The 280337-nt window shown below is 40.6% G+C and overlaps 31 protein-coding genes and 1 pseudogene across 34 annotated transcripts in view; 5 read left to right on the top strand and 27 right to left on the bottom strand.

The window, feature by feature from the left end:
- The window catches only part of plch1 (phospholipase C, eta 1), a 59747-nt gene extending 17051 nt beyond the window's left edge, over nt 1–42696 (top strand). For 2 of the 4 annotated variants that reach the window (XM_059331532.1, XM_059331533.1), the window contains exons 2-23: nt 993–1139; nt 4077–4320; nt 5095–5224; nt 9933–10103; nt 10693–10786; nt 14721–14924; nt 15693–15813; nt 18541–18712; nt 21898–22005; nt 25591–25746; nt 26497–26559; nt 30585–30679; nt 32283–32380; nt 32510–32689; nt 33625–33732; nt 34119–34243; nt 34429–34513; nt 36456–36602; nt 37041–37120; nt 37256–37315; nt 37828–38215; nt 39105–42696. In XM_059331532.1, the coding sequence (XP_059187515.1) occupies nt 993–1139; nt 4077–4320; nt 5095–5224; nt 9933–10103; nt 10693–10786; nt 14721–14924; nt 15693–15813; nt 18541–18712; nt 21898–22005; nt 25591–25746; nt 26497–26559; nt 30585–30679; nt 32283–32380; nt 32510–32689; nt 33625–33732; nt 34119–34243; nt 34429–34513; nt 36456–36602; nt 37041–37120; nt 37256–37315; nt 37828–38215; nt 39105–41809 (5681 nt within the window). In that variant the 3' untranslated portion in view covers nt 41810–42696. Of the gene's footprint in view, nt 1–992; nt 1140–4076; nt 4321–5094; nt 5225–9932; nt 10104–10692; nt 10787–14720; nt 14925–15692; nt 15814–18540; nt 18713–21897; nt 22006–25590; nt 25747–26496; nt 26560–30584; nt 30680–32282; nt 32381–32509; nt 32690–33624; nt 33733–34118; nt 34244–34428; nt 34514–36455; nt 36603–37040; nt 37121–37255; nt 37316–37827; nt 38216–38686; nt 38715–39104 lie in introns of all 4 variants that reach the window. The other 2 variants (XM_059331535.1, XM_059331534.1) reach the window with 2 other exon arrangements.
- A 1253-nt stretch (nt 42697–43949) lies between these two features.
- On the top strand, nt 43950–48334 carry LOC131969949 (extracellular calcium-sensing receptor-like). Its single transcript, XM_059331180.1, has 12 exons — nt 43950–44203; nt 44675–44853; nt 45029–45120; nt 45366–45545; nt 45646–45834; nt 45932–46148; nt 46212–46426; nt 46531–46740; nt 46829–46952; nt 47034–47227; nt 47344–47625; nt 47724–48334. Exons 1-12 carry the CDS (start codon nt 43950–43952, stop codon nt 48144–48146), a joined length of 2559 nt encoding a protein of 852 aa, XP_059187163.1. The 3' UTR covers nt 48147–48334.
- A 5174-nt stretch (nt 48335–53508) lies between these two features.
- LOC131969948 (extracellular calcium-sensing receptor-like) lies at nt 53509–58376 on the top strand. The gene is made up of 11 exons (XM_059331179.1): nt 53509–53774; nt 54033–54274; nt 54437–54519; nt 55175–55354; nt 55459–55647; nt 55747–56250; nt 56388–56597; nt 56710–56833; nt 56947–57140; nt 57571–57858; nt 57954–58376. The coding sequence occupies exons 1-11, from the start codon at nt 53509–53511 to the stop codon at nt 58374–58376; spliced, it is 2703 nt and encodes a 900-aa protein (XP_059187162.1).
- Nucleotides 58377–62036: 3660 nt separating this feature from the next.
- On the top strand, nt 62037–66148 carry LOC131970575 (extracellular calcium-sensing receptor-like). The gene is made up of 12 exons (XM_059332002.1): nt 62037–62275; nt 62455–62696; nt 62817–62899; nt 63116–63295; nt 63384–63572; nt 63672–63896; nt 63966–64229; nt 64397–64606; nt 64713–64836; nt 64939–65132; nt 65363–65644; nt 65726–66148. The coding sequence occupies exons 1-12, from the start codon at nt 62037–62039 to the stop codon at nt 66146–66148; spliced, it is 2655 nt and encodes an 884-aa protein (XP_059187985.1).
- Nucleotides 66149–67655: 1507 nt separating this feature from the next.
- Nucleotides 67656–71538, bottom strand: LOC131970324 (extracellular calcium-sensing receptor-like). Its single transcript, XM_059331693.1, has 9 exons — nt 71393–71538; nt 70814–71108; nt 70574–70660; nt 70150–70419; nt 69684–69890; nt 69316–69591; nt 68883–69107; nt 68646–68769; nt 67656–68566 (listed from the first exon to the last, which is right to left on the bottom strand). Exons 1-9 carry the CDS (start codon nt 71500–71502, stop codon nt 67656–67658), a joined length of 2505 nt encoding a protein of 834 aa, XP_059187676.1. The 5' UTR covers nt 71503–71538.
- Nucleotides 71539–72562: 1024 nt separating this feature from the next.
- Nucleotides 72563–76317, top strand: LOC131969947 (vomeronasal type-2 receptor 26-like; the record flags this gene model as incomplete). The annotated part of the gene is made up of 6 exons (XM_059331178.1): nt 72563–72599; nt 73076–73170; nt 73370–73476; nt 74361–74550; nt 74631–74827; nt 76140–76317. Coding segments are annotated over exons 1-6 (804 nt in total), but the record flags the coding sequence as incomplete, so codon positions are not given.
- Nucleotides 76318–77854: 1537 nt separating this feature from the next.
- Nucleotides 77855–81890, bottom strand: LOC131970278 (extracellular calcium-sensing receptor-like). The gene is made up of 9 exons (XM_059331638.1): nt 81745–81890; nt 81160–81454; nt 80929–81015; nt 80440–80709; nt 79974–80180; nt 79607–79882; nt 79072–79296; nt 78845–78968; nt 77855–78765 (listed from the first exon to the last, which is right to left on the bottom strand). The coding sequence occupies exons 1-9, from the start codon at nt 81852–81854 to the stop codon at nt 77855–77857; spliced, it is 2505 nt and encodes an 834-aa protein (XP_059187621.1). The 5' UTR covers nt 81855–81890.
- Nucleotides 81891–83646: 1756 nt separating this feature from the next.
- On the bottom strand, nt 83647–87675 carry LOC131969946 (extracellular calcium-sensing receptor-like). Its single transcript, XM_059331177.1, has 9 exons — nt 87455–87675; nt 86894–87188; nt 86653–86739; nt 86098–86367; nt 85736–85942; nt 85352–85627; nt 84884–85069; nt 84634–84757; nt 83647–84560 (listed from the first exon to the last, which is right to left on the bottom strand). The coding sequence occupies exons 1-9, from the start codon at nt 87673–87675 to the stop codon at nt 83647–83649; spliced, it is 2580 nt and encodes an 859-aa protein (XP_059187160.1).
- A 3268-nt stretch (nt 87676–90943) lies between these two features.
- On the bottom strand, nt 90944–94038 carry LOC131969945 (extracellular calcium-sensing receptor-like). The gene is made up of 6 exons (XM_059331176.1): nt 93778–94038; nt 93536–93622; nt 93001–93270; nt 92681–92846; nt 91929–92078; nt 90944–91857 (listed from the first exon to the last, which is right to left on the bottom strand). The coding sequence occupies exons 1-6, from the start codon at nt 94036–94038 to the stop codon at nt 90944–90946; spliced, it is 1848 nt and encodes a 615-aa protein (XP_059187159.1).
- A 4514-nt stretch (nt 94039–98552) lies between these two features.
- Nucleotides 98553–102512, bottom strand: LOC131969944 (extracellular calcium-sensing receptor-like). The gene is made up of 9 exons (XM_059331175.1): nt 102292–102512; nt 101750–102044; nt 101508–101594; nt 100976–101245; nt 100613–100823; nt 100249–100526; nt 99748–99972; nt 99540–99663; nt 98553–99466 (listed from the first exon to the last, which is right to left on the bottom strand). Exons 1-9 carry the CDS (start codon nt 102510–102512, stop codon nt 98553–98555), a joined length of 2625 nt encoding a protein of 874 aa, XP_059187158.1.
- A 292-nt stretch (nt 102513–102804) lies between these two features.
- Nucleotides 102805–107150, bottom strand: LOC131970327 (extracellular calcium-sensing receptor-like). The gene is made up of 9 exons (XM_059331696.1): nt 106930–107150; nt 106384–106678; nt 106142–106228; nt 105613–105882; nt 105252–105458; nt 104877–105152; nt 104379–104603; nt 104168–104291; nt 102805–104094 (listed from the first exon to the last, which is right to left on the bottom strand). The coding sequence occupies exons 1-9, from the start codon at nt 107148–107150 to the stop codon at nt 103181–103183; spliced, it is 2619 nt and encodes an 872-aa protein (XP_059187679.1). The 3' UTR covers nt 102805–103180.
- Nucleotides 107151–109223: 2073 nt separating this feature from the next.
- Nucleotides 109224–113197, bottom strand: LOC131969942 (extracellular calcium-sensing receptor-like). Its single transcript, XM_059331171.1, has 9 exons — nt 112977–113197; nt 112429–112723; nt 112187–112273; nt 111658–111927; nt 111292–111502; nt 110921–111198; nt 110422–110643; nt 110211–110334; nt 109224–110137 (listed from the first exon to the last, which is right to left on the bottom strand). The coding sequence occupies exons 1-9, from the start codon at nt 113195–113197 to the stop codon at nt 109224–109226; spliced, it is 2622 nt and encodes an 873-aa protein (XP_059187154.1).
- Nucleotides 113198–116861: 3664 nt separating this feature from the next.
- LOC131969941 (extracellular calcium-sensing receptor-like) lies at nt 116862–120752 on the bottom strand. The gene is made up of 9 exons (XM_059331170.1): nt 120639–120752; nt 120073–120367; nt 119831–119917; nt 119297–119566; nt 118936–119142; nt 118561–118836; nt 118057–118281; nt 117849–117972; nt 116862–117775 (listed from the first exon to the last, which is right to left on the bottom strand). The coding sequence occupies exons 2-9, from the start codon at nt 120337–120339 to the stop codon at nt 116862–116864; spliced, it is 2370 nt and encodes a 789-aa protein (XP_059187153.1). The 5' UTR covers nt 120340–120367; nt 120639–120752.
- An 8822-nt stretch (nt 120753–129574) lies between these two features.
- On the bottom strand, nt 129575–135980 carry LOC131969938 (extracellular calcium-sensing receptor-like). The gene is made up of 10 exons (XM_059331168.1): nt 135669–135980; nt 133297–133457; nt 132742–133036; nt 132500–132586; nt 131989–132258; nt 131672–131860; nt 131270–131545; nt 130835–131003; nt 130568–130711; nt 129575–130494 (listed from the first exon to the last, which is right to left on the bottom strand). The coding sequence occupies exons 1-10, from the start codon at nt 135978–135980 to the stop codon at nt 129575–129577; spliced, it is 2823 nt and encodes a 940-aa protein (XP_059187151.1).
- A 2607-nt stretch (nt 135981–138587) lies between these two features.
- On the bottom strand, nt 138588–142084 carry LOC131970482 (extracellular calcium-sensing receptor-like). Its single transcript, XM_059331884.1, has 8 exons — nt 141803–142084; nt 141560–141646; nt 141101–141370; nt 140735–140941; nt 140359–140634; nt 139895–140119; nt 139681–139804; nt 138588–139607 (listed from the first exon to the last, which is right to left on the bottom strand). Exons 1-8 carry the CDS (start codon nt 142067–142069, stop codon nt 138694–138696), a joined length of 2370 nt encoding a protein of 789 aa, XP_059187867.1. The 5' UTR covers nt 142070–142084; the 3' UTR covers nt 138588–138693.
- Nucleotides 142085–143900: 1816 nt separating this feature from the next.
- LOC131970199 (extracellular calcium-sensing receptor-like) lies at nt 143901–150347 on the bottom strand. Its single transcript, XM_059331530.1, has 9 exons — nt 150223–150347; nt 149685–149979; nt 149456–149542; nt 148972–149241; nt 148452–148670; nt 145522–145797; nt 145098–145325; nt 144891–145014; nt 143901–144811 (listed from the first exon to the last, which is right to left on the bottom strand). Exons 1-9 carry the CDS (start codon nt 150330–150332, stop codon nt 143901–143903), a joined length of 2520 nt encoding a protein of 839 aa, XP_059187513.1. The 5' UTR covers nt 150333–150347.
- Nucleotides 150348–152321: 1974 nt separating this feature from the next.
- On the bottom strand, nt 152322–156183 carry LOC131970242 (extracellular calcium-sensing receptor-like). Its single transcript, XM_059331584.1, has 9 exons — nt 156029–156183; nt 155504–155798; nt 155282–155368; nt 154861–155130; nt 154405–154614; nt 154037–154312; nt 153533–153757; nt 153312–153435; nt 152322–153232 (listed from the first exon to the last, which is right to left on the bottom strand). The coding sequence occupies exons 1-9, from the start codon at nt 156136–156138 to the stop codon at nt 152322–152324; spliced, it is 2508 nt and encodes an 835-aa protein (XP_059187567.1). The 5' UTR covers nt 156139–156183.
- A 1532-nt stretch (nt 156184–157715) lies between these two features.
- Nucleotides 157716–161590, bottom strand: LOC131969937 (extracellular calcium-sensing receptor-like). The gene is made up of 9 exons (XM_059331167.1): nt 161448–161590; nt 160989–161283; nt 160748–160834; nt 160216–160485; nt 159859–160065; nt 159489–159764; nt 158931–159158; nt 158719–158842; nt 157716–158638 (listed from the first exon to the last, which is right to left on the bottom strand). The coding sequence occupies exons 1-9, from the start codon at nt 161555–161557 to the stop codon at nt 157716–157718; spliced, it is 2520 nt and encodes an 839-aa protein (XP_059187150.1). The 5' UTR covers nt 161558–161590.
- Nucleotides 161591–162609: 1019 nt separating this feature from the next.
- On the bottom strand, nt 162610–166741 carry LOC131969936 (extracellular calcium-sensing receptor-like). The gene is made up of 9 exons (XM_059331166.1): nt 166503–166741; nt 166009–166303; nt 165772–165858; nt 165284–165553; nt 164769–164960; nt 164327–164602; nt 163821–164048; nt 163604–163727; nt 162610–163523 (listed from the first exon to the last, which is right to left on the bottom strand). The coding sequence occupies exons 1-9, from the start codon at nt 166739–166741 to the stop codon at nt 162610–162612; spliced, it is 2625 nt and encodes an 874-aa protein (XP_059187149.1).
- A 597-nt stretch (nt 166742–167338) lies between these two features.
- LOC131969935 (extracellular calcium-sensing receptor-like) lies at nt 167339–176373 on the bottom strand. Its single transcript, XM_059331165.1, has 12 exons — nt 176182–176373; nt 175235–175406; nt 174366–174481; nt 173382–173506; nt 172986–173280; nt 172749–172835; nt 172234–172503; nt 171480–171686; nt 171080–171349; nt 168597–168774; nt 168331–168453; nt 167339–168252 (listed from the first exon to the last, which is right to left on the bottom strand). Exons 1-12 carry the CDS (start codon nt 176371–176373, stop codon nt 167339–167341), a joined length of 2949 nt encoding a protein of 982 aa, XP_059187148.1.
- A 2161-nt stretch (nt 176374–178534) lies between these two features.
- LOC131970782 (U2 spliceosomal RNA) lies at nt 178535–178645 on the bottom strand (annotated as a pseudogene).
- An 859-nt stretch (nt 178646–179504) lies between these two features.
- LOC131969934 (extracellular calcium-sensing receptor-like) lies at nt 179505–183762 on the bottom strand. The gene is made up of 9 exons (XM_059331164.1): nt 183605–183762; nt 183086–183380; nt 182840–182926; nt 182318–182587; nt 181516–181722; nt 181126–181395; nt 180720–180947; nt 180504–180627; nt 179505–180430 (listed from the first exon to the last, which is right to left on the bottom strand). The coding sequence occupies exons 2-9, from the start codon at nt 183350–183352 to the stop codon at nt 179505–179507; spliced, it is 2379 nt and encodes a 792-aa protein (XP_059187147.1). The 5' UTR covers nt 183353–183380; nt 183605–183762.
- Nucleotides 183763–184442: 680 nt separating this feature from the next.
- LOC131969933 (extracellular calcium-sensing receptor-like) lies at nt 184443–192518 on the bottom strand. The gene is made up of 11 exons (XM_059331163.1): nt 192315–192518; nt 191481–191576; nt 188574–188698; nt 188000–188294; nt 187756–187842; nt 187234–187503; nt 186446–186652; nt 186052–186321; nt 185647–185874; nt 185430–185553; nt 184443–185356 (listed from the first exon to the last, which is right to left on the bottom strand). Exons 1-11 carry the CDS (start codon nt 192516–192518, stop codon nt 184443–184445), a joined length of 2820 nt encoding a protein of 939 aa, XP_059187146.1.
- Nucleotides 192519–192731: 213 nt separating this feature from the next.
- Nucleotides 192732–196703, bottom strand: LOC131969932 (extracellular calcium-sensing receptor-like). The gene is made up of 9 exons (XM_059331161.1): nt 196561–196703; nt 196040–196337; nt 195795–195881; nt 195273–195542; nt 194735–194941; nt 194340–194609; nt 193934–194161; nt 193719–193842; nt 192732–193645 (listed from the first exon to the last, which is right to left on the bottom strand). Exons 2-9 carry the CDS (start codon nt 196307–196309, stop codon nt 192732–192734), a joined length of 2370 nt encoding a protein of 789 aa, XP_059187144.1. The 5' UTR covers nt 196310–196337; nt 196561–196703.
- A 1190-nt stretch (nt 196704–197893) lies between these two features.
- On the bottom strand, nt 197894–201583 carry LOC131970036 (extracellular calcium-sensing receptor-like). Its single transcript, XM_059331292.1, has 8 exons — nt 201302–201583; nt 201037–201123; nt 200518–200787; nt 200174–200377; nt 199820–200095; nt 199211–199438; nt 198987–199110; nt 197894–198807 (listed from the first exon to the last, which is right to left on the bottom strand). The coding sequence occupies exons 1-8, from the start codon at nt 201566–201568 to the stop codon at nt 197894–197896; spliced, it is 2370 nt and encodes a 789-aa protein (XP_059187275.1). The 5' UTR covers nt 201569–201583.
- A 1690-nt stretch (nt 201584–203273) lies between these two features.
- Nucleotides 203274–207313, bottom strand: LOC131969931 (extracellular calcium-sensing receptor-like). Its single transcript, XM_059331160.1, has 9 exons — nt 207165–207313; nt 206639–206933; nt 206403–206489; nt 206020–206289; nt 205458–205664; nt 205088–205354; nt 204502–204726; nt 204277–204400; nt 203274–204187 (listed from the first exon to the last, which is right to left on the bottom strand). Exons 2-9 carry the CDS (start codon nt 206903–206905, stop codon nt 203274–203276), a joined length of 2361 nt encoding a protein of 786 aa, XP_059187143.1. The 5' UTR covers nt 206906–206933; nt 207165–207313.
- Nucleotides 207314–218634: 11321 nt separating this feature from the next.
- On the bottom strand, nt 218635–223462 carry LOC131969930 (extracellular calcium-sensing receptor-like). The gene is made up of 9 exons (XM_059331159.1): nt 223275–223462; nt 222773–223067; nt 222524–222610; nt 222080–222349; nt 221515–221718; nt 221143–221418; nt 219850–220074; nt 219625–219748; nt 218635–219548 (listed from the first exon to the last, which is right to left on the bottom strand). The coding sequence occupies exons 1-9, from the start codon at nt 223439–223441 to the stop codon at nt 218635–218637; spliced, it is 2562 nt and encodes an 853-aa protein (XP_059187142.1). The 5' UTR covers nt 223442–223462.
- A 3335-nt stretch (nt 223463–226797) lies between these two features.
- On the bottom strand, nt 226798–233703 carry LOC131969928 (extracellular calcium-sensing receptor-like). The gene is made up of 9 exons (XM_059331158.1): nt 233516–233703; nt 233015–233309; nt 232767–232853; nt 232328–232597; nt 231788–231991; nt 231416–231691; nt 228017–228241; nt 227792–227915; nt 226798–227711 (listed from the first exon to the last, which is right to left on the bottom strand). Exons 2-9 carry the CDS (start codon nt 233279–233281, stop codon nt 226798–226800), a joined length of 2367 nt encoding a protein of 788 aa, XP_059187141.1. The 5' UTR covers nt 233282–233309; nt 233516–233703.
- A 10793-nt stretch (nt 233704–244496) lies between these two features.
- LOC131970287 (extracellular calcium-sensing receptor-like) lies at nt 244497–248641 on the bottom strand. The gene is made up of 9 exons (XM_059331649.1): nt 248454–248641; nt 247980–248274; nt 247747–247833; nt 247308–247577; nt 246746–246949; nt 246367–246642; nt 245709–245933; nt 245490–245613; nt 244497–245410 (listed from the first exon to the last, which is right to left on the bottom strand). Exons 1-9 carry the CDS (start codon nt 248618–248620, stop codon nt 244497–244499), a joined length of 2562 nt encoding a protein of 853 aa, XP_059187632.1. The 5' UTR covers nt 248621–248641.
- Nucleotides 248642–257806: 9165 nt separating this feature from the next.
- On the bottom strand, nt 257807–262826 carry LOC131969927 (extracellular calcium-sensing receptor-like). The gene is made up of 9 exons (XM_059331157.1): nt 262678–262826; nt 262180–262474; nt 261931–262017; nt 261488–261757; nt 260977–261180; nt 260597–260872; nt 259028–259252; nt 258803–258926; nt 257807–258720 (listed from the first exon to the last, which is right to left on the bottom strand). The coding sequence occupies exons 2-9, from the start codon at nt 262444–262446 to the stop codon at nt 257807–257809; spliced, it is 2367 nt and encodes a 788-aa protein (XP_059187140.1). The 5' UTR covers nt 262447–262474; nt 262678–262826.
- Nucleotides 262827–264316: 1490 nt separating this feature from the next.
- On the bottom strand, nt 264317–268556 carry LOC131969926 (extracellular calcium-sensing receptor-like). The gene is made up of 9 exons (XM_059331156.1): nt 268474–268556; nt 268003–268297; nt 267749–267835; nt 267342–267611; nt 266882–267085; nt 266498–266773; nt 265542–265766; nt 265315–265438; nt 264317–265230 (listed from the first exon to the last, which is right to left on the bottom strand). The coding sequence occupies exons 1-9, from the start codon at nt 268539–268541 to the stop codon at nt 264317–264319; spliced, it is 2463 nt and encodes an 820-aa protein (XP_059187139.1). The 5' UTR covers nt 268542–268556.
- Nucleotides 268557–272850: 4294 nt separating this feature from the next.
- Nucleotides 272851–277707, bottom strand: LOC131969925 (extracellular calcium-sensing receptor-like). Its single transcript, XM_059331155.1, is given in 10 exon segments — nt 272851–273764; nt 273850–273973; nt 274077–274301; nt 275420–275686; nt 275805–276008; nt 276320–276589; nt 276762–276836; nt 276838–276867; nt 277026–277320; nt 277541–277707. Coding segments are annotated over 10 exon segments (2571 nt in total).
- Nucleotides 277708–280337: the final 2630 nt, after the last annotated feature.

The raw sequence follows: 280337 nt of genomic DNA, 5'->3' as shown, positions 1-280337 counted from the left end.
GCCACCAGCTGTCACAAAAAGTAAAAAGCTTGAAGTTTTATCTTTTTATCCGTTCTCGATGCTGGACGGTGCCAAGCAGTCAAGCAATCAAACACAAAGTCCAGATCATCATTTCAGTCATCTCCGTTCTCCTCTTCAGAGTGCTCCACCATTATTTTACTTATTCTCGTTTCCAGTGCCTTTAATTGAAACCTTTGCCCGTAGATGGATGCTGGATGTAACGTTTTCTTTTCCAAGTATTTGATGCAAAATGTGTGCTGTAGTGAAAGTTTTCTAATGTGAAAATGTGAAGCACCACTTTGCAACTCACTTACCTCTAATAGTATTTAGCCATGCAGTCATTAAAATGTGCACATTATGAAATATTTGTTCAGTTCAACAGAAACAATGTCTTGGTTATTCAGGATGATCCACAGATCTCCTCTGGACAGATTTAATTGGGACTAGTTTTTTTTTCAAATAAATAATTCTAATTCAAACTGTTTGCACAATGTAGCTGTGATACTGATTTTGGATATATTGCCTTTTCCTTGTATGATAAATATATTGATAGGATGAGGGTTGTTTCACTTTGTCTTTCAGCCTTTAATGTAGTCAAGTTGTGCTTCCACCTGCCTCAGCATGATGTGGAGATTTCCTTTTGAACTGCCTACAGGCCCTCTGTGAAACTTAGAACAGAGAGACACACATTAGCTCTGTCCCTCTCTATGAGATCTCTCTCTTTCTCCCTTCGCTCTGTTGCTTTCAGCAGCAGGTCAGTGGGAAACAGAAAAGCAGCCCTGTGTGTCCACACAGTTGCGTCTCTGTTGCAGTTTGGACTCTGACCCACATCAGCTGCTGTCTACTCCGCTAATTGTGCTTCACTGTGACACTTTGCCTTGCTTCCTCCTGAGAAAGGACAAGTCAAGCCCGACACCTGTTCTCTTTGTTTCTTAATATAGTGCTCTACTGAACCCAGTGTTTCTGTGTGTTTTTTGTTTTGTTTTTTGCAGTGGAGCGATGCATGAGCATGATGCAGTCCGGGACCCAGATGGTAAAGCTGAAGACGGGATCCAAAGGGCTCGTGAGACTCTTCTACCTGGATGATCATCGCTCTTGCATTCGCTGGAAGCCCTCACGCAAGAGTGAGAAGGCCAAGAGTGAGTATGCATGGGCGAACACACACATACACGGAGTGGAGTCTAGCAGAGCCGTTATGGAGTTGCACCAAGCGTAGTATAGTATATACTACGCTTATAGGTTCCGACATATTTGAAGCTTGACTTTTACTAGGGACTAAAAATCAGGATATCTCAGTGTTTGTAGCTTTGACTTTGTTCCCCCAGCTTTATAAAAGTGTGATTCTAAATCTACTAGACTGCTAAAAAATCTAAAGGGGCAAGAAACACAAGCAGTCAGCAACAAAACCCCACCTTAGACAAATACATTTGGAATAGAAAACGGGTGAAAAATAAAATTTAAATTGTTCACTGGTTACTGCCTCACCCAACTTTGACCTACTGTACTTAATACAGAAATTTAGCTTATTAATGAACTTGGCAAGTCCCAAAGTCTTTGAGACTGAACTTATTATTAGTATTAGTGTTGAAATCCTCTCTCACAACATGTTTATTGACATCCAACCACAATATTTATCTAAATCGGGTAAATAGGGTAAGAATGTGAACTAGATATGAGACCACAGTTGATCACTTACATTTAGACAATTTTAATGTTTAAATATGCAATTGAGTCATTATCCTATTAAGTATGTGCTAATTTGCATATATTTGCAACACAAATATCTGAGAAATCTGAGAAAGTGGATAAAGGCAGGTTCAAAATTCTTGTTTCATTTTGTTGAGATGTTAGAGTCAACGATCAGGTCATTTTCACATTATTTTTTAAATAAAATGTTCAATAACTCAGGCTATGAGTTATATATCAACAAACCCCCCCATAACAACCCCCAGAATATTGATAGAAAAGATGATGTATGAAGGTGCTACTGCAGTGGAGATTTCTGGCTCAGAGTGTGAGAAAAAAGGCGACTTTGAGGTAATGTAATGTAAAATCTCATGCATTTTGCAAGATATGATATGAGGTGAATATGATACTTTTTTTAAACTAATAGATATCACTATGAAATTAACTTTTTGAACCACAAGTTTTCTTAAATTTTAAGTTTTAATATGCAATGAGGCATTATCTGATGTTAAATCCACAGATGCAAAAGACAAAATGTGGTAAAATAAACATCTAAATGTCTATTTTGGATGCTTTCCCAGTCTGAAAGAAGACAGCAGAAAGCAGAATAGACAGAAATCTCAAAATTGACCAAAAATGAAAAAAAGAAAAAATGTTATTGTCTGTCTGTATTGTCTTGATGTCCTGTTGGACTTTGTTGTCATACACTGGAATTATTCTTTAAACCTGCATAATGATAGTAATAATACTATTTTTGTTGCAGGTATCATGTTAGAAAGTGCTTTGCAGATTGTCCTGAATGTTTGTTTAATCAGCCACACTGCTCTGCCTCAGAGGGGATTATTGTGTTATATTTCATTGCCCCCTCAAAGCATCACTGTCACTTTTTTTTTACTTTACTGGTTTTATGTTTCAACCTACTGAATCATACATTATGGTCCCGTCCTTACATGTGCATAAATGACACAGCGTGTGTGCGTGTGTGTATGGACTGTCAGCAATAGATAAGCCTCTTAGATCCTCTCCATTGACATGATTAAGAGAAACAAACAGCTCTTTCTTTGAGTGTGTGTATGTGTATGTGTGTGTGTGTGTGTGTGTGTGTGTGTGTGTGTGTGTGTGTGTGTGTCTGTATGTCTGTTTGAGCAGGATCAAAATAATGCTGCCATATTGTTACTTTCAGTCGTATCAGAATTTCAGGGATGAGATTATGTAACGGGATGAGAGCGTGATGGTGAAATGGACATGGATCATTTCGGGAATGGATTATAAACAAGTATTTTGGGTTGGGTAAGAAGGCAATTAATTGTAAAGAATCATCATAACATTGATTATTTAATCAATTAATCAAACATAATTGTGATTCCCCAAATGTTAAGGTTAATTATACTGAGGAAAACCCATTAGTCCATTGATGAGGGCCATTAATTAATTGATTTAACTGAATGAGACATTTAACAGCATGCTAAAGCTTCACACCTGAGAGGGATACCCGTGAAGAGAAAACAAGCGAGGTGAGGAGACAGATGTGTGTTGAATATATAGGACGGGACGTATATTACTGCAGGATGTTTCTCTTCTCTAACAAAGACACAGACTCAAAAATAGCTGAGTTTATATTCCTATTTTATTTGACTGTGATACACTCTGAAGCCTGTAGGAACTGCTTTCTCCGTGCCTTTTTGATAGAGAAAGGAGAGAAAGCGAAGAACCCATTTCATTTTGGTCATGGTTATTTTTTTGGAAAGGTTTTTGCTATTATTATTATTACTGTTATTCCATTGTAAACCCATCTTATTATTTCTCTGCTCCTTCCTTCTGTCATTATACTTTCTTGGGAATTAAAAAGCACTTGGTCACAGTATTAAAGGATTTTATTAAAGACTGGTTTTATTCTATGTTTTCTCTTATTGTCAGGAATTGTAGGTAAAGACCACAATGTTTTTGTTAATATGTCCTAATAATTAATTTTTAACTTTGACTTACTTGATCAAAATGTTGAACCCAAAAGAAACCAATGAAACATAACATCTGATCTTGAAAATTATGTTTCAAAACAAAAATTGCAAATCTGAATACAGATTGCAAATATAACATACAACAGGTAAAATGAGGATAATATCTAGTTCAATATTTTATACTAAATCTATTTGACAATATCTCCAGTTTTTCTTTGCTGAATATAATAATAATTAAAAAAAAATATGGCATGGAGTTTCAAGCCAGAACTTTAGAAGGAAGCTGATGGAGAGGCTCAATGTTGCTTCATTTTTATGTCCTCACGTCATGAAGAAGTAATATGCAGGTGTTTTCATGGACTCCAGAGGGTTAATGAGCTGTTTTTTTACAACAATCAAACTGGTCTTTTCTTTTCCACCCCATTTCCTTAGTCACCATTGATTCACTGTATAAAGTGACAGAGGGCGGTCAATCGGACATCTTCCATCGACATGCAGACGGCGGCTTCGACCAGGCTTGCTGTTTCACGGTGTACCACGGAAACCACATGGAGTCCCTCGACCTGGTGACATCCAATGCAGAAGAAGCCAGAACCTGGATAACCGGCCTGCGCTACCTGATGGCCGGGATCAGTGACGAGGACTCGCTGGCCAAACGGCAGCGCACACACGACCAATATCCTTTGTTTCATTCTCCTGCAGCCCAGTATTCTTGGTTTGAGTTTTCATTTATTGAGGTCGCTTTCACATATAAAATTTCAACATTATTGCATTTTTCATTTAGTTTGGTTTGCTCCCACACTGTTCTTATCAAGCGCACAAATGTCACGCTGTTGACGCTGTCCTTTGACTATTGGACAGAATATGGGAGGGAAAGAGCCTTTTTTGAAGAAAGTCACAGACTTAATGTATTATTAGCTGCATTTTCCCACTTTTATTGATCCATTAGTCTCCATTCATTCATTAAATAATTTAAAAACTTTGTTGTTTTTGTGTAAAGCCACTTGCAACTGTGTTATGTAATGGTCTGACCATATTTTTTGATAAGGGCCTTTACTTCATCCTTAGACCACGTCTGTCCATTTTTCAAGCCTGCTGCTACCTTGCCTGGTGTCAAATTTCCGCCCAAAGTCAATCCAGAATGTGCTGTGTTTTGCTTTGTTCCTTCCTTTGGTTTGGACTGCTTAATCACCTGCAGCGAACAGAACTCTAGTGCAATTGGAAGCAAACTGAGACCCCTTTAGCGGTTCTTTGGTCTGCACCAAAGTTTGTTTGAGCATTCACACCAGCAATAAACAGACTATCTAACAAAATGCTCCAGAGCCTCCTTATAGGGATGTTTGTGCACACTCAGTGACTCTGAGGCTAGCAACTCTTCAAAAAATAATATTAAATCAAGTCGAAATGTGATTTCATGCACTCACCTCATTTTCCTTAACGTGTGCGTAACGTGGCTGAAACAGACGTTTGAGGAGGCTGATAAGAACGGAGATGGTCTCCTGAACATCGAAGAGATCTACCAACTTCTCCACAAGCTGAATGTCAATCTGCCGCGCAGGAAGGTCAAACAAATGTTTCAGGTCAGAAAATGAAGCCTTTACAGTTCATTACGGTCCTATAAATACTTAATATCAGCAATCATCCCTACAATCATACGGTAATAGATTCAGAAACCATACGAGCATATTTTCTGATGTATACCCATATCACTGAATTGAAATGTATTACTAAAACCCAACTTACATATTTGAAGCCCTCTCATTAAAAAAAAATTAGGTTTGCTTTCATATGAACATATTAAATTCCTTGTACATAAATATTTTAGATCACTGAAGTCACATTACTGTTGCATTTTTTATTTTTATATGCATCTGTGTAATTCAAGAGAAATATTTCATATGTTCATACGCGAGAAAGACACTTTTAGAGGAAAAAGATGAATTACTGTGGAGAAGGCCACTTCAATTTTTAAAACAGAAGTCACATTGAGTAATGATAGATGTCTAATGGCTTTTCTAGTGTGGGTTATAGTGTGAATTAACACTTTTTCACTTTCTTCCTTTTATCTATTGTCCACAAACGCAAATTTCCTTTTTGCTCTAACAGGCACGATTGACTTTGAACAACCATCTTAATTTGATAGTTAATTATGAGATCAGAGAGTATTTCTTTTGATCTATTAATTTGGATCTGGGTGAGTCGGACAGTTTTGAGGGGGAGGGAGGCAGCTTTCGGTTATCCGTCACAACCGACAACCTTCAAAAGCAGGTGTTCAAGAAGCTGGTACAAGAGTGATGACCGGAGTGCAGGCTCACAAAGCGGAGGCTGAGAGGTTATATTAAAAAATATAGAAAAGAAATCAGATGGGCACTGAAAGGACCAATGAATGCACGACAGAAGGACAAAAACGGGGGTTGCAATACAAGGCAATAAAAGCCGTCTGGCTCTGACGACTAATGGAGGGAGGAGACACATTATCATTGCAAGGTCGCTAAATACAAATGCTTTGTCACAGCCCTCAGCGTCTGACACTGTCGCACAATGTACCCTTTAGTGTCTGTATGAGATACACCAGGCCTTTAGTTAGCTCCAATGTAAACTCATCCGCCACAATATTAGACGCTCAGAGCAAGTGCTCCAGAAGTCAAGTGATAGAGCGGTATATAGATGAATAGGTCACATAGGCAGGAGGTTGGTGGGTCAAACACTATACTTAGAGATGTCTGTCCACGTCTTGCGGGAAACCAAAAGACAATCATGTCTTATTCACATAACAAATATGAATACTTTATTTTTCACATTAATGAACAACGATAAACATCTTTGTAAATATGCCGGATTATAGCAAGGCTGCTAATTTGCATCCGTAGTCCCTAAAAAATTAAAAATAAATACAAATATAAAAGACAGCAAGTAAATAGGTAAGATACAAATAGAGGAGACAACACACACACAACACATACCAGACCCAGACAGGATATAACTATGCAATAAAAAGTAATGTTCAAGTAGTCTCAAGTCCAGTTAGTGGTCACACTTTTGTTTCACTACTGCTTAAATGAACACAAACCATTCTTCTTTACTAAACCTAACCAAGTAGTTTTACTGCATAAACATAAAATACACAACCTTACCCATGTGTCGCATGTGTTTAAAACTGAGATCATAGTCAAATGTTTTAGATTAGTCCCAGCACATTAAAAAGAGATGCCAAGCATCAGTATTGGACGATTTGGGAATGAAAACGGGTCGGCAGAGACTTGGCTGGTAAAGTGATATTTTTGGGTGGTAGGTGAGGAAATGCAGTGTCTGATAGTATGGGAGAGGTTAGTCCTGTATTACAGGGAAATTATAGTCAGATGACGATAAATTACATGAAACCATGACAAGGAAGGCTTAAACTGGGCAAGATATGAAACTGCCACAAGGCGCCCACATCTCAGGTTACAGAGTAAATCTGTGTTCAAATCTTAATATTTTAATAATCTGAGCATATATTGTGCCTCTATAATGAAATACACCCTAGAATAGATTTTGTTTCTTGTGTTTGTAGGGGTCCAACAACACTTTTTTTTTGCCCTGAAATAGTAATGAAAAGGTCTTAAGTTCAAAACTGTTTGTCAAGATTCAAAATGGGTCTTGTGACGACCTGTCTACAGAAAATCTCAAACTCTTCAGCTCAAAGTGATCTTAAACTATTGTTCTTCTAATGTGTTTTTTTAATTACAATTGATAAAACTATCCAAACAAAGTATTCCCTGAAAGCCTCCTCTTCTCCGCCACAGCTGTTTAGAGTTAATGCCTTACAGTTTTTTTATCCCTCCATAATGGGCTATACTATAATTTTGCTCTGTAAAACAATCCACTCTTTGGGTTCGGATTAGATGGGAAATTTCATTAATTTATCTCTTTCCATTTAAGCATGGGCAGATAACAGTGTTGCAAAGCGGAACAGCTTGTGCGGTGGCTTAAAGTACCGTGAATCTGTTTGTTTTCTGTCCATGCATTTCTGATCAAGTCCATCACAGTGATTTATCCTGTTGGTCGTGTGTAGATTCTGTCTGTGATCGAGTCCCCAATGCGCACGGCGAGCTCATTAGGGGAGTGTGATGGAGGCATTAGCCGGTATTATTAGATTTGGTGTGAAGACGATGGGCCCCTGTGAGATCCAGGTAATATGAGACGCTGGATCCCAGCAAGCAGGCAGAGCGAGGTGGCAGGACAGAATAAGCAGCGAGCCGTGCTGTGTGTGTCCTCGGGCAACGTGTAGCGAGATATGAGGTTAGGAAAGAAAAAAAAAAGGTTGGAGTGGTAATGTGTTTGTGCCGTGAAGACTGTGCGTGCCTGCCGCTGTGAATTTCTGCTTCTATCAGTGTGAAAGAGAGACACGTGACAAGAGAGGGGGAAAAAACAAAGATTTTGCACAGCTGTGCATATCTTTACAGCTGACCAGTCTAGACTGAGCATTGACTGGTATATTGAGCTGGTATTGGCTCATCACTTACAGTAATGATATGCTTTTGGCCATGTAGTACAGCCTGATTATCTGAATGCATTAGATCACATTGCATAGTTCACTCACATTCATCCAGTCTGACATTGTGGTTATGTTGGGTGATTTTTCTTTTTAGCAGGGAAGGTCATGTTGTTTTTGCTTTGTCTGAACCAGTCCGTAGTGAGTGACATATCCATCCCACCATTCGGCAGAAGCTGCAGTTGAAAGGAGCAGCAACTAAATGTTTTTTTTTTTTATTATAAATGCAGAATTCAAGAGTAAAAATATTTTCCTAAAGCAAGGTACACAGGTAATCAGTCCAGAGCAGGTATCTAAAACAGCATTGAAAAAAAACATGGAAGTAAGGTATAATAACTCTGGGAAAATACAACTCAAAAACAACATGATGAAAACATGCGGAAATTGCTGAAATGCCTAGCAAAAACAGTGAAAACAAATTGGTAAAAGGCAGAAACAACAACAAACAAGGAGAAAAAGGTGATTAGACACACATGAGGGCTACGATATATTTGTTATATTTTCTAAATTTCGCCACTCCATTCGAATATTATCAGCCAGAATAGCTGTTATCAGATGTTGGATCACTATCCAAGCTGTTTCCATCAACAAATTTCTATATGCATTTTGAAGATTTGCATGAGAAAAGCTTGATGGAAACTTTTGAAATCACAATTATTTTTACTCTCGCTTGAGGTGTTTTTTGTCTTTTTCGAAAAATATTAGTGCGCTACAATTTTTGCGCATAAGTTCTGATGTAGCAAACATTTAACTCACATGACTGATCAGCTGTTTCTGCTCTAACATGAAAGAACAATTATAAGTTCATTCATTCATTACCATTAACCGCTTATCCGCAATTATAAGTTGCCATCTTGAATCTAATTCCTGACGACATATTTTCTCTCATGGGTGGCTAAGGTTGTCCAATTAGAAACCTTTTTTTTATGATTTTTTTCTCTTGCTCAATTTCTACTTCTTCTGCTGTTTACTGACGGATTAGCCTACAACAATACATTACACCGCCATCTTCTGGCCAAAGTATGTTTATGCAGCTTTGTTTATTTGCTCTTAACCACTTGATGGAAAGGTCCCTAATTCACATTTTCTTTAAATCGACATTTCAAAAATTCGCTTCAAAATTTGGTACGACTTTAATGGAAACATCGCTTCAGATGAGTTTTAAACACATGGTTAATGTTGTAAATGAAACTACTATACTACTATAAATAAAAAATAAAAATAAGCATGATTGGTATTTAACTTAAATTGTCTTTGAAAGTTAAAATAAGTCAATTTTGAACCCTCCTGCAGCTGACCAGTAGAGATAGTTGCACTGTAACAAATTGCTGTGTATTTACGGTGTATTTACAACAGAATCCTACTGTATTTTAAAATAATTGTAAAATGCTGTTAAATATTCATCCCTCACATGAAAATTAACAGTTAAATCGGTCAATTAACAATAGATAACTGTAATTCAACAGCATTAAACTTTAATATACTGTTTGATGAATTACGATAAATGCCCTGTAAAATAACCCCAACACCCACCGTTACCCTACAGTCATATACTGTAATCCAAAATACGATAATATACTGTTAAAATAAATTATAGTACTATGGACTGTAAAATAACAGTTAAATACTGGCGTCCCTGCTGCCAGTATTTTACTGTTATTTTACAGTGAAATTCGTTACAGTGTGGTCTGACCATCAGAATATAACAGTCTGAGATGTTGCACTGATCGCATAACGCTTCCTCATCCTCACAGGAAGCAGACACAGATGACCAGCAGGGCACGCTGACATACGAAGAGTTCTCCGTCTTCTACAAGATGATGTCTCTAAGGCGGGACCTGTTCCTGCTGATGATGGCGTACAGTGACAGGAAGGACCACCTGACAGCAGAGGAACTGGCCAACTTCCTGCGCAACGAGCAGAAGGTGAGAAGTCACGCCGGTCTCTGGCTAGAGCCAATAAAATACTCAGCCTGTGGTGTTAAACCCGACACATTTTTATGATGAGGTGTCCAAGCTACTTTCTCAGCCGTTTCAATCTGAGATCCAGCCACACAAAAGAGATTGATTTTGTTCCTTTAGTCTAACATGTAACTGGCTCTGTCTCAGCTGTCTGCCCAGAGGAATCTGCTCCACTTAGCCAATCTATCACGCCTAAAATTGGTTTGTCTCGTGGGAGCCCTTTCTTGTTCTTTACACTTTTTCTTTGCTCTTTTTTCTTTCGGTGTTTTTCTTTGTGTTTCTGACACACTCTTTTCTCTCTTACACTGCGATGGTGTCATTTTTCATCATGCTGTATTTTGCCGCCTCCAGGCTGCAATACTCTGCATTAATACTGTTTTCAGATGTGCTGCTTGTTTGACATGCCTGACAATTAATTTAATGGCAACACAATTACGCTATGAAGATGGGAAATTATTTTGACTCCATTTAGCATTTACACTGGAATTAAATCATTATATACTACGCCTCAAAGAGTCTAATAACATATATTGTTCCTATTTTTTCTCTACAGATGACCAATGTGACTCCAGAGTATGTGGCAGACATCATTGACAAGTTTGAGCCGTCTGATGAGAATAAACAAGAAGGAGTTCTGGGGATTGAAGGTAACTTTTTCCCATTTCCTGTCTTCATTTTCACTTGTTTCACCTTTTCATCCTCCTCCCTTGTATCTGTCATTGCTCACCATCACTTTGTTCATCAACTACTGTAACATTCTCTCAAAACAGATCCCACAATCATGAACTGATAAAGTTTATGCCATTATGGAGTGTGGAGTATGCAGTTGAACAGATGGTTGGGCTTATGATTATGAGACATTGGCCAAAATTAATACTAATTGCTTACACTTTTGATAACACTGAATGATAAGTGGTGTGCTGAGTGTGATTAACAATGATGAGAAATGAGAATAAACACTACATACATACACTCACCGGCCACTTCATTAGCTAGCATGGTGTACATAATAAAGTGGTGGTGGGGTCTTCTGCCACTGTAGCCCATCTGCTTTAAGGTTTAAAGTGCTGTGTATTCAGTATTGGTCTTCTGCAGACCTTGGATGTAACGAGTTTGAATTACTGCTGCCTTTCTATCATCTCCAACCAGTCTGGCTATTCTCATCTGACCTCTGGCATCAACAAGGTATTTTGGCTCACTGGATATTTCTCTTTTCTGGACCATTCTCTGTAAACCCTAGAGACGGTTCTGTGTGGAAATCTCAGTAGATCAGAAGTTTCTGAAGTTCTCAGACCAGTACTTCAAAGCCGCGTTCAAACTTAAATCACCTTTCTTCCCCATTCTGATGCTCGCTTTGAACTTCAGCAGGTCGTCTTCACCATGTCTACATGCCTAAATGCATTGAGTTGCTTCCATGTAATTGGTTGATTAGATATTTGTGTTATTGAGCAGTTCAACAGGTGTACATAATAAAGTGGCTGCTGATGCTATGAGACTTATTTAGCAAAATGAGTCCCAGTGAAATGGAAGTTAGAGCGTCATTAGCATCTATATATGTATATGTTCCCCAGTGAAATTGGATATTTAAGTGGGGTACAGTTATTAGGAGCATTTAAATTAAATTTCAGACACCTCTTCCTATCTTATGCTATTTTTCTCTGGCATTTTCCAAAAACTTCTACTGAAAAAAAGAATTATAGAACCCTTAAAATAGGTCAACAAAACAAGATGAGAACTCAACTAACAAACCTGACACAATAGGCTGTGTTGTATGTGATTTAAAGTGACTGCAAATGAAAGTAACTACATGATGAAGCGTGTGCAGGAGGGTAACCTACATTAAATCAGTTGTGTGGCAGCAGATGCGGCCACCACAAACAGTGAAGTGTGGTTTTATGTGACTGGTGTGGTGAGCTGGTCGCCTCATTTGATTTGATGAAGTTTTATTAATGCCCCTGAGTGCAGGATGAGTCATTAACCTTTGAAACCATTTTCCAGGAAGAGAAAAAAACAAGTATTTTGATGTAAAAAACAACAACCCCAAAACCCTCTAATACTGATTACATATATTTCTCAGTCAATGAAAAATTAGCAAACCTTTAAGCAAACCTTAAAGATCTTAGGCCTGCATATAATGCTTAATTTTGGTTTTAATAACACTTGTCATTTAACGACAAAATTGAAATTGAAGTATATAATTTTATCAACATTATTTTTACACTTTGAAGCAAATTTACCAATTTGGCATATAAAACCTGTGATAATTATGCTCTGAATTTCACCCCTCATAATAAAACCTTAAATCCTAAATATAAGAGTGGCTGAAAGATTATGAACACATGAATGTTTTGGGATTCTGTCTTTGGCGAGTGTTCGTCTCTGAGTGTCGTTTTAAGTGATGCCACATGCAGCTGAAGGGTGAGCTTAAGGGAGAAGAAGGAAGTGAGGATTGAGGAGGGTAGCTGGAGTGAGAAAATTGGGAAGTCAGAATGAGGGCGGTGGGAGAGAGAAAATGAGAGTGTGACAGAAATGAGAGGAGTGAGTGTGGAGAGAGGAGATGAGAGAGGGGGAGGAGGAGGAAGAAGGGTGAGACTAATCTTGTTGTTGGAGGCATGAAGGCTAACACTGTGTGTGTCTGACTGATCAGACCAGTATACCTGCAGGCCACAAACGTGTGTGTTTAAACATACACAGATGTGACAGTGATGCATCAATAGATTCAACATATATTACAGCCAGATGAGCTGTTAGCTACCATATTTCACGTCATACAGTGTGCTGTTGAAATTTAGCCATGGGATCATGGCGAAACTGTGTGTAGAGTCTAATCACTGACTTCCTATATGAAAAAAAAAATCTTTCCGATATCCCTCCACAGTCTCATCCACTGCTCCTTCTCCCTTGTCTGCTTTCTGGCTTATATCCGATTTTCCATGCTCTTGGTATTCTTGTCTCATTTTTATCCCTCCTCTCTGCATGAAAGGATGCTTTCTTCCATCTCACTCCTCTTCATGCTTTACCACCTAAAAAAAAGATGCCTGTGTGAAGTATATGCACCAGCAGGGTGGTTTCAAACCTCATCGCTCTGGTTTCAAACCACAGCGCTCTGGTTTCAATGTGCTTAGCTGTCATCCTTTGGTATTTTCCTGGAGATCAATATGCAAATGAAGAGAAACGTCGTAGATGGTACGGTGTTTGAAGCTGTTAGAAGATGCATGATGTGATCAGGAGGCTGGGAGTTAGGGATAGAAATGTTTTTGTGTTACAGAGTTCACTTTTATTTTAGGATATTAAATCTTAATTTCAATTTTGATGCAGGAGAGATTATGAAATGCTGCATGACAAAATACTTCCTCTATGACCTCTGCAGCTCATTTCTCCACTTCATTATATAATTTTTTTAATTTACTAAACAGTCATGACAATGTATGGTTTCATTTTAAGCAGGTACTATAATTACCATGTTCACCATCTTAGTGTAATTTGTTAGCATGCACACATTTGATGAAACATGTCATGAGTTTTGCAAATATGTGGTCAATATTGGGCAGTTTTCCAATATTGCAACATAAATATCTGTACCTAATTAAGTGCCTGCCCATTGTTAGCATGCTCCCCCCTCTGCATCCCCTAGCAGAAGAGAGAGTGCAGTTGAATAGTTTAATATGTTTGCCTTGTCTGTCTGACTCATTGATATTTTATTTGACTGAGGTTTGAATCTATGTCACTGACACTGGCTCTAGGAGCCTAATTGTGCTGTCTATTGATTAATCCATGGTGCTGAAGTAGCAGAGTTGTAATAGTTTTCCTATTAGTTAAGTACCTCCTTTCTGACAGTTTTGCCCATTATAGGATCTATAATATCCTCTAAACTATATAGCTTGAGGGTTTTTTTGAAGTTTTTTCCTTTGAGAAATGCCTTCAGCGCTGTTCTTTGATCTTCTTTCAATAAATAAATAAATACTATATGTGCACAGAGACATCATTATATGCATCTGTATTCCTTCAACCAACAAATGTATCTATCTCTGTATGTATTTAGATAGAAAGCTGGACATGAGTGTGGTTTATACTGGAAGTCACTTTAAATCGGACAAATATTGGATTTTCTAACCTAGTTTTTCTGCATTCTTAGAATTAAATTGATTTAACATTGCCATCTTTCTACATCCCCACACTGTGGTTTTCATCATTTCAGAAAAACTTAATAAAATATGTCAGTAATGGCTTTCCCCCCAAATAATAACAAGCAACTCCAAATAGAAAAAACATAAATTTCTGTCGAATTATTTGTGCTTTCCTGAATAACAAATTCAGATTTGGGGACACCCTAATAAATACTCTCCAGTTCTGATATAACTGATGCTATTGCAGCATCTGAGCTCACCTCTTAAAGGAAAGAACAGTTGCCTCTCTGTGTTGCTATATACACCTAAACCTCTCCTGTAGCTGCCTGTAGCTCTTCATAGGATGCTGTTGGGTCAAAAACATCATTAGAACCCTAATAAGATGAATTTTCATGTATTCTTGTGATTAAACCCCCCCAACATTTTTCCAATAATTTTGTTTTTTTTCCTTCAGGTTTCACAAGTTTGATGCGCAGTCCAACTTGTGACATTTTCAACCCTCTGCACCACGAAGTGAATCAAGACATGGATCAGCCTCTGTGTAACTACTTCATCGCCTCGTCTCACAACACGTACCTGACGGGAGACCAACTCCTCTCTCACTCCAAGACCGACATGTACGCCTGGGTGCTGCAGTCCGGCTGCCGCTGCGTAGAAGGTAAGCATACATTGGAATATGCCAAGCAAAGTTAATCTGACATGTGCATAAGCCTTTTCCATAGAAGACATTTTGACATGTCACAGCAGGGAAAGCAAAGGTGTAAATAATAAAATTAAGCATGGCTGAATTCTATTGAGCTATTGCAGTTTCTGGTATGATGGTGTGATACATTGCTGTCATGGCTTACTGGGATGCTTTAATGCAACAAAGCCATCTTTAATGTTATTAGTAACACCTGTGCTTTTCCTGCTATGACGAAAAAAGCCAATTTTAATCAGATGTGCTGGTTCGTAATCATCATAAACTCTGTTTCTTCCTATATTAAATGGTATCACTTTTTTGTGCTAAAAGTAGAATAAAAAAATCACTGTTGAGATTGTTCATGGATGTTTACGACTAAGCAAACTTTTCTGTTAACGTTTTAAAATTTAAACCCATTTTTGCTATATTTATGTTGGGTAATAAACTTTAAAACAGGCCCACAGGTGCAGTAATACTGAAAAAACAACAACCCAGTAGCACAATTTTGCAAATGCTATTGCTTGAACATTACTTGCATTCACACTATTTAGTGTCTCAGAATAATTTAACACCAGTGTTCGTTAGGAGAATTAAAAACAGCTCATGCACCAAGTACAAATAAACAGACTGTTATTCTGATATTCAAAGCCAAAGTGTGAGAAAAGACAGAAAACTGAGAGTGGCAACACAATGCAGTGTTTTATTCATGCATCAATTTTTCTGTTGTTTTGCTTTTTCCTGCAGTGGACTGTTGGGATGGCCATGATGGAGAGCCGATGGTTCAACACGGCTACACTCTGACCTCCAAGATACCATTCAAGTCTGTTATAGAGACCATCAATAAATATGCCTTCATAAATAACCAGTGAGTCAAAGCTCCCTATAGTATATATATACAGTATATATGTATCTGTGTGTGTGTGTGTGTGTGTGTGTGTGTGTGTGTGTGCAATTGAGCATTTGTGACATTTTATGGAAACTAGACACTTCCATCATCCCATAGGTATAGTAAGGGAGGAAATGGCCCAGAATGCCAAATACAAATGTTTATTTCTCCTTCAGTTTACTCACTCATATAAATCTGTCTGAAACATCATTTCTGCTTGACATTCAGTAGAGCAAATCATGTTCTTCGCTTCAGGGCAAACCACACAACACTCCTCTTTTTGCACACACACACACAGATTGTTTTATTGATTGTATATTGTCCTCTTCTGTTTAATTGTGTTGTTTTATGGTCCACACTGAGATGAGATATAATCGCATCAGCTCACTTGTAAAGAAGCTGCAGAACTATATTTTTCCTCATTAAACCTCGTCGCAAACCAACATTTCTCACACTGCTAAAATTAAATATCTATGAATTTGATGGAAGGTTTCCCCACAAGCTTTAACGAGAAAGTTGCAACATTTAGACAGCCAGGTTGGTGTTTTTCAGAGAACACGGCGATTCCTGGCAGTAATTAGCACCTATTACTCAACCATCTGCTTAGCGGCGTTTCCTCCGGCTCCCCGAGGAGCCACTGTTTGTCTCTGCTGGGTCCAACAATACCCAAACAAAGTGAAGAATGATGCAGCTTCCTGCTGCCATGTTGGCTCGCTTTGACATCTATTGCAGCTACTTATGAGTACAGCGTCTGTGTTATGAAACCATTTATTTAATTCAGAGGTACAGACAGTGTTGGAGAAGATTCAATTTATGCAATTAGAATTGAAATGTAAGTACAGTTGGCAATAGCTTTTTGGAATTTTCACTAAAATGAATAAGGCTGTGCATCTGTTTCTGTCCGTCTGTCATTCATTCTCTTTATTCTTTGTCTTTTGTGCAAGAAATCAAAGATATGGTTTTAAGGAAACAATTTGACATTTTGAGAAATATGCTTATTGGCTTTCTTGCCTAGAGTTAGGTGATAAAATTGATACAGCTCTAAGAAACTACCACCAGCAGCTGCTTAGCTTAGTTTCGCATTAACCCCACAAATGTTTTTTTTTATTCTTTGAATTTTACAGGTGAAAAAAAACGACATTAAGTGATAATCAGAGAGCTTTATTGGCTGGAAGTTGACTTTTGTTGAGACAGTCTCGTTCCAGTCTTTACTGTAGCTGAGAGTGAACTTCTTTTCTTCTCATTAAATTCTCAACAAGAAAACAAACAATTCACAAATTGTCAAAAGTCCATGATTTACATAATAAGTGGTAAAAGAAATGAAATTCCATTTTTGTCAACCCCTAATCTTAAGAGTTATACCACTTCAAACCTTTGTACACAAATGTTTTATCTAAACATTAATATAATTGCTTTGAATTTATTGCAGTTTCAATTTGCACACTTTAAAGCATTTTATCATGCATCTAGAGAACAGACTTTGCAGGCAGAGTCATTTCTTCTTTTGTACAATCCTAATAGAGTAGATTTCCTTCTGTACCCATCATGTGAATTGAAGCATTCAGTTGCATAAAATGCCACAACCCAAGCAAATTATTTAACACATTATTGACACATTATTATAAATTAAAGAATGCTGACGATGATTGGCTGCAAATAAAATCATACAAATATTATTTTTTATTTCGAGATCTGACTTTAAAAATGATCGAAAGCACGCATCTTTTTTTGTCGAAGTCAATACTGTTATTTAGTGGTATGGAGCACGATACCCTGCCCTAGCCTTACTACACTTATACACAGTTCTAGGGAGGGTAATCTCACAATATTTTACTGTGAATAAAATTAAAGACCATATGTTGAATGTGGCCTCCCAAAAGAAAACATTCACACTTGCTAATCAGGAAATACCTGTATAAACACACACCATATTAATTAGTAATCTGTAATAAGTCTGACAGGCAGAACAGGTGGCAGCTCTCTTCTCTCTCTCTCTCTTTCCTGTTCACCTCACTTTTTACATTCAGCTGATATTTTATCATCAGTGCCACCTGTTAATATGATTAATGGCCCCTGGGATGTATTGAAATGGAGCGCTGTCTCCCACATCACACACACACACACACACACACACACACACATTACACAGCTCATTGAGTCGCTTCACTGTGTCACCCAAGAAGAGCTCCTGGATGTCTGTGTGTCGAAGTGAAATGACTCTGGATGTTCCTCTCTCTGTTGTCTCTTTTTGTCTCTGGCAGAGGACTCGGTGTGTGTTTAAAATGTGTGCACGAGTGTGTGAGAGTGTGTTCTTTGGATCAGAGGTTGGAGTTGAGAGCAGGGCTGCGTCCCCTGAGGGAGAGCTGTCAGTCTGACAAACCTGACATTTGAGCTGCGCTGCCGCGTGGCCACAAGTCATTTCACCTTTTTCAAATGAAAACACAGACTGCCACACACACCGCTTTGACGCACACACCATGCCACACAGGTGAAGAGGTGTTTATGCAGCTGTATTCTTATCATTCGCCCTCCTCACTGTTGTGTTGCTTGGAGGTGAGAAAGAGAAGTTTGAGATGTGGCTCACACTCATATCAGCAGATCAGTCTCACTTCAACCCATCGGCTGCATTCAAGACACGTTTTCAAAGTGTTGACAGGTTTTTATATTATTTATGTAAATCTGATGCTGATTTTTTTTCCCTTTCAGGTTCCCAGTAATTCTGTCCATAGAGAACCACTGTAGCATCCAGCAGCAGAAGAAGATTGCTCAGTACCTGCGAGAGATCTTTGCAGACAAACTGGACGTGAGAGATGCGCTGAGCAGAGACTCGAAAACACTACCGAGTCCTCAGAACCTGCTGGGGAAGATACTCATCAAAGTAAGAACTCAGATGATGATGAATGGAAGACTGACAGTTCAAGTGGGATACCAAAAAAAAAAGCTAAATTAAAATACGCCCAGTCAGTTAGTGCGCTTGCAAATTAAAGCCTTCTCATCGCGCGTCTCCGTTTCCTTCCTCTTATTTCAGCGAAGAAAGCGAAGCACTCGTTATCTCTCCATTTTTGCTTCATGTACGTAGCTGTTCTGACGGCAGGGAGTGGGAGAGGCACTGCAAGGCAGCTAATTATTGCCCATAAACAGATGAAGAGAAGGAAGAGGAGACAGCGAGGACAAAACTAGGTCATTGTATTAATCATAGAGGGGAGAGCAGAGGAGGACGAGATGCTGGCATATGATAATTGAGCGACAGATTGTTGCGTTTTTATATTTTTGTAACAAACATGCACAAACAGAGGCACACAAACAAACGCAAGCTGCAAGGTGACTCAGTTGGGGCTGTCATGCCATTCATTATTTAAATAGGTGGTAGTTGCAGCAATTCTGCAATTAACCGTGATGAATAGATGAATATTTAAAGACATATTTAAATTCCATGCCCAGCACAGTTTATACAGAATCACTTTATTTCTTAAATCCCTGGTTCAAACTAAACTTGAAAATAAAACTTTACCATAAAACAGGCACTTTTATTTTTCAGAACTTCTTTAACTTGCTAAAGAGGCTGAATATGGGAATTTGCCCTGATAAATAATAAATAATCCAATTTTTCATTATCTTAAACCCCCCTTGTGCACATTCAGGCTGATTTTCACCCCAAAAGTACAGTATTGTAGACTGGTGCACTCTTTGTTAATGTAAGTGCTTTTATTTGGCATGTATGGAGGCCTACACGTGGTGTAGTGGTTAGCGCTCTCGCCTCACAGCTAGAGGGTCGCCCGTGTCAGCGTGGGTTCTCACCGGGTACTCCGGCTTCCTCTAAATTGACTCTAAATTGCCCATAGGTGTGAATGAGAGTGTGATTGTCTGTCTCTATGTGTCAGCCCTGCGATAATCTGGCGTCCTGTCCAGGGTGTACCCCGCCTCTCGCCCAATGACAGCTGGGATAGGCTCCAGCCCCCCGCGACCCGATTGCGGTTAATGGTAATGAATGAATGAATGTATGGAGGCTCCAGGGTAACAGTAGCATTGGCTGTTTTTCAGGGAGGAGGTTATGTAAATAAGTTTGTATACAAAGTGTGGTTCAGATTCTTTTACTTACCATCCGTCAATGAAAAAATTCAGTTTGGAGACACTGGGGCTTCTTTAACAGCTCAAAATACATTCTTAAGGGCTGAGTCAGCAACTCTTATCCAATATACTTTTTGTCAAATGTAGTGACTATCACTTCATGGGCCACTGAGTGTCTTGTTCTGTGTGTGAGCTTATAAAACATACATAGCTACTGACCTACAGAGAGAGAGAGGCAGTGTGAGCAAGAGGGACGGTAATAAAGGAGCACAGATGGGAGAGAGTGTGACTCTACCTTAATATTTCATGACTTTTCCTAATGAGGATTGCTTTTTGAAATTATGACATGTTGACATGATGTCAAGTCAAAAAAATGGAAGCGTCAATTCTGTTTAACCTCATCTGTAAAACATAATTAATATTAAATTAGGATTTTCAAATGTTTTATTTTTCTAAAAATACCTCCCAAGTTTCACAGCAGTTCCCTTGTCTGTGTGTGACTTTTTGTCAAACAAAAGGAATACAACTGTTCAAAAATAGCTCATTAAACATGTGACATTCTTTAAAAAAAAATATAGTCCTTATTTGGTGTATTAACAAAGGTTTATAGGCATGTCTGTACTTTGTCAAAAATCACTCCATCAGCACTCCAATATTTTTTATATATTTGGTTTTAATCATAGTCAGAAATAAAGAGAAATATTTAAAGATCTAATAAAAATATTTTAACCATGAAAACAGTGTGGACCATTCAAAAAAGAGGAAACTATTTGTCATTTAGTAATATAAAGTATATAGATTTATACTATTAACCCTGCACAAAGATTATATATAACATTCATTTTGTTTTGTGAGGGAATTGATAATTTTAAGGAGTCAAAAGCAGGTTTGCCTTTTACATTGCACACACAGTTATCATGCAGACTCACAAGCGTATCCCTTTGCAGCGCGGGTGCCCAGCAACATGATCTGTAAAACATGATATGATCATCCTCAAAAACATTTTTTTATATCAGCTCTCACTTTGACATCCTCAGACCCAGAAGTTCCTTATCCACCAGCATGCGTGGAGTTATTTATACAAAGAGACAGAGACCATCTTGATGACCAAAAGCTCTCAGCATTTATTGGATTCTTTTTTTAAAGAACCAGATAAAATTTACTTTATCTGAAATGTGAAGAAAGCCTACATTGTTCCAGGGAAGAAGAAAAAAAATCTGTCTTTGTCCCTCCCCAGCCAGATGTCTGAAAAGTGAAAGAGCAATATTGATTTTCTATAAAGCCCTTTACTCCTCTCACAGTTTTGCCCCCTCTCTTTCCTCCCCCCTCGTTTGAGAGCCTTTCACCTCTTTCCATCCCCCAGTGGAGCAAGAGACCAGAGAGTCAAAGACAATAAAGAAAAATGGAGTAGGGATTTTTACCAGTCACAGATATCAGGAAGAGGGAATATACTACTTGTGGCAGTGTTTGAAACAAGGGCACTGATGTCAGGCACTCGATGTACTGTGGGAAACTCTGAGTCTGCCATTGAATTTGGAAGATAATTTCAGAGAATCTGGACTCCCACTCACACCTCCAGAAAGGCTCACTAATGGGCTTCCACTCTGCTGAAAGAGCTACTCCTCAGGGAGCTGCTCGGAGAATCTGCAGCTGATTGTACAATTTGTGCGTGTGTTTGCATGTGCAGAAGTGTGCCCTTTTGTGTGCTCATATGTGGCAGTAATGGCTTTCACTCTGCCTATAAATACTGGAAAAGGAGCCACATAACAGAGATTACTTTAAGGTGCATATTTGTGTTTACAGACAGGTGTGCAGTTAAAGTAAAAAACGCTTCATTACTATTATTTTTCGTTTTTCTCATGCTATCTTAGAGTTGCAACCTGTGTGGGCATTTTAGTGCATAAAAGAGACGAGCGAGGTTTTAAGGAATCCATGGGTCAATTGGATGTTTTTCCACATTCCTCTCATCTTTTTGTCTGTCCTCTCTCTATCCAGGGGAAAAGTCTGCCTGCTTATCTGTCTGCGGACGCCGAGGAAGGCGAAGTGTCTGATGATGACAGCGCTGATGAAATTGAGGACGACTTCAAGCTTAAGAACAGTGATGTAAGTTAGAGGAATGTATTTAAACAAAGAAATGCATGGACAAGTTACCACCCCAAACAGACACTGCATATAAATTGAGTCTTTTTCCTTGTTTTTAATTAGTTTCAACATTCTCAGGGCAGTTGTGCCCACATTAAGTCTTTATTCTTTAGCTCTAAAACATGTTTTAGACAGTTGTATGTATTGCCAAAGTAGCCACTGACCCAGGAAGATGTTTACATTTAATCCCTTACCATTCTACTACCTTTTTTAGAGTTTTTTTTTTACGATGGAAGTTATGTATATGATGGCCATTCCCATGTTCAATTATGTATCTCATAAGCTGTTGCATCAATTTGTTGTTACATACATTTGGTGTTAAATTTAACCACCTTGACCACTTAAGAATTGATTTTGAAAAAAGGTTAAAATCCATCCAAAATACTCAAGAGCTCAATGAACACAATAAAAAACTAAGTGATTTTATTTGGTATAAAAAACATTTTTGACATTTTTGCGGATTTCTATATTTTCAAATCATAGGAATGTGAGCACCTTTGTTCTGAAAACTGCTGAGAAACATCCTTATTGTCAATATATCTAAAAAGCCATACATCCTCCGAATGTTCCTGGTCTCTAGTTTGTGTTGGTAACACTTAATGAGGCGGTAATTATCCTAGAGGTCACAACAGGGCATTTTTCACAGTGAGGTCAAGTTTTTTAAAAATGGTATCATTACAATGAAAAGGGTACTATGGGGACTTCATTACATATGGATACAAGTGCACTCATTAAATCCAGTCTTGACTTTCCAGTGTTACACTTTTTTTTTTTTTTTTTTTACTGTTAGGGACCCCAGTATGCAGAATGATTCAAACACATTTTATAAATACCACATTTATACTGCATGACAAAAACTGTATGGGTTTTGCCCCAGACTGCATGGGATTAGCCTAAAGTGGGTATGTCTGTAACAAGGAGCCTTGTGGGTAGCCTTCGAACCCATTTTCATTCAGATATCCTGAGGTTAAAGGTCAAGGGACCCTTTTGAAAATGTCCAAAAAGTCATCATCGTACTAACTATATATATATATATATATATATATATATATATATATATATATATATATATATATAATATACTCTTGTCATATTTTGGCAGGCAATCAGTAGACCCATGTGCCAAAATACTAAATATAGTATGTTAAAAAATATGGCTGTATCTCAGAGTGTGCAAGGAACACAATCAAATATTTAATATCTATTAAAACACAAGTTGACATTTAATAAACTAAAATTTAAATAACATTAAAATATAAAGGTGTGACTTTTTATGTTATCTAAAAATGTCAGTTTCCTAGAGAATCTTCCTACCAAATTTTATGACCAATCAGAACAAATGGTTTGGCAATTTCCTATATATAGTTTTTGGGTTACAAATGGGTTCAATCAGTTCATTGAAAAAAAAAAAAGTCTATCTGGCAGGAACTAATGTTGGAGAATCAAACCCGTCTTCCACATACAGGCTCCATAAACAGAAGTTAGATAATGGGATCTTAATGACATTGTTGTGCTCAACGTAATGACTTCAGTAATTGGGTAGTAATGTCGGTGCTTGTAGAGCTTTATTGATCATCATTGTTGTGATGTTTCTGAATAAGCAATGCTTAATGGTGCAGATATTAATATTAAGTCAATGCAAGCATTTTTTTTTAAGCAGCACAGAAACATGTAAAAAATGTCAGAGAATCTCATTGCTGCTTGTTTATCGCTCCTGAATTCGCCTGGTGCCATTTTTATAGCCGTTCTTAATCGTGTTTTCCGTGATAGGGAAGTACCAGGGTCCTCCTCAACACATTTTAAGCAGGGAAACACTCAGTTATTTTCCAGATGGTTCTGTTGTGTAACAGAATATGGCATCATTCTTCCACATTCAGCTGGAGGCATTAGACCGCAGATGCCACTTCGGATGATCATTTCCATTTTAAAAGGGTGGTGGCAGGTTTCCACTGATGAGAGGTTTTGTATTGAGCTCATTAAAATAGTGTGCTTTAACAGCAGCCCCTGTCCATTGCTTTCATAGTGTAATATAGCTTTTATCCAGTGGTGATCAGGCTGTGGAAAAAAGACAACTTTTATAGCGCTGTTTACTCCTACTGTATATGATGCCAAATAAAATCTGAATTTACAGCTCACTACAGACTAACCTACCAGGTGTTATATCGGGAGACAAGTGTGTGAGTGAATAAGGGAGTGATTTTGAACACAGCTTATGTCTCTTTTTAGTTTAACATATTCAATTTAAAACTTTAGACTCCTTTTGGCTCAATTATAACAATGTAATGCTAACATATAGCACATATTAAATAATCCAACAGAAGGCCTGTGGCAGGAAAACACCAACCAGATGTTGGTATAGAATTTATTATTTATGTTGTTTTCTAAACGTAATGTTTAGAAACGTTTCTAAAAGAGGGCATACAATGAAGCTTTTCCAGCACACACAATAACACTCGGAGCAGTGTAAAGTCTGCACTTCGAACATACACACCAGTTATTTTTAAAGGTTTCAAATCTACACTTTTAAATATTTAACACATTCCCTTGCAGCTAGGAAAAAATTCTGAAGTGGTAACACTCTTTGCCTGCAGGAAGTAAAATTGCACCAGAATTTATTTTCTAAACCTCTAGATGGCGCAAACCTATAATCATCAACGTCTGAACTGCTGCTGTAGTTACTTTTGTTGCCAAAAGGTGGAGCTGGTGGAGCTGGTGGAGCTGGTGGAACTGTGACTTCACAGGTAGTTAATATTTGCTGGGCGGGGTTTAAGTGCTCCAAGAAAACACTATACTCCATAATCTCCTGTCGATAGGCGTGTTTCCACTGAGTACTTTTTGAGTACTTTTTGGAAAGCATGTTTTGGCTCCGCCCACTAGTTAGTTCCCCTCGGCCTCTGTTCCCATACAGGTACTTTTGTAGCCGCTAACCAGCAGTTCGAATGCGACAACAGACAGACGTGGCAAGCAGTGTAGCCAACTTAGCGACTTTGTTGCTATATTTAGTGACTATTCAGACCAAATCTAGCAACTCTTTTTAAAAAAAGCGACGAGCGACAAATCTAGCTACTTTTTCTGGTGTTATTGGAGACTTTTGGAGATGCGTTGCTACTCTTCTGAACATGTAGCGGGTGCCGTCCCAAAGCACTCACAAGTGGCCCAGTCCTCCCGCAGCAGTCTGTCCCAGTTGCAGTCAGCAGAGCAGGAGATGTTAACCCCTCAGCGTCCAGTTTGCACCAGTCTGCAAATGAATCACGCATGCGCGAAATCAACCATATGTCAGCGTCGACTCATCAGTAGCAGCTCCCAAAAGTACCTACCCGAGGCAAGTACTTTCTGAGCTGCTACCTGAGAAGTCGGGTGGATCTTGGCCGGATCCTTTCTCCCAAGCCACACCCATAGCTGCTCACTAGAGGGAAAAGTACCTAATGGAAACGAGCCTGATGTGTCCTTCTACCTTTTATAATAATGACCTTCTGATGTCTCGCCTCCTTGTCTCGCTCTCTTTCTCCTTACCTTTCCTAACAAATCTCCTCTTATTCCACACAGGGGAACGGTCATCACCAGGTGGAGTCTCACATCAGAAAGAAGCTGGACTCTCTATTGAAGGAGTCTCGGATCGGAGACAAGGAAGATTCGGACAGTTTCAGCATCCGGGCTCTGCTCCGGGCTACGTCCCAGGGTCTTCAGAAGAACCTGCGGCAGGTACCGACCCCGGGGCGATGTGTAGAGTCGAGCTGCATTTTGAATAGAGTAATACTCAGAGAAAGAGAAGAGAGAGGGGTGGAGGGGGGTGGATAAAACTAGGCCATGGTATTAGTCATGGAGGGAAATGGAGAAAATAAAGGAGTGGACTATTTACTGCACCACTCACAGGTCAAACACACCAACTGAACACACAATCATGGACCTCCTCCGGCTGTTCTGAAGGGACCGCTGTGTTCCCACCTCCATCTAAAGCATGTCAAAACAGACCAAAAGTGATGAGAAACTAAATGTCTGCAGTGTTACTTAATATTTAATTTCCCTGCTTGCCTCTTGTGCTATTTTTAGACGCTTCAGTTTCCTGACAGCCATTTTACCGTGGCGGGTGTTGTGCATCGGGGTTTCCTATTCGCTTTATTCTGCTTCTTCTTTGTTGGTGATCCCCTTCACCTCATTCTGTCTCTAAAGGCTCTTTTTTCTCCCTGTCTTCCTTACAGTAATTTTCCTTTTTCAGTTTCTCTGTTTTTGTTATTTCTCTCCCACTCTCTTCTTGAGCTGCGCTGTGCTTTATTGGCTGATATCTGATGCAGCCCCTCCAGCTACCAAGCTTTAGGGTTTAAGTGTCTCGCTGGGTGCTAATGTGGTTGCGATTAGATACACATCAAATGATTCACACACATGGGTGTCAACAAGCACGCATACAAAAACACATATAAAATATTCCCTGAACATATTCTTTTTTGTCTTTAGAGCTCCAAAGGGGTCCTGAAGAAATCCCAAAGCAGATCCTTCATCACGACGCTCAAGCAGAAGGTGAGGAGCGTGTTTAAATCTATTTGTGTGAGGTCTCAAGTGGCAGTAGTTCACCTTCAGGTTATCTGGTAATGAAAAACTTTACTACTAAATCCCACAATAATTTGAAAACTTCAGGTAGTTCTCTTCTTTAGATTATGTCTAAATCTTATATATGTTCTATTTACCTGACACCTCGTTCAGGCCCTGATACAACAAAGTGCCCTTCAAAAACGAACACTGATTTGAAAAAAACAAACAAACAAACAAACAAACAAAAAACAAAACAATAAAGGAGTCTCACTAAATGGATAGAAACACAGACTTTCTCTCGTTAACTTTCTCTAGAACATCCACTGGATGGTGGCTGATTGAGCACATTCACTATAAGAGCAAACCACAAAATACATGCAAAGGCCTGACAGTCAGTCCTGGTGTTGCAAGAGTCTTAAAGGACCACTAGTAGACAGCAGTTTGCTACTGTGGGGGGCACTGATTAAAGGAGCAGTGTGTGGGATTTAGTTGCATCTAGAACTGAGGTTGCAGATTCCAACTAACTGAATACACCTTCCTTCACCCTTCAGATAAACTAAAAACAAGTAATGTGCTGTCTAGAGCCAGGGTTTGGTTTGTCCATTCTGGGCTTCTGTAAAAACACGGTGGTGCAACATCTCTGTCGAAGAGGACCCATTCCCTGTAGATATGATGGACTCATTTTAACCAAACAAAAACAAAACTATTGTAGCGCTTCCCTCAATAATATTCAATAAGGGGAGAGCTATTGGGTTCTTTTATTCTGTTAGCAATATTACTTTTAACCCTAATTTTACAGACTTTAAATATAATCTTGTATTTCTATGTTATTACCGCTCTGTTTTTTAAACACTCTAATTCACTGGTTTTAATATAAATTATTTTATTCAAACTTTAACCTATTTGTCCTTTTAACCTATGAAATAAGTCCTTATTCAGAATCATGCAAATAAAATGATCAAACACCAGTTTGAAGTAAAGAAATCTCAATTATTTACTTAACCAAAAATAAAAAAGACAATTTTAAACATACAGAATAGTAAATTAAAATGACTTATTTTCTACCTTTTTATGCAATTATGTTCACCAATATGAAACAAAATAGATATCTCTATTTCAAATATATGAGAAAAACACTCAAATCTCCCTCATGAACACCAAACACACTTTGTGGGCCCACACACACACACACAACAATACAAACCGGCACTACTTAATTATGCAAATCAAAATAAAGTTGCAGGCCTGATGCGTGGCTCGGGTTCGTTGCGGCCTCAAACAAAATGACCGTTATGCTCCAGCTGAGCAAAATAAATGAATCGGTACTATCACGTTTCTGTCTGTGTCTGCAACCAACCGCACAGGTGCCGCTACGTCCTCCAGCAGTCGTCCTCACTTCCGTCCACGGGATGACACGCACAGCTCCGGTCTCCTCCGTCTCTCGTTGAAACAGCGGCTCCTCTCGGCTCCGTCCAGCTGCGTTAGCTTGGCAGTTCCCCTAGCACGCCCACGTGTTGTGGCGAAACTCAACTAATGCACCGTCCTCGTAGCTAGCTTCCTTCTTAATCAGCGCGACCCACCGTGCAGCTTCGTGTTGAAGTCACGGCAAAACTGTCATGCACTTGCACTGTCCCGACTGTTGCTTTAACACTCGCAGTCACAAATACACACAGTGTCACACATTTTAACTCTAGAAAAACTTTCGCTACTTGGTCATCACATTCATGCTCACTCATCCTTTCCATACGTCTGTCTTTTCTTTTCCCCTTACTCTCTGTCCCCTCCCTTTTTCCTCCGTGAGAAACACCTGCCTCTCAGACGCACAGACCACCTCATACAATTAGTACAGACAATTACCAGAACATTGGTTCCTACCCAAATGAATAAACAAATAAAATCTTAAAATGATAACAAACATTTCTAAGATACTTTTGACTACTTTTTATTTACTATACTTCTTTTAAATGTATTTATATATATATATAGATTTGTATATTTCTAATTATCTCTTTTTTAACTAACCATGTTTTGCAACTAGGTTACACTATTATTACCTTCAGGTAATGAAAACATAAAAATTAATATTATATTCAATGTCTGCCAGTAGATCCCCAAATCCTGCACACTGCTCCTTTAAATGAGGTGACTCCAGTGGCTGGGCTTCAGATGGAGGCAGTTTGCATTGTAATGGTTGTGCTGAGAGGAAAGAAAAAGAAAAAAATGTTGGGAACCAGAAATCTGAGCCAAGAAATGGCTCAGCACATAACGATTTTCTACTTTGGTTTTTGTATGATTCATAAAAAAACAAGCTATTACATGTTACTTAGTGAGGTTACAGGTGCCAGTACAGCAGGTGGATATTTGTATCTTTGAACAGAGCTGTTTCCAGTCTTTATACATGTTCTGGTTAGTCCTTCTTCGTATTTACCATGCAGATGTGAGAGAGATATTAATCTTCTCATTTAACTTTCAGCAAGAAAGTGAATAAATCTATTTCCCAAAATAAAAATTTAACTGACCTACTTCAAGGGGAACTACATCCTCAAAATTCTGCTAGAACTCCCTCTCCCTTATCCCCCAGCTTATTTAAAACATGAAACAGAAGAGCTACGACTCTATGTAGCGCCATATGAGGGGCCACAGGGAACACTGACCACTGCTCAGAGTAGCATGGACAGGAGCGTATCACTCGTAGTAAAAGCTAACCAGCCATGAGAAGGTAATGTCACATTCCCCGTTTCTCTGCTGGGAAGACGGGGAGTCTGAAGCTTTGGTAATCACTAGAAATAACTACACATCTCGGTGTAACTCAATATCAATATTGGCCTCCCACACCTCTCTAAAACAGTCTCAATAAGAACAGATAATGACCCTTGATGGCTTTGTCACTTGACTGCATTATTTTTGTGATGAGGTCCCATTAAACTGGCCACTGAGTGAATTCAGCCTCTTCAACGTCACATATGGGAGGCAGAGAAGAAGCCTCCTCACTGTTGATAACTCCTCCTTAAAGTCTAAAGAAAATGCATATACAAAGTGCCCTTTGTAGTGTTATCTTTAGCCTGTGGTAGTAACAGGTTCCTAATTAAGACTGCCACATTTATCTTCCAATTCCACATTGCAGATCAATGCACTGAATGTGTGCGTTATGCATATCTGAGAATTACACATGCAAATTTGATGCATGCCTTGATTTAGATCCGCTCCAACGTATGTGTTTACACTTTTGAAATTGATTAATATTTTTCCTGTTCCTTCATGTTTTCTTTTGAGGTACAGTTAGCATCGATGCATTTTATCATTCATTTTACACTATGATATAGGTTTAGACATCTATATGAAAATGTTGGCGTGGGTGTTTTTGTTGCAGACATTTTCTCTACATTCCCTCAGTTCTCAGCCTGGTTATTTCCCACTCTGAATTTCTTCCTTTATCCATTTGCTTCATTTTACCTTCCTCTACTCCCTCCTCTGTTTACCCACTCACATCTCCTCTTCATTCTTTTTATGTCTCCCTCTCTGCATATTATGCATCCTCCCACGTGTGTGTGTGTGTGTGTGTATGTATGTGTGCATGCATGTGTGCATGTAATCTGTTGGCAACCGGCCTAAACCCTGTAATTACTGCGACCCTCATCCTCTCCTCAACTCCACTTTAGCCCTAATAGAGATGCTGCTTCTCTGAGAGGAAAAAACACACACTTCATCAAATACACACTTGCTATAATTACATAGGCTTTTCCTAAAAACCCATCAACGTACACAGCCGCACTCTCAAACTGCTACTACGATAACAAGACTATCTGTGAATCACACGGAAACACATACAATTTACTAAAGATACATTATCAACTCAACACTGGTGTAGGCGGTATCATGTATGTTGAGTATTGATCAGAATTCAACTGAAGACAAGGATAAAGGCAATATTTTTCTGCCTTCCAGTAAGTAAACATTCATTGTAGTATGTGTGTGTGCTGATATATTCCTGTGTGTGTGTTTCCATTTTCCAGCGGCACTCCAAATCCAGGCTGTCATGCCAAAGCGTGGACAAGGAGGACGACGATCAGGAGAGATCTGAGAGGGAGGCCGGAGGACAGTTCAACAGGTGACCTTTGGCCTGCTTCACCACAACACTGACTATCCCTGACAACTGGGAGGTTTGATGGTTGCTGAATGCCGCGGGCACCGAAAAGTCCAGTAATGCAATGTAGACCACTACAGCCTCTTCAGCACCCATTTATGTGTGAGGGAAAGTCAGCAAAGAGGGGATGATTGGTTTTGACTCCCCCCTCTTTTATGTATAACCTTTGATAAACTAAGCACAGCAGGAATGTGTTGCAAGTCTTTCTTCTCTATCGTGAGTTCCTGCTCACATTAGATTTTTATATATTTCACAAGTGCAAAAGACAAATGACAGAATATCTGGGATCAATGGAATTGATTTGAAGTCACACAGCTCCAGTGGCTCAGAGCAGTGTTTATTGTTTATTATATCATCAAAAATAGAGATGTTATTCAGCTATGGCTGCTTCTTTTATTTCAAAATATTCTTTATAAGAAAAAAGATTCACAGCTTTGCTTTGGCATTGAAACCGTTCTCCTGTGCCCAGCGGTTAAAGTATAAGATCATTTATTTAGTACAGGTAGCAACACCACCCCATAGAAATACACATCACAATTTGAATTTAATGCAGTAGAATATTTCCCTGTGAGTCCAGTAGAAATAGAAATATGAAGAATAGATAGATAGAATAGATACGCCAAAATGTGTAAATACTCGAGTGAAGTACCTCAAAATGGTAATCTAAGTAAATGTACTTAGTTACTTCCCCCTATTGTCTATGTCACATTGTTTGAATTGCACCCAAAATGTTCCACTCCACTGCCTCAATCCTCCATCTTCCGCCCAGTTTCAGTATGAAATCATGAGAAAAATGTCGCATTGAACAAACATAAATGCCACATGAACTCTCTCAGTACTATCAGCACTGAAATACATGTTCCATTGCCACAAATTAGATATTCAGTTATGAAAGAGGTCCAAATCAATTCAAAATGTCAGAATCAATGTTCTTTTTCTCAGATCCAGTGTTATTAAAATACTGATCTGATCCAATAATGAAGGGGGTGAAATGTAATTGAGTTCATTTTCATCTGCAGCTTAAAAATACCCCAGTTGTCTTTCACACACATGCGATGTCCACCTCTGTCTTGTTTTTCCCTCTTTCTATGTGAGTGAGCATTGGGCAAGAAGTATGGAAATTCAGCTGTGTTTTCCTCTCTGTCTCTCTATGTGTATGAAGCCTTTGTCTCTCTTTGTTCTCCCAGCCTCTGGTTGCATATTCATATATGCATGTCACAGTGCAGATTCCTACAAGCATGCGTCTGAGTGCCTGTGTGACTGACTGACTGTCTTTGTGCAAGGTTGCGTGTGCATGACTGAGTGTGTAGCTGTTTATGTGCTGCACCGCATGCGCTCTGGTCCCTATTAAGCTTTTTGCCTTTGATGCTGTTTCCTGCTGTTTGCAAGCTGCTTCACTGATGGACACTCCTCTCTTGCCTAGCCTTGCTTTTGCCACTGTAAATTCCTAAACATGTATATGAGTCTGTGCATGTCTTCTTACTTTACCTGTCTCATATACTCTGTCTTTACATAATCTCACTCACTCTCCTCTTGTCCTCTCTTGCAATTGCCATTGCAATTTTAGGGGTGGAAGGAAGAGGAAGACGATGAAACTGAGTAGAGATCTGTCAAACCTGGTGGTGTTCACAAATTCTGTTGCCTCGCAGGAGTGTCTGAATGAAGGTGAAGCACCAAACAAACCTCTGACACCTTCACACAAACACACATACACATTAACAAACAAACAATCAGGCACATTGCAGTCTTTACCTCCAAGACATTTTCTAATGCCTAACCCATGTTTCTCTTCAGGTACTCCAGGTGATGTTCTGTCCTTCAGTGAGACCAGAGCCCAATCTCTAGTCAATCACAAAGCCGAACAATTCCTTGCTTTCAACCAGAGGCAGCTGTCACGGATTTATCCCTCAGCCTATCGTATAGACTCGTCCAATTTCAACCCCCAGTTCTACTGGAACGTGGGCTGTCAGTTGGGTAAGACAGCTGTGTGTCGCTCTAAGCCTTTTGGCCTGTATGGAAGTTGTCTGTTAATGAAAACACCAGGTGCCTTCCCTTTAGCCACATACATGCCATTACACATTATCTGACACTGCATAACACATGCACACACACACACATAAAGATTTAATCTGTGGCCACACCACACATTTCATTTACACGCATCACATTGTGGAGTTTGCCAGTGGTCATGTGTGCAGAAGCTAATTGGTATGAGTGTGACGACTAGATATGTGTGTGTGTACTGTATGTATTTGCATGTTGTGTTTAATTGAGCATGTGCAAGTTTATTTATAGGGCTACAATTGGAACAGAAATGTGTCTGGATAGGGAGGAATACATAAATAAATAAAAAAAGAGATAAGCAAATGAAAAAAGAGCTGGATCTGTATATTTTTATCTGTGCAGAAATTAGCAGCGTCAGGAAACTGAGATCCAAGGAATCCCTGCCTGTCCCAGCCAATTTATTTATTTTTCTGTTCAAATGAGAGAGCAATATTAGGGTTTTTTTCCCCTAAGGAATCACCGTTGCAGGTGTACAAAAATAAGAACAGTTACAAAGGAGAAAATAAGTAAAAAAGATAAACAATCACTGAACTAGATTATCTTTGAAGCAGCTGTGATTCATCTTTTTTTGTTTCTGCTGGTTTGCTTCTTCATCTGTTTTTCCTAATTAGGTGTATTCATACACAGCCTTAATGAATGAATGAATAAGCCAAAGATGAACATTTGATAAATGCAAAATGGCCGCTAGAGCGAATAATTGGTCTCATCATGAGTTTTGCCACAGACTATTAGGCATCCTCAGTGATGTTCAGAGTTTATATACGAATATACTATGTATGCTCTATGAGGGTAGAGGTTTAGTGACATTAGTATCTAAATATATGTTTTTTTTCCTTCTTTTTCAGTTGCTCTGAACTACCAGACAGAAGGCAGGATGATGCAGCTCAACAGAGCCAAGTTCATGGTGAATGGTGGTATTGGCTACGTCCTCAAGCCCCCTCCCATGTGTAAAGGTACTACAACAAACTGGCTGCACCCACACAACATGCACAAATTCATGCATACAAATACAAACTGATGCATTTTTTATGATTGTCTGTATGAAAAAATTATACACATTGTAGGGACAAAACCTGCAAATGTTTTTTGTAAGAAATCATACAAACCAGTACATGAGAAGACATTCAACAAGTAAGTTAGCTACACAACAATAAGAGGCATGGATGTTTTCACAGGCTTGCTGCACATGCGATGCTGTTCTTTATGATGAGATGCTAATTGTGTGCTCTCTAGTATTTACAGATGACGGGAACAAACAGAAAGATGAGACAGGATCGGATTTTAGGATTGAGTGATAACATAAATCAAGTTCTTGCTCTGCTGTCTTTCATCCCTCCAGGCTCCTTCAACCCATTCAGTGATGACCCGCTTCCAGCTTACCCCAAGAAGCAACTCATTCTCAAGATCATTAGTGGACAGCAGTTGCCCAAACCCCCAGATTCCATGCTGGGGGACCGTGGAGAGGTATAAACACAAGGAAAAACACACACTGTGTGCTCACATCCCCCATCTGTCTTTCACACACTCACACAAACATGCATGCACTATTGTGCTCGACTGCTCTTCAAATTTTCAACTTACTCTCAGCAGAAACATATTCAGCATCATAAAGCAAAATATAATTCATTTTTTATTGCTCTCTTTCTCAGATTATTGATCCATTTGTCGAAGTGGAGATCATCGGCCTACCAGTTGATTGCTGCAAGGAACAGACACGAGTTGTTGATGACAACGGTGAGACAACAACAGATTTACCTAAACAACATCTCAACACTGTGCACTTACTGAAACACCGAAGAAGATTTTAATATGTCATCTTGCACTACAGAACTTTAAAATGGCTATAATAGCGATTATAATAACAATATATCAAATTACAATGTGGAAAGAAAAGTGATAATGTGAAAGGGATTGTTGTAGCAACAAACTGACAGAAAATGATCAAGTTTAAGCTCATTGTTTAGCTGTTCATTCATTTGGTTCACTCTCACTGCTCTCATAGGACTGTTTTCAGCCCCAGCAGGCAGCTGTTGCAGTAAAAAAGCTCTAAGAAACCACTATACATCGCACTGCTCACAAACAGCAGACATACTTATCGACTAACTGTTGGGCATAGTAAAGCATTTAACAGCTAAAGAGACAAATATTTCCCTCAGGAGCTGGTAGAGACCAAACATAAAGCTTAAAGAGAGTGAATATTGGCCTTACATTCACCATGTGGTTAAAAAAAATCCTACTCCAAATGAAAGCTTCTGTTGCTCATAAAACAAAGTGGATAGATGTGAAGGGAGGCAGCTGTTTGATAACATGTTTGCTATATCACCCAAAAAGGTGTATGATATGTGTATGTCAGTGGTTCAGCTACCCCCAAGTTTCCACAAAATTAGATAATATAGCTCTTAGAATTTAAAGTAATTCTCAAACCTGCAATAACTGAGTGCAGTATTCCTCCTTCTTGGCTTCTTAGCTGCTTCAATTTTCTACTTCTAATGGAGTTCCTGTTGGTGTGTAATAAATATTTCATGTCACATCTAGCCAGGCCTACATGGTTTTTAGAGAAACAGCAGGAGAATATATCAGAAGTGTTCAATTTTAGCATCTTTAAAGTGAAGACCTCTTAATGTGTTTTTAAAAAAATAGGCTCAATAAATACCATTTCAACATGTCACGGCAGGGAAACCACAGGTCATTAAATTAATCATGGCTGAATTTAATTTAACTGCCTCTGTAGTAGAGCTGAACCCATCAATAACACCTGAGCCTTTAGCTACTATTTATGAGTCAAAATCTCTCCTGTGAAAAGGGTCTGTTGATGAAACATTTTTTTAGGGGATAGCAACAAACTATAATCTCAATTCCCAAAAAGTTGGGACAACATAGATAAAGCAGAATGGGATAATTTGCTTATCCTTTGTGACATATTTGTTATTTGAAACTGTACAAAGACCATATATTTTATGATCAAGCTTATTTTCTTTTGTTTTACACAGTATCCCAACCTATTTTGAATTGGGGTTGCATATTGCTGACTTACAACCCATATAGCATATCCTGATACTGCTCTTGGCAGTTTTATAATACAGGTGAAAAGTATCCGGTCCAATCTAATCCAGCTCCTAGGGCTGATAATCTGCAGTGACCTAACCAAGGATTTGTTTTTACCTCTGAAGAGTGCCACATACTATATTAATATCACACTTCACATACTTTAGAGTAATTGTATGTATGTCCATGAACAAAAACAAGTATAATTTGATATCAGCTCACCTCTGCAAAGTTTGGATGAAGTGATGCCATAGCTACAGATGCTGCATTTGACTTTGGGCTGTGGTGCACTGCTGGGATCAAAAGTCAGATTAATTACTTAGAGGCATAAAGGAAGCAGAACGAAGTGGTCTGCTGGTGTCACCCCTAACACGTCCCCACAGATGAGGGAGCCCGGCAGGGGGAGAGGAGAAGCCTCCTCTGGGAAAGGTTATGGTGCCCCGGGAGCTCAACAGTATTATAAGATTAGTGTGCAGGGCATTGATCCATGAAAAACATCATTCGACACATCACTACCACCAACTTCATCCATCTTTCCGATTTTTTTGGTATGTCTTGTATGCTTTAATGAGATACTGATGAAACACATCCTCATTATAATGAACATGTATTATGTGTGTTTCTTCCACAGGTTTTAATCCAGTATGGGAGGAGACTCTGTCCTTTACACTTCACATGGCTGAGGTGGTTTTGGTGCGTTTCCTTGTCTGGGACCATGACCCAATTGGACGGGACTTTATTGGTCAACGGACTGTTGCCTTCAGCAGCCTGATGCCTGGTGTGTACAGAATTCCTTAGTGTTTTCACTTTTATTTGAGAAAATAAGAGTTTTTGTGTTTGTGAAAGACATGAACTTAAGAGGGGGCACAGTTTGTCACTTCCAGTTACGATCGTTATAGTTCTGCTATTTAACAGAAGTAGACAGACAGACTCACTCACACTTAAACTCATAATTCCCCTCATGGCTTTGGCAGCTATGGGGCACATTATCTTGTGTCTAGTGAACCATGATTTGTTTGATTTGTATAGTTAAAGACCTGTGGCTTTGTGGGTTATTTTTGTTGTTTACATCCATCGGAGTTGTCCCTGGACTCCTGATGCCCTCTCCTCAGGCAACCACAACACAATCACCAGTTTGATGACAGCCGACATCTTTCTTTGACTCACTCTATCGCTCCCTCGCTCACACGCCTTCTCCCTTCAACTCCAACAACAGGTTACAGACATGTTTACTTGGACGGGCTGACTGAGGCTTCCATCTTTGTGCATGTGTCAGTGCATGACGTCTATGGAAAGGTAAGTGCTGTGTATTCCTGATTTTTATTATAACATTCCCCCTGTGACCCTTTTTTGTCAACTGAGATAAACAGGAAAAAAATGTGTTTCTCTCACCACATCAATCAATTTAAGCTCAATCCTTTGTCTTTCTAGTGGAGCCCTCTAGTGCTGAACCCCAGCTTTACCATAATGCACTTTCTAGGATCTAACAAGGTATCCTGATGGGCCCTGAGGCTCTGTGTGGTGCTGCATGATACAGCAATGCATGATGCAAAAGTGCAGTTTGTGTTCAGCCGTATCTCCACTGACTTGTTGTGTGTGTGACGTCAAACCACTATTATTCAAAATAAAAAAGAAAGAATAAAAATTTGTTTTCTCAATTTCAGATGAAATTATTTTCAATGCAAGCATGCATGCATAATCCTCAACGGCTTCTTGCATATTGTTTGTTGTGGTAACTTGAGGAGTAAGGGTGCCATCTATAGGCAATGCATTTAAAAGCATGCAATTGTTAACATTTGCTGTTCAGTACACTGCATACTTTTTATTGTTTTCATCAAAATTAACACTTTATTTTCAAACTGTAATGTGTGGAAGAAATTATGTTCAGTTTATGTGCAAAGTGCACCTTTGTTTATAATGTGTTTCTTAGAAGCACATTTCTCCTTCTCTTTGGATGGTATATTTCCTCCCTCTAAATTCTTTTCTGTTTCTCTTGGTATCAGGGTAATCAGCTGCGAGGTATCCGGGGTTTGTTCAACCGCTCTTCCAAGTCTTCTGTGGACACAAACTCCGGTGGCCTTCGGAAACGCTCCATCAGTGATCACCTCCTGCGGCGCACAGCCAGCGCCCCAGCAAAGGGAAGAAAGAAGACCAAGATGATGTTGTCAGAGTCAGTGGCTTCGATATCAGACAATAAGAATGGCACAGGTGCTGGAGCAAGAGGAGAGGTCGTGTCAGGGAAGGAAGCAGGTGTGGAGAAGCGTTACCAGCCACGAGGCCCCCTCACCCACAGACCTATCTCCATGCCCTTAGACCGGCTTCTGCAAGGGCAGCTATCCATCCGCTCCCCAGACAAAGAACAGCATGATATGGGCTTAGACACTATCATCGGTGGGTATTTTTCTGTCATCATTCCAGTCAAAGAATTCAGTATATTTTGTAATTATTCAAATTACACCCAGATTGCATCAGATCTAATGTAAATCATTTGTAAGATTAATGAGAAATTATCGAATATTAACCTAAGCCAATCAGTCTGAGGCCTTAATAACTAGTGGGGATCAATTATGCTGCATTATTCAAGTAATGTCGTTTAACAGGACAAAAGTGCTACTTTCTTTACGATTAAAATAACTTAGAGTTGACATGTTTTAAAGCAGCATTATGCATTGACTTGTTTTGCATATACATTAATGTAAGATGTTACTTTTTCTAATTTCTCACCATTGTTTTACTTATCCTGCTACAACTATCTAAAACTCATGTACAGTAACCATGTGAACTGACATACTGCAGCATACTCTCCATGGAACCTTAACATGCCTTTTCTGTCCCATCTTCATTTGTTGTGCTTCTTTATAGTAGAGAACTGACTAGGATGTTCCTGCAGGTAATCTAAAATACCTATTGTCTGAAGGTTGCATCGTCCAAAAACATACCAGTATTGCGTCCACCCAGTGTATTTTGTCCGAAAGTGTTCTGAGAAATATATTGCTGTGTCATTTGATTCCATTTGACCAAACCAATCCCATTTGACCATCTCTATCCTAATCGGATGTCTTTAAACATGGATTTGTTCTTTTTTTTTAACCTCCACAGCCTCATTTTCAAAGCTTCCCCTTCACAGTTGTACATGGTGATCCATTTGTCTGTGTATTGCCTTGTATTGGCTGGACTGTTAATTGTTGTCATTTAGTCGTTGGTTGGCTTGGTGTTCTATCAAATGGCTTATGTACACCTATCTTTATTAATCTTTTTGTTCACTTGTCTGTGTCTACAGGAGCTTGCCCCTTCAACAGGCCCAGGTCTTCCTCCTTGGACCCTTTCATCGAATCCTCATTTTCTATCGAACCAAACATCTCTTCCCATTCCAAGACATACATTAACAGAAATAACCAATTTGACCAATCAGAGGAGGCTTCTTATCTGGTAATTGGTGGAGGAGAAGTAAGAAAGGAAGAGGATTATGCCAATTTCCAGTCTGAAGACAATGGAGTCAACAAATCAAAGATCATCCCCAGTGGAGCAGAGAAACAGTGTTTTGTCTCACCCTCCAAGATGAGATCAGATAAACCAGAAACATCATCAAACAGCACAACATTCACAGTTGCACCTTCAATCTCCTCCTCCTCCTCCTCTGCCCCCTCCTCGTTGCCCCCTCTATCCCCTATCAGTATGGACTGTGATCTGAAGAGTCCAAGCTCATTGCATGACAGCACCATCTCCAGGCTCATTGATGCCGTGTCCTTAGGCAATGAGCAAGACACATGTGGCTCAATTTCTGCTCTGATTGGTCACTTTGAGAGCACTGTTGAACAAAACGTTTCACATACAATATCCCATGACCACACCCCTTCCCGTCACTCAAACATCAGGCCTACCACCCCTAAAGCGCTGCAAGATTTAAGGTCTCCCCTGAAGATTAACACCCCATCTAATACAAAGACACACTTAACAAGTCCCCAAAAAGTGGCTGTAAAAACAAATCATGAAATCTGTTCACCGCACAAGATTTCCCAACCAGATGCCCCCCCGCCTGCTCTCCTCTCAAGCCCAGAAACCGCTGAGCTTGAGGAGGTCTACACCATTCTGGATGAGGAGGTGCTGTTGCCTGCGTCAACGTACAACCTGAAGAAGCAGGCAGAAACAACGGAGAGCACAGCCTCAAACAGCTTGGGGTCCTCTCCAGCAAAGCTGGTCCAGGGTTACGGGAAAGGGCACAATGTGGGCTGGGATGATTTGAACAGAAAAAGGGGTGTGAGTGAAGAAATTGAGGAGGCAGAGGAGAGTGTTTATGAGGAAGTGTATGATCCCCCAACACTAGCACTAGGACCAGGGATAGAGCAGGGTACTTCTAAAAGGTACATAGGCTCCACTGTAAATGAGGACTGTTTCCAGTATCTCCATGACTCTGCTGGGAATGCTTTTGCAGAAGTGGAGATAAATGTTGATGAGGATCCACTGGAGGCAATGATGACCTCTCCAAGACATGGCAGCCAATGGGAGGGACTCATTAGTCCAACCAAACGGCATGCTATTTACCAGAACCACGAATCCACTCCCAAGTACTCCCAACAAAAACAGCCTTCATCATACCATGATCCTCACCAGCAGTACCCTTCTCATGCATTTTCACAGTGCCCCTCCCCAATGAATCAACCTTCCTATCAGCTGCCCAATCACCACCAACGCCACCAGAACAACTCCCAGCCTTCTCCCTTCCACAGACCCATCAACTCTAGACCCTCCCACCCCAGTCCAGTGCGTCAGAACAGCTATCCCGCTCCTCAGAGCAAGTCTGACACCTTTAACAACAGCAGAGACTTCAGTAGCTCCTACACACAACAGAGGAGTTATAGTGGCAACCAGATCCTAAACAGGTCTCATGATAGGCTAGGGTTTAAACAGATGGAGAGGGAGCAAGTAAGGTGCTTCCAAAATGGTTTCTCCTCTTCTGAAAGCCTCCCTGGCAAATCTGCTGTGTGTACAAACATCAGTCGAGACAGAGGCCTATACTCCCCTTCTTCAGACTGCGATGCAGTGTACAGCCACCTGGACTACGACTGCATTACCCCGTCATCAGCTCCTCGAAACACCCAGCCACATTGCCAAAGCCAAACACAATCATACACCCCGACTCATTCATGGAACCAAAATGTTTCCCTCAGTGCCACAAGGCACCATTCACAGCCTGAATCCAGAGATTCTCTGCACTCAAATTTAGACTCTTTATCAACTCGACCCCAGTCTGGTACCATAGACCCCACAGCCCCAAGCCCGTGTAAGTCCAAGTCTCTGGGAGACCTGACTTCTGAAGACATATCATGCAACTTCCAGAGCAAATACCACATTATTAGTCGTAGTTTCATCACTCCCCACATGAGGAGGCAAAAGAGGATGGGCACGATGGGGGAAGTAACTTTCCAATCACAGTCTTGTGATCCACTTACAGAACAGCTGCGTAAGCTGGTCAGTCTGGAGGGGGACGAAAGTGACAGAGATGGGCCCAAGCCTCTCCAGCTGCATCAGGAAGCGAAATCCCCCCTGTCCCATCAGGCAAGGGTAGATCCTGTTCTTCCAGGGGACGTAGATGATTCCCCTCCACCCCTCACCCGGCGCCTATCTTCTCGCAGCCAAAGCCGAGTACGTCACATAAACAGCCGTGCCCGCGAAAGACAGCAAGAGGCTCTTAAACCTCGGGCAGGTGTGGTGATCAATAGTACCACCAGCATTGGAGGGGTGGTATTGAGGAATAAACCAGCATCACAGAATCCACAAGCCAACAGACACTCTACTGGTTCTTACATAGCAGGCTACCTTGGCCAGCTGGAGGACAGGGGGCTTCCTGAAGGAGCTTGTACATCATTACGTTATGGAAACGGGGATCATTATGGAGATCGGTACTATACAGATGACTCTCTTCCATCTGCTGACTCCAACCACTCTGCGTCAGAGCCTGAGGTGTACTTTCTTCTCAGACTGTAGCTCTGACTATCACCTTAAAATGACATTAATGATCAAGCAGTGATTGTTGAGGATGTTCAGTTAAACCAAAAGCCAGAAGATTAAGGAAATAAATACTTGCCATTGTTTGTTCCCATGTTCACAGACTAGTAGGTTTTCATTAAAACAGTTAAATAAATCTTGTTTTGGGCTATTTCTAGAGAAAGATATAGTCTGTACAATGTAAGTGAAACATCACATGTAACCCATGGTTGGGTCTGACAGCATGAATTTCCTGTTTGAAATGTCCACTATTCAATAGTGAATGGTCTTTCTAGTCTGGCAGTGTAATGTCTATATTCTGCTTAATGTGTAAATGTACGTGGGAACTTTGGTTCCCTCCAAATGGCTTCCTAGACTGATTGTACAGATACTTGTTATCTTTGTCCCTGTGATGTACTGTCCAAACTGCGTACATTGATTATGAAGCAAAAAAAAAGAAGAAGAATTTGGTTTCAAACAGAGAGGGAACATCTTTCTTTGTAACATTTGAATGTGTAGTATATTCAGATACTTTTAATAGATGGGGTTCATCTTTTCAAAGATCAAAAGTAAGTCTTCCTTCTCTTTTCAGTGGTAACTCTTTATTTGTGTTGTGTGTAAATATTCCTGTCATTGTTTTTAATGAGATGGGTTTTAGTTAAGAACCAGTTCTAACTGTACATTTATGTTTGTGCATGTTACCTGTGAACATGTCAAGCATGACTATGCACCAATTTATACAATAGATGTTGCATCGCCCAACAACATTTGCACAGAACAGTTGCATTGGATACGGAGGATATAGGCTTGTTTGTATTAGGTGCAATACAGTACATAAACTTCCTCACTTGGACTTGTTGCTCTCTATGATTTGTAGAATTTCAAAACATGATGGCAGATTTGAAAGATTTGGAGTTCAAAGGGTTTTTATTTTTATAATTGCTTTGATACAGACTGCAAAAATCTCTTGTTGGTAATGGTTATTTTATTTTGTATAACTTAATGGAGTGAAAAAAGCCAGAGTGACAACAACACAGGGCCAGGCTGCAGAGGGGAGGGAGACAAAGCAGCAGTTTTGTTTTTTATTGTTTCAGTGTTACACCATCCTTTTTTCTTTGTATTGTTGCTCATTGGAGACCTGTGAGCATTTTCCTACCAATGCAATAAAATATTGAAATATTTGATTTCAACAAATTTCATGTTTATTTCATGTTTCACTCAAAATGCTAAACAGAACATACAAAAACTGATTTATCAAGAAGGAAGCCCAAGCTCAAAATAAATTAATTGGTAGTCACAAACAGCCTCATCTTTTCCCATATGCCACCTTAAACATAATGGGATGTAATTGCTCATGAAATTACTGTGTAATAGAGCTGACAAACGGCACACCTGTTGCTCTGAGCATACAATTCCCCATACTGGTTCCAACAGACTGCCACACTTTGTCCCATTATATAATATTATATACAATCACAGTACAATATTTCATAGAAATCTAATTGAAAGGGAAACACAAAGTTGGATGATTTATTTCATATTTGATCCCTACTTTGCAGCTCATAAAGATAACATGAGGCATCCCAAATGCTTATCTGCAAGTACAGTGTGTCAGCTACCTGGGGTCATTTGAATGACATCATACAGTATTGTAACTATTGGAAACATACTGTGCAACCATCCACAACATGCTAATCACTTGCAAGGATTTGAGAGTTTTTCCACCACCACTCTAGAGAGGAATAATTTTGGCTTGTGTCATCAGTTTTACTTCCTTGCCAAAGGCTTTACACCTATTATAAATACTCACATCAACAGTTCACTCGTGCAGCGTGGGGGGTGGTTATGTTTTAGTTCGGATACCATTTTCAGCGTTAACAACTTGCCTTGTGATAGGAGCTTTTTGACCAAGCGAAATGTGTTTCTATTTTTAATGTCCTCTCTTTTTTACAGGTAACTGGCATGACGCTATGATGGGTTAGAGTTACATTTGGACATGTGGAATTTAATGGGATTTGTCTTTGGTAACAGGAACTGTTGAAAATTGTCTATGAGGTACCATCTTTTTATTTTTATTTTTGATGCATATTCTAACATGTCAGTTACCTATATGTTGTAAATGTCCAGAATAGCTGCCTCCATGTCTTGGTTCCCCTGGCTCCTCACTCGCTGGCCCTCCCCAGCCCTCTCCCTGCTGCTCCTCAGTGTAGGGGGCAGACAGATGGGGCTGAAAGTGGTGCATGCAACAGTGTGCTCCAGGTTGGGTGCACTGAGCAACCAAGGCCTCTCTCAGGACGGTGATGTGATTATCGGTGGACTTTTTAATCTGTATTACATACCTTCGGCTGTCGAGCAGGGCTTCACCAAGCTGCCTCATTATAAACCGTGCACTGGGTAAAAACTTAATCACAAAATGCATTGCTGTTGATTGTCTGGTGGTTATTACATTTTTCAGCACATTTTCATTTATACTTTATGAATGTCCTGTTATGCTCATACGTTTCTGTTAAAATACAGATGAAAATATAGCCTACTGCATGTTGAGCTTCAAATGCACTAATTCTTGATAACAAACATTATGCTTTATATTTATGATAGTTATATATATATATATATATATATATATATATATATATATATATATATGTGTGTGTGTGTGTGTGTGTGTGTTTGTAAGAAAAGCATATTTTTATATAGTAGCATTATTTCAGTTATTGCTGCAATACATCTACTTTGGTACATATGACCTTTTGGGACATTTGCTCTTTTTTTAATTCATGTGCGTGATGATTATTTTTTTATCTTTCACTTATTGATAATGCAGTTTGTTTTATTCATAATTCCTATCTTTTCCTTTGGTCTCAGTTTAGATCTAGAGTCATTAAAATATATATATACTATGGCGTTTGCGGTGGAGGAAATCAATCGTAACAACACTCTGCTGCCAGGAGTGAAACTGGGCTATCGTATACTTGATAGCTGTTTCAGATACCCCTGGGCCCTGCAAGTTGCGCTTTCATTGGTCGGAGGAAACACACACAGCTGCAACTTAACAGCCTCTACTCCCGCAGCCTATGAGCAACCTGGAGAGACAGCAGGTATGACTTGATATAACTATGTATGCAGTTAACATTTGCTATGTCCATGAAAACAACGTATATGACCATAGCATAAAAAAAGATTGTCCTTGTGTAATTACATGTCGAATGCTCTCAACAGCTGGTCAGCCAGTTCCTTTGCTCATTGGTCCTGGTACGTCAACAACAACCATAATTCTGTCCAGGATCCTGGGGCCTCTCTCTGTGCCACTTGTGAGTGTCATTACCTTAAAAGAAAAACATCTCATGAACCTACAGACAGTGTTTAATTTAAAAACATATGATATAATATGATATGATATGATATGATATGATATAATATAATATAATATAATATAATATAATATAATATAATATAATATAATATAATATAATATAATACAATACAATACAATACAATATAATATAATATAGCTGCAAAGTAGTGTCAAAATAATATTTCTATGCCTTTCTCTCAGATCAGCTACTTGGCAAGCTGCCCCTGTCTCAGTGACAGGCGTAAGTTTCCTAACGTCTTCAGAACAATCCCGAGTGATATCTACCAAGCCCGGGCTATGGCACAACTGGCCCTGCGCTTCCACTGGACTTGGATCGGAGCTGTGATCGTCAACAATGATTATGGTCATGTGGCGATACAGGTCTTTTTTAAATATTTATTTAATCATGTTAAAAACTCTCTGACATATGTCCTTCATAAAATAATAAATGCATGAACATATTTACTATTTCGACCTCCAGGCATTTCAGGAAGAGATTCTAGGGAAAGGGGTGTGTTTGGAATTTATAGAGACCGTGCGCAGAGAAACTATTGTGACTGATGCCAGACGTGTTGCCCTCACAATCCAAGCTTCAACTGCGAGGGTGATTCTGATCTTCTGCTGGTACACAGAAGCAAAGAAAGTATTTCTGGAACTGGCCAAGATAAATGTATAGTTTTCATCATTTAAAAAAGACATAGTTTGTAGAAACAAAATATCATGTTTTTTTCTTGTTGTTATTTATTTTAAGTGTCTTCTCACTGTAGGTAACTGACAGACAGTTTCTGGCCAGTGAGGCTTGGAGCACCAGTGATGATCTTCTCCAAGATCGTGCCATCTCTGATGTGGCTGGTGGTGTTCTCGGTGTGGCCATTCGAAGTTCAACAATACCCGGATTTGAAAACTATCTCACAAGTTTGAACCCAGCTCATCATCCTGATGATGAATTCTTACGAGAATTCTGGGAAATGCAGTTTGGATGCAGTCCCAGAGCTAAACAATCTCATGTTTCTGCTTCATCTCCTGCTAAGGGGTTGTTTCAGAAAGCTTTCACTGCACCCTGCAGCGGCAAAGAGTCTCTGGAGGGAGTGCAGAATCACTTCACTGACACCTCCCAACTAAGGGTTGCATATAATGTCTATCTTGCTGTTTATGCGGCAGCCCACGCCCTTCACAGCCTTCTTTCCTGCCCAAACAGAGGCAACTCACCCGGAAACAACAGCTCCACCTGCAGTTCTCCAAAAAACATCAAACCTATAGAGGTAAACATGATGATCGCTCTGTCATCTTATTCACAAGTTCTCTTGAAGTTTTGTTGAACTAAATATTGCAAATGCAATGTCCCTTTAACATTTTATTCTTTCAGCTGTTGCATCACTTGAATGACGTGAACATCACCACACCACAAGGGGAAATGTTTTACTTCAAAGGTGCCGACATTCCAGCAAAGTACGACCTTGTTAACTGGCAGAACAGCCCTGAGGGGTCACTCAAACTGGTTCTGATTGGTCGTGTGGACGGATCTGACCTCCACCTTAATGAGTCTGCAATACAGTGGAGCACAGGATCCAATCAGGTAATTCAGATCAACAAGTCGTCTCAAGTTGATTGTTGAAATGAACGTTTGTGTCCATTATATGATTTTTACTTGGTTTTATGTTCAGGTGCCTGCCTCAGTGTGCAGTGAGAGCTGCCCTCCAGGCACCAGAAAGGCCAACAGGAAAGGAGAACCTCTCTGCTGCTTTGACTGTATCCCATGTGCTGAAGGGGAGATAAGCAATCAAACTGGTGAGGAAATCTACATCATAACACAACCTCAATTCCCCCCCTTTATGTTTTATTGTCCTTTCCTCTTGTTTCCTCTCCTAGATTCCCTTCACTGTGAACATTGTCCATCTGAGTTTTGGTCCAATGCTGAACAAAATGCCTGCATCCCTCGCCAGCTGGACTTCCTCTCCTTTAATGAAACTTTGGGCATCACTCTGACTACAGCAGCTGTGTCTGGTGTTGCCGTGACGACAGCTGTGTTAGTGGTTTTCCTTTACTATCGTCATACACCTATGGTGAGAACCCAGAGTAATATAAGAGTGAGTCTGTTGTGTGCATTTGAAATTCTTTACTCTCTATCATTTTTTGTTTCTGTTCAATTGTTCTGCCTGTTAATCTGATTCACCTCAAGGTGCGAGCCAACAATTCAGAGCTGAGCTTCCTGCTTCTCCTGTCATTGAAGCTCTGCTTCCTCTGCTCGCTGGTGTTCATCGGCCGTCCATCAGTCTGGGCCTGTCGGTTCCAGCAGGCAGCTTTTGGGATCAGCTTTGTACTTTGTGTTTCCTGCCTCCTGGTTAAAACCTTAGTAGTTCTTGCTGTGTTCCGCTCAGCCCGGCCTGGTGCTGAAGCCTTGATGAAGTGGTTTGGTCCAGGCCAACAGAGAGGAAGTGTCTGTCTCTTTTCCTCTATACAGGTGTGAATATTGTTTTAATGATGATAAATGATGAGAATATTTCTACGCATAGCTATAGAAGAAGAATAATCAGTAAAATGTGTTTACTTTTTATCTAGATTATCATCTGTGCCACATGGCTATCCCTCAGCCCCCCTGTGCCTCGACGTGATCTGGGTTTCCAAGGGTCAAAGGTCACCCTGGAGTGTACCATGGCCTCAGTGGTGGGCTTCTCTCTGGTTCTGGGCTACATTGGTCTACTGGCCTGCACCTGTCTCCTCTTGGCCTTTCTTGCTCGGAAACTCCCTGACAATTTCAATGAGGCCAAACTGATCACCTTCAGCATGCTGATATTCTGTGCTGTCTGGGTGGCCTTTGTCCCTGCGTACGTTAGCTCTCCTGGGAAGTACGTTGTCGCTGTGGAAATCTTTGCAATCCTGGCCTCTAGCTATGGTTTGCTGCTCTGCATTTTTGCCCCGAAATGTTTCATCATTCTCTTCAGGCCTGAGAAAAACACTAAGAAATACCTGATGGCAAGGTAGTCTACAGTATCTACCTTGAATGTGAGCATATGACTCATTTTCATAATTGTCTGGTGCAGAAAAGGCCATCCTCCTGGAATCATCAGTTATTCATGTAAATGTTTTCTGCGAATACTTTTAATCTTAACAATACCAATTGTTAATGTGCTTGTATGAAATTTACAAACATCTTGCAGCCACTCATAGTTATGTCCTTCATTAGTAACTGAATATCTAAGAACACTACTGCTTTTCTTAGACATCAAATGCTAATGTAACAAGCATCAAAGAAACACTTTTTTTGAAATGCTGCTCTCTAAATAATGTATGAATTTATTCTGCTTTAATGTTTTTTAATGTGTTTTGAATAAACACTGAACCTCAACTGAATAAAACTCTTTTGATGAACATATTTTGTTGAAAATTACACTACATAAATAGATTTTTAATAGATTGCATCACATGAAACATAATTACATACTTCAATAACTTACTTCTCCATCATACGTTACTAATTTTATAATACATGCATTCATTCTAAATAAATAAATACATTTGTTTCACAGTGGGAATTTTTTTTAAGTTCAGTCCTTATATAGTTGAAATAATTATAACTGGCAGAATGCCAAATCACAATCATTTGTAAAGCTATCCAAACAATACAAGGGAGATAAATATTAACATTGTTGTCAGTTGGTGATTAACAGCTTGGCTATAAATAATTTGCAGTTTTGAAAAACGCCCACTAGATGGAAGTATCATACCACTTAATAATGATTCTTTCCTCATCTCTCAACAAGGTTATTTCCTTGGTGGACTTTTCATGTGCAATATGTTTGTGCAGCTGTGCAACATCTTCCTCTTTTTCTACTGTTAATTGATGTAATTGCTCTTCTAGTAACATGCATTACCTGCCCTATGGTTCATAATGATACAGTAGCCTTTGTACCGTGCAAGATGATCTATTTTAGAACCTAATATTAATAGAAACAGTTCTGTCCAAATGTAAATTAATTATTTAGAAAAAGGTAAGCCAATGTGTTAATATATATCAGCATTATAGACATTAAATTCCACAATGAAGTCAAAGAAAAGCAAGTGTAGAGAAAGTGTTAAGTTAGGACTTTGAATTTCTAGTTGAAGAAATAAACAAATAAATGATATAAATATATTTTCCCTCCTGAAAATGTATGAAAAAAAAGTCACAGAAAAAGTAAAGCTATAGATAAAACCAGAGTGGTCTTGTCATTTTATCAAATTATGTGCTGTTAACATAAATTCAATGTTTTATTTTCTTGGCCAGGTTATCCGTTAGAGTCACCTGGACTATACTGGACTATGTATTGTTCAGACAGTGTTCTGCTGCTGTTAAAGCAGTGACCTGCCCTAATGTATATTTTTCTTGCTTGTGTCACTTGAAAATGCATCACTGTTGCACAGACATATTGCACAGCAGAGTAGTTGTATTTGTGTCACTGTCTGAAACCGCCTCCTGAGCCATTTAAAACGTATATCTAATACCACTTTTGTGCTGCAGAAATAGTTTTATGGCTGTTTTAATTTAGTAAGCATGTTTAATAGGACTAGTGTGGGAACAATGCATCCATGCTCGTAACTTGCTAAACACCCATCCCACACCTGTTCCCATCTGGGAGGCAGATGACTGTGTGGAAGAGTTGTTTGCCTATTTGACTTGTGTGTAATGCCAGTCAGGGTGTGTTGAGTGTGACCTTAACCTCACCATCGCCCTATTCTCATCAACAGTTTCCTGCTTGTTTATGTGTTTTCCAGTTTGAAATCCATATCATTTGAATTTTAAATAATTATCATAAAATCCTCATACATTAATAAAGCCATGCTCTCTGCATGTATGTCTCCTGAGTACAAAGAGGAGGATTCCACTTCCATAATGAATAATATATGTCAAAAAATCATGGATTGCAGTTTAATATAGTAGCATAGAAGATCATTTGCAAGGCAGCACTTTCCATCATTTGGGATTTAGCTATATATATACGAGAAGTATTATGTTACATCTGTTCTATAGGACTAGTTGTAACTCAGTTTCTTGCGCTCACAGGCCTCCTTAACTCCATCCTCCCAGGGCATTGTATGATCAATGATTCAACAAGATAGAGTGAGACCAACCACAGCACATGGTTTGGTCTGAGGTTGGTTAACACGATTTTAGCTGGGAAGCAGAGCCTCTAGCATAAGATTGCTACCATTTTCCAAATCACTAGAGCTGCCCATCTGCCCATTATCTGGCCTCAAGCTGATGAAATTTCTGGCTTGACCCTCACCCTCCTGGATAAAGTCTGTTGTCAGTGAGATGAAGAAGGAGGAAGGGCGCTGACCCTCGTTGACACTGCTGCAAGACACTGTAGCACCTCTGTTGCGAGTGTTTCAGCCCATTAGGATGCATTTTAGTGCTTCTAAAACAGTTCAATGATGGCAACATTGTAATGATGGGCTCACATATGTAACAGAATGGTTATTGCAACCTTTCTGACTTTTTTAACCTTCTTTTTCATGCCTGATTTGATTCGTATAACATAGATACTGGATCCGTCACAGTGGGAAATGACCAGAAATTAAAAGAAAGTGGCCAGATTATACAATCCTCTCCAAAGGATGCATTGCATACAGCAGTATAGTAAATGATGTAATGTACATTAAAAATTAAGGCAGCTATGACCTGCAAAACGTGAAAACAAAAAACAAGCATCCTCTTTTCCCCTCTGCGCCTCCTCTCTGTCACTGTGTAATTGGATGTAATTGCTTGTAAAATAAACGATGATAGAGGTGAGCAACTGCACACCTGCGGCTCATCAGTCCTGCCTCACACCGCCCTGAATTCATTCTGATGTAACTTTGTCCTCAGAGATGAGACAACCTTTTGCCTTTTTGACCCAAGGCTATCCAAGGTTCAGCAAAGTCAGCCTTGCTTCCCCAACCCTTTTTTATTATATTTTTTTAACTTTTTGTTTTTCATTTTATCTTTGTTTGTTGAGTCCTTTACTTGTAACTGTCCACTTGGTGCCATGTAAGGTTTATTTAGACAGCTAAAATCCATGTTCGGGAAACAATTGTTTGTGTACCATTGCCACTGGTACCCCCTTTCAAGTCTGTGTTTTAGAGGCTGATGGCAGTGGTGGAAATTATCAACATAAATGTACCAAAGTACAATTTTGAAGTACTTTCCTTGGTATTTCTTTAGTTACATGTGACTTTGCAGATTCAGATTATTAACACGAAATATAAATCAACTAATAAATACATGTATAATTAAATATCACACTACTCAACATTATATACAGTACATCAAGTTCCATGTCTACCAGCTGCAACATGAAACATATTAATGCATCAATAATTATAATTCAGGACTAAACATCCATCTATTATACTTAACCGCTTTTCTGAATTCTGGTTGTGAGAGGCTGGAGGCTATCTCAGCTGACATTGACAAGGTACACCCAGGACAGGTCACCAGACTACCGCAGGGCTGACGAGACAGACAATGTTCACACTCTCATTCATTCCTATGAGAAATTTAGAGTCACCAGTTAAATCTAATCTGCATTGACTGTGGGAGGAAGCCGGAGGAGAACTCACACTGACACAGGGAGAACATGCAAACTCCAGACCGCTATACCACCTGCAAGCCGTCCAGGATTATAATATACATTATCCCAAAATGTGTTATTTTGCATAATACCTACTTTAACTTTAGATACTGTAGTATATTTTATGTTACAAGGGGTATTGTTATTTTTAATGTAGGTCTCTGCTTTACTAAAAGGCCTCAGTGTGACCTCTAGATCATGTAACAGCCAGAGTCTGCATGTAACAACTGGTTCAAACCAGAAAAATGTACTTTAACATCTGGGATTTTTCAGACAGTAGAGGCGTTGGAATTTGAACATGAACAAATATAGGTTGTATCCTTTTAAGGTTAAAAAGTAGACTTAGCAGCATGCTCTACCAGGGACAACGTGTACATGCGTTGCGTTTGGGCTGAAACATTCAAATTAATTGATCTTACACACAGACAGAAAAGCCATAGAGAACTGAGGGTATCATTGGAGGGACACCTTTTTTCAGAAGCCTTTGAGATGGACAAAGTTCTCCTCCGCTGTACCTAGGCAGTGTATTCTGATGTTTGATAATAAAGAAAACTAAAAGAAACTTCGACTTTGTCTTTAATCCACTTTTCTCACTCAGAGAGGTAGTAAATTTACACTACAAATCTTTAAGTATATTTGATGCACACACTTTTGTACTTTTTCTTGAGCAAGATTTTGAATTGAGAGGATTTTATACTGTAATATTGGTACTTTTACTTTAGTAAAAAAATCTGTATATATATATATTTTTTTTTTTAAATAGCGGATGGATGCCAAACTCACAAAACTACAACGTTGTAATCCAGGGCAGGACTATTCTGAAGCCTTGGATCAGTGATATCTGGAAAAAATAGGTGGGTAGGAGGCCCAGACATACAGTATATGCTGAGATGTAGCAGGACATGGCCTTCTTCTACTTATAGCTGCCCCATTTACAGCCACAAGGGTAGACAAGCTCTGTTTGTCTATGCTGTTTTTGTAGCTATCTGACATGTTTAGGCCGGGTGCAAGAAAGATGCTCCAGCAGGCCCAATATACCTGTGATTGTACTTTTGAGATATGAGGAGTGATTCAGACACTGGCAGATTGTTGTCGTGATCCCATTGCTTACTTTCTCCATGACACTAGGATATGTAAAAAAAAAAAAAAAGAAAAGAAAAGAAAAATAATATGAACAATATCCAAAATGTCTTGTGTAATGGACCTTTACTGGAACAATAGTGTTGTTCGGCAGGGCCCTGGTGTCAGAGGTGTGGCCCTGTTTTATTTATGAGTCACTGTGGATTAATTTATCAACTAAAGTTTAAAGATGAAAATCTAACTCTGCTGGGATATCTGTGGTCACTGTCCTCAAGGTAAATACTCCAGGTTGTGTTTCACACAGCAGTCAGTTATTTTAATATTGTTTTGCTCTTGAGAGAAGTGATTCGGTGCAGTGTCATCCTGTTTAATATCACTCCGCGATGGGCTTTACAGATGTTATAAATGCACAGAACAACATGTTGTGCAGAGCAGGAGGAGGCTATGTCATACTTTAGATATTGTCAGTGAAAGTTGTATATGTTGTAAATTACATTTTGTCATTTAAATGTACTTTGATTTACAGGTGGATGTTTCGAGGATGTATTAAGAGGGATATAATCAAATTTGACTTTTTTTTATTCCAGGAACTGTTTATTACACCTCTTATTTATGTGTGTTATGTTATGCCAATGAGAAGCTATCTAACGTATACTGTACGAACAGCTGCATCCATGTCTTGGTTCTCCTGGCTCTTCACTCTGAGGCTGTGCTCAGCCCCGTCCCTGCTCCTTGTGGGGCTTTTGGGCAGACAGCTGGGCCTCAGGGTCGGGTTTCAGGTGATTCACACAGCCACTTGTTCTCGGTGGGGTACAGCGGATGATCAGGGTCTGTTCCAGAAAGGAGATGTAGTTCTGGGTGGACTCTTTAGTCTTTATTACAAGCCCCCAGCTATGAACCACGACTTCACCCAGCAGCCACAGAACAAACCTTGCACTGGGTAAACTCTGACCTGCACAATTTTTTTTCTGTAAAATTGTATAATGCATATTTTTATTTTACTAGAAGCATTATTTTTTCCATTCTTCAAATTCATGTTAATTTATTTTGTATTCCTTGTAAAATATGTAGCTATAATTGCATATGCCAATGATGACATAACATTATTATTAGAGTATTTACAGATTATTACACATATTCACAGTCGCTTCAGCATTTCACTGATATTTCTCTCATGATTTCTCTCCTGTGGTTTCAGTTTACAAAATCTTCCACTACAGTATGTGTATGCCATGGTGTTTGCTCTGGAGGAAATCAATCATAGCACAACCTTGCTGCCAGGTGTGAAGCTGGGCTACCATATTCGTGATAGCTGTGCCCTACCCCTTTGGGCCATGCAGGGAGCACTGTCACTGGTTGGAGGAGACAACCCCAGCTGTGATTCAACAGACCCTCCAGACTATTCTGCAGGGTATGGAGAGGAAATCAGAAAAAAGAGAGGTACTACATCAAATTGTACAAATTTCTGTATCCTTCTATAATAATAACGTGATTCATTAAACAGATGTATTATGTAAGCATAAACACTGCCATTTTGTATTTGAAATCAGAACTAAGTCCTAACAGCTGCCTTTATTTTACTAGATCTTAAAATGTCATCAGGTGATCAGCCTGTTCCTATGATCATTGGTGGTTCCTCGTCTAAAGCAGCCAAGATACTTTCCAGAATCCTGGGGCCCCTCTCGGTACCTTTAGTAAGTTACAATAACATCTAAAAAATGATAGGTGTTGTTTTGATATATATATATTTTTAGATTTTCACTTATAAAGTTACAATTTGACTTTGGGAAACACACATTTTTCATATCTACTTTGATGGGCTTTGGTGTATAAATTGTGCCTTATTTATGTTTTCTTATTCCCTTTGCTCTTCACACAGTATAAAATAAACTATTAACTGTAAACTGCAGGCTGAGTGAAAATAAGATCATGACACATACTACGTGTATAAAATTGACGTGTATTGTCATGGAAAAAAATATTAGACAACCCTTGTTTTCTTCAATATCTGGTACAACTAAATTTGTTTGGACAAATAAAATGATAACAACAAAAGTAACTTATAAGAGTTTAATTTAAGAGCTGATATCTAGTAATTTTCCATGGTTTTCTTGATAATAACCAAAATGATCATCAAGAAAACCATGGGAAATGGCTAGATATCAGCTCTTAAATTAAACTCTTTTGAGCTATTTTTGTTTTTATCAATTGTCCAAACAAATGTGCCTTTAGTTGTACCAGTCATTAAAATAAACAAAACATTGAAGAAATAGGGTGGTCTAATAATTTTTTTCATGACTGTATGTATGTGTTTTGCTTTTTTTTTAACCTGTACTGTAGATGAGCTACACAGCCAGCTGCCCCTGCCTGAGTGACAGGCGTCAGTATCCTAACTTCTTCAGGACCATGCCCAGTGATATTTACCAAGCCCGAGCTATTGCCCAGCTCGCCATACGCTTTAATTGGACTTGGATCGGAGCAGTGGTAGCAAACAACGATTACGGCCATGTGGCAATAAAGGTGTGTCATTATTTGTAGGAGAAATGCTCAGTAATCTATACAAGACATCTACTTAAATACAATGTATACTTTTCATTCATGTATTCTTTTTTTGGTCTTTTCAGGTATTTCAGGAGGAGACTCAGGGGGCAGGGGTGTGTCTGGCATTTGTAAAGACTCTCCAAAGAGAAAGAATCGTGAGCGACGCCAGACAAGCAGCACTTGCAATTCAGGCCTCAACTGCAAAAGTGATTCTGGTCTTTTCCTGGTACACAGATGTGAGAGAGCTGTTCCTACAACTCGACAAGATAAATGTGAGAAACTGATATAGAATTGTGCATTGCATCTGTAAATACTAACAGAACTGAGCTTTGAAACATTATGTTTTGATTGTGTTGTGTTGCTATCACTAGGTGACTGACAGACAGTTTCTGGCCAGTGAGGCTTGGAGCACCAGTGGTGATCTCCTTCAACATCCGGTGACTTCTAAAGTGGCAAAAGGTGTTCTTGGTGTGGCCATTAGAAGTTCAGCTATAACTGGTTTTGAAAATTTTATCAGAAATTTGAACCCAATTCATCGTCCTAATGATACGTTTCTAAGAGAGTTCTGGGAAAAGATGTTTGGTTGTAGTCCTGAGGCCACATCACCCTCTACATACGCCTCTTCATCATCGTCTCATGCAGACAGATTGCTCCTAAAGGCTTCTCTGCCACCCTGCAGCGGGACAGAGTCCCTGGAGGGAGTTCACAATCACTTCACTGACATCTCTCAGCTTAGGGTGACATATAATGTCTACCTTGCTGTTTATGCTGCAGCCCACGCCCTTCACATCCTTCTCTCCTGCCCAAACAGAGGCAACTCACCCAGAAACAACAGCTCCACCTGCAGTTCTCCAAAACACATCAAACCCATAGAGGTAGACACAATAATGTCTGTCTCAACACAACATTTTTTAACAGGCAAATTAATTGTGCCAATGCATTTCTTTTTATATTTCGGCTGCTTCAACTACTGTTAAATTTAGAAATATTTACTACATTTTGATGCTTTCAGCTGATGCAGCACTTGAACAATATGAATTTCACCACACCACAAGGGGAGAAGTTTTACTTCCAAGAGGGCGACACGACAGCAAAGTATGACCTTGTTAACTGGCAGAACAGCCCTGAGGGGTCACTCAAACTGGTTCTGATTGGTCGTGTGGACGGGTTTGACCTCCACCTTAATGAGTCTGCAATACAGTGGAGCACAGGATCCAATCAGGTGGTTAAAAAACAGGGAAAAGCTTAATTCAGGCCAATACCATAATTTTTATTGAATTAAATATTTACTTTGATATTTTGTACTTGAGAATAAGCTTTTACTTGTTGTTCAGGTGCCTGCCTCAGTGTGCAGTGAGAGCTGCCCTCCAGGCACCAGAAAGGCCAACAGGAAAGGAGAACCTCTCTGCTGCTTTGACTGTATCCCATGTGCTGAAGGGGAGATTAGCAATCAAACTAGTGAGGAAATACCATGTAATATAATACTGATTTTGTACTTTGCATTAGGTAAATGTACAGTGTTCCCATTTTTCCCCTGCTTGTGTGTTCTTTTGTGTGTTTTCCTCTCCCAGATTCCCTTCACTGTGAGCGTTGTCCATCTGAGTTTTGGTCCAATGCTGAACAAAATGCCTGCATCCCTCGCCAGCTGGACTTCCTCTCCTTTAATGAAACTTTGGGCATTACTCTGACGACAGTAGCTGTGTCTGGTGTTGCCGTGACAACAGCAGTGTTTGTGGTTTTCCTTTACTATCGTCATACACCGATGGTAAGAACCCAGAGTAATACGATGATGACGAAAATGTTGTCATTATATTACTACAACTCAATTTTGTTTTGTACTTGTTTAGGGTAGCTTGAACATAATATAATTCTGCATTACTGCATACTGAAATACATTTTTTTTTTTTAAATGTATTTTTTTGGGCTTTTTCATGCCTTTAATGGACAGGATAGTTGAAGAGAGACAGGAAACAGGGGGCAGAGAGAGGGGAATGACATGTAGTAAAGGGCCGTCCGATGCGGGACTCGAACCGGGGCCAGCTGCAGCGAGTACTGTAGCCTCTACACATGGGGCGCCTGCGTAACCCACTACGCTACCGACCACCCCCATACTGAAATACATTTGTTCAAAATAGTGCGTTGTGCATATGCTTGTCCTTCTTAACAACAATTTAATTTCAAATTCTCATTTGCAGGTGCGAGCCAATAATTCAGAGCTGAGCTTCCTGCTTCTCATGTCGTTGAAGCTCTGCTTCCTCTGCTCGCTGGTGTTCATCGGCCGTCCATCAGTCTGGGCCTGTCGGTTCCAGCAGGCAGCTTTTGGGATCAGCTTTGTACTTTGTGTTTCCTGCCTCCAAGTCAAGACCATTGTAGTTCTGGCAGCTTTCCGCTCAGCCCGGCCTGGTGCTGGAGCCTTGATGAAGTGGTTTGGTCCAGGCCAACAGAGAGGAAGTGTCTGTCTCTTTTCCTCTATACAGGTCGGAGTTGCAAAGGAGCTATTAAGTAACAAAACTACTAAATTACTCATTGCAGCATTTTACTTACATTAACCTGACATGCAATGCCTCTTTTCATCAAGGTTTTCATCTGTGTCATTTGGCTGTCCCTCAGCCCCCCTGTGCCTCAAGCTGACTTGGACATCCCGGGGTTAAAGGTCACCCTGGAGTGTGCCATGGCCTCAGTGGTGGGCTTCTCTCTGGTTCTGGGCTACATTGGTCTGCTGGCCTGCACCAGTCTTCTCTTGGCCTTTCTTGCTCGCAAACTCCCAGACAACTTCAATGAGGCCAAACTGATCACCTTCAGCATGCTGATATTCTGTGCTGTCTGGATAGCTTTTGTTCCTGCCTATGTTAGTTCTCCTGGAAAATATGCTGTTGCCGTCGAGATTTTTGCAATTCTCGCCTCTAGCTATGGTTTACTTTTCTGTGTCTTTGCTCCAAAGTGTTTCATCATTCTTTTGAGGCCAGAGAAGAATACTAAGAAACACCTAATGGCCAGGTAGCTGATAAAATGAACAATGCACCTTTGTCTTTATTTCCTTATCAATCTGCATGCAGTTTTTAATGTGAAACAAATATACTGACATCTCCAAAAATGCAGAGTAATAAATGCTACTTACTGCTTGCTACTATTATTTTTTATTTTCTTTTACGATTAATGCTAAGTGTATTTACACAAACAACAGCATATTTGTCTTGTACTTAAAAATATATAGAAAATATGAAAAAACAAAATCAAAACACAGGCTTATTTTACTTCAATATTACTTATGTAAAAAAAACCCTGTACAGTACATAAGTACATAAGAAAAAAACATAAATAAATATTTACAAATGTTCAGTGTTGTGTTTCTGTGTTTTGTTATGATGCAACTTTTTGCATTGGAGGTTGTAAACATCTATTTTACAGTCACATCAAATTGCACTTATTATATATTTATATCATATTATATTTATATTTTACAGGGGACCAGGTTTAAATCACAGAAGATATTCCACAGTGGTTAGCACTCTTGCCTCACAGCAAGAGGGCCGCCGGTTCGACTCCGGCTCTCATGTGTGGAGTTTGCATGTTCTCCCTGTGTCAGTGTGGGTTCTCTCCGGGTACCCTCCCACAGTCCAAAAACATGCATTAGGTTTAATTAGTGACTCTAAATTGCCCGTATAGGTGTGAATGAGAGTGTAATTGTTTGCCCCACCCTGTCCAGGGTGTACCCCGCCTCTCGCCCATTGTCAGCCAGGCTCCAGCCCCCTGTGACCCAATGCGGATAAGCGGTTAAGGATAATGAATGAATGAATTTATGAGTTCTTATTCAATTTGAAGGAATACAGAGGATACAGAAAGCTGGTTTTGAGGACTCCAACTTATACTGGTTAAATCATAACCTTTTTGTTCAGTCACCTAAATCAAAATATCTAACCAGGATTGTGGTCTCATATAAAATGCACAAATGTACATCTAAGGGTAAAAACATGGTAAAGTAGTTAACAAGCATGATGTCTTGGTTGTTTTCGAAAACAAATATTGATCATTGGCCTTTAATGGGCAGTCCGTGGCCTAGAGGTTAGGGCTTGTAACTGGAGAGTCGCCGGTTCGAATCCCGGTACTGACAGGTCTAGGACTAAAGTGCCCCTGAGCAAGGCACCTAACCCCCCTGCACAGCTCCCCGGGCGCAGTAATGTGCTGCCCACTGCTCTTTGCATGGTGTGTTCACTTGTGTGTAAAAAAGGATGGGTTAAATGCAGAGGTTGAATTTCCCCATTGTGGGATTAATAAAGTAATCTTTTTCTAACCTCTCCGAATGATCCAGTTCTTTAAAGTTATCAAAAGAAAGGGAAACAAAAAATAAAAGAACCCAAGAAGCTCTGTTCATCTTCATCACCAATGTCTTTCTGTATGGACTACGGATTCACAGGATTACAGAAAAACCACTGGCCCAATATTCATGAAATTCAGGCCCCGTTTACACGAGGACGCTCGCGGGTAAAAGCGACAAAATATTTTATCGGAAGTGCCTTTCGTTTAGACGTTGACGGCGTTTTTGGGGCTTAAAGACGCAAAAATCTGAAACCACCTTCCAAAGTGGAAAAGTTAAATACGCTCCGCTGTAGCGTGTCCGTCTACACTGCCAAGATGCAAAACTCTGCTCAGATCTGCTCACGTTACGTATGTGTTTACGTCACATACATGCTCCAGTACAGGAAAATAAACAAACGTGGGATTATTTCCATGCGTCGGACCTTCAAGCTGCTCTGGCAGCTCTAATAAACTTACAGGAGTCTTTCCACCAAATGTACAGGATATGTACAGATAGTATTACTGAACAAAGAAGGATCTGTAATTACCCCTATCACATTTAGGATGCAGCAATTCGTCGGAGGCGAGCCAGACGGCTGTGAACGAGACCTGGGAGATCTAGTGGATGGTGGATAACTTTGTGGAAGGAGTAGCTGATGAAAAAGTGTGGCGTGAAAACTTCTGCATGCCCAAAGATGCTCTTATCGCTTTAAGTGATGCCGCCTGGCATGCATACAATCGAATTTCACACACTTTTGCGTCACCGTATGCACGAAGATTTCCTCCCGAAAAAGCTTGTCTAAATGAGGAATAAAAAGTGAAGACGCGACGCCACTTTTGCGTCTTCTGTTCAGACCGTCCTCGTGTAAACGTAGCCTCAGTGGAAGTGTGAAGCATAGGCCAGGGAAGAACTCTTGAAATCTTGCAGCACATAGACAAGAGATTGGCCAGTGGTGCTGGACTCAGTAATAATATGAAAAATTACAAAACCACTATCGACATGTTTTCTCTGAGCAATAAAACAAAGTATATCTTTGTATTCTCTATTTTGTTTCCACATTAGCGTTCGAAGCTCATGCACCAATGGCCTTGGTGCAGGTCTGAGCTCTCTGTCCAACAATCTAGTTTGTGAAAGTCTTGTTTAAAGAAAAGAATGACCAAAGCAACATATCACCCACTTTTGTTAATAGTGGCAGAATAACTGACCTTATTAAAGTATTTTTTATCCCTAAATAGGTAATAGGGTACTTGTAAAGTTGTCTGTTTTTGCTACACTGCAGGTTAAATTTCCCAGGTAAGGCAGTAAAAACAAAGTCAACTGAATTTGATCTGTTCTCCGGAAAATGGCACAGGTTTTTGGAAAGCCATAACAACAGATTTTTGACCAAGAAAGAGCTAAAAATCTTTTAGACACTGTAAGCCAGTACGTAAAATGTATTGATATAAGATTGACAGGATTACAGAAAAGCCACTGGCCCAATATTCATGAAACTCAGTGGAAGTGTGAAGCATAGGCCAGGGAAGAACTCTTGAAATCTTAGACAAGAGATTGGCCAATGGTGCTGGAATCAGCAATAATACGAAAAATTACATAACCACTATGAACATGTTTTCTCTGAGCAATAAAACACAGCACCAGTTTTTGAAAAGCCATAACAACGGATTTTTGACCAAGAAAGAGCTAAAAATCTTTATTGATATAAGATTTAAAAAAGTAGGATGTAGTTATCATACAATGAAACATGTTTCATCATACCTGCCTTACCAATAAAGCTAAAGTCAGCAGTAAGTTTTGTACACCATGTCAGCCTGTTAGAGCAAAATATCGAACAAACAAATGTTTGATCCTGCATATAAGAAAACGTATTGAAGAACTCAATTTAATAAAGGAATACTTAATGCATTGGCTTCCATGCACTCACACTTCTACCACCTACCTTAAAAAACAAGTAATCATTTGCAATCATGCTGTTATGGTTTTACTTTCACTCTTGAGAGGAGTAATTTGGGGTTGTGTGCCATCCTGTTTACTTGGTTGCAAAAAAGGCTTTACATCTATTATAAATACCCACATCAACAGTCCAACTGCTCAGAGTAGGAGGGGGGTCTGTAACAGTTTAGATACAGTGTCAGTAAGCTATTTCTGCTGTATGAAAATCTACCGTTTGAACTTTATATTGTTGTCTTGCTTTACAGGTGGATGCGTTGATAAAAAGATATGAACTTTTTCCTGCTGCAGTTGGAGGGATTTGAGCTGATTTTACTTTTTCCATTGTCAAGTGGTTATGGATGTTGAATGTGCTTCCTATCAGAAACCTAACTGAGCATATTGTAAATATCTGAAGAGTGCAGAACAGCTTCATCCATGTCTTGGTTCTCCTGGCTCTTCACTCTGAGGCTGCTGCTTGTGGGCAGACAGCTGGGCCTCAGGGTCGGGTTGCAGACAGTTCAGACGGAGACTTGTTCTCGGTGGGGGACACCCAGCAACCAGGGTCTGTTCCAGGATGGAGATGTAGTTCTTGGTGGGCTCTTTACTCTTCATTACCAAATTCCAGCTATAGAAAACGACTTCAGTCAGCTGCCGCACTACAAACCTTGCGCCCGGTAAAACTCTGAACTGTGCTATTTGCCGTGATTATTGTGATGATGATAATAATAATTAGTATCTTTCTTGGGTCTTTTCTTTTTTATATGAAAAAATCTAGATCAGTACTGGTGGCTTGACAGAATCAATGACATTTTTATCTGATATTTCTCTCACTCCTTATCTCCTTTTGTCTCAGTTTAGAACGTGCTTCTTTGCAATACTTATATGCCATGGTGTTTGCAGTGGAGGAAATTAATCACAGCTCAATGCTGCTACCAGGTCTGAAGCTGGGCTACAGTATTTTTGATAGCTGTGGCAGACCGCCGTGGGCTCTTCAGGGAGCACTGTCGCTGGTTGGAGGAGACAGACCCAGCTGTACCTCAACAGATCCTCCTGACTATTCTGCAGGATATGGAGAGGAAATTGGAAAAAGAAGAGGTTGTTTGTTATGTATCTATTTTATACTCATCCAAATAATGTTTGGTTTTGCAAACCTGATTTTTTTTTTGTTGTTTTTACGTAAAAACTCTTAATTCAATCTTTTAATGTTGTTATCAGGTGATCACCCTGTTCCCCTGATCATCGGTGGTGCTTCCTCTGTGACGGCCCAGATCCTCTCCAGAATGCTGGGCCCACTCTCTGTACCTTTAGTAAGTTTTATTTTGAATACACCAAAAAACACTGTACTGTCACTTGTTTCTCCTCTTTTTCAGGGAGCTGGTGCCTCATTTGACTCTAAACTACAGTGAAAAGTTTTCTCTTTGGGCAACAAAACAATAACACAACGCCTTTTGGGGATGAAGACAAAAAATCTGGAAGTATATTTCAATGAAAGGATTTCTTGTTGTAACTTTCAGATAAGCTACCTGGCGAGCTGCCCCTGTCTGAGTGACAGGCATCAATTTCCTAACTTCTTCAGGACTATCCCCAGTGATATTTACCAAGCCCGGGCTATTGCCCAGCTCGCCATACGCTTCAATTGGACTTGGATCGGAGCAGTGGTAGCAAACAATAATTATGGCCACATGGCAGTAAAGGTGTTTCTTTTTGTTATAGAGCGACTTATATTATCCATTAATTACATGAATACTTTTCATTCATATATTCTATTTTTGCTCCTTGCAGGTATTTCAGGAGGAGACTCAGGGGGCAGGGGTGTGTCTGGCATTTGTAAAGACTCTCCAAAGGGAAAGAATCGTGAGCGACGCCAGACAAGCAGCACTCGCAATTCAGGCTTCAACTGCAAAAGTGATTCTGGTCTTTTCCTGGTACACAGATGTGAGGGAGCTGTTCCTACAACTAGAAAAGATAAATGTGAGAAACTGATTTAGAATCGTGCATTGCATCTGTAAATAATAACAGAACTGAGCTTTGAAACATTATCTTTTGATTGTGTTGTGTTGCTATCACTAGGTGACTGACAGACAGTTTCTGGCCAGTGAGGCTTGGAGCACCAGTGGTGATCTCCTTCAACATCCGGTGACTTCTAAAGTGGCAAAAGGAGTTCTTGGTGTGGCCATTAGAAGTTCAGCTGTAACTGGTTTTGAAAATTACATCAGAAATTTGGACCCCATTGATCGTCCTGATGATACGTTTCTAAGAGAGTTCTGGGAAACTGAATTTGGATGCAGTCCTGGTGCTGCACGTCTCTTTTTACAGTCCGCTCCATCCTTCAAATCTGTGACCTCGGCACAGGGGTCCAACCAGCCATTAAATATTTCTACTTCACCTCCTGCCATTAGATCTCTGCAGAAAGCTCTACTATCACCCTGCAGCGGGACAGAGTCCCTGGAGGGAGTTCACAATCACTTCACTGACACCTCTCAGCTTAGGGTGACATATAATGTCTACCTTGCTGTTTATGCGGCAGCCCACGCCCTTCACAGCCTTCTCTCCTGCCCAAACAGAGGCAACTCACCCAGAAACAACAGCTCCACCTGCAGTTCTCCAAACAACATCAAACCCATAGAGGTAGGCATGATAACCAGCCTTTCCCTGAAAGGGGAAATTAACAACCTACGATTTTAGAATTCCATGTCAAGTTATCATGTGTATAGTATTTCAAAAATACAAATGTCTCAAGTATGATTTTGCACCTGTTGGTTATAATGCATGTTTCAATCTTTTGATGCTTTCAGCTATTGGGTCACTTGAACAATGTGAATTTCACCACACCACAAGGTGAAATGTTTCATTTCCAAGGTGCCGACATTCCAGCAAAGTATGACCTTGTTAACTGGCAGAACAGCCCTGAGGGGTCACTCAAACTGGTTCTGATTGGTCGTGTGGACGGCTTTGACCTCCACCTTAATGAGTCTGCAATACAGTGGAGCACAGGATCCAATCAGGTGATTAAAAAGGAAAAAACTTGATTCAGACCAATATTTATAATACTATTTATTGTGATTAATGAGACATTATGCACTTGAGAATACGCTTTTACTTGTTGTTCAGGTGCCTGCCTCAGTGTGCAGTGAGAGCTGCCCTCCAGGCACCAGAAAGGCCAACAGGAAAGGAGAACCTCTCTGCTGCTTTGACTGTATCCCATGTGCTGAAGGGGAGATAAGCAATCAAACTGGTGAGGAAATTACAATTTCAAACATCAGAAACTCTATCTGCTTTAAGCTCATCTGCACTTTATCCTTTTCCTCTAAACCTCCCCCCTCTTATCATCTCCCAGATTCCCTTCACTGTGAACGTTGTCCATCTGAGTTTTGGTCCAATGCTGAACAAAATGCCTGCATCCCTCGCCAGCTGGACTTCCTCTCCTTTAATGAAACTTTGGGCATTACTCTGACTACAGCAGCTGTGTCTGGTGTTGCCGTGACAACGGCTGTATTTATGGTGTTTGTCTGCTACCGCCAAACACCTATGGTAAGAACCTAGAATAATACAAAAAAAAAAACCTACATTGTACATTTTCAACAAATAGCCATTGTGTTGTGCAATTGTGTATTTACATTTATCTAATTGAATTCCCTACCATGCCATTTTTTCTACATCGCAAAATTTTACTACATTAGTGAAAAAAAATTAACATTTATACCAGTACTTTCCTATTTGGATGTTCATGTTCAATATTTTTAATGACTTTTCCTTTGCAGGTGCGAGCCAATAATTCAGAGCTGAGCTTCCTGCTTCTCCTGTCGTTGAAGCTCTGCTTCCTGTGCTCGCTGGTGTTCATCGGCCGTCCATCAGTCTGGGCCTGTCGGTTCCAGCAGGCAGCTTTTGGGATCAGCTTTGTACTTTGTGTTTCCTGCCTCCAAGTCAAGACTATTGTAGTTCTGGCAGCTTTCCGCTCAGCCCGGCCTGGTGCTGAAGCCCTAATTAAGTGGTTTGGTCCAGGCCAACAGAGAGGAAGTGTCTGCCTTCTTACTGGTATACAGGTATTAGAGATGTGCTTTTATTTCTATTTATTTTCACAAGTTTTGCTCTATTTTAATCAATTTGATTATATTTTTATCCAGATTATCATCTGTGCCACATGGCTATCCCTCAGCCCCCCTGTGCCTCGACGTGATCTGGGTTTCCAAGGGTCAAAGGTCACCCTGGAGTGTGCCATGGCCTCAGTGGTGGGTTTCTCTCTGGTTCTGGGCTACATTGGTCTGCTGGCCTTCACCTGCCTCCTCTTGGCCTTTCTTGCTCGGAAACTCCCTGACAATTTCAATGAGGCCAAACTGATCACCTTCAGCATGCTGATATTCTGTGCTGTCTGGGTGGCCTTTGTCCCTGCGTATGTTAGCTCTCCTGGAAAGTACACTGTTGCTGTGGAGATTTTTGCAATCCTGGCCTCTAGCTATGGTTTGCTGCTCTGTATTTTTGCCCCAAAATGTTTTATCATTCTTTTGAGGCCTGAGAAAAACACAAAGAAACACCTGATGGCAAGGTAGCATAAAATGAACAATGCACATATTTAAATCGATCAAATATTACTTTCACTATACAGCCATTGCTTAGGATGTCTTATGTTTTAGTTTTTCTTCTTTTCAATATGCATGTATTTATTATATTCATTCAGTATTGTCTCATCGGAATAAAGAATGATCTTTATAGTTTTGACTGTCTAGAAATAGGAAACATTATATAAAGACACAATAACTATTGTCGCTAATAGTGTATCTACTGTACATTACTCACAGGCCCTAAAATTCTAAAATTAGTGAGAGAATAAAACATGTTCGTATTAAATTGTTTTCTGTGTTGTAGTTTTGACAAAATACTAGTCATTTAGAAATGCAGCCACTAGATTCTGATTTCTCAGGATGTATGCGGAATTTTTTTTCACTGAAAAGTATCAGTATCTGTAACTGATTCTTGCATACATTATTGTGATGTGAAAAAAAATACATATAACACATGTAACAACAAAAAACATAACACAAAAGCACAACCAAATACAGAAATGCACTGCATAGAATAAATGCAAGTTGCAGAAAAGTGAAACTAATAACTAACAAAGAGGTAAAGAGATGTGAGCTTTTGCCATTATTTATGGCTCATGAAATATTTACTTCACGTATCCCACACTCATTGTTGTAATTCATTAACTGTGTGTATTTTGTCACAGTAAAAGACACTCCAGCAGCTCAATTTGATGAAATTTTATTGAGTTTAATTTAATTTTATCCAGAAAAATGCCACATTTTCTTTTCTACCACTTATCCCACTACACTGAATCATTTCACACATCTACAGAGCTACTCTTTAGAGTGAAACATTCACTCATTGAGTATGGAAATTAATTATGTTCATGGAAATACAAGGGTATTCACCCACTGTTCTCTTTCAACCTAGTGCAATGCTTGTTGAGACAGAAAAGTTGGTGTTAACAAGAGCAGAGTTTATACATTATAACTGGTGTTAAGCAGAATCTGCTAAATTTGAGACTGTGCCTTTTCTAAAGTTGCTGACTTAGTGGAAGTGTGAAGCTCTGTGTACTAAGAATATGCAAATATGACCACAATCAGCTTTCATCTCAGATGCTTGAATTTGGTACTGTGTGAATAACAAAAATTGCAGTTCCTTATACTCAGGAAGTAAAAGTTTCTTTGATGTTGATGTTTTGAAACTCAGGAGCTGAGATTAACTTTTTTAATTTGTTGGCAATATGAGAGAAAGGAATGTATAGTTTAATCAAGTGTAATGTTAACCTCACTATTGAAAGTCACAAAGGCAATAACAGTATTTGAAGAGCAAGAACTATATATTTCAACTGCATCCTGAAAAAAACCAAACAGAATATCACACATACTATGATCCAAGTTATTTGTCATCAGCCCTGCGGTCTCAATAAATTAACATTGATATTACTGTCAGACTATTTTTCTGCTTGTTTTTTTGCATTGTATACAGAAAAAAATATATAAATTATGTCCTATGGAACTGGAAGTGCAGATTTTATGACTCAAGGCCCCGACCCATAATTGCTTTCTTGGTGTTCCTTTCTGGTCTCAGCAGGATTATGTAACATTTGGGTCCAAACAGCGACACCAAGAGACCGAAACTTGAAGCCAAGATGGCAAATACCTCCACTGCATCTGCATATTTGCCTGGGGAGCTGATATAAGCAGGAACAAAGGCCACCCACACAGCACAAAAGATCAGCATGCTGAAAGTGATGAGTTTGGCCTCATTGAAACTATCTGGAAGATTCCTTGCCAGGAACGCAATAAGAAAACTGAGGATAGCCAGTAGGCCAATATAGCCCAGCAATATTGAAAAACCAACTGTTGACCCGACTTCACATTCATAAACTATCTTGTCATTGTGGTATTGAGTGTTTTTATGAGGAGCTGGTGAAGCAGAGACAAGCCAAGCGGTGCAGATTGCTGCCTGAACAGTAGTTAGAATCAAAACTGTCGCCCTCTGCTGCAAAACACCAAACCACTTCAGAATGGCTTCACCTCCTGGCTTAGAAGCCTTGAACACAACCAGAACCACCATGGTTTTCACCAGGATGCAGGATACACAAAGCACAAAGCTGATTCCAAACACTGCATGTCTCAGTTGGCATGTCCAAAGTTTTGGACGGCCAATGAACAGCAGTGAACACAGGAAACATAGTTTAAGTGAAAATAAGAGCTGGAAACTCAGTTCTGAATTGTTGGCGCGCACGATAGGGGTGCTGCGATGGTAGATGAAAATCCCCAGCACAACAACACATATAAATGTGCCCAACAATGAGGCTGTTGTCAAGCAGATACCCAGAGGTTCATGGTAGGAGAGGAACTCAGTTTTCTTAGGAACACAGTGGTCACGCTGGGGGCTGGACCAGAAGTCCTCTGGACAACTGGTGCACTCCATGGAGTCTATGAAAACAGGGTTGAGAGTAAGTGTTGAGTTCATCCTTATATCTGCAAAGTGCAATGTTTAAAACTGAATACCAACCAGTGTTATTGCTGATCTTTCCCTCAGAACAAGGAATGCAGTCAAAGCAGCACTCAGGTTGCCCTTTCTTTCTGGCCATGCGGGTACCTGGAGGACAGCTCTCACTGCACACTGACCGCAGGGGCTGTTTGAAGACAAATAGAAATGTGTTATTTCTACACTTGCATACACTGCTATAATTATTTATCTATGGGTCACAAACAGATATCTCAAATTATGAATGAATTATGAATGAACCTGTTTGAATTCAAAGTTCCAGAAGATTTTGTCTTCATCCAGTGTGAGTTCTTCGCCTTCAGCTGACTCTTTAACGTCACCCACATTCTGAATCTTTGTTCGTCCATCAGGGAGCCACAGCCAGTTCATGACATCATATATTGGTAAGGCATCACCATTCTCATCAAACGACACTTCATCACCAAATGAGGTGGTGAAATTTACTTTCTGCAAATAATACACAAGCTGTGTGGACCAGAATAAGGAATAAAGGAAAACCAAATTTGACTAAAACTGGGAACAACAATAATTACCTACACAGGCTTTCTATTATCTTAGAAACATATTAGTTTGTTAATATTGTGTTTTGATTGTGTTGTTCTGCTATCACTGGTGACAACACATTGGTCTCAGTTTTAACCATGTCAATAGTAAGTGTAAACTGATACCACACCTGCCATGGCTCCGGTTTCTTCAATTTGCCACAGCTGTGCCCTGTGAAAGGCCCCCTCCCTGGCTCGCACTGCAGCATGTCATCAAGAGCGTACGCCAGAGCATACACAGCCTTGTACACATTATACTCTGGCCTGAGGTTTGAAATGTCCAAGAACTCAGTCTCCACATTCTCTAAATCTTCCTCTCCAGTGCATAGTACTCCCCCAGCTTCAACCCAACCTGCTGGATGTGGTGCAAATCTACACTGAAATGTGTATTCCCAATATTGATTTACCTGAAATATATTTAAAACGGTTTGTTATAAATAATAAGCATATACATGATTGTTCATACAAATACCAGATCAGATTGCAAGGTTTAACTCACAACACTATTTTCATAGCTCTTGTTGTGTTGTAGGTCAGGACGTACTCTTAACATAAAATCCCTGAGTCCTGGTATTTCTCCTCGACGGATGGCAATACCCAGGGTGCCACCCAGGTACGGCATGAGGCGGGGTGTCTGCAGCACAGCAGCTGCTGTCCAAGCTTCACTTGCTATCCACTGCAGGCCTGTAACATTCTGCCTCACCACCTGTGCGTTACAGTATATGAGATACAAAAATGCAAACTGTTGAAATCTTTTCACTCATAGTATGGTGAAATTATGGTGAGTTAGTGATCTAAATCAATAACCCAGCAGCGTATTTAACAAATAGGAGGTTTGATTCATCCAAATGAATCTATTTTTACAGGACAATATTTTATTGTCACTTAAATATTTCAGCTTGACAGATGAAAGATGAAGTTGTATAATTTAACAAATAATAATTAAGTTGTATTCAAAACCCAACCTCTTCCATTAGGTTAAGCATGTGACTCTCATGTGCAAACACAATGACCACACGAGCTGTAGATTTCCTCATCACATCCACAATCCTCCTGTATTCAGCTTTGTCATTTTCCCAGGGTAAAACCTCCAGGTAGGACAGACAACCTCCTCCAGACTGAGCCAGGTCAGACTGAAAGGACCGGGCAGCGTGGAGTCCATAGTCATCATCACTGATCAGCAAACCTGCCCAAGTCCAGCCAAAGTGTTTCAGAATCTGAATCATGGCACGCACCTAAGTGGATGCAGAGTGGAGTCATTAGTGCACAGGCTGGAGAAATCTTTCTCTAGGAATCCTGTATTCTTCACTGCAGCACCAGGGATGCTTTTTGAGGAATGTTTAAGTAATGTTTTTTTTATGCATTTTTATTTCACTGATTAATATTCACCTGGAAAGCATCGCTTGGGATCGTCCTAAAAAAGGATGGAAACTTTTGCCGGTCAGTCAGGCAGGAACATGTGGCAAAATAACTCACCTGTGAAAGACACAGAAGTACATCCTGAAAACATTAAATAGTCTATCAGGTCATTTACATTTTTCAGGTTGAATTGCCCATGTTTAAAAGACATTACATATATAATGAAAAAACAAAATTAACACATTTTAAGAATGATGGTGAAAAACTTACCATGGGCACTCTGTACAAACCTAAGACACTGGAGATGGCAATAGAGCGTGTAGAGGAAGAATCACCCACAATCCCTAGGACTGGTGGGGTTCCTACACAGGTCTCGTCTAATATAAACTGCTGCTCTCGACCACTGGTTAATGACAACGCTGCACGGAATCCAATTCCAAGTTTGGCACAATTGTCATAAAGACTGTATCCCAGAGTCACATTTGGTAGCAGGTTGTTGTTTCTGTTGATCTCATCAATAGCAAAGGCCATGGTCTGAGCCCGCCTGAATCCTAGGACATCAAAACTAACAGAAAAATACAGCTGTTGGAAAATACTGCATGATAAGTGACTATGGTGACATGAAAATGTTGCACAAGTACATATTTGCAAAGAACTAAGCCTGTTCAATAGCAACAATTATTCTATTACAGTACATGAAAAAGATAAAGGTGTCTGTGTATTATCTAAAGTTGCATAAATACACAATGCAATTCTAACAGAGTATTATCTTGTCATCAAAAATACATTGTATTAATGGGATAGATTTTTTCCAGTTTTTGCGCTTTCCAGATTCCCTGACACACTCACCCATGGCAGGTAGGATGTTGTGGCTCTGAAGTAAAAGACAAGTCAGGAAAGACAGAAAAGAAGTGTATCTGAAACAGCCCACCCAGAACCACATCTCCAGCTTTGTGCATCCCATTGAGATGAAACTGTCCCTGCAGCTGGCAAGTGGTAGTATGAAGAGGGGAGGGCACAGCAGAAGAGAAGTCAGAATACAACAACATGAAGTACACAATCAAGTTGATTTCTAAAAATGGCCACATGACTTTCCTCCTGTGGACCCATTTTCTGACCCAGTGTCAACTCCTTTTATTGACTTGCTGTATTGTTTAATGTTACACACCACCCATCAGGGCATAAGCAACGGTAGGGGCAGGGCCTAAAATGCATTTCATTTGAGATTGATTTTTTATTGAGGCTAAATGACTTTAGGCACTTTTAATAACATCTCACCAAGGCCATTACAGCAACATGTATCATGAGAGATACTTTATAATGAGTACAAACCTAAACATAGTTGTGACAAGCATGCCAAATTAAACTCACTGAATGCTCAAATATTCCCTGAATATGTCCACTAGATGGGAGCATCATATAAAGAGAAGCCAAGCAGTGCAGATTGCTGCCTGAATAGAAGTAAGAACCAGAACTGTTCCTCTCTTCTGCACAGCACCAAACCACTTCAGAATGGCTCCACCTCCTGGCGACCCATAGACAGCAGTGAGCAAAGGAAACATAGTTTAAGAGACACCAACAGCAGGAAACTCAGCTCTGAATTGTTGGCGCATACCATGGGTGTACTGCGATGATAGGGGAAGATTCCCAGAATAACAGCACAGATTGCTGCCTGAACAGTAGTTAGAATCAAAACTGTCACCCTCTGCTGCAAAACACCAAACCACTTCAGAATGGCTTCACCTCCTGGCTTAGAAGCCATGAACACAACCAGAACCATCATGGTTTTCACCAAGATGCAGGATACACAAAGCACAAAGCTGATTCCAAACACTACATGTCTCAGTTGGCATGTCCAAAGTTTTGGACGGCCAATGAACAGCAGTGAACACAGGAAACATAGTTTAAGTGAAAATAAGAGCTGGAAACTCAGTTCTGAATTGTTGGCGCGCACTATTGGGGTGCTGCGATGGTAGATGAAGATCCCCAGCACAACAACACATATAAATGTGCCCAACAATGAGTCAGTTGTCAAGCAGATATCCAGAGGTTCATGGTAGGAGAGGAACTCAGTTTTCTTAGGAACACAGTGGTCACGCTGGGGGCTGGACCAGAAGTCCTCTGGACAACTGGTGCATGGAGTCTAGGAAAACAAGGAAATTATTATTATTATATCTCCGAAGTGCAATGTTTAAAACTGAATACCAACCAGTTTTATTGCTGATCTTTCCCTCAGAACAAGGGATGCAGTCAAAGCAGCACTCAGGTTGTCCTTTCTTTCTGGCCATGCGAGTACCTGGAGGACAGCTCTCGCTGTACACTGACTGGGGGGGCTGTAGGAAGACAAATAAATCTGTCATTCTTCATTTCAATACACTGCTTATATCTGCAGTCCAAATAATAAAGTTTTCTGAAGAATAATCTCTCCTGATTCAAAGTTCCAGAAGATTTTGTCTTCATCAAGTGTGAGTTCTTCACCTTCGGCTGACTCTTTAACCTCACCCACATTCTGAATCTTTGTTCGTCCATCAGGGAGCCACAGCCAGTTCATGACATCATATATTGGTAACACATCACCATTCTCATCGAAAGACACTTCATCACCAAATGGCGTGGTGAAGTTGACCGTTTGCAAGTAATGTACAACCTGCAAAAAAAAAAAAAAAAGAAAACATAAACAAGCAGAAGACACTGCTTCTGCCTATTAGCCAGTATTCATCATTACAATACAAAATGGGAATTTTTCTCTCTGTTTCTTATTTTAAATATTTTTAAGTTCTATTTGGATGTTCATGTTCAATATTTTTAATGACTTTTTCTTTGCAGGTGCGAGCCAATAATTCAGAGCTGAGCTTCCTGCTTCTCCTGTCGTTGAAGCTCTGCTTCCTGTGCTCGCTGGTGTTCATCGGCCGTCCATCAGTCTGGGCCTGTGGGTTCCATAGACTGTATATAAATAATGGACGTAGTCACCGTGACGTCACCCATTGGTTTGTGGACTGCCCGTTGGAAGCCTCGAGTTCAGTGTTACACTCATCGCCATCTTGCGTCGCCATCATGTTTCCGATACGCGGAGCAGACCATAATTGGACTGTGGCGGAGCGCGAGGGATCTGAGGACACTGACTACATGCATCTCTACACCGGCAACCCGACTGAGAGAAGCCGCTGCTAATTCATGTTAGCATTAACTGGAGCATTAACTGGGATGTTAGTTTTGGCTAGCAAAAAAACAAAAACAAAATGTATCTTTCTTACCTTAGAAAACTGAGCAGCGACTCCTTGGAGTGTCTGTTAGTCCAACCAAACGCTGAACAAGCCATTTTACTGAACAAAACGTTCAAATAAACTGTCATTAAGTGAAAATATAGTGTGAAAGGGTCAAAGTTATGAGACCAAACCGCTAAACGTCCTCTTTTCTATCTATATAACGTTATATATAACTTTATTGACATGTTGCCGTGGATACGCTCTGCTTCTCTCCTGGTGACGGCTCGCCTTGTCAGTGACCTGTCAATCAAAGCTAGAAACGCCCCAAATCATACGATTCTTTATCTTCTATTTTCTTCTAAATGTGGCCATTATTAGAACTATTGACATCAAATTGTCTTGAAGAATATTTTTTACTAGCGATTGAGACCATAATGTTGTCCCTGAAAATTTTTTCTGAGGTGATAAATCAAGTGAGAAGTTTTCTAAATTTAGCACTGAAATGAATGGGCAGATTTCTTTTGCAGCCAAACTTAGCACCCTCTACTGGAATTTTCGGTGAATTGCAGGCTTTATGCACTTCCTGGTGGCTTCCATGCTCAGGCACGGAGATTGCCGCCTGGTCGGTTCCAGCAGGCAGCTTTTGGCATCAGCTTTGTACTTTGTGTTTCCTGCCTCCAAGTCAAGACTATTGTAGTTCTGGCAGCTTTCTGCGCAGCCCGGCCTGGTGCTGGAGCCCTGATTAAGTGGTTTGATCCAGGCCAACAGAGAGGAAGTGTCTGCCTTCTTACTGGTATACAGGTATTACAGATGTGCTTTTAATTTTTTTATTTTCTCAAGTTTAGCTCGATTTTAATCAATTTGATTATATTTTTATCCAGATTATCATCTGTGCCACATGGCTATCCCTCAGCCCCCCTGTGCCTCGACGTGATCTGGGTTTCCAAGGGTCAAAGGTCACCCTGGAGTCTGCCATGGCCTCAGTGGTGGGTTTCTCTCTGGTTCTGGGCTACATTTGTCTGCTGGCCTTCACCTGCCTCCTCTTGGCCTTTCTTGCTCGGAAACTCCCTGACAATTTCAACTAGAAAATTTCCTCTGGGGAAATTCTGGAAGGGCCATGGGGGCTACTGCCGGTGTGTGTACACTATGATGAGATTCTTCAGAGAATTCAAACTATGCCCTTTAACCTCAAAATGTGTGTGTGTGTGTGTGTGTGTGTGTGTGTGTGTGTGTGTGTGTGTGAAACATGTATCTGGAGGAGTGTGCGCGCTTACACACGCATTTGTGTGTGTGTGTAGCGAAAATTGCATAAAGTTACCTGTGTGTGTGTGTGTGTGTATGTGTGTGTGTGTGTGTGTGCGTGTGTGTTTGAAGCATGTGTATGCATGTGTCAGGAGTGTGCAAGCTTACGCGCATGTGTGTGTGTATCTGTAACTGTAATCACATCAAAGATCAAAGGCAATCAGATCAAAGCAATCAACAGAATTAACTGACACCTGTTCCGGCACAGTGACAGCAGAGGTGGACAGACTAAAATTTCTGGCCTCAAACAGAAAGCATTTTTGGCAAAACCATAATACCTATCATTGATCCGACTTCACTTTGAGCATCCTGAGTTCTTCCTCATAGTCTACATGTGGTTTTTTTTTCAGAAAAATGAAAAAAATTCTTTGTTAGAGCTAAAAAATCTAAAAAAAACTGTTCCATCTCCCTCTTTCAGAAATCTTCCTGCATTTTTAATATGGGAGCCAATGAGGCTGTTGGTGCGTGTTGGTGGCGCATCTGTGGGTCCTACACCCAAACTATAACTCTGACAGCTTTATGTTTCTATGTATAAATTATTTCTGTAGAGTGGAATTTGCGGCTTGGAGCGGAGTTTTCAAATTTATTTTTTGACAATTTTTTCTCTCCCTCTACACTCTGGCGATGATGTCACACACTGTGGCATGAACATTCCGTGCAATACACACCCATTATAATCTCAGAATTTCTCCAAAAATGATCATGGTCATTGAACAGGGATTGATAAAAAACTATATGACCTATCGAAACGTGGATTAATACACCGAAACACAAGACTTGTGTCTACTGTTTAAAGTAGAAATGGAGTCTCTAGGTGAAATTATGCCGGAGAAGTAGACGTTTAAAAATGCCCAATTATTGTTCTTTTTCGCTCTTTTTTTTTTGGCGATTTACGTCGCAAAAAATTCGTATTCTGTAGAGAAAAGTAATAGCACACCGATCCTGATCAAACCGCACGTTTTGATATATAACTTGTCCTGCAACTCTTCAAGTTGTTGGACTAGTAGCAGGACGAAATTGCGTCCGGAAGAGTAAGAAGAAAAATCCACAGTATAACAGTAGTGCTCGGTGCAATTGCCCCGTGGCCCTAATGAGGCCAAACTGATCACCTTCAGCATACTGATATTCTGTGCTGTCTGGGTGGCCTTTGTCCCTGCGTATGTTAGCTCTCCTGGAAAGTACACTGTTGCTGTGGAGATTTTTGCAATCCTGGCCTCTAGCTATGGTTTGCTGTTCTGTATTTTAACCCCAAAATGTTTTATCATTCTTTTGAGGCCTGAGAAAAACACAAAGAAACACCTGATGGCAAGGTAGCATAAAATGAACAATGCACATATTTAAATAATCAAATATTACCTTCACTATACAGCCATTGCTTATGTTTTAATTTTTCTTCTTTTCAATATGCATGTATTTATTATATCCATTCAGTATTGTATCACCGGAATAAAGAATGATCTTTATAGTTTTGACTGTCTAGAAATAGGAAATAATATGAAGACACAATAACTATTGTCACTAACAGTGTATCTACTGTACAATATCTGCAGGCCCTAAAATTCTAAAATTAGTGATAGAATAAAACATGTTCGTATTAAATTGTTTTCTGTGTTGTAGTTTTGACAAAATACTAGTCATTTAGAAATGTAAGCAGCCACTAGATTCTGATTTCTCAGGATGTATGCAGAATTTTATTCACTGAAAAGTATCAGTATTTGTAACTGATTCCTGCATACATTATTGTGAAGTGAAAAAAAATACACATGTAACAACAAAAAACATAACACAAAAGCACAACCAAATACAGAAATGCACTACATAGAATAAATGCAAGTTGCAGAAAAGTATAACTAACTAGAAGCCAACTCTTCAAGTTGCCCCGAGGCCCTAATAACTAACAAAGAGGTAAAGAGATGTGAGCTTTTGCCATTGGTTATGGCTCATGAAATATTTACTTCACGTATCCCACACTCATTATTGTAATTCATTAACTGTGTGTATTTTGTCACAGTAAAACTCACTCCAGCAGCTCATTTGATGACATTTTATTGAGTGTAATTTAATTTTATCCAGAAAAATGCCACATTTTCTTTTCTACCACTTCTTCCACTACACTGAATCATTTCACACAACTACAGAGCTACTCTTTAGAGTGAAACATTCACTCATTGAGTATGGAAATTAATTATGTTCATGGAAATACAAGGGTATTCACCCACTGTTCTCTTTCAACCTAGTGCAATGCTTGTTGAGACATAAAAGTTGGTGTTAAATAGAGCAGAGTTTATACATTATAATTGAATTATATGATGTTAAGCAGAATCTGCTAAATTTGAGACTGTGCCTTTTCTAAAGTTGCTGACTTAGTGGAAGTGTGAAGCTCGAAGAATATGCAAATATGACCACAATCAGCTTTCATCTCAGATGCTTGAATTTGGTACTGTATGAATAACAAAAATTGCAGTTCCTTGTACTCAGGAAGTAAACGTTTCTTTGATGTTGATGTTTTGACACTCAGGAGCTGAGATTAACTTAATGTTAACTAAATTAATGTTAACCTCACTATTGAAAGTCACAAAGACAATAACAGTATTTGAAGTGCAAGAACTTTTTATTTCAACTGCATCCTGAAAAAAAAAAACATAATATCACACATACTATGATCTAAGTTATTTGTCATCAGCCCTGCGTTCTCAATAAATTAACATTGATATTACTGTCAAACTATTTTTCTGCTTGTTTTTTTTGCATTGTATACAGAAAAAAAAAAAAATTCTATCCTATGGAACTGGAAGTGCAGATTTTATGACTCAAGGCCCCGACTCATAATTGCTTTCTTGGTGTTCCTCTCTGGTCTCAGCAGGATTATGTAACATTTGGGCCCAAACAGTGACACCAAGAGACCGAAACTTGAAGCCAAGATGGCAAATACCTCCACTGCATCTGCATATTTTCCTGGGGAGCTGATATAAGCAGGAACAAAGGCCACCCACACAGCACAAAAGATCAGCATGCTGAAAGTGATGAGTTTAGCCTCATTGAAACTATCTGGAAGATTCCTTGCCAGGAACGCAATAAGAAAACTGAGGATAGCCAGTAGGCCAATATAGCCCAGCAATATTGAAAAACCAACTGTGGACCCGACTACACATTCATAGACTATCTTATCATTGTGATATTGAGTGTTTTTATGAGGTGCTGGTGAAGCAGAGACAAGCCAAGCAGTGCAGATTGCTGCCTGAACAGTAGTTAGAATGAAAACTGTCGCCCTCTGCTGCAAAACACCAAACCACTTCAGAATGGCTTCACCTCCTGGCTTAGAAGCCTTGAACACAACCAGAACCACCATGGTTTTCACCAGGATGCAGGATACACAAAGCACAAAGCTGATTCCAAACGCTGCATGTCTCAGTTGGCATGTCCAAAGTTTTGGACGGCCAATGAACAGCAGTGAACACAGGAAACATAGCTTAAGTGAAAACAAGAGCTGGAAACTCAGTTCTGAATTGTTGGCGCGCACGATAGGGGTGCTGCGATGGTAGATGAAAATCCCCAGCACAACAACACATATAAATGTGCCCAGCAATGAGGCTGTTGTCAAGCAGATACCCAGAGGCTCATGGTAGGAGAGGAACTCAGTTTTCTTAGGAACACAGTGGTCACGCTGGGGGCTGGACCAGAAGTCCTCTGGACAACTGGTGCACTCCATGGAGTCTATGAAAACAGGGTTGAAAGTAAGTGTTGAGTTCATCCTTATATCTGCAAAGTGCAATGTTTAAAACTGAATACCAACCAGTGTTATTGCTGATCTTTCCCTCAGAACAAGGGATGCAGTCAAAGCAGCACTCAGGTTGCCCTTTCTTTCTGGCCATGCGGGTACCTGGAGGACAGCTCTCACTGCACACTGACCGCGGGGGCTGTTTGAAGACAAATAGAAATGTGTTATTTCTACACTTGCTTACACTGCTATAATGATTAATCTATGGGCCACAAACAGATATCTCAGAAATCTGAATTAACCTGTTTGAATTCAAAGTTCCAGAAGATTTTGTCTTCATCCAGTGTGAGTTTTTCGCCTTCAGCTGACTCTTTAACCTCACCCACATTCTGAATCTTTGTTCGTCCATCAGGGAGCCACCGCCAGTTCATGACATCATATATTGGTAAGGCATCACCATTCTCATCAAACGACACTTGATCACCAAATGAGGTGGTGAAATTTACTTTCTGCAAATAATACACAAGCTGTGTGGACCAGAATAAGGAATAAAGGAAAACCAAAATTTGACTAAAACTAGGGACAACAATAATTACCTATACAGGCTTTCTATCATCTTAGAAACATATTAGTTTGTTAATATTGTGTTTTGATTGTGTTTTTCTGCTATCACTGGTGACAAGACATTGGTGTCTGACCTGATAATAATTGCTGTCATCAGTGGGGCAGCTTTCTATGAAACACTTGCACACTAAACACATGCTATACCCTAAATTATACTAATGCATAGGTTTTAACCATGTCAATAGTAAGTGGAAGTGTAAACTGATATCACACCTGCCATGGCTCCGGTTTCTTCAATTTGCCACAGCTGTGCCCTGTGAAAGGCCCCCTCCCTGGCTCGCACTGCAGCATGTCATCAAGAGCATACGCCAGAGCATACACAGCCTTGTACACATTATACTCTGGCCTGAGGTTTGAAATGTCCAAGAACTCAGTCTCCACATTCTCTAAATCTTCCTCTCCAGTGCATAGTGCTCCCCCAGCTTCAACCCAACCTGCTGGAGGTGGTGCAAATCTACACTGAAATGTGTATTCCCAATATTGATTTACCTGAAATATATGTAAAACGGTGTGTTATAAATATTAAGCATATACATGATTGTTTATCAAATACCAGATCAGATTGCAAGGTTTAACTCACAACACTATTTTCATAGCTCTTGTTGTGTTGTAGGTCAGGACGTACTCTTAACATAAAATCCCTGAGTCCTGGTATTTCTCCTCGACGGATGGCAATACCCAGGGTGCCACCCAGGTACGGCATGAGGCGGGGTGTCTGCAGCACAGCAGCTGCTGTCCAAGCTTCACTTGCTATCCACTGCAGGCCTGTAACATTCTGCCTCACCACCTGTGCGTTACAGTATATGAGATACAAAAATGCAAACTGTTGAAATCTTTTCACTCATAGTATGGTGAAATTATGGTGAGTTAGTGATCTAAATCACTAACATAGCAGCATATTTAACAAATAGGAGGTTTGATTCATCCAAATGAATCTATTTTTACAGGACAATATTTTATTGTAACTTAAATATTTCAGTTTGACAGATGGAATATGAAGTTGTATAATTAAACAAATAATAATTAAGTTGTATTCAAAACCCAACCTCTTGCATTAGGTTAATCATGTGACTCTCGTGTGCAAACACAATGACCACACGAGCTGTAGATTTCCTCATCACATCCACAATCCTCCTGTGTTCAGCTTTGTCATTTTCCCAGGGTAAAACCTCCAGGTAGGACAGACAACCTCCTCCAGACTGAGCCAGGTCAGACTGAAAGGACCGGGCAGCGTGGAGTCCATAGTCATCATCACTGATCAGCAAACCTGCCCAAGTCCAACCAAAGTGTTTCAGAATCTGAATCATGGCACGAACCTGAGTGGATGCAGAGTGGAGGCATTACTGCACAGACTGGTGTAATCTTTCACTAGGAAACTTGTGAAACAGGTTCCACACAAACAAAAAGCTTCATCAATGACACCAAGACAATATTAGGCAAAATGATTATATTTTTCACTCCAGCACAGGGATGGTTTTTGAGCAATTTTTAAGTAATATTTTTTATGCATTTTTATTTCACTGATTAATATTCACCTGGAAAGCATCGCTTGGGATCGTCCTAAAAAAGGATGGAAACTTTTGCCGGTCAGTCAGGCAGGAACATGTGGCAAAATAACTCACCTGTGAAAGACACAGAAGTACATCCTGAACACATTAAATAGTCTATCAGGTCATTCACATTTTTCAGGTTGAATTGCCCATGTTCAATAGACATTATGAAAAAACAAAATTAACACATTTTAAGAATGATGGTGAAAAACTTACCATGGGCACTCTGTACAAACCTAAGACACTGGAGATGGCAATAGAGCGTGTAGAGGAAGAATCACCCACAATCCCTAGGACTGGTGGGGTTCCTACACAGGTCTCCTCTAATATAAACTGTTGCTCTCGACCACTGGTTAATGACAACGCTGCACGGAATCCAATTCCAAGTTTGAGGCAGTTATCATAAAGACTGTATCCCAGAGTCACATTTGGTAGCAGGTTGTTGTTTTTGTTGATCTCATCAATAGCAAAGGCCATGGTCTGAGCCTGCCTGAATCCTAGGACATCAAAACTAACAGAAAGATACCACTGTTGGAAAATACTGCATGATAAGTGACTATGGTGACATGAAAATCTTTTAAAAAAACAATTACATATTTGCAAACAACTAAGCCTGTTCAATAGCAACAATTATTCTATTACAGTACATGAAAAAGATAAAGGTGTCTGTGTATTATCTAAAGTGGCATAAATACACAATGCAATTCTAACAGAGTATTATCTTGTCATCAAAAATACATTGTATTAATGGGATAGATTTTTTCCAGTTTTTGCGCTTTCCAGATTCCCTGACACACTCACCCATGGCAGGTAGGATGTTGTGGCTCTGAAGTAAAAGACAAGTCAGGAAAGACAGAAAAGAAGTGGATCTGAAACAGCCCACCCAGAACCACATCTCCAGCTTTGTGCATCCCATTGAGATGAAACTGTCCCTGCAGCTGGCAAGTGGTAGTATGAAGAGGGGAGGGCACAGCAGAAGAGAAGTCGGAATACAACAACATGAAGTACACAATCAAGTTGATTTCTAAAAATGGCCACATGACTTTCCTCCTGTGAACCCATTTTCTGACCCAGTGTCAACTCCTTTTATTGACTTGCTGTATTGTTTAATGTTACACACCACCCATCAGGGCATAAGCAACGGTAGGGGCAGGGCCTAAAATGCATTTCATTTGAGATTGATTTTGGATTGAGGCTAAATGACTTTGTGCACTTTTAATAACATCTCACCAAGGCCATTACAGCATAATGTATCAGGAGAGATACTTTATAATGAGTACAAACCTAAACAAAGTTGTGACAAGCATGCCAAATTAAACTCACTGAATGATCAAATAATCCCTGAATATGTCCACTAGATGGTAGCATCATATAAAGACATTTGGTTAAATAATGCACCTTCCCTTACAGTAGTTTCATGGAGGGTTTATTAAATCTGATGGCACCTATAGTAACTTGGTAGTATGAGATATAATCAGTTCTGTTCTGTAAATAGTTCTCTAATGAAAAGTAAATCTAGTAACTTCTATTCAACCTATAGCACTTATAGGATTACATTATCGACTTACATTTTTTCCATGGTTTTTCATCGCAATAACGACTAATTCTTTCATTATCTATATATAACAAAGATTGTTACCTCGTCATAACAAATTAATTATTTCCTTATCTCGATATAACACAGATCGTTCTCTCGTGATAATGAATTAAATAAACGTAGGTTTTGAGGCAAAAATGCAGCATAAACAAAATGTTTTACCGTATTAGTTAACTACAAATGTCTGTGAAACATAATGGGACTGTGCATAGGTGCCGACTTGGGTTAAACACTGTAGATATAAGGTCTGATGGAATCATATTGTGAAGTGACTGCGTGTCCATGGCAACTTAATATTCACACTTGGTAATATTGACGTGATGGTGATTATGGTGTCTGGAGGCAAAGTAAACCTATGTGGATGCAAGAACGAGATAAACACTGCCTACTGTATGTACGTGCGCATAAAATTACGCAAAGAGCTGGTAACTGGCTGTGAGTGGCTCACAGTCACTACATGCACTGTAGTGAAGTTTAATTGCACTTGTCGGCTATATTGTAAGGTTAGTTGTTAAGTCAGATGTGTGTGTGTGTGTGTGTGCGAGACTGTCAACATGTGAGCTGATGTTGACTGTGTGGACGAAATAGGCATATTGTGCTTGTCCGTGCCACGCAGACACACATGCCGTGGTCAAGTCACCATGACAGCTAACATTATAGCCTATGAAAGACATAGTTAGGTTGTAGGTGGATGTTTGGTGTGACAGAGTTATTGCACAGGGACTGTTCCTGATATTGGAGATAACGAATAGAATAGATTTGTTACCACGAGGAAACGATATTTGTTATATCGAGTTAACGAAATAATAAGTCCTTACAGGTCAAGATAACGGTGCAAAAAATTGCACAAAAAAAATAAAAAATACATGGCCATTCCTGGCTTCCGTAAGAATCAATCTTTTTAAATGCGAAATACATAAAGTTAAGGATGAAAGAAAAAAGTGAAGTTTTTTTTTGTTCATCTTTCAAATCCCAGGGAAGGGGGAAATGAATGGACAACAGCAAAAATAATATTAAAGTAAAACAAATATGAGTTGACATTTCTTTATTATTTGTTTATAGAGAGTTGATAAGATTGATTGATGAATTAACTTTGAGTGTTGATTTCATGACTTTGTGGTTCCACGACCCATGATTGCTTTCTTTGTGTTCCTCTCTGGTCTCAGCAGGATTATGTAACATTTGGGTCCAAACAGAGCCACCAAGAGACCAAAACTGGAGGCCAAGATGGCAAATACCTCCACTGCATCTGCATATTTTCCTGGAGAGTTGACATAAGCAGGAACAAAGGCCACCCACACAGCACAGAAGATCAGCATGCTGAAAGTGATGAGTTTGGCCTCATTGAAGTTGTCTGGAAGATTCCTTGCCAGAAATGCTAACAGGAAGCTGAGGATAGCCAGTAAGCCAATATAGCCAAGTAATACTGCAAAACCAACTGTGGACCCGACTACACATTCATAAACTATCTTGTCATTGTGGTATTGAGTGTTTTTATGAGGAGCTGGTGAAGCAGAAACAAGCCAAGCAGTGCAGATTGCTGCCTGAATGCAGGTAAGAGCTAAAACTGTTCCTCTCTGCTGCACAGCACCAAACCACTTGAGACTGGCTCCACCTCCTGGTTTGGAGGCCTTGAACACAGCCAGAACCACCATGGTTTTGACCAAAATACATGAGACACAAAGCACAAAGCTGATCCCAAATGCTGCATGTCTCAACTGGCATGTCCAGAGACTTGGGCGACCCATAAATAGCAGTGAGCAAAGGAAACATAGTTTAAGTGACACCAAGAGCAGGAAACTCAGTTCTGAATTATTGGCACGCACCATGGGTGTGCTGCGATGATAGGTGAAGATTCCCAGAATAACAGCACAGATAAATGTACCCAACAATGAGGCAGTTGTCAAGCAGATACCCAGAGGTTCATGGTAGGAGAGGAACTCAGTTTTCTTAGGAACACAGTGGTCACGCTGGGGGCTGGACCAGAAGTCCTCTGGACAACTGGTGCACTCCATGGAGTCTAGGAAAACAAGGAAATTGTTGAAATCCATGCTTATATCTCCAAAGTGCAATGTTTAAAATTGAATACCAACCAGTCTTATTGCTGATCTTTCCCTCAGAACAAGGGATGCAGTCAAAGCAGCACTCAGGTTCCCCCTTCTTTCTGGCCATGCGGGTACCTGGAGGACAGCTCTCACTGCACACTGACCGGGGGGGCTGAAGAAAGAAAGAATCTGTCATTCTTTATTTCAATACTCTGCTTATATCTGTAGTCCAAATAAGTAAAGTTTTCTGAAGAATAACCTCTCTTGATTCAAAGTTCCAGAAGATTTTGTCTTCAACAAGTGTGAGTTCTTCACCTTCGGCTGACTCTTTAACCTCACCCACATTCTGAACCTTTGTTCGTCCATCAGGGAGCCACAGCCAGTTCATGACATCATATATTGGTAACACATCACCATTCTCATCGAAAGACACTTCATCACCAAATGGCGTGGTGAAGTTGACTGTTTGCAAGTAATGTACAACCTGCAAGAAAAAAGACAACATGAACAAGCAGAGGACACTGCTTCTGCCTATTAGCCAGTCATCATCATTACAATACAAAATGGGAATTTTTCTCTCTGTTTCTTATTTTAAATACTTTTAAGTTCACCATTATTTCCTAATACCCAGCTTTCCTATGTAATTATTATATAATTTTTTTCCCCGTAATATTCGAGACTCATAACACTACATTTAGTAAGTACCTCAAGGTGTAGTAGTTGTTTTTCAAAGCATAAACAGGTGGAGTGTAAATTGATATCACACCTGCCATGGTTCCATTGTTTGTCGATTGGCACAGCTGTGCTCTCTGAAAGGCCCCTTCCCTGGCTTGCACTGCAGCATGTCATCAAGAGCGTACGCCATAGCATACACAGCCTTGTACACATTGTACTCAGGCCTGAGGTTAGAAAGATCTAAAAAGTCGGTCTCCACATTTTCAATATCCTCCTGTCCAGTGCATAGCGTTCCCCCAGTTTCCACCCAACCTGCTGGAGGTGGTGCAAATCTACACTGAAACGTGTATTCCCAAAACTGTGTCACCTAAAAGCAGAAGAAAAAAAAAAAGGCAGGATTAAAAAACAGTACAACCTCTCTCTATAAATAGTATAGTGCCGTTTTAGATCAGTTTGTAAGGGTTTAAAGCCCTGCCATGCTATTTCCATGGATATTGTTGTCATTTTGGTCAGGACGTATTTGTAAAAGGAAGTCTCTTAGTCCTGCTATTTCTCCTCGACGGATGGCAATGCCCAGAGTGCCTCTCAAATAGGGCATGAAATGGGCTGTGTGGAGTGCAGTAGCTGTTGTCCAGGCTTCACTTGCTATCCATTGCCGGTCTGTCACATTCTGCCTCACCACCTGTGCATAGGTTCATATGAAAAAAAAGATTATTTTATAAAGTTATTAAGTCAAATATTTTTTTAAAAATATAACTTTTAAAGAAAATCCTGATTTGTCAACATGCATAAAGTTACATATAAGCATTTATAGGAAACATAAAAACTGGTCTGAACCTCTTCCATTAGTTCATACATGTGGCCGTCATGAGCAAACACCATGACCACATGAGCTGTTGATGTCTTTATCAAATGTACAATCTTCCTGAGTTTATTTGAGTCACTGTCCCAGGGTAAAACCTCTGAGTATGCCAGACAACCTCCACCAGACTGAGACAGGTCAGACGGAAAGGATCGGGCAACATTGAGTCCATAGTCATCATCACTGACCAGAAGGCCGACCCAAGTCCAGCCAAAGTGTTTCAGAATCTGAATCATGGCACGCACCTGAATCAATACAGAGAGGAGGCCTTACTGCAAAGGTTGGAGTAATCTTTCAGTAGGAAACCTGCTAATCAGGTTTCACAAAAACAAACAACTTCTTTAATGGCACAAAGAATGTGACAGTGTTAAAAAGATCACACATGTATTTCTAGTAATTATGCACAAAGCATGCAATTCCTCACACCCTTAACACAGGAGCTCGTTCTATTGGATAGACATATTGTCAAATTTGCTATAATTTATGTAAAAAAAGAAGAAGAAAGCACTTCATTTTTCCTATAATTTTACCTGGAATGCATCACTTGGGATTGTTCTAAAGAAGGATGGAAACCGTTGCCTATCACTCAGGCAGGAACATGTGGCATAATGACTCACCTGAAAAGAGACATACAGTATGCACACATGCAGTCTACAGTATCTCAGGAAAGTCAAAATAAATATTTAAACAATTTAACTCATTTCAACCATTACTACATCTTTATGAATTCACAAACAACCTATCAAAATCACAAAATAAAATCAAGCTCACCATGGGCAATCTGAATAAACCCAGCACACTCGAGATGGCTATAGAAACTGTTGAATAGGTATCACCCACAATCCCAACAACTGATGGGGTCCCTGAACAGTTTTCCTTCAGCAGAAACTGCTCCTCTTGACCACTGGCCAGCACCAAAGCAGCACGAAATCCAGTAACAAGTGCACCACAGTCATCATAAAGACTGTATCCCAGAGTCACATTAGGTAGCAGATTGGAGTTTCTGTTGATCTCATCAACAGCAAAGACCATTGTCATGGCCTGCCTGAACCACCGAGTGTCAAAGCTAAAACATAAAAAGTATTTTTGAGCCACTGAAAATTTTTTGAACACAAGATTAAAACCATCACATTTACATGACCACATTATCAAAGCATCCTGTATTAAATGTCCTACTTTTTACAGCAGGATTTTAAACTAAATACATTACATTATCTGATCATGATGCATATAACAGCATATGACACTTATCTCAGATCTCTCTCTTTTTTTTGCACATATCTTGAATACACTGAAGATTTCTGCTTTCTGTTGCATGTATATGAAACTTACCCTTCACAGCTGGGATCTTGTGGATCTGAAGTGAATTCATTCTCAGGGAAGACTGAGATGTAGTGGATCTTTAACACCCCACCAAAAACCACATCGCCAGCCTTGTGCAACCCATTGAGATGAAATCGTCTCCGTAATTTACAAGTCAAGGAGAGAGAGGAAGATTTAGACAAGAACAGGTAGACACAAAATACTAAGTATATGTTACAAAATGCTCCCATAACGCCTGTCCTCTCTTCACCCCTGTCTCCAATCTTAATGTGTGGTTGCTTTATTTTATATTCTGATGTATGATATCCTCGTTGGGTCCATTTCGTCATTGTTTATTCTTTTATACCACCTATCATGGCAGGGCCAGGATGGTGGGCAGGACATAACAGCAATATAATTATAAAAGTAATTAGGTAAAGAATATTGAAGTTAATGAAATGATGGAAAGGTTTTCTTCATATATCAGGAATATATAACGGAAATATATACAGTATGGGGTGTCCAGGTGGCACACCTGGTAGAGGGCCTACCACAGAGGCTCAGTCCTCTCAAGCAGGAGGTCTGGGTTTGAATCTGGCTTGAAGCCCTTTTCTGCATGTCTTCGCCTCAGTCTCCCCCTTTCACTCTGGACATCTCTACTGTCAACAAAGCTATACTTTTTAAAATATTTTTAAAATACAACATATATAAATACAGTGTACCAATTATAGTGAGAAAAGAGCAATTAACAGTTTACCAGGATAGCTTTTCCTTTGATTAATTTCTGCTTATTACAGTATGTGCCATATTTGTGTTTCTGATAAAAACAATGATTGAAATGGTAGAATTTTTTTTCGAGAATGGTTTGTAGCTAACCTTCAAAGTATTTGGCTGTGAATGAACAGTTGTCTCAAGCCCACCTTAAAGACAATGACAACTTGCAAAATCTTTTATAGAGAAGATTAGAGTATACACTTAAACTAAGCATCAGTGTAAGGATGTTAATATAATAATATTCAATAATTTAAAAGGTCTGGCAGCTTATTCATTCATGGGCATCAAGGAGGTGAATTTATCCTCCCAATAGGAGATGGGCTAACACACAGCACAGGAGATCAGCATGCTAAAAGTGATGAATTTAGCCTCATTTAAACTATCTGGAAGATTATTTGCAAGGAATGCAATTAGAAAACTGAGGATATGTACAGTAAGTCAGTTTCATGAAAGGTTAAAAATCCAGTGGCACCCATAGCACTTGACAGGTATTACATATGATCAGTTCTGCAGAAAGTTTTGTTGTGTAAATCGTTTCTTTAGTCTGAAGCTCAATTCTGAATCTGTTCTGTAATTAGTGTTCTATAAAATATAAAGAAAGCAACTTCCATTCAACCCAACACTTACAGTCTTACATAATGAAATTACATTTTTTACATGGTTTTACATTTTTCTTGAGGGTGCCACTGATGGACTTTGTTCATTTGTGTATCTTAAACTGACTTGAATCGAAAATGCAACAGCATTTCTCATCTCCGCCTCTAAAAATGGCTGTGTGTCTGGCTTTGTTTTCTGGCAAGGAAAAGCCAGCAAACTCAGTTTCTTATGAAGCCTTGCATTATATGGCCCTTACAGATGTGGTGACATTGGTCAGAAGAACATCCGTCAACACAGGAAGTCTCAGCAGCTCTAAAAACTCTGCAATTGCATTCCTTCATCCTCTTTATTCTCCAGCCTCTCCAGAGGAGAAGGCCACGCTCTCTTTTCTCCATCATCTGCCGCCTCTCCCAGACTGCTCTGTGAATCAATCATGAATGAATCATCAGAATTTTGATTAGTGAACACAAAGTTTACTACAACAGACACAGACCACGACAGGTCTTAACTTTACTTGGAAGCAAAGGACTGCTGGACTACACTAAGAACCAACTCTTCAGCCTTTTTTCTGCACCTTTCTTCACAGTCCTTCCCCTTCATGGAGGGGTAATGTATTGGGCATAGATTGTGATAGCAACGAGCAAAAGTCTAAGCACGAGATTTTAACCTGTAATCGATGATTTTGTTTAATGTGTATTGTAAAGTATTTTTGTTGTGATATCTGTGTAGGTTATTGGTATTTGGCTTTGCCACACCACTTGAAGTTGAATGTTAGTTGTGCTTCACACTGACAGAAGGTCGTGCATGGAATTAAACTCAATTATCTAATTATAATCTAGCACATTCCGTCAAATACAATATACTCTAAATTGGATTTCTTAAAAGGACATACACCTGTTACGACTCTATGTCTGAAGCCATGTTGCTACTCTGAGCTAACTTGGGTGGCCATCTTGTCCTACAACACCCAACACACACACACTAACCTGTAAATAGTCTACTTAGATCAGACATTGTTTGCTTTGGGTTTTTTTTATTTATGAATAAATGCTTTTTGGAATATACCTGCTGTCCATTTAATGTTGTACATGTATGAGTGATGCTGACCTGGTCTATGAAAAGAATTCCACATTTTTTCAACCATTACTAAATATCAATATGGTAATTTGGTTAAAATTATGAAGTTAATTATTACTATATCAGAGTTCCAAATTCATAGTTTAGTAACTTTATGAGACTGATTTAGTTGAATTAGCTTTTTTTCCCCTCTGTTTTACAGATGGTGCCTCATCCCAAGATATTTACTTACTTACTGCTCATTATGCCTAGTGGCATGTAGTGCAGCAACAAAGGACATTTCCCCAGGTAAAATTCATTTATTTCATCTCCTCTTCCACAATTTGATACCAGGTGGTTTTGGGTCTTCCTATCTTCCTTTTCCCATCTGGTGTCTAGCGCAGGGCAACTTTTAGGATGCTGTTGCCTTCTCCCCTCAGTAGATGTCCATTCCAGTTCCAGCGCCATCTAGTTATGATGGTATCTATGCTGCCTAGCTGGCATTGAGTGAGAATAGCTCGGTTTGATATGGTGTTTGGCCAACATATTTTGCACTTCTTTGTATGGAACACTGACAGGCCGTTGATGTCATTTGGCATCATTCTCCAGCACTCAGAGCCATACAGGAGGGTAGAGAGAACACAGCTCTGATATAGCCTTAGTTTTGTCTTGGTGTTGTATTGTTTGGACCTCCATATGTTGCTAAGCATTCTGAATGCATTTCTAGCCTCATTGATTCTGTTGGTGATGTCATTATGTGTTCCCCCATCATGTCTGACTGTCTTTCCAAGATAAGTGAACTTCTCTGTTGTAGGTAGGTTATTGCCATTTACTTGGATTGGTTGTGGGTTTGGGGTGTTTGATGCCATGACTTACGTTTTATTGAGGTTTATTTAAAGTCCAATTTGCTGTGCAAAGTGGCTGAGATGGGAATGTTTTTTTCTTGCATGTGTTTGTGAGTGTTGGAAACTAGAGCTAGTACAGTAATAAAGTAAAACAAATATGTATTAACATTTCTTTATTGCTTCCAGTTTTGTTTGTTGAATGGAACTCAAACCGAGGTGTTAGGCTTGATTTATGAATTTGAGTGTTTTATGACTTTGCAGTTCCACGACCCATGATTGCTTTCTTTGTGTTCCTCTCTGGTCTCAGCAGGATTATGTAACATTTTGGTCCAAACAGAGCCACCAAGAGACCAAAACTGGAGGCCAAGATGGCAAATACCTCCACCGCATCTGCATATTTGCCTGGAGAATTGACATAAGCAGGAACAAAGGCCACCCACACAGCACAGAAGATCAGCATGCTGAAAGTGATGAGTTTGGTCTCATTGAAGTTGTCTGGAAGATTCCTTGCCAGAAATGCTAACAGGAAGCTGAGGATAGCCAGTAAGCCAATATAGCCAAGTAATACTGCAAAACCAACTGTGGACCCAACTACACATTCATATACTATCTTGTCATTGTGGTATTGAGTGTTTTTATGGGGAGCCGGTGAAGCAGAGACAAGCCAAGCAATGCAGATTGCTGCCTGAATAGAAGTAAGAACCAGAACTGTTCCTCTCTGCTGCACAGCACCAAACCACTTCAGACTGGCTCCACCTCCTGGTTTGGAGGCCTTGAACACAGCCAGAACCACCATTGTTTTGACCAGAATACATGAGACACAAAGCACAAAGCTGATCCCAAATGCTGCATGTCTCAGTTGGCATGTCCACAATCTGGGACGGCCGATAAACAGCAGTGAACACAGGAAACCCAGTTTAAGGGACACCAAGAGCAGGAAACTCAGTTCTGAATTGTTGGCGCGTACCATGGGTGTCCTGCGATGATAAGTAAAGATTACCAGAACAATCACAAAGACAAATGTGCCGAACAATGAGGTGGTTGTCAAGCAGATACCCAGAGGCTCATGGTAGGAGAGGAACTCAGTTTTCTTAGGAACACAGTGGTCACGCTGGGGGCTGGACCAGAAGTCCTCTGGACAACTGGTGCATTCCATGGAGTCTAGGAAAATAAAGGAAGTATTGAAATCCATGCTTTTCTCTCCCAAGTGTAGTTTTAAACTGAAAACCAACCATTCGTATTGCTGATCTTTCCCTCAGAACAAGGGATGCAGTCAAAGCAGCACTCAGGTTGCCCTTTCTTTCTTGTTCGTCCATCAGGGAGCCACAGCCAGTTCATGACATCATGTATTGGTAACACATCACCATTCTCATCGAAAGACACTTCATCACCAAATGTTCATCAGTCATCATCATTACAATACAAAATGGGAGTTTTTCTCTCAGTTTCTTGTTAGAAATATTTTTACGTTCACCATTATTTCCTAATACCCAGCTTAAATATATCATTATTATATCATTTTATTGTTGTTTTTCAAATCATAAACAGGTGCAATGTAAATTGATATCACACCTACCATGGTTCCATTGTTTGTCGATTGGCGCAGCTGTTCCTGCTAAAAGGCCCTCTTCCTGGCTTGCACTGCAGCATGTCATCAAGAGCGTACGTCATAGCATACACAGCCTTGTACACATTGTACTCAGACCTGAGGTTAGAAACATCTAAAAACTGGGTCTCCACATTTTCAATATCCTCCTGTCCAGTGCATAGCGTTCCCCCAGTTTCCACCCAACCTGCTGGAGGTGGTGCAAATCTACACTGAAACGTGTATTCCCAAAACTGTGTCACCTAAAAGCAGAAGAAAAAAAAAAGAGGCAGGATTAAAAAACAGTACAACCTCTATAGCACAATTTTAGATCAGCTGTAGGGTTTTAAAGCCCTGCCATGCTATTTCCATGGATATTTTTGTCATTTTGGTCAGGACATATTTGTAAGAGGAAGTCTCTTAGTCCTGCTATTTCTCCTCGACGGATGGCAATGCCCAGAGTGCCTCTCAAATAGGGCATGAGATGGGCTGTGTGGAGTGCAGTAGCTGTTGTCCAGGCTTCACTTGCTATCCATTGCCGGTCTGTCACATTCTGCTTCAGCACCTGTGCAGTGGTTCATATGAAGAAAGATTATTTTATAAAGTTATTCAGTCAAGTATATTTAAAAAAAAAATAGATTTTCAAGAAAATACTGATTTGTCAACATGCATACAGTGACATATAAGCATATATAGGAAACATAAAAACTAGTCTGAACCTCTTCCATTAATTCATACATGTGGCTGTCATGAGCAAACACCATGACCACACGAGCTGTTGATGTCTTTATCAAATGTACAATCTTCCTGAGTTTATTTGAGTCACTGTCCCAGGGCAAAACCTCTGAGTATGCCAGACAACCTGCACCAGACTGAGCCAGGTCAGACGGAAAGGATCGGGCAACATTGAGTCCATAGTCATCATCACTGACCAGAAGGCCGACCCAAGTCCAGCCAAAGTGTTTCAGAATCTGAATCATGGCACGCACCTGAGTGGATACAGAGTGGAGGCATTACTGCAAAGGTTGGAGTAATCTTTCAGTAGGAAACCTGCTAAACAGGTTCCACAAAAACAAACAACTTCTTAAATGGAACAAAGACTGTGACAGTGTTAAAAGGATTATATATGTATTTTTCAGTATTAATGCACAAAACATGCAATTTGTCATGTCCCAAACACAGGAGCTTGAATTCAAGTATGCTATACTTTCTGTAAAAATATATGCATTTTAATTATTTTTATTACATTTTTACCTGGAATGCATCACTTGGGATTGTTCTAAAGAAGGATGGAAACCGTTGCCTATCACTCAGGCAGGAACATGTGGCAAAATGACTCACCTGAAAAGAGACATACAGTATGCACACATGCAGTCTACAGTATCTCAGGAAAGTCAATAGACCGCTTTGAACAATTTGACTCATTTCAACCATTTATACATCTTTATAAATTCATAAAAGACCTATCGAAATCACAGAAAGAAAATCAAGCTCACCATGGGCAATCTGAATAAACCCAGCACACTCGAGATGGCTATAGAAATTGTTGAATAGGCATCACCCACAATCCCTACAACTGGAGGGGTCCCTGAACAGTTCTCCTTCAGCAGAAACTGCTCCTCTTGACCACTGGCCAGCACCAAAGCAGCACGAAATCCAGTTACAAGTTCACCACAGTCATCATAAAGACTGTATCCCAGAGTCACATTAGGTAGCAGATTGGAGTTTCTGTTGATCTCATCAACAGCAAAGACCATTGTCATGGCCTGCCTGAAGCCCTGAGTGTTAAAGCTAAAACATTAAAAGTATTTTTGAACCACTGAAAATATTGTGAGAATACAAGATTAAAATGATCCCATTTACATTACCATATTATCAAAACATCCTGTATTATAACGTCATTTCATCACATACATTTCATTATCTGATTACGATGCATATCACAACACATGACACTTATCTCAGATCTCTCTCTTTTTTTTGGTCATATATCTTGAATAGACTGAATATTTCTGCTTCATGCTGCATGCATATGAAACTTACCCTTCACAGGTGGGTTCTTGTGGTTCTGAAGTGAATTTATTCTCAGGGAAGACTGAGATGTAGTGGATCTTTAACACCCCACCAAAAACCACATCGCCAGCCTTGTGCAACCCATTGAGATGAAATTGTCTCCATAATTTACAAGATAAGGAGAGAGAGGAAGATTTAGACAAGAAAAGGGAAACACAAAAGACTAAGTATATGTTATAAACCGCTCCCATAACGCCTGTCCTCTCTTCACCCCTGTCTCCAAGCTTAATGTGTGGTTGCTTTATTTTATATTCTGATGTATGATATCCTCATTGGGTCCATTTCGTCATTGTTTATTCTTTTATACCACCTATCAGGTCATGGCAAGGAGTGTGGGCAGGACAACAGAAATATAATCACAATAGTAATAAAGTAAAGAATATTGAAGCTAATGGAATGATGGATTAGTTGTCTTTATATATCAGGAATACATAACAGAAATATATACAGTATATCAATTATAGTGAGAAAAGAGCACACAGTTTACCAGGATAGCTTGACCTGTGCTTAATTTCTGCTTATTTCAGTATGTGCCATATTTGTGTTTCTGCTAAAAAACAGTTGTCTCACGCTCTCCTTAAAGGCAATGACAACTTGTAAAATATAAACTAAGCATCAGTGTAAGGATGTTAATACAATAATATTCAACTAGAAAATTTCCTCTGGGGAAATTCTGAAAGGGCCACGGGGGCTACTGCCGGTGTGTGTACACTATGATGAGATTCTTCAGAGATTTCAAACAATTAATACTAGTAATGTTATGATACTATATTATATACAAGGAGCACAACTACAACAAGCACTCCTTTTCAAGTATTTATTTAAACAGCAACCTATTCCCTTTCAACCTCAAAATGTGTGCGTGTGTGTGTGTGTGTGTGTGTGTGTGTGTGTGTGTGAAACGTGTATCTGGAGGAGTGTGCGCTTATGCATGCATTTGTGTGTGTGTGTGTGTGTGTTTGTAACTAAAATCACATAAAGTTACCTGTGTGTGTGTGTGTGTGTGTGAAGCATGTGTATCTGGAGTGTGCTTGCTTACGCATGTAACTGTAATCAGTAAGATCCTTTGATGCAAGATAAATCAAAGGCTAAGTTGACCAATCAGATCAGAGCAAGCAACAGAAATAACTGCCACCTGTAGAAGGTTCTGGCACAGTGACAGCAGCCAGAGCTGGACAGACTGGAATTTCTGGCCTCGAACAGAAAGCATTTTTGGAAAAACCATAATACCTATAATTGATCCGACTTCACTTTGAGTTCTTCTTGAACAGCTACATATAAGAAAAATGAAGTGATAGCTTTGTAAGAGCGATGTGAAAAACTTTTAAATATGCTTTTCTACAGAAATCTTCCAGCGTTTTTAATATAGCAGTCAATGGGGCTGTTGGTGCGTGTTGGTGGCGCATCTGTGCGTCCTACGCCCAAACTATAACTCTGACAGCTTTACCAGAGGATTGTGAGTGACAAGAGAAATTTTCCTACGTTTCTATGGATAAATTAATTCTGTAGAGTGGAATTTGCGGCGTGGAGCGCAGTTTTCAAATGTATTTTTTGACAATTTTTTCTCTCCCTCTACTCTGCAGCGATGATGTCACACACTGTGTCACGAACATACCATGCAATACACACCCATTATAATCTTTGAATTTCTCCAAAAGTGATCATGGTCATTGAACAGGGATTGATAAAAAACTATACGACCTATCCAAACGTGGACTAATACACCAATACACAAAACTTGTGTCTACTGTTTAAAGTTTAAATGGGGTCTCTAGGTGAAATTATGCCGGAGAAGTAGATGTTTGAAAATCTCCAACTATTGTTCTTTTTTGCTAATTTTTTCCGGCCGTCCCATTGACTTCAATGCAAAATTTTGGGCAGTTTTTGGCAACTTTCGTCGCGAAAAATTCATATCCCGAAGAGAAAAGTAATAGCACACCGATCCTGATCAAACCGCACGTTTTGATATATAATTTGTCTAGGAGTGGGACGGAATTGTGTCCAGAAGAGGAAGAAGAAAAAATCCACAGTATAACAATTGTGCTTGGTGCGATTGCCCTGTGGCCCTAATAATATAGTACAGTAATATCGTAAAACAAATATGTGTTGACTTTTATTTATTGCTATCAGTTTTGTTTGTTGATGCAACTCAAAAGTAGTTATTAAACTTGACTGATGTATTTGAGTGTTGATTTTACATGTGGTACTTTGTGGTTCTAGTGGATTAGTAGCGGGACAAAATTGTGTCGCCCCGAGCACTGGTTCCTACAGCTATTGCTGTAGGTGCCAGTGCTTGGAGCGATCGCCCCGTGGCCCTAATAATTAAAAAGGTCTGACAGCTTATTCATTCATGGGCATCAAGGAGGTGAATTTATCCTCCCAATAGGAGATGGGCTAACACACAGCACAGGAGATCAGCATGCTTAAAGTGATGAATTTAGCCTCATCAAAACTATCAGGAAGATTCCTTGCAAGGAATGCAATTAGAAAAGCGGATATGTACAGTAATTCGGTTTCATGGAAGGTCAAAAATCCGGCGGCATCCATAGCACTTGACGGGCATTACATATGATCAGTTCTGCAGAAAGTTTTGTTGTGTAAATAGTTTCTTTAGTCTGAAGCTCAATTCTGAATCTATTCTGTAACTAGTTTTTAAATAAAATATATAAAAAAGCAACTTCCATTCAACCCAACACTTAAAGTCTTACATTATGAAATTTTTTTTAAACATGGTTTTACATGTGGAAAAAAAAACCATCTAGTGGGACCACAGGTAGGCCACAGATGGACTTTGTTCATTTGTGTATGGTAAACTGACTTGAATGGAAAATGCGACATCATTTTCCTTTAAAAAATGTGTCTGGCGTTGTTCTTTGACAAGGAAACATCCAGCAAACTCAATTTCCCATGATGCCTTGCATTTTATGGCCCTTACAGATGTGATTGGTCAGAAGAACATCCGTCAACACAGGAAGTCTCAGCAGCTCTAAAAACTCGACAATTGCATTGCTTCATCCTCTTTACTTTCCAGCCTCTCCAGAGAAGGCCACACTCTCTTTTCCCCAGCATCTGCCCGGGGACACAGTCCCTCTCCCAGACTGCTCTGTGCATCAAGATTTTGATTAGTGGACACAAAGTTTACTACAACAGACACAGAGACCACGACAGGTCTTAACTTTACTTGGAAGCAAAGGACTGCTGGACTACACTAAGAACCAACTCTAAAGCCTTTTTTTCTGCACCTTTCTTGACTTTCTTGACTGATTTAGTTGAATTAGCTTTTTTTCCCCTCTGTTTTACAGATGGTACCTCATCCCAAGATATTTACTTACTTACTGCCTCGTGGGATGTAGTGCAGCATCAAAGGTTGTCCTCTCCTGTCTGTTCTGGGTGATTTTCTGGACATTTCCCCAGGTAAAATTAATTTCTTTTATCTCCTCTTCCACAGTTTGACACCAGGTGGTTTTGGGTCTTCCTCTCTTCCTTTTCCCATCTGGTGTCTAGCGCAGGGCAACTTTTAGGAAGCTGTTGCCTTCTCCCCTCAGTAGATGTCCATTCCAGTTCCAGCGCCATCTAGTTATGATGGTATCTATGCTGCCTAGCTGGCATTGAGCGAGAATAGCTCGGTTTGATATGGTGTTTGGCCAACATATTTTGCACATTCTTTGTATGGAACACTGACAGGCCGTTGATGTAATTTGGCATCATTCTCCAGCACTCAGAGCCATACAGGAGGGTAGAGAGAACATATCTCTGATATAGCCTTAATTTTGTCTTGGTGTTGTATTGTTTGGACCTCCACATGTTGCTAAGCATTCTGAATGCATTTCTAGCCTTATTGATTCTGTTGGTGATGTCATTATGTGCTACCCCATCATGTCTGACTGTCTTTCCAAAATAAGTGAACTTCTCTGTTGTCGGAAGGTTATTGCCATTTACTTGGATTGGTTGTGGGTTTGGGGTGCTTGATGCCATGACTTACGTTTTATTGAGGTTTATTTAAAGTCCAATTTGCTGTGCAAAGTGGCTGAGATGGGAATGTTTTTTTCTTGCATGTGTTTGTGAGTGTTGGAAACTAGAGCTAGTACAGGAATAAAGTAAAACATATATGTATTAACATTTCTTTATTGCTTCCAGTTTTGTTTGTTGAATGGAACTCAAACCGAGTTGTTAGGCTTGATTTATGAATATGAGCGTTTTATGACTTTGCAGTTCCACGACCCATGATTGCTTTCTTTGTGTTCCTCTCTGGTCTCAGCAGGATTATGTAACATTTTGGTCCAAACAGAGCCACCAAGAGACCAAAACTGGAGGCCAAGATGGCAAATACCTCCACTGCATCTGCATATTTGCCTGGAGAATTGACATAAGCAGGAACAAAGGCCACCCACACAGCACAGAAAATCAGCATGCTGAAAGTGATGAGTTTGGCCTCATTGAAGTTGTCTGGAAGATTCCTTGCCAGAAATGCTAACAGGAAGCTGAGGATAGCCAGTAAGCCAATATAGCCAAGTAATACTGCAAAACCAACTGTGGACCCAACTACACATTCATATACTATCTTGTCATTGTGGTATTGAGTGTTTTTATGGGGAGCCGGTGAAGCAGAGACAAGCCAAGCAATGCAGATTGCTGCCTGAATAGAAGTAAGAACCAGAACTGTTCCTCTCTGCTGCACAGCACCAAACCACTTCAGACTGGCTCCACCTCCTGGTTTGGAGGCCTTGAACACAGCCAGAACCACCATGGTTTTGACCAGAATACATGAGACACAAAGCACAAAGCTGATCCCAAATGCTGCATGTCTCAGTTGGCATGTCCACAGTCTGGGACGGCCGATAAACAGCAGTGAACACAGGAAACACAGTTTAAGGGACACCAAGAGCAGGAAACTCAGTTCTGAATTGTTGGCGCGTACCATGGGTGTACTGCGATGATAAGTAAAGATTACCAGAACAATAACACAGACAAATGTGCCGAACAATGAGGTGGTTGTCAAGCAGATACCCAGAGGCTCATGGTAGGAGAGGAACTCAGTTTTCTTAGGAACACAGTGGTCATGCTGGGGGCTGGACCAGAAGTCCTCTGGACAACTGGTGCACTCCATGGAGTCTAGGAAAATAAAGGAAGGGTTGAAATCCATGCTTTTCTCTCCCAAGTGTAAAGTTTTAAACTGTAAACCAACCATTCGTATTGCTGATCTTTCCCTCAGAACAAGGGATGCAGTCAAAGCAGCACTCAGGTTGCCCTTTCTTTCTGGCCATGCGGGTACCTGGAGGACAGCTCTCACTGCACACTGACCGGGGGGGCTGAAGAAAGAAAGAATCTGTCATTCTCCATTTCAATACACTGCTTATATCTGCAGTCCAAATAAGATTTGTCTGAAGAATAACCTCTCTAGATTCAAAGTTCCAAAAGATTTTGTCTTCATCCAGTTTGAGTTCTTCACCTTTGGCCGACCTCTTAACCTCACCCACATTCTGAATCTTTGTTCGTCCATCAGGGAGCCACAGCCAGTTCATGACATCATATATTGGTAACACATCACCATTCTCATCGAAAGACACTTCATCACCAAATGTTGTAGTGAAGTTGACTGTTTGCAAGTAATGTACAACCTGCAAGAAAAACAGAAAACATAAACAAGCAGAGGACACTGCTGCTGCCTATTGGCCAGTCATCGTCACAATACAAAATGGGAGTTTTTCTCTCAGTTTCTTGTTAGAAATATTTTTACGTTCACCATTATTTCCTAATACCCAGCTTAAATATATCAATATTATATCATTTTATTTTAACATTTGAGACTCATAACACTACATTTAGTAAGTACCTCAAGGTGTAGTAGTTGGTTTTCAAATCATAAACAGGTGCAGTGTAAATTGATATCACACCTGCCATGGTTCCATTGTTTGTCGATTGGCGCAGCTGTTCCTGCTAAAAGGCCCTCTTCCTGGCTTGCACTGCAGCATGTCATCAAGAGCGTACGCCATAGCATACACAGCCTTGTACACATTGTACTCAGGCCTGAGTTTAGAAACATCTAAAAACTCGGTCTCCACATTTTCAATATCCTCCTGTCCAGTGCATAGTGTTCCCCCAGTTTCTATCCAACCTGCTGGAGGTGGTGCAAATCTACACTGAAACGTGTATTCCCAAAACTGTGTCACCTGAAAGAAATGTTTTTAAAAGTCAGTATTAAAAAACAATACAACCTCTATAGCACAATTTTAGATCAGCTGTAAGGGTTTTAAAGCCCTGCCATGCTATTTCCATGGATATTGTTGTCATTTTGGTCAGGACGTATTCGTAAGAGGAAGTCTCTTAGTCCTGCTATTTCTCCTCGACGGATGGCAATGCCCAGAGTGCCTCTCAAATAGGGCATGAGATGGGGAGTCTGGAGTGCAGTAGCTGTTGTCCAGGCTTCACTTGCTATCCATTGCCGGTCTGTCACATTCTGCCTCACCACCTGTGCAGTGGTTCATATGAAGAAAGATTATTTTATAAAGTTATTCAGTCAAGTATATTTAAAAAAAATAAGTTTTCAAGAAAATACTGATTTGTCAAAATGCATACAGTGACATATAAGCATATATAGGAAACATAAAAACTAGTCTGAACCTCTTCCATTAATTCAGACATGTGGCTGTCATGAGCAAACACCATGACCACACGAGCTGTTGATGTCTTTATCAAATGTACAATCTTCCTGAGTTTATTTGAGTCACTGTCCCAGGGCAAAACCTCGGAGTATGCCAGACAACCTCCACCAGACTGAGCCAGGTCAGACGGAAAGGATCGAGCAACATTGAGTCCATAGTCATCATCACTGACCAGAAGGCCGACCCAAGTCCAGCCAAAGTGTTTCAGAATCTGAATCATGGCACGCACCTGAGTGGATACAGAGTGGAGGCATTACTGCAAAGGCTGGAGTAATCTTTCAGTAGGAAACCTGATAATCAGGTTCCACAAAAACAAACAACTTCTTTAATGGCACAAAGAGTGTGACAATGTTAAAAAGATTATTTATGTATTCCCAGTAATAATGCACAAAGCATGCAATTTGTCATGTCCCAAATACAGGAGGTTGAATTCAAGTATGCTATACTTTCTGTAAAATATATGCATTTTAATTATCTTATTATAATTTTACCTGGAACGCATCACTTGGGATTGTTCTAAAGAAGGATGGAAACCGTTGCCTATCACTCAGGCAGGAACATGTGGCAAAATGACTCACCTGAAAAGAGACATACAGTATATACACATGCAAACTACAGTATCTCAGGAAAATCAATAGACCTCTTTGAACAATTTGACTCATTTCAACCATTTATACATCATTATAAATTCGTAAAATACCTATCAAAATCACAGAAAGAAAATCAAGCTCACCATGGGCAATCTGAATAAACCCAGCACACTCGAGATGGCTATAGAAACTGTTGAATAGGCATCACCAACAATCCCAACAACTGATGGGGTCCCTGAACAGTTTTCCTTCAGCAGAAACTGCTCCTCTTGACCACTGGCCAGCACCAAAGCAGCACGAAATCCAGTAACAAGTGCACCACAGTCATCATAAAGACTGTATCCCAGAGTCACATTAGGTAGCAGATTGGAGTTTCTGTTGATCTCATCAACAGCAAAGACCATTGTCATTGCCTGCCTGAAGCCCTGAGTGTCAAAGCTAAAACATTAAAAGTATTTTTGAACCACTGAAAATATTGTCAGAATACAAGATTAAAATGATCCCATTTACATTACCATATTATCAAAACATCCTGTCTTAAAATGTAATTTCATTACATACATTACATTATCTGATTATGATGCATATTACAACACATGACACTTATCTCAGATCTCTCTTTTTTTGGTCATATCTTGAATAGACTGAATATTTCTGCTTCATGCTGCATGCAGATGAAACTTACCCTTCACAGGTGGGATCTTGTGGTTCTGAAGTGAATTTATTCTCAGGGAAGACTGAGATGTAGTGGATCTTTAACACCCCACCAAAAACCACATCGCCAGCCTTGTGCAACCCATTGAGATGAAATTGTCTCCGTAATTTACAAGATAAGGAGAGAGAGGAAGATTTAGACAAGAACAGGTAGACACAAAATACTAAGTATATGTTATAAACCGCTCCCATAACGCCTGTCCTCTCTTCACCCCTGTCTCCAATCTTAATGTGTGGTTGCTTTATTTTATATTCTGATGTATGATATCCTCATTGGGTCCATTTCGTCATTGTTTATTCTTTTATACCACCTATCAGGGCATGGCAAGGAGTGTGGGCAGGACAACAGAAATATAATCACAATAGTAATAAGGTAAAGAATATTGAAGCTCATGGAATGATGGATAAGTTTTATTTATATATCAGGAATACATAACAGAAATATATACAGTATATCAATTATAGTGAGAAAAGAGCACACAGTTTACCAGGATAGCTTGACCTGTGCTTAATTTCTGCTTATTTCAGTATGTGCCATATTTGTGTTTCTGCTAAAAAACAGTTGTCTCACGCTCACCTTAAAGACAATGATAACTGGTAAAATATTTCATAGAGGATATCAGAGTATACACTTAAACTAAGCATCAGTGTAAGGATGTTAATATAATAATATTCAACTAGAAAATTTCCTCTGGGGAAATTCTGAAGGGGCCAAGGGGACTACTGCCGTTGTGGGTACACTATGATGAGATTCTTCAGAGTTTTCAAACAATTAATATTAGTAATGTTAAGATACTATATTATATACAAGGAGCACAACTACAACAAGCACTCCTTTTCTATTGATGAATTTGAGTGTTTTATGACTTTGCGGTTCCCCGACCCATGATTGCTTTCTTTGTGTTCCTCTCTGGTCTCAGTAGAATTATGTAACATTTGGGACCAAACAGAGCCATCAAGAGACCAAAACTGGAGGCCAGGATGGCAAATACCTCCACTGCATCTGCATATTTGCCTGGAGAGTTGACATAAGCAGGAATAAAGGCCACCCACACAGCACAGAAGATCAGCATGCTGAAAGTGATGAGTTTGGCCTCATTGAAGTTGTCTGGAAGATTCCTTGCCAGAAATGCTAACAGGAAGCTGAGGATAGCCAGTAAGCCAATATAGCCAAGTAATACTGCAAAACCAACTGTGGACCCGACTACACATTCATAAACTATCTTGTCATTGTGGTATTGAGTGTTTTTATGAGGAGCTGGTGAAGCAGAGACAAGCCAAGCAGTACAGATCGCTGCCTGAATAGAAGTAAGAAACAGAACTGTTCCTCTCTGCTGCATAGCACCAAACCACTTCAGACTGGCTCCACCTCCTGGTTTGGAGGCCTTGAACACAGCTAGAACCACCATGGTTTTGACCAGAATACATGAGACACAAAGCACAAAGCTGATCCCAAATGCTGCATGTCTCAGTTGGCATGTCCAGAGACTTGGGCGAACCATAAACAGCTGTGAGCAAAGGAAACATAGTTTAAGAGACACCAAGAGCAGGAAACTCAGCTCTGAATTGTTGGCGCGTACCATGGGTGTACTGCGATGATAGATGAAGATTTTCAGAACAATAGCACAGATAAATGTGCCCAACAATGAGGCAGTTGTCAGGCAGATACCCAGAGGCTCATGGTAGGAGAGGAACTCAGTTTTCTTAGGAACACAGTAGTCACGCTGGGGGCTGGACCAGAAGTCCTCTGGACAACTGGTGCACTCCATGGAGTCTATGAAAATAAGGAAAGTGTTGAAATTCATGCTTCTATCTCCAAAGTGCAATGTTTAAAATTGAAAACCAACCAGTCTTATTGCTGATCTTTCCCTCAGAACAAGGGATGCAGTCAAAGCAGCACTCAGGTTGCCCTTTCTTTCTGGCCATGCGGGTACCTGGAGGACAGTTCTCACTGCACACTGACCGGGGGGGCTGTTGTAAGAAAGAATCTGTCATTCTTTATTTCAATACTCTGCTTATATCTGCAGTCCAAATAAGTAAAGTTGTCTGAAGAATAACCTCTTTAAATTCAAAGTTCCAGAAGATTTTGTCTTCATCAAGTTTGAGTTCTTCACCTTCGGCTGACTCTTTAACCTCACCCACATTCTGAATCTTTGTTCGTCCATCAGGGAGCCACAGCCAGTTCATGACATCATATATTGGTAAGACATCACCATTGTCATCAAATGACACTTCATCACCAAGTGGTGTGGTGAAGTTGACTGTTTGCAAGTAATGTACAACCTGCAAAAAAACAAAAGAAAACATAAAAAAGCAGGAGACTGTGCCAATTTGTTTCCCTCTGAAATTTAGGCTGCTGCCTATTAGCCAGTCATCATCATCACAATACAAAACAGGATTTTTTTCTCTCAGTTTTAAATATTTTTATGTTCACCATTTTTTCCAAATAGCCAGCTTACCTATGTAACTGTTCTATCATTTTTTTCAGTAAGTACCTCAAGGTGTAGTAGTTGTTTTTCAAAGCATAAACAGGTGGAGTGTAAATTGATATCACACCTGCCATGGTTCCATTGTTTGCAGAGTGGCACAGCTGTTCCTGCTAAAAGGCCCTCTTCCTGGTACACAGTGCAGCATGTCATCAAGAGCATACGCCAGAGCATAAACAGCCTTGTACACATTGTACTCAGACCTGAGGTTAGAAACATCTAAAAACGCGGTCTCCGCATTTTCAATATCCTCCTGTCCAGTGCATAGTGTTCCCCCGGTTTCCATCCAACCTGCTGGAGGTGGTGCAAATCTACACTGAAACGTGTATTCCCAAAACTGTGTCACCTGAAATACATTTTTTAAAAGTCACTATTAAAAAACAACCTCTCTCTAAATACAGTATAGTGCAATATTAGATCAGTTTGTAAGGGATTAAAGCCCTGCCATGCTATTTCCATAGATATTGTTGTAATTTTGGTCAGGACGTATTCGTAAGAAGAAATCTCTTAGTCCTGCTATTTCTCCTCGACGGATGGCAATGCCCAGAGTGCCTCTCAAATAGGGCATGAGATGGGGCATCTGGAGTGCAGTATCTGTTGTCCAGGCTTCACTTGCTATCCATTGCCGGTCTGTCACATTCTGCCTCACCACCTGTGCATTGGTTCATATGAAAAGAAAGATTATTTTATAATGTTATTAAGTCAAATATATTTTAAAAATATAACTTTTAAAGAAAATCCTGATTCGTCAACATGCATACAGTGACATATAAGCATATATAGGAAACATAAAAACTGGTCTGAACCTCTTCCATTAGTTCATACATGTGGCCGTCATGAGCAAACACCATGACCACACGAGCTGTTGATGTCTTTATCAAATGTACAATCTTCCTGAGTTTATTTGAGTCACTGTCCCAGGGCAAAACCTCTGAGTATGCCAGACAACCTCCACCAGACTGAGCCAGGTCAGACGGAAAGGATCGGGCAACATTGAGTCCATAGTCATCATCACTGACCAGAAGGCCGACCCAAGTCCAGCCAAAGTGTTTCAGAATCTGAATCATGGCACGCACCTGAGTGGATACAGAGTGGAGGCATTACTGCAAAGGCTGGAGTAATCTTTCAGGAGGAAACCTGCTAATCAGGTTCCACAAAAACAGCTTCTTTAATGGCACAAAGAATGTGACAGTGTTAAAAGGATTATAAATGTATTTCCAGTAATAATGCACAAAACATGCAATTTGTCATGTCCCAAACACAGGAGCTTGAATTCAAGTATGCTATACTTTCTGTACAATATATGCATTTTAATTATTTTAATTATATTTTTACCTGGAATGCATCACTTGGGATTGTTCTAAAGAAGGATGGAAATCGTTGCCTATCACTCAGGCAGGAACATGTGGCAAAATGACTCACCTGAAAAGAGACATACAGTATGCACACATGCAGTCTACAGTATCTCAGGAAAATCAATAGACCGCTTTGAACAATTTGACTCATTTCAACCATTTATACATCTTTATAAATTCATAAAAGACCTATCGAAATCACAGAAAGAAAATCAAGCTCACCATGGGCAATCTGAATAAACCCAGCACACTCGAGATGGCTATAGAAACTGTTGAATAGGCATCCCCCACAATCCCAACAACTGATGGGGTCCCTGAACAGTTTTCCTTCAGCAGAAACTGCTCCTCTTGACCACTGGCCAGCACCAAAGCAGCACGAAATCCAGTTACAAGTGCACCACAGTCATCATAAAGACTGTATCCCAGAGTCACATTAGGTAGCAGATTGGAGTTTCTGTTTATCTCATCAACAGCAAAGACCATTGTCATGGCCTGCCTGAAGCCCTGAGTGTTAAAGCTAAAACATTAAAAATATTTTTGAACCACTGAAAATATTGTCAGAATACAAGATTAAAATGATCCCATTTACATTACCATATTATCAAAACATCCTGTATTAAAATGTCATTTCATTACATACATTTCATTATCTGATTATGATGCATATCACAACACATGACACTTATCTCAGATCTCGCTCTTTTTTTGCTCATATATCTTGAATAGACTGAATATTTCTGCTTCATGCTGCATGCATATGAAACTTACCCTTCACAGGTGGGATCTTGTGGTTCTGAAGTGAATTTATTCTCAGGGAAGACTGAGATGTAGTGGATCTTTAACACCCCACCAAAAACCACATCGCCAGCCTTGTGCAACCCATTGAGATGAAATTGTCTCCGTAATTTACAAGATAAGGAGAGAGAGGAAGATTTAGACAAGAACAGGTAGACACAAAATACTAAGTATATGTTATAAACCGCTCCCATAACGCCTGTCCTCTCTTCAACCCTGTCTCCAATCTTAATGTGTGGTTGCTTTATTTTATATTCTGATGTATGATATCCTCATTGGGTCCATTTCGTCATTGTTTATTCTTTTATCCCACCTATCAGGGCATGGCAAGGAGTGTGGGCAGGACAACAGAAATATAATCACAATAGTAATAAGGTAAAGAATATTGAAGCTAATGGAATGATGGATAAGTTTTCTTTTATATCAGGAATACATAACAGAAATACAGTATATCAATTATAGTGAGAAAAGAGCATACAGTTTACCAGGATAGCTTGACCTGTGCTTAATTTCTGCTTATTTCAGTATGTGCCATATTTGTGTTTCTGCTAAAAAAAAACGTGTGTGGCTTACTTTTAAAATAATTGCTTGTGAATGAACAGTTGACTCACGCTCTCCTTAAAGACAATGACAACTTGTAAAATATTTCATAGAGGATATCAGAGTATACACTTAAACTAAGCATCAGTGTAAGGATGTTGATATAATAATATTCAACTAGAAAATTTCCTCTGGGGAAATTCTGAAAGGGCCACGGGGACTACTGCCGGTGTGTGTACACTACACTTTAAAAAAGCCAACTTGTATTTTTTGGCCTAAAACAGTGATTTAAGTTGGTAAAACTTTGAAATTTAAATTACTGACATTTAGGGCAATAATGTAAGTTAGCACAACAAAGGAAGCCAGTTGTCTGCTCAAAAACAAGTTGGTGAGTTGTTGTTACTTATATCTTTAAGTTGGGGTTCACAACAAGGGACAATAGTTCTGCTAACTCTTATTTCTTTGTTGTGAAATTCGGTCATTAGCGAAAGCTAGCGGCTAACTGATGCTAGCGGCTAACTGATGCTAGTGGCTATCTGAAGCAAGCGGCGCTGCTTGTTACAGCTACAAGAGTAGCCATTAGCGTATCAATGCTAACTCAAAATTGTGGTCACAACATTAGCTGACATTTCATAGCGGCGTTACAATCGTGCCAGAGAATCCAGGGTTGAGCAAACTCAAAAACAAAACTTAAAATATTTAGTTTAATTGTCCAACTTGAAATTTTATCTAAGTTTGTTGCCTTGAAATTTTGAGTTCACTCAACTTTTCTTTTTTTGCAGTGCAGGGATTCTGAAGTGTGGTTACATACATTGTTGAGGGTACTCCAAATTCAGAGCGTAAGTAACCTAACTAATGATTTTGAGTTAACTTTACTCAAGTTTACTGCCATTATCTGAGTTGTCTAAACACAGTTATTTTTAGCTATGACACCTTGAAATGAATTAGCTACTAGGGGTGTGCCGTATCGTATCGTTCACGATAATATCGGTATATTTTTTTTATGGTTAAAAAAAATGCATATCATGATATTGGAAACATTCCTACTTCTTGATGTAGTGGCTTAAGGTTAATATTAACTAACAATTAAAGTTGTTTAATCACAAAAAGCTACTTACTCTCTGTCGCTAAACACATGCAGCTTTCAAAATAAGAGCACAGTGTGTTAACAGAATCCACCACAGAACTTACAAGAAGACTGTCAAAATAAGATGCCTTAAATAAACATACAAGAACCTTTATTTTCCTTTACAAAATGTCATTAAAATATGCCCCCGGAACCCCTAAATGGATATTTTTATTATTTGCTCATACTCAAGAGTCAAGAGTATTTTTTTTTGTATTTGGCAACTGTTGAGATTTGCACTTCACACTACATTTTAGATTTTTATTTCTTTATTCAGACAAAAAAAAATCACATTTTCCATATCTTTTTAAGTATTTCATAATATCGTCAAGAATATCGTTATCGCAAAAATAGCCTGGAATATCGTGATATTCTTTTAGGGCCATATCGCTCAGCCCTATTAGCTACTTTACTTGGAGATTTTGAGGCAATCGGTTTCCTAACTTTTTTTAAGTAAAGTGAACTTATTACAATTTACAGTGTATGATGAGATTCTTCAGAGTTTTCAAACAATTAATACTAGTAATGTTATGATGCTATATTATATACAAGGAGCACAACTACAACAAGCACTCCTTTTCTATTGATGAATTTGAGTGTTTTATGACTTTGCGGTTCCCCGACCCATGATTGCTTTCTTTGTGTTCCTCTCTGGTCTCAGCAGAATTATGTAACATTTGGGACCAAACAAAGCCATCAAGAGACCAAAACTGGAGGCCAGGATGGCAAATACCTCCACTGCATCTGCATATTTTCCTGGAGAGTTGACATAAGCAGGAATAAAGGCCACCCACACAGCACAGAAGATCAGCATGCTGAAAGTGATGAGTTTGGCCTCATTGAAGTTGTCTGGAAGATTCCTTGCCAGAAATGCTAACAGGAAGCTGAGGATAGCCAGAAAGCCAATATAGCCAAGTAATACTGCAAAACCAACTGTGGACCCGACTACACATTCATAAACTATCTTGTCATTGTGGTATTGAGTGTTTTTATGAGGAGCTGGTGAAGCAGAGACAAGCCAAGCAGTGCAGATTGCTGCCTGAATAGAAGTAAGAACCAGAACTGTTCCTCTCTGCTGCACAGCACCAAACCACTTCAGACTGGCTCCACCTCCTGGTTTGGAGGTCTTGAACACAGCTAGAACCACCATGGTTTTGACCAGAATACATGAGACACAAAGCACAAAGCTGATCCCAAATGCTGCATGTTTCAGTTGGCATGTCCAGAGACTTGGGCGACCCATAAACAGCAGTGAGCAAAGGAAACATAGTTTAAGAGACACCAAGAGCAGGAAACTCAGCTCTGAATTGTTGGCGCGTACCATGGGTGTACTGCGATGATAGATGAAGATTTTCAGAACAATAGCACAGATAAATGTGCCCAACAATGAGGCAGTTGTCAGGCAGATACCCAGAGGCTCATGGTAGAAGAGGAACTCAGTTTTCTTAGGAACACAGTAGTCACGCTGGGGGCTGGACCAGAAGTCCTCTGGACAACTGGTGCACTCCATGGAGTCTATGAAAATAAGGAAAGTGTTGAAATTCATGCTTCTATCTCCAAAGTGCAATGTTTAAAATTGAAAACCAACCAGTCTTATTGCTGATCTTTCCCTCAGAACAAGGGATGCAGTCAAAGCAGCACTCAGGTTGCCCTTTCTTTCTGGCCATGCGGGTACCTGGAGGACAGCTCTCGCTGCACACTGACCGGGGGGGCTGTTGTAAGAAAGAATCTGTCATTCTTTATTCCAATACTCTGCTTATATCTGCAGTCCAAATAAGTAAAGTTGTCTGAAGAATAACCTCTTTAAATTCAAAGTTCCAGAAGATTTTGTATTCATCAAGTTTGAGTTCTTCACCTTCGGCTGACTCTTTAACCTCACCCACATTCTGAATCTTTGTTCGTCCATCAGGGAGCCACAGCCAGTTCATGACATCATATATTGGTAACACATCACCATTCTCATCAAATGACACTTCACCAAATGGTGTGGTAAAGTTGACTGTTTGCAAGTAATGTACAACCTGCAAAAAAACAAAAGAAAACATAAAAAAGCAGGAGACTGTGCCAATTTGTTTCCCTCTGAAATGCAGGCTGCTGCCTATTAGCCAGTCATCATCATCACAATACAAAACAGGATTTTTTTCTCTCAGTTTCTTGTTTTAAATATTTTTACGTTCACCATTTTTTCCTAGCCAGCTTACCTATGTAACTGTTCTATCATTTTTTTTAGTAAGTACCTCAAGGTGTAGTAGTTGTTTTTCAAAGCATAAACAGGTGGAGTGTAAATTGATATCACACCTGCCATGGTTCCATTGTTTGCAGAGTGGCGCAGCTGTTCCTGCTAAAAGGCCCTCTTCCTGGTACACAGTGCAGCATGTCATCAAGAGCATACGCCAGAGCATAAACAGCCTTGTACACATTGTACTCAGACCTGAGGTTAGAAACATCTAAAAACGCGGTCTCCGCATTTTCAATATCCTCCTGTCCAGTGCATAGTGTTCCCCCAGTTTCCATCCAACCTGCTGGAGGTGGTGCAAATCTACACTGAAACGTGTATTCCCAAAACTTTGTCACCTGAAATAAATTTTTAAAAAGTCACTATTAAAAAACAACCTCTCTCTAAATACAGTATAGTGCAATATTAGATCAGTTTGTAAGGGGTTAAAGTCCTGCCATGCTATTTCCATAGATATTGTTGTCATTTTGGTCAGGATGTATTCGTAAGAAGAAGTCTCTTAGTCCTGCTATTTCTCCTCGACGGATGGCAATGCCCAGAGTGCCTCTCAAATAGGGCATGAGATGGGGCATCTGGAGTGCAGTATCTGATGTCCAGCCTTCACTTGCTATCCATTGCCGGTCTGTCACATTCTGCCTCACCACCTGCGCATTGGTTCATATGAAAAGAAAGATTATTTTAAAATGTTATTAAGTCAAATATATTTTAAAAATATAACTTATAAAGAAAATCCTGATTTGTCAACATGCATACAGGGACATATAAGCATACATAGGAAACATAAAAAACTGGTTTGAACCTCTTCCATTAGTTCATATATGTGGCTGTCATGAGCAAACACCATGACCACACGAGCTGTTGATGTCTTTATCAAATGTACAATCTTCCTGAGTTTATTTGAGTCACTGTCCCAGGGCAAAACCTCTGAGTATGCCAGACAACCTCCACCAGACTGAGCCAGGTCAGACGGAAAGGATCGGGCAACATTGAGTCCATAGTCATCATCACTGACCAGAAGGCCGACCCAAGTCCAGCCAAAGTGTTTCAGAATCTGAATCATGGCACGCACCTGAGTGGATACAGAGTGGAGGCATTACTGCAAAGGCTGGAGTAATCTTTCAGTAGGAAACCTGATAATCAGGTTCCACAAAAACAGCTTCTTTAATGGCACAAAGAATGTGACAGTGTTAAAAGGATTATATATGTATTTCAAGAAATAATGCACAAAACATGCAATTTGTCATGTCCCAAACACAGGAGCTTGAATTCAAGTATGCTATACTTTCTGTAAAATATATGCATTTTAATTATTTTAATTATATTTTTACCTGGAATGCATCACTTGGGATTGTTCTAAAGAAGGATGGAAACCGTTGCCTATCACTCAGGCAGGAACATGTGGCAAAATGACTCACCTGAAAAGAGACATACAGTATGCACACATGCAGTCTACAGTATCTCAGGAAAGTCAATAGACCGCTTTGAACAATTTGACTCATTTCAACCATTTATACATCTTTATAAATTCATAAAAGACCTATCAAAATCACAGAAAGAAAATCAAGCTCACCATGGGCAATCTGAATAAACCCAGCACACTCGAGATGGCTATAGAAATTGTTGAATAGGTATCACCCACAATCCCAACAACTGATGGGGTCCCTGAACAGTTCTCCTTCAGCAGAAACTGCTCCTCTTGACCACTGGCCAGCACCAAAGCAGCACGAAATCCAGTTACAAGTTCACCACAGTCATCATAAAGACTGTATCCCAGAGTCACATTAGGTAGCAGATTGGAGTTTCTGTTGATCTCATCAACAGCAAAGACCATTGTCATGGCCTGCCTGAAGCCCTGAGTGTTAAAGCTAAAACATTAAAAGTATTTTTGAACCACTGAAAATATTGTGAGAATACAAGATTAAAATGATCCCATTTACATTACCATATTATCAAAACATCCTGTATTAAAATGTCATTTCATTACATACATTTCATTATCTGATTATGATGCATATCACAACACATGACACTTATCTCAGATCTCTCTCTTTTTTTTTGCTCATATATCTTGAATAGACTGAATATTTCTGCTTCATGCTGCATGCATATGAAACTTACCCTTCACAGGTGGGATCTTGTGGTTCTGAAGTGAATTTATTCTCAGGGAAGACTGAGATGTAGTGGATCTTTAACACCCCACCAAAAACCACATCGCCAGCCTTGTGCAACCCATTGAGATGAAATTGTCTCCGTAATTTACAAGATAAGGAGAGAGAGGAAGATTTAGACAAGAACAGGTAGACACAAAATACTAAGTATATGTTATAAACCGCTCCCATAACGCCTGTCCTCTCTTCACCCCTGTCTCCAAGCTTAATGTGTGGTTGCTTTATTTTACATTCTGATGTATGATATCCTCATTGGGTCCATTTCGTCATTGTTTATTCTTTTATACCACCTATCAGGGCATGGCAAGGAGTGTGGACAGGACAACAGAAATATAATCACAATAGTAATAAGGTAAAGAATATTGAAGCTAATGGAATGATGGATAAGTTTTCTTTATATATCAGGAATACATAACAGAAATATATACAGTATATCAATTATAGTGAGAAAAGAGCACACAGTTTACCAGGATAGCTTGACCTGTGCTTAATTTCTGCTTATTTCAGTATGTGCCATATTTGTGTTTCTGCTAAAAAAAGTGTGTGGCTTACTTTTAAAATAATTGCTTGTGAATGAACAGTTGTCTCACGCTCTCCTTAAAGACAATGACAACTTGTAAAATATTTCATAGAGGATATCAGAGTATACACTTAAACTAAGCATCAGTGTAAGGATTTTAATACAATAATATTCAACCAAAAAATTTCCACTGGGGAAATTCTGAAAGGGCCACGGGGGCTACTGCCGGTGTGTGTACACTATGATGAGATTCTTCAGAGATTTCAAACAATTAATACTAGTTATGTTATGATACTATATTATATACAAGGAGCACAACTACAACAAGCACTCCTTTTCAAGTGTTTATTTAAACAGCAACCTATGCCCTTTCAACCTCAAAATGTGTGTGCGTGTGTGTGTGTGTGTGTGTGTGTGTGTGTGTGTGAAACATGTATCTGGAGAAGTGTGCACGCTTATGCGTCCATTTGTGTGTGTGTGTGTGTGTGTGTGTGTGTGTGTAACTAAAATCACATAAAGTTACCTGTGTGTTTGTGTGTGTGTGTGTGAAGCATGTGTATCTGGAGGAGTGTGCTTGCTTACGCATGTAACTGTAATCAGTAAGATCCTTTGATGCAAGATACATCAAAGGCTAAGTCGACCAATCAGATCAGAGCAATCAACAGAAATAACTGCCACCTGTAGAAGGTTCCGGCACAGTGACAGCAGCCAGAGCTGGACAGACTGGAATTTCTGGCCTCGAACAGAAAGCATTTTTGGAAAAACCATAATACCTATAATTGATCCGACTTCACTTTGAGTTCTCCCTGAACAGCTACATATGTTTTTTGTGAAGAAAAATGAAGAAATAGCTTTGTAAGAGCGATGTGAAAAACTTTTAAACATGCTTTTCTACAGAAATCTTCCAGCGTTTTTAATATAGCAGTCAATGGGGCTGTTGGTGCGTGTTGGTGGCGCATCTGTGCGTCCTACGCCCAAACTATAACTCTGACAGCTTTACCAGAGGATTGTGAGTGACAAGAGAAATTTTCCTTTGTTTCTATGGATAAATTATTTCTGTAGAGTGGAATTTGCGGCGTGGAGCGCAGTTTTCAAATGTATTTTTTGACAATTTTTTCTCTCCCTCTACACTGCAGCGATGATGTCACACACTGTGTCACGAACATACCATGCAATACACACCCATTATAATCTTAGAATTTCTCCAAAAGTGATCATGGTCATTGAACAGGGATTGATAAAAAACTATACGACCTATCCAAATGTGGACTAATACACCAATACACAAGACTTGTGTCTACTGTTTAAAGTTTAAATGGGGTCTCTAGGTGAAATTATGCCGGAGAAGTAAATGTTTGAAAATCTCCAACTATTGTTCTTTTTTGCTAATTTTTTCCGGCCGTTCCATTGACTTCAATGCAAAATTTTGGGCAGTTTTTGGCAACTTTCGTCGCAAAAAATTCATATCCCGAAGAGAAAAGTAATAGCACACCGATCCTGATCAAACCGCACGTTTTGATATATAATTTGTCTAGGAGTGGGACGGAATTGTGTCCAGAAGAGGAAGAAGAAAAAATCCACAGTATAACAATTGTGCTTGGTGCGATTGCCCTGTGGCCCTAATAATATAGTACAGTAATATCGTAAAACAAATATGTGTTGACTTTTATTTATTGCTATCAGTTTTGTTTGTTGATGCAACTCAAAAGTAGTTATTAAACTTGACTGATGTATTTGAGTGTTGATTTTACATGTGGTACTTTGTGGTTCTAGTGGATTAGTAGCGGGACAAAATTGTGTCGCCCCGAGCACTGGTTCCTACAGCTATTGCTGTAGGTGCCAGTGCTTGGAGCGATCGCCCCGTGGCCCTAATAATTAAAAAGGTCTGACAGCTTATTCATTCATGGGCATCAAGGAGGTGAATTTATCCTCCCAATAGGAGATGGGCTAACACACAGCACAGGAGATCAGCATGCTTAAAGTGATGAATTTAGCCTCATCAAAACTATCAGGAAGATTCCTTGCAAGGAATGCAATTAGAAAAGCGGATATGTACAGTAATTCGGTTTCATGGAAGGTCAAAAATCCGGCGGCATCCATAGCACTTGACGGGCATTACATATGATCAGTTCTGCAGAAAGTTTTGTTGTGTAGATAGTTTTAGTCTGAAGCTCAATTCTGAATCTATTCTGTAACTAGTTTTTAAATAAAATATATAAAAAAGCAACTTCCATTCAACCCAACACTTAAAGTCTTACATTATGAACATTTTTTTAAACATGGTTTTACATGTGGAAACAAAAACATCTAGTGGGACCACGGGGAGGCCACAGATGGACTTTGTTCATTTGTGTATGGTAAACTGACTTGAATGGAAAATGCGACATCATTTTCCTTTAAAAAATGTGTCTGGCGTTGTTCTTTGACAAGGAAACATCCAGCAAACTCAATTTCCCATGATGCCTTGCATTTTATGGCCCTTACAGATGTGATTGGTCAGAAGAACATCCGTCAACACAGGAAGTCTCAGCAGCTCTAAAAACTCGACAATTGCATTGCTTCATCCTCTTTACTTTCCAGCCTCTCCAGAGAAGGCCACACTCTCTTTTCCCCAGCATCTGCCCGGGGACACAGTCCCTCTCCCAGACTGCTCTGTGCATCAAGATTTTGATTAGTGTTTAGTGTTTGGATCTTCCTCTCTTCCTTTTCCCATCTGGTGTCCAGTGCAGGGCAGAGCCATATTGAGCCATACAGGAGGGTAGAGAGAACATAGCTCTGATATAGCCTTAGTTTTGTCTTGGTGTTGTATTGTTTGGACCTCCGTAATTGTTGCTAAACATTCTGAATGCATTTCTAGCCTTACTGATTCTGTTGGTGATGTCATTATGTGCTACCCCATCATGTCTGACTGTGTTTCCAAGATTAGTGAACTCCTCTGTTGGAGGAAGGTTATTGCCATTTAATTTGATTGGTTGTGGGTTTGGGGTGTTTGATGCCATGACTTACATTTATTGAGATTATTTGAAGTCCAAATTTGCTGTGTAAAGTGACTGAGATGGGATGTTTTTACTTGCATGTGTTTGTGAGTGTTGGAAACTAGAGCTAGACATGATGTTTTTTTTCATCTTTTAAATCGCAGGGAATTGTAAACAAAAAAAGAAAAAAAAAAGATGAAGGGATTAGACAACAACAGCAGTACTAGTACAGTAATAAAGTAAAACAAATATGTATGAACATTTCTTTATTGCTTTCAGTTCTGTTTGTTGAATGGAACTCAAACTGGCTTGTTAAGCTTGATTGACAAATTTAAGTGTTTTATGACTTTGCGGTTCCCCGACCCATGATTGCTTTCTTTGTGTTCCTCTCTGGTCTCAAAAGAATTATGTAACATTTGGGTCCAAATAGAGCCACCAAGAGACCAAAACTGGAGGCCAGGATGGCGAATACCTCCACTGCATCTGCATATTTGCCTGGAGAGTTGACATAAGCAGGAACAAAGGCCACCCACACAGCACAGAAGATCAGCATGCTGAAAGTGATGAGTTTGGCCTCATTGAAGTTGTCTGGAAGATTCCTTGCCAGAAATGCTAACAGGAAGCTGAGGATAGCCAATAAGCCAATATAGCCAAGTAATACTGCAAAACCAACTGTGGACCCGACTACACATTCATAAACTATCTTGTCATTGTGGTATTGAGTGTTTTTATGAGGAGCTGGTGAAGCAGAGACAAGCCAAGCAGTGCAGATTGCTGCCTGAATGCAGGTAAGAACCAGAACTGTTCCTCTCTGCTGCACAGCACCAAACCACTTCAGACTGGCTCCACCTCCTGGCTTGGAGGCCTTGAACACAACCAGAACCACCATGGTTTTCACCAGAATACATGAGACAGAAAGCACAAAGCTGATACCAAATGCTGCATGTCTCAGTTGGCATGTCCAGAGACTTGGGCGACCCATAAACAGTAGTGAGCAAAGGAAACATAGTTTAAGAGACACCAAGAGCAGGAAACTCAGCTCTGAATTGTTGGCGCGTACCATTGGTGTGCTGCGATGATAGATGAAGATTTTCAGAACAACAGCACAGATAAATGTGCCCAACAATGAGGCAGTTGTCAGGCAGATACCCAGAGGTTCATGGTAGGAGAGGAACTCAGTTTTCTTAGGAACACAGTGGTCATGCTGGGGGCTGGACCAGAAGTCCTCTGGACAACTGGTGCACTCCATGGAGTCTATGAAAATAAGGGAAGTGTTGAAATTCATACTTATATCTCCAAAGTGCAATGTTTAAAATTGAAAACCAACCAGTCTTATTGCTGATCTTTCCCTCAGAACAAGGGATGCAGTCAAAGCAGCACTCAGGTTGCCCTTTCTTTCTGGCCATGCGGGTACCTGGAGGACAGCTCTCGCTGCACACTGACCGGGGGGGCTGTTGTAAGAAAGAATCTGTCATTCTTTATTTCAATACTCTGCTTATATCTACAGTCCAAATAAGTAAAGTGGTCTGAAGAACCTCTTTAGATTCAAAGTTCCAGAAGATTTTGTCTTCATCAAGTTTAAGTTCTCCACCTTCAGCTGACTCTTTAACCTCACCCACATTCTGAACCTTTGTTCGTCCATCAGGGAGCCACAGCCAGTTCATGACATCATATACTGGTAATATATCACCATTCTCATCGAAAGACACTTCATCACCAAATGGTGTGGTGAAGTTGACTGTTTGCAAGTAATGTACAACCTGCAAAAAAACAAAAGAAAACATAAAAAAGCAGGAGACTGTGCCAATCTGTTTCCCTCTGAAATGCAGGCTGCTGCCTATTAGCCAGTCATCATCATCACAATACAAAACAAGATTTTTTTCTCTCTGTTTCTTGTTTTAAATATTTTTAAGTTCACCATTTCTTCCTAATAGCCAGCTTACCTATGTAACTGTTCTATCATTTTTTTAGTAAGTACCTCAAGGTGTAGTAGTTGTTTTTCAAAGCATAAACAGGTGGAGTGTAAATTGATATCACACCTGCCATGGTTCCATTGTTTGCAGAGTGGCGCAGCTGTTCCTGCTAAAAGGCCCTCTTCCTGGTACACAGTGCAGCATGTCATCAAGAGCATATGCCAGAGCATACACAGCCTTGTACACATTGTACTCAGACCTGAGGTTAGAAACATCTAAAAACGCGGTCTCCACATTTTCAATATCCTCCTGTCCAGTGCATAGTGTTCCCCCAGTTTCCATCCAACCTGCTGGAGGTGGTGCAAATCTACACTGAAACGTGTATTCCCAAAACTGTGTCACCTGAAATACATTTTTAAAAAGTCACTATTAAAAAACAACCTCTCTCTAAATACAGTATAGTGCAATTTTAGATCAGTTTGTAAGGGGTTAAAGTCCTGCCATGCTATTTCCATAGATATTGTTGTCATTTTGGTCAGGACGTATTTGTAAGAAGAAGTCTCTTAGTCCTGCTATTTCTCCTCGACGGATGGCAATGCCCAGAGTGCCTCTCAAATAGGGCATGAGATGGGGCGTCTGGAGTGCAGTATCTGTTGTCCAGGCTTCACTTGCTATCCATTGCCGGTCTGTCACATTCTGCCTCACCACCTGTGCATTGGTTCATATGAAAAGAAAGATTATTTTATAATGTTTTTAAGTCAAATATATTTTAAAAATATAACTTTTAAAGAAAATCCTGATTTGTCAACATGCATAAAGTGACATATAAGCATTTATAGGAAACATAAAAACTGGTCTGAACCTCTTCCATTAGTTCATACATGTGGCCGTCATGAGCAAACACCATGACCACACGAGCTGTTGATGTCTTTATCAAATGTACAATCTTCCTGAGTTTATTTGAGTCACTGTCCCAGGGTAAAACCTCTGAGTATGCCAGACAACCTCCACCAGACTGAGCCAGGTCAGACGGAAAGGATCGGGCAACATTGAGTCCATAGTCATCATCACTGACCAGAAGGCCGACCCAAGTCCAGCCAAAGTGTTTCAGAATCTGAATCATGGCACGCACCTGAGTGGATACAGAGTGGAGGCATTACTGCAAAGGTTGGAGTAATCTTTCAGTAGGAAACCTGCTAAACAGGTTCCACAAAAACAAACAACTTCTTAAATGGAACAAAGAATGTGACAGTGTTAAAAGGATTATGTATGTATTTCAAGTATTAATGCACAAAACATGCAATTTGTCATGTCCCAAACACAGGAGCTTGAATTCAAGTATGCTATACTTTCTGTAAAAATATATGCATTTTAATTATTTTTATTACATTTTTACCTGGAATGCATCACTTGGGATTGTTCTAAAGAAGGATGGAAACCGTTGCCTATCACTCAGGCAGGAACATGTGGCAAAATGACTCACCTGAAAAGAGACATACAGTATGTACACATGCAAACTACAGTATCTCAGGAAAGTCAATAGACCGCTTTGAACAATTTGACTCATTTCAACCATTTATACATCTTTATAAATTCATAAAAGACCTATCGAAATCACAGAAAGAAAATCAAGCTCACCATGGGCAATCTGAATAAACCCAGCACACTCGAGATGGCCATAGAAACTGTTGAATAGGCATCACCCACAATCCCAACAACTGATGGCGTCCCAGAACAGTTTTTCTTCAGCAAAAACTGCTCCTCTTGACCACTGGCCAGCACCAAAGCAGCACGAAATCCAGTTACAAGTGCACCACAGTCATCATAAAGACTGTATCCCAGAGTCACATTAGGTAGCAGATTGGAGTTTCTGTTGATCTCATCAACAGCAAAGACCATTGTCATGGCCTGCCTGAAGTCCTGAGTGTTAAAGCTAAAACATTAAAAGTATTTTTGAGCCACTGAAAATATTGTGAGAATACAAGATTAAAACGATCCCATTCACATTACCATGTTATCAAAACATCCTGTATGAAAATGTCCTATATTTTACATCTGCATTTTAAAGTAAATACATTTCATCATCTAATTATGATGCATATTACAACATATGACACTTATCTCAGATCTCTCTCTTTTTTTTGCTCATATATCTTGAATAGACTGAATATTTCTGCTTCATGCTGTATGCATATGAAACTTACCCTTCACAGGTGGGTTCTTGTGGTTCTGAAGTGAATTTATTCTCAGGGAAGACTGGGATGTAATGGATCTTTAAAACCCCACCAAAAACCACATCGCCAGCCTTGTGCAACCCATTGAGATGAAATTGTCTCCGTAATTTACAAGATAAGGAGAGAGAAGAAGATTTAGACAAGAACAGGTAGACACAAAAGACTAAGTATATGTTATTAAATGCTCCCATAATGCCTGTCCTCTCTTCACCCCTGTCTCCAATCTTAATGTGTGGTTGCTTTATTTTATATTCTGATGTATGATATCCTCATTTGGTCCATTTCGTCATTGTTTATTATTTTATTCCACCTATCAGGGCATGGCAAGGAGTGTGGGCAGGACAACAGAAATATAATCACAATAGAAATTAGGTAAAGAATATTGAATTTAATGGAATGATGGATATGTTTTCTTTATATATCAGGAATACATAACAGAAATATATACAGTATATCAATTATAGTGAGAAAAGAGCACACAATTTACCAGGATAGCTTGACTTGTGCTTAATTTCTGCTTATGTCAGTATGTGCCATATTTGTGTTTCTGCTTAAAAAAACGTGTGTGGCTTACTCCTAAAATAATTGCTTGTGAATGAAAAAAGTTGTCTCAAGCCCACCTTAAAGACAATGAAAACTTAAAATATAACGTAAAATATTTCATAGAGGATATCAGAGTATACACTTAAACTAAGCATAAGTGTAAGGATGTTATTATCATAAATTTTGATATTTTAAAAGGTCTGAAAGCTCATTCATTCATGGGCCTAAATTCACCTGAAGGAGGTGAATTTATCCTCTCAATAGGAGATGGGCTAACACACAGCACAGGAGATCAGCATGCTTAAAGTGATGAATTTAGCCTCATCAAAACTATCCGGAAGATTTCTTGCATGCGGCACCCATTGCACTTGGCAGGTATTACATGTGATCAGATCAGTCAGACAACTCACATTATACAGTACGTTGCAACAGCAGAACATATTAGATTAGGCATCTAGGCTCCGACTTCATCATTCCTCAGGTAGTTACATGAGGTATTGAGGAGTGATAGTAAAATTCCACCGTTGGAGCCTACAGGTGGATTCTGTGGTGGTGGTTGCTGAGAGGTAAGTCACATTACAGATGCAGCAGCAACATTGGCAGGCAGAGGGAGAGCTTTAGGATAATTATCATCTTAGGGTTAGGGTTAGCCAAATTGAAAATTCACCTTTTCTGAATAATTGTATTGAGTGTACAAGGTTTGCTTTATATATTGTGACCATATTTTGATTTCCAAAAAAGAGGACAATCGGCACGGCCTCGAGACACAAATTCAGACAGGATTCTCAAAGGTTGATGAACATGCTTTATTATGCTTCAATGGTGCAAAATTAAGTTCTGTAATAAAATAAAATGAAATCTGTAAAAACTTGTAACAAAATAATAGCTCTCGTAGACTCTTTTCAAATAAATGAATAAATAATATGAAATAATGTTCTAAATATGAACTCTTCTGTTAGAAAATCTAGCTTCAACAATATATCTCTTAATAACTGCAATAAGATAAATAATAGAAGAGTCTCACAAAGATACTAACTTAACAAACAAAAAGGATCTATACTTTTCATCTTTAGTTGTCTTTGAGCTTTGAGCTTTGAGATCTCCAGCACCTTTATTAGACACTGAGACATATGTGCCAGCATTGCACACGGTGCACTCCGCCTCCCACCTGTCCCGACCGGGACGGTACGTCGGAATTTTTTTTTGCAGTTCATCTGTGAAGCTGCACTTACGCTTCGGCATTTCCCGTGCAATGTTGCTCCGCTGTTCGATCTGCCCTCTGTCTGCTCTGCTCTCTGTCTCTCTGTGTGTGTGTGTGTGCGCGGCGCTGACCCGCCCACAAGGCAGCCTCTTGGTAATTAAGTCTCGCAAAATTGTGTGCAAAGCGCCGGTCAAGTTACGTGCACGTGTACTGGTCCTATGAAAAACAGTGAACACCGGACATTTTCGTGAATTTCTAAAACCCGGCCGGACGCCCCGGACAGGACGTAAAAAGTGGACATGTCCGGGCAAAAGAGGACGCTTGGTCACCCTAGCTTTGTACCAAGGGGGGGTGAGGGTTGGTCCTGTTGTTCTCCTCACTGCTTCGGCAAAACTCAGTGGGTCAGGGTGCTGTGTGGAGGAGGAGGAGGATGTGCAAAAGCCAGGCCTACGGACCAGGGGGGGCGCAGGTGGAGATGATGAGCAGGCTCTGCAGGGCGGCGGGGTCGTGGTACATGTAGGCGCAGCACGGCCACCAATAACACCAGAAAAAGTTGCTGGATTTGTCGCCAGTCGCTTTTTTGAAAAATCAATAAGGGAGTCTGAAAACTTGCTAAATATAGCAACAAAGTCGCTAAGTTGGCAACAGTGCTTCGCCGGCTTTCACAAATGGCATGTGTTGTTGTGGCGTCAAGTACTAAGTCACATCCTGCTTAGCGTTCTATCCAATCAGCAACCAGGCTTAACAGAGACAAAAAAAGTCCTGTCAAAAGATCGATCCGGACGGCTCATATTCAAATTAGCGGCATTTCAGTGAGTGCGACCCGCCTCATTCTGGGTATTAGGCTGTAGGGAAAACACCCCAAGTGTCCCGCTTGATGGTACTGTAAGTGTTGAAGAGGTTCTACTGGCTGCGGGGGAACAGGTAGGACATGATAATCTGCTGTATGCATCCAGGATGATAACGCGGTTGTTGTGTTCCTGAAGGATGAGATGCGTGTTCAGCAACTTGTTGAAAGTGCCGTTTTCACCAGGGCCTTGTTAGTGCAGGTTTCCCCATTGTCAGTACCATCAACACGGATTACCCTATTCAGAGTCCTGCCGAATACCGAACGAGCTGATAGAGAACAAGCTACGAAAGTTCAGTCAATTTGTCAATGGATTAAAAAATGTCGGTTTTGGATGTAAGGATCCCAAACTGAAGCATGTTCAGACTCTGCACAGGCAGGGTTTCATGTTCTTGGACTCGCACTCTCAAACCCTGGAGCTGTCATTCAGGGTGAAACACGGGGACGGCTCGTATATGGTGTACGTGAGTACAGGACAGATTAAATGTTCTTAATGTGGAGATGTTGGACATATACGGTTTAACTGTCCGCACAAACAGCAGGCAGCGAGGGGTGCCGCTGAGTTGGCGGGTGGCGCGTTGGGTGCCACTGTATGGCCTGGGTGTTTTGATAACGATGGTTGATAACAGTGTTATTTATATGGCTTACCCAGAAACATCCAATTTCCCCTGAAAAACTCAGCAGCCTCCATTGTTTTACAGCGAGGAGATCCAAGTGTCCAATGTGGGATCAGTTAGCGCGCGGCTAATTCACCAGTTAAAGATAAGAAGTTAGACTCTAATTTCACACCACTTAATTAATTTGAAACATTACATGATCATTTATATTAGTAGTTAATGTGAAATTTTGATAGAATGTTAGCCAAAAGCTGTCCGATGTGGGATACAGTTACATTACATGTATAAGACATTTTATATCAGGACATTTATGCTATCTGGGTACCTGTAGCTCAACACAGCCTAACAATGGAAGCACAGATATGCCTATAGCACAGATAAATGAAATACCCGAAAACAAATGTGTCTTCACTGCTAGTAAATTGTACTTACTGCTTTGCTGGAAGTTGTGTGGCTGATCAGCGGCTTCACAGTGGTGACCCCTCTCCAACAGATTGCAAATAAATAATTATCAGTTGTCTCCCGTGCGCATGCGCAGCAGAAGAAAAGAAAGCAACAACAAAAAATACTTAAAACGCGGTTGAATCTGGTCTCCGGCCAGGCTACTCATTAACTTACTTTTAAAAGGGGCCGTCTGGTCAGATGTAGTAACTGTGAATCCCTGACGACGCATACAAGAAGACAAACTTAAAAGTAGAAGAGCTTTTTTTTACCGCTGGTAGAACTGCAGGTGCAGAACATTATTGGCGCCTCTTGTTTATGATGTCTTCAAGGTCAGCTCAGTAGGCAAATGACATTAGGCAAATGTCATCATGATGTGTTAAAAAATATGAAGAAAAATAAATGAAGGTAGCCTACACTAAAATATGTGTATCTACACATTAATAAGCTAATTGAAGCAAATATTTAAAATTATTTTTAAACGTTACTTTTCTGAGTAACTAATTACTATTATATGAAGTAATGGGTAATGTAATTCATCATTACTTTTCATAGAAATAACAAGTAATCGCAAGTAATTACTCTATCCACTAAAGATAATATTATCAAGGTAACATTAATAAATCTACTGTTTTACAATTGATTTCCATACTGTGTTTTGCATGAAAAACTTTACTTTAAGTTAATTATTCAAACAGCATTTGTATAGGACTGATTCTGATCAAAATTATAATAAAAATGGAAAAATACAGTAGTCTACTTTACTTTTCATAGTACTACACTGTCTACTGTGTTTTTTCTCCACAGTAATGCGTTACAGGCCCCACAAAGCAGGGCGTGTTGGCAGAATATAAGCCTGTAAAACAGGAGAAATAATGAAGTAAAGGAAACTTGCTGCCATTCATCTGGTCGGTCCTGCCAGAATTTATTAAATAAAATAACATAAAATAAAATGTCAAATACTTTATCTTCACAATAAATACATTGCCAAATGATTTGCCTTCATTTCTTATTCACTTAACATGTTTGTCTTTGGTTTCCATGCAAATTTAACGAAAATTAACAAAATATATGATAACCCATAAACAAATGAGGAAATCAATACACATGCCATATCACAGTATGATTACTTACTTTGAAGGGATATCAACCTTTCTTTTTATCTATTAGTGCTGTAATCACTAACAATTACAGTAGCCATTCTCACTTTAAACCAAGCTACCTTGTATGTTGTCAGGCACAATATTAGCATTAGCATTAGATTTACATTCAGAGAGTAACGACCGTAAAAACAGTAATGACCTCAGACCAACATAGGCCATGTATCAGTAGTGATGGGTACCTTTCACATTTTAACCGATACATTACCGATACCCGGTACCTGGGAATCGGTATCGGTACTCAACGGTACCAATTTTCGTTACTTTTGCGTTTGTTTATGTGGTAATAAATGTTAATTTGTTAAATAATAAAATCTATTTTTTTCAATTCAACATATTTATTTCTCAAAATATAAACTTTAAAAAATATATCAAAACAATATAAAATCCAGGATGAGCAGTGCTTTATTGTTGAGTGAACGTCGGTTTTGTAACATGAAGGTTGCAGTGTTATCAAAGAATGCAGAGGAGCGCTCTCAGGTTGCAAGTGCACGGAGGAAAAAAAAAAAGCTAGCTGTTAATGTCTGGTCTACAGAAGACTGGAGAGAACAAACGGAGTAAGTAGGAAGGTCCAATCTGGAGGCAGACGAAGGCCAAGCCCGGGTAGAGACATTGGAGAGATAGTAGCTGGCGGCTAGCAGGCTTAGAGCCGGGCTGTTCGTCTCTGCGCCGGGGTGGAAGAGGACAGCAGCTAGTGGCCGCGGTGAGCAGACAGGACCAGACGAGGAGGTAAATAAAAAATAGTGTGATCATCAGCACGCTTGTTAATCAAAGACGCCAAATGAAAACAGGTTGAACTCAATGATCAGTTTAAAGTTAACTCTGTTTAGATACCGAAACATGGTACCATTTGATTTTACATGAATCGGTACTCGGTAGTACTGACGGAATTTGGTCGGTACCTATAAAAGTACCGAATTCCGTACCCATCCCTATATATCAGTTAACAGAATACACAGAAAACACCCAAAATATAAAACCGACCAAGTGTACAAGAGCTATAAACACAAAACTGGAGCAAATCTGAGTTACAGGAAAATAGTGTCTGCCATTACCCACACTCTAAACAGCAGGGCCGTCGTAGCAAGTATTGCAAGAACACAAACTTCAAAATAACTAATCTCAAGCTTATAACATACAAACTGGCGCCTTTCTGGTCCTATATACCTTGTGTGATTTGGTACACATTACTAACCTGTAAAACAGGAGAAATAATGAAGCAAAGGAAACTTGCTGCCGTTCATCTGGTCGGTCCTGCCAGAATGGCAAGCTTACGGCAGCTGCATAATTACAGTAGTCTCTGTACGGCAAGCGTTAAGGTCCATGTACTTCAAGCGCTCTGCTGCTGTCAGCAGTAATGTAGTTGTTTTTAACACAAAAGCCTTGGAAGACTTACTTAACTAAATCACCTGAGTGTATATAGGGTGAATACAGTATAACACATTCAAAAGAAAATGTGACCACATATTCTGTGTGGGTCACAAATGCTTTGACTACTGTAATTTTGTCACATGGACCGATCTTTATTGTAAATTATACAGCACTATACTGTAAAAATCAAACACAGTGATGAACTGTGTACAATACAGTGAACTAGAAAATTTCCTCTGGGGAAATTCTGAAAGGGCCACGGGGGCTAATGCCGGTGTGTGTACACTATGATGAGATTCTTCAGAGATTTCAAACAATTAATACTAGTAATGTTATGATACTATATTATATACAAGGAGCACACCTACAACAATCATTCCTTTTCAAGTATTTATTTATACAGCAACCTATGCCCTTTAACCTCAAAATGTGTGTGTGTGTGTGTGTGTGTGTGTGAGAAGCATGTGTATCCGGAGGGGTGTGCGCGCTTACGCGCGCATGTGTGTGTGTAGCTAAAATCACATTAAGTTACATGTGTGTGTGTGTGTGTTTGTGTGTGTGAAGCATGTGTATCTGGAGGAGTGTGCACACTTACGCGCGCATGTGTGTGCATGCGTGCGTGTAACTGTAATCACATCAAAGGCATTGGGGTCGACCAATCAGAGCAGAGCAATCAGCAGAATAAACTGCTGCTGTACAATGTGCCAGAACAGTGACAGCAGCCAGAGGTCGACAGACTGGAATTTCTGGCCTCGAACAGAAAGCATTTTAGGCAAAACAATAATACCTTTCATTGATCCGACTTCACTTTGAGCGTCATGAGTTCTTCCTGAGCAGCTACATATGTTTTTTGTGAAGGAAAATGAAGAAATAGCTCTTTAAGAGCACTCTGAAAAACTGTTAAATATGCTCTTCTACAGAAATCTTCCTGCATTTTTAATATGGGAGTCAATGGGGCTGTTGGTGCATGTTGGTGGCGGATCTGTGCATCCTATGCCCTATAACTCTGACAGCTTTACCTGAGAATTGTGAGTGAGAAGACAAATTTTCCTATGTTTCTATGTATAAATTATTTCTTTAGAGTGGAATTTGCGGCCTGGAGCGCAGTTTTTTTTTTTCAAATTTATTTTTTTCTCTCCCTCTACACTGCAGGATGATGTCACACACTGTGACACGAACATTCCATGCAATACACACCAATTATAATCTCAGAATTTCTCAAAAAATGATCATGGTCTTACGTCGCAAAAAATTCGTATTCCATAGAGAAAAGTAATAGCACACCGATCCTCATCAAACTGCATATTTTGATAAATAATTTGTCCTGCGTAGTAGAGGGACGAAATTGCGTCCGGAAGAGGAAGAAGAAAAAATCCAAAGTATAACAATAGTGCGATTTCTCTATTGCTGTAGGGGCCAGTGCTCGGTGTGATTGCCCCGTGAACCTAATAACTGTAGATTTCACAGCGATTATTTACAGTGTATATTGACACAATGCTGTGGATACACATTGTTCTGCTTCTCTTCTGATGATGGCTCATCTTGTAAGTGACCTGTCAATCAAAGGTAGCCACACTCGAAATCATATGATTCTTCATCTTCTATTTTCTTCTAAATGGGACCATTAATTACACAATTAACACTGTTTACTAGCGATTGAGACCATAGTGTTGCCCTAAATACCATTTCTGAGGTAATAAATCAAGTGAGAAGTTTTCTAATTTTTTATTGAAATGAATGGACGGAAATGCTTTTGCAGCCGTCAGCACCCCCTGTTGGAATTTTTGGTAGAATGCAGCTTAAGGCACTTCCTGGTTTGCCTCACTGCTCAGACCCAGAGCGTTGCCGCCTGGAGTGAACAGAAACTTTACGACAACAGCAGTCAGCCCAGATAACAAGAGAAAAGGTCTCTCAACTGTTTTCAATCTAACACTTAACTTAAAAAAAAACAGCAGCGACCAGTCTGCAACCACAACCAGCAAATGCAATCATATTCAATATACTCTAAATTGACTTTCTTACACAGACATGCACCTCTAGAGGGACTCAAATACCTCCACCACCTTTGTCTATGGTTTTACGACTCTGTCTGAAGCCACGTTGTTACTCTGATCTAATTCAGGTGGTTTCTCACTCAAACGCTCTCTCACACACTTACCTGTAAATAGCCTACTTAGATTAGACATTGTGTGCTTTGTTTTCTTTACTTTGCTTTTTTATGAATAAATGCTTTTTGGAATATACATGCCGTCCATTTAATGTTGTATATGTATTAGTGATGCCGACCACTTCTATGAAAATAATTCCAAATAACTTCAACCATTCAACATGCTTCAATATTTGGTTATAATTATGACGTTAGTTTGTATTATATCAGAGTTCAAAATTTATAGTTTTGTAACTATGAGATTGATTTAGTTGAATTGCCTATTTTTTCTCTGTTTAACAGAGTGGTGCCTCATCCCGAGGTGACTTCCAGTAAATCAAGTCACAGATAAGTATGACCTTTGGAGAAACAAAACACTGATATCATGTTTTTTCATTTTTAAATCCCAAGGAATCGTAAAGAAGTGAAAACGTTAGACAACAACAGCACTAACTATAATATAGTATAGTAATATAGTAAAACAAATATATATTCACTTTTATTTATTGCTTTCAGTTTTGTTTGTTACTGCAATTCAAAAAGAGTTATTGAACTTGATTGATGCATTTGAGTGTTGATTTTACATGTGGTACTTTGTGGTTCCACGACCCATGATTGCTTTCTTTGTGTTCCTCTCTGGTCTCAGAAGAATTATGTAACATTTGGGCCCAAACAGAGCCACCAAGAGACCAAAACTGGAGGCCAGGATAGCAAATACTTCCACTGCATCTGCATATTTGCCTGGAGAGTTGACATAAGCAGGAACAAAGGCCACCCACACAGCACAGAATATCAACATGCTGAAAGTGATGAGTTTGGCCTCATTGAAGTTGTCTGGAAGATTCCTTGCCAGAAATGCTAACAGGAAACTGAGGATAGCCAATAAACCAATATAGCCAAGTAATACTGCAAAACCAACTGTGGACCCGACTACACATTCGTAAACTATCTTGTCATTGTAGTATTGAGTGTTTTTATGAGGAGCTGGTGAAGCAGAGACAAGCCAAGCAGTGCAAATTGCTGCCTGAATTGAAGTAAGAACCAGAACTGTTCCTCTCTGCTGCACAGCACCAAACCACTTCAGACTGGCTCCACCTCCTGGTTTGGAGGCTTTGAACACAGCCAGAACCACCATGGTTTTGACCAGAACACATGAGACACAGAGCACAAAGCTGATCCCAAATGCTGCATGTCTCAGTTGGCATGTCCACAGTCTGGGACGGCCGATAAACAGCAGTGAACACAGGAAACACAGTTTAAGAGATACCAAGAGCAGGAAACTCAGTTCTGAATTGTTGGCGCGTACCATGGGTGTACTGCGATTATAAGTAAAAATTACCAGAACAATAACACAAACAAATGTGCCCAACAATGAGGTGGTTGTCAAGCAGATACCCAGAGGCTCATGGTAGGAGAGGAACTCAGTTTTCTTAGGAACACAGTAGTCACGCTGGGGGCTGGACCAGAAGTCTTCTGGACAACTGGTGCACTCCATGGAGTCTATAAAAGTAAGGAAAGTGTTGAAATTCATGCTTTTATCTCCAAAGTGCAATGTTTTAAACTGAAAACCAACCAGTCTTATTGCTGATCTTTCCCTCAGAACAAGGGATGCAGTCAAAGCAGCACTCAGGTTGCCCTTTCTTTCTGGCCATGCGGGTACCTGGAGGACAGCTCTCACTGCACACTGACCGGGGGGGCTGTAGGAAGATAATGAAATCTGTGATTTTTCAATACACACAACTTATATCTGCAGCCCAAATTAGTAAAGTTTTCTGAAGAATAACCTCTCTAGATTCAAAGTTCCAGAAGATTTTGTCCTGAACAAGTGTGAGTTCTTCACCTTTGGCCGACCTCTTAACCTCACCCACATTCTGAATCTTTGTTCGTCCATCAGGGAGCCACAGCCAGTTCATGACATCATATATTGGTAACACATCACCATCCTCATCGAAAGACACTTCATCACCAAATGGCGTGGTGAAATTGACCGTTTGCAAGTAATGTACGACCTGCAAAAAAACAAAAGAAAACATAAAAAAGCAGAGGAGACTGTGCCATCATCATCACAGTACAATATGAGAATTTTTCTATGTTTCTTGTTCTAAATAATTTGACATTCCTCCTTTTTTTCTTCCTAATACCCATTTTACCTATGTAATTATAATAGATTATTTTCCGAATATTCGAGGGTCATAAAACTACATTTAGTAAGTACCTCAAGTGTTGCAGTTCTTTTTCAAAGCATAAACAGGTGGAATGTAAATTGATATCACACCTGCCATGGTTCCATTGTTTGCAGATTGGCGCAGCTGTTCCCGCTGAAAGGTCCTCTGCCTGGCATGCAGTGCAGCATGTCATCAAGTGCATAGGCCAGAGCATACACAGCCTTGTACACATTGTACTCAGGCCTGAGGTTAAAAAGATCTAAAAACTCAGTCTCCACATTTTCAATATCCTCCTGTCCAGTGCATAGTGTTCCCCCAGTTTCCACCCAACCTGCTGGAGGTGGTGCAAATCTACACTGAAACGTGTATTCCCAAAACTGTCTCACCTGAAAAAAATAAAAAAAAGTCAGTATTACCAAACAATACAATCTCTCTATACAATACAATACAATCTTATTCAGTATAAAGCAATTTCAGATCAGATATTAAAGCCCTGCCATGCTATTTCCATAGATATTGTCATTTTGGTCAGGACGTATTCGTAAGAAGAAGTCTCTTAGTCCTGCTATTTCTCCTCGACGGATGGCAATGCCAAGAGTGCCTCTCAAATAGGGCATGAGATGGGGCGTCTGGAGTGCAGTATCTGTTGTCCAGGCTTCACTTGCTATCCATTGCTGGCCTGTCACATTCTGCCTCACCACCTGTGCATTGGTTCATGTGAAAAAAAATCCTATTAAGTATTTTGTATGTTTTTAAGCAAATCCTGATTTGTCTACGTGTATACAGGGACATATAAGCACATACAAGAAACATAAAAACTGGTCTGAACCTCTTCCATTAATTCAATCATTTGCTTGTCATGAGCAAACACCATGACCACACGAGCTGTTGATGTCTTTATCAAATGTACAATCTTCCTGAGTTTATTTGTGTCACTGTCCCAAGGCAAAACCTCTGAGTATGCCAGACAACCTCCACCAGACTGAGCCAGGTCAGACGGTAAGGTTCGGGCAACATTGAGTCCATAGTCATCATCACTGACCAGAAGGCCGATCCAAGTCCAGCCAAAGTGTTTCAGAATCTGAATCATGGCACGCACCTGAGTGGATACAGAGTGGAGGCATTACTGCACAGTGTAATCTTTCAGTAGGAAACCTGTTAAACAGGTTCCACGAAAACAAACAGCTTCTTATATGGCACATAGAATGTGACAGTATTAAAAGGATTACATATTTATGTCCAGCCATTATGCACGAAGCATGCAATTCCTCACGCCGCAAAACAGGAACTTGTTCTATTAAAAAATAATGCATTTTAATTATTTTTTACTATATTTTTACCTGGAATGCATCACTTGGAATTGTTCTAAAGAAGGATGGGAACCGTTGTCGATCACTCAGGCAAGAACATGTGGCAAAATGACTCACCTGAAAAGAGACATACAGTATTCACATATGCAATCTACAGTGTCTTAGGAAAGTCAATAGACCTATATGAACAATTTGACTCATTTTAACCATTTATACATTTTTATAAATTCATAAACAACCTATCAAAATCACAGAAAGAAAATCAAGCTCACCATGGGCAATCTGAATAAACCCAGCACACTCGAAATGGCTATAGAAAATGATGAATAGGGATCACCCACAATCCCAACAACTGATGGGGTCCCTGAACAGTTTTCCTTCAGCAGAAACTGCTCCTCTTGACCACTGGCCAGCACCAAAGCAGCACGAAATCCAGTAACAAGTGTACCACAGTTATCATAAAGACTGTATCCCAGAGTTACATTAGGTAGCAAATTGGAGCTGTTGTTGATCTCATCAACAGCAAAGACCATTGTCATCGCCTGCCTGAAGCCCTGAGTGTCAAAGCTAAAAGATAAAAAGTATTTTTGAACCCTGAAAATATTGTGAGAACACAATATTAAAACCACCACATTCACACCACGTTATCAGAACATCCTGCATTAAAATGCCCTACTTTTTATAGCTGCATTTAAACTAAATACATTTCATTATCTGATTATGATGCATATTCCAACACATGACACTTATCTCAGATCTCTCTTTTTTTGCTCATATCTTGAATGACTTAAGATTTCTGCTTTCTGCTGCATGCTTATGAAACTTACCCTTCACAGGTGGGATCTTGTGGTTCTGAAGTGAATTTATTCTCAGGGAAGACTGGGATGTAGTGGATCTTTATCACCCCACCAAAAACCACATCACCAGTCTTGTGCAACCCATTGAGATGAAATCGTCTCCGTAATTTACAAGATGAGAGAGAGGAAGACTCATACAAGAACAGGTAGACACAAAAGACTAAGTATATGTTATAAACCACTCCCATAACGCCTGTCCTCTCTTCACCCCTGTCTCCAATCTTGATGTATGGTTTCTTTATTTTAAGCGCTGATATATGATATCCTCGTTGGTTCCATTTCATCATTGTTTATTCTATTACACCACCTATCAGGGCACGACCTGTAGTGTGGGCAGGACATAACAGCCATATAATTATAATAGTAATTAGGTAAAGTATATTGAAGTAAATGAAATTATGGAAAAGTTTTCCTTATATATCAGGAATATACAACGGAAATATCTATATCAATTATAGTGAGAAATCAACACAGTTTACCAGAATAGCATTTCCTGTGCTTCATTTCTGGCTATTACAGTATGTGCCATATTTGTGTTTCTGATAAAAAAAACATTTAAATGGTAGATTTTTTTTAGAGAATGGTTTGTGTCTTACCTATAAAAAAATTGCCTTTGAATTAACAGTTTGTCTCAAGCCCAACTTAACAGCAATGATAAACTGTAAAATATTTAATAGAGGAGTATGTACTTGAACTAAGAATCAGTGTAAGGATGTTAATCTAATGATATTTGAACATTTAAAAGGTCTGACAGCTTCTTCATTCATGAACATCAAGGAGGTGAATTAATCCTCCAAAGAGGAGAGTGGCTAACACACAGCACAAATGGAGCAATTCCTGCAAGCTGATGCCAGATGTCAGTAGTTGCCATTAACAAAGCACATTTACTTGATTGCTGTATTTCATTTCTATGTTTGTTTGTTTTTTACTTGTTTTGTTAGGTGTGTGTGTGTGTGTGTGTGTGTGTGTGTGTGTTAAAATGTCAATAGCTGTCCTTTTTTATTTTTTTATGCCTAGGTTTTTATAGGCATTTTCTATCTGCTTTGTGTAGCAGATTGGTTCAAGCAAGTTAGAGAGTAACAAGGGATTTTATAACTGTAAATGCAATTGGCAAAAGCAATTTATTGAAATTTAAGTGATATATGTGTTCAAATACAAATCACAAGTCAAAACAGCGCTGAATTTGGCTGAATTATAAAAGGTAGGTGGTAAAATGAAGAGCCATTTGGGAGCCTAAAATATGAGGCTCTTCTTGGTTAGCTGAGCGAAATGATCCAGCTCGCTAAAAAGAGATGGAATTCCAATCACTATTGTCAATGCTTTCCAAATGATTAGGTTTATAGGTGTCAGTGCATGGCTAAGGAAGCAGACATCACAGATGCCATCAAAGTCATGTCACGTCAACCATCTCAATGGCACTTTTTTCGGCGTGAAATGGCGTTCCCAATTGTACTTGTTCTTCCTGTTTACTGGCATTTGGTTGTCACAGTAGCCCCCACTTTTCAAACCATTTTCAGAATCATTATGCTGGATCCTTCACAACTCCTGTAAACTCCTGTTCATCCTGCATCTTTTCGATGAATTTCTAGTTATAGATTGTCCTTTGCCCCCACCTGCTTGCAGCATATCCGTAGTTAAAAGCCTATTCCATGAGTTAGGTGTCCCTCTTTCAGAACAGAAATGGTAGCTCCCTCCACACATTTGGAACAAGGGATTTACATTTAGCAGTGACATTTCATGTAATATTGCACAGTTCAATTATTAGTATTGTGTTTGTGTAAAAAAGAGAAGCCTCAAGTGTTAATTTATTATTGCAACAGCCCTGGGATATGTGTTGTTTTTCATTCCGTTTGTTCTGGCTTTTAGTATCCTGTATCTTTCCTCCCTCAGGCTAGCAGTTGTAACAGGTGATGTGCTTGGTGGGAGTGCTTTGTGTTTAGCCAGCTCACCCATTAACTTAATGCAGTTGTTAAAATTGCCACGACAATCCTTTAAGGAGATGAGAGCACAGCTGTCGATCTTCTGTGCATGTTGATCACCTTAACTTTGTCATGCGCTTCATCCCTCACAGCCTTTCCTTAATTTCCTGCGTGATAACATTGGCTTATTCTGTTTTAAATCCTAAAGACACTGTAACCTTAGTTGAAGGTTGTGCTCATATTTTCGGTTCTGGTCCCTGTTTGAAAATGGAATGGCATTTCATTCTTTTATAGTGACTCTGTAGAGTATTTAGATTCTCTCTAGCTCTTTACTGATGCAGCTCCTTCAGTTGTTTTTGGGAGCAGTCCCAATAGATAGCATATTCCCCTTGCAGCTGCTGAGCTCTTTGGGAATGGCCTCACGGCGTGTGGTGCCAGGCCCACACAAAGCAGATGCACTAGGTAGCATCCCTTGCAGCTGCTGAGCTCTTGAGGGATGGCCTCAAGGCAGCTGGTGCCAGGCCCACACATAGCAGTTGCACTAAATAGCACATTCTGCTCGCAGCCACTGAGCTCTTGGGTAATGGCCTCACAGCGGCTGGTGCCAGGCCCACACATAGCAGTTGCAATAGATAGAATATTCCCCTTGTAACCAAGGAGCTCTTGGGGAATGGCCTCATGGCGGCTGGTGCCAGGCCCACACAGAGAATTATCAGTGCTAGGCTCTGAATCCATTTGGTTTTGGGGGATTTTACTACATCACTCCTCAATACCTCATGTAACAGCCGGAGGAGTTAGTCAAGATACTGCATAACGTGAGTTGTCTGACTGTACTGCTTTCAATTCACTAGAGTGCGTTTGCAGCAAGCAACTCAACTTGGAAGACAGTAGCGACCAGTCTGCAACCACACATAGCAAAGGTGGGCAAACTGCTGGACTCCACTAAGAACCGACTCTTTAGCCTTCTTTCCCCTCCTTTCTTCACAGTCGTTTCAATTTAGGGACAGGTAATGTACTGGGCATAGATTGCAATAGCAACGAGTAAACGGTTAAGCACAAGATTTTACCTGTAATCGATGATTTTGTTGATATGTGTTGTTAAGTATTATTGTTGTGATATCTGTGTATGTTATTGGTATTAGGCTTTGCCACACCACTTTAAGTTGAACGTTAGTTGTGCTTTACATCAACACAAGGTTGTGCATGCAATTCAATTCTGTTAACTAATTATAATCTGGCACATTCAGACACATACAATATACTCTAAATTGGCTTTCTTACACAGACCTCTGAGGAGGGACTGAAATACCTCCCCACCCTTCACAACCTTTATTTATAGTTTTAGGACTCTTTGTCCGAAGCCATGTTGCTACTCAGAGCTAACTCAGGTGGTCATCTTGTCTTACAATATCACACATAGGGTGCATCCAATGTCTCTTATTTTATGTCTCCTCTATCCTCTAACCTCGCTTGAACTGGAAGTTCTTTCGCATGCCTCATCTTAACAACCATCCCAAAGCTCTTATTTGTGCTCGGAGGATAAAGGACAGAGGATAGAGGAGGCATATCGGAGGAGCCACAAGCGAGGATACATGGGAGCACCCTATGCAGAAGTCTTTTAGCAGTGGCCCCGCCCCCTGACTGGACATCTGTTATTGATTAGACGCAGCAGCTGATTGGACTGATCTTATACATCACAACATCGCTGTAGTTTAAAATCGGAGTGAAGACAGATCACAGATTAAACTCAAGTGTGTCACCATAAGTTATATATTTTATTTATATGATTTGCCATGTCGTTAAAACCTGTTTTATTGTGGCTCTGAACAACAAAAAATACACAGACATATTTCTACATTTATAATACATTAAAAGAAAGGTCGCTCTAGAAGCTTTTTTCCCTTTCTTGATCTGTTATTTCCTCCATTCAGATTTATTATGGATATCATTAAAGTAAAAAAACAAAACAGTAGAGAGTATGAGTCTGTCCGTCAGCAAGAAACACTTTTACATTGTTTGTCATTTTCATCAGTCCCACGTGAGGCTGATCATTCCTGAGTGTAGGTTTGATCTGAGTGACATCATTAACATTTTACCTTAATCATATAACCTTATAAAACTTTGGCCGGTGTTCAGCGGGCACAATCATGTTCTGGAATATTAATTTATCACCCGGATCGTCTACTAGGACAGCGTATTAGGGCCATAACATGATGTGATGGGACTACATCACCACATTTCATTCGTTTCTACCCACGGGATGTCTCCGCTTTTCCATGACTCACTCTGTTTTGAGTGTTTTATCAGAGTTTTTGTTCATGAGTGATTCGACTGCGAGCTCCCCTCCAGCCTGTCGGCACACAGAGTGCTGTCTTTTTGACCCTACTCTGCTCCTTGCTTGACAGTTACAGTGTAGATGTACAATGCAGGTTGTTATTCATGTGCAGATGTTTGTTAAACAGAGAAAACACTTATTATTATTAGTGCATGTCGACAGCTGTCAAAGCCGACTGACAGCTGATCCAGCTGTGATCCGCTGCCGCCGTCATTTGAAAAGGACGTCGCTTCACATGATGCTTCAGAGGGAGGAGGTCTCTTAAATCGTTTTCTCTCCCCTCGCTTCGTTCCCCTGCGTCTCTCCATGCATCCCCGGTGGGCTGGACTAAGACGCAAGTGAACGGCACAAGCGAGGGAAGCAGGGATGTGAAATAGATAACATGAGATGCAGCCACAGACACACAAACACACACACACACACACACACACACACACACACTAACTTACCTGTAAATAGTCTACTTAGACTAGACATTGTGCGCTTTGTTTTACTTTGGTTCACCCTTTCAATGAATAAATGGTTTTTGGAATATACATGCTGTCCATTTATGTTGTACATGTATGAGTGATGCCGACCTTTTCCATAAAAATAACTCCAAATTACTTTTACTATTACTAAATATCAATGTGGGGATTTGGTTATAATTATGAAGTAAATTATGTTTATATCAGAGTTCCAAATTGATAGTTTAGTAACGTTATGAGATTTAGTTGAATTGGCTATTTTTTCTACTTTACATGGTGGTGCCTCATCCCAGGGTGACTTCCAATAAATCAAGTCACATCAGTGATGGTCAGGTATGAGGCGTATGTAAACCCCAACAATCACTTATGAAATGTTTCACTTAACGTGGAATCAATATTTTTAAATGCAAAATATTCCTTTCACATGTTGGTATGTATGACCTTTGAAGAAACAAAACAATATCAGTCATGTTTTTTCATCTTTTAAATCCCATGGAATTGTAAAAAAACAACAGCACTAATAATAATACAGTATATATAGTAAAACAAATACATATTAACATTTATTTATTGCTTTCAGTTTTGTTTTTTGATAACAACTCAGAAAGATTTGTTAAGCTTGATTGATGCATTTGAGTGTTGGTTTTTATGACTTTGTGGTTACCCGACCCATGATTGCTTTCTTTGTGTTCCTCTCTGGTCTCAGCAGGATTGTGTAACACTTGGGACCAAACAGAGCCACCAAGAGACCAAAACTGGAGGCCAGGATAGCAAATACTTCCACTGCATCTGCATATTTGCCTGGAGAGTTGACATAAGCAGGAACAAAGGCCACCCACACAGCACAGAATATCAACATGCTGAAAGTGATGAGTTTGGCCTCATTGAAGTTGTCTGGAAGATTCCTTGCCAGAAATGCTAACAGGAAGCTGAGGATAGCCAACAAACCAATATAGCCAAGTAATACTGCAAAACCAACTGTGGACCCGACTACACATTCATAAACTATCTTGTCATTGTGGTATTGAGTGTTTTTATGAGGAGCTGGTGAAGCAGAGACAAGCCAAGCAGTGCAGATTGCTGCCTGAATGCAGGTAAGAGCTAAAACTGTTCCTCTCTGCTGCACAGCGCCAAACCACTTCAAACTGGCTCCACCTCCTGGTTTGGAGGCCTTGAACACAGCCAGAACAACCATGGTTTTTACCAAAATACATGAGACAGAAAGCACAAAGCTGATCCCAAATGCTGCATGTCTCAACTGGCATGTCCAGAGACTTGGGCGACCCATAAAAAGCAGTGAGCAAAGGAAACATAGTTTAAGTGACAACAAGAGCAGGAAACTCAGTTCTGAATTGTTGGCACGTACCATGGGTGTACTGCGATGATAAGTAAAGATTACCAGAACAACAGCACAAATAAATGTACCCAACAATGACGCAGTTGTCAGGCAGATACCCAGAGGTTCATGGTAGGAGAGGTACTCAGTTTTCTTAGGAATGCAGTTGTCACGCTGGGGGCTGGACCAGAAGTCCTCTGAACAACTGGTGCACTCCATAGAGTCTATGAAAATAAGGAAAGTGTTCAGGTGCATGCTTTTGTCTCTAAAGTGCAATGTTTAAAACTCAACACCAACCAGTCTTATTGCTGATCTTTCCCTCAGAACAAGGGATGCAGTCAAAGCAGCACTCAGGTTCCCCCTTCTTTCTGGCCATGCGGGTACCTGGAGGACAGCTCTCGCTGCACACTGACTGGGGGGGCTGTAGGAAGACAAAGAAATCTCCCATTCTTTATTTCAATACTCTGCTTATGTCTGCAGTCTAAATAAGGAAATGTATCTGAAGAATAACCTCTCTAGATTCAAAGTTCCAAAAGATTTTGTCTTCATCAAGTGTGAGCTCTTCACCTTTGGCCGACCTCTTAACCTCACCCACATTTTGAATCTTTGTTCGTCGATCAGGGAGCCACTGCCAGTTCATGACATCATATATTGGTAAGGCATCACCATCCTCATCGAAAGACACTTCATCACCAAATGGTGTGGTGAAGTTGACTGTTTGCAAGTAATGTACAACCTGCAAAAAAAAAAACCCAAAAGAAAACATAAAAAAGCAGAGGGTCGACTGTGCAACTTTCTTTCAACTAACTCATCATTTTATGTTTTCAAAAAACTATTTGTCTCTGAAAAGCAGGCTGCTGTTTATTAGTCAGTCATTGTCATTACCAAACAAAATGGGATTTTCCCTTGTTTCCCTCAAGGTTTAGCAGTTTTTTTCCAAAGTACAAACAGGTGGAGTGTAAATTGATATCACACCTGCCATGGTTCCATTGTTTGTCGATTGCTGCAGCTGTTCCTGCTGAACGGTCCTCTGCCTGGCACACAGTGCAGCATGTCATCAAGTGCATAGGCAATAGCATACACAGCCTTGTACACATTGTACTCAGGCCTGAGGTTAGAAAGATCTAAAAACTCGGTCTCCACATTTTCAATATCCTCCTGTCCAGTGCATAGCGTTCCCCCAGTTTCCACCCAACCTGCTGGAGTTGGTGCAAATCTACACTGAAACGTGTATTCCCAAAACTGTCTCACCTGAAATATATTAAAAAAGTCAGAATTAAAAACAATACAACCTCTGTATATATACAGTATAGTGCAATGTAGATTAGATAGTAAGACATTAAAGCCCTGCCATGCTATTTCCATGGACATTGTTGTCATTTTGGTCAGGACGTATTCGTAAGAGGAAGTCTCTTAGTCCTGCTATTTCTCCTCGACGGATGGCAATGCCCAGAGTGCCTCTCAAATAGGGCATGATATTTGGTGTCTGGAGCACCGTAGCTGTTGTCCAGGCTTCACTTGCTATCCATTGCCGACCTGTCACATTCTGCCTCACCACCTGTGCATTGGTTCATATGAAAAAAGATGATTTTATTAGATAAATAAGTACAATTTATTTAGTTAAAAATAATTGTATGTTTTCAAGCAAATCCTGATTTGTCTACATGCATAGAGGGACATATCAGCATATATAAGAAACATAAAAAATGGTCTGAACCTCTTCCATTAGTTCAATCATGTGGATGTCATGAGCAAACACCATGACCACACGAGCTGTTGATGTCTTTATCAAATGTACAATCTTCCTGAGCTTATTTGAGTCACTGTCCCAGGGCAAAACCTCTGAGTATGCCAGACAACCTCCACCAGACTGAGCCAGGTCAGATTGAAAGGATCGGGCAACATGGAGTCCATAGTCATCATCACTGACCAAAAGGCCGACCCAAGTCCAGCCAAAGTGTTTCAGAATCTGAATCATGGCACGCACCTTATCAAATGGAGAAAATTCAGCATTATCAGCATTATTCAGCAATGTATATCTTTCCAGTAATTATGCGCAAATCACTCAATTCCTCACGCTCCAAAGACAGGAGCTTGTTCTATTGGTAGACATATTTTCAAATTTGCTATACATCCTGTAAACTGTACACATTTATTATTTTGATCACAGCTTTACCTGGAATGCATCACTTGGAATTGTTCTAAAGAAGGATGGAAACCGTTGCCGATCACTCAGGCAGGAACATGTGGCATAATGACTCACCTGAAAAGAGACATGCAGTATGCACACATGCAGTCTACAGTATCTCAGGAAAATCAATAGACCTCTTTGAACAATTTGACCCATCTCAACCATTCATACATTTTTATAAATTCATAAAAGACCTATCAAAATCACAGAAGAAAAAGACAAACTCACCATGGGCAATCTGAATAAACCCAGCACACTAGAGATGGCTATAGAAAATGTTGAATAGGGATCACCCACAATCCCAACAACTGATGGGGTCCCTGAACAGTTCTCCTTCAGCAGAAACTGCTCCTCTTGACCACTGGCCAGCACCAAAGCAGCACGAAATCCAGTAACAAGTGTACCACAATTATCATAAAGACTGTATCCCAGAGTCACATTAGGTAGCAGATTGGAGTTTCTGTTGATCTCATCAACAGCAAAGACCATTGTCATGGCCTGCCTGAAGCCCTGAGTGTCAAAGCTAAAACAAAAAGTCTTTATGAATTACTGAAAATATTGTGAGAACACAAGATTAAAACCATCACATTCACATTAGCACATCCTCAAAACATCCTGTCTTGAAATGTACTACTTCATCTCTTTTTTTTCTCATATCTTGAATAGACTGAAGAGTTCTGGTTTCTGCTGCATTTATATAATACTTGCCCTCTACAAGTTGGATCTTGTGGTTCAGAAGTGAAGTTCCACTCAGGGAAGACTGTGATGTAGTGGACTTCAAACACCCCACCAAAAACCACATCACCAGCCTTGTGCAACCCATTGAGATGAAATTTTCTCCGTAATTTACAAGATGAGGAAAGAGAGGAAGATTTAGACAAACACAGATAGACACAAAAGACTAAGTATATGTTACAGAATGCTCCCATAACGCTTGTCCTCTCTTCACCCCTGTCTCCAATCTTGATGTATGGCTGCTCTATTTTATATGCTGATGTATGATATCCTCATTGTGTCCATTTCGTCATTGCCTATTCTTTTACACCACCTATCAGGGCACGGCCTGTGGTGTGGGCAGGACATAACAGCAAAATAATTATAATAGTAATTAGGTAAAGAACATTGAAGTTAATGAAATGATGGAAAATATTTCTTAATGTATCAAAAATATATAACAAAAATATATACATTTTATCAAGTATAGTGGAAAAGAGCAAATAACACAGTTTACCAGGATAGTTTGACCTGTGCTTAATTTCTGCCTATTATAGTATACACCATATTTGTATTTCTCTTAAAAATGATTGAGATGATAGTTTGGAGAATGGGTTGTTGCTTCCTTTTAAAATAATTGGCTGTGAATAAACAGTTGTCTCAAGACCACCTTAAGGAAAGGGATAACATGTAAAATATTTAATTTCATAAAGGAGATCAGAGTATATACTTGAACTAAGCATTAGTGTAAGGATCTAGTAAGAATCTAATATTTAAAAGGTATGACAGCTCCTTCATTCATGGGCATCAAGCAGGTATAAATATATGTATATACATAAAAATATCATTTAAAAATCTTCCCCAGCTGACATGGTGCAATAAACATATTCATGCAGCTCATTTGATGACACAATATTTTATTGGATTACACAAAAACAAAAAAACATATTCAATTTATTGATTTGATCCAGAACACTACCAACTTTTTTCTATTCAGCCCAGAGAACTAATTTTATCTCAACACTTTATCCGTCGCTGGCAGTAGCTGCTCATAATCAGTGTTGATGGATAGAAAGGAACATTTGCTTTCTCACCTCCAGCCACACTACTAATTGTTGTATGAGAGTAACATATCTGTAAAGCTACCCTTCCAAGTGAAAGAAGTCAGCCATGGAGTAATTTAAGAATTAAATTCACACTGGCCATGTTCCTAGAAATAAAGGGAGAGTCACCTACAGTTGATCACCAAATATGTCTTTTTTATGTATTTCAAATGCTTTAAGCCAATTGTAAATATCCATTACATGGAAAACAAGCCACATAACTAATAACAGGCAAACTATACATAATATTTTAAAATATAAAATAAGTATGACCTTTTTAAATGAATGTAAGGGCAGTTGTGTTAAATAGAGCAGTTAATACATTATTACTTGAGAAATATCGTATGAAAGTGGAATCTTGGTTGGGATAGTACCTTTCCCAAAGATGCAGAGTTAGTGGAAGATATAGGCTTTGCGTAGACATAATGTAGAAACGCTTCTGCCTTTATGTTTGCATCAAAAAGAGAAATAATGCTTAATTCTGTCTCATGGGACATTAAGTACAGGTCTTATGACTCAAGCCCCCGACCCATAATTGATTTCCTGGTGTTTCTTTCTGGTCTCAGCAGGATAATGTAACATTTAGGTCCAAACAGAGCCACCAATAGGCCAAAACTAGAGGCCAGGATGGCAAATACCTCCACTACATCTGCATATTTTCCTGGGGAGCTGATATAAGCAGGAACAAAGGCCACCCACACAGCACAGAATATCAGCATGCTAAAAGTGATGAATTTAGCCTCATTGAAACTATCTGGAAGATTCCTTGCTAGGAATGCAATCAGAAAACTGAGGATAGCCAATAAGCCAATATAGCCAAGTAATACTGCAAAACCAATCGTAGACCCGACTGCACATTCATATACTATCTTGTCATTGTGGTATTGGGTGTTTTTATGAGGAACTGGTGAAGCAGAAACAAGCCAAGCAGTGCAGATTGCTGCCTGAACAGTAGTAAGAACCAGAACTGTTCCTCTCTGCTGCACAGCACCAAACCACTTCAGACTGGCTCCACCTCCTGGTTTGGAGGCCTTAAACACAGCCAGAACCACCATGGTTTTTACCAGAATACATGAGACACAAAGCACAAAGCTGATCCCAAATGCTGCATGTCTCAGTTGGCATGTCCACAGTCTGGGACGGCCGATAAACAGCAGTGAACACAGGAAACATAGTTTAAGAGAGAGCAGTAGCTGGAAACTCAGCTCTGAATTGTTGGCACGAACTACAGGGGTGCTGCGATGATAGGTGAAGATTCCCAAAACAACAGCACAAATAAATGTGCCCAACAAGGAGGCAGTTGTCAGGCAGATACCCAGAGGCTCATGGTAGGAGAGGAACTCCGTTTTCTTAGGAACACAGTGGTCACGCTGGGGGCTGGACCAGAAGTCCTCTGGACAACTGGTGCACTCCATAGAGTCTATGGAAACAGGGTTGAAAATAAGTGTTGAATTCATGCTTATATCTCCAAAGTGCAATGTTTAAAACTGAAAACCAACCAGTTTTATTGCTGATCTTTCCCTCAGAACAAGGGATGCAGTCAAAGCAGCACTCAGGTTGCCCTTTCTTTCTGGCCATGCGGGTACCTGGAGGACAGCTCTCGCTGCACACTGACCGAGGTGGCTGTAGCAAGAAATAATCTGTTTATGGTGTTATAATGAGCTTTACATGGTAAACAAACAGATGTCTCAAAAATCATAACCAACCTGTTTGGGTTCAAAGTTCCAGAAGATTTTATTTTTGTCAAGTGTGAGTTCTTCACTTTTGGAGGCTGATCTCTTAACCTCACCTACATTCTGAACTTTAGTTCGTCCATCAGGGAGCCACCGCCAGTTCATGACATCATATATTGGTAAGGCATCACCATTCTCATCAAATGACACTTGATCACCAAATGATGTGGTGAAGTTGACCTTTTCCAAGTAATACATAAGCTGTGGGTATCAGAAACAGAGAAAAAAACAAAAATATAGATATAATTCTCTGTGACCATTACGAATACAGCAGCACCTACTATTTAATTATCACTGACTATCATATCTAATGATGTGTTATGGTTTTAAATCCTATTCCTTAATTCTACTATGGAAATACTGATGTGATATGTTGAGGTAGAAACTGATATCACACCTGCCATGGCTCCAGTTTCTTCAAATTGCCACAGCTGTGCCCTTTGAAAGGCCCCCTCCCTGGCTCGCACTGCAGCATGTCATCAAGAGCGTACGCCAGAGCATACACAGCCTTGTACACATTATACTCTGGCCTGAGGTTTGAAATGTCCAAGAACTCAGTCTCCACATTCTCTAAATCTTCCTCTCCAGTGCATAGTGCTCCCCCAGCTTCAACCCAACCTGCTGGAGGTGGTGCAAATCTACACTGAAATGTGTATTCCCAAAATTGATTTACCTGAAATATATTTAAAACTGTGAGTTAGGGGTGGGTGGTATGGTCCTAAAAGGTTTTCACGATATTTCAGGGTATTTTTGCCATAACGATATTTTTGACCATACATGCAACATATTAAAAAATATAGAGAAAATATGATTTTTTTGTCTGTATAAATAAATCAAAAACTTTCAACAAAATAAAAAATCAATCATAAATCTAAAATGTACTGTAAAGTGGGCAGTCCTAGAGGTTAGAAATTGGGCTTGTAACCAGAGGGTCGCTGTTTCAAATCCCAGGGTTGACAGGTCCAGGACAGAAGTGCCCTTGTGCGAGGTGTGTAAAAAAAAAAAGGATGCGTTAAATGCAGAGACTGAATTTCCCCATTTTGGGATGAATAAAAGTAATAAAAAATTGACTCACTTGGACATGGAGTAGCCAGATAGTGTTGAAAAATAGCTGGCTAGGGGGGTCCCCCAGAGCATAATTTCTCCATAAAAGGCCAAATTTGGGTGCCTCTCACATATTCTTATTCTCATTGTATATTTTAATAAAATATTGTAAAGGACAACTCGAAATTCTGAAAGGGCCATGGGGGCTACTGCCGGTGTCTGTACACTATGATGAGATTCTTCAGAGATTTCAAACTATGCCCTTTAACCTCAAAATGTGTGTGTGTGTGTGTGTGAGTGAGTGTGTGAAACGTGTATATATATCTGCTTACGTGCGCATTTGTGTGTGTGTGTGTGTGTGTGTGTGTATATAGCGAAAATCGCATAAAGTTACCTGTGTGTGTGTGTGTGTGTCTGTGTGTGTGTGTGTGTGTGTAATTAAAATCACATAAAGTTACCTGTGTGTGTGTGTGTGTGTGTGTGTGTGTGTGTGCGTGTGCGTGTGTGTTTGAAGCATGTGTATGCATGTGTGAGGAGTGTGCGCACTTACGCGCATGTGTGTGTGTGTGTGTGTGTGTATCTGTAACTGTAATCACATCAAAGATCAAAGGCAATCAGATCAAAGCAATCAACAGAATTAACTGACATCTGTTCCGGCTCAGTGACAGCAGAGGTGGACAGACTGGAATTTCTGGCCTCGAACAGAAAGCTTTTTTGGCAAAACCATAATACTTATCATTGATCCGACTTCACTTTGAGCGTCCTGAGTTCTTACTGAACGTCTACATATGGGTTTTTTTTCCAGAAAAATGAAAAAATAGCTTTGTTAGAGCGATCTAAAAAAACTGTTCCATCTCCCTTTTTCAGAGATCTTCCTGCGTTTTTAATATGGGAGCCAATGAGGCTGTTGGTGCGTGTTGGTGGCGCATCTGTGCGTCCTACGCCAAAACTATAACTCTGACAGCTTTGCCAAAGGATTGTGAGTGAGAAGACAAATTTTCCTACGTTTCTATGTATAAATTATTTCTGTAGAGTGGAATTTGCGGCCTGGAGCGCAGTTTTCAAATGTATTTTTTGACCATTTTTTCTCTCCCTCTACACTCTGGCGATGATGTCACACACTGTGACACGAACATTCCGTGCAATACACACCCATTATAATCTCAGAATTTCTCCAAAAATGATCATGGTCATTGAACAGGGATTGATAAAAAACTATATGGCCTATCGAAACGTGGATTAATACACCAATACACAAGACTTGTGTCTACTGTTTAAAGTTTAAATGGAGTCTCTAGCTGATATTATGCCAGAGAAGTAGACGTTTAAAAATCTCCAATTATTGTTCTTTTTCGCTCATTTTCTTTCGGCCGTCCCATTCATTTCAATGCAAAATTTTGGGCAGTTCGTATTCTGTAGAGAAAAGCAATAGCACACCGATCCCGATCAAACTGCACGTTTTGATATATAATTTGTCCTGCAACTCTTCAAGTTGTAGGACTAGTAGCGGGACGAAATTGCGTCCGGAAGAGGAAGAAGAAAAAATCCACAGTATAACAGTAGTGCTCGGTGCGATTGCCCCATGGCCCTAATAAATATTCTTGTGTGCTTCATTTAAGGCATCTTATTTTGACAGTCTTCTTGTAAATTCTGTGGTGGATTAACACTGTGCTCTTATTTTGAAAGCTGCATGTGTTTAGCGACAGGAAGTAATAGTAGCTTTTGTGATTAACACAAGTTTAATTGTTAGCTAATGTTAGCTCACAGCTAATAAACGGCATAATGCAACAGTGTGTTTGGACCGTTTGGACCTCTGACGGCCCTGACAGGTTGGTAGTATTTAGTTTGGCGAGCTCACGCAGACACACACGGAAAGATGATGTGGGGACGGGACTGATACAGACAGGTAGGCATGGCAGCTTGGTGTTTTCAGTGTGTGTGTGTAAGATTGAATGTGCTTGCATGTCTCCGAGGAGGACGGAGAGGTGGGGATCAGGGTTTTAACGGGTGACAGACACTCACACAACCCAAAATAACTTTATATTATGAATATTGTAGGTATAATTTCAGTAGCTTGAAATGTTACGTTAGCGCATCACATAAGACTATGGCGGGCCGCCACAGTCATTAATGGGAAACCCTTACACCACACTCGTTAAAAAAAATATACTGGTGTAATCGTGAACGCTACGATATGGCACACCCATACTGTGAGTTATAAATAATACAAATATACACAATTGTTCATACAAATACCAGATCAGTTTGCAAGGTTAAACTTACAATGCTATTTTCATAGCTGCTGTTGTGTTGTAGGTCAGGACGTACTCTTAACAGAAAATCCCTTAGCCCTGGTATTTCTCCTCGACGGATAGCAATGCCCAGAGTGCCACCCAGGTACGGCATGAGGCTGGGTGTCTGCAGCACAGCAGCTGCCAAGCCCAAGATTGTCCAAGCTTCACTGGCCATCCACTGCAGGCCTGTCACATTCTGCCTCACCACCTGTGTATTGAATTATATAAAATACAAAAATTCACACAGTTGATATCTTTTACTCATTCACACACTTGTGAAATCCTGTGTTTACACAGTATTATGAGCAAAATGATGCATGACATTATAACTGTTGTTCTGAATCAAAAAACAAGCAGCGTCTCTAACAAAAAGGGTGTGTGATTCATCCAAATTAATTTGTTTACAGGAAAAAATTCCATTGTAACTTAAATCTTTCAGTTTGACAATCTGACAAAATATGAAGTTGTTAAGTATATAAATAATCATTTTGTTGTATTTCAAGCTCAACCTCTTCCATGAGGTTAATCATGTGACTCTCATGTGCAAATACAATGACCACACGAGCCGTAGATTTCTTCATCACATTAACAATCCTCCTGAGCTCATTTGAATCACTGTCCCAGGGCAAAACCTCCAGGTAGGCCAGACAACCTCCACCAGACTGAGCCAGGTCAGACTGAAATGATCGGGCAACATTGAGTCCATAGTCATCATCACTGACCAGAAGGCCGACCCAAGTCCAGCCAAAGTGTTTCAGAATCTGAATCATGGCACGCACCTGAGTGAATACAGAGTGGAGTCATTACTGCACAGGCTGGAGTAATCTTTCAGGAAACCTGCTAAACAGGTTCCACAACAACAAACAGCTTCATCAATGGCACATAAAATGTGAATGAGTGATGTTTTTTTCAAAGGATTATAGTTTTCACTGCAGCACAGGAATGTTTAATTAATGTTTTTTATGTATTTTTATTTTGCTGATTGATATTCACCTGGAAAGCATCGCTTGGGATTGTCCTGAAGAAGGATGGAAACTTTTGCCGGTCAGTCAGACAGGAACATGTGGCAAAATAACTCACCTGTGAAAGACACAGATATACATCATGAAAACATTAAAGACTTTATTGAGTGATTCACATTTTCAAGTTGATTTGTCCATGTTTAATAGACATTACATTTAAAATTAAATGTATTTTTTAAAGAATGACGTGGAAAACTTACCATGGATAGTCTAAACAATCCTAAGACACTGGAGATGGCAATAGAGCGTGTAGAGGAAGCATCACCCACAATCCCTAGGACTGGTGGGGTTCCTACACAGGTCTCGTCTAATATAAACTGCTGCTCTCGACCACTGGTTAATGACAACGCTGCACGGAATCCAATTCCAAGTTTGACACAGTTATCATAAAGACTGTATCCCAGAGTCACATTTGGTAGCAGGTTGTTGTTTCTGTTGATCTCATCAATAGCAAAAGCCATGGTCTGAGCCTGCCTGAATCCTAGAACATCAAAACTAACAGAAAAATACCACTGTTGGAAAATACTGCATGATAAGTGACTATGGTGACATGAAAATGTTTCACAGTTATCCAGTTTAAGATAATGATTCCAGTTTAAAAGGAACAATTGACAATTATAATGATTGAATAAAAACAGGAAATAAGTTTTAGGAGTAATATCTTATCATCAGAAATATATTGTATTAATTGGATTGATTCCCAGTTTTTGCTCTTTCCTGATTCCCTGACGCACTCACCCGTGGCAGGAAGGCTGTTGTGGCTCTGAGGTAAAAGACAGGTCAGGAAAGACAGAAAAGAAGTGGATCTCAAACAGCCCACCAAGAACCACATCTCCAGCTTTGTGCATCCCATTGAGATGAAACTGTCCCTGCAGCTGGCAGGTGGTTGCATTAACAGATGGACAAAAGTAGGAATACAACAATATTAAATGCACAAGCAAGAGATACTTGATATCTACAAATGTCCACATGACTTTCCTCTTGTTAACCTCTTCACTGAGCCAGTGTCAACCCCTTTTATTGACTTGCTGTATTCTTTAATGCATTCCTTCCATCGGGGAATAAACAAAAGTAGGGGCAGGGCCTAAAAATAAATCACCAAGGCCATTTTAGCAACCTTGCCAACACAAATCTAATTTGTGGATGACCGCCACGATTGATAGAACCTGGTCTCACAGGAATCCGTGAAATACACGGATTTACACGGATTCGCTTAACTCAAAATCCGTGGAATAGCCACGGAATCACTCAAATTTCCGTGAAACTGACACGGATTTCGCTACAAATGCAAGTTAATGACAGTCATATCCCGTGGCTATTCCATGGATATTTTTTCCTATTGGTTTGTTCCAAGTCACGTGACTTTCAAGGTTCCGGCGGTCAGAACAAAAAACATGGCAGACAGTTCTCTCATTTTTAGTGAAAAATATAATATTTTGACTTAGTTTCTGCATAAAAATGGATTTTGATTACATTTCTAGTGAGATAAATATGTTTTTTTTTTTCTAAATCTTCACTCAGTGAATGTACATAATCACTTTGTATGTTGGAATAGCCACGGGATATGACTGTCATTAACTTGCATTGCAGCAAAATTTGTGTCAGTTTCACGGAAATTTGAGTGATTCCGTGGCTATTCCACGGATTTTGAGTTAAGCGAATCCGTGGCTATTTTCGGATTTTCAAAGGAAAATAGGAATTTGGGAATTGATCCTCCCAGGTGGAGATAAATTCCCTTTTAGCAGACATCCAAGACCTGTAACAAGAATAGTCTGTCTGTCATCTCTTCTCATGGCAGACAGAAGGGGTGTCATTCTCCGTACTTCCTGGTTTCAAGAAGACGAGAGATATCAGTCCCATTTTGAATCTTCACATACTAAAACAATGCCTTGCCTGTAAGACGCCCTACATGCTAACCATCAAGAAGTTACTGCAACTGTTCCACTCTGACTATTGCTTCACTAACTTCACTCAAAGGACGCATACTTTCATGTCAAGGGGGCTCCTAAAAACAGATACTCCATGTGTCCCACACACTCAACTGTAATTCATTAACTGCATGTTGTCAGTTTATTTGAAATGGGAGGCCAGTGAGGCTAACACTAGGTGTATGGCACAAACTAGGTAATGATTTTCCTCCAATTTTGGCAAATCTTACACTGTTTTGAATTTCAAATATTCACCAGTTGACATGGTGCAGTAAATCACAGTGCAGCAGCTGATTGGATGACACAATATTTTATTGAAAAAAACAACAACATTAATTTAATTTAATTCATGAAATGTATTAACTTTATCCAGAACACCGCCAGCCTTTTCTGTAGTCAACCTGTCCCAGAGCACTGACTTCATCCCACCTCTGTCTCTGCATACTTGTGACCAGATTTCCATATTTTTTCTCTGCTTCTGTTTGATGCATTGCTCTCAAACTGTTTTGTGACCTCTGTCCCTACATACTACTAATGTGTTTTATTACCAGTTCTCTTTATCCATGACTCAGCACGTTTTAAACCGTTGACTCATTTCCGTATTTTTCTCTCTCTTTCTGATTGATGCATTGCTCTCAAACTGTTTTGGGACCTATGTCTCTTCAAACTGATATTGTGTTTTCTGACCAGTTCTCCTTACCCCTGACCCAGAACTTTTAAAAGGCTGACTCAATTTACATATTTCATTCTCTGTTCATGATTGATGTATTGCTCTCAAACTGTTTTGGGAACTCTGTTTCCATATATTACTATTGTGTTTTATCACCAGTTCTCCTCAACATGACCTAGCACTTTAAGACAGCTGCCTACATCTACACCAATTTCTCTCCATTGGTACATGTGCAGGTCTTATGACTCGAGACCCCGACCCATAATTGCTTTCTTGGTGTTTTTCTCTGGTCTCAGCAGGATAATGTAACATTTAGGTCCAAACAGAGCCACCAAGAGGCCAAAACTGGAGGCCAGGATGGCAAAAACCTCTACTGCATCTGCATATTTTCCTGGAGAGCTGATATAAGCAGGAACAAAGGCCACCCACACAGCACAGAAGATCAGCATGCTGAAAGTGATGAGTTTGGCCTCATTGAAGTTGTCTGGAAGATTCCTTGCCAGAAATGCAATTAGGAAACTCACGATTGCCAGTAATCCAATATAGCCAAGTAATATTGCAAAACCAACTTTGGAACTGACTACACATTCATAAACTATCTTGTCATTGTGGTATTGAGTGTTTTTATGAGGAGCTGGTGAAGCAGAGACAAGCCAAGCAGTGCAGATTGCTGCCTGAACAGAAGTAAGAACCAGAACTGTTCCTCTCTGCTGCACAGCACCAAACCACTTCAGAATGGCTTCACCTCCTGGTTTGGAGGCCTTGAACACAGCCAGAACCACCATGGTTTTGACCAAAATACATGAGACACAAAGCACAAAGCTGATCCCAAATGCTGCATGTCTCAACTGGCATGTCCACAGTCTGGGACGGCCGATAAAAAGCAGTGAACACAGGAAACATAGTTTTAGAGACAGCAGTAACTGGAAACTTAGTTCTGAATTGTTGGCACGTACTATAGGGGTGCTGCGATGATAGGTGAAGATCACCAGGGCAACAGTACATATAAATGTGCCCAACAATGAGGCAGTTGTCAGACAGATACCCAGAGGTTCATGGTAGGAGAGGAACTCAGTTTTCTTAGGAACACAGTAGTCACGCTGGGGGCTGGACCAGAGGTCCTCTGGACAACTGGTGCACTCCATGGAGTCTATGAAAATAAGGTTGAAAGGAAGTTTTGAATTCATGCTTATATCTCCAAAGTGCAATGTTTAAAACTAAATACCAACCAGTTTTATTGCTGATCTTTCCCTCAGAACAAGGGATGCAGTCAAAGCAGCACTCAGGTTGCCCTTTCTTTCTGGCCATGCGGGTACCTGGAGGACAGCTCTCACTGCACACTGACCGAGGTGGCTGTAGCAAGAAAGAATCTGTTATTCCTACACTACTTTATAGTGATATAATGAGTAATACATGGTAAACAAACAGATGCCACAACAACCATAAGCACCTGTTTGGATTCAAAGTTCCAGAAGATTTTGTCTTCATCAAGTGAGAGTTCTTTTACTTTTGCTGACTCTTTAACCTCACCCACATTCTGAACTTTAGTTTTTCCATCAGGGAGCCACCGCCAGTTCATAACATCGTATATTGGTAAGGCATCACCATTCTCATCAAATGACACTTGATCACCAAATGGCGTGGTGAAGTTGATTTTTTCCAAGTAATACACAAGCTGTGAGCATCAAAATAAAGGGTTATGGAAAACCAAAAATATAGATATAATTATCTGTGACCATTGCAAATATAGCAGCATCTACTATTTAATAATCACTGAATTCTACTTATGAACAGATGAAGAAATTATCAATACTTGGTGTCACCAGTGGTTCAAAAAATTATTTCAATTTTAAGATTAGAAATCTCAGCTCTTTGCATTATTTCTTATACCCTGAGTTACACTCTGCATTAAATACTAATGCATAGGATTTAGCCATAAAAGCTGATATCACACCTGCCATGGCTCCAGTTTATGCAAAAGGCCACAGCTGTGCCCTGTGAAAGGCCCCCTCCCTGGCTCACACTGCAGCATGTCATCAAGAGCGTACGCCAGAGCATACACAGCCTTGTACACATTATACTCTGGCCTGAGGTTTGAAATGTCCAAGAACTCAGTCTCCACATTCTCTAAATCTTCCTCTCCAGTGCATAGTGCTCCCCCAGCTTCAACCCAACCTGCTGGAGGTGGCGCAAATCTACACTGAAACATGTATTCCCAAAATTGATTTATCTGAAATATATTTAAAACTGTGTGTTATAAACGATGAAAACATACAAAATTGAGCTTACAAAAAACAGATCAGATTGCAAGGTTTGACTCACTATGCTATTTCCATTGTTGTTGTTGTTGTGTTGTAGGTCAGGATGTATTTGTAACAGGTATTTTCTGAGTCCTGGTATTTCTCCTCGACGGATGGCAATGCCCATTGTGCCACCCAGGTACGGCATGAGGCGGGGTGTCTGCAGCACAGCAGCTGCTGTCCAAGCTTCACTGGCCATCCACTGCAGGCCTGTAACATTCTGTCTCACCACCTGTGCATTACAGTATATCAGATCCAAAAATGCACACTGTTGAAACCATGTGAATGAAAAGTGAACTGAAAGTTTAATTTGTCTAAATTAGGGATGTCAGTGTTTAACAATAAGGAGGTGTGATTCATTCAAATGAATCTATTTTTCTTTACAGGACAATATTTTTTTAGAAGTTAAATCTTTCAGCTTGACAATTAAAACATGAAGTTTTGTCATTATAGAAATTAGTTGTATTGTAAGCCCAACCTCTTCGACAAGGTTAATCATGTGACTCTCGTGTGCAAACACAATGACCACACGAGCTGTAGATTTCTTCATCACATCCACAATCCTCCTGAGTTCAGCTGGGTCATTGCCCCAGGGTAAAACCTCCAAATAGGCCAGACAACCTCCTCCAGACTGAGCCAGGTCAGACTGAAAGGACCGGGAAGCGTGGAGTCCATAGTCATCATCACTGATCAGCAAACCTGCCCAAGTCCAGCCAAAGTGTTTCAGAATCTGAATCATGGCACGCACCTGAGTGGATGCAGAGTGGAGGCATTACTGCACAGGCTGGAGTAATCTTTCACTAGGAAACCTGCTAAACAGGTTCCACAATGGACGGGTGTGACACAGAATCAATATATTTCTCACTTTTTTCATTTTTAGTTTTATGATTGATATTCACCTGGAAAGCATCGCTTGGGATCGTCCTGAAAAAGGATGGAAACTTTTGTCGGTCACTCAAGCATGAGCATGTGGCAAAATAACTCACCTGTGAAAGACACAGATATACATCATGAAAATATTAAAGACTTTTTTGGCCCTTTCAACTTTATAAGATTGTTTTGTCCATGCTGAATAAACATTACATTTAAAATCAAGAGAAAAGTGATGGCGAAAAACTTACCATAGGTACTCTGTACAAACCTAAGACACTGGAGATGGCAATAGAACGTGTAGAGGAAGAATCACCCACAATCCCTAGGACTGGTGGGGTTCCTACACAGGTCTCATCTAATATAAACTGCTGCTCTCGACCACTGGTTAATGACAACGCTGCACGGAATCCAATTCCAAGTTTGACACAATTGTCATAAAGACTGTATCCCAGAGTCACATTTGGTAGCAGGTTGTTGTTTCTGTTGATCTCATCAATAGCAAAAGCCATGGTCTGAGCCTGCCTGAAGCCTAGAACATCAAAACTAACAGAAAGATACCACTGTTGGAAAATACTGCATGATAAGTGACTATGGTGACATGAAAGTGTTGCACACTTATCCAGTTGAAAATGATTTATCCAGTTGAGAAACAACAATTAATCCATTATAATGCTTGAATAAAAATATGAGTAATATCTTATCATCAGAAATATATTGTACTAATTGGATTGATTCCCAGTTTTTGCTCTTTCCAGATTCCCTGACGCACTCACCCGTGGCAGGAAGGCTGTTGTGGCTCTGAGGTAAAAGACAGGTCAGGAAAGACAGAAAAGAAGTGGATCTCAAACAGCCCACCGAGAACCACATCTCCAGCTTTGTGCATCCCATTGAGATGAAACTGTCCCTGCAGCTGGCAGGTGGTTGCATTAACAGATGGACAAAAGTAGGAATCCAACAACATTAAATGCACAAGCAAGAGCAACTTGATATCTACAAATGTCAACATGACTTTCCTCTTGTTAACCTCTTTACTGAGCCAGTGTCAACCCCTTTTATCGACTTGCTGTATTCTTTAATGCATTCCTTCCATCAGGGAATAAGCAAAAGTAGGGGCAGGGCCTAAAAAAATCACCAAGGCCATTGTAGCGACCTTGCCCTCATAAATCTAATTTGTGGATGACCGTTATGATTTTGATGCCATCTAAAACAAAACATCTACTTTCCTTGTTGTAAAATACATGTTTACTTCCAAATTATTCTGAAGGTTATTGCCTGAACGAATACATTCAAACAGATGGTTGACAAATTAAAGGAAACACATACATGAAGTGTCACAGCATGGAGTCAGGCCACTATGAGCTTCCGTCTTTAACTAAGTCTTCAACAGTCGGGATAAACACCATTCCTGCACAATATTTTCCCTCATTTATATAAAATGTGATATTGTACAAGGTGCACCTGAATGCACCATAAAGTCTGTCAGTGGCTGCCATACACTGTCACCACAACACAACAATGGACAGAAACACAATTCGACCAAAACAAAAGAAAGTAACTTCAAGGCGGTTGGCATCCCCCAAAGGAAATACTGCATTCATGCTGTTGTTTACTGGTTTTCATGACTTTGTGAAATTATGAGTGACTGGTGTCTTCTGCTTCTAATTCTCAAAGTGTATTGGACAGCTCCACAGTCATGTAACTACAACATCATAATAATTATAAAAAATATGAAGCAGTGGTGGCGTGCTGCAAAACTTTATTCATAGTCTATGTGCAAAACATATTAAGGTAAGACCTTGCAGTTGATATAACTTCCCAATGTTGTATATGTAAAGCATACCAAATTAAACTCACCAAAGGCTCTAATAATCCCTGAATATGTCCACTAGATGGTAGCATCATGTTTCAAATTTGGTGAAATAATACTTCTTGCACTGTCTCTCTTTGAGGAGGGTTCTTGTATCCATAGTAGCTTGACAGGTATTAGAAATAATCAGTTATGATGAAGTTTTACTAAATGACCGGATCAATTAAATATTTGTGAAGTGGGTCCCAGAACAACATATGTTGTATTTCAAACTGTAAAAACCAAATGTAAAAATTGTTAAGAAATCACAACACAAAGCATTACATAGATGTGAAATTGACTCTTCACATAATAAGGTTTGCCTTTATATGTAAAGTTAGAAATGAGTTATCACTTTCACATGTTTATATGGGATAAACATTATTATCCAAACATGACACTTGGTTTCTTAGGAGAAATCAAAACATCAAAAGTGAAATGTAAGGGTAATAGAAATATCGGGTAAGGATTATTTAAATTATTTAATCAATTTAAATTCTAGAAGACTGTAAAAAAAATCAGGCAAAAGTAAAGGCAACAATCATTTAGAGTTCTTTATTGAACTGACAGTTGTTTTTTGTGTGCAAAATACAGAGTTTATTGATGAATTTACTTTAAGTGTTGGCTTTATAACTTTGACCCCGACCCATGATTGCTTTCTTTGTGTTCCTCTCTGGTCTCAGCAGGATTGTGTAACATTTGGGTCCAAACAGAGCCACCAAGAGACCAAAACTGGAAGCCAGGATGGCAAATACCTCCACTGCATCTGCATATTTTCCTGGAGAGTTGACATAAGCAGGAATAAAGGCCACCCACACAGCACAGAAGATCAGCATGCTGAAAGTGATGAATTTGGCCTCATTGAAGTTGTCTGGAAGATTCCTTGCCAGAAATGCTAACAGGAAGCTGAGGATAGCCAGAAAGCCAATATAGCCAAGTAATACTGCAAAACCAACTGTGGACCCGACTACACATTCATAAACTATCTTGTCATTGTAGTATTGAGTGTTTTTATGAGGAGCCGGTGAAGCAGAGACAAGCCAAGCAGTGCAGATTGCTGCCTGAATGCAAGTAAGAACCAGAACTGTTCCTCTCTGCTGCACAGCACCAAACCACTTCAGACTGCCTCCTCCTCCTGGTTTGGAGGCCTTGAAGACAGCCAGAACCACCATGGTTTTCACCAGAATACATGAGACAGAAAGCACAAAGCTGATCCCAAATGCTGCATGTCTCAGTTGGCATGTCCACAGTCTGGGACGGCCGATAAACAGCAGTGAACACAGGAAACATAGTTTAAGAGATACCAAGAGCAGGAAACTCAGTTCTGAATTGTTGGCGCGTACCATGGGTGTGCTGCGATGGTAGGTGAAGATTCCCAGAACAACAGCGCAGATAAATGTACCCAACAATGAGGCTGTTGTTAAAAAGATTCCTAAAGGCTCATAGTAGGAGAGGAACTCAGTTTTCTTAGGAACACAGTGGTCACGCTGAGGGCTGGACCAGAAGTCCTCTGGACAACTGGTGCACTCCATGGACTCTATGAAGATAAGGAAAGTGTTCAGATATATGTGCTTTTATTATATCTCCAAAGTACAATGTTTAAAACTGTAAACCAACCAGTCTTATTGCTGATCTTTCCCTCAGAACAAGGGATGCAGTCAAAGCAGCACTCAGGTTGCCCTTTCTTTCTGGCCATGCGGGTACCTGGAGGACAGCTCTCACTGCACACTGACCGGGGGGGCTGTAGGAAGACAAAGAAATCTGTCATTCTCTATTATTCTACACTTCTAATATCTGCAGTCCAAATAAGGGATCTTGTCTCAAATAACCTCTCTAGATTCAAAGTTCCAGAAGATTTTGTCTTCATTAATTGTGAGTTCTTCACCTTTAAAGGCCGACTTCTTAACCTCACCCACACTCTGAAGTTTAGTTCGTCCATCAGGGAGCCACAGCCAGTTCATGACATCATATATTGGTAAAGCATCACCATTCTCATCAAATGACACTTCATCACCAAATGGTGTGGTGAAGTTTACCTTTTGCAAATAATACAGAAGCTGCAAAACAAAACAATTTACAGTTCATCCTTCTGTGCATTATTTCTAAATTCTATCTATTTCTGAAATTCAGGCTGTTTTATTTTTAACTTGTTTCAGGGCATTATTAACTCATCGCCATAGAAAAACAAATGGATAAATGTTTTCTCTTTTGTCTTTTATTAAGTATGTACTTTTAAAAGATAATAATAAAGTTACCCAGCTTAGTTTTGTAATTGTTACACAGTACTTTTTTCATTTGATATTTACAAAAACACATTCAGAAAGTACTTCAGGTGTAGCAGCTGTTTCTCAAGGTTAATTAGGTGTGAGTGTAAACTGATATCACACCTGCCATGGTTCCATTGTTTGTCGATTGGCGCAGCTGTTCCCACTGAAAGGTCCACTGCCTGGTACACAGTGCAGCATGTCATCAAGTGCATAGGCCAGAGCATACACAGCCTTGTACACATTGTACTCAGGCCTGAGGTTAGAAAGATCTAAAAACTCAGTCTCCACGTTTTTAATATCCTCCTGTCCAGTGCATAGTGTTCCCCCAGCTTCAAGCCAACCTGCTGGAGGTGGTGCAAATCTACACTTAAATGTGTATTCCCAAAACTGTCTCACCTGAAATGTATAAAAAAATTATTAAAAAAACAATTCAATGCAAATATATTAGTTTCTTGTAATGTTCTATCAATTTGTGAAATTAAACTCTTGCCATGCTAATTTCATAGATATTGTCATGCTTTTGGTCAGGGTGTATTCGTAGGAGGAAGTCCCAGAGCCCTGGTATTTCCCCTCGACGGATGGCAATGCCCAGAGTGCCTCTCAAATAGGGCATGAGGTGGGGTGTGTGGAGCACAGTCGTTGTTGTCCAAGCTTCACTTGCCATCCACTGCCGGCCTGTCACATTCTGCCTCACTACCTGTATTTAGAAATTATATATGATACTTTTTTTTTTTTAAATCCCATATATATTCATACACTCTACAGCAATGTAGGAATATACAAGCACAGATGTTGAATATATATAAACATACATTAAACATATGAAAATATTAAAGCTGATTTGAACCTCTTCCATTAAATGAATCATGTGGAACTCATGTGCAAACACCATGACAACATGAGCTGTTGATGTCTTTATCAAATGTACAATCCTCCTGAGTTCACTTGAGTCACTGTCCCAGGGCAAAACCTCCAGGTAGGCCAGACAACCTCCACCAGACTGAGCCAGGTCAGACTGAAAGGATCGGGCAACATGGAGTCCATAGTCATCATCACTGACCAGAAGACCGACCCAAGTCCAGCCAAAGTGTTTCAGAATCTGAATCATGGCACGCACCTGAGAGGATAAATTGGTGCAAAGGGATGAGTGCACAGTCCGCTGTATTGTTTTAAGAGATAATATATAACTAACTTTGTTTTTTGCATTTACTAACATATATTCTATTAACTAGATACATTTCACAATGGAATCACAGTTAATTTATCACGTTAAGAATTAAGAAATTGTTTGTTTCAGTGGGTACATTTCGAACAATCTTACTGTTTACCCTGTCAAACACAGTTTTGCAGTTCTTAATTTTTTGCTTATGGGGTTTTACCTGGAAAGCATCACTTGGGATTGTTCTAAAGAAGGATGGAAACCGCTGCCGATCACTCAGACAGGAACATGTGGAAAAATAACTCACCTGTTAAGAAACATATAGTATATACTAAAGTTATCCCTCTCATGCAAATCAGTAATATGACATTTCAACAATCTGTCACTCTCAAGAATGATATGATTTCAAATACGGAATATAAAAATAAGACAGTACAAACAATGGACGATGGGAGACTTACAATGGGCATTTTGTATAAACCTAGCACATTGGACATGGCAATAGAAAACGTTGAATAGTGGTCACCCACAATCCCGAGGATTGGAGGAGTCCCTGAACAGTTCTCCTGAAGCAGAAATTGCTCCTCTCGACCACTGGCCATTGATAATGCACCACTCAATCCAACAACAAGTGCACCACAGTTGTCAAAAAGACTGTATCCCAGAGTGATATTAGGAAGCAGATTGGAGCTGTTGTTGATCTCATCAATAGCAAAGACCATGGTCATGGCCTGCCTGAACCCTAAAATGTCAAAGCTAACACACAAAAATGTCTTTTTACAATTTTATCTTAATATATTATTAACTTGTATTTGTTATATAATGCATCACTTACAATAAGTAGAGAGTACCATCAGAGACTGTAATGTGCACAGATCCATGCTGTCTGGTGCATGTGTGTGTGTGTGTGTGAAACTTACCCTTTGCAGCTGGGCTGTTGTGGCTCTGAGGTAAATGTTCGCTCAGGGAATACAGAGGTATAGTGGACCTCAAACAGCCCACCCAGAACCACATCACCATGGCTGTACATTTCATTAAGATGAAACTTTCTCAGTAATTTACAAGATGAGGGAGTAGAGGAGGACACAGAGCAAAAAAATAACAAGGTAAAGCAAAAACACAAGTGCGAATATGTGTCAAGAAAAGCTCCCATAACTGCCCTCCTCTTTTCACACCTGTTTCTAGCCTTCTGTTACTTAACTTTATATGAAGAGCTACGTAATTCCCTTTGCATCCTGAACGTCATTGTTTAATCCTTAGGGCACAGGCTAAGGGGGCAAGACATGATACACATACACATATCAACTTAAAAGATATATATATTATTAATAAAATATTCTAAAATGTATATAAATCACATCTTATAATAATAATAAGTGCTTCAGACTTTTATGTTTTTTTTATTCTGTCCTATGGCTGATAATTGTTGTAAATGAGAATATAGGTATTGTAATGTAATGTAAGGCAAGGCAAGTTTATTTATATAGCACATTTCAGCAATAAGACTTAAAGTACAGACTACAGGCTGTAAGGTGGACTAGTAAGAGAGTTGCTGTCCGTGTCTGGCGTGATGATGTTTAATGTCGTCCACTGCAGTCTCATGTAGCCACCTGTTAGTATCCACCTCTTTAAAGACATGTAAAACTTCAAAATTCACTGTGCGTCACGTTACGACACGTCACTTTATGTGACCTGCGTAACTGTTTTTTCCTTCTGGTGCCTGCGTAGTCCTTGTAACACATTAACTTCGGAATTTATGTGCATTTATTTTACTTTTTAAACTGTGTTTTATAACGTCTAACCGTAACATTTCTTGCCCTGACCTTAGAGAAGTGAATATGTGATGCAGTCATAAGGAATCCGCAGCATTTAATCAAAACATAATCACTTTGGTTTCAGTAAGCGACCATTGAATGGGTTGATACCAATGTTCTCTACATACCAGCAGATGGAACATATTTTTCACTGCATATAATGTGTGTTTTCTGTGATGCCAAAAACAAAAGTTCCAGTTGACATGCAAATTAACCAAAAATACATACTGTTTTAGATAAGTTGATCATTTTACTTTCACTGCTTCTTTCATGACTTTGTGGTTCCACGACCCATGATTGCTTTCTTTGTGTTCCTCTCTGGTCTAAGTAGAATTATGTAACATTTAGGTCCGAACAGAGCCACCAAGAGACCAAAACTGGAGGCTAAGATGGCAAATACCTCCACTGCATCTGCATATTTGCCTGGAGAGTTGACATAAGCAGGAACAAAGGCCACCCACACAGCACAGAAGATCAGCATGCTGAAAGTGATGAGTTTGGCCTCATTGAAGTTGTCTGGAAGATTCCTTGCAAGGAATGCTAACAGGAAGCTGAGGATAGCCAGTAAGCCAATATAGCCAAGTAGTACTGCAAAACCAACTGTTGACCCAACTACACATTCATAAACTATCTTGTCATTGTGGTATTGAGTGTTTTTATGAGGAGCTGGTGAAGCAGAGACAAGCCAAGCAGTGCAGATTGCTGCCTGAATAGAAGTAAGAACCAGAACTGTTCCTCTCTGCTGCACAGCACCAAACCACTTCAGACTGGCTCCACCTCCTGGTTTGGAGGCCTTGAAGACAGCCAGAACCACCATGGTTTTTACCAAAATAGATGAGACAGAAAGCACAAAGCTGATCCCAAATGCTGCATGTCTCAGTTGGCATGTCCACAGTCTGGGACGTCCGATAAACAGCAGTGAACACAGGAAACATAGTTTAAGAGACCCCAAGAGCAGGAAACTCAGTTCTGAATTGTTGGCACGTACCATGGGTGTGCTGCGATGACGAGTGAAGATTCCCAGGACAATAACACAGACAAATGTGCCCAACAATGAGGTGGTTGTCAAGCAGATACCCAGAGGCTCATGGTAGGAGAGGAACTCAGTTTTCTTAGGAACACAGTGGTCACGCTGGGGGCTGGACCAGAAGTCCTCTGGACAACTGGTGCACTCCATGGAGTCTATGAAAATAGGGTTAAATATAAGTGTTGAAATTCATGCTTTTATCTCCAAAGTGCAATATTTACAACTAAATACCAACTAGTGTTATTGCTGATCTTTCCCTCAGAACAAGGGATGCAGTCAAAGCAGCACTCAGGTTGCCCTTTCTTTCTGGCCATGCGGGTACCTGGAGGACAGCTCTCACTGCACACTGACCGGGGGGGCTGTAGGAAGAAAATAAATATGTGGTTCTTTATTTTTACACAGTGCTAAGATTTACAGTACAAAAAAAGGGGAGCCGGAATAACATGAATTACCTTTCTGGATTCAAAGTTCCAGAAAATGTTTTCTTCATCAAGTGTGAGTTCTTCACCTTTAAAGGCCGACCTCTTAACCTCACCCACATTCTGAACTTTTGTTTGTCCATCAGGCAGCCACAGCCAATTCATGACGTCGTATATTGGTAAGGCATCACCATTCTCATCAAATGACACTTGATCACCAAATGAGGTGGTGAAGTTTACCTTTTGCAAATAATGTACAACCTGCAAAAACAACAAAACAGACACATAGTGTGATCCAGTCAATCCGAACAGAAGTTTATCACAATGGTTTAATAGCATGTTTACTGCCACAAAATAAAAAGAGTAATGCATTTTGAAGGAATAAAATAACCAAACTGTTCATTTTCATAATGTGCCACTATAATGCATTATGGTGCTTTAATATTCTATATTTATAAAAAGTACATTGAGGAGGTACCTCACGGTATAAAAGCTTTTTTTCAGACTGTAAACAGGTGGAGTGTAAACTGATATCACACCTGCCATGGTTCTATTGTTTGTCGAGTGGCGCAGCTGTTCCCGCTGAAAGGCCCTCTCCCTGGCACACAGTTCAGCATGTCATCAAGTGCATAGGCCAGAGCATACACAGCCTTATAAATATTGTACTCAGGCCTGAGGTTAGAAAGATCTAAAAACTCAGTCTCCATATTTTCAATATTTTCCAGTCCAGTGCATTGTGCTTCTGCAACTTCAAACCAACCTGCTGGAGGTGGTGCAAATCTACACTGAAACGTGTATTCCCAAAACTGTCTCACCTGCAATACATTGAAAAAAAATTCTGAACACGAATTACCATATGGTATTATTAACATACTACAATAATAGTTATTCATTCTATTGGTTTTATTATTATTTTTATTATTATTATTTTATTTTTTTCATTTTAGATAGAATAACAACATCTCTTAATCAAACTCTTACCATGTTATTTCCATAACTGTCAGGACGTATTTTCAACAGGAATTCCCTGAGTCCTGGTATTTCTCCTCGACGGATGGCAATGCCCAGGGTGCCACCCAGGTACGGCATGAGGCGGGGTGTCTGCAGCACAGCAACTGCTGTCCAAGCTTCACTGGCCATCCACTGCAGGCCTGTAACATTCTGCCTCACCACCTGAGTATTGCATATTATAAAACACATTTCAGACTGTTACTCAAAGCACAGTATTTTCTTTCAGCAAATATTGATTGTCCTACAACATTCATTTATTTGGTTTTATCACGCATGCACACACACACACACACACACACACACACACACACACACACACACACACACATTTCTATATTGCCACCAACAGAAAATTGTGTTTGATTGAAACAGGTGATAACTTATATGATTTTGGTCACTGAATTTCAAATATACAATCAAAATCAGTAATGTTATGTTTTCAATAATTGTGGATTTTCTAAATTGTATTATATTTTCACTCTTACCTCTTCCATTAGATTAATCATGTGGAACTCATGTGCAAACGCCATGACCACACGAGCTGTTGATGTCTTTATCAAATGTACAATCCTCCTGAGTTCACTTGAGTCACTGTCCCAGGGCAAAACCTCCAGGTAGGCCAGACAACCTCCACCAGACTGAGCCAGGTCAGACTGAAAGGATCGGGCAACATGGAGTCCATAGTCATCATCACTGACCAGAAGACCGACCCAAGTCCAGCCAAAGTGTTTCAGAATCTGAATCATGGCACGCACCTGAGAGGATAAATTGGTGCAAAGGGATGAGTGCACAGACTCAACTTAAATTACATATAAAACTAACTTAATTAAATGTTACTTATATGACTTAAAAATGTACACGTTTTATAAAGGAATCAAAGTTATTTAATCCCATGAAGAGAAATGAAAATGCCACTGTCTATTGCCTGTAACTGACTTAGTTTGCAGTTCACAAATCAGTAATGGTGTTTCACCTGGAAAGCATCACTTGGGATTGTCCTGAAAAAGGATGGAAACCGTTGCCGATCAGTTAGGCAGGAACATGTGGAAAAATAACTCACCTGTTAAGAAGCATACAGTATAAACTCTAGTTACTTTGGTCATGGAAGTCGTACCGAGCCTAAATGTTTTTAAAGAACAATGCATCAAGTTATAAGATGACATCAAGTCAAAATCATTATACAACAAATGATAGAAGATAGGAAACTTACAATGGGCATTTTGTATAAACCTAGCACAGTGGACATGGCAATAGAAAATGTTGAGTAGGAATCACCCACAATTCCGAGGGTTGGAGGGGCCCCTGAACAGTTCTCCTGAAGCAGAAACTGCTCCTCTTGACCACTGGCCATTGATAATGCACCACTCAATCCAACAACAAGTGCACCACAGTTGTCATGCAGGTTGTATCCAAGAGTTATATTCTGTAACAGATTGGAGCTGTTGTTGATCTCATCAATAGCAAAGGCCATGGTCATGGCATGCCTGAACCCTAGAGTGTCAAAACTGACGCACAAAATGTCTCTATTAACCATACATGTATAACTCTAACCTATGTAAACACCATAATGCACAGTTTAAAGATATACTTTTACAGCTGTATCTCAATACGATAAAAGTGTCACTAAAACAATCAAATTATTCACCACTTGAATACTCAGAGCAGACAGTTTCACATGCTGTCTCCTGTGTGTGTGAAACTTACCCATTGCAGCTGGGCTGTTGTGGCTCTGAGGTAAATGTCCACTCAGGGAAGACAGAGGTATAGTGGATCTCAAACAGCCCACCCAGGACCACATCACCAGGCCTGTGAATTTCATTAAGATGAAACCTTCTTCGTAATTTACAAGATGAGGAAGTGGAGGAAGACACAGAGTATAAAGGAAGAGAGGACAAAGAGAACAAGAACAAGGTAAAGCAAACATACAAGAGCAAAGCACCCATAGCTGCCGTCCTCCGTTCACAATGGTTTGTATTCTTCAAACAAGGTTACTTCTATTTATGTGAAGGTTGTCATTGTTTAATCTTTAACACCGCCCATCAGGGCACAGACTATGGGTGCAAGACATAAATGTACGACTTGACGTGACATGATGTCCCTCCTGCACAATGTGATTGGTTGATTGTTTTATACACAGTGTGAAGACCCAGAGAAATACAATAAGAAATTACATAATTTCTCACTGTTTAATATTTGGGTGCTGATTTAAAGTATTCATGGAAAAAAATCAGTTCAAGTTGACATGAAAATTAATCAAACCAAATAAAGAGCTCCAGTGTGTAAAGGTGGAAATTGAGGCTTTAAAATTCTGTCAAATACTTAGAACACAGGATGAAGACAAAAAGGACAAAGGTGTTTGACACAAAAAAGTCTTTATTGTTTCCAGTGTCATCTAAATTTATTACAGTAGAGTTACAGTTACAGTAAAAAATAAATAAATACTTTTTTGATAAATATTGGCCATTTCAGTACAGATCTCTAGTGAATGGATGCAAAATAACTGCTTCTATTAGATGATAATTTTATTGTTGCTGCAACTTTCATGACTTTGTGGTTCCCCGGCCCATGATTGCTTTCTTTGTGTTCCTCTCTGGTTTAAGTAGGATTATGTAACATTTGGGTCCGAACAGAGCCACCAAGAGACCAAAACTGGAGGCTAAGATGGCAAATACCTCCACTGCATCTGCATATTTGCCTGGAGAGTTGACATAAGCAGGAACAAAGGCCACCCACACAGCACAGAAGATCAGCATACTGAAAGTGATGAGTTTGGCCTCATTGAAGTTGTCGGGAAGATTCCTTGCCAGAAATGCTAACAGGAAGCTGAGGATAGCCAGTAAGCCAATATAGCCAAGTAATACTGCAAAACCAACTGTGGACCCAACTACACATTCATAAACTATCTTGTCATTGTGGTATTGAGTGTTTTTATGAGGAGCTGGTGAAGCAGAAACAAGCCAAGCAGTGCAGATTGCAGCCTGAATGCAGGTGAGAGCTAAAACTGTTCCTCTCTGCTGCACAGCACCAAACCACTTCAGACTGGCTCCACCTCCTGGTTTGGAGGCCTTGAACACAGCCAGAACCACCATGGTTTTGACCAGAATACATGAGACACAAAGAACAAAGCTGATCCCAAATGCTGCATGTCTCAGTTGACATGTCCACAGTCGAGGACGGCCAATAAACAGCAGTGAACACAGGAAACATAGTTTAAGTGACACCAACAGCAAAAAACTCAGTTCTGAATTGTTGGCACGCACCATGGGTGTACTTCGGTGATAAGTAAAGATTACCAGAACAACAGCACAAATAAATGTGCCCAACAATGAGGTTGTGGTCAAGCAGATACCCAGAGGCTCATGGTAGGAGAGGAACTCAGTTTTCTTAGGAACACAGTGGTCACGCTGGGGGCTGGACCAGAAGTCCTCCGGACAACTGGTGCACTCCATGGAATCTATGAGAACATGGAAGGTGTTAAGAGGCATATTCGTATTATATCTCCAAAACGCGATATTTACAACTGAATACCAACCAGTCTTATTGCTGATCTTTCCCTCAGAACAAGTGATGCAGTCAAAACAGCACTTAGGTTGCCCCTTCTTCCTGGCCATTCGGGTACCTGGAGGACAGCTCTCACTGCACACTGACCTGGGGGGCTACAATGAGAAATAAATCATTAAGTCATTATACATTTTTATACACTGCCAAGATTTCAATTACAAAGGGGAGCTGAAGTAGCAGAAATAACCTCTCTGGATTCAAAGTTCCAGAAAATGTTGTCATCATTGATTGTAAGTTCTTCACCTTTGAAGGCCGACCTCTTAACCTCACCCACATTCTGAACTTTAGTTCGTCCATCAGGGAGCCACAGCCAGTTCATGACATCATATATTGGTAGGGCATCGCCATTCTCATCAAACAACACTTGATCACCAAATGATGTGGTAAAGTTGACGTTTTGCAAATAATGTACAACCTGCAAAAACAAACAAAAAAAAACAGACAAGTATTGTGAAACACTATCTGAACAGAGGTTTATCACATTGTTTAAATCATGTGAAAAATAAAAATCATAACAGTTTTGTCTTTGTAGACTTGACTGTTGAGACGCTCTCCAAGAATCGGCACCTCAATTTCGTGGAGGGGTTTGTGTGCCTGAGTGACCCTGGGAGCTGTAATGTTGGGGGCAATAGCTCCTGGTAGGGTCGCCCAAGGCAAAGTGGTCCCAGAGAGGAGCCGGACTAAGACCAATTCAAAGACTTTTGAAGTGGGGAAATGAAAATCTCTGCACCTTGCATGGCACAGGTTAACCAGATCCCTATCTTGGTGCCATACCCGGGAAGGGAGCATGTTGGTCAGTGTCTAGGGGCCAGGCCTATGTCCATGGGATCCAGCCAGCCTCAGGCCAAAGCAATGACGTGGATCTGCCACCCTGTGGGCCCACCACCTGGAGGGTTAGGCATAGGGGTCGGATGCAATGTGAGCCAGGCAACAGGCAAAGGCAGGTACCTGGGTGTGCCGACCCCTGGCTACAACAACTGGCTCTGGGGACATGAAACGTTTCATCGCTGGCAGAGAAGGGGCCCGGGCTGGTGCGGGAAGTGAATGGTTACCAACTACATATAGTTGTCCTCACCTCCATGCATAGCATTGGCTCCTGAACAAAACTCCTAGAGAGGGGCTGGACTCTTGCCTTTTCTGGAGATGCCCAGGGTGAGAGATGCTGAGCAGATGTGTGTTTCCCTGAGGAGCGAGAGGGGTGCCTCAATGCTTAAGGCCAAATGTTGATGATCGTTTTTGTGATTGTATCATCAGATCTGCAGCCGTATGTCCTGGACACTCAGATGAAGAGGAGGGAAGAGAGGAGCAGAGGTGTCAACTGATTACCACCTGGTAGTGAGTTGGATCAGGTGGTGGGGGTAAGGCAGCCCATCAGACATTGTAAAACCAAACGGGTAATGACGGTGAACTTGGTGAGGTCTTGCTGTGGTCCCTGTCTTCAAGGTCTTCAACTCCCACCTCCAGAATAATTTCTCCCACATCTTAGAGGATGTTTGGGACATGTAACCTGAGTGGGCCATGTTTCAGGCTTGCTGCTTCCATCTCTGGAAGTTTCCATCACTGGAAGCAGCAGACAGGTACTGGTGGGTTAGTAAGGATGCAGCTGCAGTGTTCACCAAACAAAAACTCGGGCAGGGGAAAAATTAGTTGAAACCATGGAGAAGGACTTTTGGCTGGACTTAAGGAAGTTCTAGCAGTCAAAAAACTCATCAATGGCAAAGATCCAGTCCCATTTCTAAAAAAGGGGACTGGAGAGTGTGCTCGAATGATCTCGGTATCACACTGCCTGGGAAAGTTTCCGAGAGAGAGAGAGAGAGAGAGAGAGAGAGAGAGAGAGAGAGAGACAGAGAGAGAGAGAGAGAGAGAGAGAGAGAGCTGGAAAAGATACTTTGGCCTATTGTCAAACCTTGGATCCAGGAGAAGCAATGTGGATTGCATCCTTGTTGCAGAACAGTGCACCAGCTTGTTACCCTGACAGGGCTACAAGAGGGCAAACGGTGGTCTGCCCCCTCTGGTTTGGGACAGAGGAACTGCGTCAAGCAAAGGAGTTCAAGTATCTGAAGGTCTTGTTCACAAGTGAGGGTAGAATTGAGTTTGAGATGGACAGGCAGTTAGGTGGGGCATCAGCAGTGATGGGGCATTGTCCTGGACTGTGGTGGTGAAGACTGAGTCAAACCAAAAGGCAAAGCTCTCGATTTACTAGTCCACCTATGTTCTAACCCTCATGGTCATGAGCTTTGGGAAGTGACCGGAAGAATGAGATTACGGATGCAAGTTGGCAAAATTAGTTTCCTCTGTAGGGTGGCTGGGCTCAGTCTGAGAGAAAGGGTGAGGAGCTCGGACATCCAGAGACAGCTACCAGTAGAGCTGCTGCTCCTGCACATTGAAAGGAGCCAGTGAGGTGGTTTGGGCATTTTATTAGGATGCCTCCCGTTAGAGGTGTTCTGGACACATCTGACTGGTAAGAGGCCCCGGGGAAGACCCAGATCAAGCTGGAGAGATTATATATATCCCTTGGTCTGGGCAAGCCTCGGGTCCCCCAGGAAGAGCTGGAAAACTGCTCAGGAGAGGCACGTGTGGAATGCCTTGCTTAGTTTGCTGCCCCCACGACCCAGCCCCAAATAAACGGAAGAAAATAGATGAATATTGAGACATTGAAATATAGGCTGTTGTTTTGTCTGATTGTCATAAAATCATTAATCAGTCATGTAAACTCACACCTGCCATGGTTCTATTGTTTGTCGAGTGGAGCAGCTGTTCCCACTGAAAGGCCCTCTTCCTGGTACACAGTGCAGCATGTCATCAAGTGCATAGGCCAGAGCATACACAGCCTTGTAAATATTGTATTCAGGCCTGAGGTTAGAAAGATCTAAAATCTCAGTCTTAACTTTTTCAATATTTTCCTGTCCAGTGCATTGGGCTTCTCCAGCGTCAAACCGACCCGTTGGATCAAATTTACACTGAAACATGTATTCCCAAAACTGTCTTACCTGAAATATATTTAAAAAAAGACATTTTCAACAAACATTAGATTAACTGTTTATAATATATATATATATATATATATATATATATATAAATTCTATTTTTTTTAATAACATCTCTTTATAGAACTTTTACAATGTTATTTCCATAGCTCTCATTTTCCTTTTGGTCAGGACGTATTTGCAAGAGGAATTCTCTAAGTCCTGCCATTTCTCCTCTGCGGATGGCAATGCCCAGGGTGCCACCCAGGTACGGCATGAGGCGGGGTGTCTGCAGCACAGCAGCTGATGTCCAAGCTTCACTGGCCATCCACTGCAGGCCTGTAACATTCTGCCTCACCACCTGTGCATTGAATGATACACATGTTTCAGACTGTTACTAAAAAAAACTGTGTATTGTAGCAAATATTGATTTGTCTACAACACCTAGTTTCCTTAAATTCTTTTTTTTCCTTATTGATATATATATATATATATATATATATATATATATATATATATATACATATATATATATATATATATAAATATATATATATATATATATATATAAAACCTTTGTAACTTGATCAATTTCATACGTTCATACGTTTTGCTGTTAGGTAGAAGTTCATGGCTTCACCCTGATTGAGACTCATTTGATTGAGATTTATTCAATTATTTCCAGCAATGTTTTGGTTGAGCTAAATCTTTCACAGGTAATTTTATCGAACATCATGAAACAGTTTGACCTAAATCGGATACAACTGTAACTGAAATTGTGCTCCATTAAAACAGGTGATAACTGATATGATCTTGCTCAGTGAATTTGAAATATTCAATCAAAATCATTAAAGTTATGGTTTTAACAATTATGGATTTTCTACATTGCATTACATTTTCACTCTTACCTCTTCCATGAGATAAATCATGTTGAACTCATGTGCAAACGCCATGACCACATGAGCTGTTGATGTCTTTATCAAATGTACAATCCTACTGAGTTCACTTGAGTCACTGTCCCAGGGCAAAACCTCCAGGTAGGCCAGACAACCTCCACCAGACTGAGCCAGGTCAGACTGAAACGATCGGGCAACATGGAGTCCATAGTCATCATCACTGACCAGAAGACCCACCCAAGTCCAGCCAAAATGTTTAAGAATCTGAATCATGGCACGCACCTGAGAGGATATTTAGTGCAAAGGGATGAGTTCACAGACTAAACTAAAATTAAAATAAAAGTAACTTAATTAATTTTAACTAATATGACTTCCATATTTGCATATGTTTCACAAAGGAATCACAGTTAATTAATGTCATGAAGAGAAAAGGAAAGGCTTGTTTTTTGTGGACAATTTTCACATTCATGTTATATTTTCTGGAAGAAACTTAGTTTGCAGTTCTCAAATCAGTAATAGTGTTTTACCTGGAAAGCATCACTTGGGATTGTTCTAAAGAAGGATGGAAACCGTTGCCGATCACTCAGGCAGGAACATGTGGAAAAATAACTCACCTGTTCAGAAATAATCAGTATGAACTAAAGTTACCTAAGTTTTGACCCAGTATACAAATTTTCATATACCAAAAATGTATGACTTTTAAATTTGACATGGAAACAAACACAGCACACACCCATTAAAAATAAAGAAGATGGAAAACTTACGATGGGCACTTTGTATTGACCCAGCACATTGGAGATGGCAATAGAATTTGTTGAGAATGAATCACCCACAATGCCCACAACTGGAGGGGTCCCTAAACAGTTCTGCTGAAGCAGAAACTGCTCCTCTCGACCACTTGCCATTGATAATGCACCACTCAATCCAACAACAAGTGCACCACAGTTGTCATACAGAGTGTATCCCAGAGTGATATTAGGAAGCAGATTGGAGCTGTTGTTGATCTCATCAATAGCAAAGGCCATGGTCATGGCCTGCCTGAACCCTAGAGTATCAAAACTAATACACACAATGTATTTATCAAATATGAAAAATATGTTTATCTCTGTTGATGTCTCACTGTCATTATGCTATCTGCTGCATGTACGTGTGAAGCTTACCCTTTGCAAGTAGGCTGTTCTGGCTCCGAAGTAAACGTCCACTTTGGGAAAACTGATGTGTAATGTATTTCAAACAGCCCACCCAGAATCATATCACCAGGCTTGTGAATTTCATTTAGATGAAACTTTCTCCGTAATTTACAAGATGAGGGTGTAGAGGAAGAAAAAATAAATGACAAGGTAAAGCACAAACACAAGAGCAAAGCTCCCATGACTGCCCTCCTCGCCTCACACCAGTTACTATTATTCATACAACAACACTTAATTTTATATGCAGGGCTATGGCATCCCCTTTGCATGCTTTACGTCATTGTTTAATATTTAACAACACCCATCAGGGCACAGGCTAAGGGGAAGGCCATAACCATACAGTGTGATATGACGTCCCTCCTGCAAAATGTTATTGGTTGATTTCTTTATTTGAAAGCACAGAAAAATAGAACTTGTTCTGTTTAAAAAAAACAAAAAATTATAGCATTTTTTACTGTGAAATGTTTATGTTCTGTGGGAAAGTAATCATGGCAAAAACAAAAGCTTTAGTTGACATGAAAATGAATCAAAACCTAAGTAAGTGCCCCAGTGAGTAATGGCTTTTTGTCAGGTGGAAATTGGGGCAAGTCTTTAAAAGTCTCAAATATTTAAAAATCAGGCTGAAGACAAAAAGGACAATAATAAAGAACGTGTTTGAAGCAAAACAAAATATTTATTACTTCCAGTTTCATCTTACTATATTCTTAAAGCAAAATAGCTAACTTGTTTAAATATTTGCCATTTCGGTGCAGATCTCTAGTGAGTGAATGAAAAGTACAAACTGTTTCAGACTAGTTGATCATTTTACTTTCACTGCAACTTTCATAACTTTGTGGTTCCCCGCCCCATGATTGCTTTCTTTGTGTTCCTCTCTGGTCTCAGAAGAATTATGTAACATTTGGGTCCAAACAGAGCCACCAGGAGACCAAAACTGGAGGCCAAGATTGCAAATACCTCCACTGCATCTGCATATTTGCCTGGAGAGTTGACATAAGCAGGAACAAAGGCCACCCACACAGCACAGAAGATCAGCATGCTGAAAGTGATGAGTTTGGCCTCATTGAAGTTGTCTGGAAGATTCCTTGCCAGAAATGCTAACAGGAAGCTGAGGATAGCCAATAAGCCAATATAGCCAAGTAATACTGCAAAACCAACTGTGGACCCGACTACACATTCATAAACTATCTTGTCATTGTAGTATTGAGTATTTTTATGAGGAGCTGGTGAAGCAGAGACAAGCCAAGCAGTGCAGATTGCTGCCTGAATAGAAGTAAGAACCAGAACTGTTCCTCTCTGCTGCACAGCACCAAACCACTTCAGACTGGCTCCACCTCCTGGTTTGGAGGCCTTAAACACAGCCAGAACCACCATGGTTTTCACCAGAATACATGAGACAGAAAGCACAAAGCTGATCCCAAATGCTGCATGTCTCAGTTGACATGTCCACAGTCTGGGACGGCCGATAAACAGCAGTGAACACAGGAAACATAGTTTAAGTGACCCCAAGAGGAGGAAACTTCACTTCACATTACTTCATGCATAATGCTTGGTTTAGCTTTCTCAAAATTCAAATCTGAAGCTCACAATTAGCTTTCATGTTTCGTTCAAACGAGTGACAACTGATGTGAATTTGGTCAGTGAATTTAAAATAAACAATCCAAATCATTATTATTATGTTTTTAATAATTATGGATTTTCTACATTGTATTATATTTTCACTCTTACCTCTTTCATTAGATTAATCATGTGGAACTGAAGTGCAAATGCCATGACCACACGAGCTGTTGATGTCTTTATCAAATGTACAATCCTCCTGAGTTCACTTGAGTCACTGTCCCAGGGCAAAACCTCTAGGTAGGCCAGACAACCTCCACCAGACTGAGCCAGGTCAGACTGAAAGGATCGGGCAACATGGAGTCCATAGTCATCATCACTGACCAGAAGACCCACCCAAGTCCAGCCAAAGTGTTTCAGAATCTGAATCATGGCACGCACCTGAGAGGATATATTGGTGCAAAGGGATGAGTTCACAGACTAAACTAAAATTACATATAAAACTAGTGGTGGAAATTCAGGATGACAATAGATTATAAAATTTTTCACCATGTGTGACTTATATTTAAAGTTTCATGAGTTTTGGGGTATTTTCAGGCAGTGAAAAATGCGATCATTTGGGCACGAGAATAATAAAAATAAAAATAATAATAAAGAATCATTCGAAATACAATAGGGACCTCGCAAGTCGTTGCCTGCTCGGGCCCTAACTAACTTCATTTATTTTAATGAATATAACTTACACATTTGCATATGTTTCACAATTGTATCACAGTTAATTTATGAAATTAAGAGAAAAGAAAAGGCTTGTTTCATTGCGGACAATTTTTACATGCATGCTGCATTTTACATCTTAAACAAACTTAGTTTGCAGTTCTCAAATCAGAAATAGTGTTTTACCTGGAAAGCATCACTTGGGATTGTTCTAAAGAAGGATGGAAACCGTTGCCGATCACTCAGGCAGGAACATGTGGCATAATAACTCACCTGTTCAGAAACATTCGGTATACATTCAAGTTACCTAAGTTATTTATCTCTGACCCAGTCTACATTATTTTCATATTCCATCAGTTTATCACTTTAAATATGAAATTAAAACAAACACGGTACACAACATTTTAAAAAAAAAAGAAGATGGGAAACTTACAATGGGCATATTGTATAAACCAAGCACAGTGGAGATGGCAATAGTATTTGTTGAATAGGTATCACCCACAATCCCGAGGATTGGAGGGGTCCCAGAACAGTTCTCCTGAAGCAGAAACTGCTCCTCTCGACCACTGGCCAATGATAATGCACCACTCAATCCAACAACAAGTGCACCACAGTTGTCCAAAAGACTGTATCCCAGAGTGATATTAGGAAGCAGATTGGAGCTGTTGTTGATCTCATCAATAGCAAAGGCCATGGTCACTTATTGTAAGTCGCTTTGGACAAAAGCGTCTGCCAAATGACATGTAATGTAATGTAATGTAATGTCATGGCCTGCCTGAACCCTAGAGTGTCAAAGCTAACACACAAAAATGTCTCTATGAACCATAATATATATATAGCTTTGTGAATTTTTGGGGAGATATGTACAAAATCTCTAAACCTATTTTAATGCCACAATACACATTTAATAATATACTTTTTACAGCTGTTCCTTAATACTTATTTATATTATCTACCGCTTACGGTGAATACTCAGAGCAGACAGTGTCACATGCTGTCTCCTGTGTGTGTGTGAAGCTTACCCTTTGCAAGTGGGCTGTTGTGGCTCTGAAGTAAACGTCCACTCAGGGAAAACGGATGTGTAATGGATTTTAAATAGCCCACCAAGAACCACATCACCAGGCTTGTGAATTTCATTTTGATGAAACTTTCTCCATGATTTACAAGATGAGGGTGTAGAGGAAGAAAAAATAAAGAACAAGGTAAAGCACAAACACAAGAGCAAAGCTCCCATGACTGCCCTCCTCGCTTCACACCAGTTACTATTATTCATACAACAACACTTAATTTTATATGCAGGGCTATGGCATCCCCTTTGCATGCTTTACGTCATTGTTTAATATTTAAAAACACCCATCAGGGAACAGGCTAAGGGGCAAGCCATACAGTTTGATATGACGTCCCTCCTGCACAATGTCATTGGTTGATTTCTTTATTTGAAAGCACAGAAAAATAGAACTTGTTCTGTTTGGAAAAACTTTTGCATTTTTCATGGTGTAATTTTAATGTTCTGTGGGAAAGTAATCATGCCAAAAACAAAAGCTTTAGTTGCCAGTAAAATGAATCAAACCAAAATAAGTGCCTCAGTGAGTAATGGCTTTTTGTCAGGTGGAAATTGAGGCAAGTCTTTGAAAGTCTCAAATATTTAAAAATCAGGATGAAGGCAAAAAGGACAATAATATATGAAATTGATTGATACAAAAAAATCTTTATTGCTTCTGTGGCACAATAAGTCATACAGAGGTTGTGAAACTGAATAATTCCAGGGAGTAAGGAAGAGTGTTCATCTGTGTTATATGTTTGAATGTACTTCGAGCTGTTAAGTGTTCATGTTGTTCAAAATGATGGGTACAGTGTAATTTATTGCCAGTGTTATTGTACAAGCGGCGCCAGGGTATCTCCAGCAGGTGTCAGTGTTGCTACATGAGCGTTGTATGCGCAGTGAGAGCCACAAGGAAGTCTCGCGTGGTTACGATGAAGTCTCGCGTGAGTACGATGAAGTCCCGCGTGAACACGTCAGATAATGAGAATCCCTAGCTGTATCCCAATGTCAAGGAAGGATGCTCAAACGGCTGGATTTGAAGGACACTACGTCATCGACATCCGCCGAAGGACTGTCCCAATGTCGAGGATGCTCCGGAGGACAGAGTCCTTCTTCTGCCCAAATTTCGAGGGTGCATGTGTGTATCCTCCATGCGCTCCGACTACCCATAAAGCATTGCACACACCGGTCTACCAGGAGATTTAAAAATGGCGAGCGTAGAAACAGTGGCGCCGGCGGCGCTATATGCATTTAAATATATAAGTATTTTCAGTTTACACTGAATGTCGTTACATAACTTACAAAACGTGTGTTTAAAGTCAAGCAAAAACATATAGATAAACAAATGCCAGAATATTTAGCTAAAGATAATAAACGTCATCTTGATACATTGCTGGTTAAGTTAATTAGTGCCGTCTCAGTCGCTAAAGTTATTGTTAATTAATTTATATGCGTCCGATGATGATGCACTATGTGCAACTATGCCATTCAGAAAGTTATACATTTCTTTATTGTGTTTACAGGGACCGAAAGTCTGCTATTATCCATTATTGTTATTTAACTGTTATTGTACTGTACTGTAAAATAAAAAGAACACAGAACATATTTCCATGATGAATTATGCTCCGCTGCTTTTATGAAACTAAGTAGCGGCCAAGTTCAGCGAGGATCAGTTTAATATTCAGGTTTAATCCACTTTGTGGCTTTTACTTGCTAAATCGTGGAGATTCAACCTTAAAGCATCTTCTTCCATTTTTACAAATATGTGTCAGAGTGCTGATGCCAAAGTCACATCCATGTCGTGAACTGATTTTGAAATTGCGGCACTGAATTTATTTATTTATTTATGTATTTATCTATTTTTATTAAACTGATAAGAACAGATACTACACTTGATCTTAGCCAAAAGGCCGAGAGCGGCGCTGAATTTAAGCAGGACGTCCAATTACGCAATGACGTACAGCTGTACACTCCGAAGGCTGTCCCATTTATGCATTACACCAGTGAAAGGAAGGACTCTGGCCTCGCCTCCGGAGGATCCGACTCCGAAGGAAGGATCCTTGACTTTGGGATGGAAGCACAATTCGCTGTGTAGCGATTATAAACCTAAAGTATTATTCTTGCAATTTGCAGGTAAGCTGGTGACGTAATAGAGTTACCCTGTGTGTGAGCAATGTTGACACTGTAACCCACTGTACATATTGTTAGTTCTGGTAGTTTTATTAGACTGTTAAGAGAAGTATGTAATGCTAGCCCATTAGCGGCTACCGAGAGGCCTCGGACCACCATTGTGAGAACCATGACAATGAGCCCTCGTCTGAGGGAGCCCAGGGTAATCACATTAATATAGTAGAATGTAAAGTATTCTTTTTTCTGTATTGTTAAGAACAAAATGGTGTTATACTAAGAAACTACATGACAGAATTAGACTACTGTATACAGAAAATCTTTTATGTTCTTTGGTTGTGAATGTCAGTTGTGGTAAATAGAGCACGTCAGACAATGAGATTCCCTGTCTACTAGATGGAAGCACAATACGCTGTGTAGCGATTATAAACCTAAAGTATTATTCTTGCAAATTGCAGAGAAACCTAAAATGAATGTATAGCACCAGATTGAGCCTGTGTGATGTAATTCTGCGCCCGCTTCACCTCCAGTTTCATCTTACTGTATTCTTACAGTAAAAAAAAGTGTACTTGTTTAAATATTGGCCATTCCAGTGCAGATCTTTAGTGAATGAATGAAAAAGACAAATTGTTTCAAACGAGTTGATCATTTTACTTTTACTGCAACTTTAATGACTTTGTGGTTCCACGACCCATGATTGCTTTCTTTGTGTTCCTCTCTGGTCTCAGCAGGATTATGTAACATTTGGGTCCAAACAGAGCCACCAAGAGACCAAAACTGGAGGCCAGGATGGCAAATACCTCCACTGCATCTGCATATTTGCCTGGAGAGTTGACATAAGCAGGAATAAAGGCCACCCACACAGCGCAGAAGATCAGCATGCTGAAAGTGATGAGTTTGGCCTCATTGAAGTTGTCTGGAAGATTCCTTGCCAGAAATGCTAACAGGAAGCTGAGGATAGCCAATAAGCCAATATAGCCAAGTAATACTGCAAAACCGACTGTGGACCCGACTACACATTCATAAACTATCTTGTCATTGTGGTATTGAGTGTTTTTATGAGGAGCTGGTGAAGCAGAGACAAGCCAAGCGGTGCAGATTGCTGCCTGAATAGAAGTAAGAACCAGAACTGTTCCTCTCTGCTGCACAGCACCAAACCACTTCAGACTGGCTCCACCTCCTGGTTTGGAGGCCTTGAACACAGCGAGAACAACCATGGTTTTCACCAGAATACATGAGACACAAAGAACAAAGCTGATCCCAAATGCTGCATGTCTCAGTTGGCATGTCCACAGTCTGGGACGGCCGATAAACAGCAATGAACACAGGAAACATAGTTTCAGTGACCCCAAGAGCAGGAAACTCAGTTCTGAATTGTTGGCACGTACCATGGGTGTACTTTGATGATAAGTAAAGATTACCAGAACAATAGCACAGACAAATGTGCCCAACAATGAGGTGGTTGTCAGACAGATACCCAGAGGCTCATGGTAGGAGAGGAACTCAGTTTTCTTAGGAACACAGTGGTCACGTTGGGGGCTGGACCAGAAGTCCTCTGGACAACTGGTGCACTCCATGGAGTCTATGAAAATAAGGAAGATGTTAAGAAGCACGTTTTTAAGATATCTCCAAAGTGCATACAACTGAATACCAACCAGTCTTATTGCTGATCTTTCCCTCAGAACAAGGGATGCAGTCAAAGCAGCACTCAGGTTGCCCTTTCTTTCTGGCCATGCGGGTACCTGGAGGACAGCTCTCACTGCACACTGACAGAGGCGGCTGTAATGAGAAAAATAAATCCATCATTCTTCATTTTTATACACTGCTATGATAATGGGACAAAAAAGGGGAGCTGAAATAGCAGAAATAACCTCTCTGAATTCAAAGTTCCAGAAAATGTTTTCTTCATCAAGTGTGAGTTCTTCACCTTTAAAGGCCGACCTCTTAACCTCACCCACATTCTGAACTTTAGTTTGTCCATCGGGGAGCCACAGCCAGTTCATGACATCGTATATTGGTAAGGCATCACCATTCTCATCAAATGACACTTGATCACCAGATGAGGTGGTGAAGTTGACCTTTTGCAAATAATGTACGACCTGCGAATACAACAACAGAACAGACAAGGATTGTGATACAAGCCATCTGAACAGAGGTTTATCACACTGGTTAAGTCGTGTGAAAAATCAAAATCACAAGATTTTTGTCTTAGTATATTTCATTTGACTATTGAGACACAGTGAAAGCATTAATCTGTCATGTAAACTGATATCACACCTGCCATGGTTCTATTGTTTGCCGAGTGGCGCAGCTTTTCCCACTGAAAGGCCCTCTGCCTGGTGCACAGTGCAGCATGTCATCAAGTGCATAGGCCAGAGCATACACAGCCTTATAAATATTGTACTCAGGCCTGAGGTTAGAAAGATCTAAAAACTCAGTCTCCACATTTTCAATATTTTCCTTTCCAGTGCATAGTGCTTCCCCAGCTTTAAACCAACCTGCCGGATCGAATTTACACTGAAACATGTATTCCCAAAACTGTCTCACCTGAAATATATCAGAAGTAATTACTTACAGAAATTACAATAAGCTGTTATTATATTTTGTGAATATATATATTTTTTTATTATTTATTTCAGATAAAAAACGTTTTAATAGAATTCTTACAATGTTATTTCCATAGGCCTCAACATCTTTTTGGTCACGACGTATTCGCAAGAGGAATTCCCTGAGTCCTGGTATTTCTCCTCGACGGATGGCAATGCCCAGGGTGCCACCCAGGTACGGCATGAGGCGGGGTGTCTGCAGCACAGCAGCTGATGTCCAAGCTTCACTGGCCATCCACTGCAGGCCTGTAACATTCTGCCTCACCACCTGTGCAATGCATTATATAAAACACATGTTCCAGACTGTTACTAGAAAAACACGTACATAGTTAAGTGCAAGCTGCCCACTTTCACTTGCATTACTTCATGCATAGTGCTTCGTTAGGGTTTTCTTGAAATGCAAAACTGAAGCTCACAACTGGCTTTCATTTTTTTTCATGTTTAATTTTGTAACTTGACCCAATGATTTCTTCCACAGGTAACATTATCAGACAATCAAATATCAAATTGTAACTGAAATTTTCGGTGGTAGAAAATTGTGTTTCGTTCACACGGGTGATAACTGATATGATTTTTTTTTGGGGGGGGGGGGGGGGGGGGTTGGCCATTAAAGGGCTTTATTGATAGAGACAGAGTGAAAGGGGAGACAGAGGGGAAGACATGCGGGAAAGGGCTCCAAGTCGGATTTAAACCCAGGCCTTACAAGGACAATGCCTCTATGGTACATGCTCTACCAGGTGTGCCACCAGGAACGCCCCGAGTGATCTGAATTTGGTCAGTGAATTTGTAATAAACAATCCAAATCATTATTATGTTTTTAACAATTATGGATTTTCTACATTGTATTATATTTTCACTCTTACCTCTTCCATTAAATTAATCATGTGGAACTGAAGTGCAAACGCCATGACCACACGAGCTGTTGATGTCTTTATCAAATGTACAATCCTCCTGAGTTCACTTGAGTCACTGTCCCAGGGCAAAACCTCCAGGTAGGCCAGACAACCTCCACCAGACTGAGCCAGGTCAGACTGAAAGGATCGGGCAACATGGAGTCCATAGTCATCATCACTGACCAGAAGACCCACCCAAGTCCAGCCAAAGTGTTTCAGAATCTGAATCATGGCACGCACCTGAGAGAATATATTGGTGCAAAGGGATGAGTTCACAGACTAAACTAAAATTACATATAAAACTAACTTCATTTATTTTAACGAATATAACTTACACATTTGCATATGTTTCACAATTGTATCACAGTTCATTTATGAAATTAAGAGAAAAGAATAGGCTTGTTTCATTGCAGACAATTTTTACATGCATGCTGCATTTTACATCTTAAACAAACTTAGTTTGCAGTTCTCAAATCAGTAATAGTGTTTTACCTGGAAAGCATCACTTGGGATTGTTCTAAAGAAGGATGGAAACCGTTGCCGATCACTCAGGCAGGAACATGTTGAAAAATAACTCACCTGTTCAGAAACATTCGGTATACATTCAAGTTACCTAAGTTATTTATCTCTGATGCAGTCTACATTATTTTCATATTCCATCAGTTTATCACTTTAAATATGAAATTAAAACAAACACGGTACACAACATTTTAAAAAGAAAGGAGATGGGAAACTTACAATGGGCATTTTGTATAAACCAAGCACAGTGGAGATGGCAATAGAATTTGTTGAGTAGGTATCACCCACAATCCCGAGGATTGGAGGGGTCCCAGAACAGTTCTCCTGAAGCAGAAACTGCTCCTCTCGACCACTGGCCATTGATAATGCACCACTCAATCCAACAACAAGTGCACCACAGTTGTCAAAAAGACTGTATCCCAGAGTGATATCAGGAAGCAGATTGGAGCTGTTGTTGATCTCATCAATAGCAAAGGCCATGGTCATGGCCTGCCTGAACCCTAAAGTGTCAAAGCTAACACACAAAAATGTCTCTATGAACCATAATATATATAGCTTTGTGAATTATTGGGGAGATATGTACAAAATCTCTAAACCTATTTTAATGCCACAATACACATTTAATAATATACGTTTTACAGCTGTTCCTTAATATTTATTTATATTATCTAAACCTTACGGTGAATACTCAGAGCAGACAATGTCACATGCTGTCTCCTGTGTGTGTGTGAAGCTTACCCTTTGCAAGTGGGCTGTTGTGGCTCTGAAGTAAACGTCCACTCAGGGAAAATGGATGTGTAATGGATTTTAAATAGCCCACCCAGAACCACATCACCAGGCTTGTGAATTTCATTTTGATGAAACTTTCTCCATGATTTACAAGATGAGGGTGTAGAGGAAGAAAAAATAAAGAACAAGGTAAAGCACAAACACAAGAGCAAAGCTCCCATGACTGCCCTCCTTGCTTCAAACCAGTTACCGTTATTCATACAACAACACTTAATTTTATATGCAGGGCTATGGCATCCCCTTTGCATGCTTTACGTCATTGTTTAATATTTAACAACACCCATCAGGGAACAGGCTAAGGGGCAAGCCATACAGTTAGATATGACGTCCCTCCTGCACAATGTCATTGGTTGATTTCTTTATTTGAAAGCCCAGAAAAATAGAACTTGTTCTGTTTGGAAAAACTTTTGCATTTTTCATGGTGTAATTTTAATGTTCTGTGGGAAAGTAATCATGCCAAAAACAAAAGCTTTAGTTGCCATGAAAATGAATCAAACCAAAATAAGTGCCCCAGTGAGTAATGGCTTTTTGTCAGGTGGAAATTGAGGCAAGTCTTTGAAAGTCTCAAATATTTAAAAATCAGGATGAAGGCAAAAAGGACAATAATAATGAAATTGTTTGACAGAAAAAATCTTTATTGCTTCCAGTTTCATCTTACTGTAATCTTACAGTAAAAAAAAAAAGCTTGCTTGTTAAATATTGGCCATTCCAGTGCCGATCTCTAGTCAATGAATGAAAAACACAAATTGTTTCAAACGAGTTGATCATTTTACTTTTACTGCAACTTTCATGACTTTGTGGTTCCTCGACCCATGATTGCTTTCTTTGTGTTCCTCTCTGGTCTCAGCAGGATTATGTAACATTTGGGTCCAAACAGAGCCACCAAGAGACCAAAACTGGAGGCCAGGATGGCAAATACCTCCACTGCATCTGCATATTTGCCTGGAGAGTTGACATAAGCAGGAATAAAGGCCACCCACACAGCACAGAAGATCAGCATGCTGAAAGTGATGAGTTTGGCCTCATTGAAGTTGTCTGGAAGATTCCTTGCCAGAAATGCTAACAGGAAGCTGAGGATAGCTAATAAGCCAATATAGCCAAGTAATACTGCAAAACCAGCTGTGGACCCGACTACACATTCATAAACTATCTTGTCATTGTGGTATTGAGTGTTTTTATGAGGAGCTGGTGAAGCAGAGACAAGCCAAGCAGTGCAGATTGCTGCCTGAATGCAGGTAAGAGCTAAAACTGTTCCTCTCTGCTGCACAGCGCCAAACCACTTCAGACTGGCTCCACCTCCTGGTTTGGAGGCCTTGAAGACAGCCAGAACCACCATGGTTTTTACCAGAATACATGAGACAGAAAGCACAAAGCTGATCCCAAATGCTGCATGTCTTAGTTGACATGTCCACAGTCTGGGACGGCCAATAAACAGCAATGAACACAGGAAACATAGTTTCAGTGACCCCAAGAGCAGGAAACTCAGTTCTGAATTGTTGGCACGTACCATGGGTGTACTTTGATGATAAGTAAAGATTACCAGAACAATAGCACAGACAAATGTGCCCAACAATGAGGCAGTTGTCAGACAGATACCCAGAGGCTCATGGTAGGAGAGGAACTCAGTTTTCTTAGGAACACAGTGGTCACGTTGGGGGCTGGACCAGAAGTCCTCTGGACAACTGGTGCACTCCATGGAGTCTATGAAAATAAGGAAGATGTTAAGAAGCACGTTTATAATATATCTCCAAAGTGCATACAACTGAATACCAACCAGTCTTATTGCTGATCTTTCCCTCAGAACAAGGGATGCAGTCAAAGCAGCACTCAGGTTGCCCTTTCTTTCTGGCCATGCGGGTACCTGGAGGACAGCTCTCGCTGCACACTGACCGGGGGGGCTATAAGGAGAAAAATAAATCCATCATTCTTTATTTTTATACACTGCTATGATTATGGGACAAAAAAAGGTGAGCTGAAATAGCAGAAATAACCTCTCTGGATTCAAAGTTCCAGAAAATGTTTTCTTCATCAAGTGTGAGTTCTTCACCTTTAAAGGCCGACCTCTTAACCTCACCCACATTCTGAACTTTAGTTTGTCCATCAGGGAGCCACAGCCAGTTCATGACATCGTATATTGGTAAGGCATCACCATTCTCATCAAATGACACTTGATCACCAGATGAGGTGGTGAAGTTGACCTTTTGCAAATAATGTACAACCTGCAAATACAACAACAGAACAGACAAATATTGTGATACAAGCCATCTGAACAGAGGTTTATCACACTGGTTAAATCGTGTGAAAAATCAAAATCACAAGATTGTGTCTTAGTATATTTAATTTCACTATTGAGACACAGTGAAAGCATTAATCTGTTATGTAAACTGACATCACACCTGCCATGGTTCTATTGTTTGCCGAGTAGTGCAGCTGTTCCTGTAGAAAGGCCCTCTGCCTGGTACACAGTGCAGCATGTCATCAAGTGCATAGGCCAGAGCATACACAGCCTTATAAATATTGTACTCAGGCCTGAGGTTAGAAAGATCTAAAAACTCAGTCTCCACATTTTCAATATTTTCCTTTCCAGTGCATAGTGCTTCCCCGGCTTTAAACCAACCTGCCGGATCGAATTTACACTGAAACATGTATTCCCAAAACTGTCTCACCTGAAATATATCAGAAGTAATTATATACAGAAATTACAATAAGCTGTTATTCTTGTTATTATATTTTTGTTATTCTTATTTTTCTTATTTATGTGAGATTAAAATGTGTTAACAGAACTCTTACAAAGTTATTTCCATAGACCTCAACATCTTTTTGGTCAGGACGTATTCGCAAGAGGAATTCCCTGAGTCCTGGTATTTCTCCTCGACGGATGGCAATGCCCAGGGTGCCACCCAGGTACGGCATGAGGCGGGGTGTCTGCAGCACAGCAACTGCTGTCCAAGCTTCACTGGCCATCCACTGCAGGCCTGTAACATTCTGCCTCACCACCTGTGCATTGCATTATATAAAACACATGTTCCAGACTGTTACTAGAAAAACACGCACATAGTTAAGTGCAAGCTGCCCACTTTCACTTGCATTACTTCATGCATAGTGCTTCGTTAGGGTTTTCTTGAAATGCAAAACTGAAGCTCACAACTGGCTTTCATTTTTTTTCATGTTTAATTTTGTAACCTGACCCAATGATTTCTTCCACAGGTAACATTATCAGACAATCAAATATCAAATTGTAACTGAAATTTACTGTGGTAGAAAATTGTGTTTCGTTCACACGGGTGATAACTGATATGATTTTTTTGGGGCATTTTGGGGCTTTATTGATAGAGACAGAGTGAAAGGGGAGACAGAGGGGAAGACATGCGGGAAAGGGCTCCAAGTTGGATTTAAACCCAGGCCGCCCACTTACAAGGACAATGCCTCTATGGTACGCGCTCTACCAGGTGTGCCACCAGGAACGCTCCGAGTGATATGAATTTGGTCAGTGAATTTGAAATAAACAATCCAAATCATTATTATTATGTTTTTAACAATTATGGATTTTCTACATTGTATAATATTTTCACTCTTACCTCTTCCATTAAATTAATCATGTGGAACTGAAGTGCAAACGCCATGACCACACGAGCTGTTGATGTCTTTATTATATGTACAATCCTCCTGAGTTCACTTGAGTCACTGTCCCAGGGCAAAACCTCCAGGTAGGCCAGACAACCTCCACCAGACTGAGCCAGGTCAGACTGAAAGGATCGGGCAACATGGAGTCCATAGTCATCATCACTGACCAGAAGACCGACCCAAGTCCAGCCAAAATGTTTCAGAATCTGAATCATGGCACGCACCTGAGAGGATATATTGGTGCAAAGGGATGAGTTCACAGACTAAACTAAAATTATATATAAAACTAACTTCAATTATTTTATCTAATATAACTTACACATTTGCATATGTTTCACAATTGTACCACAGTTAATTTATGAAATTAAGAGAAAAGAAAAGGCTTGTTTCATTGCGGACAATTTTTACATGCATGCTGCATTTTACATCTTAAACAAACTTAGTTTGCAGTTCTCAAATCAAAAATAGTGTTTTACCTGGAAAGCATCACTTGGGATTGTTCTAAAGAAGGATGGAAACCGTTGCCGATCACTCAGGCAGGAACATGTTGAAAAATAACTCACCTGTTCAGAAATAATCAGTATAGTATGAAGTAACTGAGTTATTTATCTCTGACCCAGTCTACATTATTTTCATATTCCATCAGTTTATCACTTTAAATATGACATTAAAACAAACACGGTACACAGCAATTTCAAAAAAAGAAGATGGGAAACTTACAATGGGCATTTTGTATAAACCAAGCACAGTGGAGATGGCAATAGAATTTGTTGAATGGGTATCACCCACAATCCCGAGGATTGGAGGGGTCCCAGAACAGTTCTCCTGAAGCAGAAACTGCTCCTCTCGACCACTGGCCATTGATAATGCACCACTCAATCCAACAACAAGTGCACCACAGTTGTCAAAAAGACTGTATCCCAGAGTGATATTAGGAAGCAGATTGGAGCTGTTGTTGATCTCATCAATAGCAAAGGCCATGGTCATGGCCTGCCTGAACCCTAGAGTGTCAAAGCTAACACACAAAAATGTCTCTATGAACCATATATATATATATATAACTTTTTGAATTATTGGGGAGATATGTGCAAAATCTCCAAACCTATTTTAACGCCACAATACACATTTAATAATATACTTTTTACAGCTGTTCCTTAATACTTATTTATATTAACTACCGCTTACGGTGAATACTCAGAGCAGACAGTGTCTCCTGTGTGTGTGTGTGTGTGTGTGTGTGTGTGTGTGTGTGTGTGTGTGTGTGTGTGTGTGTGTGTGTGTGTGTGAAGCTTACCCTTTGCAAGTGGGCTGTTGTGGCTCTAAGGTAAATGTCCACTCAGGGAAAACTGATGTGTAATGGATTTTAAATAGCCCACCCAGAACCACATCACCAGACTTGTGAATTTCATTTAGATGAAACTTTCTCCATGATTTACAAGATGAGGGTGTAGAGGAAGAAAAAATAAAGAACAAGGTAAAGCACAAACACAAGAGCAAAGCTCCCATGACTGCCCTCCTCGCTTCACACCAGTTACTATTATTCATACAACAACACTTAATTTTATATGCAGGGCTATGGCATCCCCTTTGCATGCTTTACGTCATTGTTTAATATTTAACAACACCCATTAGGGCACAGGCTAAGGGGAAGGACTATAAACATACAGTTTGATATGACGTCCCTCCTGCACAATGTCATTGGTTGATTTCTTTATTTGAAAGCCCAGAAAAATAGAACTTATTCTGTTTGAAAAAATCAACAACAATAAAATTTTGCAATTTTCAATGTGTATTATTTATGTTCTGTGGGAAAGTAATCATGGCAAGCTTCAGTTGACTTGACAATGAATCAAAACCTAAGTAAGTGCCCCAGTGAGTAATGGCTTTTTGTCAGGTGGAAATTGAGGAAAGTCTTTGAAAGTCTCAAATATTTAAAAATCAAGCTGAAGACAAAAATGAGAATAATAAAGAAAGTGTTTGATGCAAAAAAAAATCTTTATTGCTTCCAGTTTCATCTTACTGTATTCTTATATTAAAAAAAGCTTACTTGTTTTAATATTTGGCATTTCAGTGCAGATCTCTAGTGAGTGAATGAAAAGCACAAACTGTTTCAAACTAGTTGATCATTTTATTGTTACTGCAACTTCAAATCAAACTTTATCAAATCAAACTTTATTTATATAGCGCTTTTCATACATAAAAATGCAACACAAAGTGCTTTACAAAAAATAAGAAAAAACAAACAATAAATAATAAAAATGACAAAACCCACCCCTCCCTCCCCCACATACACATCTTTAAGTATACATACACAAACATGCACACATGCATTTAGTCATGCACGCACACAAACACACTCAGACTCACACACAGCACATATTGATTGACAGTGTAGAGACATGGCAAGGCACCGAGGATCCAGATGAGGAAAAAGCAACCTGTGGGAGCATCCACACTGAGAGGTGGCAGAGCCCACAGCCATAGAGGACGCCGTCACAGAGACCACCAGGACCCGGGGAGACCGAGGCGGACTCCACACATGGTGCAGAGCCGCCCAGCCCCCCGGGCCCAGGGAGTCCCCAAGACCACATCCCCACGGGCAGACCCAACACTCCCCCAGTGAGGAGGCCCCCATGAGGGAACACTGGAGCTAAAGACTAAAAGACTAAAAGACTAAAAGACAACAGGACAGAATAAAAACTAAAAGACTAAAAGACAACAGGATAAAAACTAAAAGACTAAAAGACAACAAAAAGACAACAGGACAAGATAAAAACTAAAAGACTAAAAGACAACAGGATAGGATAAAAACTAAAAGACTAAAAGACAACAGGACAGAAAACAACAGATAAAAACTAAAATACAACGGGAATAAATAAATAAATAAATAGTAAAATAATCAGTTAAAAGCTAGACCAAACAGGTGGGTCTTGAGCCTCCTTTTAAAAACATCAACAGTCTCTGCGGTCCTGATGTCCTCTGGCAGGCTGTTCCAAAGGCGTGGGCCATAATGGCTGAATGCAGCCTCCCCGTAGGTTTTAGTTTTAACTCTTGGAATGATTAAAAGGCCGGTGCCAGAGGACCTCAGGACCCGCGAGGATTGATATGATAAAAGCATATCAGATAGATAAGATGGCCCAAGACCGTTAAGACATTTAAAAACTAATAAAAGAACCTTAAAATCAATCCTGAAACACACGGGGAGCCAATGCAGTGATTTTAAAACCGGTGTAATGTGCTCCCGCCCTCTGGTCCTCGTCAGCACGCGTGCGGCTGAGTTTTGTAATAATTGTAGGTTGTGGATGCTGTTTTTGGGAAGACCAGAGAGCAGGGCATTACAATAGTCTAAACGACAAGAGATAAAAGCATGCATCAGCACCTCCGTGTTGGCCTGGGAGAGAAACGGGCGGACTCTGGCTATGTTCTTAAGACGGTAAAAACCTATCTTTGTTGTATTTTTAATATGAGGAATAAAACTTAGCTCAGAGTCAAAAATGACGCCCAGGTTCTTTACACATTGTGAGGTTTTAAAATCTCGTAGTTTTGGTAAAAGTTTCTCTCTCTTGCTTTCAGGACCGATGACTAAAACCTCTGTTTTGTCCTGGTTGAGCTGTAGGAAGTTCACTGCCATCCATGACTTGATATCTAAAATACAGTTTAAAAGGGAATCAATTGGCTCAGTGTCATCAGGAGACACGGCGATGTACAGTTGTGCGTCATCAGCGTAGCTGTGGAAGCTGATGCCGTGTCTCCTGATGACGTCCCCAAGGGGAAGCATATACAGATTAAAAAGAATTGGACATAAAATTGACCCTTGGGGAACCCCACACTTGATTTCATGTGTTCTGGAGGAGCATGTATCCATACTTACAAAGAAACTTCGATCTGAGAGATAAGAACTGAACCAGTTAAAAACAGTACCAGAGAGGCCGACCAGGGTTCGGAGTCTGTTTAATAAAATGTGATGGTCTACTGTATCAAAGGCGGCGCTGAGATCCAGTAGAACCAAGACTGTTAATTTCTGTGAATCTAAATAACACCTGAAGTCATTTAAAATCTTTAAAAGAGCTGTCTCTGTACTGTGGTTCATTCTAAAACCAGATTGGTATTTCTCTAAAATGTTGTTTCTATTTAAAAAATAATTTAACTGGTTAAAAACCAGTTTTTCTAAAATTTTACTTAAAAATGGTAAGTTGGATACAGGCCGGTAGTTATTTAAAATGTTGGGGTCTAAATTACTCTTCTTCAGAAGGGGCTTCACCACTGCCGTTTTGTAGGCAGTGGTGAAGACACCCGTCTGAAGAGAGCAATTCACAACATTTAAAATCTGTTCCTCAAAGAAAGCATAAAATGATTTTAAGAGCGATGTGGGAATAGGATCTAAAAGGCAGGTTGTTGGGTTTGCTTGGGAGAAAACTCGACCAAGTGTCCTTGCATCAACCAGGGCAAAACTCTCTAGTGTTTCCTCAGATAAGAGCGATGGTTCAGGTGTGTAAAAAGTTACATTCTGGGATAAAAGACTGGATCTGATACCATCGATCTTACTTCTGAAGTGGTCTGCAAAGTCCTCGCAGAGGACCTCTGATGGTGTCATGTGAGCTTTATTAAAACTAGTGTTGGTTAAAAGATCGAAGGTGGAGAAAAGAAACCTGGGGTTGTTTTTATTGTCTGTGATGAGTTTCGAGAAATGGGAAATTCTTGCTTGTTTGACTGCGTTATTGTAGGTTTTGAGTTGTTCACGTAGTATTTCATGATGGACTGTTAATTTAGTTTTTCTCCACCTTCTCTCTGCACTCCTGCAATTTCTTTTTAGTTTTTTGACGTTAGCGGTTCTCCAGGGTGGTACAGGTTTTGTTCTTACAGTTTTAGTTAAAAGTGGAGCCACTAAGTCCAGTGTTGATTTTAGTTTGGAATTAAAATTGTCAACAATAAAATCACATGGTGCAGGTAAAACCTCAGCAGGGGTGCTCTGTAAAATCTCGATAAAATGAGCAGCCACTTCAGAAGTCAGGTAACGTTTCCTCACTGTTCTCACCGGGGCCTCCTGAGGGTTAAAACTGGCGATGTTAAAATACACACAGTAGTGGTCAGACACAGCCAGGTCCACAACAGAGGACACACCAGCGGACAGGCCGTAGGTTATGACCAGGTCCAGGGTGTGTCCTCTGTTGTGAGTTGGCTGTGCGACGTGCTGTTTAAAATCTAGGCAGCATAAAAGGTTTAAAAATTCTCTGGACATTGTGTCCGAGATGTTGTCAACATGTAGATTAAAATCACCAGCTATTAAAATCCTGTTGTAAGTGGTGTGGATGATTGATAATAATTCAGAAAATTCACTGATAAAAGACGAAGAATATTGGGGTGGTCTGTAAACTGTGATGCAGATAATCGGAGGGCTGCTAAAAACAAAGGCGTGGTATTCAAATGATGTGTAACTGTTAAAAGAAACCTTTCATGACTTTGTGGTTCCCCGACCCATGATTGCTTTCTTTGTGTTCCTCTCTGGTCTCAGAAGAATTATGTAACATTTTGGTCCGAACAGAGCCACCAAGAGACCAAAACTGGAGGCCAGGATGGCAAATACCTCCACTGCATCTGCATATTTGCCTGGAGAGTTGACATAAGCAGGAATAAAGGCCACCCACACAGCACAGAAGATCAGCATGCTGAAAGTGATGAGTTTGGCCTCATTGAAGTTGTCTGGAAGATTCCTTGCGAGGAATGCTAAAAGAAAACTGATGATAGCCAGTAAGCCAATATAGCCAAGTAATACTGCAAAACCAACTGTGGACCCAACAACACATTCAAAAACTATCTTGTCATTGTAGTATTGAGTGTTTTTATGAGGAGCTGGTGAAGCAGAGACAAGCCAAGCAGTGCAGATTGCTGCCTGAACAGAAGTAAGAACCAGAACTGTTCCTCTCTGCTGCACAGCACCAAACCACTTCAGATTGGCTCCAACTCCTGGTTTGGAGGCCTTGAACACAGCCAGAACCACCATGGTTTTGACCAGAATACATGAGACAGAAAGCACGAAGCTGATCCCAAATGCTGCATGTCTCAGTTGACATGTCCACAGTCTGGGACGGCCGATAAACAGCAGTGAACACAGGAAACATAGTTTAAGAGACCCCAAGAGCAGGAAACTCAGTTCTGAATTGTTGGCACGCACCATGGGTGTACTTTGATGATAAGTAAAGATTACCAGAACAATAGCACAGACAAATGTGCCCAACAATGAGGTGGTTGTCAAGCAGATACCCAGAGGCTCATGGTAGGAAAGGAACTCAGTTTTCTTAGGAACACAGTGGTCACGTTGGGGGCTGGACCAGAAGTCCTCTGGACAACTGGTGCACTCCATGGAGTCTATGAAAATAAGGAAGATGTTAAGAAGCACGTTTTTAATATATCTCCAAAGTGCATACAACTGAATACCAACCAGTCTTATTGCTGATCTTTCCCTCAGAACAAGGGATGCAGTCAAAGCAGCACTCAGGTTGCCCTTTCTTTCTGGCCATGCGGGTACCTGGAGGACAGCTCTCACTGCACACTGACCGGGGGGGCTATAATGAGAAAAATAATCCATCATTCTTTATTTTTATACACTGCTATGATTATGGGACAAAAAAGGGGAGCTGAAATAGCAGAAATAACCTCTCTGGATTCAAAGTTCCAGAAAATGTTTTCTTCATCAAGTGTGAGTTCTTCACCTTTAAAGGCCGACCTCTTAACCTCACCCACATTCTCAACTTTAGTTTGTCCATCAGGGAGCCACAGCCAGTTCATGACATCGTATATTGGTAAGGCATCACCATTCTCATCAAATGACACTTGATCACCAAATGATGTGGTGAAGTTGACCATTTGCAAATAATGCACAACCTGCAAATACAACAACAGAACAGACAAGTATTGTGATACAAGCCATCTGAACAGAGGTTTATCACACTGGTTAAATCGTGTGAAAAATCAAAATCACAAAATTTTTGTCTTAGTATATTTCATTTGACTATTGAGACACATTGAAAGCATTTATCTGTCATGTAAACTGACATCACACCTGCCATGGTTCTATTGTTTGCCGAGTGGCGCAGCTGTTCCCACTGAAAGGCCCTCTGCCTGGTACACAGTGCAGCATGTCATCAAGTGCATAGGCCAGAGCATACACAGCCTTATAAATATTGTACTCAGGCCTGAGGTCAGAAAGATCTAAAATCTCAGTCTCCACATTTTCAATATTTTCCTTTCCAGTGCATAATGCTTCCCCAGCTTTAAACCAACCTGCCGGATCGAATTTACACTGAAACATGTATTCCCAAAACTGTTTCACCTGAAATATATCAGAAGTAATTATTTACAGAAATTACAATAAGCTGTTATTCTTGTTATTATATTTTTGTTAATATTATTTTTATTATTCATGTGAGATAAAAAATATGTTAACAGAACTCTTACAAAGTTATTTCCATAGGCCTCAACATCTTTTTGGTCAGGACGTATTCGCAAGAGGAATTCCCTGAGTCCTGGTATTTCTCCTCTACGGATGGCAATGCCCAGGGTGCCACCCAGGTACGGCATGAGGCGGGGTGTCTGCAGCACAGCAGCTGATGTCCAAGCTTCACTGGCCATCCACTGCAGGCCTGTAACATTCTGCCTCACCACCTGTGCATTGCATTATATAAAACACATGTTCCAGACTGTTACTAGAAAAACACGTACATAGTTAAGAGCAAGCTGCTCACTTTCACTTGCATTATTTCATGCATAATGCTTTGTTTGGATATTCTAAAAATGCAAAAGTGAAGCTCAGAGCTAGCTTTCATTTTTTGTGAGTTTAATTTTGCAACCTGACTCAATGATTTCTTCCAAAGGTAACATTATCAGACATTATGAAACAGCTTGATCTGAATGAGATCAAATTGTAACTAAAATTTTCAGTGGTAGAAAATTGGAATGATGGATTTTCTACATTGTATAATATTTTCACTCTTACCTCTTCCATGAGATTAATCATGTGGAACTGATGTGCAAACGCCATGACCACACGAGCTGTTGATGTCTTTATCAAATGTACAATCCTCCTGAGTTCACTTGAGTCACTGTCCCAGGGCAAAACCTCTAGGTAGGCCAGACAACCTCCACCAGACTGAGCCAGGTCAGACTGAAAGGATCGGGCAACATGGAGTCCATAGTCATCATCACTGACCAGAAGGCCGACCCAAGTCCAGCCAAAGTGTTTCAGAATCTGAATCATGGCACGCACCTGAGAGAATATATTGGTGCAAAGGGATGAGTTCGCAGAATCAACTAAAATTATATATAAAACTAACTTCATTTATTTTAACAAATATAACTTACACATTTGCATATGTTTCACAATTGTATCACAGTTAATTTATGAAATTAAGAGAAAAGAAAAGGCTTGTTTCATTGCGGACAATTTTTACATGCATGCTGCATTTTACATCTTAAACAGACTTAGTTTGCAGTTCTCAAATCAGTAATAGTGTTTTACCTGGAAAGCATCACTTGGGATTGTTCTAAAGAAGGATGGAAACCGTTGCCGATCACTCAGGCAGGAACATGTTGAAAAATAACTCACCTGTTCAGAAATAATCAGTATAGCCTGAAGTTACCTAAGTTATTTATCTCTGACCCAGTCTACATTTTTTTCATATTCCAACAATTTATCACTTTAAATATGACATTAAAACAAACACGGTACACAGCAATTTAAAAGAAAGAAGATGGGAAACTTACAATGGGCATTTTGTATAAACCAAGCACAGTGGAGATGGCAATAGAATTTGTTGAGTAGGAATCACCCACAAACCCAAGGATTGGAGGGGTCCCAGAACAGTTCTCCTGAAGCAGAAACTGCTCTTCTCGACCACTGGCCATTGATATTGCACCACTCAATCCAACAACAAGTGCACCACCACAGTTGTCAAACAGGCTGTATCCCAGAGTGATATTAGGAAGCAGATTAAAGCTGTTGTTGATCTCATCAATAGCAAAGGCCATGGTCATGGCCTGCCTGAACACTAGAATGTCAAAGCTAACACACAAAAATGTCTCCATCAACAATATATATCTAGATATATATATATAGCTTTGTGAATTCTTGCGGAGAAATGTACAAAATCTCTAAACCTATTTTAACACCACAATACACAGTGTTAATAACATACATTTTACTTAATTATGTTATTTACCACTTACGCTGAATGCTCAGAGCAGACAGTGTCACATGCTGTCTCCTGTGTGTGTGTGAAGCTTACCCTTTGCAAGTGGGCTGTTGTGGCTCTGAGGTAAATGTCCAATCAGGGAAAACTGATGTGTAATGGATCTTAAACACCCCACCCAGAACCACATCACCAGGCTTGTAAATTTCATTAAGATGAAACCTTCTCCGTAATTTACAAGATGAGGGAGTAGAGAAAGACACAGAGCAGAAAAATAACAAGGTGAAAAAACACAAGAGCAAATATGTTTCAAGAAAAGCGCCCATAACTGCCCTCCTCCTTTCACACCTGTTTCTATTCTTCAAACAATGATACTTCATTTTATATGCAGGGATATGTAATCCCCTTTGCATGCTTTGCGTCATTGTTTCATTTTTAACAACACCCACCAGGGCACAGGCTAAGGGGGCAGGACATATAATCTTATTTATGCTAATATAAGATTTTTGAAATAATGTGAATCAAATTACATATATGTAAGTATTCAGCAAATATAAAGCATGAGTCATATTATACATGTTTATATTACTTTAATGTCTACTTATTGTGCTATTCTATTATAAAATGAAAAGATTTTAACAACTGTCAGGAAATGTCTGGGAATTGTAATCAACAACATAAAATTGCTCTAAAAGTAATTATTTTTGTCCCTTGTTCTCAGATGTCCAATACCTTTTCTTTCTTTCTTATTCACTTGTATTTGTTTTCTCTTGGTATTACACATACCATAATTTAATTATGTGAATAAACCTCAATATATGTAGCAGAATTAAAAAACCCTATTTTGACACCCCACAGCATCTAAAGTGGCCACAGCTGACACGATAAAACGTGTTTAAGCTGCATTCACACAAAATCAAGCAATGAAGCACTCCCTCAGGTTTGTGCCAAGGTGTCGCTGTGGATCTATTTATTGGTGCTTTACAATGAAATCACAGTGAAATCATTAGAAAATACCGTTTCCTCTTATCTCTCTTCCTCTTATTAGCTGGTCTGTATTTAGGGTATTCATTAATTTACATAATTTATTAATATGAAAGTTTCCTTCAGTGTGTCAGACTAAATGAAATATAATTATGTGTTTTTGACAGCAAAAGCTAGTTCTAAAGCTGCCCACTGCAGCTTTTCTTACATTGGAATTGTCCTTTGTGGGGCACGTGTTTAAACAACCAGACACTTAAAACATGACTTATTTTCATCATTGTCGTTTAGTCAAATTAAAACTGAGGCAAAGGATCAGTGATCAGTGTGATCAGAGAAAAGGGCAATAATAAAAGAATCTACTATACACAAACTTTATATAGCTCTACTGAGTAAATACATACTGCTTCAAACTAGTAAAACTACAATTTTACTGTTAATGCAACTTTCATGACTTTGTTGTTCCCCGACCCATGATTGCTTTCTTTGTGTTCCTCTCTGGTCTCAGCAGGATTATGTAACATTTGGGTCCAAACAGAGCCACCAAGAGACCAAAACTGGAGGCCAGGATGGCAAATACCTCCACTGCATCTGCATATTTTCCTGGAGAGTTGACATAAGCAGGAACAAAGGCTACCCACACAGCACAGAAGATCAGCATGCTGAAAGTGATGAGTTTGGCCTCATTGAAGTTGTCTGGAAGATTCCTTGCCAGAAACGCTAACAGGAAGCTGAGGATAGCCAATAAGCCAATGTAACCCAGTAATACTGCAAAACCAACTGTGGACCCGACTACACATTCATAAACTATCTTGTCATTGTGGTATTGAGTGTTTTTATGAGGAGCTGGTGAAGCAGAGACAAGCCAAGCAGTGCAGATTGCTGCCTGAACAGAAGTAAGAAACAGAACTGTTCCTCTCTGCTGCATAGCACCAAACCACTTCAGACTGGCTCCACCTCCTGGCTTGGAGGCCTTGAACACAGCCAGAACCACCATGGTTTTCACCAGAATACATGAGACAGAAAGCACAAAGCTGATCCCAAATGCTGCATGTCTCAGTTGGCATGTCCACAGTCTGGGACGGCCGATAAACAGCAGTGAACACAGGAAACATAACTTAAGTGACACCAAGAGCAGGAAGCTGAGTTCTGAATTGTTGGCGCGTACCATGGGGGTACTGCGAAAATATGTGAAGATTCCGAGGACTACAAAACAGAAAAATGTGCCCAACAATGAGGCAGTTGTGAGGCAGATACCCAGAGGCTCATGGTAGGAGAGGAACTCAGTTTTCTTAGGAACACAGTGGTCACGCTGGGGGCTGGACCAGAAGTCCTCTGGACAACTGGTGCACTCCATGGAGTCTAAGAGAACAGGGGGACAGAGCATCTAAAGCATCAGTTAAATAAAATGCAATGTAATGATGTCTGCAGGGCTGGCCATGTGTTACTTTTTGTCTACATCACCTGAGCACCAAGACGGTGTTTCTTGAATACAAAATTGTATTTCATGAATTAACATATAGTTCTATCATGATACCAACCAGTTTCATTGCTGAACTTTCCTTCAGAACAAGGGACACAGTCGAAACAGCAAACAGGTTCCCCTTTTTTTCTTGCCATGCGGGTACCTGGAGGACAGCTCTCGCTGCACACTGACAGGGGTGGCTGAAGGGATAGGAAGAGCTAAATTGATCAGGGCAGATTAACTGTAATAAAGTTATTGTATGTCATAAAATAGGTATAAACAACATTTAAAAGATGTAACCTGTTTTAAATCAAAGTTCCAGAAGATTTTGTCTTCAAGAAGTGTGAGTTCTTCACCTTTGGAGGCCGACCTCTTAACCTCACCCACATTCTGAACTTTAGTTCGTCCATCAGGGAGCCACAGCCAGTTCATGACATCATATATTGGTAAGGCATCACCATTTTCATCAAATGACACTTGATCACCAAAAGGTGTGGTGAAGTTGACCTTTTCCAAGTAATACATGAGCTACAACGGAGTATAATACAGATTGGACAATGAGATTTGAAAAAATGTACAGTTCTTGTTTATACATATGTGTTCAGATGTTTTGTGGATTTGGTCATGCTCATGTTCAAATTGTGCTAAAAACATGAAATGTAATCTCTCTAAATTAGATCAACTGTTGCTTTAATGAACTATGTTTGCCATGGGAAATAATGGGAATTTTATGTTGGATCTATAGGGTTAAAGATTTTGTACTCTACTGACCGACATACAGTAGATTAAAACTGGCCTACTAAAGCTTAATGCTGTTTCTTCTCCCCAAATCAATTAGAGTAAGTACCTCAACATGTCACAGCTGTTTTAAAAAAAACTAGACAGGGGGATTTTAAACTGATACCACACCTGCCATGGCTCCAGGGTTTGCAAAGTGGCACAGCTGTTCCCACTGAAAGGTCCTCTTCCTGGCTTGCATTGTAGCATGTCATCAAGTGCATAGGCCAGAGCATACACAGCTTTGTAAATATTGTACTCAGGCCTGAGATTAGAAACATCCAAAAACTCAGTCTCTACACTCTCGAGGTTTTCATCACCTGTGCATAGTGCTCTCCCAGCCTCCATCCAATCTGCTGGAGGTACAGCAAATTTACACTGAAATGTATATTCCCAAAACTGCATCACCTGAAATGTATTTAAAACAAAGTCAATATGAATATGATTACAGTAATTGCAGATCAGATCGCAAGGTTATAATCTTACCATGCTATGTCCATAATTATTATCCTGTAAATCAGGACGTACTCTTAACAGGAATTCCCTGAGTCCTGGTATTTCTCCTCTACGGATGGCAATGCCCAGGGTGCCACCCAGGTACGGCATGAGGCGGGGTGTCTGCAGCACAGCAGCTGCTGTCCAAGCTTCACTGGCCATCCACTGCAGGCCTGTAACATTCTGCCTCACCACCTGTGTATTGCATGTTATTAAATATATATTTTCTGATTGACTTGGAGCAAATAGAATCTACTTTGTCAGACGGAATAATTTCAAAGTATATAACAAAAATGTAGACTATATAAAGATTAAATAGACGGACGGATAGATACCTCTTCTATGAGTTGAATCATGTGGATCTGATGTGCAAAGACAATGACCACACGAGCTGTTGATTTCTTAATTACTTCCACAATCCTCTTTAGTTCAGCTGGGTTGTCACCCCAGGGTAAAATCTCTGAGTAGGCCAGACAACCTCCACCAGACTGAGCCAGGTCAGACTGAAAGGATCTGGCAACATGGAGTCCATAGTCATCATCACTGACCAGCAGACCTGCCCAAGTCCAGCCAAAGCGTTTTAAAATCTGAATCATAGCACGCACCTAATTGAATAGAAAGTGGAGGGATTAGAGCACAGTTTGGAATAATCTTCCATATGTCACAATAAATTTGTAATTAATTAATCCCATTACTATCTTCCTCTAAATCCACATGGTTTCATTAAATTCACAAAGTAAATACTGCAATTTTATGTACACCACAAACTGTTTGTCTGATATGCGGCCATTAAAACTTACTAAACTCTTTGTGAAACTGATTTTGAATTTGCTACACTAAAACAGAGTTTTTACCTGGAAAGCATCACTTGGGATTGTTCTGAAGAAGGACGGAAACCGTTGCCGATCACTCAGGCAGGAACATGTGGCAAAGTAACTCACCTTTAAAGAAACATATAGTTTGCAGACAGATTTTAATTAAAAGGTCTCTTCCTACCAAAGGCTTCTTGGAGAAACTGGAGCTGAGATTTAATATATAATGTCCTGTCATTTAATTAAAAAAATACATTTAAATACAGCACATCAAAAGCACATCGAAAACTTAAGAAAGTAAACTTACAATGGGTAATTTGAATAAACCTATCACATCAGAGGTGGCAATAGAAAATGTTGAGAAGGAATCCCCCACAATCCCAAGGACTGGAGGGGTCCCCAAGCAGTTTTCCTGAAGCAGAAACTGCTCCTCTCGACCACTGGCCAATGCCAGTGCAGCACTGAATCCAATCACAAGTGTGGCACAGTTATCATAAAGGCTGTATCCCAGAGTCACATTAGGCAGCAAGTTGGAGTTTTTGTTGATCTCATCAATAGCAAAGGCCATCGTCATGGCATGCCTGAACCCTGGAGGGTCAAAGCTAACACATAGGATTTCACAATAAACCACTGAAACGTAATACATTATTTAGAATCTCCACATTCTCTGTTTTGAGTGTGAAACTCACCCTTGGCATTTGAGCTGCTTTGGTTCTGAGATGAATGTCAACTCAGGGAAAACAGAGGTGTAGTGGACCTCAAAGAGCCCACCAAGAATCACATCACCAGGCTTGTGCAACCCATTTAGATAAAACTGTCTCCTTAATTTACAAGATGAGAAGAGAGAGGAAGACTCTGACAAGAAATTGGAGGAAGAGAACAAAATCCAAATCAGGTATATATACAAGAAGGTGTCTAGAAGTGACCCCATGGCTGCCCTCCTCCCCACACCTGTTTCTGTGGATGTGGAAGCTAATTTTATATGTCGGGCTATGTCATCTGGTTTTTGTGATGTTTCACACCACCTATCAGGTCACTGGCAGTCATCTGGGGTCATACACATATCTAATTAGCACTATGTAATGCCATGATTGCATGTGATATTGTCATCTAGGTAATGCATTAATGTTAATCCACATTTTGTCTGTTGGTTGGCAGAAAAGGCCACTGGGGTGTATGTCATCTTACGACATACTTTATTTCTTCTTTCAAGTATGTGAAAGTCACATGAAATATATCTAATTATAACTCTGTCCTATGTTAATGTATAACTGTTGTTAGGTTTATCTATCAAGTTACGTTTTAGGACCAGTAGATGTCAGTAAATGTTCATGATAGATGATAATGAGTGGGTCTGTTACAACCAAGGGGCTTTGATTTTCTTTTTTAGTATCTGATTTGTGAAAACACAGCAATTAAGAGCTATAGTGTTACAGCTGTGGGCAGGGGTAGTCGTTTTTGTTTAGCAATGCAAAATTACAATTGCATTGTTAATACATTTTTAAGATAAGCTAACAGACTTTAGCTGTCAGCTTTTATAAGTAAACAGTCAAACATACATTTTCATTCCTTTTACCTATCTCCAAGCAACTGTGGATGTTGAACAAATTCAGCTTTGTTGATGGGTCCTCATTTATGCCCCAGAGTAGAGTAGTCTGAAAATGCTTTTTGTGCATGTTGGCCTGAAGTATGTTTTGATTTTTGTGCAGTGTTGATTAGGTATTTATACTTCCCATAATAAACCTCATTGCAGACTTGAAATATAATGTAAAAGTTTAAATATAAATATGCTGTAATATAAATAACAGTAACTTTGCAAGCATGACAGAACTATTATACGTAGCTAAAAAGGTATTCATAGAAGCCGTTTTTGTACTGGCTTATGAAAACTATGGTTTACAGCCTCTGTGATGCCAGCAAACACATTCCATCAGCAGTATGCCACTTTCAGGGGCATTTCTGTCAATGGAATTGGTGCAGTAACATGTTCAGCCCTAAACAATCATGTGGTTATACACTTGGTGTTTGCCTTCTTGGGATGATGTATTATGGGCTATTGGGCCAAATCACCAAGAAGTGGATTACATTCTAGACAGTAAAGATGAATCAAAATATAAGTTTGATTGAAATGTTTATTTTTAAATAAAAGGAAACGTTCAATAGTCAGGCAAAATCACAGCAATGTTGATGAAAATTATAGCTATTTTTGAAGTGGCTAAACAGAGAAGCAGAACACTCTTACAGGACTGAGAGATGCAGACAGTATTAAAAGTTCTGCTTTACATTTTGCTGGTTCCCCGACCCATGATTGCTTTCTTTGTGTTCTTCTCTGGTCTCAGAAGAATTATGTAACATTTGGGTCCAAACAGAGCCACCAAGAGACCAAAACTGGAGGCCAGGATGGCAAATACCTCCACTGCATCTGCATATTTGCCTGGAGAGTTGACATAAGCAGGAACAAAGGCCACCCACACAGCACAGAAGATCAGCATGCTGAAAGTGATGAGTTTGGCCTCATTGAAGTTGTCTGGAAGATTCCTTGCAAGGAATGCTAACAGAAAGCTGATGGTAGCCAGTAAGCCAATATAGCCAAGTAAAACAGCAAAACCAACTGTGGACCCGACTACACATTCATAAACTATCTTGTCATTGTAGTATTGAATGTTTTTATGAGGAGCTGGTGAAGCAGAGACAAGCCAAGCAGTGCAGATTGCTGCCTGAACAGAAGTAAGAACCAGAACTGTTCCTCTCTGCTGCAAAATACCAAACCACTTCAGACTGGCTCCACCTCCTGGTTTGGAGGCCTTGAACACAGCCAGAACCACCATGGTTTTCACCAGAATACATGAGACAGAAAGCACAAAGCTGATCCCAAATGCTGCATGTCTCAGTTGGCATGTCCACAGTCTGGGACGGCCGATAAACAGCAGCGAACACAGGAAACATAGTTTAAGTGAAACCAAGAGGAGGAAACTCAGTTCTGAATTGTTGGCACGTACCACTGGTGTGCTGCAATGATGGGTGAAGATTCCCAGAACAACAGCACAAATAAATGTACCCAACAATGAGGCTGTTGTTAAGCAGATACCCAGAGGTTCATGGTAGGAGAGGAACTCAGTTTTCTTAGGAACACAGTGGTCACGCTGGGGGCTGGACCAGAAGTCCTCTGGACAACTGGTGCACTCCATGGAGTCTGACAAAGAGGAAAAATATGAGTGACAAAAATCTATTTTATAATTTAAAAAAGCGTGGTAGATATTTTTTTTTTTACTGAATACCAACCAGTCTTATTGCTGATCTTTCCCTCAGAACATGGTATGCAGTCAAAACAGCACTCAGGTTGCCCTTTCTTTCTGGCCATGCGGGTACCTGGAGGACAGCTCTCACTGCACACTGACCGGGGGGGCTGTACAGATTGCAAGTGTGACCATTGGTCTATACCATTTGAAGCTGCTATTTAATTAGCATTGTAAAATAAAATCAACAAAATTGATAAGCAGAAGTAACCTGTTTGGATTCGGAGTTCCAGAAGATTTTGTCTTCATCCAGTGTGAGTACTTCACCTTCAGCTGACTCTTTAACCTCACCCACATTCTGAATCTTTGTTCGTCCATCAGGGAGCCACAGCCAGTTCATGACATCATATATTGGTAAGACATCACCATTCTCATCAAATGACACTTCATCACCAAAAGGTGTGGTGAAGTTGACTTTATCCAAATAGTAAACCAGCTTCAAATGGGTGAGAAAAAGTAAACAACATATAAATTATGTAACAAAATCAATGCATAAAAGTACCTGCTCAGGTATTGGTATTCATTATAAAATGTTCTTTATTATAGCTTTGCTGGAATTACCAAATTTAACATGTAACCAAACACCAAGCTGAAAAGTAATGTTTTGCTGCTTTCTTTATATGTATATATATATATATATATATATATATACATATATGTGTGTGTGTGTGTGTGTGTGTGTGTGTGTGTATAATTGATATTCAAAAATGTATTACTAACTAAAAAAACGACATGTAATTAGTTCCTCAAGGTGTAGCAGCTATCTTTGGAAACACGAGTGTAAACTGATATCACACCTGCCATGGCTCCAGGTTTTGTAGAGTGGCACAGCTGTGCCCGCTGAAAGGTCCTCTTCCTGGTACACAGTGCAGCATGTCATCGAGTGCATAGGCCAGAGCATACACAGCCTTGTAAGCGTTGTACTCAGGCCTGAGTTCTGACACATCAAACAACTCATTTTCCACATTATGTAGATCTTCCTGTCCAGTGCAAAATGCTCCGACCCAGCCTTCTGGAGGTGGCGCAAATTTACACTGAAATATGTCTTCCCAAAACTGATTTACCTGAAAAGGTGATTTAAAAAAAAATAAATCACTATTAATAAAAAAAAAATAATAACAATACGTTTGTGGTGCTTCAGGTCAGATTGTAAGATTAAACTCTCACTATGCTTTTTCTATAGTTGCTGCTGTGGTGTTGATTTGGGTGGATTTTGAAGAGGAAGTCCTTGAACCCTGATATCTCTCCTCGCCGGATGGCAATGCCCAGTGTGCCACTCAGGTACGGCATGAAATCAGGTGTAAGGAGAATTTCTACTGATGCCCAAGCTTCACTTGCTATCCACTGCAGGCCTGTCACATTCCGCCTCAACACCTGAGTAATGCATTATAAAACAAATATTACATTATAAATCCAAGACACAATTGCACTATCCTTTCTGGTATGCACTTAATTGTGTACAATTATCCAGTGACAATACATGCAATTCTTCACTTCATCTTTCTTTATTTTTCTCCAGCAACAGGGAGAAAAAAACAAATTCCTTTTGTGAATTGTATATTTTGTGTGAATTCTTTATTCACCTGCTCTAAGTAGGAGACAAATTGATAAACATATACATGAACTGTCGTTTACTGGAGGGATACTAGGTGTTGTTAGATTGAATACAAAAACCATAAACCTTTTTAAGAACATATATTCATTAAATATATTGTGTTTTACACCCAACCTCTTCCATTAGATGATAAATTTGGATCTCCATTGCAAACACCATGACAACACGAGCTGTTGATTTTTTCATCACATCCACAATCTTCCTAAGTTGTGCTGGGTCATTGCCCCAGGGCAAAACCTCTGAGTATGCCAGACAACCTCCACCAGACTGAGCCAGGTCAGATTGAAAAGATCTGGCAACATGGAGTCCATAGTCATCATCACTGACCAGAAGGCCGACCCAAGTCCAGCCAAAATGTTTCAGAATCTGAATCATGGCACGCACCTAATTAGATAAATATTTTTTAGTATTATCAACTCAATCTACATATTTTTGCACAAAGCATACACTTCCCCATAACAAAATATGATTTATTTCTAGCAAAACTATAGTCTCACCTGGAAAGCATCACTTGGGATTGTTCTAAAGAAGGATGGAAACCTTTGCCGATCACTCAGGCAGGAACATGTAGCATAATAACTCACCTGAAAAGAAACATAAACACACTCACACACACATGCAGCCTACAGGATCACATGCAAGTCAAGGGACCTATTTGAAATACTGACCCATTTCAGCTTCAATATAACATAAATAAGAGCCTATTATAAGTTCAGAAGAAATTCAAGCTCACCATGGGCAATCTGAATAAACCCAGCACGTTGGAGCTGGCGATAGAAAACGATGAATAGGGATCACCCACAATCCCCACAACTGATGGGGTCCCTGAACAGTTCTCCTGCAGCAGAAAGTGCTCCTCTTGGCCACTGGCCAGCACCAAAGCAGCACGAAATCCAGTAACAAGTGCACCACAGTTATCATAAAGACTGTATCCCAGAGTCACATTAGGTAGCAGATTGGAGTTTCTATTGATCTCATCAACAGCAAAGACCATGGCCATGGCCTGCCTGAAGCCCTGAGTGTCAAAGCTAAAATACAAAGTGACTCTGTTAACCACCAAAGACATTGTAAGAACACTCGATTACAACTATCAGAACCACATCATCAAAACATCCTGTATTATTACGTCTTACCTTTTACACCTGCATTTTAAACTAAAAACATTATATCTTAGTGCCTGATTATGATGCATATAATACATGTCATATCTGAAATAATGTGAAGATTTCTGCTCTCTGCAGCATGTGTACGAAACTTACCCTTTACAGGTGGGATCTTGTGGCTCTGAAGTGAATTCCCACTCAGGGAAGACTGGGATGTAGTGGATCTCAAACAGCCCACCCAGAACCACATCACCAGCCTTGTGCAACCCATTAAGATTAAACCGCCCCCCTAATTTACAGGATGAGGAAAGAGAGGACGACACAGAGAAGAAAAAAGAAGAGAAGAACAAAAGCAAAAACAGGTAGACACAAAAGACCAAGTATATGTCATAAAATGCTCCCATAACTGCTCTCATCCCTTCACCCCTGTCTATGATCTTGATGCACTGTTGCTTTATTTTATATGCACATTCATGAAATCCTCTTGATGACCATTTCGTCATCATTGAATATTTCACACCACCTATCAGGTGGTCATGTGGGCAGGACATAACACGAATATAATTATTTTAATAATGAGGTAAATGATGTTCACGTTTATGGAATGATGGAAATGTGTTTTATATTTTATATTTCAGAAACATAATGAGGTTAATGAATCTCAAAAATAACAAGAAAAGAGCGATTCAGAGAAAAATAACTTCATCCAGTTTTGAAACATTTAAGTCAATTGGGTTTGGGTAAAATGTATGGGTTAATTCAATATGTGCCAGTTCCTTTGAATAAGTATAATGTCACTTGTTTGTGTTATTATTAGGGGTGTGACGAGATCTCCTGCCACGTGATCTCGCGAGATTAAACAACGATATTTCTCATTGCGTTATAAATCTGTCTTGCGCGATTTGTGAGCTATCCAAACTACTTTGTGACCTGTGGGGCAGACAAAGAAGAAGAGGAGGAGAAGGAGGGGAATCAGCAAGCAGCCAGAATGACATTGTGGAGGCTGGCAGCTCTTTAAGAGGAGTAAGAACGAATTGAAGCAGCACAGTCCTCCTGCAGCAGTCTCTCCCACCTGCAGAGCCGGAGTCTGCAAATTGCTAATAGGCTAACAGTTAGCTCTGTAGCAGTACAGTGTGGACGTGCTGCTGTTGCAGGAGGTGTTCACTTAGCGTTCTCTGTTTGTTTACAACAAGCACCGGACACTCCGTGTACAGTTAGCGATGCCGGTTAATTCAAGATCGCTATGTTTATGATCAGCGGAGATTAGGGTTGTCAACTCCCCGAAAAATAAATAAGGGACACTTCATTGGCAGGGCCGGCTGACCCGATTGCCTTCACCCATCCTGGCGTGGGGAAATTTTTTAGCCCCTTTTTGATAAGTAAAATGATTTTTTTAACAATTTGAGTCGAACCTGAATTGAATTAGATGCATATTTTTGTGTGACATGAATACATGGAAAACAAATGATTATCCAGCAATTCACTTTCACACAAAATAACAATTAGGCCCTGTTCTTCAAAGATGTAGCGGAGTTTGCTGATAACAATTTGATTCACTCCTTTTGTTGGCTTTTAAAATGCAGCATGTATGCAATTGAATGGCCATTTTGGAAGATTATAGCATTCCATAATTCCAAATTGGTTCAGTAAAAGGCATTAAATTCATGTCATGAACACATGGGGACCTGGTCTTCAAGAATGCACTGGTTTGCTGATAACAAATTGATGTATTTATTTTATTGGAGCAGCATGAATACAATTGAAGTTGGAGTCATGCAGCTGACAAACGGGCCGTAAAGTGCAATGTAATTGCGCACTAAAATTTAAAGTGCAGATGGCGTGACCGCAGTACTAGAAGCATGTTGTTTCAGATCAGTCAGTCCACCATGGACTAAGGAAAAAGAGCGCCGGCACAACGTGCAGTGTGCTTTATAGATGTTATCACGCACTTTTTCCACCCAGGTGCTTCCTTTTACCCATTCTTCAGTATTTTTGCATCCTTTCCTGTTTTTTTCTCGGAGGGGTACTAGACACATTGCTGCTCGAAGGTGTAGCGCCCCGTAAAGCAGTGCCGGCGTCTGTGTCACTGTCACCTACGCATGCTGCTTTGTTGTCTTCTGCTATCTTCTCCTCGACCAATGGGATGAGCGTATTCTGTATCGTCATACTCGTGTGTGAATATGCTGTCAGCTCATTGGTCACAGAGCAGGACGGGGCCTGGGAACAAGTTTACCGTAAGTTTACATATAAAGCGCCCTGTTATTAAATTTTCATTGGCATTTACTGACTATTTTTTGACTGTCACAATAATATGGGACAAAGTGCGTCCCTTTTCACCTCAATACGGGATGGGTGCTTTTGTTTCTAAATACGGGACAATTCCGTTTTTCAAGGGACGGTTGGCAACCCTAGCGGAGATGCTGTGCATAATTAGCCAAGCTCCCTTGTTTTGATCAGCTGCTGACTTTGTGCACAGTTAGCAACGGAGGCCACAGTTGCTTCTCTCGTGTTTAATCGCTTATGTGATCACGGTCAAAACTATCTCTAAGGGATTAAGCTACAATCGAAAACCATACCTTACCTCCAGAGTCTCGCAAATCCCTCTGGGGGCCTTTTGGAAATGATAGAGACACGCAGAGTGAGCGGACATTTGAGAGAGTGTGGCCCTAGACTTTTTCGGTGGCCACTCTTCATCAGAATCAGAATCAGAATCACTTTTATTGTCACTGTACCAGGATACAATGAAATTAATAAACACCACCAAGTCAGTGCAAGAGACAATGTCTCAGAAATAATAATAATAACATACAAATAATATACAAACAGACATAAAGTGCACACTTTGAATTTCAGCAGTGAAAAAATAAATATGGTCCATATACATGTGAGATATTGCACTTGTTTGGAGGTATTGCACAAGAGGGAAGATCAGTTCATACTGCAGTTTAGGGTGATTATGGCCTTGGGAAAGAAGCTGTTTTTGAGTCTGTTTGTTCTGGCCTTAATACACCTGTAGCGTCTCCCTGAGGGCAGCAGGTCGAACAGGGCAGAGCCAGGGTGGGAGCTGTCCTTGATGATTGCTCTGGCTCTGTTGAGGCAGCGGGAGGTGTAGATGTCCATCGGGGGGGGAGAGGGCAGCCGATGATCTTTTGTGCTGCCTTTATGACTCCGTGCAGCCTCTCCCTGTCTGCAGCCGTGCAGCTGCCATACCAGATGGTAATGCAGTATGTCACCAGGCTTTCTATGGATGAGTGGTAGAAGGTCAGCAGCAGGTTGGTGTTGAGTTTGTGCTTCCTGAGGACTCTCAGGAAGTGTAGCCGCTGCTGAGCCTTCTTGATGATGGTGGTGGTGTTTACTGACCAGGAGATATCAGCGGAGATGAGGACGCCGAGAAACCTGATGGTGTGTACCCTTTCCACGCACTCGCCGTTGATGTGAAGGGGGGCTGGGTCGGTCCTGTGCTTCCTGAAGTCGATAATGATCTCTCTGGTCTTCTTGGTGTTCAGAGCGAGGTTGTTCTCTGAACACCAGGCTGCCAACTTCAGGACCTCCTCTCTGTAGGCGGCCTCATCACCCCCGGAGATGAGTCCGACCACTGTAGTGTCATCGGCAAATTTGACGATGAGGTTGTTGTTGTGGGCCGGTCTGCAGTCGTGGGTGTAGAGGCAGTAGAGGAGGGGGCTCAGCACACAGCCCTGTGGGGAGCCGATGCTCAGCGTGCGGGTGGAGGAGAGGTGGGGGCCAAGTCTCACAGTCTGGGGTCTGTTGGTGAGAAAGTCCTTAATCCAGGCACCTGTGAGAGGAGGGAGGCCGAGAGTGTCCAGTTTTGTGGTGAGTCTGTCCGGTATTATTGTATTGAAGGCAGAGCTGTAATCCACAAAGAGCATCCGGACGTAGCTCTGCCGCTGCTCCAGGTGGTTCAGTGCAGAGTGGAGAGCTACAGCGATGGCGTCTTCTGTGGATCTGTTAGTCCGGTATGCGAACTGGTGAGGGTCGAAGTCTGGGGGGAGATAGTCCTTGATGTGCTGGAGAACTAGTCTCTCGAAGCACTTCATAATTACCGGAGTGAGGGCCACTGGACGGTAATCATTCAGGCTGGTGATGGGAGATTTCTTCGGCACTGGGATTATTGTGGCGGATTTCAGGCAGGACGGGATGACTGCCTGGGCCAGGGAGAGGTTGAAAATCCTGGTGAAGGTGGGGGTGAGCTGGTTGGCACACGCTCTAAGCACCTTGCCAGGTACTCCGTCTGGGCCGGCAGCCTTCTTGGGGTTCACTGCCAGGAGCACCCGTCTGACATTGTGCTCCTGTACAGTGAATGGAGTGGTGTTGGAGCCAGGTGGGCGTGGGGGCATGGCTGGAATAGATGAGTGCTGCTGGTGTGATGATCCAAACCGGGCAAAGAAGCTGTTTAGCTCCTCTGCCAGTGATGCGCTCATGTCTGCTGTTGACGCGTCACAGCCTCTGAAGTTTGTGACGTCACGTATGCCCCGCCACACCTCCCGTGCGTTGTTGCTGGCCAGGTGAGACTCTATCCGCCTCCTGTGGTCTGCCTTGGCTGTTTTTAGTCCTCTTTTCAGGTCAGCTCGAGCAGCTCTGTACAGAGCACTGTCCCCTGACCTGAAGGCAGCGTCGCGGGCCCTGAGGAGTGTGCGGACCTGGCTGGTCATCCAGGGTTTCAGGTTTGGGAAAACCCGGATGGTTTTGTCCACAGTCACATTCCTAATGCAGAACTTAATGTAGTCCAGCACCGTTCCTGTGTGTGTGTCCAGGTCCAGATGTTCGAATAGGTCCCAGTCTGTCTGTTGGAAGCAGTCTTGGAGTTTGAAGAGTGCATCGTCAGGCCAGGTAGTGACAGTCTTTGTGGTGAGCCTGACTCTGCGTCTGAGGGGGGTGTAGGCTGGGGAAAGCAGGAGGGAGAGATGGTCTGACTGACCGAGGTGGGGGAGGGGTATGGCTCTGTATGCATGCTTGATGTTGGTGTATACGTGATCCAGAGTGTTCTCCCCTCTTGTAGCACATTTCACATGCTGGTATAACTTCGGCAGTACAGTCTTTAAGTTGGCCTTATTAAAGTCCCCTGCAATAATGTGAACACCGTTGGGGTGGGCCCGTTGTTGTTTGTTTATTGTGTTCAGCAGGAGAGAGAGCGCTGTGTTTACACTGGCGTCTGGTGGGATATATACAGCCATGATGATCACAACAGTTAGCTCTCTCGGGAGGAAATATGTCCCATAGACATATACATGTCTGTATACATGTATATATGTCTATGACTCTTCCCACTAAACGCAACATGGCTTATATTGTTTGCACTTGGAAAAAAAGAGAGAAATATTTAATTTTATTTATTCTATTTTTACTTTTATAAAATTCAGTTTTAGTTTCAATTTGTGGAAGAAGAAGTTCATTAAAAGCTCATGCTTACATCATGCATGTAAAGACTTACAATAAAACATGTGCAACTCGGTTAAGTAAAAGTCTGTTGGTCCAGTCATAGGCTATATTGTGTCATTGTAGTTTTCTTAAAATCTCGTCTCGTCTCGTTCTTGTGAACCCAATATCGTGTCTCGTCTCGTGAGCTGAGTGTATCATCACACCCATAGTTATTATTATTATTTATTTTTTTGTGGTTTATATTTAAAATAATGTGAATGAATAGTTGTGTAAAGCCCATGTCAAAGACATGAGATGACCTGTAAAATGTTTCATAAACAAGACCAAAGTGTGTACTTATATTAAGCATGAAGTATATTTATGAAGTGAAGTACATTTATTTCGAACATGCATAAAAAAAAGCAGACAGATAAGAGCAAACAGATACAAGCAAACAGGCTTTACGACTAAGCGCAGTGATGTAACGATCATAATAAAGAACAAAAAAGCCTATATGAAACCTTGAAGTCAGTCTCAATAAACAAATTCTCCTTGCACTTAAACTTAAATATTTCATGATCGAAAAGGCATAGGAAGAAGTAAACACTTATTTATAACAAAAGGGGTTTACATACAACCAACTACAATATAAACCACTATCTCAGTAATAATAATATAAGTAATAACAAGTGTTATTGTACAAGCGGTGCCAGGGTATCGCCAGCAGGTGTCAGTGAAGCTCATGTAACAATGAGTGGTGTATGCGCAGGGAGAGCCACTTAGGCTGCGTTCATACTGCAGGCGAATCTGATTCAAATCAGATTCCTACTCAAATCCGATTTTTAGGGCTGACTGTCCACACTGTTTTTAGCAAGTGTCCAAATCGGATATGGCTCTGTTCAGACTGGGCCACATTATTGACTGATCTGACAGGTTGCTATAGTAACAGCGTCAGAGCGTCTGACGTCGTAACGGCGTCAGACGTCATATAATTGCGGCGGCGACAAGAACTAAAACAACAAACATGATGGAGGCAGGTCACCTCAGTATATTGGCCTTATCACTGTCCAGTAGAGGTGCAGAACATCTCAGACACACCAGGGGAGAAACCGGGCGGATGGACGCCCCCGTCGGGCCCGTATGAGTTGGGCGCGGCTGCCGGTCGACACCTCGTCTCCGCGCTGCCGGCGCTACGCGTGCCGCGTAGAGTGACGTCACGGACAGTCAAAACCGATCTGAGTGTTTGGAGCGGTTCAGACTGAGACGCATCTGTCCAAATGCGATCTGAAACTACCTCCCAAAGGTGGTTTCGATCCGGTTTGCAAAAATCAGATTTCATGTGATTTGTGACTGTTCAGACTTCAAAAGAGCCATCCAGTTCCAATCTGGATGGACTAAAAATCGGATTTTGGCTGGCAGTCTGAACGCAGCCAATGAACTCTCGCGTGAGCACGATTATGGCGTCATATTTGAGTCAAAAGTCGCGCAAGAGATAACACATCTGCACGTGCATTATTTCGTGTCACGCGCGCAGTTGAAATCTGCGCGCGTGACACGAAATAATGCACTTTTTTGATCTTCGCGCACATATTCAGCAACCGCGTGAAGCAGATTCTCCCCCGTGCTCGCTCGCAGTGGAGCTCTGCACGGGCGGAGCAAGGAGTTTTGAGACATTGGGTCGCTCGCGGTGGAGCTCTGCTCGCGCGGAGCGAGGACTTTTGACACATTGGGGGCGGGGCCAAGGCTGACCCCGGGCCTCTTATGATTGGTCATTCTCCAGCCCTCCACATGGGTGCCTTTTCAGTTTACTGCTGACAGCTGGTAGTGGCGGCATCATCTAAACAACAACAACGGTTGTTTCATGACGTTCACGACCACAACTCTACGCTTAATCACTGGTAATAAAAAGGTTAAAAAATGCTGTTTCTTGTTTCTAAATTATCATACAGTATCCGTCTGTGTCCCGAGGACGCACGAGATCTCGCGAATTCACGTGTAATGAAGTGATATAAACGGAAGAGAATCAACATCTCCTCATTGATGACTGGAGACAAATCCAGCGACTCGGTCTTAACGAGCGCTAACGAGGTCGGCCGGAGCCGACAAGAGCCTCTTGTTAACAAGCCGGCCGACCTCGTTAGCGGCAGTTAGCTACAGTTAGCTCTGTAGCAGTACAGTGTGTATGTGCTAACAGGCTAACAGTTAGCTCTGTAGCAGTACAGTGTGTATGTGCTGCTGCTGCAGGAGGTGTTCACTTAGCGATCTCTGTTTGTTTCATAGACTGTATATAAATAAACTTCAGGTCTGTCCCCGCCCATCATGGTGTCTTCAAGTTGTGAAATACGTTAACCTGAGGTACTTTATTTTGAAAATGTTTTATTTTGTGTCCGTGCACGACTTCCTGTCCCGAACTATCTGCTCTGTGCTGAATTTATCACGTGGAGGGCTGGAAAATGACCAATCATAAGGCCCCAATGTGTCAAAAGTCCTCGCTCCGCGCGAGCAGAGCTCCACCGCGAGCGACCCAATGTGTCAAAACTCCTCGCTCCGCGCGAGCAGAGCTCCACTGCGAGCGAGCACGGGGGAGAATCAGCTTCACGGTTGCTGAATATGTGCGCGAAGATCAAAAAAGTGCGTGACACGAAATAATGCGCGTGCAGATGTGTTATCTCTCGCGCGACTTTTGACTCAAATATGACGCCATACACGATGAAGTCTTGCGTCAGAATGTCGGAAAAAGAAAATCCCTGTCTATTAGATGGAAGCAGAAAGCGATGTGTAGTGATTGTAAACCTAAAGTAATATTCTTGCTATTTGCAGGTAAACTGGGGATGTTATAGAGATACCCTGTATGCAAGCAACATTGACAGTGTAACCCAAATACATTGTGTTATTTCCTGTAGTTTTATTAGAGACTGAGTAGACAAGTGTGTAATGCTAGTCCATTAACGGCAATGGAGGGACCTCGGACCGTCATTGCAGAACCATGACAATGAGCCCTAGTCTGAGGGAGCCTGGGTTACTCGTTTTCAGACAGCAAAATGCAAATGATTGTCAAGAAAAAATGAAAACATCTCCCTAAACCACAGGTGTTCAGCCAGTGTGATTCAGGTTTCTCTGACTCTAACTCCTCCTCTTTTAGTGACAGGCTAATGCCCCCTCCTGTCAGAAGATGGGAACCAGTTCCAAATGACCCTTAGTCTTTGGAAATAGAGTCAGCTTCTCAGCTCGCAGTGAGAGATGGTGGTAACAGCCACCTGACTTCCCATCTTCCTGAAACAGATTTTTGAAGAGGTTTGTAGTTTATCTTCTGCTAGATATTCTACCCAGTGTTCTTCCCAGTCAGCATCTGATTCACACCTTGGTGAATTAGAACACCATCTTATTGACTTGCCAAATGCAACCAACAGGGAGAAGGTTAAACTTGTACGGAAAACCAGCGGTAAAGCTGTTTATCCAGACACAGCCTCCAAGTGTCAGGGATGATTACGCCCAGCTCCGTCAAGCATTAACAGAATAATTCTCTTCTACTATTAATGACTTAACATCCCTGGTTGCAGCCCTTCAAATCACACTCCCATCGTGAGAGTCCTAGGGATTATTACCATCGTTTGAGACAGGTATACTCTCAGGGAAAGAATGCACCAGGCTTAGAAGAAAACCCACTGTAAGGCTTTATTCCTGAAGAACCTTCACCCATGTATACACATTCATGTGGTACTCTCAACAGATCAAGGTTGCCTCTCTAGGCATGAGTTCAGGAGATGGACACAGGTGGTTTGGGAAACTGTTGTCAATTCCAGGGCCAAAGGTAAACCATTTTTCTCAGTGAACGTAAACACTGCAATGTCTAACAGCTCCCCTGCTTCATACACTCACCTTCCCCACAGGGAGAAGCCGGGTGACAAAAGGCCAGAGACAATCAGCGTAACCACATTGTCCACCAACTGCGACGAGACAAGCATTCACGTAACAGAAGCTGTACAAAGCCCAAAGCCCTTGTTATCAGTTTGACGCTATACCTCTGTCTTTGGCTACTGGGGGCGTTACAGACCTGAGCCACAAGTGCAAAGACGTAACAAGAGCTCCAGAGGGCGCTACTCACACTCCAGACAGGAAAATCCACTTTCATACTGTCAACAAACCAAATGTTGAATCAGTACCTTCTTCTTTTTCTTTTGCAGTTTCTGAGGCAAACTTGAGTTTGTTAGCAACAGTAGCAATTTTTTTCTAAATATTCACAGTAATAGTCAGACCATGTCCTACTGAGTAAAGTTGAATAAAAGCCTGAATTTTGATTGAACACCATTGTCTATTTTTGTATGTACACTTGGACCAACTCCTTGTCAGCAAGTTGTCAGTGAGACATGTTCATGACTCCACAGCTAGTTATACACATGTTCCAATGTCTACCTGACCATCTCACATAACACATTTACATCACATATCATTACAGTTGTGTTTCTCTGGATTTTGTTTATATTTATCAAACCTGTTCTTGCTTAGCCATATAGATAGAATACGCTGCCCAGACATTACCAACTGAATGAACTGACAAATTAACTCTGTCAACTGTGGACCCTTCTTCTACTCATTAGCTCGTACAACTACCCATCAAGATAAATTCTTCGTCTGAAAGGGGGATATGTAGGGGTCAAAGGTAACCCACAAGTGTTCATTTGGATATATGAACTAAATGAAATGAAATTGTTCCAGCAATTTCTTCATGCTCTCAAAATGGAGGTTCTCTTTGTTCCCCTTCAAACACAGACACATGACCCCCACCCCCACACTGGCCACGACTCTGGGTGGATTTGCATATACCTGAGGGGTGAAACCTCATTGGCTGTTTCTTCCAGGAAGCCCAAACCCCAGCTTCAGACCCAAAAGTCTCTTGCAGCCATTTCTCTTTCTCCTCTCCTACTCTCCTTTGTGGAGACCACAGGTCTCCTGTCCTGGTCTGGTCTGCCAGGGGGCGGATCAGACTTTTCTTTCTCTTCAGATAGAGAAGAGACAAAGCTTGCCTACAAGGCCAAAAATCCAAGCCACCTCTACAAACACTCTCGAAGTTTTCTGTTTGTGTTCTGTACTGGATGTAGTCACAAAGATATTCACCAAGCAAACAGCAAATGACTCTGAAAACCCAACCAGGAGCTGATTGTTCATTAAAAGGATTTCTGCTTCCACCTCTCCAACTCTTTACTCTGTGGTATAGTACTCAGGGCAGTTACAACAAGCAGGAACAAGTTTGTTAAACTTTAATCAATGGTGTTGATCTGATGTGTGTTTGTTAAGTATAATTGTTGTAATATTTTGAGTAGCCACATCATTTGAAGTTGTATGATTAATCGTCCTTACACAGACAATAAGTTGTACATGTACACTAACTTTACTAAGTTCTCTGATTTGCTCACTCACTGATTCACATACAATATACTTTGAATTGGCTTACATTTTCAAGTCAGCGTGGTCTATTGTTCTCCAGAGAACAAAAGGGCTTCAAGGGTTTCTGATAGCAAAATTAATCTAAATAGGCTTTTACCATCATACATTTGGTGCCCCCTGCAGGAGGCAATTTGTATCTATAACCAGATACCCCTTACATGTGTCAGGAAAGAATATTTTTTTGTATTTCTTAAGTGAAAATAAAGGTGTATTAATTGACAGAATTCTATATTTTTTAATAGGACATATTTGTTCTTTTAAAATATATATTTAAAACGAGGGGACCCTGGATTCACCATCACATTAGAGTAAATCAAGTCATATAATTTCTTATAATTATTTATGATAATTATTAATAATTCTTATAGCCATCTAACCACATTTTTGAACTGTGAGATCCACACAAGTGTTTCTCAGGTTCATCCCTACATGTTTGGTATCCTTATGGAAGGGATATCATTTATAACGCCCTTTTATTAACATATTTGACGCCCTGTTCAAGGTCATCATTTATTCATAAAAGAGCCATCCTTAATTCCCAACATTTTTGGTGATCCTTGATGAAGGCAATTGGTATCTGTAACTAGACACCCCAACATAGTTGACGCCCCGTTGCGTTGTTACAACAGTGGTGTTCAGGCTCATATTTGATGTACATTTAGTTTAAAGATACGGTGCAGCTATATCTTATTGTCCAAAAATGTAGGAATTCAAATTCAAACATTGAGTCTCTGTGCAGTATTGACTCCTTTGAACCGATGGGCAGTGAGTGTGGGGTAACAGATTCAGACATCCTGAGATGTTTTTATGACTTTGTGGTTCCACGACCCATGATTGCTTTCTTTGTGTTCCTCTCTGGTCTCAGAAGAATTATGTAACATTTGGGTCCAAACAGAGCCACCAAGAGACCAAAACTGGAGGCCAAGATAGCAAATACCTCCACTGCATCTGCATATTTTCCTGGAGAGTTGACATAAGCAGGAACAAAGGCCACCCACACAGCACAGAAGATCAGCATGCTGAAAGTGATGAGTTTGGCCTCATTGAAGTTGTCTGGAAGATTCCTTGCAAGGAATGCTAACAGGAAGCTGATGATAGCCAGTAAGCCAATATAGCCAAGTAATACTGCAAAACCAGCTGTGGACCCGACTACACATTCATAAACAATCTTGTCATTGTAGTATTGTGTATTTTTATGAGGAGCTGGTGAAGCGGAGATAAGCCAAGCAGTGCAGATTGCAGCCTGAATAGAAGTAAGAACCAGAACTGTTCCTCTCTGCTGCACAGCACCAAACCACTTCAGACTGGCTCCACCTCCTGGTTTGGAGGCCTTGAACACAGCCAGAACCACCATGGTTTTCACCAGAATACATGAGACAGAAAGAACAAAGCTGATCCCAAATGCTGCATGTCTCAGTTGGCATGTCCACAGTCTGGGACGGCCAATAAACAGCAGCGAACACAGGAAACATAGTTTAAGAGATACCAAGAGGAGGAAACTCAGTTCTGAATTGTTGGCGCGTACCATGGGTGTACTGCGATGACGGGTAAAGATTCCCAGGACGACAATACAAATAAATGTGCCCATCAATGAGGCAGTTGTCAGGCAGATACCCAGAGGTTCATGGTAGGAGAGGAACTCAGTTTTCTTAGGAACACAGTGGTCACGCTGGGGGCTGGACCAGAACTCCTCTGGACAACTGGTGCACTCCATGGAGTCTGGAAGAGGAAAGTATTAAAATAAACATCAATATTATTCACTGAAAGGAAACCTTGTTTTTTCAAGAATACCAACCAGTTTTGTTGCTGATTTTTCCCTCAGAACAAGGGATGCAGTCAAAGCAGCACTCAGGTTGCCCTTTCTTTCTGGCCATGCGGGTACCTGGAGGACAGCTCTCGCTGCACACTGACCGCGGGGGCTGTGCAGATTGCAAGTGTTTTAATTGATTGACACCATTTTATGCTGTTATTTATGTTATTATTGCACAAAAATCAACAAACTCAATAAGCAATAAGTAACCTGTTTGGATTGAGTGTTCCATAAGATTTTGTCTCCATCAAGATTGAGTTCTTCGCCTTTGGTGGACTCTTTAACCTCACCCACATTCTGAATCTTTCTTCGTCCATCAGGGAGCCACAGCCAGTTCATGACGTCATATATTGGTAAAGCATCACCATTCTCATCAAATGACACTTGATCACCAAAAGGTGTGCTGAAGTTTACTTTATCCAAATAATACACCAGCTTCAGATGGCCGAGAAAGAATAAACAACAGATAAAGTATTTCACCAAGTCCAAACTCCATATATTACCTTTGGTATTTCCATTTATTATAATATATTTCTTCTTCTAGCTTTGCCGGAATTGTCAAGTTTACAGTGTATACTGAAAAGCATTGACCACTGCACGATGTAGTGTGATGAATATCAGTTTCATGAAGTGCACATCACTTTACTTCCTGTCCAGTGTGCAGTAACGTTATCTCAGCTAATCTTTCAGCACTTTTTATAGCTACCTCAGTGTCTTAAAATACTGAGGTTAGCCAGTCAGCTAGCCTAGTTGGCTAACAAAGAAGAAAAGCACCATCAGGTTTATGAGCAATGTGTGTTCAGCACTTTGGAGTTCAGCTCAGTCCCTTGTTGCTTTTTCACCAGTTAGTTTTTATTTCTTCTCTGTAAGCTTTCACTAGTTACCAGCTTATGTAGAAACACAGCGACCTAATCTTATCTCAGCCTTTAAAATCAGGCTGACTTTGATGCTATACTGAGTGAATAGCTAACATCGCTAAGTAGCCAACCTGAGGATAAAAAGCACTGGTATGTGATGTGATCATTGGAGGCTACAATAACGTTACTGTCTACTGGACAGAAAGTAAAGTGATGTGCAGTTTGTAAAACTTGAATATGTCACTACATTGTGCAAGTGGTCAATTGTTTTGCTGCCCTCGTTGATTGAAAGTCTCAAGTCTGTCTAATAGAGCCCTGTATTAATTCAGGCGGAATACTATACTCCCACCCACACAGCTATCAGCTGATTTGAGATTTATGAAATGTTGTCCTCTCAGACAGGATCTGTGGCATGCTGCACAGATGCTGCTGAGAGCTCTCTAAGGGCAGAACCCAAACTGCAAAATAAAACTGTACAAACAATTCTTGCAATAAATGGTTAAAATCTATGATGAGAGTATTCCTGACTCAACTTAATTTTTAAAGAAATAAAAAATCTAACTGGAAAACTACATCATCTTAGTGTGTAGCAACCTCAAGGTTTAGCAGCTTTCTTTGGAAACACAAATGTAAACTGATATCACACCTGCCATGGCTCCAGGTTTTGCAGAGTGGCACAGCTGTGCCCGCTGAAAGGTCCTCTTCCTGGTACACAGTGCAGCATGTCATTGAGTGCATAGGCCAGAGCATACACAGCCTTGTAAACATTGTACTCAGGCCTGAGTTCTGACACATCAAACAAATCATTTTCCACATTAAGTAGATCCTCCTGTCCAGTGCAAAGTGCTCCCCCAGCTTCCACCCAGCTTTCTGGAAGAGGCGCAAATCTACACTGGAACATTTCTTCCCAAAACTGATTGACCTGAATAGTTAAAAAAAAAAAATTACTGTGAATAAAATATAATGACAATATGTTACTGCTGCAATTTCAGGTCAGATTGTAAGATTCAACTCTTACTATGCTGTTTCCATCGTTGCTGTGGTGTTGATTTGGACGTATTTTGAAGAGGAAGTCCTTGAACCCTGATATCTCTCCTCGCCGGATCGCTATGCCCAGTGTGCCACTCAGGTACGGCATGAAATCAGGTGTAAGAAGAATCTCTCCTGATGTCCAAGCTTCACTTGCTATCCACTGCAGGCCTGTCACATTCTGCCTCAACACCTGAGTATTGCATTATGAAACAAATATTATTTTAGAAATCTAAGGAAAAAATAAACTATGCTTTCTTGTGTGCACATAATTGTATAGAATTATGATGACAATGACAATACATGCAATTCTTCACTTCATCTTTCTTTACTTTTCCTCCAGCAACAGGGAGATAAAAAACAAATGCCTTTGGTGAATTGCATATTTTATGTCAATTATCTATTCACTTGTTGTAAGGAGAACACACATGTATAAACATACACATGAACTGTTCCTAACTGGAGAGATACCAGGTGTTGTTAGATTGAAGACAGAAACCATAAACCTTTTTAAGAACATAGATTTAGGAAATATGTTGTATTTTAAGTCCAACCTCCTCCATTAGTTGATGAATTTGGATCTCCATTGCAAACACCATGACCACACGAGCTGTTGATTTTTTCATCACATTCACAATCCTCCTAAATTGTGCTCGGTCATTGCCCAAGGGCAAAACCTCTGAGTATGCCAGACAACCTCCACCAGACTGAGCCAGGTCAGACTGAAAGGATCGGGCAACATGGAGTCCATAGTCATCATCACTGACCAGAAGGCCGACCCAAGTCCAGCCAAAGTGTTTCAGAATCTGAATCATGGCACGCACCTAAATACATAGAGAATTTTTAGCATTATCATCTCAATCTACACAAAGTTTTTGCACAAAGCATGCACTTCCTCATGCCCAAATATCTGATTTTTGTCATTGGAAAGACAAATTGTCCAGTTTGCTATACTTCTGGTAAGACATACACATTTTTTTTTTTGACAAAAGTTTTACCTGGAAAGCATCACTTGGGATTGTTCTAAAGAAGGATGGAAACCGTTGCCGATCACTCAGGCAGGAACATGTGGCATAATAACTCACCTGAAAAGAGACATACAATATACACACTTTCAGTCTACAGTATCTAATACAAGTCAATAGACCAATTTGGAATATTCGGCCCATTTCAACAAATTATCAACATTTAATATAAAACAGGTTCCTAAACAGCCTATTATAAGTTCAGAAGAAAATCAAGCTCACCATGGGCAATCTGAATAAACCCAGCACACTGGAGCTGGCGATAGAAAATGATGAATAGGTATCACCCACAATCCCCACAACTGATGGGGTCCCTGAACAGTTCTCCTTCAGCAGAAACTGCTCCTCTTGACCACTGGCCAGCACCAAAGCAGCACCAAATCCAGTAACAAGTGCACCACAGTTATCATAAAGACTGTATCCCAGAGTCACATTAGGTAGCAGATTGGAGTTTCTGTTGATCTCATCAACAGCAAAGACCATCGCCATGGCCAGCCTGAACCCCTGAGTGTCTAAGCTAAAACACAAATGACAAGATAACAACTGTCAGAACCACATAACCAGACTATGAATACATCCTGTATTGAAATATTTCAACTTTTGGCAGCTGCATTTTAAACTAAATACAGCTCTGTTTCAAATGATGGTCCATATTACACTACATGACACTTATCTCATATATTGGATAGTTTGAAGATTCCTGCTGCATGTGTATGAATCTTACCCTTTACAGGAGGGATCTTGTGGCTGTGAAGTGAATTCCCACTCAGGGAAGACTGGGATGTAGTGGATCTTTAACAGCCCACCCAAAACCACATCACCAGCCTTGTGCAACCCATTGAGATGAAAATTTCTCCGTAATTTACAAGATGAGGAAAAAGAGGACGACATAGAGAAGAAATTCAAAGAGAAGAACAAAAGCAAGAACAGGTAGACACAAAAGACCAAGTATATGTAATAAAATGCTCCCATAACTGCTCTCATCCCTTCACCCCTGTCTATGATCTTGATGCACTGTTGCTTTATATTATATGCACATTGAAATCTTCTTGATGACCATTTCGTCATCATTGAATCTTTCACACCACCTATCAGGTGGTCATGTGGGCAGGACCTAACACGAATATAATTATTTTAATCATGAGGTAAATGATGTTTACTTTTATGGAATGATGGAAATGTGTTTTATATTTTATACTTCAGAAAAATAATGGGGTAAATGAATCTGTAAAATAACAAAAAAAGAGCGATTCAGAGAAAAATAACTTCATCCAGTTTTGAAACATTTAAGTCAATTTGGTTTGGGTAAAATTTATGGGTTAATTCAATATGTGCCAGTTCCTTTGAATAAGTATAATGTCACTTGTTTGTGTAGCCCGGGAATTAGAAGCACACAGGACACAATTACTGGGGTTCTTGTAGCCTCCTTATTTATTTCACATCAGTTGCAAAAGGCTGGTTTGACTGAATTTCCAAACTCAAAGTCACTCGTTCTCAGCTGAGACTTAGAGAGAACCGAAACCAAAAAGAAAAATAAACAAAACAACATTGGGGACAAAATACCGCAGTGGGCTATGAAAGTCTACAGAAACAACAAAATACACACGTCATTAAAATCATGACACGGTTACATTGACTCGAAGATGTGCATTCAAAATATTACCACGGTCACTTACACGCCATGCAGCGTGGAACACGGGAGCTGAAGCTTCCTGAAGCTAGTCGTTAGCCCCGGTCGACGGCTGGCATGCTACCCTCTGAAATAAATCACCAATATCTCTAAATGAGACTTAAATTGTCACATTCACATATTTTACCTACCAATTGAACACAACAACAGTCTCCTCTGTTCGGCGAGACATTTCAAGGCACTTGTGGCTCACATTCAGCAGAAAAGACAACAATAACCCACAATGCACCTGGCGGCTAAAACAAAATGCGCCCAACTGAACCCCAAAGTAGCTCAATGCTGCCACCTTGTGACCACTTATTTAACTCCTTACATTTGGTTAACATTTACTTTTGAAATATGACAATTAAAAGAAACAACAAAAGAAAACAAAAACACATTATGGTACATAGGAATACATTAACCCTTAAGTGGAAAATTACACTATTACATTATTAATTTACCACCCGGCTACATTTGTGTTATTATTAGGGGTGTGATGAGATCTCCTGCCCCTTGATCTCGCAAGATTAAACAACGATATTTCTCATTGCGTTAAAAATCTGTCTAGCGCAATTTGTGAACTATCCAAACTACTTTGTGACCTGCGGGAGCAGAAAAAGAAGAAAATGAGGAGAAGGAGGGGAATCAGCAAGCAGCCAGAATGACATCGTGGAGGCCGGCGGCTCCTTAAGAGGAGTAAGAACGAATTGAAGCAGCACAGTCCTCCTGCAGCAGTCTCTCCCACCTGCAGAGCCGGAGTCTGCAAATTGCTAATAGGCTAACAGTTAGCTCTGTAGCAGTACAGTGTGGACGTGCTGCTGCTGCAGGAGGTGTTCACTTAGCGTTCTCTGTTTGTTTACAACAAGCACCGGACACTCTGTGTACAGTTAGCGATGCCGGTTAATTCAAGATCGCTATGTTTATGACCCGCGGAGATGCTGTGCATAATTAGCCAAGCTTCCTTGTTTTGATCAGCTGCTGACTTTGTGCACAGTTAGTGACGGAGGCCACAGTTACTTCCCTCGTGTTTAATCCATCGCTTATGTGATCACGGTCAAAACTGTCTCTAAGGGATTAAGCTACAATCGAAAACCATACCTTACCTCCAGAGTCTCGCAAATCCCTCTGGGGGCCTTTTTGTAATGATGGAGACACGCAGATTGAGCGGACATTTGAGAGAGTGTGGCCCTAGACTTTTTCGGTGGCCACTCTTCCCATAGACATATATACATGTCTGTATACATGTATATATGTCTATGACTCTTCCCACTAAACGCAACATGGCTTATATTGTGTGCACTTGGAAAAAAAGAGAGAAATATTTAATTTTATTTATTCTATTTTTACTTTTATACATTTCATGTTCAGTTTCAATTTGTGGAAGAAGAAGTTCATTAAAAGCTCATGCTTACATCATGCATGTAAAGAGTTATAATAAAACATTTCAAAATGCATGTGCAACTCAGTTAAGTAAAAGTCTGTTGGTCCAGTCATAGGCTATATTGTGTCATTGTAGTTTTCTTAAAATCTCGTCTTGTTCTTGTGAACCCAATATCGTGTCTCGTCTCGTCTCGTGAGCTGAGTGTATCGTCACACCCCAACTTTACGAACTTCTCTGATTTGCTCACACACTGATTCAAATACAATATACTTTGAATTGGCTTATATTTTCAAGTCAGCGTGGTCTATTGTTCTCCAAAGAACAAAAGGGCTTCTTTGATCGCCCATTTTGGGTTTCACACACCCACCCACCCACACACACACACATAATCTTTCTCCCACATTACCACTGTGAATGTTTTTTTTTAGATTAGTTATTGTGTATTTTGCTTGCTTTGCTTTGATTTAGAATAAATATCTTTTTGGACTAAACACGCTTTTCCTTTTAATGTTGCACATGAATGAGTGATATGCCAACATCTGCTAAGAAAGAAATCCAAATGCCTCTAACCAACACTCAATATGAATATGGTAATTTGATTATACATTTTAAGTGAATTATTAATCAATGTTCCAAATTGATAGTTTAGTAACTTTATGAGACTGATTCACCATGTTTTGCCATCTTTCCTCTTCCTAAGTAAAGAGGTGGTGCCCCTCGAGAAGATCTTTAATTAATTTAAAGTATAAAATATTAATTTAGTCAATTTCTGATAGCAAAATTGATCTAAATAGGCTTTCACCATCATACATTTGGTGCCCCCTGCAGGAGGCAATTTGTATCTATAACCAGATACCCCTTACATGTGTCAGGAAAGATTTTTTGTATTTCTTAAGTGAAAATAAAGGTGTATTAATTGACAGAATTCTATATTTTTATAGGACATATTTGTTTTTTTAAAATATATATTTAAAACTAGAGATTTAATTGACTATTGTTAATCCTGTATTTTGAATGGTGGTGTTCAGGCACAGATTTGATGTACATTTGGTTTAAAGATACCGTGCAGCTATATCTTATTGTCCAAAAATGTAGGAATTCAAATTCAAACATTGAGTCTCTGTGCAGTATTGACTCCCTTGAACTGATGGGCAGTGAGTGTGGGGTAACAGACTCAGACATGATGAGATATTCTTATGACTTTGTGGTTCCACGACCCATGATTGCTTTCTTTGTGTTCCTCTCTGGTCTCAGAAGAATTATGTAACATTTGGGTCCAAACAGAGCCACCAAGAGACCAAAACTGGAGGCCAAGATAGCAAACACCTCCACTGCATCTGCATATTTGCCTGGAGAGTTGACATAAGCAGGAACAAAGGCCACCCACACAGCACAGAAGATCAGCATGCTGAAAGTGATGAGTTTGGCCTCATTGAAGTTGTCTGGAAGATTCCTTGCAAGGAATGCTAACAGGAAGCTGATGATAGCCAGTAAGCCAATATAGCCAAGTAATACTGCAAAACCAGCTGTGGATCCAACGACACATTCATAAACTATCTTGTCATTGTGGTATTGAGTGTTTTTATGAGGAGCTGGTGAAGCAGAGACAAGCCAAGCAGTGCAGATTGCTGCCTGAATAGAAGTAAGAACCACAACTGTTCCTCTCTGCTGCACAGCACCAAACCACTTCAGACTGGCTCCACCTCCTGGTTTGGAGGCTTTGAATACAGCCAGAACCACCATGGTTTTGACCAGAATACATGAGACAGAAAGCACAAAGCTGATCCCAAATGCTGCATGTCTCAGTTGGCATGTCCACAGTCTGGGACAGCCGATAAACAGCAGCGAACACAGGAAACATAGTTTCAGTGAAACCAAGAGCAGGAAACTCAGTTCTGAATTGTTGGCGCGCACCATGGGTGTACTGCGATGACGGGTGAAGATTCCCAAAACAACAGCACAAATAAATGTGCCCAACAATGAGGCAGTTGTCAGGCAGATACCCAGAGGCTCGTTGTAGGAGAGGAACTCAGTTTTCTTAGGAACACAGTAGTCACGCTGGGGGCTGGACCAGAAGTCCTCCGGACAACTGGTGCACTCCATGGAGTCTGGCAAAAAGAGGAAAATATTAAAATAAACATCTATATTATTCACTGAAAGGAAACCTTGTTTTTTCATGAATACCAACCAGTCTTATTGCTGATCTTTCCCTCAGAACAAGGGATGCAGTCAAAGCAGCACTCAGGTTGCCCTTTCTTTCTGGCCATGCGGGTACCTGGAGGACAGCTCTCACTGCACACTGACCGCGGGGGCTGTGCAGATTGCAACTGTTTTCATTGACTGACACCATTTTATGCTGTTATTTATGTTATTATTGCACAAACATCAACAAAATTAATAAGCAATAAGTAACCTGTTTGGATTGAGTGTTCCATAAGATTTTGTCTCCATCAAGATTAAGTTCTTCGCCTTTAGCGGACTCTTTAACCTCACCCACATTCTGAATCTTTCTTCGTCCATCAGGGAGCCACAGCCAGTTCATGACATCATATATTGGTAAAGCATCACCATTCTCATCAAATGACACTTGATCACCAAAAGGTGTGCTGAAGTTTACTTTATCCAAATAGTACACCAGCTTCAGTTTGGCGAAAAAGAAAAAGATAAAGATAAAGTCTTTAACCAAGTCCAAACCCCATATATTACCTTTGGTATTTCCATTTATTATAACATATTTCTTCTGCTGGCTTTGCTGGAATTGTCAAGTTTACAGTGTATGCTGAAAAGCATTGACCACTGCACAATGTGGTGTGATGAATATCAGTTTTATGAAGTGCACATCACTTTACTTCCTGTCCAGTGCACAGTAACGTTATCTTAGCCAATCTTTTGAAATTTGTATAGTTACCTCAGTGTCTTAAAATACTGAGGTTAGCCAGTCAGCTAGCCTAGTTGGCTAATAAAGAAGAAAAGCACCATCAGGTTTATGAGCAATGTGTGTTCAGCACTTTGGAGTTTAGCTCAGTCCCTTGTTGCTTTTTCACCAGTTAGTTTTTATTTCTTCTCTGTAAGCTTTCACTACTTTCCAGCTCATGTTGAGCCACAGCAACCTAATCTCATCTCAGCCTTTAATATCAGGCTGATGTTGATGCTATACTGAGTGAATAGCTAACATCGCTAAGTAGCCAACCTGAGGATGAAAAGCACTCGTTGATTGAAGCTGATTTGAGAATTATTAAATGTTGTCCTCTCAGCCAGGATCTGTGGCATGCTGCACAGATGCTGCTGATAACCCAAACTGCAAAATAAAACTGTACAAACCATTATTCTTGCAATAAATGGTTGAAATCTATGATGATGAGTATTCCTGACTGAACCTAATTTTTAAAGAAATAATAATCAGACTGGAAAATTACATTATCTTAGTGTGTAGCAACCTCAAGGTTTAGCAGTACGGAAGCTAATTACGAGATACTATCTCGTTATTTCGAGATACTAAGTCGTTATTTCGAGATACTATCTCGTTATTTCGAGATACTAAGTCGTTATTTCGAGATACTAAGTCGTTATTTCGAGATACTAAGTCGTTATTTCGAGATACTAAGTCGTTATTTCGAGATAACACTTAGGCCTATGCTGTCTCAGTGAACGGACCGGGCTGTCCAGTCCAAGTACCGGCTTCCTCGTGAGGAGATCCACCGCCTCGTCATGCTCGTGTCACCACACATCCAGAGGGTAACCCGCTGCAATTTTGCCCTCAGCCCGGAGGTGCAGCTCCTGGCCGCGCTGCGTTTTTACGCAGTGGGGAGCTTCCTGGAGGTGGTGGGGGACGGCACCGGCCTCAGCAAGGCACCGGTTTCACGGAGTGTGGCAGCCGTGACACCGATCCTCCTGCGGCATGCCCGGAGACACATCAGGATGCCCACCACGCGGGACGAGGTCCGCCAGTGGGGTATATATGCGTTAATGGCTTGATTACTACTCGGATACACCTGTTAGCTGTGATCACACACACACACACACACACACACACACACGTAGCCTTATTGCACAGGTGTGTGGAGTGACTTAAGCGCTGATAAAGTGGTGGGTGATCGATTTGCCTGGCATCGATTGATTTATATTTCAGCACCACGGCGGTGGACAGCTCCCACTAAGAGCTTCTTAAGAAGCTTCTTTGGCGGGATCTTAAGAAGGCAGTTAAGAACGCATCTGGGAAACACCCCTATCTTAGCGCTCCTTCTAAGCCGAACCCTTCTTGAGAGCCTTCTTAAGTCCTAAAGAACGAGCGAATCTGGGAAACGCGGCCATAATTAATTCGAGATCTTGAGAAAACAAAACAATAGTGTAGTCCAGACGCATAGCCAGTAATGTAATGTATTTGTAACCCGGCCCGTGTGGGATGAGCCTCTCCACACCCTGGGACTCTGCGTTGTGTTGTTTATGATGATGGAGGGCGGAGGAGGGACCAGTCGGACACGGGTGGTCGTTATATTGCGGCTCGGACCGCGTCGTGCTTTATTTCTCACAACGGCTGGCAGCTCAACCTTAAACAGTACAAGTAAACACTGGCGTGAAGCAACAGAAAGATTAAAGGCTTGTGTTGTGTCCTTACTGATTTCCACACTAACTGGTTGCCGGAGATCTGCGCAGTTTCTGTTACGCGTGAGCTGTCCGTGGTACTGAAACAGCAATCGCCCTTAATGTGATAATTTTCTGTCTGATGCAGGTCTATGTTATGCTGTACGTTAACACTTTATCGAGCCTACTGATTAGGTTCATCTGTAGTCGGCACTTTGTGCAATAAAATGATTTATTGTGCCGTGCCATAGAGCCGATACGCATGTTTTGTCTTTACTGTTGTATTGTGTACAGCCTTTATAGAGCTCTGTCCACCGCCGTGGTGCTGAAATATAAATCAATCGATGCCAGGCAAATCGATCACCCACCACTTTATCAGCGCTTAAGTCACCCCACACACCTGTGCAATAAGGCTACGTGTGTGTGTGTGTGTGTGTGTGTGTGTGTGTGTGTGTGTGTGATCACAGCTAACAGGTGTATCCGAGTAGTAATCAAGCCATTAACGCATATATATCCCACTGGCGGACTTCGTCCCGCGTGGTGGGCATCCTGATGTGTCTCCGGGCATGGCGCAGGAGGATCAGTGTCACGGCTGCCACACTCCGTGAAACCGGTGCCTTGCTGAGGCAGGTGCTGTCCCCCACCACCTCCAGGAAGCTCCCCACTGCGTAAAAACGCAGCGCGGCCAGGAGCTGCACCTCCGGGCTGAGGGCAAAATTGCAGCGGGTTGCCCTCTGGATGTGTGGTGACACGAGCGTGACGAGGCGGTGGATCTCCTCACGAGGAAGCCGGTACTTGGACTGGACAGCCCGGTCCGTTCACTGAGACAGCATTATCTCGAAATAACGACTTAGTATCTCGAAATAACGACTTAGTATCTCGAAATAACGAGATAGTATCTCGAAATAACGAGATAGTATCTCGAAATAACGACTTAGTATCTCGAAATAACGAGATAGTATCTCGAAATAACGAGATAGTATCTCGAAATAACGACTTAGTATCTCGAAATAACAAGATAGTATCTCGAAATAACGACTTAGTATCTCGAAATAACGAGATAATATCTGACAGTAAAAAATTAAAAAAAAAAATTTTTATTTTTTTTTTAAATAGGTGTATTATCTCGAAATAACGAGATAACATCTCAAAAAATTTTTTCTTCACTTGCGGTTCAGGCCTTCCGTATAGCAGCTTTCTTTGGAAACACGAATGTAAACTGATATCACACCTGCCATGGCTCCAGGTTTTGCAGAGTGGCACAGCTGTGCCCGCTGAAAGGTCCTCTTCCTGGTTCACAATCCAGCATGTCATTTAGTGCATAGGCCAGAGCATACACAGCCTTGTACACATTGTACTCAGGCCTGAGTTCTGACACATCAAACAACTCATTTTCCACATTAAGTAGATCCTCCTGTCCAGTGCAAAGTGCTCCCCCAGCTTCCACCCAGCTTTCTGGAGGTGGCGCAAATTTACACTGAAAAATTTCTTCCCAAAACTGATTGACCTGAATAGTTAAAAAAAACAATAAATAAAAAAAACTGTGAATCAAATATAATGACAATATGTTACTGCAGGTCAGATTGTAAGATTAGACTCTTACTATGCTGTTTCCATAGTTGCTGTGGTGTTGATTTGGACGTATTTTAAAGAGGAAGTCCTTGAACCCTGATATCTCTCCTCGCCGGATTGCAATGCCCAGTGTGCCACTCAGGTACGGCATGAAATCAGGTGTAAGAAGAATCTCTCCTGATGCCCAAGCTTCACTTGCTATCCACTGCAGGCCTGTCACATTTTGCCTCAACACCTGAGTATTGCATTATGAAACAAATATTATTTTAGAAATCTAAGGAACAAATAAACTATGCTTTCTCGTATGCACTTAATTGTGTACAATTATGCTGACAGTGACAATGAAAATACATGCAATTCTTCACTTCATCTTTCTTTACTTTTCCTCCAGCAACAGGGAGAAAAAAACAAATGCCTTTTGTGAATTGCATATTTTATGTCAATTATCTATTCACTTGTTGTAAGGAGAACATACATGTATAAACACACAGGTGTTGTTAGATTGAAGACAGAAACCATAAACCTTTTTAAGAACATAGATTTAGGAAATATGTTGTATTTTAAATCCAACCTCCTCCATTAGTTGATGAATTTGGATCTCTATTGCAAACACCATGACCACACGAGCAGTTGATTTTTTCATCACATTCACAATCCTCCTAAATTGTGCTCGGTCATTGCTCAAGGGCAAAACCTCTGAGTATGCAAGACAACCTCCACCAGACTGAGCCAGGTCAGACTGAAAGGATCGGGCAGCATGGAGTCCATAGTCATCATCACTGACCAGAAGGCCGACCCAAGTCCAGCCAAAATGTTTCAGAATCTGAATCATGGCACGGACCTAAATACATAGAAAACTTTTAGCATTATCATCTCAATTATTTTTTGCACAAAGCATGCACTTCCTCATGCCCTAATATCTGATTTTTGTCATTGGAAAGACAAATTGTCCAGTTTGCTATACTTCTGGTAAAACATACACATTTCTTTTTTTTTGACAATAGTTTTACCTGGAAAGCATCACTTGGGATTGTTCTAAAGAATGATGGAAACCGTTGCCGATCACTCAGGCAGGAACATGTGGCATAATAACTCACCTGAAAAGAGACATACAGTATACACACTTTCAGTCTACAGTATCTAATGTAAGTCAATAGACCAATTTGAAATATTCGGCCCATTTCAACAAATGATCAACATTTAATATAAAACAGGTTCCTAACCAGCCTATTATAAATTCAGAAAAAATCAAGCTCACCATGGGCAATCTGAATAAACCCAGCACACTAGAGCTGGCTATAGAAAATGATGAATAGGGATCACCCACAATCCCCACAACTGATGGGGTCCCTGAACAGTTTTCCTTCAGCAGAAACTGCTCCTCTTGACCACTGGCCAGCACCAAAGCAGCACCAAATCCGGTAACAAGTGCACCACAGTTATCATAAAGACTGTATCCCAGAGTCACATTAGGTAGCAGATTGGAGTTTCTGTTGATCTCATCAACAGCAAAGACCATCGCCATGGCCAGCCTGAACCCCTGAGTGTCTAAGCTAAAACACAAATGACAAGATAACAACTGTCAGAACCACATAACTGCACTATGAATACATCCTGTAATGATACGTCCAACTTTTGGCAGCTGCTTTATAAACTAAATACATCTCTGTTTCAAATGATGGTCCATATTACAATACATGACACTTATCTCATATATTGGATAGTTTGAAGATTTTTGCTGCATATGTATGAATCTTACCCTTTACAGGAGGGATCTTGTGGCTGTGAAGTGAATTCCCACTCTGGGAAGACTGGGATGTAGTGGACCTTTAACAGCCCACCCAAAACCACATCACCAGCCTTGTGCAACCCATTGAGATGAAAATTTTTTCGTAATTTACAAGATGAGGAAAAAGAGGATGATACAGAGAAGAAATTCAAAGAGAAGAACAAAAGCAAGAACAGGTGGACACAAAAGACCAAGTATATGTAATAAAATGCTCCCATAACTGCTCTCATCTCTTCACCCCTGTCTATGATCTTGATGCACTGCTGTTTTTTTTATATTATATGCACATTCATGAAATCCTCTTGATGATCATTCCGTCATCATTGAATCTTTCACACCACCTATCAAGGCACACCCAGTCATGTGGGCAGTCCATAAACACAAATGTAATTATCTTAATAATGACGTCAATGATGTTTACATTCATGGAATGATGGGATGATGTGTTTTTTATACTTCAGAAACATAATGGGATTCATGAATGTCAAAAATAATGAGAAAAGAGCAATTCAGAGAAAAGCAACTTAATCCAGTTCTCTTTCATAATATTTCGTTCGATGTCTCACTATGGGATGCACGCCCCCGCTGCAGACCTCAGAAGCATTAATCTCAATACGCCAATCCTGATTGGCTGGTAAACGTGTCCGTCCGTCCGCCCGCGGTAGTCCCACCTCCTATAAGTACCGCCTGCGGACGGGAACACGTCATTCAAACACCTCTTCTCACCCGGAGCATATCTTGCGTCCAAGGCTGGCTAGCTTAACTGTCCGTAGACGGATCTTACTTAGCTTCTGTCGCCGGGCGCTAGCTAGTTTTTTGGACATTTTATTTGCTTCGTCGATCATACCAGATCGATTTCAGTGCTTCCTAGCCCCACCACGGCTTGGTCAGCACTGTCCTCGGCGCCACACCAGGCAGCTCGAGTACCGAGTGTCGGCACACCAGCCGGTCCCTCGGTGCAATTAGCGTTAGCACACCAGCTAACCATCCTCGACTCCCTGCCTGCACACCAGCTCGCACGGAATGGAGGTGAATACCCCTCACACCAGAGGGCACGGAGACTCAGCGGCCCGCTCGTGCCGCTGTGGGAACAAGATTGCGAGCAGGGATCCACACCAGGTCTGCTCGGGCTGCCTAGGGCTGGAACACGCCCGGCTAGCTCGTGTCAACACTGCGCGGTGTTCACGGTCAAGAGTCTCCGCCGACGGCTAGCCCGCCAGGCTAGCTTGTCTGGATTCGACCCCTATCTCCCATCCGACGGCGCCGCCGGAGACGGAGAGGAGACGGGGGTCGCTGCGGTGGCGGTACCGGAGGCTTGCGCCAGCTGGGGCTCCCAGGCTGACCTCGCCACGGTCTCCCCGCAGGAGGAAGACGTCCTGGAATTGGACTATGGGGACGATGATGACTGCGCCTCTGAACTCCTCATATCAGAGGATGAAGAAGAGGACGACGTCTTCATCACTCCGGCCGGGGCTGCAAAGCCCGCGGTCTCCGTTGCCTTTCGGGATGGAGATGAGAGTAGCACACCAGCCTCTCCCCTCCCCAGCTCGGACATGCTCGACGTGTGCAAACGCGCTGCTGCCCGGCTGGCCATCCCCTGGCCTGCTGTCGTAGCTGAGACCACCAGGTCCCGCTACGAGGGGAAGAAATTGCCCCTGGCCAGGAGCGCGACAAGGCAACTTCTCCCCGTCTTCCCAGAACTGCTGGATGAGGTGGCGCGCTCGTGGAAAGACCGCCCCTACAGCAGCAGGAGCCCGGTCCCCGGTGCCTCGTCCCTCGACTGTGAAGCGATGGAGAGCCTGGGCCTGCTCCGTATGCCTCCGATGGAGCCACTCGTCGTGGCGCACCTCCACCCGCGGCTGTCAGCGGTATCCTCCCGGAGCCCCAGCCTGCCGTCTAAGTCGGACCGTTTTCAGTCAGCCCTGACTGAAAAGGCCTACAAGGCAGCTGCGCTTTCGGCCAGAGCGCTCAATGTCCTCTCCCTGCTCACGGCCTACCAGGCTGAGTTGTGTGAGGATTTTGTGCAAACTCAGGACCCGGCTACGTGGGAGGAGATCCCGGTCATCACCGACCTGTGTCTCCGTGTCCAATGCTGCGCGGTCCAGGCCACGGAGAAAGCGATGGGGACCATGGTCCTGCAGGAACGGGCGCGGTGGCTCAACCTCGCCAACCTGTCGGAGAGGGAGAAGGACGACGTCCTGGACATGCCCATTGTCCCGGAGGGGATTTTTGGCTCCGCGTTGGCCTCAATGCAACGGCGGTGTGAAGCCAAAAAGAAGGAGGATGAGGCTCTCCAGCTCTGCCTCCCCCGTAAGCCCCCTGCGCCCTCTCCACCTGCGCAGCGTAAAACCTTCGCACAGGCTGCTTCCCAGGTTTCACGGTTTAAAGTGCCTAAGCAGCCAAGACCCCAGCCTGCGCCGCCTTCCCAGCCAGGTCGGCCCAGCTGGCCCAGAAAACCCTCGGTCCCGGCCGCGGCTTCGCCGGCCCCGCCCGCGCAAGCTACCGGCCAGGCCAGGAAAAAGAAGAGAGCGGCCTGACCGCCCCTCTCTCCACCGGTGATGCAGCTGGACGTTCCCCGTTCTCCAGCCCCACCTGTTCGGCTTTTCAGCGTGTGCCCGGGGGTCCCCCACGCCCCCGCCTCCCAGCCGCCACGGCCTGCGCCAGAGCGAGCCGGGAGAGATGGACGTTTGACGGCGGAGAGTTCAGCGGTTGCCCCTGTCTTACGTCCACAAGCACGCACACACACACACATTTTCTCAAAGAAAATAAAATGTGTCCCGCTGCCGCATCCAGGCCGAGTGCCGAGGGCGCAGCTAATAAAAGCCAAAAGAATCACAATGAGCAGCGCGGTGGCAACGCTCGCTGTTCCCCCTCGGGTAAAAGCCGAGGCGGGGACGGCGGGGCCGCCGCGCTGCCCACCCGGACGGCACAGTGGACGGCCGTCCGGGTGGGCAGCCACTGTTCCATCACAGGAGGCCGCCACCGCACCGCGGCTGGGGCCTCTCGTGGTGGAGGGGCTGCGGTGCGGGACCACTCTCTCCCTCAGGTGGGAGAGATGGGCCGCACTCGCGGCTCCGCCCTGGGTGTTAAGGACGATTTCGCGGGGTTACAGGTTGCAGTTCGCCGCCGTTCCTCCGCGATTCGCCGGTATAATACACTCTCAGGCTCGGGGGGAGTCAGCTCGTGTTTTGCAGGAGGAAATCCTCAAAAGGGCAATTTGTGTCGTTCCCCCCACACAGTGTCAGAGCGGTTTTTACTCCAGGTATTTTCTGGTTCCCAAACGGGGGGGGACCGGTATTCGCCCTATCCTGGATTTACGTGCTCTGAACAAATTTCTCAGGAAATACAAATTCAGGATGCTTACACACGCATCCCTGTTGCGCCTTGTGCGGCAGAACGATTGGTTCACTTCTGTCGATCTGAAAGACGCGTATTTCCACATCCCGATCTATCCTCCCCACAGAAAGTATCTGAGGTTCGCTTTCCAGGGGATCTGCTACGAGTATCGCGTACTTCCCTTCGGCCTGTCTTTAAGCCCGAGGGTGTTTGTGCGGTGCACGGAAGCGGCGATAGCCCCGCTGAGACGGCAGGGCATCCGCCTGGCCACGTATCTGGACGACTGGCTGCTGCTGGCACAGTCGGAACAGGAGGCCAGAGCGCACACGCGTATTCTCATGCAACACCTGGTGGATCTGGGTTTCGTGATAAACGCGGAAAAGAGCGTGCTGTCCCCGGCGCAGGAGATAATCTTTCTGGGATTATCCCTGGACTCGGTGTCTTTCACGGCGCGCCTCTCGGCGGAGCGTGTGAGGGTCTTCAGGACATGTCTCGCGCTTTTTCGTCCGGGGAAATCTGTTCGATTCAGGTTGTGTCTTCGGTTACTCGGGTTGATGCCGTCTGCCATTCTCGTAGTCCGTCTCGGTCGCCTCCACATGAGGGAATTCCAGCTGTGGGTGGCCTCATGTGGGCTGGACCCCGTGCGTCATGGCGCACGGATGGTGCCGGTCACGCCAGGGTGCGCCACGTCGCTGCACCACTGGCGAGTCCCGTCCTTTCTGACCCGCGGGGTACCCATGGGCTCCGTTCTGTCCAGGAAGGTGGTCACTACGGACGCCAGCCTGACGGGATGGGGCGGGATTCACGAGGGCCGGTCTGTGAGGGGCGTCTGGAGTGTGGGCCTCCAGCGGTCTCACATAAATTTTCTGGAGCTTTCAGCGGTGTTCCTCTCCCTGAAACATTTTCTTCCGTCTCTCATGGGTCATCATGTCCTGGTGAGGACGGACAATACGACGACGGTGGCGTATATCAACCGTCAGGGGGGTTTACGCTCCCGTCAGCTGCACATGTTGGCACGCAGACTGATCCTGTGGAGCTGCAGTCGTCTCCTCTCCCTGAGAGCGACGCATGTTCCGGGAGTCCTGAACACGGGCGCGGACCTGTTGTCCAGGGGCGCGCCAGTGTACGGGGAATGGACTCTGCACCCGGAGGTTGTGGAGCAGTTGTGGTCCCGTTACGGTCGGGCCGCGGTGGATCTGTTCGCGTCGCGAGAGAACGCGCAGTGCGCGCTGTTTTACTCTCTGCGCAGCGTGGATGCTCCCCTCGGCATAGACGCGTTAGCGCACGCCTGGCCGCACGAGCTTCTTTATGCGTTCCCTCCCCTGGCCTTGATACCCCTCACTCTGTCCAGAGTGAGGGAGCACGGCCACGCGCTGATTCTGGTAGCTCCGCATTGGCCTGCGATGCATTGGCTGGCGGAGATATATCGGTTGCTGTGCACCCAACCCTGGCAGCTCCCGCTGCGCAGGGACCTGCTGTCGCAAGGGGGGGGGATGGTCTTCCATCCGCACCCGGAGCGCCTGGCGCTCTGGGCTTGGCCCCTGAGTGGCTCAATCTGTCAGCTGGGGGTCTCTCACAGCGAGTGATTTCCACTATTCAGAGTGCTCGAGCCGCCTCCACTAGGTCTCTGTATGACTGCAAGTGGAGGGTGTTTGAGGAGTGGTGCCACAGAAACGGCCACGTTCCTTTTCAGTGTCCGGTGGGGGTGATTTTGTCATTCTTGCAGGACCTGATTGACAATCGGAAGGCTTTCTCCACGGTTAAGGTGTACTTGGCGGCTATTGCCGCGTGCCACGTGGGGTTTGGGAAGCTAACGGTGGGCCAGCACCCGCTCGTTTGCCGTTTTATGAAGGGGGCGCGCAGGCTTCTCCCCGTGTCCAGGCCGCTGGTGCCGCCTTGGGACCTGGCTGTGGTTTTGGAGGGGCTCAAGGGCCCTCCGTTTGAACCACTGGAGGGGGCCGACTTGAAACACGTGTCTCTCAAGGCGGTGTTGTTACTGGCTCTGGCTTCGGCGAAGCGGGTTAGTGACATTCATGCGCTCTCGGTGCACCCGTCGTGCACTCAGTTCTTCCCGGGAGATGTGAGGATGACCTTGAGGCCCAACCCGGCTTTTGTGCCTAAGGTGGTGGGCTCATGTTCTCCTATTGACCTTGTGGCCTTTGCTGCTTCATCTGGTGAGCAGCGGTCGCATGCGTTATGTCCAGTCCGTGCTGTGCGCACCTATGTGGATAGGACAGGGGGGTTCAGGAGGAGCGATCAGCTGTTCGTCTCCTGGGCTAGTCCTCATAGAGGGAAGCCTATTACGAAGCAGCGCCTGTCCCACTGGGTGGTGGAGGCGATTGCTTTGGCCTATGCGGGTCAGGGTTTGCAGCCACCTGTGGGTCTGCGAGCGCACTCGACTCGGGGCGTGGCTACATCCTGGGCCTTGTTCAGGGGAGTGTCTGTTCAGGACATTTGTGCGGCGGCGAGTTGGTCCTCGCCTCTCACTTTTGTCCGCTTTTATATGTTGGACGTCTCCGCTCCGTGCGTGGCAAGCGCGGTGTTGATGTCCTGATTGGAACAGATTGTTTTCCCTGAGGGTTGGTGGACGCTGGATAAGCTTGTCTGGCAATACGGGAGCAACCATATCCCATAGTGAGACATCGAACGAAATATTATGAAAGAGAACTTTAGGTTATTTACATAACCCCGGTTCTCTGAGTAATATGAGTGAGATGTCTCACCAGACAACCCTTCTTGCTTGGGCGGGTGAGAAGAGGTGCTTATCTTGAATGACGTGTTCCCGTCCGCAGGCGGTACTTATAGGAGGTGGGACTACCGCGGGCGGACAGACGGACACGTTTACCAGCCAATCAGGATTGGCGTATTGAGATTAATGCTTCTGAGGTCTGCAGCGGGGGCGTGCATCCCATAGTGAGACATCTCACTCATATTACTCAGAGAACCGGGGTTATGTAAATAACCTAAAGTTTTAAAACATTTAAATGAATAGGTCGAAATGGGTTGAATTTCTGGCTTAATTCAATAGTTTCTTTGAAGAAGTATAATGTCACTTGTTTGTGTTATTATCATTTTTATTGGCTTATATTTGAAATTATGTGAATAAATAGTTGTATTCAAGTAAAGTATCTTTATTTTGAACATGCATTAAAAAAAGCAGACAGATAAAAGCAAACCGGCTTCATGAAGTGCAATGATCATAATAACGAACAAAAAAAGGAAAGCCTGTATGAAACCTTGGTGTCTGTATCAAAAACACATTCTCCATGCATTTAAACTTAAATATTTCATGTTCGAAAAGGAGTCGGAAGAAGTAAACACTTATTTATTCCTAACCCTTTTGTTATTTATAGATATGAATATACTAAGATGTAAATAATACAGCAATTATCCCAGTTTTATATGAATATTATATCCCGATTGTATGTACAACCCACTGCATTATAAACAACTAGTCAACAGTTGTAGATACAAGCCACTACAATATAAACAGCTATCCCATTTTTATGTACAACCCAATACAGTACACACTCACACCTGTCCACGTGGGGGCTCCCCAGTTAACCAAAATTCTCATCAATATAAAATTGTCAGTTTTGAATCTAATAATGAGGTTGGCCTGTCTTATGGGGTTAGGGAAGGAGTTTCCACTCTGGCATCCAAACACATGGAAATCCATAGACTGTGGGGGCTGGAGTCTGCTCTTTTCTTCTGTTTAATGGCAGGCCTCGATGCTCTGTTGGGGCTAACAGGTATGCCACAGATGGACTTTTGTTCATTTGTGCATGTTGAACTGACTTGAATGGAAAAGGCAGCAGCATTTCTCATAAGCCTCTTCCAGCTTGGGACAGGCTAGGGGCTGTGCTGAGCTCTATCTCAAGATTTATTTTAGATTACTGAACAAAAGGTTTACTACAACAGCAGTCATCCCGGAGACCACTACAGAAGGTATCTCAACTGCTTTGATTGAAAGGAGCCAACAGAGCAAACATTCTGGAAGACAGCAGCGACCAGTCTGCAACCACACCCAGCAAAGGACTGCTGGAGAACCCACTGTTCAGCCTTTCTCTGCACCTTTCATGATCCTCCCTGTCTATGAACTGGTCAAGTACTGGGCTAGATAAGATAGAAACAAGCAAAAGGTTTAGCACAAGATTTTACCAGTAATGGGTGATTTGGTTTAATGTTTGTTGTTAAGCATTATTGTTGAAATATCAGTGCAAGTTATTGTTTTATTTTTGGCCATCCCCCATTCAAGTTGGGTGTTGCAGGTCGTGCATGCAACTACACCCTACTAACTCAATTTACTATGGCACATTACAGGGGCGTCTCTAGGATTTTGACACATCCGGGGCTCAGCCCATGCCGAAATTTTTTAGACATAGAGACATTCTCCACATACCCTACAGGTACCTGCTCTTCTGGACTGAATTGAATTAAGGCATTTCATGGTTACCAGTTAATACCAAATAGGCTAGCAATTTTCACAAACTTCCCTTAATTGCCCAGGCACAAAAATGCCCCATTCATCATGTTGAACATACCAACAGCAACCATTCAGCAACAGTAAACATTGAGATGTTTAATGAATCATGTGTTTTACTTCAAACATTTGTCTTGTACAGTATATCTGTCTTAACTTGCACTCTATACACTTGACTTTACACCTTTTTTTCTTTTTCTTTCTTCAGTCTTCATGTACTGTAATTAGGTCTCTGCATTAACTCTTTCTCTACACCTACTGTCTTTGTTCATTTCTTGTTTGTAACTTTTTACTTTCACTCTACACTTGCATTCAGAGACGAATGCTTGGTTAAGTACAGGGGTGCACTGCAAACCTGTCAAACCACCGCTGAAAAAGGTGAAAACGATGCAATCCTATAACCACAGATCATCAAATGAATGACCCATTTTGAATTTAGTTTGCACCCATACTGACATTAGCTAGCTAGGTTTCCATTAAACACATTAGCAGCTACAGTAAAAGAGGCAGGCTGTGCAGGATCCCTGTCTGCTAGCTAGCTGCTATCATGCATGAAAAAGAAAATGAACAAGATGGTTCAACATTATAGCCTAACATTAACTTTAGCTACTTTCCCCTCTAGATTCATGTGTGCCTAAAAATAATTAAGCTTTAGGTACACAATTCTCACACACTACAATTGCATTTACAGACAGATGCTAATAATAAAAGATTGTTTTTTCCCATGTAATATCAACTAGCTGCTAGCTAGCTAATATTAGCTACTTCCCTGTAGTGGTTCCAGCTGCAATACTCTTTTCAAAATTATACATTTTTACATAATTTCTATTTTTCATTTATTTATATCATTTATTATATTTATTCCCATTACCTCTTTGATTGCTGACCACCTCTGGGGGGAAAAACATGGAAATCTTTTTTTGTGACATGATATCTTGTTACACTTCAGCTGAACAGCTTGCTGTTGTCAAGTGCGCCTGCTGCCTGATGGAGGTGTTAACACTTGTGTGCCAAAGCCAAAGTAGTGGCTTTTTAAAATAAAATAAAAAATGCATTGTTTATCAAACCTGTCCAAACACTGTTTTATCGAAGCATCAACATAAGATAACCGCAGTTTGAGGATGTGATCTAAAAAAAATATATATATATTTTTAATTATTTATTATTTTTAATTAATATTCGGAGCTAATTAAAAAACATCCGGGACTTTAGCCCCGAATGTTTAAGCCTAGGGACGCCACTGGCACATTATATCCCATGCAATATACTTTAAATTGGCTTTTAAACAGACCTAGAGCTTTGAAAAGAAATTCAAAGTTAGCACCTGGTCTTTTATCCTCCACAGCAAGACAAGAGACCATACCCCTTTTCACCATCCTCTATTTTGTGTCTAAAGCCATGCGGCTGCTCTGACCTAACCCAGGCAGTCATCTTGGGTGACTAGGTCAGATTCCACACGAGGCCACCAGCCAGTCTGTATCAGACAGAACTGCTGCCAATATTTCATTTTTTAATTTATCTTTTATTTAATTCTTGAGGAATCATTGAGGGCAACCCCTCATTTACAATCATGTCAAGAGTACTGAGAAAACACAATGAAGAACATACAGCACAGACAAAACACTTGAAAAAAACCCCATTAAAACAGTTGCAGTGAAAGGCAGAGTTATTGGTTATCATAGTTTTGAACTGGCCCAGAGTTATAATTTTGTTGAGTTTGAGTGAATGTTGTAAGATGTTCCAGTTAGATGCAGCAGAAAAACTGAAAGCAGTTTTTTTCAAATTCAGTATTTGTCCGGGGAACATTGAGCACTAAGCAATCACTAGAGTGTGTAAATTAAGAACTAATTTTAGATTGAGAAGAGAGCAGACTTCCGGAGCAGACTTCTGTCGGGATTTTTTTCATCCCTGTCTAAGAGCAGGGCCTTTTTTCTCTCCTGAAAAAAGCCTGGTTACTGATTGGATAGATCGCTAAGCAGGATGTGACGTTCTAAGCAGGATGTGACGTAGTACTCTATGGGACACACGCCATTTGTATAAACCGGTAAAGCAGTGTTGCAAACTTAGCGACTTTGTTGCTATATTTAGCGACTTTTCAGACACCCTAAGCGACTATTTTTCAAGAAAGCAACTGGAGACAAACTCAGCGGCTTTTCCTGGTGCTATTGGAGAGTAAGAAGAGTAAGAACAAGTCAAAGCGGCACAGTCCTCCTGTAGCAGTCTCTCCCAGCTGCAGAGCCGGAGATGTTAACCCCTTAGCGTCCAGTATGCCAATTGCCAATTGCTAGACAACAGCTGTGTAGCAGTACAGTGTGTATGTGCTGCTGCTACAGGAGGTGTTTGCTTAGTGATCTCTGTTTGTTTACAACAAGCACCGGACCCTCAGTGCACAGTTAGCGATGCTGGTTAGTTGAGTCTCCCGTGTTTAATCCGTCGTGAATGTGATGTCACGGTCGAAACTGTCGATAAGCGATTACGTGACGGGCGAAAATCATACGTCACCTCCGGAGCCTCTTAAATCCCTCTGGGGGCTATCTTGTAATGGAGACACGCAGAGTGAGCGGACTTTTGAAAGGGTGTGGCCTGAGACTTTGCCAGTGGCCACTTTTCCCCCTAGTGAAAACACGGCTAAAGCCAATGTTACTGAGTCTTTGAAGTAGCAGAGCATGGTCAACAGTATCAAATGCTTTTGATAAATCTACAAAGAGGATGGCACAATAATTTCCTTTATCCATGGCACATATAATATTGTTTATAAAAGATGTAGAAAAAATAGCAGTAACAGTACTATGTTTTGATCTAAAACCAGATTGTAGGGGACTCAGCATATCATTTTGTGAGAGGAATGTTTTGAGCTGATTGTTGACGAGAGATTCTAGAACCTTAGCGAGATAGGATAGTTTTTACACACAGTGTTGGCGCTATCACCTGGGAAGCAATGCAAACAATTCCTGTAAAAATGGGACTTATATTTAAAATATGAATTTTGAATTTTGGTGTTGAGGCACACATTTGATGTACATTTAGGTTTGAAGTGCAGCTATATCTTATTGAGTCCCCATGCAGCATTACCTCCTTTGAACTGATGGGCAGTGAGTGTGGGGTAACAGACTCAGACATGCTGAGATATTCTTATGACTTTGTGGTTCCACGACCCATGATTGCTTTCTTTGTGTTCCTCTCTGGTCTCAGAAGAATTATGTAACATTTGGGTCCAAACAGAGCCACCAAGAGACCAAAACTGGAGGCCAAGATAGCAAATACCTCCACTGCATCTGCATATTTTCCTGGAGAGTTGACATAAGCAGGAACAAAGGCCACCCACACAGCACAGAAGATCAGGATGCTGAAGGTGATGAGTTTGGCCTCATTGAAGTTGTCTGGAAGATTCCTTGCAAGGAATGCTAAAAGGAAGCTTAGGATAGCCAGTAAGCCAATATAGCCAAGTAATACTGCAAAACCAGCTGTGGACCCGACTACACATTCATAAACTATCTTGTCATTGTGGTATTGAGTGTTTTTATGAGGAGCTGGTGAAGCAGAGACAAGCCAAGCAGTGCAGATTGCTGCCTGAATGGAAGTAAGAACCAGAACTGTTCCTCTCTGCTGCACAGCACCAAACCACTTCAGACTGGTTCCACCTCCTGGTTTGGAGGCCTTAAACACAGCCAGAACCACCATGGTTTTCACCAGAATACACGAGACAGAAAGCACAAAGCTGATCCCAAATGCTGCATGTCTCAGTTGGCATGTCCACAGTCTGGGACGACCGATAAACAGCAGTGAACACAGGAAACATAACTTAAGTGACACCAAGAGCAGGAAACTCAGTTCTGAATTGTTGGCGCGTACCATGGGGGTACTGCGAAAATATGTGAAGATTCCCAGGACTACAAAACAGATAAATGTGCCCAACAATGAGGCAGTTGTCAGGCAGATACCCAGAGGCTCATGGTAGGAGAGGAACTCAGTTTTCTTAGGAACACAGTGGTCACGCTGGGGGCTGGACCAGAAGTCCTCTGGACAACTGGTGCACTCCATGGAGTCTGAAAAAAAGGGCAGTATTAAAGTAGACATTTATATTGTTCACTTAAAGAAAACCTTTTTTTTTTCATGAATACCTACCTGTTTCATTGCTGATCTTTCCCTCAGAACAAGGGATGCAGTCAAAGCAGCACTCAGGTTGTCCTTTCTTTCTGGCCATGCGGGTACCTGGAGGACAGCTCTCGCTGCACACTGACCGGGGGGGCTGTACAGATTGCAAGTGATTTAATTGACTGACAACATGTGATGCTGTTTTTTCTGTTGTCATTGCACAACAAAAGTCAATAAGTTATAAGTAACCTGTTTGTATTCAGAGTTCCATAAGATTTTGTCCCCATCAAGATTGAGTTCTTCGCCTTTGGCGGACTCTTTAACCTCACCCACATTCTGAATCTTTGTCCGTCCATCAGGGAGCCACAGCCAGTTCATGACGTCATATATTGGTAAAGCATCACCATTCGCATCAAATGACACTTGGTCACCAAAAGCTGTGCTGAAGTTTACTTTATCCAAATAGTACACCATCTTCAAATGGGCGAGAAAGAATAAACAGATAAAGTCTTTAACCAAGTCCAAACTCCATATATTACCTTTGGTATTTCCATTTATTATAAAACATTTCTTCTTCTAGCATTGCTGTAATTGTCAAGTTTACAGTGTAGGCAAAGTATATTCAGGTTTTGTTCTGCATGTCTCAGGGAGATTAAATGTTGTGCTTTCAGCCAGGATCTGTGGCATGCTGCGCAGATACTGCTGAGAGCTCTCTAAGGGCAGAACCCACACCGCAAAATACAACTGTATAAACCATTCTTGCAATAAATGGTTAAATCTATGATGAGAGTATCCCTGACTGAACTTAATTTTTTTAAATAATAAACAAACTGGAAAACTACATTAGCTTTGTTCCTCAAGGTCTAGCAGCTTTCTTTGGAAACATGAGTGTCAACTGATATCACACCTGCCATGGCTCCAGGTTTTGCAGAGTGGCACAGCTGTGCCCGCTGAAAGGTCCTCTTCCTGGTACACAGTGCAGCATGTCATCGAGTGCATAGGCCAGAGCATACACAGCCTTGTAAACATTGTACTCAGGCCTGAGTTCTGACACATCAAACAACTCATTTTCCACATTAAGTAGATCCTCCCGTCCAGTGCAAAGTGCTCCCCCAGCTTTCAACCAGCTTTCTGGAAGAGGCGCAAATTTACACTGAAACATTTCTTCCCAAAACTGATTGATCTGAAATGTGAATAAAAAATAATAAAAAAATATCACTGTTAATGAAAATAAATGAAAACAATTTACTGCTACAATTTCAGTTCAGATTGTAAGATTAAATTACTATGCTGTTTCCATCGTTGCTGTGGTGTTGATTTGGACGTATTTTGAAGAGGAAGTCCTTGAACCCTGATATCTCTCCTTGCCTAATGGCAATGCCCAGTGTGCCACTCAGGTACGGCATGAAATCAGGTGTAAGGAGAATCCCACCTGATGTCCAAGCTTCACTGGCTATCCACTGCAGGCCTGTCACATTCTGCCTCACCACCTGAGTATCGCATTATAAAACACATATTATTTCAGAAATCTAAGGAGCAAACAAACTATGCTTTCTCATTTGCACTTAATTGTGTACAATTATACAGTGACAATGCATGCAATTCTTCACTTTACTTTTCTTTACTTTTCCTCAAGCAACAGGGAGAAAAAAACAAATGCTTTTTTGTGATTTGCATATTTTATGTCAATTATCTATTCACTTGTTGTAAGGAGAACATACATGTATAAACATACACATGAACTGTTACTAACTGGAGAGATACCAGGTGTTGTTAGATTGACGTTAGAAACCATAAACCTTTTCAAAAACATAAGATTCACAAAATATATTGTGTTTCAAATCCAACCTCCTCCATTAGTTGATGAATTTGGATCTCCATTGCAAACACCATGACAACACGAGCTGTTGATTTTTTCATCACATTCACAATCCTCCTAAATTGTGCTGGGTCATTGCCCCAGGGCAAAACCTCTGAGTATGCAAGACAACCTCCACCAGACTGAGCCAGGTCAGACTGAAAGGATTGTGCAACATGGAGTCCATAGTCATCATCACTGACCAGAAGACCCACCCAAGTCCAGCCAAAGTGCTTCAGAATCTGAATCATGGCACGCACCTAAATACACAGAGAATTTTTGGTATTATCATCTCAATCTCTATTTTTTGCACAAAGTATGCACTTCCTCATGCCCAAATATATGATTTTGTTTGCATTGGCAAGACATATTTTCAAGTTTGTTATACTTCTAGTAAAACATACACATTTTTTTTCCCATTTGATTTACCTGGAAAGCATCACTTGGGATTGTTCTAAAGAAGGTTGGAAACCGTTGCCGATCACTCAGGCAGGAACATGTGGCATAATAACTCACCTGAAAAGAGACATACAGTATGCACACATGCAGTCTACAATATATCATGCAAGTCAATAATCCCTTTTTAAATATCTGATCCATTTCAACAAATTATCAACATTTAATATGAAACAGGTTCCTAAACAGAAGAAATACAAGCTCACCATGGGCAATCTGAATAAACCCAGCACACTAGAGCTGGCGATAGAAAATGATGAATAGGTATCACCCACAATCCCCACAACTGATGGGGTCCCTGAACAGTTCTCCTTCAGCAGAAACTGCTCCTCTTGACCACTGGCCAGCACCAAAGCAGCACCAAATCCAGTAACAAGTGCACCACAGTTATCAAAAAGACTGTATCCCAGAGTCACATTAGGTAGCAGATTGGAGTTTTTGTTGATTTCATCAAGAGCAAAGACCATCGCCATGGCCAGCCTGAACCCCTGATAGTCAAAGCTAAAACACAAATGACAAGATTACAACTGTCAGAATCACATAACCACATTATCAAAACACCCTGAATTAATTTGTCCAACTTTTGGTAGATGCATTTTAAACTGAGTATATCTCACTTCCAAATGATGATCATATATTGAATAGTCTGAATATTTCTGCTACATGTGTGTGGAACTTACCCTTTACAGGTGGGATCTTCTGGTTCTGAAGTGAATTCCCACTCAGGGAAGACTGGTATGTAGTGGATCTCAAACAGCCCACCCAGAACCAAATCACCAGCCTTGTGCAACCCACTGAGTTGAATTCGTCTCTGTAATTTACATGATGAGGAAAGAGAGGAGGACATAGAGAAGAAACTAGACGAGAAGAACAAAAGCAAGAACAGGTAGACACGAAAGACTAAGTATATGTAATAAAATGCTCCCATAACTGCTTTCATCCCTTCACCCGTCTATGATCTTGATGCACTGTTGCTTTATATTATATGCACATTCCTGAAATCCTCTTGATGACCATTTCGTCATCATTGAATCTTTCACACCACCTATCAGGTGGTCATGTGGGCAGGACATAACACGAATAGAATTATTTTAATAATGAGGTAAATAACGTTTACATTTATGGAATGATGGAAATGTGTTTTTATACTTCAGAAACATGATGGGGTTCATAAATATAAAAAATAATGAGAAAAGAACGATTCAGAGAAAAACAACTTAGTCCAGTTTTGAAATATTTAAATCAATTGGGTTTGGGTTAAATTTCTGGGTTAATTCAATATGTGCCAATTCCTTTGAAGAAGTGTAATGTCATTTGTCTGTGTTATTTTTTTTTTGTGGTTTATATTCAAAGTAATGTGAATGAATAGTTGTGTAAGGCCCATGTCAAACACAGAGATTACCTGTATAATGTTTCATAAACAAGACCGAAGTGTGTACTTATAAGAAGCATGAAGTATATTTATGAAGTGAAGTATCTTTATTTTGAACATGCTCTAAAAAAAAAAGCAAACAGATAAAAGCAAACAGGTTTCACGACTAAGTGAAATGATGTAAAAATCATAATAAAGAACAAAAAAAGGAAAGCCTGTATGAAACTTTGATGTTAGTCTCAATAAACAAAATATCCAGGCACTTGAACTTAAATATTTCATGTTCGAAAAGGAGTAGGAAGAAGTAAACACTTATTTATTCCTACCCCTTTTGTTATTCATTCATATGTATATGTAAATATTACATTGTCTAAATAATACAGCAACTATAACTATAACTATAACAACTAACCAGTTTTATATTAATATCCCAGTTGTATATACAACCCCCTACAATAAACAGCTATCCCAGTGTTATATAGAACCCATAAACAGCTATCACAATTTAAAACAAAGCCCAATAAATTATAAACAACTATCCTAGTTTTATGTACAACTCACGACAATATGAACTGCTATCCCATTTTTATGTACAACCCAATCCAAAATACTGTCGGGATTCCCACTTGCACAATTAATGTTGTTTCCCCCTACCTGTCAAGTATGACAGTTCTGGGGCCTGTTCCAAGTAGACTCTAAACTGACTCTGAGAACCTAATCTGATTGCGAGCAGGTTTTCTTCAACAAGCTCTCGGTTTCTCTCAGTCTCCGCCCTCTTTTAGAGACAGACAATCCGTTTCATTTACTCATGATTTAAAGCATGCACCCAAATACATTAATCAGCGGAGGTTACTGTATGTCAGAATCACAATCCTGTTTGGATATTAGTTTGTTACTCAATGACTGTGTAAGGGTAACACGTTTATGCATGTGTCATGTATATAAACCCTTCACTCTGACTTGGCTCTTTCCACACTGCAAATTAATATGCAGGTTTTCTATAAAAACCATGAGTGTTTTAAATTATTAACAACTTTTTTATTCACCTTTTATGGCAACTCAGGGCCAACACATTGATATTTAATTTTCATATTTTTTTCATTTTTATTGGTCAGTTTTAGTCAAATATACAAAATTAGGGCATAATATTCAAGTTTGACGATGTGTGCATGCATTTGTGCTTGTGAGTGTGTGTTTGTGCGTCCTTGTGAGAAGATATGTACCTGTGAGTGTGTGTTTGTCTGAGTGTGTGTATGTGTCTATGACTCTGTGTTCCTGTGTGTGTGTGTGTGTGTGTGTGTGTGTGTGTGTGTTTGTGTTTGTGAGTGTGTGCATGTGTCTATAGGCATAATGGACAATATGTGCAAATATACGTTTTGACCTCAACCTCTTCCTCGCTCTCCTCCTCAGCCGGATTTTTTTTATATTTGTATATACAAATTTTGTATATTTGACTAAAACTGACCAATAACAATGAAAAAAATATGAAAATTATATATTTATGTGTTGGTCTTGAGTTGCTATAAAAGGTGAATAAAAAAGTTGTTAATTTTTTTCTACATGTCCTAAAACCAGTTGTAACCCTTACTCAACCTTCCTGGATCAACTAGGTTCAGAAAACGAGACTGGCAGTAGCACTGAAACATAAGAGCAATAGACCTCCGGCCCACATAACACACACTACACAGAATGTGGTATATATACAGTACAGGCCAAAAGTTTGGACACACCCATCTCATTCAATGCGTTTTCTTTATTTTCATGACTATTTACATTGTAGATTCTCACTGAAGGCATCAAAACTATGAATAAACACATATGGAATTATGTACTTAACAAAAAAAGTGTGAAATAACTGAAAACATGTCTTGTATTTTAGATTCCTCAAAGTAGCCACCCTTTGCTTACTAGAATATAAGACATGTTTTCAGTTATTTCACACTTTTTTGTTAAGTACATAATTCCACATGTGTTCATTAATAGTTTTGATGAATTTACAATGTCAATAGTCATGAAAATAAAGGAAAAACATTGAATGAGAAGGTGTGTCCAAACTTTTGGCCTGTACTATATGTATATTCTGTTATTTCTCAACACAAAATGTTCAGCCTTAAACCATTTAAAATAATAATGCAGTTCCCACACAATTTAAATTAACAATATGAAATGAAATTTGCTGAACCAGGTAAGTATCAGTATAAAATAAAGAAATAAAAATAAATGTTCTTTTTCACCCTTTAATAGTCGGTATCAATTGTCCTTATTTATTCCTGTGTTTTGTTGTCCTTTCCAGTTTATTTATTGTCTTTCAGGGTCCTCCAGATAAAACACAGTCCTTTAGGTTCCTCTGATAGTTTTTTTTCAAAAAGGGAAAAAAATAAAAAAATAAAATAAATAAAATACTGAGATCTCAGGGAAAAAAAACAAAGTGCGTGTCACACGTAAGACGTGTCACTCCTCAGGAACGAGCCTTGCCCTACCACACCGATGTCCAAACTGCGTGTCCGATGAACCAAAAGTCTCCATGCAGCAATGGCGGGTGGTACAGGTCACGGTTGAAACGAAGAATTCATCCCCTCAAAGAACCAGCCTGCACAACATGCAGCGCAATTATTTAGCAGTTCAAACGGCTGTCTGTTTAAGATTTTCAGTGTACATTAAATAATGCAATTTACATGGGATGTAAACAACACAGCCCTTACACATGGAATATGAACATATTAACATTTTAATATCCTACATCATCTGCTACTTGAGCTACAGCATAGCTATTGAGCTGCACTCGTTACCAGGCCGTGACTAAGCTAACCGCTCTGAAAACTGTAACCTGTTCGTCACAGTCACACACGATAACAACACATCATCACAATATCACCAAAAAATGTCCAAACATCATTAAACATATCATGACTATTCTGACTGGCTTTTTTTCCAATGCACTGAATCGGGACGATACTGTTAATTGAGCTAACTCACCAGAATAGTTTCGAGAGTTTGAGGAAAACACTCTGTAGGTGTCGCTCGTGTGACCAATTTCACTTCTATACTTCTAAGTATCTCCTCACGTTCACTTTCTACAAGCAGTTCAATCATAGAAATCACAAATTTAGTAACTTTTATTGCTGAACAGGACACTGTGCTCTGGAGCAACGTGGGGTTTCTCTCTCTGTCTTCCCCTGTCGCTCCCGCCACACACACAGAGCTGCAGGTGATGCATTCAGGTGAGCTCCGAAATACAATTAACTGACGAGAACCAACTACGATGCATTTAAAGGCATCTGTAAACGACAGTACTATAAAACTAACCAGGTTTACACAGTCAAATGTCATGGGGTCCTTTTTGACCCCTGAGGACCATGGGTGTGATTCTTTTTTTGTTTTTGCTGACATCCAAAGATGAATAATGCTTTCAAAACATAAGTTTCACTAAAAGTTGACATAACCGAGAATAGGAAGGGGACGCAACCCTAGTGGAGCCACCATGGATGCTGAAGTTATAGCTTACCTATCAGCTGAAGGAAGAGGCTGTATTTCAGGAACATGCCCCTCAGAAATACCTCACAAGCTGCAGAATGGTAGCCACACACTTTGTGGAGAGGCAGGCTCGCATTGCTTAAGAGTTGAATATCCGCCCAAGGTAACACACGACTTGGCCTGGAGTCAGGTTGCTCTTGACGTATTTGACCGTGAGGCCAAGCCAGTTCACAAGGCTGAGGATAACAGCTGTGTCCTCGACTGCCTGCTCCTGAGTTGGGGAAACAACCAACCAGACGTCCTAGTATGGCAGGATTTTCATTCCAGTGGCCTGCAACGGTGACAGGGCTGCTGCCACACACCGTGTGATTATACTTGGGGCCAGGGAGAGCCCGAACGGAAGAACCTTGAACTGGTACACCTTGTCCACAAAAGCGAAGCGGAGGAATCGCCTGTGATGCATGGCAATGGGGACATGAAAAAATGCGTCTTACAAGTCTATTGACACAAACCAGTCCCCCTGTACTACAGACTGGAGAACATCTGCCACACGTAGCTTGTGGAAGGGGAGAACCTTGAGGAACCGGTTCAGTCCTCTCAAATCCAGAATGGGGCGAAACCCACCATCCTTCTTTGGTACTAGGAAGAATGTTGAGTAGAACCCATCCAGCTGTAGGTTGGGGGCCGGGTGTGTAACCCCTGGATAACATGGACACCACCCAAGGGTTTGGGGGTTTGCAATGTTATAACTTCTAGTCAGGAGATCATCTGTAGCCCGGCACTGGGGCCAAGGGCTGTGTGCATCTGCCCTCAGTGCTTGATCTGGGGAGACAATGAGTGCAGCAATAGGAGGCTCAACAGGAGCTAACTGTTCCAAGCCTATAATGCATCATGTATTGCAGTGGCAAACCGTGAGCACTACAGCTGGGCCTTCAGTAGTCTGACCGGCTCCTGTTTTTGCATTTTTCATGTTTTAAAACTAATAAACACAAAGTCTTGCCATCCCTGCTTGTTGCAACTTTAGAAAATATAATCATGTGGGGAAAAAGACTTACAAACATGGACCGACACGGCTCCATAATACTAATAAAATTCCAAAAGAAATAAAAAAAATAACTAAACAGCATGAAGTGTTCATAATTGCTGTTTTACGCATGCCTCTGTGCGTCTGGCACACACGTGCCAGGCGCACTATCTACGTATGTATCTAAAACACACACCATGCTTGCAAACTGAACCACTAACCACTTATTATTATTATTATTATTATTATTATTATTATTATTATTATTGTTGCTGTACGGAGTAAAATCTCTGTCAGCGCTGAAATATGAATGAATGACAGCGTGTCGCTGCCCGAAAGAGAGAGAGAGATAGAGATAGAGACAGACAGAGATGGCCAGATTATGTCAGATTAATTAGTCCTCTAAAACAAAGTTTTCAAACTGACCGTTGCTTGCAGGTGTGCCGCAGAATCTTGATGCTGGTGTGCTGACTTTGTCAGATTTGTAAGGCTGACAAATCCGCCGCTGACCCAGGTGGATGACTTGTCACAAAAGTAAACACTCCAGCAGTACAGCCTGTTTGTTTTCTTACAGCCCGTCATCCATGGATATCGCTGATAATTTTCGGTCTTGAAATGCCTTTCCACTTTCTTAACTTTATCTTTTAATTCCAGTTCTGGAGTTGGTCTTTCATTTATTATTATTTGAAGTTTTTCTGTGAAAGTCCGCCTTGGAAAAGGCGATGCTATCCAGCTAGCCATAACGTCACTCTCGTCTTCTACCATTTAACTGTCTCTCAACGGCTCTCACCACTCTGACGCTGTTAGGACTTCAAGAAGGCCTACGATCTTCTGTTTTTGTCCCGCCCACTTAAAATCAAACCGTGATTGGTCAATTTTCCCATCACTCTCCAAACCAAAACACATAGCTTGGCCTTCCCTGAGATTCGTGAAGTCCTAACCAATTAATGAGCTAGCTAACCGGGTTTCCATGGAGACGGACGATTCTGATTGGATAACATGTTTCAGGACAGTAAACCTTTCGTTGCTGATGTGATCTTGACAGTAAACTTAACTTTAGAACATAGATGAGAGAAAATGTATTAAATATATTGTATCAAATTAAATGAGATAGTTTAAAAAAAAAAAATACATATATTATTTAATACTCATATTTTTTAGTTTAGAATTTTTAAGGCCTTCTCTGAAGGCGTAGAAGGCCCTGAAGGTTCCCCTCTGATGTATTGTTGCCAGAGCTCTGCTACCACTAGTATGATGGGAGAGAGTCCTATGATCTGACCAGCACCTGTGGAGCTCGGCAATCTAAGGCTCAGAGGGGGGCACAGTGAAAGTGGAGGATTGAGGAGCCTGCCTGAAAAAGGCATTCACAGGTGCAGATGTCGCTGGAGCTTCATCAAACCCCAAACAGGCCAGGGCCACACGCATGGCCGGCCTAATCGTGTTACCGCCAGACACAGAATCCCTCATGGAGCTTCTCGCAGAATCCAGTGAGAAAGCCTGAGAGGTATGGGAGGCAACCTCATCCACACCTAGTTCAGCCCCTTCAGTGAACAACAAGATGCAGCAGTGGACAGTGTATCCTCTTCTGGATAAAAAGGGAGCTCAGCTGCGGGACTAGTCATCGGGGTTGGAGGTTCTGTAGGAGAGTCTTGATTTGGGCAAATTCAGTTGACAGAGCATCACATTGTGAGCCAAGTTGCCAACTTTACATGCCTTCCTAGGTGGGGGGCCACAAGGCCATTCATTATATTGGTCTGAATGTCAAATGCAGCTGTTTTAAATGCATTCTATTTTTACTCCATTGGTCAAAGTTATTTTAAAATCGATTTTTGAAAAGACTAAAAGCACTTCTTCAAATGGATATTTGACTCATAATCTACCTGAATTTTTTTTCTTGCCCAGCATTTCTTGTACTTTATTCTCCAATACTGACTCAGTTATTATCAGTGTAATGAGATATTTGGTGCTTTATTCGGTTTCATTTCCACTAAGTGTGCTTCACTATTCTACAGTATAGATGCTTTGAAGGACCAGCCACTGTGGGTCTAAGGGGGGTGCCACTGGACTTATCACAGTTGGACCATGTGTCCTTTTAGAGTATTCTAATTGCACTGGAAGCCTTTTTTGTCCACACAGGTCCAGGAGACATGACAGCACCAGACAAAGAAAGCTCGGGTAAGGGTGTAAGACCCTGCTAGTGGGTGTGGCTGAAGGTCATCAAAAGGAAGTGGACAGAACAACGTTGGGCAGGTTCATATCAGGTTGAAACAGCAACGACATAAGCTGTGAGAATCATATATTCATGAAACATCATATTCATATAATCAATTGTGTTTGATATTATATACTGCAAAAATGTGGATGTATCCTACAGAAAGATTGCTTTGGATATGGGCTGTTTTGCTCTGCTTGATATCTCTCCTTATAGTGCTAGTGGGGGGAGAGTGGAGGCACACCACCCACACTACAGGTGGAAACAGAGGTCCCTCCGTCTGGTGGTAATGTAATACTACCATTCGACTTAAGAGGTCTCTTGTGAGTAAATCCACTGACGCATGTTTGGTACAGTATGGAGGAATTGACATAGACAACACAAGCATAGTGGTGGTAATCGAAGGTAAATCCCCTCCCCCATATCAAATGGCATTAATTCACTCTGAAATGCAAGTTTTACTGCTCACTGATATTGCTACTGCTGATGACTGTGACAATGTTGAAGACGAAGACATGATGTAATTGACCTCATGTATATGAGGTCAAAGGGGAAATTGTTAGAAATAATCTGTTATTCTGTCTCTGTGTGACGAAGGTCACTATCTATGCATGCGTAATTCACTAACTGTGTGTGTGCCCCCTCTAAGCATTTATAGATTAATCATGTAAGATGCTTTTGATTCAATGATCATGTACTAATATTGTTTTAAAACTATGACTACTACTTTAAAACTACTACTCTAGATAGATTTATTTTATCTGCCTAAACTTTCTGTGTCCTATTGAGAGTAAGATTCTATAATCACAAATATATATATTTTACGTTTTATATCTTATGTGAACATTGCAAAATCTGTGTCCCCACTATCATCCTTGCAAGTCATAACAGAGCAAAAGAGATAACTGTCTTCTCTGCTTGGTGACATGATGTGTCCACAATATTGATTAAAACTGACCAATCAACAGTTCAAGAGGGTTGCACCTTCTGGAGAGTTAAAGGTAAATTTTTTTTATTAAACCTCTATTAAACCTGATACTTGGTCCAAACTCCATGAACTGACCAGCCTAATGTAAATCAGGGAAGTGTAGTTTGAACCCAGAGACCCAGAGACCTGCAGATTTCTTGACGCATTGCAATAGAATTACGTTGAACTGAGAACTTGCTGCTCATCATTCCCCATCAAACGATCGGCGCAGAGAAATAGGTGAGAGGATTTACTGTTGGAGTCAGATAATTTAATTTTAAAGGTTTCTTCAATGCATTTCTCAACACAATATACCAGTACCTTTGATTTCTGTCAGTTTTCATGCATTTGATAGTTATGATTCATGTTACTGTATTCTATTATGCTTTTAGAATACTGTTATGAGGCCTGTTTCACACTTTATTAATTTTAGTCACATCCATTTAAAGTAACCACAGAGCTGTAGATTAACTCTGAATATATCCAATTCACTGTCATATTCTCTGAGTCAGAGTAAGATGTCCACTAGGTGGAAGCAGCAGAATTAGCCTTTAAATACACTTTATTACCACTTGTTGAACAGTCAGCTGACAAAGAGTAGAAGGAGGAAATTACTTGTCTGAAAAGCTACACAAACCAGTAAAAACACATATGCAGTATGCTGATGCAGACAGTTCAGTTAGATCACTGGTCACTTTATTGGGTCAGTGTAAGCTGAACTCAGGTCTTGCCTTGGATAGTTCAGGGATGGAGTGAAAAGGGGCTGGACTTTCAAAGGATAGGACAGCAACAAGGCTTGTAGATTAATTTAAAATGTTGGTGTTCATCACATATTTGATGTACATTTTGGTTTAAAGTGCACTTATATCTTATTGTCCATAAATGTAGGGATTCAAATTCAAACATTGAGTCCCCGTGCATTGCCTTCTTTGAACTGATGGGCAGTGAGTGTGGGGTAACAGACTCAGACATGCTGAGATGTTCTTATGACTTTGTGGTTCCCCGACCCATGATTGCTTTCTTTGTGTTCCTCTCTGGTCTCAGAAGAATTATGTAACATTTGGGTCCAAACAGAGCCACCAAGAGACCAAAACTGGAGGCCAGGATGGCAAATACCTCCACTGCATCTGCATATTTGCCTGGAGAGTTGACATAAGCAGGAACAAAGGCCACCCACACAGCACAGAAGATCAGCATGCTGAAAGTGATGAGTTTGGCCTCATTGAAGTTGTCTGGAAGATTCCTTGCGAGGAAAGCTAAGAGGAAGCTGATGGTAGCCAGTAAGCCAATATAGCCAAGTAATACTGCAAAACCAGCTGTGGATCCAACTACACATTCATAAACTATCTTGTCATTGTGGTATTGAGTGTTTTTATGAGGAGCTGGTGAAGCAGAGACAAGCCAAGCAGTGCAGATTGCTGCCTGAATGGAAGTAAGAACCAGAACTGTTCCTCTCTGCTGCACAGCACCAAACCACTTCAGACTGGCTCCACCTCCTGGTTTGGAGGCCTTGAACACAGCCAGAACCACCATGGTTTTGACCAGAATACATGAGACAGAAAGCACAAAGCTGATCCCAAATGCTGCATGTCTCAGTTGGCATGTCCACAGTCTGGGACGGCCGATAAACAGCAGTGAACACAGGAAACATAGTTTAAGAGACACCAAGAGCAGGAAACTGAGTTCTGAATTGTTGGCGCGTACCATGGGTGTACTGCGATGACAGGTAAAGATTCCCAGGACTACAGCACAAATAAATGTGCCCAACAATGAGGCAGTTGTCAAGCAGATACCAAGAGGCTCATGGTAGGAGAGGAACTCAGTTTTCTTGGGAACACAGTGGTCACGCTGGGGGCTGGACCAGAAGTCCTCTGGACAACTGGTGCACTCCATGGAGTCTGGCAAAAAGAGGACAATATTAAAGTAAACATCTATATTGTTCACTTAAAGAAAAGCTTTTTTTTCTTCATGAAAACCAACCTGTTTCATTACTGATTTTTCCATCAGAACAAGGGATGCAGTCAAAACAGCACTTGGGTTGCCCTTTCTTTCTGGCCATGCGGGTACCTGGAGGACAGCTCTCGCTGCACACTGACCGCGGGGGCTGTGCAGATTGCAAGTGTTTTCATTGATTGACACCATTTTATGCTGTTATTTATGTTATTATTGCACAAAAATCAACAAAATTGATAAGTAATACGTAACCTGTTTGGATTGAGAGTTCCATAAGATTTTGTCTCCATCAAGATTGAGTTCTTCGCCTTTGGCGGACTCTTTAACCTCACCCACATTCTGAACTTTAGTTCGTCCATCAGGGAGCCACAGCCAGTTCATGACATCATATATTGGTAAAGCATCACCATTCGCATCAAATGACACTTGATCACCAAAGGGTGTGCTGAAGTTTACTTTATCCAAATAGTACACCAGCTTCCATTGGGCAAGAAAAAGTAAATTACAGATAAAGTCTTTAACAAAGTCCAAACTCCATATATAAGCTTAGGCATTTCCATTTATTATAAAATATTTCTTCTTCTAGCTTTGCTAGAATTGTCAAGTTAACAATGCATGCTGAAAAGCATTGACCACTGCATAATATAGTGTGATGAATATCCGTTTTATGAAGTGCACATCACTTTACTTCCTGTCCAGTGTGCAGTAACGTTAACTGACTGGGGATTTCCACCGTGTACGTAGCAGTCGTGTAACAGCTGTGCCGGGTTTCGCTCCGTCCTCTGCCAGGGTCAATCCCCACCGTAATGGCAGTGTAGCCAGCTAGCCATATACACGCGAGATAACTTCAGTCTCCAGTGATCACGTGACAGCACTTATTATCCTTATGTTAATTCATTCACTTTTTACATTTAGCTTTATGTTTGTAGTATTTACTGTTCAAAACTGATAATTTTTATAGTTACCTCAGTGTCTTAAAATTCTGAGATTAGCCAGCCAGCTAGCCTAGTTGGCCAATAAGGAAGAAAACCACCGTCAGCTTTATGAAGAATGTGATATGATCACTGGAGGCTACAATAACGTCACTGCATACTGGACAGGAAGTAAAGTGACATGCAGTTTGTATATGCAGTTAGTATAACTTTAATATGTTACACTACATTGTGCAAGTGGTCAATTGTTTTGCTACCCTCTTTGATTGTATGTCTCAAGTATTTTTCACCTCTGACCACACCTAGCATCAATATAAATGGTTTGTGATGTCAGAGGGTCCTGGAGTCCACATGTACTTTACTGCAACCAGTAATGGAGTTATTTCAGGCGGAATAGTTGATCTGAGAACCATGCGAAGCCCAACCAATCATAATGACACTCTGACAACAAGGCAGGCCATCACTTCCACTCTGCTGCCAATAACTGCTGCGTTAAATCTCCCTCCACCACCCCAGCTCCATTTGTATTGGTAAGCACGTCATTATTTTCTAAGGTGAATTGTTTGTCGTAATGTCTGCAAGGTGTCAGTACCATTGCATATAGTATATTTAGGTTCTGTTCTGCATGTCCCAGGAGGATTAGATGTTATGCTGTCAGCCAGGATCTGTGGCATGCTGCGCAGATACTGCTGAGAGCTCTCTAAGGGCAGAACCCACACCGCAAAATAAACTGTAAAACCATTCTTGCAATAAATGGTTAAATCTATGATGAGAGTATTACTGACTGAACTTAATTTAAAAAATAATAATAATCCAACTGGAAAAATACATCAGCTTAGTTCCTCAAGGTCTAGCATCTCGGAAACATGAGTGTCAACTGATATCACACCTGCCATGGCTCCAGGTTTTGTAGAGTGGCACAGCTGTGCCCGCTGAAAGGTCCTCTTCCTGGTTCACAGTGCAGCATGTCATCGAGTGCATAGGCCAGAGCATACACAGCCTTGTACACATTGTACTCAGGCCTGAGTTCTGACACATCAAACAACTCATTTTCCACATCGAGTAGATCCTCCTGTCCAGTGCAAAGTGCTCCCCCAGCTTCCACCCAGCTTTTTGGAAGAGGTGCAAATCTACACTGGAACATTTCTTCCCAAAACTGATTTACCTGAATAGTTAAAAAATATTTTTTTTTAAATCAGTGTGAATAAAAAATAATGACAATATGTTACTGCTGCAATTTCAGTTCAGATTGTAAGATTGAACTCTCACTATGCTGTTTCGATAGTTGCTGTGGTGTTGATTTGGACGTATTTTGAAGAGGAAGTCCTTGAACCCTGATATCTCTCCTCGCCGGATCGCTATGCCCAGTGTGCCACTCAGGTAAGGCATGAAATCAGGTGTATGGAGAACATCAACTGATGTCCAAGCTTCACTTGCTATCCACTGCAGGCCTGTCACACTCTGCCTCACCACCTGAGTATCGCATCATAAAATAAGTATTATTTTAGAAATATAAGGAACAATTATGCTGTGACAATAAATGCAATTTTTCACTTTATTTTTCTTTACTTTTCCTCCAGCAACAGGGAGAAAAAAAATACTTTTGTGAATTGCATATTTTATCTCAATTATTTATTCACTTGTTGTAAGGAGGACATATGTATAAACATACACATGGACTGTTAACTGGAGAGATACGTGTTGTTGTTAAATTGAGTACAGAAACCATAAATATTTTCAAAACATAGATTCATAAAATGTGTTGTATTTTAAACCAAACCTCCTCCATTAGTTGATGAATTTGGATCTCCATTGCAAACACCATGACCACACGAGCTGTTGATTTTTTCATCACATTCACAATCCTCCTAAATTGTGCTCGGTCATTGCCCAAGGGCAAAACCTCTGAGTATGCAAGACAACCTCCACCAGACTGAGTCAGGTCAGACTGAAATGATCTGGCAACATTGAGTCCATAGTCATCATCACTGACCAGAAGGCCGACCCAAGTCCAGCCAAAATGTTTCAGAATCTGAATCATGGCACGCACCTAATTAGATAGAGAATTTTTATGATTATTGTCTCAATCTATGTAATTTTTGCACAAAGTATGCACTTCCTCATGCCCAAATATATGTTTTTTTGCATTGGCAAGACATATTTTCAAGTTTGATATACTTCTGGTAAAACATACACATTCATAATTTTTGCTAATAGTTTTACCTGGAATGCATCACTTGGAATTGTTCTAAAGAAGGATGGAAACCGTTGCCGATCACTCAGGCAGGAACATGTGGCATAATAACTCACCTGAGAAGAGATAAACGGTATGCACATATTCAGTCTACAATATATCATTCAAGTCAAAAGACCCTTTTGAAATATTTAACCCATTTCAACAAATTATCAACATTTAATATGAAACAGGTTCTTAAAAAGCCTATTAAAAGTTCAGAAGAAATACAAGCTCACCATGGGCAATCTGAATAAACCCAGCACGTTGGAGCTGGCTATAGAAAATGATGAATAGGTATCACCCACAATCCCTACAACTGATGGGGTCCCTGAACAGTTTTCCTTCAGCAGAAACTGCTCCTCTTGACCACTGGCCAGCACCAAAGCAGCACCAAATCCAGTAACAAGTGCACCACAGTTATCATAAAGACTGTATCCCAGAGTCACATTAGGTAGCAGATTGGAGTTTCTGTTGATCTCATCAACAGCAAAGACCATGGCCATGGCCTGCCTAAAGCCCTGAGTGTCAAAGCTAAAATACAAAGGACAAGATTACAACTATCAAAACCACATAACCAAAGTATAAAAACATCCTGCATTCATATGTCTGACTTTTGGCAGCTGCATTTTACACGAAGTATATCTCAGTTTCAAATGATGGTCCATACAATACATGACACATATCTCCTATATTAAATAGTCTGAATATTTCTGCTGCATGTGTATGAAACTTACCCTTTACAGGTGGGATCTTGTGGCACTGAAGTGAATTCCAACTCAGGGAAGACTGGAATGTAGTGGATCTTTAACAGCCCACCCAGAACCACATCACCAGCCTTGTGCAACCCATTGAGATGAAATTGTCTCCGTAATTTACAAGATGAGGAAAGAGAGGACGACATTGAGAAGAAAATAGAAGAGAAGAACAAAAGCAAGGACAGGTAGACACTAAAGACCAAGTATATGTAATAAAATGCTCCCATAACTGCTATCATCCCTTCACCCCTGTCTATGATCTTGATGCACAGTTGCTGTATTTTATATGCAGGTGTCTGAAATCTTCTACATGACCATTTTGTCATCATTCAATCTTTCCACCTATCAGGGCACGGCCAGTCGTGTGGGCAGGACATAACACAACATTATTATAATAGTCAGGCGAATAGTCTTAACTTAATGGAATGGGGAAATGTTTTCTTTACTTCAGTAGCAAACTGAGGTTAAAACAAACAAACAGTATAACAAAAGAAAATGACATAGAACAAGAGTTGCATGCAAAATGTGTAGCCTTCATATTCCATTCTTCGATTCCATTTTACATATAACAGAAACTTTGATTTCTGTCAGTTTTCATGTATTTGATAGTTATGATTCATGTGACTATATTCTATCATGATTTAAGAATACTGTTATGAGGCGTGTTTCACATTTTATTAGTTACAACATTTAAAGTAACTACAGAGCTTTATATTATCTCTTAATATATCCAATTCACTGTCATGTTCTCTGAGTCAGACCAAGATGTCCACTAGGTGGCAGCAGCAGAATTAGCCTTTAAATGAGTATCTCTATTTTCTAGATTTACAGTATCCCTAGGAGACACCTTGCATTAGGGAATTAAATAGATAGCAGACATGCAGACACATTACATAAAAGTGCATGTTATACATTTTGCTAACACCAAATCAAACAGTAGTGAAAGGACATGTTGCAGATATATGTAAGACTAAATAGTCAGTTACTTCTCCATAGCTTGGATTAACACATTTAATTTGTCAGATCATGGTTTGCTTAAAAACACATTTCACCTTCCTAAATTATGATCTGTGATTACTTACAGTTAATTCAGATTGCAGAGCAACTGAATTGTAAAAGTGAACAGACAGGGCAGATTTATTGTGACAATTTTAATACATTTTACAAACTTTTGGTACAATATATTTTATTACCACTTGTTGTCTGTCAGCTGATGGAGAGTAGAAGGAGTACAAACTTTTGCCTGGACATCTACACAAACCAGAAAAAAACATACATGCAGTATGCTTATGCAGGGGAGGGATGGAGATCACTGCTCTCTTTATTGGGTCTGTGTGAGCTGAACGTTATTTGCCTTGAATGTTTCTGCGGATGGAGTGAATTAAAGGGCTGGGCTTTCAGAGGATAAGACAGCAATAAGGCTTAGCCTGTAAAATATGATTTTTTTGTACATTAGGAACCAAATCAGTATTAGGCCAAATATGTTGCAGGAAATGTGTCTTTTATCTTTTATTATTTCTTCAGTGAAAACAAAGGTATGTTAAATGTCTAAATTATTCATGTTTAAAACAGTGGGCAGTGAGTCCTGGGTAACAGTCCCAGACTTGCTGAAATGCTCTTATGACTTTGTGGTTCCCCGACCCATGATTGCTTTCTTTGTGTTCCTCTCTGGTCTCAGAAGAATTATGTAACATTTGGGTCCAAACAGAGCCACCAAGAGACCAAAACTGGAGGCCAGGATGGCAAAAACCTCCACTGCATCTGCATAATTGCCTGGAGAGTTGACATAAGCAGGAACAAAGGCTACCCACACAGCACAGAAGATCAGCATGCTGAAAGTGATGAGTTTGGCCTCATTGAAACTATCTGGGAGATTCCTTGCCAGAAATGCTAACAAGAAGCTGATAGTAGCTAATAAGCCAATGTAACCCAATAACACAGCAAAACCAATCGTAGACCCGACTGCACACTCATAAACTATCTTGTCATTGTAGTATTGAGTGTTTTTATGAGGAGCTGGTGAAGCAGAAACAAGCCAAGCAGTGCAGATTGCTGCCTGAATAAAAGTAAGAACGAGAACTGTTCCTCTCTGCTGCACAGCACCAAACCACTTCAGACTGGCTCCACCTCCTGGCTCGGAGGCCTTAAACACAGCCAAAACAACCATGGTTTTTACCAAAATACATGAGACAGAAAGCACAAAGCTGATCCCAAATGCTGCATGTCTCAGTTGGCATGTCCACAGTCTGGGACGACCGATAAACAGCAGTGAACACAGGAAACATAGTTTAAGTGACACCAAGAGCAGGAAACTCAGTTCTGAATTGTTGGCACGTACCATGGGTGTATTGTGATGATATGTGAAGATTCCCAGGACTACAGCACAAATAAATGTGCCCAACAATGAGGCAGTTGTCAGGCAGATACCTAGAGGCTCATGGTAGGAGAGGAACTCAGTTTTCTTAAGAACACAGTGGTCACGCTGGGGGCTGGACCAAAAGTCCTCTGGACAACTGGTGCACTCCATGGAGTCTGGCAAAAAGAGGACAAATATTAAAATAAATATCTATATTACATACAGAAAGGAAACCTAAACTTTTTTTTATGAATACCTACTTGTTTCATTGCTGATCTTTCCCTCAGAACAAGGGATGCAATCAAAGCAGCACTCAGGTTGCCCTTTTTTTCTGACCATGCGAGTACCTGGAGGACAGCTTTCACTGCACACTGACCGCGGGGGCTGTACAGATTGCAAGAGTTATAATTTTTCAAAACCATTTGAAACTGTTATTTTAGTAATCATTGGTGAAAACAATCTACAAAATTGATAAGCAATAAGTAACCTGTTTGGATTCAAAGTTCCATAAGATTTTATCTTCATCAAGTCTGAGAACTTCACCTTTGGCGGACTCTTTAACCTCACCCACACTCTGAACTTTAATTCGTCCATCAGGGAGCCACAGCCAGTTCATGACATCATATATTGGTAAAGCATCACCATTCTCATCAAATGACACTTGATCACCAAAAGGTGTGCTGAAGTTTACTTTATCCAAATAGTATACCAGCTTCAAATGGGCAAGAAAGAATAAACAACAGATAAAGTAGTTAACATCACCCGACCTACATATACAACCCTGCTTTTCTATTTATTGTCAATTATTCCTTGTACTTGCTGTGCTGCAATTATGAAGTTTACAGTCTAATCCAACACTGAGCTGTAAAGCATTGACCACTTGCACAAAGTTTGACGCCTTTCAGTTTCACAAACTGCACGTCACATTACTTACTGTATAGTGTGCAGTAACGTTATCTTCGTCTCCAGTGATCACATTACAGTGATTTTTATCATTAAGTTAGAGACTTCACTTTTCACAGTTAGGTTTATGCATGTAGTATTTACAGCTCATTTAAATCTGTTTTAGCACCTTTTTTAAATCATTTTATAGACATGGTTAGTAGTCAAATCAAATCAAATCAAATTTATTTCCATAGTGCATTTACAGATGGCTGAGCCGCACCAAAGTGCTTCAAATAAAAGTGCATAAAGTGCAATAAAATCCAGGATTGACAAAGGTGAAAGAAACAAAAAGGGTTAAAAGACATTTCTTGCAAGAGTTATCATTTTAAAGGTAATGAGGGATTAGTAGGGTAGACTCACAGGGTCCTGGAGTCCACATGTACTTCACTGAAGTCAGTACTTTTTTTTTTTTTTTTTTAAACCAACTGGACAACTACATTCACTTAGTTCCTCAAGGTCGAGCAGCTATCTAAACACGAGTGTAAACTGATATCACACCTGCCATGGCTCCAGTTTTTGCAGAGTGGCACAGCTGTGCCCGCTGAAAGGTCCTCTTCCTGGTTCACAGTGCAGCAGGTCATCGAGTGCATAGGCCAGAGCATACACAGCCTTGTACACATTGTACTCAGGCCTGAGTTCTGACACATCAAAGAACTCGTTTTCCACATTTAGTAGATCCTCCTCTCCAGTGCAAAGTGCTCCTCCAGCTTCCACCCAGCTTTCTGGAGGTGGTGCGAATTTACATTGAAAAATTTCTTCCCAGAACTGATTTACCTGAAATTTGAATGAAATTGTTCTTTTTTTAAAATCACTGTTAAGTTAAAATGATGATATTATGTTACAGCTGCAAGTTTAGGTCAGACTGTAAGATTGAACTCTTACTATGCTATTTATATAGATGCTATGGCGTTCATTAGGTTGTATTTTGAAGAGGAAGTCCTTGAACCCTGATATCTCTCCTCGCCGGATGGCAATGCCCAGTGTGCCACTCAGGTACGGCATGAAATGAGGTGTATGTAGAATCTCTCCTGATATCCAAGCTTCACTTGCTATCCACTGCAGGCCTGTCACATTCTGCCTCACCACCTGAGTATTGCATTATAAAACAAATACAATTTTAGAAATCTATCAAACAAATGAACAATCTGTGCATGCTTTATTGTGTACAATAATGTTGTGACAATACATGAAATTATTGACTTTTTTCCCAGCAACAGGGAGAAAAAAAGAAATGCCTTTTGTGAATTGTATATTTCATGTAAATTTCATGTAAACATACACATGGACTGTTATTATTTTTGACAACATAGAATTATAAAATATATTGTGTTTTAAATCCAACCTCCTCTATTAGATGATAAACTTGGATCTTCACTGCAAACACCATGACCACACGAGCTGTTGATTTTTTCATCACATCCACAATCCTCCTAAGTTGTGCTGGGTCATTGCCCCAAGGAAAAACCTCTGAGTATGCAAGACAACCTCCACCAGACTGAGCCAGGTCAGATTGAAAAGATCGGGCAACATGGAGTCCATAGTCATCATCACTGACCAGAAGGCCGACCCAAGTCCAGCCAAAGTGTTTCAGAATCTGAATCATGGCACGCACCTAAATATAAAGAGAATGTCTACAATTATCAACTCAATCTATATATTTTTGCAGAAAGCATTCATATCCTGATTCCCAAATATATTCATTCTTTCGTGTAAGACATATGCATTTATTATTTTTAATAATAAGTTTACCTGGAATGCATCACTTGGGATTGTTCTAAAAAAGGATGGAAACCTTTTCCTATCACTCAGGCAGGAACATGTGGCATAATAACTCACCTGAGAAGAGATGAACAGTATGCACACATGCAATTTACAGTATCTAATGCAAGTCAATAGACCCTTTTGAAATATTTGACCCATTTCAACAAATGACCAATATTTAATATATTAAAATTTAGGTTTTTAAACAGCCTATTAAAAGTTCAGAAGAAACTCAAACTCACCATGGGCAATCTAAATAAACCCAGCACATTAGAGCTGGCGATAGAAAATGATGAATAGGAATCACCCACAATCCCAACAACTGACGGGGTCCCTGAACAGTTTTCCTTCAGCAGAAACTGCTCCTCTTGACCACTGGCCAGCACCAAAGCAGCACGAAATCCAGTAACAAGTGTACCACAATTATCATAAATACTGTATCCCAGAGTCACATTAGGTAGCATATTGGAGTTTCTGTTGATCTCATCAAGAGCAAAGACCATGGCCATGGCCTGCCTGAAGCCCAGAATGTCAAAGCTAAAATACAAAATGACTCTATTAACCACCAAAGACACTGTGAGAACACAAAAGTACAACTGTCAGAACCCCATTACCATATTATCAAAAGTATCAAGTCTATATTACAATATATGACAATGTATCTCATATCTTGAATAGTCTAAAGTTTTCTGCTGCATGTGAATGCAACTTACCCTTCACAGGTGGGATCTTGTAGCTCTGAAGTGAATTTCCACTCAGGGAAGACTGGGAAGTAATGCATCTCAAACAGCCCACCCAGAACCACATCACCAGCCTTGTGCAACCCATTGAGATGAAACCGTCTCTGTAAATTACATGATGAGGAAAGAGACGACGACATAGAGAAGAAAAAAGAAGAGAAGAGCAAAAGCAAAAACAGGGAGACACAAAAGACTAAGTATATGTCGTAAAATGCTCCCATAACTGCTTTAATCCCTTCACCCTTCCCTTCTAATCTTGAAGCACAGTTTGTTTATTTTATATGCAGATTTCTGAAATTCTCTTCATAACCATTTCATCAGCATTCAATCTCTCATGCCACCTATCAGGGCACGGCCAGTCGTGTGGGCAGGACATAACATTAATATAACACACACACACACACACACACACACACACACACACACACAATTAGGGTAATAAAATAAAATAAATGATAAAAAATAATAGTTAAAACAATTGTATTCCATTCTTGAAAAATTAAAATCTATGCTTCAAAGTTGTTTCGTTTCTGCTCAACATGTGCCACTTCTTTGAAAAGGTATAAAGTTCAGTATTTATATTCTTATCAATAATTATTGGATATGAGATGGCAGGGTTTTTTTTGATAATTGTTTGTAATGAACAAACAATTGTCTTGAGCACCCCTTAAAGACAATGATGAACTGTCAAATGTTTAGATGTAACCAAAATGTGAACTTGTACGAAGCATCAGTGGAGAGATGTGAATCCAATAATATCTGAAGATTCAAAAGTTTCTAAAGCTGCAAATTCATATTGTAAGGACGGAAGTAAAGAATATCCTCCAGTGAAACCTGTTGTTACAGTTTCGTGTGACCTGATGACCTCTTTCTTGTGACATTTTTTAAATGAATGAAAAGTATTGATGGAGATAAACAATAACAATGGGGGTCAGGGCCTCTGGACCTGACCCCACCAATTTTTTTTTCAATATCTGAGCTGTTTCCTACAGCTGCACTGTGTTCTCATTATTGGCTGACACAAAAGAGTTTGTATTATCATCCATGGAGGAGGCCAACACTCTGTCCAACAAGGTGCAGAAGCCTCTGTACAAAGAGTCATGCATTTACATTTAAATTAGATTTAAATCTCAGGAGCAGCATCTCTGTCTTGTTCACAACAACAACCAAAAAACTGCAAGAGATTATAAACTTGTTGCTGCACAAGCAACTGTGGGCACTTGTCTGTAAGACCACTGACTCCTTGATTACCAAACACAGGCTGCCACACTTTGTATCTGGGCCATTACAGCTTTCTTTCCTGGTCGTTTCCAGTGTTGATGCCACAAGCAGTAAAGAAATAAATGATCCCCAACCATACGTATGTGGCGGTTTCATGTACATCAGCTGCCAAGCTACCTTACCTAGTGGTGAGAGCTGCACCTGTTTGTTTCCTCCTCACCAACAGTTAAAGTGAATGTTCTCCTCTGCAGAGAGTGGTCAAGAAAATATAATATCCTCTGTGCTCATAGAACAAGAGTAACATTTAAAATGTGTCGCCTTCATTATGAATACTGTTATAAGTCCTGTTTCATATTATTATATTATTATCCTTTTTTAACCAACCACAGAGCTGTGGATTAACTCTGAATATATCCAATTCACTGTCATATTCTCTGAGTCAGACTTAGATGTCTACTAGGTGGTAGCAGCAGAGAAAGCCTTTAAATTATTATCTATATTTTCTAGAAGTACAGTATACCTAGGAAACACCTTGCATAGATACAAATCCATTAAAGTGCATGTTATGAATTTATATTGTAAATTGTCAGTTCTTTATCATATTGAGACTCTCTCCATCCAGCTACATAATCTAGGGGAATGTCCCCACCTGCCATATGTCATGGATAATTGTTTAAGACACTGGCACGTCCATTTAGCCTATATGGATGGACTGCACTGATATATCGCTTTCATCCAAATCGCTACAGACTGCGCTCATTCACCTTTTCACGCACACATTCATACTGGTGGCCGAGGCTATCCTAAACGGTGCCACCTGCCACCATTGGGAATTAATTCATACACAGATGAACGCAGCAGCGGTGGGCCATTTGGGGTTCAGTGTCTTGCCCAAGGATACTTCGACATGTAGGCTGCCATGATCAGGGATCGAACCACCGGCCTTCCAATCAGTGGGCGACTGCTCTCCCAACTGAGTCACAGCTGCCCCAAGGCAGTGGTATGCATAATCACATTGATCTTTAGATTTCCTCCTGTGACACCAGCAAAAGCCTGGCCAGCTTCCGCTTCACCTCAGGCCATCATGCCGCCTGCAGCTCTGGGGGTGGATCCATGGGTGGTCTCAACCATGACCCTGGGGTACCGACTTCAGTTTACTTGGACTCCCCCTGTGACTCGATGAACCATGGGCTCATCAGTGTCTGACCAGCGGCACACAAAAGTTTTATGCGCCAAAGTTTGAGGAGGTGGAAATGGGGAATCAACGAGCTGGTTTTTATTCCTATAATTCCCTCATCCTGAAAAAGACGGTAGTCTCAGACCAATTCTGGACCTCAGGCAGCTCAACCAATATCTCAGGCCCCAGAAGTTCAAGATATCAACAATTCAACAAGTTCTTCTCCCCTCAGACCAACAATCCTCCCCTTGGTACAGCACTTTGGCCCCAAGGCCTTCTGTATGCATTTCCCCGCTCTACTTCTGCATAGGATTCAGATAATGGAAGTGCAGCTCGTTCTAATAGCCCCAAACTGGCTTCACGTGGTCTGGTTTTCAGACATCCCACCGTGGATGTGTGGGATACCATGGAAGCTCCCAGTCTGGAGGGATCTCCTCTCAGAGGCCCAAGGAAACTGTTTCACCACTTCTCTGGGCCTGGCCCCTAAAAGGACCGGCCTCTTAGGAATGGGTCTGCCACAAGTGGTGGTGGAGACCCTTCAGGGGACACGGACTCCATCGGCAAGGGCGGCATACTTATACCATCGGATGGAGTTGTAGTGTGGGGCAAACCAGGCAGAGCCACTCACATGTGGCTCCTGAGAGATCCTGTTATTTCTGCAGGACCAATTGGACAGGGGGAGATTCGCGTCAACCCTTAAAACTATGGGGGCTGCCATCAAGCCAGCTTGTGAGGGGGAGTGAAAACTTTCTGAGGATTGTAGTATCCTTCTTGCACACTATTTGAAGGGTACCTGGAGGCTCAGGGCTCATGTTCCAAAACCCACAGCTCCAACTTGGGATCTGGAATTGGTCCTGGATGCGCTGCAGCGCAGCCCCTTTGGCAGACCTGAAGTGGTGGTCACTGAAGATAGTGTTTCTGTCTGTTCAGTCTGTTTCTGCTCCTCGTCTTTGCAGGGTGTCTTACAGAGTTCCCGTATATATCGAATATGTCAGTGGGTGGAGAGATAGACTCACTCAATACATAGAGGACTGAAGGTTACAGTGTAACCATGGTTCTCTGAGTGAAGAGACTATCTCTCTACCATGAGGTTGCTCAACATCAGGTGGCGATCAAGGAAGATCAGTGTGATCATGCACATCTGTGCTTTATATAGGCTACATGGGCGTGCCAGTGCAACTGGTGTGTCAAACTATTATGCACGTCATATAGCAGGTGAGAACATTCCCCATGCATATGGAATATGAAGCTGGGTGGAGAGTCTTTTCACTCTGAGAACCATGGTTACACTGTAATCTTTAGGTCTTCTTCTATAACACTGCTTAACACAGTGTGTCAGACCACACGTTAAAACACATTTCACCTTCACAACTGATAATCTGTGATTATTTGCAGTTAAATCAGATTATAGAACAGTTGGATTTTAAAAGGGAGCATACAGGACAGTTTTATTGTGACATTGTACATTTTACAAGATTTCATTTTCCAATATTATGGAACAGTAGATTTTCTGACCACTTGTTGTCCAATAAACTGACATATAGTAGAGGGAGGAAATCTCTTGTCTGAACAGCTACACAAACCAGTAAAAACACACCTACAGTATGCTGATGCAAACAGTTGAGGTATAGAGATCACTGCTCTCTTTATTGGGGTGTGAGCTGTTATTTGCATTTAATGTTTCTGGGGATGGAGTGAATGAAAGGGCAGGGTTTTGAAATGGTAGGACAGCACTAAGGCTTAATCTGTAAAATATGATTTTTTTTTTTTTGTACATTAGGACCCAAATCAGTATTTGGCCAAATATGTTGCAGCAAATATGTCTTTTTATTTTTTTATTTCTTGAAAAAACAAACAGTGAAAACAAAGGTTTATTAAATGTCTAAATTATTCATGTTTAAAACAGTGAGCATTGAGTCCTGGGTAAGAGTCCCAGACATGCTGAAATGCTCTTACGACTTTGTGGTTCCTCGACCCATAATTGCTTTCTTTGTGTTCCTCTCCGGTCTCAGCAGAATTATGTAACATTTGGGTCCAAACAGAGCCACCAAGAGACCAAAACTGGAGGCCAGGATGGCAAATACCTCCACTGCATCTGCATATTTGCCTGGAGAGTTGACATAAGCAGGAACAAAGGCCACCCACACAGCACAGAAGATCAGCATGCTGAAAGTGATGAGTTTGGCCTCATTGAAACTATCTGGGAGATTCCTTGCCAGAAATGCTAACAAGAAACTGAGGATAGCCAATAAGCCAATGTAACCCAATAACACAGCAAAACCAATCGTAGACCCGACTGCACACTCATAAACTATCTTGTCATTGTAGTATTGAGTGTTTTTATGAGGAGCTGGTGAAGCAGAAACAAGCCAAACAGTGCAGATTGCAGCCTGAATAAAAGTGAGAACGAGAACTGTTCCTCTCTGCTGCACAGCACCAAACCACTTCAGACTGGCTCCACCTCCTGGTTTGGAGGCCTTAAACACAGCCAGAACCACCATGGTTTTTACCAGAATACATGAGACAGAAAGCACAAAGCTGATCCCAAATGCTGCATGTCTCAGTTGGCATGTCCACAGTCTGGGACGACCGATAAACAGTAGTGAACACAGGAAACATAGTTTAAGTGACCCCAAGAGCAGGAAACTCAGTTCTGAATTGTTGGCACGTACCATGGGTGTATTGTGATGATATGTGAAGATTCCCAGGACTACAACACAAATAAATGTGCCCAACAATGAGGCTGTAGTCAGGCAGATACCCAGAGGCTCATGGTAGGAGAGGAACTCAGTTTTCTTAGGAACACAGTGGTCACGCTGGGGGCTGGACCAGAAGTCCTCTGGACAACTGGAGCACTCTATGGAGTCTGGCAAAAAGAGGACAAATTAATTAAAATAAATATCTATATTGCACACTTAAAAGGAACCTGAACCTTTTTTATGAATACCAACCAGTTTCATTGCTGATCTTTCCCTCAGAGCACAGAATGCAGTCAAAGCAGCACTCAGGTTGCCCTTTCTTTCTGACCATGCGAGTACCTGGAGGACAGCTTTCACTGCACACTGACCGCGGGGGCTGTACAGATTGCAAGAGTTATCATTATTCAACACCATTTGAAACTGTTATTTTAATAATCATTAGGGAAAACAATCTACAAAATTGTTAAGTAATACGTAACCTGTTTGGATTCGGAGTTCCATAAGATTTTATCTTCGTCAAGTCTGAGAACTTCACCTTTGGCGGACTCTTTAACCTCACCCACATTCTGAACTTTAGTTCGTCCATCAGGGAGCCACAGCCAGTTCATTACATCATATATTGGTAAAGCATCACCATTCTCATCAAATGACACTTGATCACCAAATGGTGTGCGGAAGTTTACTTTATCCAAATAGTACACCATCTTGAAATGGGCGAGAAAATATAAAAACAGATAAAGTCTTTAACCTTATCCACCTTCTATATAAATGCCTAACCATGCTTAGGTAGTTCTACTTATTTTAAAATAGGCTTTGTATTTGCTTTGCTGGATTTATTAACTTTACAGTCTAATCAAACACTGAGCTGTAAAGCATTGACCGCTTGCAACACGAAGTTTGACGTATATCAGATTTACAAACTGCATGTCACTAAATCCAATCAATCCAATCCACTTTATTTGTATAGCACATTTAAACAACAAAAACCTCTCCAAAGTGCTGTACATAACTAAACTTTCTGTACAGTGTGTAGTAACCTTATCTTAGCCTCCAGTGATCACATTACAGTGCTTTTTATCCTTAAATTAGACACTTAACTTTTCACAGTTAGCTTTATGCATGCAGTATTTACCGTTATATGTTCATATAACCTGTTTTAGGCACTTTTTTTTCATTTTTACAGTCACCTTTCTGTCTCAAATACTGATGTTAGCCAGTCAGCTAGCCTAGATAGCTAATAAATAAATAAAAAGCACCATCAGGTTTATGAGGAAAGTGTGTTAAGCTCTATGGAGTTTAGCTCTGTCCCTCATTGCTTTTAATCTGTGAGTTTTTATTTCTTCTCTTTAAGGCTTCAAACTGCTTTCCAGTTTATGCTGAGGCAGAGTGACCTAACGTTAGCTAAGCCTTGAAAATCAGGCTAACGTGATTCTACACTGAGTGAATAGCGAACATCGCTAGGTAGCCAACCTGAGGATAAAAAGCACTGGAATGTGATGTGATCACTGGACAATTAAGTTACTGTATACTGGCCGGAAAGTAAAGTGACGTGCAGTTTAAAAAACTGTAATATGTCACACTACATTGTGCAAGTGGTCAATTAGTTTTGCTGCTCTCTTTGATTGTAAGTCTCAAGTCTGTTTCACCACGTCCAGCATCATGATAGATGGCTAGTCTTGTCACAGGGTCCTGGAGTCCACGTGTATTTCACTGAAGTTAGTATTTAGTTCTTTTTTTAAAAATAATTATCCAACTGGAAAACTACATTTGCTTAGAACCTCATGGTCTAGCGGCTATTTTTGGAAACAAACTGATATCACACCTGCCATGGCTCCAGGTTTTGTAGAGTGGCACAGCTGTGCCCGCTGAAAGGTCCTCTTCCTGGTACACAGTGCAGCATGTCATAGAGTGCATAGGCCAGAGCATACACAGCCTTGTACACATTGTACTCAGGCCTGAGTTCTGACACATCAAACAACTCATTTTCCACATTAAGTAGATCTTCGTGTCCAGTGCAAAGTGCTCCCCCAGCTTCCACCCAGCTTTCTGGGAGTGGTGCAAATTTACACTGAAATATGTCTTCCCAAAACTGATTTACCTGAAATTTGATTAAAACATTTTTTTTTCTTTTAAATGACTGTTAAAAAATAATGACAATATTTTACTGCTGCAAGTTTAGCTCTCCTACTGTAAGATTAAACTCTTACTATGCTTTTTCTATATTTGCTGTGGTGTTGATTTGGGCGTATTTTGAAGAGGAAGTCCTTGAACCCTGATATCTCTCCTCGCCGGATGGCAATGCCCAGTGTGCCACTCAGGTACGGCATGAAATCAGGTGTATGTAGAATCTCTCCTGATGTCCAAGCTTCACTTGCTATCCACTGCAGGCCTGTCACATTCTGCCTCACCACCTGAGTATTGCATCATAAAACAAATATTATTTTTTAGAAATATCAGGAACAATTATGCTGTGGCAATACATGCAATTCTTTACTTTATCTTTCTTTATTTTTCTCCAGCAACAGGGAGAAAAAAACAAATGCCTTTTGTTAATTGCATATTTTATATCAATTATTTATTTGTTTGCTGTAAGGAAGACACACATGTATAAACATATGGACTGTTAACTGGAGGGATACCAGGTATTGTCAGATAGAATACACAAACCATAAACTTTTTCAGAAACATAGATTCAAAAAATATATTGTGTTTTAAATCTAACCTCTTCCATTAGATGATAAATTTGGATCTCCACTGCAAACACCATGACCACACGAGCTGTTGATGTTTTCATCACATCCACAATCCTCCTAAGTTGTGCTGGGTCATTGCCCCAAGGAAAAACCTCTGAGTATGCAAGACAACCTCCACCAGACTGAGCCAGGTCAGACTGAAAGGATCGGGCAACATGGAGTCCATAGTCATCATCACTGACCAGAAGGCCGACCCAAGTCCAGCCAAAGTGTTTCAGAATCTGAATCATGGCACGCACCTAATTAGATAGAGAATTTTATGCATCATCATCTCAATCTATATATTTTTGCACAAAGTATGCACTTCCTCATGCCCAAATAAATGTTTTTTTCCACTGGTGAGACATATTTTCATGTTTACTATAAATCCTGTAAAACATATACATTTATTATTTTTGATAACAATTTTACCTGAAAAGCATCACTTGGGATTGTTCTAAAGAAGGATGGAAATCGACGCCGATTATGCTACATGTTCCTGCCTGAGTAGGCAGGAACATGTAGCATAATAACTCACCTGAAAAATAACATATAATATGCACACAGTCTCCTGTATCTCATGCAAGTCAATAGACCCTTTTGAAGTATTTGACCCATATCAACAAATCATTGTTGTTTAAATTGAAACAGGTTTTTAAACAGCCTTTTATAAATTCAGAATAAATACAAACTCACCATGGGCAATCTGAATAAACCCAGCACGTTAGAGCTGGCTATAGAAAATGATGAATAGGTATCACCCACAATCCCCACAACTGGAGGGGTCCCTGAACAGTTCTCCTTCAGCAGAAACTGCTCCTCTTGACCACTGGCCAGCACCAAAGCAGCACCAAATCCAGTAACAAGTGCACCACAGTTATCATAAAGACTGTATCCCAGAGTCACATTAGGTAGCAGATTGGAGTTTCTGTTGATTTCATCAACAGCAAAGACCATGGCCATGGCCAGCCTGAACCCCTGAGTGTGAAAGCTAAAATACAAAATGTGTCTTTTAAACACTGTGAGAACACAAGATTACAACTATCAGAATCACATTATCAAAACGTCCTGTATTATCAATATGTCCTACTTTTTTCAGCTGCATTTTAAACTAAATACATTATATCTCATTATTATAATGCACATAATATGTGGCATATCTTAAATATTGTGAAGATTTCTGCTCTTTTCTGCATTTGTAAAAAACATACCCTTTACAGGTGGGATCTTGTGGCTCCGAAGTAAATTCCCACCCAGGGAAGACTGGGATGTAGTGGATCTCAAACAGCCCACCCAGAACCACATCACCAGCCTTGTGCAACCCATTGAGATGAAACTGTCCCCCTAACTTACAGGATGAGGAAAGAGAGGACGACATAGAGAAGAAAAAAGAAGAGAAGAACAAAAGCAAAAACAGGTAGACACAAAAGAATAAGTATATGTCATAAAATGCTCCCATAACTGCTCTCATCCCTTTACCCCTGTCTATGGTCTTGATGCACAGTTGGTTCATTTTATATGCATAATGAAATTACCATTTTGTCATCATTCAATTTTGTATGCCGCCTCTCAGGGCATGGCCAGTGGTGTGGGCAGGACATAACACTAATATAATTATAATAATAGTCAGGCAAACACACACACACACACACACACACACACACACACAAACACACACACACACACACACACACACACACACACACACACACAGTAACAGCAGTTAAACAGTTCTAATCCAATCTTGAAAAAGTTAAATCTTTGTGTCAAAGTTGTTTAGTTTCTGCTCAACATATGCAACTTCTTTGAACAGGTATCATGTTCAGTATTTGTGTTTCTTATCAAAAATGTTGTGGATGGATATGAGATGGCAGGATTGGGTTTTTTATTGCTGTGGTAGTTAACAACCAGTTATCTTGAGCCCACCTTAAAGACAATGGTGAACTGTAAAAGGGCCAAAATAACCAAAATGTGGACTTGTACGAAGCATCAGTGGAGAGATGTGAATCCAATAATATCTGAAGGTTCAAACGTTTCTAAAGCTGCAAATTCATATTGTAAGGAAGGAGATAAAAATATCCTCCAGTGAAACCTGTTGTTACAGTTGCATGTGACCTGATGACCTCTTTGTTGCCACATTTTTAAAATGTATGCAAATACAAGTATTGATGGAGATAACTGATAAAAAATGAAATATTGTCATCACTGAAGCTCTGTTGTAGGGATTCCCTGATCTCTTGGGCCTCTGGGCCAGACTCCACCAAGTTTTTTCAGTATCTGGGCTGTTTCCTGCAGCTGCACTGTGTTCTCATTATTGGCTGGTACGATAGAGTTAGTATTATCATTCATGGAGGAGGCCAACACTCTGTCCAACAAGGTGCAGAAGCCTCTGTACAGTCATGCAGATTTAAATCTCAGGAGCAGCATCTCTGTCTTGTTCACAACTTCCAAAAAACTGCGAGAGATTATAAATTTGTTGCTGCACAGGCAACTGTGGGCACTTGTATGAAAGACCACTGACTCCTTGATGGGCTCTTATTATGTAGGTTACTAAACACAGGCTGCCAACACAGCTTTCTTTCCTGGTCATTCCCAGTGTTGATACCACAAGCAGTAAAGAAATAAATGATCCCCAACCATGATTATGTGGCGGTTTCATGTATGTCAGCTGCCCAGCTACCTTACCTGGTGGTGACAGCTGCACCTGTTTGTTTCCTCCTCACTGACAATTAAAATAAATGTTCTCCCCTGAAGAGAGTGGTCAAGCCTGTACAATATCTTTTGTGCTCATTGAACAAGAGTAACAGGTAAAATGTGTCGCTTTTTATTTTCCATTCTTCAATTCCATTATTTATATTTATATACCATTGTGATTGTTTTCAGTTTCATTGCATTTGATAGGTATGATTAATGTAACTACATGCTATGATGCTTCCAATATTCTAATTTGGTGCAATCATTACATTTTGTTAATCACATTCCCTTAAAGTAACCACAGAGCAGCATATCATCTCTGAATCTGTCCAATTCAGTCATATTCTCTGAGTCAGACTGAGATGTCCACTAGGTGGTAGCAGACACTTGAGCAGAGAGCAGGTACAATACAATAACGTGTATAAAATAAATTTTACTAACATCAAATCAAAGACTTCTCAAAGAAAATGTTTCAGCTCCAACTTTTCAAATAACCAGAAAATACAATTGGTATATTAGCCATTTTAGGACACAATGCCTTAGGTTGTCAGGACCAGTTGTAATTTAGTGGTTTTAGATTTACCTTTACTATCATCATTATGAACTGTATGATTGTTATTGTTGAGTTGACATAATTTCCATCTTGTTAGTGAAATTCAGATATACCATGTAAGACTAAATAGTCAGAGTGATAAATTAATTAATAAATGAATCTGCCAGACCATGTTAACTTGAAAACACATTTCACCCTCCCAACTGAAAATCTGTGATTATTTGCAGTTAAATCAGATCACAGAGGAGCTGATATTTGTAAGGGAACCGACAGGACAGTATTATTGTTACAGTATTATCAATTTTTACGAGATTTTATTTTCCAATATCAGGCATCAATAGTTTTTTGTTACCACTTGTTACAGTCAGCTGACATAGAGTAGAAGGAGGAAATCTCTTGTCTGAACAGCTACAAAAACCAGTAAAAACACACATACAGTATGCTGATACAGACAGTTGAGGGATGGAGATCTCTGCTCTCTTTATTGGGTCAGTGTGAGCTGAACATAGATCTTGCGTTGAATGTTTCTGGGGATGGAGTGAATTAAAGGGCTGAGCTTTCAGAGGATAGGACAATGCAGTGCAGCTATAACTTATTTTCCCTAACTGTCGATGACAGTACTCCCGTAGGCGTATCATGTCGTTCTGTTAACATTGTGAATTGTAAATTCAAGCATTGACACAAGTGTGTCTGTCCAGCATTGCCTCCTTTTAACTGATAGGGAGTAAGTACGGGTCATGTAAGTCCCAGACATGCTGAAA

Source organism: Centropristis striata, chromosome 4 (assembly GCF_030273125.1).
Source record: "Centropristis striata isolate RG_2023a ecotype Rhode Island chromosome 4, C.striata_1.0, whole genome shotgun sequence".
Lineage (NCBI taxonomy): Eukaryota > Metazoa > Chordata > Actinopteri > Perciformes > Serranidae > Centropristis > Centropristis striata.
The sequence above is the reverse complement of the archived record's forward strand: the minus strand, read 5'-3'. Positions and strand labels throughout refer to the sequence as shown.

Excerpts from the sequence above, each read along its gene's own strand:
- LOC131969942 (XM_059331171.1), bottom strand. The coding sequence starts at position 113,197 with ATGGGAGCGGTTTATAACATATACTTAGTATTTTGTGTCTACCTGTTC. Across the intron at positions 112,274-112,428 it reads GTTTATTCAGATTGCCCATG|GTGAGTCATTTTGCCACATG; the intron begins GTGAGCTTGATT and ends GTCTCTTTTCAG. Across the intron at positions 110,335-110,421 it reads GGAACTTTGAATTTAAAGAG|CCCCCCCGGTCAGTGTGCAG; the intron begins GTTATTCTTCAG and ends TTCTTACAACAG.
- LOC131970242 (XM_059331584.1), bottom strand. The coding sequence starts at position 156,138 with ATGCACAAAGCTGGAGATGTGGTTCTCGGTGGGCTGTTTGAGATCCAC. Across the intron at positions 155,369-155,503 it reads GTTTGTACAGAGTACCTATG|GTGAGTTATTTTGCCACATG; the intron begins GTAAGTTTTTCG and ends TGTCTTTCACAG. Across the intron at positions 154,313-154,404 it reads ACAACAATGGAAATAGCATA|ATAAATCAATTTTGGGAATA; the intron begins GTGAGTCAAACC and ends AATATATTTCAG.
- LOC131969935 (XM_059331165.1), bottom strand. The coding sequence starts at position 176,373 with ATGGCCTTTGCTATTGATGAGATCAACAACAGCTCCAATCTGCTTCCT. Across the intron at positions 171,350-171,479 it reads AGAGCTATGGAAATAACATT|GTAAGACAGTTTTGGGAATA; the intron begins GTAAAAGTTCTA and ends AATATATTTCAG. Across the intron at positions 168,454-168,596 it reads GTCGGCCTTCAAAGGTGAAG|CCCCCAGGTCAGTGTGCAGT; the intron begins AACTTACAATCA and ends TCTCATTGTAGC.
- LOC131969938 (XM_059331168.1), bottom strand. The coding sequence starts at position 135,980 with ATGGATTCAGAGCCTAGCACTGATAATTCTCTGTGTGGGCCTGGCACC. Across the intron at positions 132,259-132,499 it reads TTCCAAGTGATGCATTCCAG|GTGCGTGCCATGATTCAGAT; the intron begins GTAAAAATATAG and ends GTATCCACTCAG. Across the intron at positions 131,861-131,988 it reads TGATTGAATTAATGGAAGAG|GTGGTGAGGCAGAATGTGAC; the intron begins GTTCAGACCAGT and ends ACCAATGCACAG.
- LOC131969927 (XM_059331157.1), bottom strand. The coding sequence starts at position 262,446 with ATGGCCATGGTCTTTGCTGTTGATGAGATCAACAGAAACTCCAATCTG. Across the intron at positions 261,181-261,487 it reads TTCATCAACTAATGGAGGAG|GTGGTGAGGCAGAGTGTGAC; the intron begins GTTTGGTTTAAA and ends TGCGATACTCAG. Across the intron at positions 258,927-259,027 it reads GGAACTCTCAATCCAAACAG|CCCCCGCGGTCAGTGTGCAG; the intron begins GTTACGTATTAC and ends CAATCTGCACAG.
- LOC131969931 (XM_059331160.1), bottom strand. The coding sequence starts at position 206,905 with ATGGCCATGGTCTTTGCTGTTGATGAGATCAATAGAAACTCCAATCTG. Across the intron at positions 205,355-205,457 it reads GCAACTATAGAAAAAGCATA|GTAAATCAGTTTTGGGAAGA; the intron begins GTGAGAGTTTAA and ends TCACCTTTTCAG. Across the intron at positions 204,188-204,276 it reads AAAGATCAGCAATAAGACTG|ACTCCATGGAGTGCACCAGT; the intron begins GTTGGTATTCAG and ends CCTCTTTGTCAG.
- LOC131969949 (XM_059331180.1), top strand. The coding sequence starts at position 43,950 with ATGTCTTGGTTCCCCTGGCTCCTCACTCGCTGGCCCTCCCCAGCCCTC. Across the intron at positions 44,854-45,028 it reads CGGAGGAAACACACACAGCT|CTGGTCAGCCAGTTCCTTTG; the intron begins GCAACTTAACAG and ends TGCTCTCAACAG. Across the intron at positions 46,149-46,211 it reads GGAAATGCAGTTTGGATGCA|CTTTCACTGCACCCTGCAGC; the intron begins GTCCCAGAGCTA and ends TGTTTCAGAAAG.
- LOC131970575 (XM_059332002.1), top strand. The coding sequence starts at position 62,037 with ATGTCTTGGTTCTCCTGGCTCTTCACTCTGAGGCTGCTGCTTGTGGGC. Across the intron at positions 62,276-62,454 it reads CACTACAAACCTTGCGCCCG|TTTAGAACGTGCTTCTTTGC; the intron begins GTAAAACTCTGA and ends CTTTTGTCTCAG. Across the intron at positions 65,133-65,362 it reads GCTACCGCCAAACACCTATG|GTGCGAGCCAATAATTCAGA; the intron begins GTAAGAACCTAG and ends TTTCCTTTGCAG.
- LOC131970278 (XM_059331638.1), bottom strand. The coding sequence starts at position 81,854 with ATGCACAAAGCTGGAGATGTGGTTCTGGGTGGGCTGTTTCAGATCCAC. Across the intron at positions 81,455-81,744 it reads CAACATCCTACCTGCCATGG|TTTTGATGTCCTAGGATTCA; the intron begins GTGAGTGTGTCA and ends TCTTTCTGTTAG. Across the intron at positions 79,297-79,606 it reads AGAAACCGGAGCCATGGCAG|CTTGTGTATTATTTGCAGAA; the intron begins GTGTGATATCAG and ends TGGTCCACACAG.
- LOC131969948 (XM_059331179.1), top strand. The coding sequence starts at position 53,509 with ATGTCTTGGTTCTCCTGGCTCTTCACTCTGAGGCTGTGCTCAGCCCCG. Across the intron at positions 54,520-55,174 it reads GAATCCTGGGGCCCCTCTCG|ATGAGCTACACAGCCAGCTG; the intron begins GTACCTTTAGTA and ends CCTGTACTGTAG. Across the intron at positions 57,859-57,953 it reads TTTCCTCTATACAGGTCGGA|GTTTTCATCTGTGTCATTTG; the intron begins GTTGCAAAGGAG and ends CTTTTCATCAAG.
- LOC131970199 (XM_059331530.1), bottom strand. The coding sequence starts at position 150,332 with ATGCACAAAGCTGGAGATGTGGTTCTTGGTGGGCTGTTTGAGATCCAC. Across the intron at positions 149,242-149,455 it reads TCCCAAGCGATGCTTTCCAG|GTGCGTGCCATGATTCAGAT; the intron begins GTGAATATCAAT and ends GTATTCACTCAG. Across the intron at positions 148,671-148,971 it reads TGATTAACCTCATGGAAGAG|GTGGTGAGGCAGAATGTGAC; the intron begins GTTGAGCTTGAA and ends TTCAATACACAG.
- LOC131970036 (XM_059331292.1), bottom strand. The coding sequence starts at position 201,568 with ATGACGATGGCCTTTGCTATTGATGAGATCAACAAAAACTCCAACTTG. Across the intron at positions 200,378-200,517 it reads TGATTCAACTCATAGAAGAG|GTGGTGAGGCAGAATGTTAC; the intron begins GTATCTATCCGT and ends TGCAATACACAG. Across the intron at positions 198,808-198,986 it reads AAAGTTCAGCAATGAAACTG|ACTCCATGGAGTGCACCAGT; the intron begins GTTGGTATCATG and ends CTGTTCTCTTAG.
- LOC131969932 (XM_059331161.1), bottom strand. The coding sequence starts at position 196,309 with ATGACCATGGCCTTTGCTATTGATGAGATCAACAACAGCTTTAATCTG. Across the intron at positions 195,543-195,794 it reads TCCCAAGTGATGCTTTCCAG|GTGCGTGCCATGATTCAGAT; the intron begins GTAAAACACTAT and ends ATATTCTCTCAG. Across the intron at positions 194,610-194,734 it reads AGGCCTATGGAAATAACTTT|GTGAAACAGTTTTGGGAATA; the intron begins GTAAGAGTTCTG and ends GATATATTTCAG.
- LOC131969930 (XM_059331159.1), bottom strand. The coding sequence starts at position 223,441 with ATGTCGTCCTCTTTTTCCTCATCTTGTAAATTACGGAGAAATTTTCAT. Across the intron at positions 223,068-223,274 it reads CAAGATCCCTCCTGTAAAGG|CTTAGACACTCAGGGGTTCA; the intron begins GTAAGATTCATA and ends TTTGTGTTTTAG. Across the intron at positions 222,611-222,772 it reads GTTTATTCAGATTGCCCATG|GTGAGTTATTATGCCACATG; the intron begins GTGAGCTTGATT and ends GTCTCTTTTCAG.
- LOC131969934 (XM_059331164.1), bottom strand. The coding sequence starts at position 183,352 with ATGACCATGGCCTTTGCTATTGATGAGATCAACAACAGCTCCAATCTG. Across the intron at positions 180,948-181,125 it reads AAACAATAGAACCATGGCAG|GTCGTACATTATTTGCAAAA; the intron begins GTGTGATATCAG and ends TTGTATTCGCAG. Across the intron at positions 180,628-180,719 it reads GGAACTTTGAATTCAGAGAG|CCGCCTCTGTCAGTGTGCAG; the intron begins GTTATTTCTGCT and ends TTCTCATTACAG.
- LOC131970324 (XM_059331693.1), bottom strand. The coding sequence starts at position 71,502 with ATGCACAAAGCTGGAGATGTGGTTCTGGGTGGGCTGTTTCAGATACAC. Across the intron at positions 70,420-70,573 it reads TCCCAAGCGATGCTTTCCAG|GTGCGTGCCATGATTCAGAT; the intron begins GTGAATATTAAT and ends GCATCCACTTAG. Across the intron at positions 68,567-68,645 it reads AAAGATCAGCAATAACACTG|ACTCCATGGAGTGCACCAGT; the intron begins GTTGGTATTCAG and ends CTGTTTTCATAG.
- LOC131969945 (XM_059331176.1), bottom strand. The coding sequence starts at position 94,038 with ATGGTCTTTGCTGTTGATGAGATCAACAGAAACTCCAATCTGCTACCT. Across the intron at positions 93,623-93,777 it reads GTTTATTCAGATTGCCCATG|GTGAGTCATTTTGCCACATG; the intron begins GTGAGCTTGATT and ends GTCTCTTTTCAG. Across the intron at positions 91,858-91,928 it reads AAAGATCAGCAATACGAATG|ACTCCATGGAATGCACCAGT; the intron begins GTTGGTTTTCAG and ends TTATTTTCCTAG.
- LOC131969941 (XM_059331170.1), bottom strand. The coding sequence starts at position 120,339 with ATGACAATGGTCTTTGCTGTTGATGAGATCAACAGAAACTCCAATCTG. Across the intron at positions 118,837-118,935 it reads ATATCTATGGAAATAGCATG|GTGACACAGTTTTGGGAATA; the intron begins GCAGGACTTTAA and ends AATGTATTTCAG. Across the intron at positions 117,776-117,848 it reads AAAGATCAGCAATAAGACTG|ACTCCATGGAGTGCACCAGT; the intron begins GTTGGTTTTCAA and ends TTATTTTCATAG.
- LOC131969936 (XM_059331166.1), bottom strand. The coding sequence starts at position 166,741 with ATGGGTGCTTTGCTCTTGTATGTTTGCTTTACCTTGTTCTTGTTCTCT. Across the intron at positions 166,304-166,502 it reads CAACAGCCCAGCTGCAATGG|TTTTGACACTCTAGGGTTCA; the intron begins GTAAGTTTCACA and ends TTTGTGCGTCAG. Across the intron at positions 164,961-165,283 it reads TGATTAATCTAATGGAAGAG|GTGGTGAGGCAGAATGTTAC; the intron begins GTAAGAGTGAAA and ends TGCAATACTCAG.
- LOC131969926 (XM_059331156.1), bottom strand. The coding sequence starts at position 268,541 with ATGCATTACTTCCCAGTCTTCCCTGAGTGGAAATTCACTTCAGAGCTA. Across the intron at positions 267,086-267,341 it reads TTTATCATCTAATAGAGGAG|GTGGTGAGGCAGAATGTGAC; the intron begins GTTGGATTTAAA and ends TGCAATACTCAG. Across the intron at positions 265,439-265,541 it reads GGAACTTTGAATCCAAACAG|CCCCCGCGGTCAGTGTGCAG; the intron begins GTTACTTATTGC and ends CAATCTGTACAG.
- LOC131969944 (XM_059331175.1), bottom strand. The coding sequence starts at position 102,512 with ATGGGAGCGGTTTATAACATATACTTAGTATTTTGTGTCTACCTGTTC. Across the intron at positions 101,595-101,749 it reads GTTTATTCAGATTGCCCATG|GTGAGTCATTTTGCCACATG; the intron begins GTGAGCTTGATT and ends GTCTCTTTTCAG. Across the intron at positions 101,246-101,507 it reads TCCCAAGTGATGCGTTCCAG|GTGCGTGCCATGATTCAGAT; the intron begins GTAAAATTATAA and ends GTATCCACTCAG.
- LOC131970327 (XM_059331696.1), bottom strand. The coding sequence starts at position 107,150 with ATGGGAGCGGTTTATAACATATACTTAGTATTTTGTGTCTACCTGTTC. Across the intron at positions 104,604-104,876 it reads AAACAATGGAACCATGGCAG|GTTGTACATTACTTGCAAAC; the intron begins GTGTGATATCAA and ends GTTTTTTTGCAG. Across the intron at positions 104,095-104,167 it reads AAAGATCAGCAATAAGACTG|ACTCCATGGAGTGCACCAGT; the intron begins GTTGGTTTTCAA and ends TTATTTTCATAG.
- LOC131969946 (XM_059331177.1), bottom strand. The coding sequence starts at position 87,675 with ATGGGAGCATTTTGTAACATATACTTAGTATTTTGTGTCTACCTGTTC. Across the intron at positions 86,740-86,893 it reads GTTTATTCAGATTGCCCATG|GTGAGTCATTATGCCACATG; the intron begins GTGAGCTTGATT and ends GTCTCTTTTCAG. Across the intron at positions 86,368-86,652 it reads TCCCAAGTGATGCATTCCAG|GTGCGTGCCATGATTCAGAT; the intron begins GTAAAATTATAG and ends GTATTGATTCAG.
- LOC131969937 (XM_059331167.1), bottom strand. The coding sequence starts at position 161,557 with ATGTACAGCCATGGTGATGTGGTTCTGGGTGGGCTGTTTGAGGTCCAC. Across the intron at positions 160,835-160,988 it reads GTTTATACAAAATGCCCATT|GTGAGTTATTTTTCCACATG; the intron begins GTAAGTCTCCCA and ends GTTTCTTAACAG. Across the intron at positions 158,639-158,718 it reads AAAGATCAGCAATAAGACTG|AGTCCATGGAGTGCACCAGT; the intron begins GTTGGTTTACAG and ends TTATCTTCATAG.
- LOC131969933 (XM_059331163.1), bottom strand. The coding sequence starts at position 192,518 with ATGTCCAGAGAATTTTTAAACCTTTTATGCTGCCTAGATTTTAAACAG. Across the intron at positions 188,699-191,480 it reads TTTTAAATAACTACCGGCCT|TTTCATCTAAATGAAATTCA; the intron begins GTATCCAACTTA and ends TCATGGAGAAAG. Across the intron at positions 186,322-186,445 it reads AGGTCTATGGAAATAACTTT|GTGAGACAGTTTTGGGAATA; the intron begins GTAAGAGTTCTG and ends GATATATTTCAG.
- LOC131969928 (XM_059331158.1), bottom strand. The coding sequence starts at position 233,281 with ATGGCGATGGTCTTTGCTGTTGATGAGATCAACAGAAACTCCAATCTG. Across the intron at positions 232,598-232,766 it reads TCCCAAGTGATGCTTTCCAG|GTCCGTGCCATGATTCAGAT; the intron begins GTAAAACTATTG and ends CTATGTATTTAG. Across the intron at positions 227,916-228,016 it reads GGAACACTCAATCCAAACAG|CCCCCGCGGTCAGTGTGCAG; the intron begins GTTACTTATTGC and ends CAATCTGCACAG.
- LOC131970287 (XM_059331649.1), bottom strand. The coding sequence starts at position 248,620 with ATGTCCTCCTCTCTTTCCTCATCATGTAAATTACAGAGACGAATTCAA. Across the intron at positions 247,578-247,746 it reads TCCCAAGTGATGCTTTCCAG|GTGCGTGCCATGATTCAGAT; the intron begins GTAAATCAAATG and ends CTGTGTATTTAG. Across the intron at positions 246,950-247,307 it reads TTCATCAACTAATGGAGGAG|GTGGTGAGGCAGAATGTGAC; the intron begins GTTGGATTTGAA and ends TGCGATACTCAG.
- LOC131970482 (XM_059331884.1), bottom strand. The coding sequence starts at position 142,069 with ATGACAATGGTCTTTGCTGTTGATGAGATCAACAGAAACTCCAATCTG. Across the intron at positions 141,371-141,559 it reads TTCCAAGTGATGCATTCCAG|GTGCGTGCCATGATTCAGAT; the intron begins GTAAAGCTGTGA and ends CCATTTGATAAG. Across the intron at positions 140,942-141,100 it reads TGATTGAACTAATGGAAGAG|GTGGTGAGGCAGAATGTGAC; the intron begins GTTCAGACCATT and ends ACCAATGCACAG.